General features: G+C 38.1%; 3 protein-coding genes and 1 pseudogene across 5 annotated transcripts; 2 read left to right on the top strand and 2 right to left on the bottom strand.

Annotated features, from left to right (window-relative positions):
- Positions 1-10,306: 10,306 nt before the first annotated feature.
- On the bottom strand, positions 10,307-10,437 carry LOC124171964 (annotated as a pseudogene).
- Positions 10,438-37,754: 27,317 nt separating this feature from the next.
- Positions 37,755-209,779, top strand: LOC124170779 (putative inorganic phosphate cotransporter). Of its 2 annotated transcripts, none has more exons than XM_046549736.1 (10): positions 37,755-37,874; positions 159,355-159,578; positions 198,122-198,355; positions 200,722-200,809; positions 201,495-201,724; positions 203,764-203,916; positions 204,988-205,120; positions 205,219-205,374; positions 205,846-205,931; positions 208,599-209,779. In XM_046549736.1, the coding sequence occupies exons 1-10, from the start codon at positions 37,832-37,834 to the stop codon at positions 208,752-208,754; spliced, it is 1,503 nt and encodes a 500-aa protein (XP_046405692.1). In that variant the 5' UTR covers positions 37,755-37,831; the 3' UTR covers positions 208,755-209,779. The 2 variants fall into 2 exon arrangements, with proteins under 2 accessions (XP_046405692.1, XP_046405691.1); XM_046549735.1 differs by lacking the exon at positions 37,755-37,874 and adding an exon at positions 93,995-94,258.
- LOC124170780 (5-methylcytosine rRNA methyltransferase NSUN4) lies at positions 205,968-219,551 on the bottom strand. Of its 2 annotated transcripts, XM_046549738.1 has the most exons (9): positions 219,406-219,551; positions 218,937-219,116; positions 216,461-217,016; positions 215,251-215,382; positions 213,828-213,982; positions 213,166-213,290; positions 210,375-210,512; positions 209,813-209,934; positions 205,968-208,081 (listed from the first exon to the last, which is right to left on the bottom strand). In XM_046549738.1, the coding sequence occupies exons 1-9, from the start codon at positions 219,484-219,486 to the stop codon at positions 208,065-208,067; spliced, it is 1,506 nt and encodes a 501-aa protein (XP_046405694.1). In that variant the 5' UTR covers positions 219,487-219,551; the 3' UTR covers positions 205,968-208,064. The 2 variants fall into 2 exon arrangements, with proteins under 2 accessions (XP_046405694.1, XP_046405693.1); XM_046549737.1 differs by lacking the exon at positions 205,968-208,081 and having other exon boundaries at positions 208,769-209,934.
- A 70-nt stretch (positions 219,552-219,621) lies between these two features.
- LOC124171476 lies at positions 219,622-237,829 on the top strand. Its single transcript, XM_046550653.1, has 6 exons — positions 219,622-219,824; positions 220,006-222,079; positions 228,889-229,217; positions 232,487-232,774; positions 234,035-234,266; positions 235,039-237,829. Exons 2-6 carry the CDS (start codon positions 220,230-220,232, stop codon positions 235,097-235,099), a joined length of 2,760 nt encoding a protein of 919 aa, XP_046406609.1. The 5' UTR covers positions 219,622-219,824; positions 220,006-220,229; the 3' UTR covers positions 235,100-237,829.
- Positions 237,830-246,523: the final 8,694 nt, after the last annotated feature.

Genomic DNA, 246,523 nt, shown 5'->3' with positions numbered 1-246,523 from the left:
TATCCAGATGGTGACACCGAGGTGTTGAAATGCATTGAATTTAAATTTTAACAGTGGGCAGTACAAATCACATAAGATAATATTCTTTATTTATTCCTTGTCTGAATGGCCTTTATATTATTATATTATGCTTTTTATTTGTAGGTATCATGCTAGGGTGGCTCTAAATGAATCAATTTTGTATTTTTAGGAAATAATTAGTGGAATATTCATTGCCCGTTGATTTTAACGTGATTTCAAAGAGGATTTCATATTTTTCATAATTATGATGGCATTCTAGGTTTCCGAAGGGACCTTCCATATATGAACATAGACACGTATGTGTGATAAGAGATATGCAAGTATTTTAACTCTTGCTATGTGTGATTAAATATGCATAGGATATATTATTCATGGCTAGTCCTTGTAATTTTAATAGAATTTGAATACGAATTAATGAATAAATTTTTGAAGAATGACTATTATTCAAGAACCGTTTCTCAAGCTTTGCGCCGGATGATGCGCGCCTATTCATCTCTAGATGAGAGAACCAAGAGACGCTTTTGAATTCAGGTCACCGGGAAGGTATTAGTATATATAATGAACTTTAATATATTTTACACACGTATTCATAATATTACAGTTAATCAGTTATTTATATTTCCGTAAATTCTTAACCTTAACACTAGGCTTAAAATTTTTCTCCCTTTTTTGGCCTCAATTGGTGAGCAATGGAGTGAGGGATCAGAACTTGGTTGCATTCACCGTGAAGAATCATTGCTTAGAACTGCGTTCAGTATTCGCTGAAAGCAATTATGAGAGTTTAAATTTGTTAAATGGCGGTCGTAATTTAATTAGGATATATTCCGTCAATTTCAGTTTCCGAGTGAGGGAAATAAATTTAAATTTACATTTTTTCGTTGTGACGCCTCAATTGCGTTTTATAAAAACAAACGGCACTTGTGTATTTGGTAATTCTCTACCATAATATTAAAATCGCCGTTTCATTATCACTCCGCGATACCTTCTCTTTTGTATTTTATTTCGGGGGAAAATCTCTCTAATTTACTTTCTGCCTGCCCTTCATTGGTGCACCCAATTTTCTCCATGCTCCTCTCAGGCTTCTTATTTCCGTGTCATCTCATGAAAGGCTAATCAGCTGCATTCAGGCAGTGCATGTGCCCTGCAATCGCTGCTTTCCCCACACGTGTCTCCCGGGTAATTTGCCTCCCATCCACACCCTCACTACAGCGGCGCTAAATTCTCCTTTTATGCGCCTCCTCCCTCGTCATCCTTGCTTAACTAACCTTGTATTTCTGTCTCCTCACAATTTATCTAGTACTGACCTCATTTGACAAGCTCGTTTGATATCCCTAGATGCTGTAGTTTCCGGAAAAATCAAATAAGAGGGAATAAGGTCTGAAGGTTTTGCACATGGGCGTTATTACGCTGAAAAGAAAGAGGAAGGAGCCGACAAAAAATATTTAGCCACATGTTGTGCATCAGAGTTCTCATCTCTTACTTCAGTTTCTCCTCTTGATAGAATTATACCGTATTCAGTTAAATTAGACTACCATAAATAATGATTTATATTGAAATGCAGACTCTTGAGGCGAGCTTTATGTTTAATAGACCGTTGATATAATGTTTTGTACATTGATAGATCTGACGGTTGTTTCTTTGAACGGATGACCCAAATTACGTGTCTACTTCATCACACTTCAATGTCTCGATGAGGGCATGTTATAATTTTGCTTCAATACTATCGTTGGGACTCTAACTTCCGGTTGGATATTTTAGCTGTTAGCTTTAATCCAAACATAGTTTTTAATCTGATTCTAAAGTTTTATGTGTTTATTAAATGTAATTGGCTTTGAATCGAAGAAAAATAAATAGAACGTTTAATGTTTTACAGAGCATTTGAATATTTACATTTGAATTCTGGGATTTTGAATTATAACATGATTGAATAATGTAGTAGCACGAAGTAAAGTCATAATACATTTATCGATAATCAATCCGAAAAAAAATTGTAGAAAAATATTCTAACTAAGCGCTACTGAGTAAGTTACAATAGCAAAAGTAACGTAGATACCGTTCAGGTTGTGAAGGCTGAACAGTTAAATCCTCTCTTAGATTCCAGCGGGTATCCCTCAAAATTATGGACTGTAGCCTGCTGAAGTGTGTATTTTTGATATCAAATAGGATTTATTATTTATCCATTGTCAATAAAAAATGCCTTTCGGTAGCTTTTCGCACACTTTTTGTGCTCTTTATGTACATTTAAAGTATGCATTTTGGCCTACAGTTATTTTAAAAACTTAGGATTTTCAAGGATTTGCTATTTATTTTGTTTTTTAGTTGAGATCAAGTTACATGAAAGATATTTATTTCTTCGTTACAGGCTTACCGCAATTTTCTCTCCAAGTCTCGCAGTTCTCACAGGACTTTTGTGCAAAGTCATTAAAATTCTTGGTTAAATCCTCCTTACGTGTACAACATTTTCTCTCTTTTCAGTGGAAACCAGTCTTCAGTCGCCAAAATTAGAACACCGAATTTCGTTAAAAGCGTTTGCAGCTCAACGTTTTGTCACTCCTCAGCTGAAATAAATACTTTTATTTGCAAATTTTAAAACGGAAAGTTAGTGTAGATCTTTATTAGCCTTTTTTCCGTTCAGCTGGCTCGCATTTTGGATGTGCAGCTCCTGGGGGTAGATTGAACTGATTCATATTTAACTTAAGCTACAATAATATTTTTTTTACGTAGCTGATATATTTTCCACTTCCTCAATCCATAGTTAGGAGTTAAATAGTGTCACTTACTCGTAAAATATAGTCTTTGGTTGAGAGCAAGGAATTTTACCGTTCGGGGCCACCAAATCAGCGTAGGCTTTCTCAGAATTTACTTCAGTAGATGAATTGTGAAAAATATTAATGATTTCTATAAATTTATTAATACGGCCAACTTGTCTTTACCGTTCATATATTTGATTATATGATATACGTAAATTTATTATATTCATGTCTATAGTCAGTACCTGAGTTGAAATTCGGTAAATTAAGTGGGGAAAAGATGGCGCTTTATGCTGTGAAACTGTAACATGGCTATGAATGAAGAAATTGTTTATCCACCATCCTTGCGAATCCTTTAAGGTATTTTGTCCATTCTCCTTCCTTCAATTGTTCTTTTGAACTTTCCTATCTCGCCTTTTAAAGGGCAATGCAAATGATCTTGGACTATACTCATCCCATCTGCTTGAAGGTCATTGGCTGAGTGAAGAAACATCGGCTTTAATGCAACTCTTGCTAGAAGAAAGACCGAATGAAATACCTGGAAGTAATATACGACCGTCTATCGGATAGGATTTGTGTAGTAGTTATTCGTCCCATAATATTTTTTTATTTTCTGGAGCGTACTTGCGAATCAGTATTCTTTTGCACATGAACTAATATTTACTAACTATTTAACTTTTGGTGATTCAGCGGATTTAACGTTAGAAAATTTAAATTGGATGCGTATTTAGGAATTTTAATTCGGAGATCCCACAGGTTGTGCTATGGAAAGAAATAATAGCCACGAAATGGAGATAGTGTGCATTGAGGGTCACACGCATCAAGGCGCAGGCTAACAGGGGACTTTTATTGGTTTATCTAGTGTTTTGGAATTGAAAGGATGTGGGAAATCTATGTAGAATATAAATTAAATTGATGACTTGATCGCCTCATAAAAATTTTATGGTATTGACATTTGGCTATATAAAAAGAAAACATGTGCACAGGAATGGAAAAGAACAGACTTATTATTCCTGAATTTTCTCTCTCAAATAGAGAGAAGATATCTTTCAATATCATTTTCATGATTACAATTTTTATTATTATATTAAAGCTCAAAATTATGAAATTATTTCATACTGTCGTGATAAGAGCGATAATTCTCATCGGTCTTACTCTTAGGGTTACCAAATTAGTCATAAATTTCAAATAATTATGTAAATAATCATTAGGAGTACCATTTCAAATGAAATGCAATGCACAATCTATTTGATCGTTTAACCAGGGTGAGAAAAGGTCACCCCAAAATTTAAAAAAATTGCACCCTCACACTATCTTCAGAATGTTTCAATTATTGACTGTAAGAAATCGTGCACTGATACCTCTCCTAAAAACCAATGTGCTATATGGCTAAAATTACTGATTACCGTTATTCTTCCAGGGAAACTTCTGCCTGATGCTAAATAAAGTTTGTGGGGCGATATAAATCGCTCAAAAATTTAATCAACAAGCAAACTGTGATAGTTTAAAATTTAATAAGATAGATACTCTATTTAAGTATCCATTGTGGAAGTTTTTATAACACCTAGCATTCGTTTTTTTATTAGTCCATGCCTTGTAATATGCGTGCGCTTTAGAGCCGTTTGAAAGTTGTACGAAAGCGTAGGAAGCAAAGGGAAAACGAATGGAGAGAATCTCACTATCGGATTTAGCATTATACAGGGTTTGTACCAAAAGTAATTAGCCTTTTTTCAAAAAATAGATTTATTGATAAAACATATAATAAAACTTAATACTCTTCAAAATAGTCTATACACCTTTGCCAACGTGTTTCCCATGCATCGTAGGCCCTCTGGAATTCGCTTTGCGGAATGCTGTTAAGGCACCTCGTCGTGGTTTTTTAAAATGTTGTTCAGGGTCTCCAGATGCTTTCCTTTCAGCTCCCTTTTCATCCTAGGAAACAGGAAGAAGTCTGCCGGGGCTATAGGGAGGCTGTGGCACAATTGAAACACAGATCCGGGTCAGATAGGAATTGACTACGAAGGCGGTGTGACTCGGCGCGTTGTCATGGTGGAATCTCCATGACGACCGGATTTCTAGCCGGACGCGGGTAACTCTGTGATTGAGTCTTTTGAGAACTACTTTGTAGAAGTCCTTGTTGACGGTCTGCCTAGGTGGTACAAACTCGTAGTGCACGATTTCCTTAGCGTCAAAGAACACGATGACCATGGACTTGACGCGGGACTTGTTCATTCTTGCTTTCTTCTGACGCGGTGACGAGGTCGTGTGCCACTCCGCTCTCTGTTTTTTCGCCTCTGGATCGTATTCAAAGATCCGTGACTCAACTCCTGTAATGACGTTGTCAAGGAAATTTGAATCCTCCTCGCAGAGTTCAAGCAGCTCGTTGCACACTTCCACGCGCTGCTATTTTTGAGCGTCGGACAAGACTTTTGGCACAAGCTTCGCGCAAATCTTTCGCATTGACAAGTCTTCAAAAAAAATTCGATGAACATCTGTTTTCTGCCATCAAACAAACACTCATTCGGCGGTCTTTTTTCAGCAAATCTCGCACACGAATGACATTATCGTCCGTTCGCGATGATGTTGGACGCCCAGAACGGGCCTCATCGGCCACTTCTTCCCGGCTTTCCTTGAACGACTTGTGCCACTTTTTGACTTGCGAGTACGACAAGCAATCATCCTTGAAGGCCTCAGTGAGCAAATCAAATGTTTCCTTCGCCGTATTTTGAAGTTTGACGCAAAGCTTTATCGCATAGCGTTGCTCCAAAGTTCTCTCCATCCTAACCACGACGAGGCATTACGCGGAGGTTTACTAAAAATGAAGTCCTAACGCTCCGAAAGCTCATATGCATCTGAACGAGGCGTCGCTGACAAGCTTAGAGTCCCCCCTCCCCCACTACTTCCAACCGGTCGCGCAGGTGGCGTTGTACAGTCGCGTGGCAAAAAAATAAAGCTCATTACTTTTGGGACAAACCTTATAAGCTCAAGCCAAAAGTGGTGACAGTGAAGCATCGACTGGAGGAACAAAGTAAATACTTCCTTCTAGATTGTCGCATTGACCGAGACATTGCTTAATATTTCTTTTCTTAAAACTTACTAGGTGACCGTTATTAAAATCCGGCAAATTTTAATTATATGAGCTATTAAAAATGCAGGATTAATTGCTTGAAGTACATAATTCATTTACTAGTCATTGATATAAGCAGGAATAAGTTGCTTTTTTTGTTTCCAGCGGCATTGAAATTATTTTTTTTGCAATTGGTTTTTTCATGTTCATTTACTGACGCTGTTATATAGAAGTATATGTATTATGTAGCCTCTTGCTCATTTAAAGCCCATTAATTGAGAGTATCGATAGTCCCAGATTTATATTATGACTTGCACTGCTATTATATATTATAAAACTAAACTGGGGGATAATATGTTAATACCTTAGCTCTACTCGTAGGTTAGATGTGATAGCTATATTAGTATAATGTTGATTAGAACAAGAAATGCGATTCTCATGATAAGTTCCATTCCTCAGTTTTGCTCGATACCTTTCATTATCCTTTAGAAGTAAAATAAATGCGAAGTTATTCTGGCATGAAAATATTTTAAGAGACAAATGGACCTAAAGGAAAGGACCGCTTTTTGGGCATATCCCTTCGCTTGAATTTGACAAGAAAAAGATATTCATGTCGCATACCTAGTTTTCTCCCTCAATTTTACACAATTCCTTTGATTTTTCATTTTTACTGGTCTAATAAGTACAATATCTGCCTAGTAACTAATGCATGAATATTTTTTCGGTGACACAGGCATGAATATGGCTCATTTCCGTCAAGGCCGTATTTTTATTGTACACTGAACTTTATACTGATAAATATAAGATTGTAAGACCGAATATTGTCTGAATTTTGGCAACTGTCCGGTATAGTTAATAACTTAGAGGGAAAACACCTTTGTATTCTTGTTGGTGATGCAATGTCTCTCCCGGGAAAAAAAACTTCATCGTTCTTACCAGTGAATGAGTTCATTTGTAGCATATAATCTCCAACGTCAGGAAATGCCTATCATAAGATACGTGCTTTTTGCCTCATTATAATTATCTTAATATTCATTTAGTAGCGCTAAAACCCTGAAGGCGTCAAATAGCACACTTCCAAATTAATGATAATTATATAGGCATAATACTAAACGCTTTTTAACTGCGTGATATCTCCATCTTGTGATGGTATTTGCCGGCTTCGGTGGCGGCGGGATAAAGTCCTTGCCTGCGAAACCAAAGGTCGCGGGTTCGAGTCCCGCCTGGGTAAGTTACCCTTATCAAGAGCATGAATGTTTGTGCACCCTTGTATGTTAAATGTTATCAACCCCGATGTAAAAGCTCGAATAGTGCTTTTTTCGGTGGCGTGTAAAATAAATAAATAAACATATAAGGAGGAATCAAATGACCCAACTACGGCTGTCCGTCACAGTCATATAGTGCAATTACTCAATCATGGATGAATCTCAACGAAGTAACTTGACCCACTCCTAGTTATTCCGTTTTTACATATTTCCTGAACTTACTCCCAACTGTTTCAATCAATAAATTCTAATATCTACAAACCTTCTTAATTCAAAACGAATGGTTCTCGTTGCATATTCTGTATTTATATATTTTGTATTTCTATTGTAGGACATATAAAAACAAGGGCTTTCTCTCGGAAATGATTTGGAGTGATGCTGGATATGCAATGTAGGATGCATGGGTAGATAACCACTTACTTCGTTAAATGTAATTGATCCTGGAAAGCCTACGAATGATAGGCATATGTATTAAAAGTGTTTTATAGTATGAATGAATGTTTTAAAATTTTTATTTAACATTTAAGGTGAGGAGAACGTGTATGTGCTTGTGTATAGGCAACTGTGAGAAAAAAGTTGGGACCTTTCATGTTGCCTGCTCCACCGGCCTCTTCGTATCTTAAAGGCCCGAACTCTGACTGTATCTAGAGGGACGATCGAAAACTCTCCCATCTTACCTCAAATAGTCGCTCACTTTCTTTGAATCTCATCACCATGAGCTAAGAACCTTTCCTCTGAGTACAATTTATATTTTCTTTCTTTCTTTACTTAACTAAACTTTTCCGACCACATTCAATTGGTCAAAAATAAAACAATGCCACTTTTAGGTCTTCTTTACCGCTTTACGGGAATCTCTCACCGCATAGACCTATCATCGCTCTTTTCTACATTTATTCTGCCAATCCATTCATACTGCTCACCTGGTCCATCTCTGCTACAAGTAATCTTGCTACCCTTAACAGTCTAACTAGTTTCTTTGCCAGGATTGTAAAGTACAGAGTTCCCCATCACCGCGACATGCCGACTGATTCCATTATATCTACCCTTGGCATCCCGAATCTCTCCAGTCAAAGAGTAAAAAATAACTTAAAATAATTTATCACATTTTCAGTTCGAATATCGATTCTTCTCAATCACTTTTATTTTTTAATGTCCGTGTCCCTAGCCGTTCCACTCGTTCCCATTCTTTTCTCCACTTACCTATCCCCAGACTATCTCTTATAATACGCTCCCTGTATTACCGCCCCTCCTCACCTCTCAACTCTTTATCAGATAATGTCGATCCTTTCTTGTTCTCATGTGTCACTTTCATCAACCTTACTATATCCCATTTAACTGCAAAAAAATAAGCTCCACCTTCTTCCCCTTTCATTTTTGCGAGGAATTATTTTTAATTTGTATGTTTTTAATCTTTTCTTACGTTTTTGTTGCTGTTTACATTTTGAACTTCTTATTTATATCCATTATTACTATTTTACTTTTAATGGGCAGAAATACTGTATTTGAATCAACTAAAATAAATAAATAATGTCCCTTCTTGGGTTTATTCTGTATTTTTTAGTTTGGGCTCAAATTTGGATGACGTCCCAGATTTAGACTCATACAGTTGTCCTTCGGAAGTTCAATAGGCGACCGCCGTCGGCACGCGAGTGAGGGCTCAGTTGGAGAGCTCTTTTTCGATGAGAACGGTTCATTTTCATCGTGTTATCGTAGTTACCTCCAGTAATGATTGACTAGAGTAAATGTTGAGGCTAGTCTCGCTGGAAGTAAATATTAATGGACTTCATTAGTGTTTCGCATTGAGTCTATCAGAAACGAAAAAAATTATAAAATATTTGTTTTGTATGTTTACGCTTTCAAAAATATTTGACCCATCGATTGAGGGGATTAAAATAATCTTTTGCTGGCTTTTTCTCTCATAGGTTCCGGCATCCTTCGAATATTTGCATGCACAGTAAAAGACTGGCTATATGATATCTTCCTCAGAAGCTATTGTTTGAAAATGACCTTATTGTGGGTGACTTGTAGCTGTTAGAAGGTCGTCATTTCTATTACATCTATTTTTAACGCCTGTATTTGTTAGTTCTTTGTTTTCGTATGGTATGGTTAAAAGCATTCTCTTTAATTGTCAAGATAATTAAAAACAGCAATTCGTATGGAGCGCACTAAATTATTTCATCTTTCGCTCGTTAGCCTCGGCTTGCCGTCCCCTGCTCGATTTCTACCGATCCCTTATCATTTGTAATCGTTCCGCTATTTCTGTGCGAATAAATACGTAATTCTTTCGGCTGCACTATTCTCGAAGGAAAGTGAGCGCGCGGCTGGCTCCCACAAAGTGACTGGTATGACGCGAGTGGTCCGGTTACAAAGGTGAATGTCTTGATGACATTTATTGCGGAGATCACTCACCATGCATCAGCAATGGAACTACACTATAATGGTTTAAAGGCCTCAATATCTTACATAAAATGATGAGACAAAACGTTTCTGTGATTCATAATGTACTGCAAATAGCAGTCATAACTGTTGTCTTTCACATTAGCTTTTATCGTTACATTTAAACAATACCTTAGTTTTTTAAGAAAATATTAACTTTGCGAAGTTTCGATTTACCAATGACGTTCTACTGAGGGGCGATTATTGCTAGCTGGAAACTTTTACCAATGACCCGCCGCACAGTGGTCTGAAATCATAAAAAGCAGGAAAAAAGTCCAAAATGGCTTATTTTGAGATAGAGACTTAAAACTTAGCATAAATACCTATAAATAACGCCTAATTATGGACAAAAATTTGATTCGTATTGAGATATAGCAGCTGAAACATGACCAATTTTTCTAAAACGCGCGCGACCTCGTTTTTCCTGCGCTACCGGCGCTACAGAAATTTTGAGAATTACGCCTTCCGGTGGAATTGAAGCATGGATTGTGCCTGTTTAGAATACCGTTTTACAACAGGGTCGGAATACACAATATTATTACAACTTCTCCCGAAATTTCGGTGAATGTCACGGTGTGATTCCATCCAGAATAGCAGCCAATCAGGGATTTGAGTCAATGCCATCTAATCAATCAAAATGATTGAATCAGTTGATGGAATCACCCAAGTGACTAGAATCATAGAGATCTTTGAAGCTTACGACTTCGCCAATCTCTATCTCGTACTAACAGTAGTGACTTCCGTCTTAGATCATGAGGTGATATTGGCTTCCGAAGAAGCGTCCAAAAATTGCCACACATATTTCACAACGAACCGGCGGGGTATTGAGAAAAGTTTTCAACTAGCAATAAACGCACCTCAGTAGAACTTCATTGGTTAATCGAAACTGCGCAAATTTAATTTATTCTTGAAAAACGTAGGGTATTGTTTAAATGTAACGATAAAGGCAAATGTGAAAGACAATACTTATGACTGCTACTTGCAGTACATTACGAATCACAGAAGTGTTTTGTCTTATGAGGAAATGAGACGCGTTTGAAGCTTATATTAATTCTGAAAAACGCATCATCACTGGGCCTTAGCTCACGAGAATTTCAAATATCATCAAATTGTTACAGGTGGAACGACGCCGGGGAGTGAGAAATACACTCCAGTTCTTGAGCAATATTCCAATACTTTTTCGAAATTAATGGATTACCTAAAATACGTACAAACCACCAACGTAAGCCACTTATAGTTCAGAATTAAATAACGAATTCCTGATTTATTTTGCGAAGGTTTCAATCACAATCAACGCACAACAATTAGAGGAAATTTGTTAATGGCAGAACATATTCTGTATTGTTATAATCTACCTTAGTTTTTTTCAGGTGCTACTAATAATTTTCACTGATATTTCAGATAAATCAATGGTGATTTGGGGTGGAATTCATAGTCAAGCAAGTTTTAGAGGGATTTTAGGATGAGTGGACAATAACGGTAATTAGGTTTCATTGCCGTCAAAGTGTCTCGATTTAGAATTTTTCCTTGATGTTTAAATCTCGTCAACTAAACAAAAGCCAATGTGCTGGCATTTATGCTGCAATAAAGTTTAAGAAACATCTAATTACGACAATACTTCCAAAGTTTTTTCTAACTGGCGGTGATTATTGTTGAACTGGGAGGATCATTAAAAAGGCCGATAACTTCAGATTTTGCCGTTAGTGAGAAATAAATAAGTTAACGTTGCCAATTAGCCTAGATGACTTGTATTGTGACGAGACGTAATATTACGAAGTTGATTAATTAGATAACTTCTTTAAGACCGAATAAAACACAGATATTCCCAATGCACTACCGACGACTTTCGATTTATATCTGCTCTAATGGAGGGGATAACCTATGAACAAAATTAAACATACAAGAGTAAAGGAGGCGTTGAATCTCCTATGAATCGATTAATTTTGATTGAGCAGAAACAAGCTAAGGAGGAGGATAATAAGAAGAGACAAGCGCCTCGGATCTTAGTGGGGATAATGTTGGAGAAGGCAAAGTGGGCGGAGAGTAAAAGCAAAAATTGATGCTAAACAAAGCCACTTCCGGCAAAAACCAAGAGCAGATCTTTTAGCGAGAAATGAATTATGTATTGGATATGAAGAAATAGGGGAAGGCTAAGATAGAGGGAATGATGAATCACGTGAATGTAAATCGGCGAGAAGAAGGCATAGCCCAAATTTTATACATAGATAGAGTAGAGAGGTATATCGAATATAGTGCGTATCATGTCGCACTGAAGAATAAATGCCATGGTTACCGACGCCTGTTCATGAAAGTTCACTCCGATCGACGAAAACAACGAAATTTTCAGTTTAAATTTTGAGAAAAAATTCTGCGGGAGATGATAAAAATTTATTAACCAGGAGATGAACAATTCTTAAGGAGTGAAGGGCATTAAGTCGTTAAATATTCTTTATATTTTATACCAATTTTAATACCCTAATATAATTATATACCATAAATACATGCCATAATATATAGATATAACAATTTTAATAGAGGTATTTACGGAAGGAAAAGAGAAGAAATCAACGATAATACCTGAAAAAAATATTTTTAAGGTTCATTTTCCAAGTTCGACCTGCCTTCTACTTGCAGACAACAGACTGGATGGCACCATTATTAAGGTATTGATTGTCTCCTACCTAACTTCGATTCGGGTCCAACTTTGATCATACTTGGTTACCTACGCTGTCAATGTGCTTATGCCCTTGACCCTGACGAGGGAATATTAGGGTAGGGAGGACGGGGAGAGACCAGTCTTCAATTAATTCTCAACCACAGCTGCCACGGCTAAACATACGATCCGACGGAGGGAGTTCTACGCTTGAATTTCCTCCACGCCCATAGTTATCACTCATTCAGACAGGAAATCGAGATTCGCGAGCGGAATTCAGTAGGTGAAACGGAAATATTGGCTGCGGTGTAACACAAATCTTTCTAACAAATTCATTTTCTTATAATTTCAGTAGATCGTCAATTATCCGAAAGCCGGTCATCCGAAATGTTAGTTAACCGAAATCCGAATCTCGCCGAAATTTAAAATAAATTTTGTACTGTTTCTACCGTGTCAAAGTCACTAAGTCAAAATCGTATGTACTGTATTTGCAATTCCTACTCTATGTGTTACCTATAGGTACATGATATTTTTTACTATCATGTGTTATAAAATGGCATTGTGTGTTTCTAGAACAAAAACGTGTATTTTGGTCCCACCCTGTCCCCTACCCTTAGCAAAGAACTAGACGTTGCTTATATGTGATGTGCGATTATCTGAAAAATCGGTAATGCAAGCACCCCTTTGCACCAATTGTTTCGGGTAATCGACTCTCTACTCTATAAAAAAATTCACGAAATTTGTCGCTCACTTTCATGGTTTAGTGTCGCCTTAAGAGTTTTGCCTCATTGTTCGTTCAGGGAGAATCGATCATATATTACAGGTATCTATTTAAGGAGTGCGAGCGACCCAAAACCACGCAAGAGTGATGCGCTGGACCGAGTATGTTGTAATTTCTGTAATTCATTACCGGCTGGTACACCAACAAATTCAAGTTCACAGTCCAATTTTAACGATTCATTATTATTAGCCGCAGTAACATTGACCACAGAGGCTAGCGTGGCGAACCCATCATTTATGGTACACGAAATGGACATTGCAACACCCCTCCTCACTTCCTCAAGCAGTAGAAACAAGAACAACAACAGGGCAACATTTCAATTGAATTGACACAAACCAAAATTATTACTTTGTTATAACAGAACGACAACAGGATTTATTTTGTTTAAATCATGAAATCAGCATTAAGGCCTCCTGATCAAACATAGGCGAAAATATTAAAAATCTCTGATATGATAATCAACGACAAATTTACATGCCATATACACATGTTTGATTCAGTTCTTATTCGATTTTATGGTATCCGTATATATTATCTTCATAGACTGCTCCTGAGTTATATTTTCGCCTCAGAGTGGTTGGCAGTGAAAATTGAATAGCGACATTCCATTCAATTGAGTCGTCAAATCTTGAACTACAAACCCCGAAAGATTTTCTTTTGGAATTATTATCACTGTCTGCATTCCCAGATTTGTTTAATACATCTCAGGATCTTCCCCTTAATTGGTCTGTTTCATTAACCTGCAATTCATTGAAAATTTCCACTGTAGATCGTGTGTCAGACTATGGAGTCATAAATGAAAATATTAAGCTGGCTATGAGACTTTTGCAGTGGTTTTCGCTATCAATGAATGGTCCTTGAAGCTGAAGATCAGAATGCACATTTAGGTGTGTCTTGACGGTCACCAGAGACTCAAAGTTTTATTTCCCTAAAAGTATTTTTATATACTACTCTGGACTTACTCTTGACTTTTCATGCTCTTTTCATGGCTCTCGGATGCTTCGCACCTAGGTACTCAGAGACAGATACGTTCCCAAAGTTCTTCATTTTAAGCTCCCTCACAAATAATATTTAGGTGTCTAGCAATTCATATACATACCATTGCAGCAATTAAAGCTTTTGTTACTTGCCTGAGATACTTATCTCAAGCAATTGTTTTTATATTTTTTAAAATTTCGCGCATCCTAGAAAGTAAAATTCATTCCATAAGAATTGCCTCCTTAAATACACAGATGTCACGAGACACTAGGGCGGACTCGCAGGGTCACACTCTCGGTCCCGGTCTATAAGCTCTTCGCTTCTCACTCCTGCTCCTCGGAAGGGTACAGCAAGGAAGGAAAAGGGTGAAAAGCGCCGCCGCGATTGGAGCCTGACCACGCCTCCACGGAGAAGATAGGTATAGAAGGGAGGGGATGAGAAATCCTACACCTTCATTGGGACGGCGAAAAAAGATGGCTAAAAGTCTTTTTTCGACTTTTTACTTGGAAGTTTTTAATCATGTATTCGGATTCTACAGGATAAGGCCTACAATCATTCGTACATGTATTCGGGTTCTACAGGAAATGGCCTACGATATTTCGTACCTGATAGGTCTGTGTGATTATCATGTTGACCTGTGTAACACGTCAAGTATGTTGAGGCCGAAACGCCCGACGCGTAGAAATTGTCGATTTTAGGGAAATTCAACTTAATATTTGACTGTATAAATTTCATGGTATTAATATGTCAATTTTTACAAGGTAATTTTGCATCTTTTTACACAAGATCACTGTAAATTTGGTTTGTTTCAGTATTTTTATAACAACATTTAATGATTTATAATTTTAACTACTTTTGGGCTTATTTTCAATAAAATGTGTCGATATAGTTTTGTGCTCCTCCGTACTACTCTAAGGTTAGAATGCAGAATCCTTGGAAAGAGTATATACAACACGATGGAGAAAAAAATCTTCCCTATGCTTGCTTATCCGATATGTAGAGGGTTTTAAGTTGAGCGGTGCACCGTTCCTCTGAGGGCGGCTGGTCGGCGGCCGGCGGAAGACCGAATGAGCTTTGATTCCACTTCATCAGGTATTTCGGGATAAAAAAAATCGGGATTCTATATCGCTCGAATACTCCTGTATCGGCGGCTGAACTCACGTGATTTATGCTTAATAGTATTTTTCCATCCTATGAGATTTTATAAATTAATTTTTTCACGATTTTCGTATGAGCATTATATATTTAACACTCTCCTTCAAAAACTAATTACACCAATTAGGGCCAGTTTGCATGCACGACCTCTTCTAAAACCTCTAAAACGACTACTATGCCACTATGCGAGCATTTGACAGTAACCGCTAGATACTTTCCTCTGAAAAAATTTCCTAATATTTTTATTATAAATAGGGAAGAATGTTCATTGGAGAAGACGAAGGAATACGTCATGGAATATTTGGTTACAAGATTTTGACTTACGATAAATGAAAGCAAGTTTGCCAAAAATATTCTGATGCACTTTATGCGCAGAATTTTTTTATCCCGAAATACCTGATGAAGTGGATTCAAAGCTCGAGGATAGATGAGAATTTCAAAGAGACATTCAAAAGCTGGTTGCAGCTCGAGTTAAAATTCCCTCCAGGAGTATATCAATATCTTCCTCTCACATCTGCTGAGTAAAAATGATTACTATGCTGTTGGTAAATATATGCAAATAGTAGTGATAAATAAAGTTTTTAAAACAATTATTTTCTTCCCGCTAGAGTATACTGAATTTGAACGACCAAAAATAAAATTTTAAAGAGTCCAGCGATAGAGCTAAGAGATATTTAGCGCTATGAAAAGGAATACGGATAAAAAATAATATCCAGCACATCTCCGGCTGAGTTATCTTACGCTGCATCAATGGGCTACCGATGCGCAGATGATGAGGATCAAAGAAGTGATAACAACTACACCTACCAGAGCAAAACGCGTTTGAGCAAAATTGAAAGCGAAGGAGGCCGAGCAAACTGAATTAACTATAGAAGAAGCGGTTTCCTTGATTGTGTTTAGAAATTTTGCAAAACATCAATATGTGCTGCTCCGCAAGACGGAAAATTTGTTTTTTTTTGTGCCGACAAGAAGTCAACAGCGACCCGTTCCCGTGTATTTCACATCGAAAGTTCTATCATAGCTTTAAACGACTATAATTACATCTATTACCTTAAAATTGTACTGTCTTAAGTGCTCCATGAGCAACAAGTTATTGCCTCAACAACCGTGTTAGAACCATTAATAAAAACTGAAATTGTTACGCGGGCCATTTTTGTTTTATTTTGGATACTTCATATTCAATCACATTGTGATTAAATATTTATTATGCCAATAACGTAGTTATATCAGTATTTTTTCTTCCATTTTTCGCATCTGAAGTTATACTTTGACCTTTGACTCTATACACGATGTTGAGAACTTAAATTGTAGTATCTTTTATATCAGCAGACAAAATTTTACTGCTGAATTATTATAATAGATCTTAATAGGTAGGTGTGATGTCCTAAATATGAATGCCATATTTTTAACTTATGTTTATATTATTTTTAAAATAAGGTCATCGTATTGGTTTTTCTGCGTTAATTATTGTTTTATATGCATACAATTGTATCTCTATATAATACTAGTTGACTCGGTGAACTTCGTGATTGGAACTTCGTGAAGAATCAATGAACGGTTTACCATTTATGAATCAAGAGCTTCTGTACTGATTTTAATACTTTTTGACTAATTACAAGAAAATAAGAAAAAAATCAATCTAACTACCAAAATTAGTATTACAATGGCTTGCTAGAAGTACATTTTCTTTATTAAAACTACATAGGGGCACGTATACGCGGATTTTTAAAATGCATTTTCTAGTTTTTATGCTTTAACTAAGGAAATTTTATACATAGTGGTCTTATGAAGCAGCTAATGGAGTGAAAATATTATGCATTCAGTTTTTGGCCTATTTGTGTTTTTAACCTTCAAAAAATTGTTTTCAGGTTCAAGTCTGTCAACTAAACTTTCCCGGAACTTGGAGCAAGTTTACGCAATGCTAGACCAATGCTTGACTGACGCTCAAATCCCCGTGAGAATAGCCCCTAAGGAGCAGCACTAATATGTGATGATTTGTGGCGCGCTAGTTATAACTCGGATCGGAAAATGGCACTGCATAAAAGTGCCCCGGTCCACCCACGCATATTCGACTTTATTCCCTTGAGTACCTTCTGATAGACAGCAGTTTTTGTTTTGTTATCAGGCGCAAGAACAAATAAAGTGGATGGTTTACCAATACGTGAACATGCCACGCATGAAAAAAACATGGGTTTTATAGATTTAGACCGCAAACACTCACCTTGTGATTTGTTAATCGTCATAACGAATGCAGCATGAATTGGAAATTGAATACGCTAAAACTCAGAAGGCATATTTGTTGGGATCATATGGCTCGGAATGAAAATTTCTGCACCTTACCTGTCTTCGTTTGTTACTCAGCCAATAGATTTGAGTAAATGAAGAGTAGGGTGGACTGGGTATGGTTGTGCCAGGGTTCGGTAGTGACACAGTCGTCCTATTAGAAAAACTATTGGGAATAGCGGACTATGCAGGGAGATAAGAGGAGCAGCTTGCACATCTGAAACTATGTCACAGTATTGCGTCAGCCATCGCGCGCCGTAAACGCTAGCAAGGGCCCATATTGGTTTTCAACTGTCAAAAGTAAATATTTTTGGTCGATTTCTTTTGGTGATTTTTGTTGCATGAATATAGATAGAAAGTTGAGTATTTTCCTCGATATAAGATCGACATTATTGGTTCAATAGGTGCGATTAATTTGTTAGGAAGTTATTTTGTATCGAGATGACGTTTGTTTTTTTGCGAAAGAGTACTATGGGTACGGTTGTGATACATGTAAAAGTTGTTTTTTATCGTTTCCGATGCCCAGAGTATGCGTGAGAAAGACTAAAAGAGTACATTGTGGCATATTGCACTTTGAATACGGTTACGAAGTGAAACGAGAGACTTCTTTACGGAAAACTGCGGAAATGCGCAGACTTTATCGCATGCCTTTGCTAAGATATGTTCGTAATCGCGATAGCCCTGATGCGGGCAAAAATAAAAACATTGTCAGCATGGTGTTGTCAGTATGTTGCTATTAACAAAGTCTTTTCGCCTTTCGGCAGAACAACAGCAGCAGCTATCCAAATACTTAACACGTAGCGCGGACTTTTATTTTGGACTATCTCCTTATGGACTTTATATTTCGATAAAATTCCTTTAAAGCATAACTAGAAATGTTTACTCAACTTCTAAACTAATTTTTAATGAAGATTGATCTATAACCTATAGAGTATATGCGAAGACTGACAATTATTTTAGATGCTATACTGCCTTATTAGTTATAAATGGTTGAAGTTTTCCCAGATTTTATTTCTTTTTTTATTAAGATGCAATTTTTTCAGAAAGAAGATTATGCTGAATTATGTCAAATATTTCTTGTAATTAATATGATTTCAGACTATTTTAGAGTATTTTGGAAACCTGTCACTACCGACCCGAAGTACTGTTACAGCCGCCCTTGGGGTGTAGTCGATTGTGACACTTATATTTTTTTATAACTTACTCCTATGAGCTAGCAATTGCGTTCAGGTATACAAATTCAATATTTAAACGTTTATTAATGTACAAATTACATTAAGAAACACTCTTTGTTGAGCTTAGTATCCTACTTACAGAAGTAAGGGCGAGTACATCGTAGCCGGGAGTCTGTATTATGGTGTTAGATTAATTCAAGCGTACGGGAGGCCCGGGCAAGAAGGATAAACTGTTTTTCTACAAATCGCTAATAGATGACGTCACGATACGCGTAGGCCGGGGAGCTGATCAGCCGGGCGACGACATAACAATTAAAGCAAAAAAGTACAGGGGCGAGTTTGTCGCTAAAGCGAATAAGAACGATTTATGCGGTTTTCTTACGATTTTCGCAAAGGTTTTTACAAATCGTTTTGCACTAATTGGCCAGTGATCAATAATGCGTTCTATTTGCTCGAAGGTAAGTCTCTTTAAGTTTAATTTGAAACTGCCGTCTTCGACTAACCGACAAATATGTGTGAAAGTTTTATGCATCTTTCTAATATTGTGGCTTTGGGCAAGACGGAAATGGGCAAAACGGTTAGATATTAGTTTTGGAGGAGAAACACAACTTTGATTTGACTTACACATATAACATGGACGAACGGGTGTGAAAAGCAGCAACTATCACCACCAAAAGTTTTATATATCAAAAGGAAAAGACAAGTCGGCGTAGTGAGCAGTGCAGAAAGGGTCCAATAATCACTGTAGTTTGCTGCTGAAATGATTTTCGCAAAAGTTCAAATATATTTTTGCACCAATTATTTAGTGATCAATTAAACTTTCTATTTGTTCAATGGAATCTTTTACTTACTTTCTTCATATCCCTCGAATCCCATGCCTACAACTAGCCACAATACTTGAGAAGTGAGAAGTTTTGACGACCATTATTACTGTTTCAGCTGTTCAGGCTATGAAATGTGCAAAATTAAAGAACAAAAATACAAAGAATTCTGAATTAGCAGGAACCAGCAGATGCAAGAAGATAGAGAAATCGAAAAATAAAAAGACCAAATCATATTTCTTTTGCTTGGTGTATACTTAAAAATACAGTGAGCCGGTCATCAAAGATTGGATATAGTGCAGCCAGTGCAAAGGATGGGCGCACGAGATCTCCACATCATATGCAGGAGTAGGCTGCTACTTCTAAAATAACTGTCAAGACTAATTTGTTATTTTTTCAAGTTATCCTCTTTGCCCTTGTGGCGTATCCGTTTTGCCCGGATACTACGGGAAAAACGGATAATTTGTACGTTTTCATGTAATTGACTATAGGAGAAGGTACCGTTTAAGTTCTTATTTCTTTAAGAGCTTGGTCCAAATGCTGTGAAACATAGTATTGATTAATAATGCAGAAAGTTCTGTTGATCATATATTTGTACCTTTTTGTTGACACTTTCCCTTAACATATGCGTCTTTCCCGGGCCTCGCCTATATATTGAGGGACGTAATAACGTAGGCCTGTGTGAATGGATGAATGTGATTATATGACTGAGTGTATGGTATTAGTAGTAGTGGTCGATTAGTACAAATTGCTAATAATAGTGTGTGTAGTTTTTAGTTATATTGATTTTGAATCTAGTGTAGAACGTAGTGTAGGTCATGCCCCCCTCAAAGCCAAACTGTTCCCTCATCGTGGGGAGGGGGTGTAACAGGGATAACTCATCCATTCGCACCAAATACTCACAGAACCGTTAACCGCACTCATATTGGGGGCATGATAGAATATTGTTTTTCCACCAAAACTATTGGTTACTCCGTATGCATTGCAAATTTTAAAGTTTATTTTATTTCATGCGAATATGACTTATCCCTGGCTAAAACAGTTGGTGCGTGTTTGGTTTGTAAGTGAATATTTGAAGCATTAAATAAAACATATGATATACTAAAGCGATCTTTTTTCCATTCCATATAATAGTAAACTGCTATTTTTATAGTCATAATAATGTGTAATTGTGACATACAAGCAATTGTGAAGAAAATGATTTCCCACCACTCTGACCAGAAAAATTGTACCTATTGTTCAGTCCTATTTGTAATTTTTTTGCTCGATCGTACCTTGAGGCGATTGCAAACGCTGTTAAATGATGTTTCTCTAACTGCTCTAAACTATTTTGTTCAAGTGAAGGCAATTTAGCTACTTTTTTATTCCTCTGACTATATTGCTAAGAAAATGTTATAAAAGTAAAATATAGTCATTTATTTGTGGATGTTATAAAAATGAAAATTTTTACATTGAATATAAAAAAATAAAAATAGCTGCATGGCTTGTATGAAAAGTATGCTTTTCTGATATGTCCGAATCGACAACAAGTAAGAATCAGAAAAGGCAACACTCATAACACCAAAGCTCCGCCTCTTAGCTTTCTGGCTGCGCGGCAGATTGAGGTATTTTATTTCCTATGTTTACTTCATAACTTGAAACCATTTTAAAAAAGCTTTCTCAACGATCCATATGGATCTCAATTTTAAGTCGATTTCGTAACAAGAAATTTTTACCAAGTTACGCGTATTGCCAAATCACTTTGATATAGTAATCTAGATATTTGTGCTTTAATTCCATGATAATAGGCAGGTGGCAATTGGACGGATTTCCCAATTTAAGTTCTGCGGTACTTTCAGCGTAAAACGTCACTTACGATGACTATTCATCTATCCTGCACGCGTGTCCTAGCGGTAATTAATAATGCAGCTTGTTTGCTTTAAATGTGATAATATTGCAGACCATGGGCAATAATAGAATTCACCAGTGAAGCCAAATCGTCATTGTTGAAAGTTCATGCATGCTCACTTTACTTAAATGTAATATGCTGAGCATTTGATACGTAATATTATTGGCGATTACATGCATGGACTTGGCAACGTTTCTGAATCAGAGACCCTTCCTTCTTCATTAGGCATTATCTAAGAATATATTTGCGTGCGATAAGAATAAAGGTATTTAGACGGAATGATATGTAGATTGTAAAATGTTCCCTACTCAGAAATTTTTTGTCAAAATAGCTTACGAAATGTAACTTTTGAGTTATGCCACGTGTAATGCAACTCAATAATTTCTTTATTGTACCCAGCAAACATTTGTAACGGCTCTGAATTTTTTGCGTAAGATGTAAGTTCACATCGATAATTCTGGATAATTACATTTAGTGTGTATAAATTATGAATTTACTTCATAAAGTTGGACCGAAGAACCTCTGGTGCATTGCGCAATACTTTTTCCACCATAAAACCGGAACGATTGTGCTTTGAAGCACTTTCAATACCCAATATGTCAGTTGTGTCCACGGATGCCCCGCCGAGAGTAAACTCCATTCTAGTGAGTGAATACGTGGGTGAAAGTTTAATTCGGAAAATATGAGGAAGAATTCGTAGTTGGGTCTCCTAAGCGATGCTATGATACGAGGCATGTGATTGAATTTCCCCCTATAAGAGGGGTGTATAGTTTTTATAATTCCCGGTTATATGAGAAAATTAAGAGGAAAAAAATTTGGGTGAGGAACATGTTGAAATAGTTCCTGAGCTAGCTGCATTCAGACTCCATCGAGCTTCACGTTTGTTAGTTTTCTCCGCCGCAGTGCATAATCGTACTTATCTCTCCGCCTTCTTCGGGGACTTTTCCTTGAATTTTCCCCTCCATTATATTTCTCACGTATTCACTTTGTCTCATGACGTAATAATAATTATTCCCTGGCGTATGGTACTCTTAAGTTGGGTGGGCCGAAAAACACGGAAGTGTCAGAATTAATTAGCATAATCGCGGAAAAGTCACTACTTTACACTCTAATGACGAAGTAAGAATCTTTTTTCCGAAAAGGGCCGCCCGAACGTGTCGACTTAAATCTAGAGAAACGAAAATATATTTGTCGTTTTTCAGTGCTTGTTGAAATTAGATACCTACATTGAATGTATTGCGTTCAAAATCGTGATGCGGTCTCTTCTAATGGTGCTTCGTAAGAAATATTCCCTTTCTCTCCTTTTTTAGGGGGAGGACGAAGAGGCGGTATATGAGTAACAGTGATTGTGTTACGTTCAAAATCTATAGAGGGCCTTTTCTAAAGGTCCTTTTTATTTAAAGGAATTACATAGAGGGTGAACAAATATTGTGTCGCAAAATTACAACGCTGGATAGATGATGCTAGTAGGAACCAAAATTAATGACGAAGTTTAGATCGAAAACGCACCTCTTTTTAACTACGGAAATTTTGCACGAAGCACTCCAATTACCCTGTTGCCGAATGCTCTGGAAAACTCATGATATCGAATACTTTGCCTGTCGGAATCGCGATTAATTCAAGGCTCCGTAGCGGACACAGGACAAATTCGCTACCTTAATCGGAGCGCTTGGTGCTAAGTTTTTGTAGTTTAAAAATGGTGCGTTTTCGACCTAAATATCATTGATATTTTATTCCTATTAGTATGAGCTATCCAAGGTTAAAATCTAGTGACATAAGTTTTCTCCACCCTGCATATAATTTCCTTTTCCTGCATTCCTCCTTCTTTTAGGGGGAGTGGGGTCGCTCATCGCTAATAAACTGTCAAAAATCGGGTCTAGATCAGTAAGCTTGGATTTGTCTGCACGACGAGCCACAAGGGCGCAAAAAACTTGAAGTATGAAAATTATGTGGATTTATTTTGCTGGTGGTTGTTGAAAGATACGATAATGCGACGGCAACTACAATCCGCAGTTAACCAACGAGGATGACTCCGAGCGTTCACGATTTACAACACTCGGGAAGAGAGAATGGTAGCTATTTTGTTGGCAATAGAAGAGTCCTCATCGCATTTTGGAATAAAGGCAATCAATGGAGTTGATTAAAAAAAATATCGTTAGAAGTAATACTTTTTCGATTTTTTTGAAATTTCGATCCTCATCTAAAACAAAACTCTCTGCTTCCTGTCAAGGCGAAAACTTTGTTGTACAGCTCAAAAATCAATCCAATATTGACCCACGCATCTCCGGCATGGCTAAACGCAGGTCCATCACATCTAAATAAAATCCAGACCGCAGAAAACAAAATTGTGAGACGAATAATACGCGCTCCAGGGTCGTAAGCAACCGCAACATTAGTAAGGTTTTGAAAATAACGCCAATCCGTCAAATATCTGACATACTCACCACCAGAATTACCAAATTATTTGCTTTCACAAATAACCCTCTGCTAAGTCACCTCTGGGGCTACGAGCCTCCCGCAAAAGCCAAACATCGATGCTATAAATGTGCCTTAAACCCTACACACATCCCGAAACCTAAGTAAACCCTATATGTTCTTATATATATATTTTTTTATTGCGGCAATATGTAGACTCTTATATATATATCAGAGTCTATATATTCCCGCTAAGAGTCGATACATATAAGAGGATGTCTGTTTGTCTGCCCACTATTCGTTTTTATACAGCTGCACAGATTGCAACGAAAGTTAGTACGTAGGTATACCTCATGCTTTAAAGCCCGTAGTACTGCTTTATTGTGTCCGACGCGTTCTTTTGCGACGTTTTCTCATTACCGTTTGTTACGCTACGTCATACAACTTCTGTGGTTGTACATCCTGGCGGGTAGGCACACCTCTTGATATGCTAGCGGAAAAAACATAAAAATCCTATGTAATCATGACATCCAAGTTCACGTTTCCTAACTCTATGCGTACCACCTTTCCCGAGCCGCGCCAGTAGGCCTGCTATTTAATTTATACAAGGTGAATTTTATAGTAGTTTTCTCGGGTTTCGCACCGGGTCAGGTCCTCCATATCTCCTTCCAACGTTTCATGAACAACACGCCCATCGTCATCAGGGATCCAGGAATCCAATAATTGGATCCAATCCAATCAATCATTGATTTCCTGGATCCCTAATGACAATGGACGAGTTGTTCATCGAAACGTCGGAAGAAGAAATGGAGGACCTGACCCGGTGCGAAACCCGAGACAACTTTACTACAATTGTTCGCCGGAAAAAAATATGATATCGGTGAATTTTATATGTCTGTGAAACCATGTATCGAGAGAAAAATCCAGGAGACAGTCATTTTGGCTGGGATATGCGGGACATCAAATCTAGGGAAATCAGACTTGGACTTGAAGACGTGGTCCGATGGATGAATGGTTTAACGGAAGATGTGGTCCGATTTCAAAAACGATTTTTCAGGATGTAAATTAGCAACTTTCAAGCGATAATGCCATTCAATTCTGAAATATTCATGTTTTCCGTCCCGGCCTACTGCACAGTAATTCTTCTGTTCTTCGCTATTCTCATTAGGGTAAATCCGCACATTTTGTAAAATAACTATATTTTCTCCTATTTTTCTTTTCAATTAAAGTAGTAAATATGGTGATAAGGCTTGTTTCTGTCGTACTCACAAAAACATATATTTATATCATTCTTCTCTTAGCTGTAAGAATTATTATTGTAAAAAACTACATCTACGACGTCTACCCCGTATGTTGCGGGTGACATGCCGCACCTGTAAGGGTGATACGCCGCATGTTATTAAAGCCGACTAAAACTGATTTCTGTATTCAGCAGCTCCATTAAAAATAATTGTTGCATTATTGAAGTTTTGAGGAAAATAAAACATGAAAATACTTTTGATATACTCTTATCATTTTTCTAATTAATATTTCATTTCTGCGATTTTAATGCCACTGAAATTCAGGTTTTAAAACTACAGTTATGTTTATGTCATTATATTATGAACATACACATGTAAAAATGGGATCTGGTGGAGAAAGACTTAATCCGCGATCTGAATAAAATACAAAGGAAGGCTGCGCGGTTCGTCAAAAACCGCTACGGGCGTACAGACAGCGTTACTCAGATGTTAAGCGAATTAGGCTGGGAGCCGCTTGAGACTCGGAGGCTGCGCGCTAGCCTTAGATTGCTTGAACAATTGAGATTGGATATCTTTAAGAGCGAAACAGAGAACAAAATATTAGAGCCACACTATATTTCCAGGTCCGATAGAAGCAATTAATTAAGAGAGATGTTTTGCCGAACGGATGGATATGGTAATTCGTTTTTCTCCGAACCATAAAGGGCTTCAATAAACGCTAGTCCCAACTTCGTTATAGCACTTCATTTTTTATGTGTATATGGCTGGTGTCCTAACACCCCCTGCCACACGCCTTTTAGGCGGCTTGCGGGGTATTATGTAGATGTAGATGATGTAATGTGAATCTCATAGAACATACATATAGTGAAGGTCAATTACTCTAATGATAATCCTTTCCTCTTATTCAGTGTCATTATCGTCGGACGTCTAACGCAGCGCATACATTTGATGGGAAACTACATAAAGGGAAAGATAAAGAACATGGATTTTCAAATATTATAATAGCTGTGTCTGAAATAAGCGCAAGATACGATATATCTCGTACATATGTCATAATGATTTCTTTTTTTATTTTTGGCGATACTTCATTACTTTTTATGAAATCAACACGTTACCCTGCCGACGCTATGCAAAAGTTATTTATGCATCCTCAGAGCTTGAGATTTAAAAAAATAAAATTAACGCATACATCTATTCAATATCGTTGGAACCTTTTATCAAAATTGTACTTTTAGTGTTAACTTTTGAGAATTCCAGTTCGATTAATCGTTCGAACTGTTTTCGCTATGTGTATCTATTCAAAAAAAATTGAAAGCGCTGAAGACGCAAGAATAAATATTGCGAAGTGTCGCGTCAGCAAAAGAATTAGTCGATTTTATAAGAAAACTGGGAGTTATCTCCAAAAATAGAACAAGATATATTTTAAGTAAAAGGCTAAGAAATAAATACCAGACAGTAATAATGTGATACCATTTAAGCTACTTAGCCTCTCGGTGTTCAAGTCTCCTCTTCTGAGGGATCAGATTTTCTCTCGCGCATCATGAGCCGACTTGGCAACTGATCGGCTTGTGAGGTCGAAGGCCCCAGAGCTGCTGCTGTTGCCCAAGGTGACGTACTTGGCGCCCGGAGACCCCCAAGCACTTAAAGAGCCCAATCCTCCTCCGCGCACACCTCTATCAAGATTGCACCGCGTTACTTTGTACGCTGATAGACTTATAATAATTCCTCCATCCCGAAATAACCAGCCTTAAGTTGCCTGGTGATTGTTGTACATTGGAAGTTGTTGTAAAGACAAATGGTATGTAATAACCTACCTTTTTTGTCTCGACGAAGCATACGAGGCTAATAAATAAGTTAATAGTTTTCCCTTCAACCCTTCTTTGATTGAATGTTTCGGTGAGCTTATGTTTCAAAATATACCACCCTTCAGTGTTGATTATATTTTGCTTTAAAAACCAGCTCTTTTTATGTTTAGACCTCTTTTCACCTTTTCTGCTTAAAAATGACTTTTGTTTAACTTCATTAATCCCAATCCACGATCAAAAACTTTATGAAATTTAGCCCAGCTATTTTTTTAGGCATGAAGTATTTTTCTAGCCTTTTTATTCTCTCCTATTATTAGTATCTTACTGATTTTAGCTCAAAACGTTTTTTCTTGGCATAAGACGCGGCTATAGTCTTCAATTTGTGGATATATGTTTCAAGTGATCATCGGCAAGAGATTTATTAATTTTTTGCTGAAGGTATGTGATTTATACCTTCTAATAAAACTCTTGGGATAGGCCTTTTTTCATAAAAATCGCAACAACAACAACGGCTGATATAAGTTTTTGTGGCCAAGTCATTTTTAGTTTTTTTTCAAGTGACTTCTGTAGGTTAATTTGAAATAAGTTATGCCTTGCCGCAATCCAATTACCAGAGACCATGTGTGTGGTACATGTCGATACTCCTCGCTACATACCAGATTATCAGTAGTACATGGTTATAGAAACAACACTAAATCCTATTGATATTGGTTGGGCACTGTGTCTGTATAATTATTCAACTTATCCTGTTATAGTAGCTATGGCTCCCAGAGCTCCCTTCAAGGCCTTCGGTCTACTAAGTGGAATGAGTTTTTAAGTTGGGCTTTCTAGCTTATTTTCTCTACATTTACTAGCTATAAAATATTTGTTCGTTACAGCCTCCTCTAATCAATAGGGATTCAGTCATTTTCACCATATTATATATATTGGGAGTGGTTGAAATACGAAGGAAAACTTTGTAAGCTTAAAAGAATTTATTAATACTTTTTCCAGGGATGAGAATGTACTGAAGGCTGAGTTGTGTTTCCACGTCTTCCTCCTTAAAACAGAAGAACGGCCAAAATATAGTATGGAGCCTATGTTTCCAAAATCGAAACCGGTCTTTGCCACTACCCCATCGATATCCTAACTGGTTTTCCAACTACATGCATGAGGCTCAGCGAAAAAATAGGCATACCTTAGCTTTGGGTCCCAAATGTCCACAACTGATTCTTGTGGGCTAAACCATCTTCCAATACATTATTAATCAGAATTATTGCGTAATACTTTGTTTTGAACTTAACGTAAACACGTCCTCGTAGTATCCCTTTATCAATATGGTTAAAATTATCAAATAGATATTTCTGGAACGAGGTAGAAAGTATCTTTATTTTGAGTTCCTAAGCGTTTTTTTCTCAAAATATATTTGTTATAAATAACAATATGATGTATTTCTTCAATGCAACCACCACCAATCAATTGGGGTTACAGTTAAGATCAAAGTTTAGTACATGTGGGGATAATAGTAGTGAAGAAAATATTTTTCAGCTTAAAATGTTAATTTAAAAGTGATCAGATAAAATTTTATGCAGTATTTGCTCAAATGGTGAGCAGATTTACCTGAATAGCTTTTAGATTAATTTGAATCTCATTGCGCTTTCTCAGCTTTAAAAAAATACAAGTTAATTTTATTAGCCTGTTTGCATATTTGTTTGCGAAATGTAGGAAACTATTTCGACGATTCTGCTCTAATTAGGGGTAATTGATATCTCAACTTGTAATTAATTTTCAGTTACGTTTCCATACCACTCAGTTGAATGACAGAGCCCTTCGATACTCTGGAGCAATCCTGTTCTCGACGCGCAAACTTTAGCTTTAATTTGAAATAATCGACTAAACAGTAGGGTTCTTTTTTTAAGGAAGTGCTAGAATTTCAATCGAGCTACTACTCTAGCAGAGCTCTCGTCCTTTATGAGAATCATCCTAAGAGCTGCGCGGGGCAACAATTCAATGAATCATCCACAGCTTGATCTTTATGACTGTCATATCTGTCCGTCTTCATCTACCCCATCATCTCTCTCACTGAAATATTGGGTCTCATCAATGAAGATGGGGAACGGCACACTTAATATGCCATCTAATATTTATTCTCCACTTATTGATAGAAAGGGCATAGAGTCAACCATATAGTCTAGATCATTTAACTACTTACGTACCGACAAACAATTTATCCCTAAATCAACACGGGTATCCGCTGTATTTCAGCGCCTTAAAAACATCTACCCTTCTTCAAAGTTTGCGGTCCTTACCGTTGAAGTGACATTGAAACTCGTAAAGCAAATTCATGTACAAGGACCCGTTTTTAAAGCGGCTTTCGTCATCAGGGGCGTGCACAAAGGGTGCTAAAGTATTATAGCTCGGGAAATTCCGAAACTACGACAATGAAGAAAGTATGATGTAACGTTGTTTAATTTAATTGGTTTTAATGAATAATGGAAGAGGGAATCACCGCGGAATGTAGTCATACTCCGCCACATATTTTATTATTCGTGTACATTTTAATACGAAAAATGATGAGGTGTCCTAATTTAATTTCAGTTAATCGAACCACGCTTTGATCTTGGCCCCTATACTATAATGGTTTCATCACCTTATCCATGATTAAATATAGATTACAAATGGTAAATTCCACTCTTTAATATAAAACTACAGACCATAGTCTCGACATACTATGTCTTTACCAGGAAAATGACATAGAATGTCGAAACCATGGTCGGTAGTGGAGTTTTATACTAAAGTGCTGAGATTACCATTTGTAGTTTATATTATAACATGGTTAAAGCACATTTCCACCAAGTCAAGTCTAAAACGATTCCATGTTTATCACCTTTAAGTTATTGTTGCGCACTCTTCGCCCCGATACGCACAAGGGATAGAGCGAGAAAATTGCGAAGGGCCGAAGTGGTCGAACTGAATTTTACTAATATTACTGAAGTGTCCTGACACGCAGTATCGCCTCTCGTCGACGACGTAACACTCTGAAACGAAAAAAAACGAAAATTTAGAGTCGCAAATTTAATTCCTATCAGGGTACAATAATTATAGGGGAGAGTCTTCCTTCGATATAATGATTCACCGCTGTTCGTCATTGCACGTTATTTTTTACTCTCAGTTTACTCAAACCCAAATTGCTTCGTGTGAGTTCCCTGTATCTCAGCGTCGCTGGCCTTGAAATCCTCGTGGACCACGCGGCTCATGCGTGACATTCTGGGGCGATGGGTTTCCCGAACCGTATTTTTATTTTTTGCCTTTATTCTCCAAGCAAGCATTCACGCCCTACTGAAACGCTGCTTTCCATGCTAGCTTCCACCTTTCTATGATATGAAGTACGCTCTTATAGGAGTACTTTAGCGAAGTAGGTGAGAGTTTTTATCAGATTCCTTATATGCCTCTTATTCTACCAAAGAAGTTCAACCTCACGCTCCACTAAATTTCGCCTTATGATGACCTGAAAGATAGATTGGATGGGTGAGGGTACAGCTCACCGCACACTAATACACAGGCTTGTGATGCCGCAACGGTGTCACACTTTTCATAATTGTATTCCTTTCTGTTCCTTATGCTAAAGATGTCTTTCACAATCCGTTCTGCTTTAAGCTGACTCAGTTATTCGACCCAGAGATTAGTTTATTAGGGTTAGAGTAGGGGAGACCGGGGCACGTTGGCCCGATTTTTTTACATTCTTAAATATTTTTTATTTATGCATAGTTAACTTTATTAAATTATTGCTAAATTATAGAACAGTCTTTCTAAATCTGGATGGAAATAATTAAACATGAATATATGAGTTATAAATTTAAAAAAATAAATAAATAGTGGGCATATGACAGGCGGGCCAACCTGCCCCTACATCGGGGCAAGTTGGCCCAGCGGCTGGGGCACGTTGGCCCATGTGTTTTTTGATAAGCTGAACTAGTATGATTTTAGGAAATCAAAATAAAACTAATAGTTATCAAGAAATATATTTCAATATATGTAACCATTTTACTAAAACAACGGGAAAGCTTTAAATTATTAGGATTTCTGGCGTGCTAATACAAACCGGTTGACTTTTGTGACTGTCCAGATACAAAGGATCAGCACAATTATTGCTCTTGTGAAATAGTACGCGGATTTCATTGTTCACACATGTCTAATGAGCACAACGCTTACAATTTGTGCGCTAAATACATGGTGCTCCAGGCTGACCGTCGAAAAAGGCACACTTTAGGCACAGTGAATCTTCATCTTCCTATGTCGGACGAGCGTATTTTATTTTTTTTAGCTCCAGTTGACATGCGTTACATTGCGATACTATGTTACGTTCAAATAGATGTCTGTCTTCACCACTGCGCTTATATTTTAGTAGCCTCTGTGAATTTAATTGAGTCTTTGTGTGTGATAAGTTGAGACGCAACCCAACTCTCCCAAAGACGACTAGTCGCAGACCCAGCGGAACCTCTGGAGTTGACTATTGATGCAAACTTACCCTCAAATGTAACAGAAAATAATCCATGTAAGAGAGGAAGGGGTAATCCAGCTTTCGAGCTCAATTTAAAATGTAATCCAATTCTTCCTACTGATGAGGTAATCAAATGCGTAAATCCACTCGACTTTTTTTTCATTTTTCTCGGATGAACTGCTTAAGCACATTTGCATAAACAGTGACTTATATTCTAACCAGAAAAATGTAAATCTAGCTTTGGAGAAGGAGGAACGTATGACATGATAAAGTCAGATAATATGACATGTAATGCTAATGTCATGCTACGATAAATACCCTAATAAACGTATGTGTTGGTCCAAAAAGGTAACAAAACTTAACAAAAGGTACTTCCCCACATTCTTGTTGGCAAGCATGCATTGTAACCGATTTGAAACAATATTAAGTCATTTACACCTGAATGACAGCTCAATCGATGATGGAAGTGACATTTTTGACGAAAAAATGCATAGGACGGGGCATGTTGGCCCGGGTGGCCAACGTGCCCCGTCATCGCTGGGCCAACCTGCCCCCTTGCCATGTTTACAATAATCTCTATTCGTTACAAAACTCACTGCAGTAATTTAGATGGTATGCCACACAGAAGTTATCCTTAAACTATGAGCTTTAATTATAGTACTCAACTATTGGGCCCAAATTGATCAAAACTTAAAAAACACACATTTTACCTGGGAGTAGAATTTTACTGAAACACGCGCAAATACAATTAATCGCTACAACTTGTCAAAAACTGCTCCGCCAGTCATAATGGTGTTGTGGAGAAAGGGGAAGTGTGCTACCAACCTTCTGATAGATTCCTAGCACGATTCAGTGTCTATTGTATGAATTAACTCGACTGGGCCATCCTGCCCCTATGGCCAACGTGCCCCGGTCTCCCCTACATCTCACCCCAGGCTAAACTCTAGGCGTGGCACCACTCATTCAGTGCATGGTAGCCCGTTCTTTACTATGTGCCAACTCACACTTCAATTTTTTGGGGGGCGGAAATGGCTTCGCCCGGGATGGAACCTAGGACCGAGTAGTTGCCCATTCCTCTATCCAGCGCGCCACCACGTACCCAAATTTATATTAACGTATTCCATGATGCAGTTAAATAAGGACGTTGGTTGGCTGATATGGTATAATATTGCCTCTTTACCAGTATCAACAGTTCAAAGTGAAACAATTTTACTAAATAGGTTTGTGTTGGAGCTGGCAAAGACTCAAGCATGCGAGAAAAACATTAGAGGTTAGGAAGCCAGATACCGGTGAAAGCACAAAGACCGCGTTTCAGGCTTGACTTGGTGGAAATGTGCTTTAACCATGGTATAATATAAACTACAAATGGTAATCTCAGCACTTTAATATAAAACTCCACTACCGACCATGGTTTCGACATTCTATGTCATTTTCCTGGTAAAATGACATAGAATATCGAAATAGTATGTCGAAACCATGGTCTGTGGTTTTATATTAAAGAGTGGAATTTACCATTTGTAATCTATATTTAATCATGGATAAGGTGATGAAACCATTATAGTATAGGGGCCAAGATCAAAGCGTGGATCGATTAACTGAAATTAAATTAAGAGTTTTCACGGATTAAATATGCATTGAGATATTTTAATAGCCTTTCATTTTCGATTATATTGAGAGATATACATAGATCGTTGGAGATTGCATATTCAAAACTATTTATTGTTTAAACATGCTAGCCTCTATAAAAGTCGACGAATAATTATGGTATTGCGGCCGTAAAATATGTAAAGAAGTTTTTTAGCCGTCATTTTAGCATTTACTTAATGTTAATACGATATCATGTCAAATGAACCGATCCACACTCCTGCGCTATATTTTTAAGAGGTCTCCGACTAATAGTCTCCGACTTTTATTTTCTTGTCCATCCCTACGTATTTATTCCGTCATCGCATGCGGTCAACGGATTTGCTTGACGCAGTTGGCCACTTAATTTTCCCATCAGATTTCATTTTTCTGTTGACGAAATTCTCATTCTTTATACCCGTGATCGCTAGAGTTTAATGTGTAATGGCCCATGGCCTCATGCCTTATTGGCCACCTACCTATCCGTCTATTTTTCCTCAATGATATTTTTTGATTAATGCATTAAGATTCATTTCTCAGGCTATCACTCATTGTTTCAACTCGACTTAATTTCAAGTCAATGATGTAGGATGTATGAGGGTAGATCTCACGCACGGAGTAACCAAAAATTTGTAAGTTTTCGCCAGGGCTTGGCAGTATTTCAAATACAACTATTTTAAATGTATGCATTTGAAATACATTTGCAATTTTGTGTTTGGTATTTCAAATACACGTCCTGAAATTTTTTTATTATTTTGTGTTTCAAAAACAGAATTTTGGTATTTTTTCCGTTCTAAAATAAAAAATATCTTTGTAAAATACTTTTAAAGTAGTTATTTTTACTTTTCTGTTACGTTATGCTTTAGAGATAGCTTCGTTTTCGTTAGAATAGTTTTCTTTGTGTTTTAAACTACCCATAACGTGGCAAGGCAGGTTATATATTTTTTTAGATCTCTCAGTACCTATAAAAATGTAATTTGTATTTTAAAAGGTATTTAAAATACTATTTTGTATTTTTTTCAAATGCGCAAGTCAAATGTATTCTGTATTTTGAATTATAAATACATTTGGAGGGGTTTTTTGCAATTTCAAATACTCGTCGGCCTGTATTTCGCCCAGCCCTGGTTTTCGCACATACAACTACTAACTACTCTCCCTGGACCACCTTGAACTTCTAGGATCTTTCTTTGGGAGAGTCCGAAGGCTTAATCCGGAATTCGAACGGGGAACCCTCCGGTCAGATGCCAAGCAAGCCACCCACTAAGCTTCCACGCTCCCTCATCCATTCTTAAATATCTTAATTGTTTCTTTGAAATATATTATTTCTCTTATAAAATGAGCAGTCATGTTTCCCTTACTTTTTTTCATTCACCGTAGAAATTCGTGTTTCAACACGACTCAATGCTTCAGTCCTCTACTTCAACAAGAGCCGCGAGAGACTCGGAGGCTTCTAACTAGGTTTATATTGCTGGTGCAATGAGAATGGATATATTGAAGAACGACACGGAACACATCATACTAGAAACCCAATACATTTCCAGGTATGGCAGAAACGAGACATTAAGAGAGGTACGTAGCCGAACGGATAGATATGGGAATTCGTTTTTCCCCCAGCGATAAAAGACTTTAAAAAATGCTAGGCGTAATTTCGTTGAAGAATTTCCTTTCCATGAGTAAACGGCTGGTGTCCTAACATTCCCCGCCACACGCCTATTGAGGCAGCTTGCGGGGTAGTATGCTGATGTAAATGTAGATGAGCAATTACCTAACGCTTCACTCAATCCCTCTCAAAAACTGTCATCGATTCTGGATATATCATCTCTGGTAAGTACAAGGGCTCAGTGTAAGAAATGCTCGTACGTCACCGCTATTCTATTCACCAGAGGTCGTTGTTTTTCATATTCGTCCCGCATTTCAAGGCCCGATTGTCCAGCTGATCTTGTTTGGGCCATTCTCATAAGACCTCTGCCATCCATCACGATTCGGTCATCCTTTCTTTGGCCGTTAAAAGTAATTTAAACTACTTAGAGTCGGCAATGTTAGCAGTACCCTATCCCACGTGGTGTACTTGTCGCCAACGGCCACGGGCATCTGAGCGTCAATTTTGGCACGCTTCCGCTTGCATGTAGAAAGAGAAAGGAAGGCTGATGATGGACACTTTCACTAATGCTCACCGAGTAACTTATTCTCAATGAAAGAAGTCTATTGACGGTTAGTTATTAACTCGCGATAGACTTCGAATCAATCATATATCTTAAACTTTCTTCGAATATTATCATATTCTTATGTGAATTTGTGAATTTATGTTTTCTGTATGGTTTTATTACATATTTTACGTTTCCTCCTCACGTCGGTGCCGCACCACCGACTCCCGGCAAGCAGTGGTTCCATTCTGCACGAACCCGATCGGTGCGGCACCGACGTTAGGATGGAGATCGTCGGTAGCCGTACCGACAGCAAAAAGGTGCCGGTACGGCCACCAACCAGTGGGTTTCATGCGTGGGTGCGCATTGTACGTTTTATTTTGTTTTTACCTCATCACCGAGTAAATAATGAGGTTTGCTGCAATGTTATTTTTTTCTCCCCCTTCGAATAGGCCACTATATAATTCACTGTGTCATCATCTATATTAATTACCTTGACAGAAATATAAGATATTGGTTAATAAATATGAGGTTTGCCATCATATAATGACTTTCTCTCATTTATGTTACCACTTTCACTCGCTTGTACTAGGATTTATTTCACTCTATCATCATTTATTTGTTCCTTTGACATAAATAAGCTATTTTTGATTAAATGTGAGTTTTGCCGCAATGTTATCACTTTATCTCACTCTGAATAGGCAACTATTATTTCACTCAATTTACTTGGAAACTATTATTTCACTCAATCATCATTTGGCTTTTCTCTCAACATAGAAATAAGATCTTTTTATGTAAATCTGTAGTTTGTCGCAACGGTATCAGTTTCTTTCATTTGTAATGGGCAACTATATTTCATTTTATTGTCAGCCATTGATTCCATTGACGATAAAAGATGAGGTTTGCCGCTATATTATATCATTTTCTCTCACTTGGAATGCGCAACTTGTACACATGTATTTCACTCAATCGCAATTTATTTACTTCCTCGTCATTACACTTCTTTTAATTACACCTAGCTCCATATTCTTAAAGCAATTTCCTAACTTGTTCCTCTAATATGACATTTACATTTGCATTTGAATCCTACGTTCACGTTCCATGGTATGTTATTTTCGTCTGCTACGGTGCCAATGGCATAACCTTCCGTTGATAACATTTAGACGGAACTTACTTAATGACAACAATATTACCAAATCATGAATAAATAGCATTATACGGAACCAATATTAATAAAAAGAAACTACGATCTCAAGGATAGTTTCAATAATTCATTCCAGCAACAATAATCTCCATCACACAAACTATATTGTGACGTTGTAATATTGTTTCCTTCGATTCTGTAGGTACAGCATTACTACCACACATTATATAAGCATTGTTAACAACTTATCCAATATCGACTATCTTAATCTAACAATAAGTCGTAATTTATGCAAATAAAAAGATTTAAAACGACGACAACAAACTGTGCCAATGAGTCTTCACTTGTTTTTACCCTTCTTTCATTGGTGGAGACACGTTAGATGACTGGTTTGAAACCGACCACCTTACAGAATCGCTGAAAGTGCCGTCGTCGGTACGGAAACCATTGTCGGTACGGAATGATGTCCAGTCGGTAGGCTTGAAAGGGAAACCGATCGGTGCGGTACCGACGAAATACAGAATGCGGCCCCAGGAGGAGTTTTTAAGAACCACGGTGGAATCAAATATGATGTTTCCACGTGATTATTTATCTTGGGACACTTTTTGAATAACTAAATTCCACTATTTTTGGCAAGTTTCCCAATAAGGCATTTTTAGACAACATTCATTATGTTAGTTAAAGTTACGTATCACTTTCTTCCCGGGAAATAAAGGTTGGCCCTGACAGTACTAATCGCGATACACTAGTCGAGACATTTTTTCCTTTTGACAATATTTGTCAGCCTTGTCAGAGCATGGCCTCCTCGTGTATTTACTACAATTCTAATTCTTCTGTGAGAAATATCTTTTTATTATACTCATCTTCGGTGTTTTATCAAAATGTGGATCGCTAGTTATCGCTTGAATGTCCTTACAATTTTAGTATTGAATGTTTCAAAGCTTTCCACCTTGTAAATAAGACTTACTCTACCAGAAATAATTGCTTTACACTTGCATAAAAATTTGTTCCCATGTTAGTACTTGTCTGGCTCGGGTGAGTATTGCTATTTTTTATAAACTTTCTCTAGTATTCTTCCTTTGATTATTATTCAAATCACGATCGCGGAAGATTTTCCGATAGTCTTTATAAATGCAACTATTTACAGGAAAATGCAATCTACCCCGGAACTTGGATAACTACCGAGGAATGCATTTTTCGGACCAACCCCGTCGACCTTGCGAACATGACCTCTACTCCTAGATCATGTCCGGGTGGGATATTCACAAGCCTCGGTGAAGATTTCGAGCCACTCCTGGTGTTTCCACGTGAGTATTAATCTTAGGACACTTTTCAAATAACTTGATTCCCCAATTCACGGCCAATTTTCGAATGAGGCGGGCGTCCACTCTCCGCTCATGTGAATTGGGGCGGGCGAGAGGGGTCGTGACCGCGTGTTCAATGGAAGCCGAGAGTATACCCCTTCCCACACGCCCCCGCGTGGGTCCGCGCTCCGTGGACCCCAAAATATCACGTCCCCCACCCCCGCACCCCAGGCCCCCGCGCCCCCCGCTACGAGGGGCCCAGCGGAAGGAGCAGGCGCGCGCGCATGCGTACACGCCACCTTCGATCGATTATGGCGGGAGTAGGAGTCACCTTGAGGTATCACTTGCTCCAGGCAGACCGTCCGTGGTGCCCCTGGGAGTGAAAGCACGCTTGCCAGCAACATGGACACCATCAGCGCACCCGAGGACAAGAAGTCCCTCAAAAGTGAGTAGTCTTCACTTAATACTCGCTTAAATTGCGACCCGCGGACGTCTGCTCAGCCTCGCAAGCCCGAACGTTTCCTTCGTTTCTCGCATTCTCCCCTTCGCCATCCAGACGCCGGCGGTGGAACATGCTGCGATTCACATGTTCCCCCGAGCATATTTGTGTTGTTTACGTTGACAACGGTCTCCGGGGCGCATGCGGTTATGTCACGTTTTCCCTTTAGGCCGTCGCCGCATCATGCCCTCGCCGCCCGCTTTTTTCTCCACCCACGTGGGAGTGTCACGTAATATTTGTCCTCCTGAACACAATGTTTCTTAGTTTCAGAAGCCAAAGTTGATTTTTATTCCGAGTATCATGAATCAGCCATGCATGACAAATAGTCATTGCTTTATTTCCTTACTCCCTGTGCCGTGGTCGGGTCGTTGCTTTTGAAGGAATTGAATTTTCCGCGCTCACGTATTCTCCTTGGATGACCTTGTGACCGGTTAAGGCATAGCATAAATGACCTCTCTGAAGCTTTTGAATAACACTCGGGTTTTCTCTCTTAGGATGAGGGCTAGTTAAGTTGTGATATATTATTTTATATGTTGGTGGCATGAAATCATGTCTAAACAAAACGTTAGAGACAAATGCTTTAGTAAATATTGCCTGTTTGCCTTCCTCTCCACTGGAATAAATTTTCCTTTCTCAGTGCTTATACTCATATTTACCAGCTCATTATCACTCAAAATCCATATCCATGTTTATCTTCTATCTTCCCGTTTCTCCTATGTAGTCCTCATCCGCTGACAATATTGGTGTTTCACACAGTGTATTGAATTCCTTGTGACCCAACGGTGAAAAATATTCTTGTCAATACATTAATTCATTTATTCACTGTCTTTATCGAGAGACATCGTATTTCCACTGAATTGTATATATGCTGATTTAATAGTTATTACGCCCGTCATACATGCAATATTACTGATTTAATGTGCCTGTAACGTTGGGAACTCTGATGAAATGAACTTTTAATACCATGGGAGCTGGTTAATTGGTTTTGGATGAGCTTATTTTTGTTGACATTATGAAGGCATTGCTTTCACAAGAGGAGCGGGGAAGATTTTTTTAATGCTAAAAATAATAAGTCGACGTCAAGGAGCTGGTTAACTGATCCCCATTTGCCCGTAAAGTCCTCGTCTCCCTTGTTGAGGCGACCGTTGGCATTTTTGGGGCCGGCCGGCAGCCACGTGACCGCTCTTGATCATCTTCGCGTCCTTTTTACCCTCAATGTTTTTTTTACAATAGTCCCGCTACTCACTGTCGCGTCGCATTTAGATAAATGTGGTCACTTATAAATATGTTCTCAAGCCGTGATATATTTTAAAATCTGTGAACTCCGAATGGAATCCCGACTCCTTATATCATAAATTCGATTAATTCTTACCCGCTGTTGTATTCTGAAGACATGGATTATATTTTAAATTCCTTCCAAATTTTTAGGGGTTTATTTATCCACTTTAATGTTGTTATCTTTTATTATAATTATCAGGAACGTTTTTTTAATGGCTGGGAAGCCTCAATTTTGTGATGATATTTTGCAATTTTTATTTCCTCCGTAAGGATTTATTATATTGCCTAAGGATTAGATATTTCATTTGTTTACATCCAACTGTCTGCTCGATAACGGTAATATCGACATCAGAATTTTAATTTTGGCCTCGTAAAGCTTGTTTTAATGAACTTTTAAAATGGATTGGTTTTGCTATCCATTGAAAGCAGAATATTGAAACGAGGTATTATTTATTTCTTATAATTAAGTAAACATTCTCGAAAAGCGTTCTCAGTATGTTATCACTCAAATTTAATTCACGCAAAGATTTTTTTTTCGAAGCGTACCTTGTAATGTCCATATGAAATACATACTATCTTCCTTTTGCTTTGCCGTTAAATACTAAAGTATCCTTATTCCCAGTACAACGGTGAATATTCTTCCTCAATATCTGCTCAACACCCTAAATGTATTTTTTAACAAAATAATTTTTTTTAATGATTGTAATCCTCCAAATGGTTGGAAATATCCCATCGATCGAATTTATGGATATATTCTTTTAGGGACGAAATTTACACCATGCCATTATAATACCAATCACAAAGCTCCTTTGAATATCACCCATTTTACATAATGGCTATCTGTCAAAGAAGCTCTGTGATTAGATTTTAGTGTATACGTGATATATTTAGTAGGTATACGTACTATAGTAGGTATACGAGAGATAGTTAGTCTTCAATCATATTTCATTGAATAAAGGTTCTGAACCCTACGACAACTCAATTATCACAATTATTATAAAATATATCGGTAATTGCTTTATTGGCAAGGATACAACACTATGGTATCGTGATATCGCTGGGCTAATGCTCAGTTAATTTATCGTATCCTGATGATTATACGCTCAGCACTATTCGATCAACATTAGCCATGAAAACCAAAATTTTCAAGCAAATAGAGTGGTAACGTGTACCTTCAGTCGGCTAATAAATAGCCGCATTGTTGTATTTTATATACATATAAAAACTTTTACCTCCATATAACGAGCGATTCAATTTGAAGGAAACTTTAGAAACTTCGTCACAAACAGGTGATAGTGAGTTTCTAAAATAGCCGCCAGCAACGACTTTCATGTAGTTCATTTGCAATTTTTTCTGCTATTCCAAGGTGAGTAGCTTTAAAAATAAGCAAAAAGAGATGCACCACATCCTTGAAACGTTTTCATCAACTTCGCTCAAGTTTTAAGTTTGACCTTCTTAAGGTCAAACCACGGAGACTAACTGGAAGGAGATCGGCCAAGAGTAAGCGGACGCTGTCTCCAAGGCGCGGACGTTGGCATCCAATACCATGTGCCTTCGAATAATTTATGACATCGCAGGAACAGAGGGTAATCGTAGACGCTCGCATCTGGTGAAGATATGTCTGCGACATGATTATCATCGGTCCTCTGTGAATGAACTAGATTCGGAATGAGTTCAATTACTATTTTAGGTCCCGTGGTTTATTCAGCCTTTTTTGTTTGAGATTTCAAATTTCCCTCTTGCAACGATCGCGACAGTCATGCTCGCTGGGCATGCAACATAATTCTCAAGCATATCCCGTGTGGAATTAATCTCTTTTTCAAAAGTAAATTAAAGCGTTAAAATTTAGATCAACTTTCAGAGTTATGCTTTGAGCGCTACATTTACTTGTGGAATCACGGAGATAATGGAAAATGAGTCATTATTAGAAATTCAATTCAGGATCGAGATTTGATTGTCATTTGATATCTATATTCTTTTTCCATGATTGCTTTTATAATTCCTTAAACTTTTGTGGAAAGAGTCGCTTTAATTTTGATAGAAAACTTTGACACGAGAAATTCATCAGAGATTGCGAAATATTTTATTCTACGTAAACTATGTGTCAATGTGATCATTCATGACCTTAATCGTGAGGTGTCAAAAATTTTCATGACATTTAAGCAAACTCTTGAAGTTTAGATCATTTGTAAAAAAAACATTTATCTGACGTTTCGGAGGTTTATTTTCTATAATATAGATCTTCTATCTATAGATCTATTATCTTTTCATAATATAGTTATATGAAAAGATGAAAGGTACAATAAATCCAGAAATGGGTAAGTTTAAAAATTATCTAGTTAAATATTTAAAAATGTAGATTTGAAATTTTAAAAACAAATAAAGAAAATTTATGTGGTATATCTTATATGAAGTTGTTTAGCAGGATAGTTGCTATGCTATGAAATTATATTTATAGTTTTTTAAAAATTCCTTTCATTTACATATTCGTTGATGTCGTGTTTACTCAAGAACATAGTGTTTGAATCAATTTAAAACCTTTCATCTTTTAAAATAAAGACTTTGAATTGGAAAATAGATTCCCGAGACGCCAAATATATTTTTTGTGAATGAATTAAACCTCAATAGTTCATATTCAAATGTAAACCAGAGGTCAAGCACAAAAGGAATATATTCACAATATTATAATATAAAGGTTTTATAAAAACATACTTTTGGATTTTTATCGACGGATTTAGATTGAAAACTACTTCGTAACTTATATTTAGAAGATGGCAGAAGACAGTTTGCAGTGACTTAGTTAGCTTTTCTCAATTAAACATTTGTAATAATCCTTAAACTTGACTATTAGAGTTTAACTGGCAAAAAATCAGCTGTAGTTCGTTCGACGGGTTAAAGAGAATTTTATCGTGAGATAATTTTCACTCAATTTTTAACTGGTATTCTTAATGCGTTGTTGAAGTTGCAGGAGTGTATGATAATCTAATTTGTCCATTTATCTCAACGAGAAGACAACTCCTTTACAAGGACCGAAAGTTAAACAAATGATCTCCTTCTGAGATGACTCATTCTCGGACTCCACTCTCCTGGTAACCATGGAAACCGTGAGTCTTTTCCCTCCGCCATGTGGCCACCTGTAGCTTCTCCAGGCGCCAGCGTCATTGACTTGGCGACGGTCTTTGAACCCTCGGTACTTCAGTGACGTAAATACTCCAAGGGAGCATAGTGTACTGGAATGAAGATACGCCCGATTGTATATCCTGTCAACTAAGTGGGCTTCCACGCGTTCACGTGCTTTCAAACTAATTCTTCGCTGAGAGTATCGTCAACATGCTCTAACTATCGTCGGCAATATATAATGTTCCTAAAAAATGAGTATTTTAGGAATCAGCAAAACTATGTGAAACACATTCTTCAGAATGTTTTTAGGGGAGTCTTCCTCCTAGATTTTAGGACATTTTCTGTTTGGTGAAATCCGAATTCTTTTTCTTCTCCATTTTGGGTTTCAGCTAGCCATAAATTGTACGCTATACAGCTAGTAATCGACCAAAAAGAATGAAGGCGAGCGATTTTATTCATTTCTCGCGCATCATATTCCATAATCCAATAAATAATGTGCCTAACACATAGTTTTTTAAACTTTTCTCGAAGTGGGGAGTTTAAAGCTGTCATCGAGAGCTAAATGAGAGGATTGGAAATAATACATTATTTTGTTCATGTTTCAAGCTAAATTTGAAGCATATTACATTAAAAAGCATCTGTAAAATTGTAATTTTTTAAATGCAGATGTTCTTATTCATCTTCTTAAGAAATTCCACAAAAAGAAACCAACCACCATTAATTTAATTATTTTAAACGTTTGAGCTACAATTCATGGACATTCTTTTGATATCCACTGGAACTACGTAGTTCCCAAAATAATCTGTGTGCATAATTATATTCTACCAGTCAAGCAATTAAAATTTTCCCTTATAATTTTTCCATATTCCATTTTTTAAACAAATGATAAATAAAATTATATTTAAAACATATACATTTTGTTTAAATTTGGTAAATTAAAATCGATAAATAGATATTTGTGACAAATTTACAAAAAAATTCATCCCGTTAAAATAGCTGATTTTGTTTTAATGCTGAATTCTTCTTTTTTATCGACATGGCTTGTTTATTATGGGTACTGTCTGTTTTGCCTGCCCAGTTATCCAATAACGAACTAACTTCGTGAAATACTCGATTTCAAAGAAGTTCCATAATTTCCGCTCGAAGACCCGCTAAAGCCGTTTCACAAGAAGTATTGCTGCTAACAAGTTCTCTCATCGGCGCTAATGAAGTGCTCGCGTAACATTGAAATGCTAAGGCAAAATAACGGATAGTAACCTTGGTATACTCTTAAGAGGAATCAAAATTTGTAAGAGTAATTTGCCACACAAAATTAGGAGTCTAAATGTAACGAAGGGTGAAGACTTATGTGAGAGACTGGTGAAATAGGCCTGACCGGGGTTTGTATTTACTCCTCTTTGCGATGGGATAGCTAGAGACCTCGTGTTTGGCCTTGCCTAGCGCATTCGTATGAAAACGTGTGCACAATTTCGATTTTTATGGAGAACATCTACCCTTACCCTTGGCTGTTCTCATGTTTGCCTGGGCCTAGAAACGAATCGGTGACCTTTCCTATTCCGGATCACATACGCGCCACTACGTCCGCCAAAAATCTCAGCCGTAGCAGAAAGGCCGAAGTAATCACACGTCTGTAAATAAAATTTGCATTATAGTCGTTTATGGCTGACTGTATATTTCAAAAAATAAAATTAATTCCATATTTTCGTAACTCTTAATTTTTTAAAGTTTTCTTTCACATGTGACTCTACATATCATGGTTTAAATGAATAGATTTTTCAATGCACTAGTATTCCCTAATGAAAGTAATCAAGTGAAAAATACTGACTTAGCTTAAGGTGCTCTAAAATTTGTCTCTACTTCAATCGATATCTCTGGTTAATATCTTCTTTCGCCAACATTTGAACTTGGAAGTCAATTCTTATGCATGGGAAGGGATTTTTTGACGGTATCATAAGTCGGTTCACCTACCCGATCAAGGCATAAATTAATGGAGCAAAATAAATGCAAATTATCGTACCTCATAATAATTGACCTTTGCACGGCCATATTACTGTACATGTAAAATAAAAATAAGCTACTCGCTCATTTAAAAATAAAATGTTATCTGCGTATTACCAATGGAAAAAATAAACTCGTGTGTGCTTGTGCTGAATTTGAGGATGTTACACGTATTTCTTATTTTTCTCCGTCAATATAATATTGGCAGAACATTTATTAAAATTTTCATCTCGCTCAGGCTAAAGTGTGAACTGGCAGAACTGACCTGAACTGAAATATCATTCAAATCCACCAAGTGACACAAATTAGGAGCAGTAATAGCGAGACGCTATTCGCTATTTTTTACTTGTCGCTTGTGTCCGTAAGAATGGCTATTCCGTTTCTTAAAATTACTCAAGTCTAAGGAAAGTGAGTTTTACATATTATTTTTCTTCAGTTTCGAGTTTAAAGCCAACTTTTTTATGTCCGGGAATTTCTTATATTTCCTGCAATTTTGAGCATTGTATTCCGTATTTGGAAGTGGACTCTTAGCTGTTCTTTTCGGACATCCGGACACATTCCCGTTCTCAGGTGCGAATCCCAAAACAGTCAGAGAGCCAAAAGTCTGGGATCAACAGTCAGTTTAGTTAGGAGAACCTTCCTTATTTTGAAGCTTTCATACCAGGGACCACAATGTTACGGATGGGTTGACAAAAAGGGGCGTAACAAGATACCGCGAATTCGTAAGAGCGGCGTAAGGATGTGTGATGTCGGTGCTTTGATTAAAAAGACGCCTCTTAATCCATAGCATGACCATTTGGAACCATAGAATGATTACATCGTCTGCGAAGATTAAAAAAAATCTTCGTGCCCTCCTCTTTTCATAAATAGATAAATTGGTAATATTTCAATATTGGAATTTTAAACCTTAAATGCACTCCATTTCTATGATAAACAAGTAAGTATTGTGACGTTAAATTACTGTTTCGGGCCTAGATGTGTTGCAAGATACATCAGCTTGCTAGAATTATTCAGTAATCTTTGAGTCGGTTTGATGTAGATCTCCTCGTAATGCTCCATTTAGACCGCCATTCTTGTACTTATAAATATATTTTCCTTTAATGCCTTTATCATGCGACCAATCTTACCTTCGATGCTTAGCTTTGCCATTATTCCCGTCCATTAATCCTGCCAAATCATTGGCACGCCGAAATATAGGCGATATTTTGGTTGTGCCTAGAATGATAGAAATATTACATAAGAATGATTCCCTTTACGATTTACGATTTTAATGATGAGGAGTGCATTTTAATATTTTGATTTACGTTCATGGCAATATTAGGAGGTATGATTCGTTAGGAGGTATGAGGTTTTAGGAGGTATGATTAGGTGGCATGATGGTTAGATGGGTCTGATTTTCTGTCTCCTACGGGAGCCTTACATGTTGTATGTCTAGACTGGAAATTTTATTTATATTAAATTTAGAAAGAAGAATCATGGTCATGATTATATCAAAATATATTTTATTTATTGTATTTGATATCTTTTTCCAATTCCTGTGATTTTACCTAAGCCTCACCCTTGAGCACTTTAGTTTATTCCCTGTGACTGATTTCTTGAAGTGACGATTGCTTGAATCTTATGGATCGCCAGGGAAATCCTTCATCGCGATATCGGTGATCATGTATTGCGTGCTGCTTGCCTCGCCTCAAGGCGACAAAGATACTCCTGCTGACCCAAATCGGTCGAATTCCACCAAGGCGACGCCTAGCTCGAAGGAGATCCTTTTATTTCTCTCTCTATTTCGGCTCTTGCACCGAATAGATGCACAAAAAAAGGTTCCACCTAGGTCCTCCCCCATTCCACCCCCCGCCCCCGTTCGCACTGACCCCCCGCCTCCTCCCCTTCGATGTCTTCTGGCATCACTCCAGCCACAAATGAGCTAGCGCGGCGGGGGGCAGGGGGCCGAAGAATTTTCAAACGCTGCGTTAGCGAGGACGTGCCATGACAGCTCACGCGGCGCGGTGACGCTCAACCACGAGTTTGGACTTTCCCGGAGTGGGGGTGAGAAAAAAATCAAAATCTGCCGCTCAATTACTAATATTATTTCAGAATGGTTTTTTTATATCATTCCGCATATGCTCCATTAATATGGCACCCACAGTGATAAATTATGTATTGTTTAAAACGCTTAATCATCGACTTCTGGCGAAAATACAATCTCAATCTCAAATTTCACTCTTTACTTATTAATGTGACTTCAAAGTGTCGATTTTTCCTTGTCTATTACTCGATCGAGGGATATTGCCTCCACACATTTTTTTATTCTTTACTTCAAAAGAGGGTTTAAAAACCCTTTTAATCCGTAGCTAAACCGTAGAGACGTAGCATAAGCAGGAAAATATTTAAAATAAAATATAAGAAGTATGAAGAGCGTTTAACGTTCTCTAAATGAGACATTGCGTGTAAGGAGCGTGTATCACGAATTAACAAAAATATTGTGTTGAAAGCAAAGTACGGGAATAGACAACAAAATATGAAAATAGTACGAAATTCAGATAGTGGTTGTACTTGGATGAATGGTATAAATTAGGGTCTTTTAAGAAGTTTTGTAACTTGCATGCCATTATTCAGTAACAGACGTCATGAAAAGGTACTTTTTTATACGCCTTCTTCTCTATTTAACACCCAATTACACCGTTTCCTTTTCATACTTATTCCCTGGTAGCGTGAAAGTGTGAAATTTTCGCACTTACCTACCTCCGTCATTGGGTACCTTGTAACCAATTCATCATTATGGAAGAAAAAGAAATCGATACATTGATTCTTTCTGTAAGTAAAAATAGTGGAAATTTTTTTTGAATTAACGGAGTTTTTAGATTACCCCAAATATAGGGAGAACCTTAGGGTTATCCAAGAAAGTTATGCAAATAGTGACTAAATATTTAAAATTCAACGTTGCATTAAAATGCACAGGTTATGAAATGGATAAATATCAGCCAAAAAATGAATGGAAAGTCGAAATATCTAAATTAATCTTCGAATAGCCGTTTCTATGATAAGCTTGTGCATAAAAGTGGAATATCTTGGAATATCAATTGCTTCCACGGAAGTTAAATCTCTCTTGGAGAAAACATTTTTCAAAAACTTGAGTTTCCAATTCACAAGTGTTACAAGCAAATTTTTAATTTCGGAATGATTTTAACTCTTTAGGCAGTTTTCTGTGGGTTTCCATTCTATATTACGCTTATTAAGGCTTACTTTGAAGCAGAGATTTGTTACTCTTTGATGCTTTATTATTTTCAGATATGTAGGGAGTCTTTCTCAAAGTACAGCTAATCAAATACATTCTCTGATATTTATTAGAAGTTTTAAATCCTTTCTTAATGGACTCATTTTCTCGTAAATTACTGAGATACGGTAAAAAATAGCCAGCCCACTCTCAAGTCTGCGTCACGGTTGAGGATGCCTAATCATTAGATTAATCTCTCGGAAAGGAGTGATGAGGTTAGCCTAATCTACAGGATTCCCAGTTGAAATGGGCTCGTATTCCCTCACTACTTAACCGAATGAGGAAATTTGAAATAAAACCCTTATTTCAATTGGCATTCCATTATCAGTTGTCATATAGTATATTTTCAAAGTAAATTTTATGAAGGAATATTATTCGTTGATGCCATATAGTTATTATCTTGAAGAAATCTTTTATGCGGTTTCACGAGAATATTCGTCAGGATGAAGACGTTGTAACTCGAAGCTGAAGGCAGCAATGTAAAATACATTGTTAATCGCATGAAAAATATGGATTCGGTCCAAAACATGACAATTATCTTTGAATTCCGGAAGTAGGAGCAAATCAGTGGTGGAAACATAAGGTGATAAAATAATTATAATGAAGTGGGAATGAGGTTGATCATAATTCATGCTTTGCAAATCATCCGCTTCCCTTGCGTTTTTTATATCCTCTCGCTTGAAGTTAGATGAAGATAAGAATCGAACCATCCGGTTTGGTTGGAAAGTTGCTCTCCGGATTGAGCGTCAGCTTTCTTTTATCCCTCATGAATTTCCAGTTGATTGAAGCATATGAATATTTAAATATTCATGCTTTCATATCAGCTGAAATTAACTTTCAATAAACGTGCTTTAAATTTCAGAAGCTTTATTTTGATGTAAACTTTCACGGTGGCCTTTGGGAAGGCTGCCAAAATTGGATTAATAGTTTGAGCCAGAGGCAAAGTATAAATAAAACCAATTTTTAATTTATTTTCCTTTTGAATATGGTTCAATGTCCTCCAGAGACCCTTGATTATATTTTTCATAGAATACGCGATAAAGAAAACACGGCATAAATATACATACTTACGAGCTTTTAAGGAGGCCGATTCCGAGGTGTTGAACTGTTTACGTTTTTTAACGCCTATTACTTGCTCACATTGCGAATCTTAATGCCATCTAAGATATTATTCTATAAAATTCGACTTATACGGTGGGCAATTTGAGTATGGATGGTCCTTGATTGGTCTTCAAGGAATTGGTCTTCCAGTAAATTCTTTCGTCCCCAGAATGGGTCGCTTAACTCGATCTCCTTTGTTTTCTTTATTTTTGGATGTGCTTCCACTAATTTCAGGTTTTCCCTACCCTTCCTCCAGTCTCAAATAACTTAATTTGGCCCCTAAACCGGAATGCTGAAGGCAAAGTCAGTTGTTTTATTTTACAAATGACCTACCCGGTCACGGAGCCAAGGGTGGTTTGGGGTGAATGGGGGCCCTCGGTTGGGGCTCATGATGGGGCCCTCATTACTTCGATTCGGGGATTTGGTAATCCTCCCCTGGAAAAAAATTAGGAAATTGAAGGCTCGGAAATGGATTTTGACGCTCTTACCAACTAGATAAAAGTTAATAAAAATATCAATTTCGTAAGAAAAAATACTGTGAATAGTAAGAATTGCACAGCTTATAAAATTTAAGTATGCATTATGGTTCTATACCTATTTAGTGAATTATTCCTTGAAACTGCACTGAAATACAAAAAGTCCCATAATAACCTTTTCAAATATATCATTCAGAAAAGCATCAGTTTTTCTTTCATCTCCTCTCAGCCTTATTTTATTTTTTTATTACATAGGATCTTTTTTGCGCTCAGTATGCTGTAAATGAAGAAGCAAATGAACACCTAGAATTTCATACCTGCAAAATAACTTCGGTTCAAGTAATCTGAGTCCTTTTTACAACGCCATTCATATACGCTTCACGATAGACGCGAGCGTTGTGGGCTCCCCCTTAGTTCGGGGCCCTCGGCGATTGCCGACCAGCCGATATGGCCCCTGGATCTGCCAATGAACCATGAGATTTGTTTTTGGATGGTCTACAGGCGTCTCAAAGTTTTGGCATCCATATCATATTTCATGCGAGCCGAAAAGCTTAAGTTTCACTATGAATTCTTTCCCTTATTGTGGTAGGTTAGTGGGTGTGGTGCTTGGCTGCCTATCACTACGTTCCGAGTCAAAATCGCAAGTGACACCATCGGTCACCCCCTAACCTCCAGAAGTCCATCCTCAAAGTGTAAGGAGGCACAATAGGAAATGAACTTGCTCCCCCTACCCAGAATGCGTGAAATTCATACGCATGTGGCTCCGGGGTGAGCTCTGACCTCAAAAATCGAAACCAACCATAGGTTTGAACTTTTAAGTGATGGATAGCTTAGAGAAGGGCGTAGCGTTATTTTTCCTCAATTCAACTTTCTCCGAAGATAAAACCCAATACGTTCCTTGCAAAATGAATTATGCTTGCTGGCGAAGTCTGCACAACTGTAAGGCTTCTTAGGCTTAAGCTCTTAGCTTATACGCAACTGGTACGCTACTAGTTTACGATAATTTTCGAATTTTTGCTTTATAATTCAGTCGCGTTGTCGTTCAAACACTCTTTGAGTGTGACTCACAATACCGTGCAGTTACATTTTTCTGTGCTCATTCAATTATTTTTGCAAGCCAATTTTATAAATCGTACTTTCAAACTAAATATCTTCACAACTTAATATGAATACACGACTTCATTATAGCGTAATTAGGCTTTCAGCGATAGGGAAAATCGGAAAAAATAGGGAATTTTGCATGAAGTTTTAGTCCCTGGAATTTTGTATGAATTACTCACAAATGTTTGCTCCAACAGGGATTTCAAAATATTTTATTTCAAAGGAATTTCACATAAAAATTTTCCAGTTCCAACAACAACCATTTTCTGTCCTAAAATGTGTTTGTCGTAATTTTGAGTGCAGTAGATTGGTAGAGTTTTTGCAGCCGCATCGAAGCATGGAATTTCAGACAAGAAAAGAGAAACGAAACGTCTAGCACACTTGACTCTAGGAATAGACAAACGCGAAGAATAGGTGACATCAACATCTACTTATGAGGTCGTAGCAGCATCTTGGCTTGCAGTGAATGAATTTAAATGCTAAATTCAATGTGTGCTAGCTAATTTATTCCTTGTCCGTGTAAATAAAGTGGTATAATATATTTAAAAGGTATTGAAGTAATTTTGGGTTTTTTAAAGTTCTATCACAGTATCATAAAAATCTATCTCAGTAATCACGTAAGATCAGCCTGGAATTTTGTGAAATTCCCTGGAAAACCGGGAACTGTGCATGAACTTTTCTCCTTTGATTGGTTGGACACCCTGGTATTGCTCCGGCATTTTTCGGCCTCTTCCTTGTTGGAATGAATTCGTATTGAGCCATGAGTCCACCGCCTTAGAGGACGGCCTTCCAGTAATTCAGTCAGCAGCGGAGTGGTCCTTCAGCTGCCTCTTTAAGTAATTGGACCCATAAATCATCCTTGACTGCCTATTTTTGGCAGGATCGTTGCACGTGGAGGAATTCAGTGGCTTTGACCATCTTGACAATTGGGGAAACTCGGTGTGTAGCAATGGGAAAACCCTACCGCTACGTTGAGGTTTCATTTCCTCCGTTTCCCTGCATAATGATCGATCAAATATTTCAACTCCAATCATAATTGACTAGCGATGAAGTTTTCTAGGACAAAGGGAATATTCGTTATTTTGCTACTCACTCACTAATGGTAAAAGCATATAATACTTACTTCAACTGCCAACAAATTTATCATCATTTTTATATTTCATTTTCAAAAATGAGCTGAGTCTTTAAAGTTTATTTTAAACAAGTATAATCATAAATAGTGGCGTAGAAATGTTACAGTGGCCTTGTTACAATTAATAAATGTTATAACTGTTGCAGACAAGTTCAAATAGGAAAAAGAATTGTAAATTAAATAAAACACAGGATGCATGATGCTAACTAGTTGGATGATAGATTCAAAAGGGAAAGGCTTAAAGAATATTTAGCTGTAACTGCAAAAATCATTATGCCGCATATTTAATTAATGATAAACCACAGTTAGAGATCATTTCTCTGGAATTATCCAAGGCCCCATCAATCATAGTCTTATCCTTCACAAGCTTAGTGAATAATACATTATTTGTGGTAATTTTAAGCCTTCTTTCCGTTTTACATAAACAATTATCATTTTAATGTTGAAATACTATTGAAAAGTAATAGCTGAATTAAAGTACTGCATGGACTAGTGCTAATACTCTCAAAATTCCTCTGAGGAGCCACTGTTTACCTCGAAGCAGACACTCTCTGGATCACTGTGATAAATGTCCGTAAATAAAGACGCCATTTTTTGCGTACTCGGGTAAATGTTTTATAAAAATTTACAGATGTTGGGTCGAATGAAGGGGGCTTTAGTTCAGAGGAACGACATTTTTCTATGCGCAATTTTTTGCGTTCATATGAATTCGCGCATGACTGTGTACATTTTCACCGCTGTATAGCTGGTTTTCGAATTCAATGCGAAGGCTCATTAATTTATTTGTAGACGACGAAGCTTCATATGCCTTCTTTGTTGATCATGGGTTGCAAACAAAAGTGCAAAGGAAATCAGAAATTCATGCAACTACTTTCTTCCCGTCACGTTCCGTGTGTTTCATTTCCCCAATGCTTCATATTTCTCCATACATATGTCATAAAATTTATGCAACTTTACTTCCCTACTGCAAAATGACACCACGGAAAATTGGTAAACGTGTGTGGCAATATTAATTTACGCAAGAATAAAAATATAAAAAATGTAAAATAATACATTATTGTTCAAGGAATATCCGCGACCTAACAAGCGTAGAGCTAAAAAAAACTTCTACTAAATTCAAATGCAATGAATGGCGAATTATTGCCAATTCCTCGACCCTTAAATTACAAAGCGTTCATACCAATAGGGGAGTAGTGTTGCGTGAATCATATCCCTATCAATATGAAATAAATATTCTGATGAGAGTTATAATTTGCATTATATCAATGCGATGATTCTGAAAGTACGCATCAGTCATTCTGTTTGGTTAAAGTATGTAAAATTAGCTAATGCATGGCGCTTAGGTGCTTTTTCAGCCTAACGGCTGCAAACCCAATGGCTTATGTGTGCATTTTCCCATCGGAGGCAGTTAATTGAAAAGATGCTTCATTTTTTCCCCTCAATAAAATGATTGTCCTTCATTTTCAAAATCCAGCTATTCTTTCACTCCGTGCACCCTAGAGGCGCTGCAAAATTAAGAGACTCGGAGTGTGAGCGTTCTCGTTGTGGGGAGAGAGGTATATGACGCGCGGAAGCATTAAAAAGGTCCGTTCCGCACAGATGGGTGAAGGAAGGTCACCGTGTAATTTGGGTCAATCTCGGAGGAAGGTCCCACACTCGCGACAACCAGTTTCAGCCCCTCTCTTGATTGACACTTCCGCGAATTTCGCAAGCACCCCATTTGAATCAATTGCATACATTAAAAAAATGTTACCTAATGATAAATATTTGCGAATGGACCGCATACTTTGCGCTAACGTAAATGATTCCTGGGTTTTCTCATAATTTCCGAGAACACTTTTTGGAAATAATTTTTTAGTTTTTATTTTAATACAAGGCGCATATCGAACCTCATTTTGGGGGAGGAGGGGTCGGGATTTTCCTCAGTTTTGCGAAAATGTATAAAATAATGAATACTTAACACATAATACTGATAACAAAATTGTAGCCTGCAATAAGTGGTGATGGAAAAAGAGTGCATTACATTCTCGTTCCTCATTCGTTTTTAGCTCCAGATATGCAGCAATTGTTTTACAATCGTTTAATTTGGATTAATTCTGGAACATTGAGGATCTAACTAAAACGTATCTAAATAATACTTTCGTTATCAAAAGCATTTTTTCTATTTCTGGGCCAGGAAAAATGTAGAATTAAGAATTGGCTCTCTTATAGCCTAATGAACTGAAAACTTGACGAATTGAAATCTTACTTGCCGGGGTCAGAAAATGATATCCGTATTTTATGTATCTGTGTGTCAATGTGGTACTAATTGATTCCGGCTCTCATAATAGGTCCCTGGAAATAGTCTGGATAGATAGAGATACCCGTATTTGTTCGAAGTTGCTAATACTAATTGAGCGTCTGATTAATTTCGTCTTAGCAAACCTTGATGATATATTTTATAAAAATACCTAGCTAAAATCTCATGTTTGATTATTAATTCAAATTTAACGTTAAAGTACATACCGAGTGAGAAAAGTGGACAGATACCGCAGCTATTTTGGTTAATTGTAGGGTTTCTTCGATGTTTTGCATAGTTAGCCTTTCCTTTACTGGAGATACTAAGTAGTATTGGCTTAAGAGTTCCACGATCAAATCAGGTCGAAGCCATCGAGAAACGTGGGCCAAAATCCTCACAGCGTGATTTATTCGATATGAAATCTTCGTAAAAATTGCATGTTGCCCCAGTAGCAAAACCAGCCTTCCGTTTGATACATTTGGGTGGTTACGTGAGGGTTTGCTAATATGTCACCAACCTTGAAGACGTATCAAGCCTTTGGAAATATAAGGGAATTTTGGAAGGTCGCCGCTTGGATAATCTTTAGCGCAGTTATCTCAAAATTTACAGATTAACGAATTTTCTATTTTTTTTCTCTGTAATGGCACCTTATCTTATATTAAGTTGAATAAATTAAGAGGGTGGGTAATGGAGTATCACATAATTATAGTTTGCTAGACGTTGGCTAATTTTAGCTTCCCGCTGTGGAGACCCGATTTCAAATCCTGGCGATGAGAGCGATTTTTCGGAGACCCTGGAACCCTACTTGAATGTTACACAGAGGGCAATTCAAACCCTGCACCCCGTCCGTCTGTTGGGTCGTTAAGTGACGGCCCCCTTGGCGGCTATCTTTAGGAGCTGATTACATTAATAATTTGTTTCACTCCTGCCTGCCATACCTTTATCCTCGGATAATGTGGAGTATTGTTTTTAACCTGAAGGTTGGTTTTGATAGGTGAGGGTAGAGCTCTCCCCGAATGAAGCCACAGGCGCATGAATTCAAATCACAGTTGAAAAATTGCATGCAATAAAACGCAAATCTATAGTTTTTATGCTATGTATGCAATAGGCAATTTTATGAGATATTTCGGTCATACATAGCACACCCTCGTCAATATTTTCCTGCATTTCGGATTTCCGCTGTAGATCGCGCAACTGGCATGTGATTTTCTTACATTTACATTCCTTTGCCTGAGCCTCTTGGCACTTTGAGGATTTTGTGTGTGGTTGTCGGGGCTTCAGCCGGGATTTGAACCAGGGACCCTTAGACCAGCAGGCAAGCGCTCTGCTCTACCTACTAGGATACCTTGCTCTTCATGATTTCAGTGGAGTAGAGGAGATATATGTGAAGGAAATTGTCCCAAGAAAAAAACTGCCTGTTCTGACGCCACCGATACGAAGTTCTCTCAGAGTAAGCGTACTTACATTTGTGTAGGGGGAATCCATTTGAAAATCTTTCAATTGGTGTCACTAGTGTGGAGTCTTAACCGTAATAGAAGGTTATCTTGGAAAAACCTGCGGCCCGCATGCTTGAATATTTTTCTGTGAGGCGCCTTGAACAATTTTTCGGCTCACGATATTCATCACGATTTTATAAAATACATCTATTTATAATGTTCAAAGTAGTGAAAAACATAGTTCAAAAATATGGGATTAAGTTGGCTGTAATTTTTACTGATATCAAAGACCGAAATTTACGAGGAAAAGTTGACAATCATACTGATCTTGACCTTGGAAGTCCACCATACGCGGGCCGCAAAAACACTTGACATTTCATTTTTGAATACATTAATGCGCAAATGATATTTTTTCAATGCCAATGTTTTCACTACTTTGGCCATTATAAAATAGATGTATTTTGTAAAAGCGTGATGAATACCGCGAACCGAAAAAATGTTCACGGCACCACGTGGAAAAATATTCAAGTTGGGTCGGGGACTATCGCCTCAGCCCAAGGCTTTACTTTTTGGTGTACAAGTTAAGGGATAGGGTATACGAAGGGGTCAGTAAGACGGAGGGCCAAGAGGTGAATCAGTGTGTAAAATTCAAGGACATAAAAATAAATAAACCAAAAGAAAATGTCTCTACCCTAGCAGATTTGCCCCAAGGTAAAATTCCTCCATAGAGTCAAGACATGTGTTATCCCAATTGTTTTAAATTTTTCGTGTATTTTGGGTATTCATGTGCTTCATTACATTCCTTCCTATCTTATTTCCCCAATTACCCAATCCCATAACTAGCCCACGGAAAAGTACGGCCTGGTAATTAATTTTCTTCGACTACTGCACCATCGTAGAACATCCATTAATCGATATCGATCATCATTAATAAACTGTTTCAATTGACCTTTGGAGTGAGTGCTGGCTGCAAGTTTTCATTTATGTCATACCGAATTATCGCGATAGACAGCTGACAGATTGCATACAATCACACAACCCACAGAATCTTTTTGCTCCGTTCATAAGCACAATTTTCGTTCACCACCGCTCGTAAATTGTGCCGAATTTCCGATCTTCCTGCTGGCGTGATGTGCGGGGCGAGGACGATGGAAGAAATAGCTCTCACCCACCGACTACAGTATGATGCGACCGGGGGCGTAATGGCCTAACCCCCTCATCACAAGGTTAACTCCGCGCATCAAGTGGATTGACCGCTAAGAGAGAAAGCGAAAGTGTCCCGTTTGAAATGCTATTTGCCCCCACCCCGGAACACTTGTCGCCTGCCTACTGCGTACGTGAGCGCCGGCCCGCCTTCGACCCGGCAGAATCCCTCACGTGGTGCGGCCCTGACGCCGCTCCGCCGGCGCGGCGGCCCGCACCCTCGCCCCCCACGCCCCTCCCCTCGATCCGCGTGCTCGCAGCGCCATTGCGTCACGGATGACGCGGAAGAACTCGCGATTTCGGGATGAACCTCCGCGCCGAAGGGATTCCTCAGAGGGGGCCTGTCCCGAATTGTCCTTGATTTGTGTTGCCATCTAGGGCGTATTCTAACAAGTTTTAAAATACATCCATTAAGCTGCGAAGAGCGCAAAGAAAGCGATCTGTTGGCTCTAAATAGCTGTTTGCACTTCCTATGAGGACTGTACGCTTTTTATCGCCGAATGCTTTCATTGCTGACTTCCGCGAAGAATCTGAGCCATTAGTCTTTTTTGTTTCGGGGAGTAAATAGTGGTATAAATACAAGCGAGGGGTTTGACTTTTTGGGATTCACCAAAGCCTCAAAGTAAATATTAATAAAACTTATATCCGACGTCTGCGAACCAAAATTTAAATGACATACATTATCTAAATCACGGGATATCTGATGGGTCAGATTGACAGAACTCGGCTACAGCGTTCGCTAACTTGCGGTTAATATCGATTTAAAATATTAAGGATTCTTATAAAATCTTGTTATTAATGTTTTCTGAATACAGGGCCCTGTATTCAAACCTGTGATATCGCCAGCAGATATCCTGCCAAATGGTCCATGGAAAGGAGTAGGCTCCCTTACCCGGATATATGGATTTCACCTGTCAATGACTTAGTCCGGAGTGAGCTCTACCTATCCACCTATGTCATCCTTCGGGTGAATCACCGAGTGATTATTGGACATATCAATGGCGCATATCTTTCTGCGCACATACATGCATACATTTTAAAATTATCTCTATGATAGCTTTTATTATTCTTCGATGATAATACTTACGATAATATACCTTTGATAATACATATACGATTATCATGGGCATACTGCACACCATTAAACTCCCACGTTGTCACCTCTGATATAAAAATGTTCCAATTGAAAACCTAATCGTGGCAGCGAATGCAGACGCGAAGAATCCATCTTCTCCATCCACGGGTGTACCCAGCAAGGGGCAGGGTGGCTGCTGCCCCCCCCCCTAGGAGCAAAAATCGCAAAAGTCTATTAGTACTGAATCGCAAAATCAGTACTGAATTGAAATGGAAGTATTCAACAAATTTTCTTAAAACCCACGAAAAATGATATGTATTATAATAAGATATGTAACTAAAATAAAACAATTTTTCAAGTGTCACAGCATGTCTTGCCCCCCTCCCCTAGACCATGGCTTGGCTCGCCCCCCCCCAGTTATGATCCTGGGTACGCTCTTGTCTCCATCCTTAGGCCTGAACCACATGATCCTTTGTTTCTTCCCTCTTTGCGCTCACTTTGTGATCGCTTTTCAGGGCCGGAAAACTGATCGTTCGAGACTACTTTTTAATCACGCGGTCATTATTTCCGTCACTCTTTCCGTCATTCCGTGCGTCACTATTCGGCGTGCTCACAGCTAATCGTTCATGTCCACCTATGTCGTTCCTACGATTGTCAAACGTTGCGATGCAATCACTTTATACGGCCATCCGTTCTGATTGGCTGATATGTGGTTTCAGTGACGGTTTCAACGACGGAAAATGCGACATGCCGAGTGATGAAAAAACTGACGGCAATGCTCATCACGGGAGTCCAGTGGCGCCGACTCCATGGGGCCTGAGGGGGCCCGAGCCCCCTCAAAAATTTGCTATGGGTGTGAGGAAAAAATGTGTCAGGCCTGTCGATTTTCCCCGGAGTGTCCAGATATCGAGATTCGAGTTATCAAGGTTCTAATGTTGATCATATGACTATTCTAAAATGCTTAAAAAACTTAAAACTCAGTACTTATTAAATTTCCCGGGGCAAGATCCCAGTTTTGGGCCCCCCAATAATTTTTTGTATGTCGGCATCCCTGTTGGAGCCATTGGGGAAAACAATCGCGCGCGACGATCATTTCCGAGTGATCAAAAGAGTGATGGCTGGAGGGAGCACCCGAAAATGACGAAAAAATGGTCGTGTGATTCCGGCATTACTGTGCACAGTGAGCGGGGTCGCGTCATCTCCACGTTGTTTTTATCACGGCCTGCTCACGTGAGTGATCCGAGTCGGTATTTCCCAATGTTTTTTGGTGTTGGAAGGTCGTGGAGATTCCTTCACCTGCGCAACAGAGGTGTGGCCACGCAAGGTCGAGATCGAGGCTAATGACCTGCCTCACCCCACGCGGGGACGCTAAACTTGAATATGGATGCGATGGTGACCTCGAGTGTCCTAAAAATTGTGGTTGACGAAGGCGGTTCTCAAACTCAGCGTCTCTGTGGACCATCGCGATTTCCCAATCTGCTACCTAACCTTGGACAGATGAACTATGGCACTACTAGTTACCCCGTGCGAAAATGTCGCACCCCACGCTGCCAGGAAATAAGTATGTTAAGGGAACGATGTATTTGGGTTTTAAACGAAAAAGGTGTTCAATAAAGTATATTCTTTATACTTGAGGTTATCTTTTTAGTTCCTTACACAAAATGTCTCTTTTAGAGAAAGTCTAACATTCTTCATGCTTCTTAAAACAATTTGGCCTGCTTATGTTACGTGTCTTTGGTTTAGTTTTGGATTTAACGGATTTTTGAACCTATTTATTTAAAGTTTAGAATAAAAAAATGTGTGGAATCGCCTCGAGCGAGTAATTGAAATAAAAAATCGAAACTTTTAAGTCAAATTAATGGGTATATGGTGAAATTTGAAACTGATATTGTAATTTTCGTCAGATGCCGGTGATTCAAAGTCTGAAATGGTATCTCATTTATCACTGTAGGTGCAGTATTAACGGAGCATTAACGAATGATAGGAAAAGACCTTTCTGTAATAATACATATGATATTATAATGTGAGGATGAGCTTTTGCCGTCATTACGACGTATTGTTCGAACGACCTTGGGAGGGATCGTTACTTTTGTTGTAATCGTCAATTGCACCTAATCGATGATTACTTCGCTGATTTACCTAGGCCTACAGATACCTTCAAGTCCCTGAGTGTCCTTATTTGTTTGTTTAGGTTCAGTCACTCATATTCTAGCCTACTCATGATGGGCACAAAATATGATACCTCTTGTGCTGTTACGGCAGTTATAATTATCCAGTGACAGTTATAATAATCCCGAAATGAAGATACGCCGTAATAACAGCATGTATTGGTACTCCATTGTCGAATGTAAACAGAATGTATTATTATTTAAGAATGAAAATTATTCATAATTCTTTCAGACATGTTGATATTTTTCCCTGATGTTTACTCAGCGCTTTCGAGTAAACGCAAAACGTGCGTAATTATATTTTACTTTTCATGTATTGAAGTGCTGTGTTTCGAAGAGTTTTCATTTAAAAATGTCCGGCAAATCACTGTTTTTACTTTTCGAACGTTATATTTTCGAATGGTGTCGAATACAGGCCAATTGCCGGTAGAATAGAGGACATATTGAGACGGGTACCCGTTGAAGCCTGGATCGGTACATGTTTGATGAAAGAGTGGAAAATTAATTAAGTCAGTGTTCTCTTACACAACGCTAGCTTAGATCGCTCGGTAGTTCAACTTGATGTTTGCTTTGATAGAGCTCACCCCGAAGTAAGCCACAGCCGCGTGAATTCTAATCAGAATTGAAAAATTCCATGTAATAAGACCGATATCTATTGTTTTTATACAATTTTAAGAAATATTTCAGTTACATACAATAGACTGTGGCCAACATTTTCCTGCATTTCGAATTTGAAATTTTTAGAACAGTCATTCCTCAGATGCATAATTTGAGATAGAGGGAAATACTTAATGACAATGTTCTACCCTATCATAATGAACAATAGCTAGCAATCCCAAAATTGGTGTAGCGTAGCTCTCCGCTTAATTTTCCAATCAGATTTTCTTTTAACCCGCGCATAATTAATCTGTTTTATTTACTTCACCACCAGATCTCTATATCTTCTCTAAGGTCTTCCTCAGCCTTCCTTCCCTTCCAGCTGACGTTAAATGGTTGATTTCATTAATCCATCGATCTGGCCTCGTAATTTGGCAAATCAAGACATTCCGTGCTTTTCTGAATGTTTTCCAGAGACATCTCCACTACTCTTTTTAACACTTCAATATTACACCGGATCTATCCATTTCATCGTCATTATTCTTCCGCTGCACCGCTTTTCGAAAGGTTTCAACCTTGATTCTACTCTATGCATCCTGAAAACATCAAGGAAAGAAATAGTTAGGTATTTGGAGGAGGCGCCCGATGCTGAAGTCATTTGCGCCATGAGGGAAGGGTATGGAAGGAAGGGTGGAAAGAAACCCGGCGTCGGCATTTGCCTGCTCTTAGCGAAAGGCGCCAAAGGAATCACGGCTTAATTTAAGAAAGGACGAAAACATGTCCCTTTGTACATAAAAACTTCGCTCCCAATCCATGTTTCGATTTTCCTTCAATCATTACCATTGTTGATTTAGCATCCTTGCGAGCTAAATATACGCAGTGAAAAGGAGATATTGGAAGGGGTAGTTAATTCTCATCAGTGACACTAGTTATCGTCAAGTTTAGTCTTTGTAGGAGGTTGTGGCGAGAATGGAATGGATAATAGAGCGTAAAGAGAGGGAATACATATTCATTGAGCTGCATGACTTAGTAATTGCCTTCTAACAGTGAATTTGTTCAAGGAAGTCAGTACAATTTAGATCCTTATTTTTTCAGTGTGGAGCACTTCAGGCACAGAGCCACTTTGACGGTCCTCTTTGATCACATGTTTTGCAAATGATGACGAAATATCCGACACATTTTATGTTCTGGAGTCCCAATGTTAATGGCTCCATAACTTTTGTGGAATAAAGTTACACCTTCAATAACTAGTTTTGTTATTGATAACCTGAGTCTTAAACAAGTAATTCATCGCGAAAGAGGCTGATTACGAGTGACGGACAGGGAGGTATGTGAACTCTTAATGCATTTTTACGCAGATATATGCTCATGGAGACTCGGGAACAATTGTAAGAGAGCGAAGCGGCAAAGAAAATCGTCCACGCTAACCTTAACTATTCTTCCGCCAATTCAAACCTATTCGTAAGGATCATTGCACGTGATAAAGTATAGTTGTCACCAGTAATACCTTATACTTCACCTGTAGACTGAAGTGTCAAAGCCCACTCGGGTTTTCCACCAGGCCAAAATGGTGAATTTTCCGTAAAAAAATATTAATATATTTTATAGCACTACGGCAACGTTACGTTATCCTCCGAACAATCGACAACGATGCAAGTTTCGATCCAGCAGAAACCCGAAGAGCGTTATTTCCCCAATGAGTAAATTTTTATTTTTCCAATTTTGTATTCTTAGAAGAAGCTGGCCTTAATTTTCATCCGGGGTTTATTTTAGCGTGTTAGAGTTTAATGAAGGCATCCATAACCAATGGTTCGTCACGTTGATTTTAACTGCTGCAAAGAGCTTATCCCGGCGGCGTCACTTTCCTTTTTCCCTCCTTTCCGCCCCCTCCCCGGGTGATTGGGCGTATAAGTCTCTGACTTGGCTCCCGGCCCCGGTGTGTTGTATCCTCGAAGGCTCCCCTTGAGCCCTCATTCTCTCTTGCTCCAAAGATATGCTGTTTCCTCGAACTACCCTGTGGTCCGTGACATGATTGCGCCATTCCCATTTTCCGGTGCGCAATACATCGACATTTGAATAATATGGAGCTTACAGTGCTAATCCAGGCACATCAGCTCGTTTAATTAATATTTAAAGTGTTAATATATTCCTCTCTATGATAGAAAGATGATACGACGTGTGTGGGATTCCAACTATGGCACTCCACTTCTCATCACCAGCTTCGGCTCAGCAGTGAGCGTCGAAGCATATTTCAACAGCATTGTGTCCACTCTAGAACAAATATGATAGCGCATTACCGATGGCCTATAAAACTCTTAGTAAAATTATAATATTTTTTCCGTAATTTTGTCAAAACATCATGTTTTGAATAAGCCTATAAGAAGATCATAATGTAACGAGCAAAAGTTACGCCATTGTCCTATCAAATATTAGACGACCAAGGTAAAACAGCAACTTTTCCAGCTTGTTTGTACGCTACGAATACAGATTTATTACCTTACTGCTCTTAAGAATCAGCTAGATTTCCTCTGTTACTTTTCATTTAAGTAATAATTAATTTTAAAACTATACTATGAGTAGCACACAAAAGGATTGAAAGTTAAGTTAATTATATTATTGCCATAGTGGCTACTTACTTATTTGTATTAATTTTACTCAGTCAAAAGTCGGGAAAATAACTCGCCTTAATGTAGTCTTAACCGATTTTATGACGTCTGTCAAAAAGTTCTGTAGAGTATAAAAACGACTGTAGACAAAGTTTCCATTTAGGGTAAGTGTGTTAGTTGAACGTAATTATTTACTAACATATTCTTTCTACTTGAATTTCCAATAGTTCTCTAATAAATGTTACATCAGGTTATGAAAAACGTTAACCAGGAATAATAAAAAAACACCCGTTCAGTTTTTTTTTAACTCGGCATAGATATTTAGGTAGTTGGACTAATGACTATTAATGGGACACTAATAATAATAATAATAAATAATTCTTCGTTAAAACTTTCGCGGGTGCTCGTCATTATGAATAAAAACGTTTTGGCTGTGTCGCCGCGTCAATTCTTGGGTGGCCCCAAAGTTTCCCGACCGATGCTGGTCGCTTTTTCCAGGGATTCGGTTGAATTTTGTCTGAATCCCTTCAAAAAGCGACTAGCGTCGGTCGGGAAACGTTGGGGCTACCCAAGAATTGACGCGGCGACATAGCCCAAAAGTTTTTATGATTAATAATAAATAATGTTGAAAATTGAGCTATGGGAGTTTATATTTAAATAAATTCAAATTTCATTAAATTTCCCAAATTTGCCCCATAAAACTTTCTTATTAGCTTTGGGAAAGCTCTACTAATAGCTTTTTTCTTCACCACGTAACAAGGGTCACTAAATACATCAATTGTTTGAGAAATTGGAGAGGGTCTGTTTGAAAATATTACATTTTGTGTTACGCTGTTATATAAGAAGTCATTAGCGAAAAACTACTTGTCTCAGGATACGTACAAAAAATATATATTCATTTTTTATGGCTTTGAGCTTGGTTCTTTTATCATACAATTCATGTAAAATCTCTTAATGTTATTCCTCGCTGTCTAGGTTGTCATGAACATCATTCTCCAAAGCCACATCTCCGCTTATTTTAATTAATATTTTCGATATAGTTCATCTCTCACTTTTGCGAAGCATCGTGCTCCATGTAAATGTTTTATGCAAACCTTTGCTATTTTCGTAACCTTGCCTTTTATAAGGTACCTCTTGTAGTCCAGCTGCAATGTCGTCCAAAATGGCCTTGCGAGGAATATTTTGGAGCAATTTTGATATGTCATACTTTTTGGGGCGCTTTATCCGAATCTGAGGTTTGAGGACAATTTTCCTGAAGGAGAATTGCACAAAAAGGTCAAAGCACTTACGGCTCCCATTTTTATGGCTAAGTATCAATCAACTTTTAAGAAAAAGCTTTCAGTTCAAAATAAAGAACGAACAAAATCTTATGAGTTTTATTCTCAGGAGTTTGGTCTCCAACCAACCATTTGTACCCCAGCGCTATCTGAAAATTGGTGTTTTTTTTAACCGTCTCCGCAAAAACCCACTTTCTACGTTATAAAGTGATGAAGTCTATTGGGACTATTTTCAGTTTTTTTATAGTTGAATCAGATCTGAATCCGAAAATGACCTTCACTATCCTTCATCGTGTCCAAAATTTTGCGTTTAGAATATAAAGAGAGCATGAAATCAAAAATGCACCAAAAACGTTTGGCAAAACTACATTTTGACTTCACCATTATCAAAAAACATCATATTTGCTATTTCCACCTTTTGCTTTGGCACTACACATCAGGATTTCATGCGATGAATATCGAATATATCGAATGATTCCTTCGACGGTCTGACTCATGCCGATGATCGATCAAATTTACCGCGCTCTGAGCTTGGGGCATAGCTCTCTTAGTAGTTCCGGACGCCGCTGCAGATGCAGCGCCACTGGAACTTGCCAGGAAGGAATTTTCGGGAAGTTTCCAAGCTCGGCGGTTCATTTGGAAATCTAACGCAACGAGGCGAATGTAAGCACATTTTGCCATCCGTATCGAAGACTTGAATCTTTTAAATCAGCTGTCTTAGCATATTATTTGCAATAAAATCATGTGGGAGGTTATATCCCCATAGCAAGGGATAGACAGCGATGATACTTGTTGTAACATTTATATGAGGGATAAATGTTTCAGTCACTTATTTTTATGTACTTATTTGCAGAGTACCTTTCACAATGGTCTTTAAAATATTTACGAACCGGGCTCTTTGCGCTAAATCGGTGTAATTCAAAATGGTGCTGCCTCTGGCCAAAGAGATGATGATTTTTTTTTCTTAAGAACGTTTAGTCTGTTCCATGACTTCGATATCATATCATTTTTGAGATAGTGACAAAGACTATTTCTTAAAACTATTTTCACAGTAAAGGTAAGTGAAATGAGGTAAAGTTTTTTTTTATGTCGAAGATTCAATTTTATGTACTCGTGGAGGACAATGCCAGGAATGAAATTGTTGTAATGCAAGCTGAGAAGTATTCATCCGACCATTCATCTATTTAATGATTCATTTCATGAATCGCCCCAAATAGAGTCAATGTTGTTACGTGATTGCCGTTCCGTTATAACCGCTAGACAATTCCTCATAATGCTCAGCGAGGAGTAGGAAAGACAATGGGTGTGGCTGAGAAGGCCACTTCCGTCGGTGGCGTATTCGAGACCTTTTATGGCGTAGAGTTATATCGCCGTTCAGCCATCTCCACGCGAACTTTTCATTTCATTTTAGCCTTTATGAATTCATTTGTCAAGAAAAGTTACTACAATAATTTCCCACTCAGCCATTTGCATCATATTTTGCTATCGATTTTCACTGGTTTGTATTGGGAAGCAATTACTCATTTGAAGTGGGAAGCAACTCATCGTGCAAATACCCATAAATCACTGAAAACGTAACTCTTTGCGCAGTAGGATAAATTAATATCGGTATAGCTTATGTAGTACATTTATTTTATATTTTATTTTACTCCCAAAGCTCTTATTGGCCATTTTAAATCGGGGTATTTAACAAACTTAAGAATTGTACGTACAGTAACACCCATACCCTGGATTGGGGAAACCTACCTTGGCGGAACTCGAATCCGCGACCTCTTGTTTGGCAGGTGAGAACTTCACCCCGCCCCGGCATTTAAATATACATCTCACGCTATCAACATCATTGCGGCCAATGCGGAAAAAGAATCATATCGTTCTCATTCTTTTCGCATTAAATATTGTATGCGCATGAATAAAGATACACGGTATTCTATGCGTATTTAAATTTCACTCACGTTAAATTAGGATAATTTAAATTAGCGTTTCTAATCCTTTCTACGAAAAGAAAGCTTTCCATGGTTAAGCATGGTAACATGTTTCCGCCACAACTAACCTAAACTAATGTTGTGCGAATGCAAGGATTGTGTGATTCAGGCTTCATCGTGTATGCGTTTACATGCAGTAAAGTTTTCTTACCATACCACATATGAAGGACCTGACCCAGTACGAAACCAGATAAAACTTTACTGCTATTGTTCACCTGGGGGAAAAAAAGCAAAAATTATGTGCATTTACATGTTTCGCTTACATAGAATTGAGAATGCTTACATTTTTTAGAAACTACTCCTGGTGGTGACCGACATGTCGGTCGCCTCCGCAACACGACAGCTAGGGTCATTTGCGCAATGAGAGAAAGGTGGTGATGGAAGGTTGGAGAGAAACCCGGATTCGGCATTAGCCTGCTCTGAGCAAAAGGCACCAAGGGACCGCCACTTAACGTCCCATCTGACGGACGGAGAGTCGTACCTGAAGTACCCTCCGCAAATCTAGCAAGCAGGCATCGGGCTCTGTGTAAAATCTTTTATGCTGCCGAGATTGTACCCAGACCCATAAGTGGGAAATTAACACCTTGGCCAACAAACCAACCCGATCCCTCCGGTATCGAGACGAACGTTTTAGTAACATGGTGCGTACCAAATTCCCAAGTCGTCTGATAACCCCACCCATCACCCATTTGCGGATCACGCACCCCTTTACTGAGATCAAAAGCCGCGACAGAATTTTTGGCATATTTTTGCTTGCATCCCGTCTTCTCCCTGCATCAAACTGCCAGCCGTTGAGCAGGCCAAAATCCAAGCGTCACATCCAAAGGAAATTCTGGCTTGAATCTTCATTTGAGAGATGCGTTAGACATTACCACCCCCTCCTCCATTTTCCTTTTCTTATCAGCCCTCAGCCGACCTCATGGCCTTTCACCGCCTTTTATCGCCGTCTGAGAAAGAGCTTGCCCTAAAATTGCTTAGAAGACGTGATTTTATTTATTTCTCTACTTGCATGTCTTATTTGTTTTTATGTCACTGTGAAGGCGTTTAACGCCATAGCCCGTGAATACATGGGATTAAATTTAGCTGCTGACCAACATTTTGAAATTGAACACGTCACCAACTCATTCCGAGCGGATCACCGCTTCTCAGCCACTCCTCGGCCTCGTACACCCGTGTCGCGTGTAGTTGTATCTACTTTTGTAAGCGATTCCTTCCCTCGATGAGCGGCTACCCCCAAAGAATTAGTGGTCTGTGACTCTAATGACGTCACCAACTCATGAAAAGGGCTGGAAAATCTCGCTGTTTTTTATTAAAAAATAAGAGAATGGCTAATTACGAAGACCATTTATCACCCTAAAGTATCTTTCCTTTCCATAACCCGAAGTCTTTCAATGAATTGCGATTCAGTGTCCGAATGAAAGGGGTCGTTCACACGGACACGGATGTAACATGTTAACATTGAAGATGGTGACACTTGTGGTGAGCGTGTCCAACAGTCCATTTGCGGAGGACCCGGTGACGTTGCTGCCGGCCCACGCGTATCTCAGCGACCGGGCCGCGAATTCGACCACAGATTGTGGCTTTCCTGGTTGTGCAGATTGGGGACAGGCGGACCGAGAGATCGGGCCTAGGCGCACGTAGGCTGAAATTGGCAAAAGGAATTTGGCTCCTTGAAGAAAACACGCGGTCACTCACTCGGAAAAAAGGACTAAAATTACAGATTGACAAAATAAAAATATCATCGTGCAAAAATTGGGTTTGCTTCATCAATGAGGTCGTTCGTAAAGAATTGAAAACGCAATACATTACAGGAAATCGGTTGATGGAAGGTAATGATAATTTTCAGTGAAATAAAAATATTCCCTATTCGGTCACTCTCCCATAAGTTCGGAAAATTCGGAAGTAGCGGCGCACTTTACATGATTTGGTGACGGCATTGGAGTTATGGTTCATTTACTCCTTCTGAGATAACCTTGTTTTTCCTCGATTTATCTTCAATAAGGTTATATACCAATTAACAATAGCGAAACTAAGGAGGCGTAATCCGCACGTGCTGGTTTCGTGGCGTCAGCAACTTTTTTGCGAATGAGTAAAGGTGTCTATTTTTCGTTGCAAATACCGGAAGAAATAGGGGAATCGGAAAACTATGGGTTATATCGGTTTGTGTCACGCAAAGTTTTGGACGGGGAGTGATTTTTGCACGGCATTCATCCCGCTCTCGCGCAATGCCTTAGTTAACATACTGATGCAAAGTGCGAGATTAAAGTACAATTACCAGGAAACCACCACATATTTGAGTTTTAAAGTAATACGCATGAGGATGAGACTTATGGATCTCAACAGACTTTACAGAACATGATAACAGGGAGCACTTATCCCCCCAAAATGAAGAACATGTTTAGCGATGAAGCACTCTACCACCCGAGCGAAGTATACAGCTCATAAGGATGCGTCCGACTTGTAGAGATATCTTAGTCATTTCTATTCATCTACTTTTACTATCGTGTTCCCATATATTTTTCCAATTTTATTATGAAATATTATGAGATGTCCTAACTAGATATACTCAACCTAGCCTTTCCTTCCAATGCCAAAGATATAATCCATACACGCTACCAATCAACATCATTCATCAATGCTTTTTACTGAGCCCTGGAACAGTTTTTCCCTCGGATTGGTCCTAAGATGTGAATGGCAATGGTATAAAAGAAAATAATCCAGCGACTAAGACTTACACCTACGGAAATATTAGTTACCGAACGAACAATGGAATAATGAAAGCCGAGAACAAAACAAATTATATTTATATCATTAAATGCGAGAAAATCTTGCCTGAGCCTACACTCAAAGACATATGAGTCGGAAGTCGAAGAACAATGTGGAGAGATACCTGGAAAAATATGGGTAAGAAGAAAGGTGGGACAGAGGTCACCGATGAGGCGAGTGACAATCGGATGAAGTTCAGACGGAGTCAACACACCTTGCCTTGTTTTTTCGCGCCTTAAGCTGGAGCCACGGCGCATGCGCCGGCTCTTCTTGGAGGACGTGGGGGCTGCGACATCGCGCCAACGTCCGTAAGAAAACGGGAGAAAGATTAAAAGTGGAATGAAGAAGTGAAAGTGGTCGCAAGTGGCGAGGGGAGGCGTCAGACGTGTCTACCGGCCGGAGGAGTGAGAATGTCACTACTCCACTCGTGGAACTTGTCATCCGCCGTTATTACTGCACGACCTCCACCGATGGCGTTCATGACCATAGTGGGTCACGCTGGTCAGTCCTTCACGACCACCGGTAGTTTCAGGGCAAAGACCGGTGTATGGAAAAATGTAGCGATAATTTAAAAATGCACAAAGTAAAAAATGGGAGGTTAGTGTGAAATAAGAAGTGTGCATCAGTTTCAGGATAATTTGAAAGCATAATATTTCAACCCATTAAAACCCAAAGTTGCCTCTAAGTAACATCAAAAATTTACAAATTTTCAGCTCCATTCATGAAAGATTTAAACTACGTGCTCTGTTGTGCTGTAAAATTTAATGTTGAAATATGCCATAATATAGCTGCCACAATAATTATGATTAAGTAGAAAAGTTTCGCTTTTTTTAAAATGAGGAGTGTTGAAATATTTCTCATCAATCGCATTTTATCGTATCGAAACTGAAATGTCTTAATACAGAATATCTTTTTTGATAGCTCAATACCATGCATGTCATCATGGATTTAACTATGCAATTTCTCGAGAAGTAATGTAGGAATTTAGTTGATGATAACTTATGTATGAAGTGATCGCTGTCTCTGGGCTGGCATTTCTCATAATCTAATGGTAAATAAGAGGCGCATATAAGTTGCATTTTCATGGGTATTAACTAGCTGTATCCACTGCTACAGAGGTGCATGAAGTTGGGCAAGGCCTGCTCTGCTAATTTATCAGAAGCCTACAAGGATCGTCTATTGGGAGCTGTAATCATAAATTTCACTTGACAATTTTAAATTCATCATTTGATCCTTTTACAGTATTGAAGGAAATTCTACGATGCACCATTTTCCATATGAATACATTAATGGTATCTACTTTACGAGTCTGTATCGTCCAACATTCAAAGAAAATATCTCCATCTAACAGATCCTTAACCATGGTTGCTACATGAAACTGGATTCCAGTTAGTAATTATCAAGTTAATTTAGTTTGCTCGTAGGTCTTCAAATGGGTACTGCTTGCCTTAATAGGAATGATAAATATGACTTAAATTAATTTGTGACATTAGTATTAAGGGTAATGAATGAAGAATTGGGCATGAAAAATGTCAGTGGCTAATTTTTCTGTGTTTGTTCGTAGTTCAGCTAATCGCACATTAACTCCAGTTCGCATAATATCTAATGCCTCAATAAGTTTATGGGAAATGAACGTGAGGAGAATTTGCAGGTTGTGCATTTTGCAAAACATTCTACTACTTCTAGAGGATTTACAATTTCTTATATTTAGCAATAGCTTTAATGGGGTTAATAATTTTCATGAATCCGATAATTATACAATATGAAAATTGAGATTCTGAGAAGCATTTATTCCTTTTTAGAATCTCATTAGTACTAAAAGGTTAATCCTTCTCAGTTCCGCTAATTTCATCAAGTCGGAAATCAATTGTATACCAAGATGCTCTCAAGCCTTTGCTTGATACTCAGGAGATTAGCTTCATGAAGACCACTTACCTAGATTTCCATTCTTCACACTCGTCCTCCACCTGTTTGAGTTTAATCTCTTGAAAACATGCCTCGGCACGTCTATTATTAATGCTATAATCAAGATATTTCAGCGAAGATGAATAACAAATGTTCCCTAGAAAGGAGCCTCGCTTATATGCTTGTCACAGATATTAAATGTATTGCTTTGCATGATCCTAACGTTTTTCCTTAGTTTTAGATGCACCTTTTTGCAATAATTAAATTATCCTCTTTGGTTTTTAACCCACTACTGATTCATTAATTGGTTATTTTCTATTATTTAATTTACCATTTTTTTTAATGTTATATATTTAAATTTTATTTATGTATTTTCAAATGACTATAGAGTCTTTTACTGGAGTGACAGCTGTTATTCCTGCGGTGGGGCATTTTCAACTTATTCCTGTTTGTGACACGTTTTTATTGCGGGAATCAAAATGAATAGTCATCAGAGGCAGAAAGATACGCTGCATATGAAATGCCTCTTCAAAAAATTTATATAAGGACGGGCGAGACTCTTTTGGAATTGATTCAGCTCTTTTGATTGGTTGGCAGAGGAAGGACAGGTAATAACAAGCGCGTTAAACGACTATGCGGAGTGTATAAGCACCATCTTCTGCTCCCCTACCTTCTGTCACCACGATGACCGTTATGGGCGACTTCATCGCCGCTGAGGCGTTGAGTGCTGTGTTATAAACCGCTTAGCTTCTCGCCTGGGAGGTTACGATTCGGTAGATGCGTCGGCGACAAAATCCAAGCTGGTCGGTGAGAGAAGGGATCCGTGGATTGAGTTAATAAGGAAGATGATTGAAAATGCTCGAATTCTTGGGGATGGAGGGGATATGAGCTCGCCCATCACATTTATCAATGTGGTAGTGTTTGAAAATGAAGAGAAGTTTACTTTTCGATTGTTCTATCCATCGCCGACTTCGCAAGCTATTGAGTTTTTACTTGGGAAGGTAATATAAAATGTATTGAATAATTTTTAGCTATGTTATAATCCTCTGTGTCTACTAATAGCATTGTTTTGCATACTTTCATTGAATGCACTATCAATTAATGGCGGCATCTTCTGGTGTTTGGCACGGTTTTCATTGTTTATAGTAACAACAATTTCGCCTGCGTTCCAGCAGGTGTCTTCAGGTGTTGTGTCAGGTGTCGAAGTGTTGATGATCCGGATTGTCTGCACTATATAGGCCCGTCGTCTTGGTTCGTGCCAACTTCACCGTATCAATTACTTTAGATATTTAATAGCTTGAAAGCTTATATCCAACTTATTTTGTGTTCGGTTGAACAGGAGCGCCATATCTGCCATTCAAGAGGATTTTACAGCGGTACCTATTGCGCAACAATACCTATAATATTCTATATAGAAAATGCGGATTGATTGTAGCCAGCAGGTATTTTTTTATTGCTTATGGATAATATATTATTGTTATTTGAAGCGAAATGATCGAGTGCCTGAACACATTCGTAAATAATTTGATGGCGCCACGAACTCGTGTCGAGCGGGCTGCCGCTTCTCCGCAAATCACGAATCGTATTCTCATCCGTTACACGATCCATGTACGCGCAGTGGCAACACTCGGTACCGGTGAATGAAAACTCACCCCAACCAGCCAGCTTACAAAAGGAAATTTAAACAATGGCGCATGTGCTTCGTTGCTGCTAATTCTCTCGTGAGGGATGCTTTCCTTCCATGTGTGGGAAATTTGACCAATTAATGGACTCAAAATACATTAACGTTATCAAATCGTGAAAAGTGGGTGGCAACTTTAACAATTCCTAAAATGTGTGAGAATAGCTGAAAGATGAAGATTTTTTGCGCCATAACGTATGATTCCCTTCCGTCTGCCAAGTTTTCCGACAAATTGAGAGATCGGGTCGGTTTGAACACCCTCATTATCAGCATTCTAGTGCTCCTGGGAGGACCCTATTCACTAGTTTTTTTAGTGTTGTGATTCATTTCTAAAGTCACTACACATACATATTAAAATAAAATGTGGTTTTTATTTTCCATAATTATTACGCATCAAATGATTGTAGAAAGCTGCAACTACCTTTTATTTCAATAATTCGTGGAAGGTGGCGCAGTGGTGTGGCTGGTAGCATACCTGGCTCGGGAGGTCACATAGTGCGAATTCATGACAGTGGAAAAGTAATTACGGGATAAATAATGGAAGGCAAAAGGGAAGCCAGGAAAGTTGTCCAGCGGAAGTTGTACTCGGAAGTTGTCCTCAAATGTATTTTTGAGACGTGAACACGGCTATGAATGGATCCTTTTTGTTCGGGGTGCGAAATGGTTAGGGGAAAAGAGCCGAAATTTTCGAATTGCGACTAAGAATAGTTATTTTTCATGGCATTTCATTCTTGTTGGCGATAAATTTGCTCCGGTGTGAGTGATTGTGAACAAAATAACTAGTTAACATGGGTTACTTCGAAAAACCGCGGTCGCTCGAGTGATCAAATATATTGCAAAGAAATTATTATATTTTTTAATCTATGACATAAATATAATATTTCTCTGTACTGAAGATAAGAGGAGAAACGTTCTCAACTGTATTAAAAAGAGTTAACGGGAAGATCTTCCAAGAATGTATCAGACTGCAAACATTTTTGGACGGAATTTGCGGTCACCATGAAAATGGTTTTTCTTGGGTATCAAGCCTTTTCGACATTTTTTCATCCACTCGATTTTTAACCACATTAAATAATTAAGGTAGCACGAAAATGTGCTATTAGAATTGTCTAAAGCAGCTAATCTTTGAGCTTAATTGTGCGACAGCTTTGGGCGAATATCAACAATGCGATTCCACAATCTTACTCATTTTGAAATAAATTGTTTCAGACAATTATGATCGCACATTTTCGTTCAGCCTTAATTATTTAATGTCTTTAACAATGCAGAGTATTAAATAATATTTCAAAACGGATGGATACCCTAGAAAAACATTTTCATGGTAACTGCAAAGTGCGTCCCAAAATGTTTGCGTTTCCATAGCTTAGTAACTATGGAGTTGCGACCCCATATTTAAAGCATATTAAATGCTTAAAATTGTCTCCCCTATCACATCCTGAAATATTTCAGATTCCTCTTGAAACACCCTCTGTAAGAGTAATGTCTTTCTTAGTTCGAGTGGGAATGGAAAGATTTTTTCCTTTTAAGTCGTATTTGCTTTAGGCTGAAGGGTTTTGCATAGCGTTTGGCAAAATTAAGAAGACGATAAAATGCCAGCATGGAAGAAAATGGCTGAAGGCTGAGAATTCGGATGAGAAAAGGATGGCTCAGGCGGCATTAAGTATGAATCATATGGAAACGTAGCGTCAAATCTTAAAAGGAACGACTATGTATGTATGAGGTGCCTATGTAATGGGGGGCCCACTCCCCTTCTCCACCCCTCCGGAATGAGGAAATTTTATCGTTTTCAAGCTCGCTGCCGCCCGCTGTTAAAAGCTATCGTAATTCTTCCTCTCCATCTACTCGCACAACCATGCTTCCATATTTGCTTTTAATTTCACATTATTTTAAACATAAAATACCAACGGATGTTCTTACTTATAATTATTTAACCTAACCTTACATTGATGTTGAACCCCTCCCCGATGTAAGGCTCGCACGCTTTCTGTTAAGGATAAAGAACTTGGCACGTGGAAACTTATGGGGATAGTATAAACGGAAATGCTCTCTTCCGTGAAATGAGGAGATACGTAATGCACATGAATGAGTGGAAATCGTTTAAAAAGATAAGGTGCTGCAGCCGTTTCCAACATTAAAGAAGGAGTTGTAACCTCTATCAAAACCTTCCTTAACTGGTAGATCTCGGTCAGGTATGAAGAATGGTACGAAATAAAACTATAGCGCAGCGATTCCCAACCTTTTTTCCTCCTATACCCCTCTATATTGTAACGGTTCAAACCGCGAGAGCCGCCCGCTCGCCTCCCGTTCGATATCTCCCCGTACATGTGATTGTTAACTCTCCACTCCCCCAAAATAGAAAATTGCCCCTACGGAGACTTACCGTATCCGGGCTTAAAATCAAGTCCCCCAATTGTTCGTGCCTGCACGCACACTCACTTACAACAGGATCTAAGGAAATCGTGGCAATAGCAAAACAAATAACTTCAATGACATCCCTTTTACAATCGATTTTAATAATTGAACTACCATAGGTTCCAAAATTTACACTGACACTAAAGCATTCCCAACACACACAATAAATCCCCGTTCCAAAATCCATCGGCGTCACCTCCAACATGAAATATTCACCTTCGGCTTCTCCTTCCAAAAATGACAATAGCACTTTCTCAATGATTATAAAAAAATTGATGTTTCCAACAACAAAATGTACCCACGCTCTTTAAAGAATAAGCAACGTAAAAAATAGTGACATCAAACTTACAAAAAGAACTTTCCATGCAAAGCAATTATAAATTGGGCGTTACTGTTCAAATGGCCACCCGTTTTGAACTCGGGCTCAATGATCCGCCAAGTGACACTAACATTCAGAAAGTATGCTCAAACTTCACCACGTGCCACACTTAAGTCGTGCAGGGCCGTGACTAAAACCAGCCAACAGTAAATTCACTAGGGCCTTACTGTGGGGAGCACACTTGGGACTTTCAAAGGGGGGAACCATCTGGACACCAAAGGATCTATTCGGGCTTTGGTAATTTCCAAGCTTACTTCCTTTATCCGATGTTCTCGCCACCCCTGAAGAGCTGTCCGCGTATCGGCCTCCACCACGTGCCGTAGCTTGGCTGCTGCTGCTTGTCACCGCACGCCACTATGACTTCTTTGTGTCACACCGTAAGAGAGAGAGAGCTATCCTACTCGTCTCTCTCTTTTATAAACTCTGCACTACCCACAATCACCTCTGGTGCACCTCAACGCCCTCTTTTTTCCCCGGCCGTAAGGCGGGTTTTCAAACGTATTCCGGGAGAGAACCACTGCGTCGCCTCTCCCGGAAATCCACTCTCACACCATGTCACATCCATAAAAAAAAATATACTACAATGGAAAAAACAAAATAAACCCTTTACATAAATTCAGGATAGAACTCCGTGAAAAAAATGCTAAAAATGTGAGTGTGCGCGCAGACGTAACCCCCCCCAACCGCGATGTTTTATATGATGCGTCGGGCCGGCTCCGGTCCGTACCGCTACAATATGTATGTAACTAATATTTTATCTCCAAAAATGTAACGTGCACATGTTATCACATAATTTTATTACGGATACTTTTAGCTTTAAATAATGATATAAATAGAAGCTTTATTTTTAAATACCCGATATAATATTTATACATATACCCTGGTTAAGACTTTATTTTAACTATTTTAAACTTCAGATGTTTAATTGGCCAGTTATAATTTATTTTGTTTTATAATTATTTTTGTATATTATTTTCATCTACTTCTACTGTAACCATACGTAATATATTTTAAATGAAAGGCTAAATATTAATTGGGATCTCACTTTTGTTTCTTTGTACACATGAAGATGCATAATAGTTTAACCGCCAATGTTGCTGTTCTGCTATTAGGGAACGTAACGTCCACCATTACCGATTATTTTCGCCGTACCCTCGACTGCTTCGCCGCGTACCTCCAAGGGGTATCCGCGCCAATGATGCTATAGTACACCAATAAATAAATCATAAAAATATACTTTAAGTGTCCGTAATTTTTAGTTCGAGTGCATTGATTACTCCCTTATTATGGAGATCAAAAAATCAGAGCGCGAAAAACTCAAATTCCACCTTACTGGCCATATTAATAGCAGTAAAATTTTCCGTTTAATATTCAGTGATTCAGGCGTCGCGCTTCATGACTTAGGAGCCTGGGCCTCGAATGATTTTGGAAACCTTGGAGCACACTACTTTACGCGAAATTGAGGACTCCAGGCTTGATTCCAAGGCGAGGAAAAACAATTACTCTTATATTAGAAGTCTTTCTTTGCTAAAACGAGTACTATAGATTATGGGCCAAAAGGGATATTAATGGAAGAAAGATCTATATTAAGAAAATATTTTTTATGGAATTGTATGGCCATTTCTACCGTAAATTCAAGGAGACAGCTTGAGTTTTAAAGAAGAAATTCTTCATTAAAAAAGGAGAGAATACGACCGGTTGCGCGGGAATGATGCGTCCATAAAGGACAGTGACTTAGGGTTTGCGTCGATCTAATGATGAGAGGCGTCGGCGAAAATGCCCGCGCGCCATTAAGTACGCGATCATTTCCGTGTGTGCGTGAACCAGTTTTCATCAATGCGCACGCAGCGGCTCGTGTGCAGTAGCTGATTACCCATTCACGGTGCGGATTCAGGGAAGGATATTGACAGAGGGCGTTTCTTTGGATTCGTGGAGGCATCAATTAAGACCGAGAGACCGAGGCATAGAATTCCACCCACGAATTCCTTACTCATGCCTTCTTCATCCTTTGTTTCTTGGGAATTTTAAGACAAGAACACTTATAAAGTATTTTTTTACTCTGCACATCATGCCGTAACAATAAAATAATATAAATTGTGATTTAAAAAGTTGAAATTGAATTGCCTAACCATTTTTCATGAAAGTAGAAATTTTGTTAGAAAAAGTTTTCGTTGACACGATGGCGACAAATTAACTATGAAATATAGCACCTGGAATTTTAATTTCGTAAAATTCAAAATGTTTTCATGGAGCATATTCCGATGAAATATTTTTAGCCTTTCGAAACATTGATTGTAATTTGTAACACGTCGATTTGCTACTTGAAAGATATATATGACCATAGTTGTGTAATTCATAAAAAATAATGCAGTTTAGAAAAATAACTCCTGCTAAAAGATTTTTCAAGGAGCTAGAGGGATTTCCCAAAAAAACATTTTCCGTTGAAGTATTGTTGGGAAATAAATTTGAACATATTTACTTAACTTTTGTTATTGCCAAATTCAGAATGTTTTCATTGAGTTTATTTGAAGGGGAAGAATTTTAATCAATGAAGTGTTAATTTTTTTCAACTGTCATTTAATAGAAAATCACTTTGAAATTCAATCTTAATTTTACCTTTGATTCAGTTCTGGAAAATTTTTCTTTTCATATATGCTATTTTACTGGTATTTAGTGCAATTAGGACGCACAGGTGATTATGAAAGTGACAAGAGGCAATTTTCCTAAGGGGGAAATATGGACATCAATCATATGTACCGACAAAATGTGGGCCAACCAAGGGAAAGGTGGAAGGATAACCTGGATGTGGGCTAAGGAAAATGTACTGTAAGAAGCTGCCTAGGATTAAAGGTGGAAGTAGAGGGTAATTGTTATAAATGAATATTAGAAAGGCTACGTTAAGTTAAATAAAACTTTTGCGAAATAGTTGAATGAATTAATATTGATAATATCTATATTCCTCACAAAATATTCGAATAAAAATGCAACCCAGAGACCTAAGCAATAAAATCGGGTGGCGATATTTATAAAATGGCTCGACCGAGTAAGTGCTAAAAAGAGTAAAAAGAGAGAAAATAGAAGTCTTTTTAACCCTTTCTAACCTAGAGCTGCTTTGGGAGAAAACAAATTTCAATATTTATCATTTTGAAAGCTTGAATATTTTGCACTTAATTATAATTATCGTGGCAGATAAATATTTCGTCGTTAAAATTTGCACCACAAAAGAATAAAAAGTTTAGATATTTTCTAAATAGAGCTGAAGATTCATACATATTTGATGTTGCTTACAAGCGAAATTGCGTTATAATGGGTTAAAACCCTACAAAGACGAGAAAACTTAGTTGGCCACATTATTAGGCGTAATGGCCTGATAAAAACAATCGTAAAAGGATAGGTGGACGGGAAGAAGGGCAAGGGATGGACCCGAACGAATAACATAGGAGAGGTTATGAAGGAATTGAAATAGATTAAATACGTCGCTATGTAAAGGATAGCACATGGGACAGCGGAATAGAGGGATGCGTCCAAACAATCCTAGGATTTTTGACTGATGACGAGATTAACTGAGTAAAAAGGCCTGATTACACGGTACATTAACTCGTACGAGTTAATGTTCGTTTGCATGAATGACTTTGGTGGAACGGAACGGAACATGTACGAATGCATGAACCAAATTAGAAAAAGTTCTATTTTCTGTCCACGGGTTCATGCATTTGTACCTTTTGGGGTGGTTACACGGTGAATTTCCTAATTCATTCTCATGCAATAATAGATTAATTTGTAATTGTTATGTGTAATTTAGACAACGCACATCAAGGTAGGTTTTTAGGGATGTGAAATAGATTAAACACGTCACAATGAAAAGGCTAGCGGACCGGAGAGCGGTATGGAGAGCTGCGTCGAAGCCAAGGGGACCGCAAATAGGACGTCCAATTCCATCCCAAAGAAGGCTGATTTCTGTAGCCACTTCGGTCGCATTTTAATCGGTTTTTAAAAATGTCCATGGCGCGGTGAGGAGTGCAATGCGAAACACTATTATAATGTTTGTAGTTTTGAGGAATAGCATTGAAGATGTATGATTTTGATAAATCACAAAATCATGAGTATAAATTTCGGTTAATACCCCTAAATATACATTATTTCCCCGGTGAAATTCGGATCCGACCCGAGTGGCGACATTGGTAAAACCATTTAAGTGCGCGGTGGGTGACAACACATTTAGAGGTTGAGTGGAGGATCCTCTTTTGTAATATTCGTGGTCGAACCAATGGAATAATTATTGACTTATCGATACCTCCACTATCGCAATCTCCACTATCTACAATCGCCCTCCGAATTAAAGCCGCTCATCTAGGAGTCCAACAATACGAATCCGCTCAGGTGGCAGTAGCCGGAGCATAAACGCTCACCTTCGAAGCTTGGAGAAATGGAGGTGAGCGTTTATGCTCCGGCTACTGCCAATTGAGGGGATTCGTATTGTTGGACTCCTAGATGGGTGGATTTGATTCGGTGGGCGATTGTTGAGCGTTTGCGCAGTGGAGGTATCGTTATGATGATACCGATATCTGCCACAGTGTCCCGGCCTGAAGGGACCGACGCGGTTTCCAGGGAGCTCCTTACGTAAATGAAATGTGTCTTTGCGGTTCCGATGTTGGCGGGCTACTGCGCGAGAGCGGTCTCAAGCCATTGTAGGGGAGGTGGATTTTTTCTGAAGGGCGTCCGGTTCTCGAGGCACACGGCCGTGGGCGTGAATCTCTGTCCCAGCAGCAGCCCGCGCCGCCCGCCGCTCACCTCCGACCATGTCGCACTCCGAAATAAAGCATCCAATCACAGTCTTCTGTGCGTCTCAAAAATACACTTTGGGACAACTTCTGAGTAGAATAACGCAATTTCCGCTAGGCAATTACCCGGCTTCCCTTTGGACTTTCAGTACTGATTGTTCTTCCAGTGTCATTAACTCGCACTTTTCTTCTCTAGCGCTCCTATTCCGCACAAGTAAAATCCTCGCCTTTCACTGGACTTCCTGTGGGACTCCAATTTTAGAACCAAATAGATACACGTCAGGTACGTTGATTGGGAGTGTTCTGAAGGAAGCTAGAGAAGCAACCCTTTTATTTATAGAATTTTGTCGTTGTGTTACTAATGCTTCTCCGATAATAAATATGAGTATAATTACTCATATTATTGAGATTTAACTACCTAATGTAGGAATTATACTTTATGTGGAGTAGGAATCAGGATAATCAGAATATTGTAGACGTAAATTGGCTATTGTCGGATAATCCTAGGAAGTGCTGAGGGAAAAAATGTTAAATTTACTCCAATGAATATAGTTAAAATTGTACCTTAATTGTTTGTATGTAAGGAGGGAGCTGTGTTTGAGCAATCCCTGAAATATTTTTGGATTTTCCAAAAAAAAAAATATTGTGTGCGACCGGCTAAATAAAACATTAGTGAGACATGAATCACTCGATCATTTTCCGTCCCTCCATCGATAGCGTATCACGGACCTAAAAAGTGATCGCTCGGCACATCAATTTCTGAATCACATGAATATTTCCACTTTCCCTTATTCAATTGCTTCTTCCGTTGCTTTCCATAAATAGAATGAATGAATACATGAAAAATACATTCATAAATGATGAAGATAACCGGAAAGGTTTTTGCAAATAGTCCACGTATATTATTTTATTTGCAAAAAGCAAGCAACTTATTTAATTTCATTTATATTATTATTATCATTATTATTGTTATTATTATTATGTTTTTCCTTAAATTTTCTTCACTTTTCACTGAGTTGTTTTATTATAAATAGCACGGGTTCTCACCAAGGTATCTCTACTGTTCTATTGCGTTGAGAAATTTTCTCGTGATATGGCAGGTTGAAATTGTTACAGCCTTTTGCAATTTGATTAATGTATTTGGATGGAGGTTGAGTATTTTTAAACTATTTTTTATATGTTTTGGGATGATGCCGGTTGCAGAGATGACAATTGGAGCTATAAAAACCAGTTCCATATTCCATATTCCTTTTATTCCTATTGCCAATTCTTGGTACTTATTTATCTTTCCGGCTATTGTTAAAATTAACCTTCAGTATTTGTATGTAAGTAGGGAGCTGTGTTAGAGCAACCCCTGAAATATTTCGCCTTTCACTGGACTTCCTGTGGGACTCCAATTTTAGAACCAAATAGATACACGTCAGGTACGTTGATTGGGAGTGTTCTGAAGGAAGCTAAAGAAGCAACCCTTTTATTTACAGAGTTTTGTCGTTGTGTTACTAATGCTTCTCCGATTATAAATATGAGTATAATTACCCCTATTATTGAGGCTGTTTGTCTTTTCGATATTATGCGACAGTGGTACAGCAATATCAGCTATGTAACAAGTTCAGTATTTCTTGTAAATCAACATTATGTCTGGTCTATTATTGACTATAGTTTTATCTGCTTGGATCGGCAAATCGTAGTAAAGTTTGAATGAACTATTTTCAAGCACTGTTTCGGGGTGTTATTCATAGTATGGGGTCTTGGTATCTATTAACTTGTGTTGGTAGGCCAGTTTTTGGTGGATAATTTTTGAAACTTGATTATGGCCATTTAAATATTCTGTATTAGCTAACATCTTACAACCAGATGAAATGCGTTGTATTGCCTCTGGCACTTGAAAACATCTTCGACATTTGTCATCTGTTATGTTTTTATCACCCAGGATGTACTTTACATAATTTTTAGAGCAGACAACCTGGTCTTGTATTGCAATCATGAACCCTTCGGTTTCTCCATAAAATTCACCCAATGACAAATATTTGTTTCATGAAATTTTATCAACATATGGTTGATTGAGGTAATTGATGTGTCGTTCATGTAATTCCTTCTCGGTCCATATTTCAACCTTTGTATTTGATAGAACGGTTCTTGTGTAGGTTGTTAGATTGGTTGTGCTTTTTTTAGGTTTGGTGGTATTAAGTTATTGTCGGCATATACCTACTATTGATTTATGCAGCATCAAACTGTTTCATTTGTTGTAAAGTATCTTTTGGTCAATGAATTTGATTTTTAAGGAGCTGCAGTATATCAATTAGCCCCCTACCCCCATATATCGGTGTAGCGTAAGTCTCTCTATTGCAGCCTTTGGGTGATGTAAATTGGACATTGTGAATGACGTACGTATTGATAATGCTATGCCCGCTCTTTCGGTTTTGGCCCAGTTAATCACTTCAAATGTATATGCCAACACGGGTACCGCAAAATTGTTGATGGCTTTGATTGTATTTCGTGCATTTAATTCGGTTTCAAGGATGGATCTTAGTCTTTTATTGAATTCAGTCGTTAATTCCTTCTTGATCTGTTTATGCTCTATTGATTTTGCTAGCAAGAATCCATGGTATTTGTAGTTCTCATTTGCTTCCATAGCTATTATTGACTCATCGCCGTTAATTTTGAAGTTTCTATGTTATGCAATTACCTTATATTTAATTCATTTGACACCCTTATATTAACTCCTTCCAATACATATGCATGAGAATTTTTAGAACCCTGCACAAGAAATGTACCGCCGCCATTTTCTAAGATTTGGTCATGGACCTACCCTTGGCTCCACGCAGGAACGTCGTTTAGTTCCGATAAGAGGATTTATCGCGGCGTTTACGATGTGGACACGGAGGAAAATGTGGAAGATGGAATGATTGGTAGGAAAAGGGACGATGAAGCTCTGCGCATGGTAGACGAGGGGAGGGGATAGCTACAGGTGGCAAGGAGGAGACAGTGTATTTGCCAAGAACACGGGGTTATTGAAAACCGCTCTCTAGAGAGAGATATTGTGTGAACGGGGAAGGCAGAGGAGTAGAACGATGTTAGTGGGATAAAAGTAAGAGAAATGAGCCTTAAGATGAGCTCAAGTAGGAAATTTAGGCTCGCGATGAATAATAGAGTCATGTTCCATACAATTTTTCATGATATATTTAAATATAACCGTCCGTTCATCTCGTAGTCTTAGTTGGTTGTGAGGAGAGGCTATACCGCAGTTCCCTCTGAATCAACGTATCGGAGGTGTTAGGTAAGAACTATATCTTGTTTTCTCTTCTTTATGGATTGGTTTTCCTTGCTTTACTTTAAATTTAGGAACTCGGGTCGTTATATTTAGTTTAGATGGGGGGTCGCACTTTCCCCGTCGTAATCATCCATTCCTACCTTCCGGGGCAAGTGCGACCCCGTTGCCTGGGGTAAGTGCGACCCCCTGTCGCACTTACCCCAGACTACGAGGTTGACGTATGGATTTAATTTTTAGTTTCTGACTTACAGTTCTTGCGTTAAACTTTTAGTTTCTGTCTGGCAGTTCTTGCGTTAAACTTTCTTAAACAAATGTTGCAAAACACCGAAGTTTATAAAACTAGGTCTTTTAATTAGAGTCCTCTCATCAACTTTCATTTTGAAGGTTTATCTGATAAAGATAGCTTACTTCAGTTTGTTGATTGATTATGATAGGGCATTGGATATCATGTCTTTTGACGAGGAGGATGTAGACGACATGGTATTAATGCCAGAAACAAGATAGCATGAGTCGAAAAGCTTAACAAATTCGGTGACTAACATTCAAAGTGGAGATTGGATTCTGGCTAGATTCAGCAGCAAAAAGTCAGTTGCTCACTATGTAGGGAAAATTCAGGAGATTAATGAATAAGGTGATGCCGTGGTTTTCTTTTTGAGGATATTTTTTGGAACTGAATTAAGTTTCACCTGTCCACGGAATGAGGATTCCAGCGAAATACCTAGGGAAGATCTCTTCTTCTTCTTCATCCTAGCGTTTGATGGTCTTCATGTCCGCCTTAATTTTGTCGAGCCAGCGCATCTTTGGTCGTCTTCGTGGTCGGCGTCCTTCAATACTCAGCTACATTACTGTTTTGGCCACGGAGTTCTCATCACTACGCACCACATGCCCATACCACCGCAGTCGAGCCTCCCGCATCTTGTCTGTGATCGGTGCAACTCCCATTCTTTTCCGAATGTCTTCATTCCTGATGTGATCCAGGCGGGAGATGCCTAGGATCCATCGCAGCATCCTCGTTTCCATGACTTGCATGGCCCGTTCTTGATTTTCTGTGGCTGGCCAACATTCTGCTCCATATAGGGCCACTGGGCGGACTACGGTCTTGTATACTTTGGCCCTGAACCGTTCGGGCGTTCGACGGTCGCACAATACGCCAGTCACTTGGCGCCATTTCAGCCATTTTGCATTAATTCGAGCTCGTGTGTTGGCGGTTGTGCTTCCATCGTTGCTGATGACAGAGCCCAAATATTTCAACTTCTCGACCTTTTCAAGGTCCTCGCCGTCGATGCTTATCGTGCCATCGGTTTGAGGACCACACTCCATGTACTCAGTCTTCTTGGTGTTTAATCGCAACCCATAGTTGTCGAGTCGTACCTTCCATAGTTGAGTTCGCTGCTGTAATTCGGGTCTGGTGGTGCTGGCAAGGAAGACATCATCGGCGAACAGTAGCGACCAAGGATGTGATTCTTGGAGACAGGCCGTGAGTGTGTCCATGCACAGGATGAAAAGGAGCGGAGAGAGGGCCGATCCTTGGTGGACGCCAACAGTGATTGGGAAAGGCGGTGATATTCCTGATGGGCAACGGACCGCGCTGGTGACGTTGGTGTAGAGAAGCTTCACCAATGGCACGTAGACTTCAGGGACGTCGTGAGATCTGAGGGCATGCCAGATAAGGTCGTGTGGCACGCGATCGAAGGCCTTCTCCAGATCAAGGAAAGACATATGCACTGGCTTGTTCTTCTCTCGGTGCCTCTCCAAGAGCAGCCTAGCTGCGTGCATTGCGTCTGTTGTGCCACTCCCCTTTACAAATCCACACTGGTTGGGTGTGATGTGAACAATGTGTCTGAGCCTAGCATCAATCACTCTTTCGAATATTTTCATGGCGTGGCAGAAAAGCCGGATCGGGCAGTAGTTGGAGTATTCTGCGACGTCGTACGTCTTTACCCTTCCAGATGGGCACAGACACAGAGAAGATGTTGTAAAAATATAACTGAAGCCCTCTGTCGGCCGTCGAGGAAAGTTAACGTTTTGCCTATCTTTCTCGGGGTAAAACTTAAAATAAACAAATAAATATTCAATGTTCAATTGGTTGAAGACCATAAGTTTTTCTTCATTTTGCTTTTTTATATTAATAACGTAAATTACATTAGAGAAGAAATTCTTTGTTCATTACAATCTAGTTTGTATTCAGATTTGTTGTCATATGCAAGATTTATAATTTTTAAAAAATTTTTATTTATTCGGCTTTTATGCACACTAGATATTTTAAATACACTTTTGAATTAATGTGTAACAGTTGAATACTGTTACTATCGTTAAAAAAACACATTAAACAACAATTCCATTATGTGCCACAATTAACCAAAAAACGCGAAAAAAAATCTACTTACGTTACCTAAGATAAAAGTTGATTTCTCAAGAATGGTTAAACATAATTTGGTACTTTAAAAAGCAATGTACAGCTGAATTTCTGGGCAAATCGCACTTACCCCATGTGCCGCGTAATGTATAAATATATTGCACAACAGCCATGGGACGCACTTGCCCCATGTACGGGGTAAGTGCGATCCCTCTACAAGAATGTAAGTAAAAATTTATAAAAATTACCACTTTACAGAGAGAGGATTTTTAATCTAATTAACATTTTCAGTGATTCACATACATGTTAGACATTGAATCTCCTGTTTTTAGCTATCCTAGAAAATTTTCCTAAGCTAGTTAAAGTTGATGTATGCTATTTAGGGGTCGCACTTACCCCACCTTACCTTACCCTTAACTGAAGGTCCTTGAGTAAAGTCATAACAATGTTCATGTGTTCGGTACCATTCGTTACGTACAGGTACCTGTATGCTGACATTTTATTTTTAAATTTATCGAATATTATATTCGTTACGTATAATGCAGAAAGTTTTAATCATCAGCTTATATCAACCATTTACTGACAAACCTTGATAATGGAAAGAAGACAAGTATTAATTGGTGAGGTTCGCACATGCTATCTCAGCATCTCACCGCGTAAACTCGGCATGAAAATTGGGTAAACCGGATTAGGTATCGAATTTCTTTCTCCAATATGAGGGCCTTTAGTAGCTGCACTCAGGTTTTATAATCCAGCCGATGGCTCTCGTAACCGCATCGCCGGTTTGGATCTATTGAGTTAGGCAGTCACTCGAGTCGTCCAGCAACAGGAGAGCGCGGCTTAATGCAATTCGGCTGCGTTCCGCTCCACGGCCACGCTCAGCACTGCGGTTTGGGTGAGCATTTAAAGCAATATGCCTTTGTTTCCAAGTTAGCAGAATGGAGGAAGTGCTGTCTGCTCCATTTTCTTGCTGTTTTATAAAATTCGTTTATCCACTCCACCATGAAATTTGTGAGTTCAAATAAAGAGGAAGTGGCTGAAAGATAAAAAATAAGACTACAAAAATACACTCCACATTCGGAAAAGAGTGTGCGATAGGTACTGATTTCCATAGTCATATTTTTTTTAAACATATTGCTCGTTTTCGTATCTAATAAATATATTGCTGACTATTTCAGCATGAATTCAAATTGGTACAAATCAATCACTCGTTGCCTATACGAAGGTTATCGGAAAACTTACCCAAATCCAAATTCAAAGCCAATTATCTCAAAGAAAATAATTCTTTGTGGATGCCATTTCCGATTGAAATGCCTTGATAAATTGTGAATGAATCTATTTAATTGTCACCTGAAGCTTTCTTATCCATTTGTTACCCTGATAAGGAGGAAAAGCTCTTTTTTAAATATTTAATTAAAAATAATGTTTTCAGATTAAGATGATGTGCACATGGTGTTTTACCTCTTCCTTGTGGCTTTATTTCAAACAAAACTCTAAATTATTGAGCCTCAGGAATTTATGTTGGTGTGCTCCGCGAAGAGGAATCATATCTTCGGTTAAGAATCATTTTATCCTTTACATGCGCATAATGGAATATTACTCCTGGGTTATAGTTCATTAGAGTTTCATGCGCCACACAGGATAACCACTGCATCGAAGAAATCCGTTTGAATTAACGACTTGGGCACTCGGTGCAGATCATTAAGAAGGACCGTGATAGATCTGATTATTCGCTCTGTCTGAATATGCGGCAATGTTTACCCCTAAAGTTGTCGCGTGATAAGATTCCCCTGACGATAAATTCCGTATGGTTAATGAAGACTTGCCATCTCAGAAGTGAGAATATAATCCCTACCTTACGCAAAATTCCTTTGCTGGTGTCACAAGAAGAAGAATTTCTGGTCTTACCATAAAAATGTAAAATGAATGTGTTTAGTACTGTTGGTTAACTATGTTCTGCATTTATGGACTTCATTGCTGCCCAGTTTTCTTTACCCTGAAAAAGTTTCCATAGTATCACTGGAGTAAAGTTTGGATTGGATGAGGAGGGTAGAGCTCAACTTAGAATAACAATATTGTGAATAGAGCACAATAGAGTATACTTCCGGGAGCCTGAGTTTTAAAGAAATGAGAATACAACAATATACTTTGAGTCCTCACTCACTCAATGATTCAACCCGAGGGTTGGTTTGGATATCAAGGAAGAGCTCTTCCCAGACTAAGCTTCAGATGTGAGAATATAATAAATTCAGCGTTAGAGGGCTAGTTCTTCTCTCTTGGCCATCTCGCAATTCGAGTATTTATGTTTAAGGTTTTCAAAGGCTTCTTCCGGGATATGAACCCAGTACCCTTCGATGAATATCCCAATGTTCCAGGCTCCACGATTTCATGCCTTAGTTTATGAGGGCGATAAACAGTGCATTTCGGTTATTTGGGACGTATTGGGACCAATACGATTTCATCCAATTAAACGGATCAAATCAAATTTATCCGAAGCATTCTGTAAATACTTGTGACGTGAAAATATTACTAATAAGTCTAAATTTGAACTGAAATGCAATGTTTTTTCTGCTATCTTGTGTTGTAACTATTATTATTAATGAATACAAAAATTATTAGCATATATCTAAAATTCCGTCTTCACGCCACCAATTTGTCCTCGTCAAGGGAACAAGGTGCTCATGCTTAGTTCCGTTGAGAGGGAGATTGCACCATGGTATTTTTCTAGTGTTAAAAAATAACATATCTTCACGCAAGTATCGGGCCAATGCCATAGGTGTGTGGCCCGTTTGAATGGCTTTTAGGCCCAATTAATCAAAGAGCCCTTCAAATGGAATCCGTTCTTGGGGATCTTCTCAAGTGAGCGGTGCCTCTGTTATACGGTGATCCAAATAACCGTAATTAACTGTATTCGCGAGTGATTATACACCATAGCATAGCATTGAATTCGCATGAAAACAATCCCCTGGATCGCGAATGGACCAATGGCGTATTCGGAATATTCGCATTCCTCTGTTCTCCCTCATTATTGGATTCTCGGTCCGGGAGAACTTAGCATCCCAGCATTGTATGTACCCTATGCTCACTTGTAAAATGTTTGGAGTAATGAAGCCAAAGCGGAAAATATCCTTTCCTGTGACGAGCTGTTAATATGAAGGACCTCTGAGCCTGAGATAATGCTTCCCTCACAATCCACGAAACCTCTTCACGCACGGCGGTATCGGCGCCGATAATCCACTCTTAATTCACAATCTAATTACAGCCAGCAATGAAAGCAATTTTTACGGGAAAATTTTTCTATTTTACTCGGGTTGAAATGTTTATAGCTTAATTTTTTTACCAAAACCGAACAATATCCAACTCCCCGTTTAGCATTAAATGGGATAATATCGTTATACACGTGTGCAATTCAGTTTATCTGAGTGATCACGCAATTCCACTTGTGATTTTTTTATATGTATTTCACCGAAATTTCCGTTGAATCATAACTCATTTTTTTCTTCGACTGTCACATTTATGGAGAAAATTGACCTTTTAAAACAATTTCATTTTCCTCCGCTGTTTCCATTGTAATATGTTTCCATTGTAATAAATGTCGATGTTTTTGGGCTGAAAACAACTCAATATCCACAAACTCTTCTTCTTCATTGTGAGAACATAATATTGGCTCAAATTTGTCGGTTTATAAGGAGTCACTGCTAATATTGTTGTCTACTGGGAAGCAGCTCTTTACAACTGTCTTTTGTATGCAGAAGGGCACGAAAATTTTTGGAGGAAAGAATGTTAATAATGTTGCTCTATCCTGCTCATCTTTTATCTCTAATAATGCCGCCTATTTCTCAAAGCAATATCTTATGTTCCTCACGATGCATAGTTTTGAACTTGAAATTCAATTAGGCCAATTATATCGTTTCAGGACTTAGGCTCAATCTATTTTTATTGTAGAAAGAAAATGAAAGTAATGTTCTAAATTGTGTTTATTTTCCATCACAGTTTAACAATTTCTTTAGTCATATTCAGGAATATAAATCCTTTTTAAATTATAATTCACATATTTGCCCTTCCAGAATGGTGGCAGTGTTCATTTTTGTAGAGTGCTATGTTGCAATAGGATGCTTCCCATCATCACTTCTTAAATACTTCGTATTCTATTGCATTCGGTAATTATATTTGAATTAACCATCGATTGAATAGAATTCTAAGCCATCACCTGCATTTTCATCGATATTAATCCTACAAACTATTCAGCAGTTTTCATTCCTACGAATTAATTACTCCTTGGTTGAAAGGCTTCCTCTTGATTGCATGTCGCATTGTCTAGCCGCGCGTTTATATTGTGTTTCCCGAGCATAAGCTTCTTCTGCTTGTTCTCAATTTCTTGTCCAGAATGTTATTTATATGCGTATAGGGATGGATATTTTCCTCAGTAATCTTCAGATCGTTGCGGATCCGAACCCAGGCCCCGGAATAAGTAGCTCGCCTGAAATATCAGAAATTTCCTGCTGTGTAGTCCCCACATAATTATCCTCAAAGCGGTGACGCCAAAAAAACTCCATTGGAGCATGAATGGGAGAGGAAGAGTGGTGGATCACATGTACTATGAAATCCATTTCCTGGAAACCTATGACTGGACAATCGGCAGGCTTCAGAGAAGAGCATGGACGGAGCATGATAAGCTCGTCTTTTACTTCGGAACAACGAGCGTGCTTGCTACGGATCACGTAATCATATCTGACGCAATAGACTCCCATCCCCGTGCGAGATCACTCCAAATAACGTACGCAATTCAAGGGGTCGGTGTCGTAAGGGTCTCTTAAAATTCTTGGAGTTCAATATATGTATATTTAACCGTATGAAATTTGATAATTTTGTTGAATCAGTAATGATAGTGGAAACATAATATTGCAGTTGCACCGAAACCATTGATATTTAAATTCTCATGCATAAATTTCACTCGTAAAATTACATCATACCCTCTAAGTTCTGTTTCAACTCGAAGAAAGCAAGGATCGCAGGATGTATTCTCATGGGACCAATTGTAGTCTTATCATGAATTAGCTTCTAAGGTGTCAAAAACGATCAGTATCTGTATTTATATTGCATTTAATTGGATGGATGAGGCAGATATTTTGTAGGGATCCATTATGAGATATGAAGTGAAACACTTTGCACTTTCCACAATTAAACTACAGTTGACATGTTTCGCTGCACTGCAGCATTATCAAGACTCCAAGTTGAGCCTTGATAATGCTGCAGTGCAGCGAAACATGTCGACTATAACTTAATAAATTTTTATGTGGAAAGTGCAAAGTGTTTCACTTCATATCTTATATTGCATAGTGATTCCTATATTTTTTTAATATATTGATATTCTTTGGATGAGGTTTACCCGTTCGTAATTTTTCATTGCTATGCAGTTGATTCTATGGATGACGTTTACCTGTTTGTATTTTTTATTGCTAGGCAGTTGATACTTTTGGTTGCCCTAATTCGTAAACGAAAAATGAGATTTTTGGAATTCAATGCTAAAAAAATTATAATTAATCTACATAACAATAATAATAATATTTCCCATCCAGCATTATCTACTATTTTCAAGTGAAAAAGTAATCCATTTGTAACTTATTTTATTTTGTAATGTACCATGAACTTAACGTAAAAGTGTTGCACTGTGGGATTGATCAAAAAAATAAGAGACTATGTAATTTTGTTCGGGGAATAAGGAGCAAACTGCTAACTGCGAGCTTGACCAATGGGAAAGTTCCGTGGAATATCCTGTCTCCAATTTTCCTGCACGAAGGAAATTTTTTTCGACAGTTTTTCTTTTATTAATTCCCTTTCCGACAATGGCAAAATCTGATCTCGAGGCCTATTAAATGAAATTGCCGTAGGACTGCATTATACGTACTCGAATGTGGCACGTGGAAAGTAAAGGGCCAAGGCTTGACTTTAATCCCCGGATAGTGCATCAGCCTCCATTAACAACTCATACCCTTGATACTTTTTTGGCGTAATGAAATTTCTCCTGGAGTGATTCCACGCAGGAAAATACGAATAGCAGCCAATTAGGGCTTATTGGGATCATGAAGTGAAGGGAAATCATCCAGCGGCTTACATCCACAAAGACATGGGAGGCATCAAAATATCCTACAAGCTTATCAGAAGTAATTAACGATGTAGGTAAAACGAGGATGTCTAAGAAGATTATTATTAATTCTTATTTAAATTCTATTTTGCATTTTTATCAAATATTATCAAGTATTAAGTGGAGTTACGTGATAAATAGGTCTATCGTAAGTTTTTCTTGCATTTGCTTTTCTAGCTTAAATTTCTTTATATGATTTTTACATAAATTGTCAACTCCAAAAAAACGGAATAATTTTGGTGAAAGAACGTCGACATTGACTCAGCCTTCTTCGGTCAATGTGTTTGAACTGATAAGTAGACGGAGGTGGAAATATGGTGATAATGGCCATTCTTAGTCATCTATGTGGCCAGGAAGAGAAAGGCGAAGAAATTTTTTGCGGAGAATTCCTAATATCTGAAGGTCTTATTTAGTTTAGGGCTTAGATGTAATAGGCTAGTTCGCCAGTGTTTTATATTTATCAACTGAAATAAAATTTGAAAAATAAATGTATCTATATTTTTCTGTTTCTCGGTCCGTTGCCTATCTCTCGAACTTTATTCAGTCAAAACTCGTGTCGCTCAACTCCTTCGCAGATGATTTGATGACGTCACGCGCTTTGCCGAGCGGGTCACTACTTCCTAGCTTATCTTCGGCCTGGAGCATCGGAATCACGCAGTGCGTTGTTGTTCACACTCTTGCGTGCGATTTCTTCGCTCGTTGCGAGGTCTTCCCGGACCGCGTTAATGAATGGGGACTCGAACCGAATCACCTTTTCACGAAAAGTGGGCGGCAACCGTCGCGTTTTAGTTCTTGTGCGACAGAGGCTAAATGAGGATTGTTTTTCATCGCAAATAGTACTTCCCTCGCCTCTGGCGAATTATTTTAATGTATTGTGATTTCTCGTATCGGACTTCGACCCTATTTCTATACTAGAATCACGCTGGCTAATTGTCTCTAGACGCTGTCCCCGAAAATCGTCCCTTTGGGCGAGGATAAGTGGTGAGTTGACGAGGTAGTTTCACCTTTACGGGACTGTAATTCGGGTGTTGAACTCCTTTACTCCAATTCCTCTCCACTTAATGTTAGTTGTTCTCCGCAAGGTAACAATTTCTTCCATGAACGTAGTGACGTACTATCGACAGATATTGTTTCGAAACCAGAGGCACGTAGAGATCTTCATTTCGGGAGTCACGCTCGACTCCCTTCCATAAATCAACCCCTGAAAGGAATTATTAGTGACTCTAGATTCAGGAATATTCGCTAAATTCGATTAGACAAAGTCGGCTCCTCGGATTTGGCTCTGTCTGCCACGCCTACTCGAGCTAATAGTGCTAATAGTATTAACCTCAGGTGATGCAGCGATAAGATGAGGTAGGGTCTTGATAATTGTAAGGTTAGGTTAACTCATTTTAAATGAGGATATCCCATGATATTTTTTAATTAAAAAATGCACGAACAATGATAAAATAATGAAGAACAACAGCTTTTTCCTCCAACATTATTTATTGAGCTTAGCCAATTAGAACTAGGGCAGTGATTTTTTCTTCATTTTCCTCATATCTATAACCCCCTGGGCACGCCTTAAATACCCCTTGCTGGGCACCCCTTGTTTGTATAAAAAACTCCCTCCGATTCCAAGAGCAATATAATAAGCCTGTGAGTTCTTCCCTGTCTCAATCACGTCCCGACGGCCAAGCTTGACTACACAATTCCGCGTCCACTCACACACCTGCTGCCATGCGAGCAGTCACGCAGCACGGAGAAACAGGCGTAAAGAGTCAATCAGTGCTTACCCACTCATTCACCGCACTCGTATATTTCCTCATTCCGACAATGCCTTCCGACTTTATCGTTTTCCCGCCCAATCAGTCATTGATATCAGTGGCGGCACACCCACCGACACTTATTTTCGCATGCTATCGCACATATTTATAATTACGCTCATGACATTTGTCGAAACGAAAATGGGATAGGTGAATTTTTCATGGAATTGATCCCCTTACAAGCCCACCCACCCCCCACCCGAATACCTGATCTGGGATCCAATGGCGTTGTTCGGGTGGTGAATGACGAGGGGCGGAGGTTTATGTGCGTGAGAGGGAATCGCTGTAGGTGGTGGACGAGATGGTCGGGGGAGGGGGAGGAGGGGGTTGAGGAGTGGGGGGAGGCGGCCGGAAGGAGTCAACCGCACGCGGAGAGAGGGGCGGAGTGGGGGAAGGAGGTTGGGCGGGAGGGGGAGAGGAGGTGGGGTTAGCCGGAAGGAGTCAGTGTTGAGCGTCGAGTCTCGCAGTCTCTCATGGGTCGTGGACGAAGCAGCATCTTCCTCTGATCTCCTCCCCTCGAAGACAGCCCAGCAGAGCCAACCTCAGCCGCACTTAGCCCAGCGACCACCTGCGAACTCTTTCGCTTATCTCCGCACCACTTGCGACAAAACCGCCAAACTGCAGCGAACACTGAGGTCCGTGATGGAGGGGGACATCCAGATGGTCCCGAAGGCGGGCGAGAGCGACAAGTACGTCCCGGCCCCCGAGGAGCCGCCGCGTTCCAGATTCGGTAAGATTCGCGCCATTCACCTTCGTCAAATGCCCCGGCTGCTCGCGTGCCGCGGTCTCCATTCGACCCTTGTAAGGCCTTGTAAGGATGTTCTCCGACGCCGTCTTCTCCCCCGCCATTGTTTTGGTACGCCTCGCCTCTTTTGCATCGGAGCGCGAGCGGCCGTGACTCGTCGAGCGTGTCTGACGCCGAACCGGTAAAAAAAGACAGAGCCAAACAAATGAAATTCTCTCGCCGTCCCACGCTCCGTTGTCGGGCTGACTTGCCTCGCAAGCTCTTCCCCAATCCCTCGGCCTGAGGTGAGCGACACACGGGGCCGATCTCCGTGGCGTCAATCGAACGTCAAACGATTTCACGGCATCGCAAACTTTTCCTCGACTGAAGCGAAGTCCTCCTCCTGGGCCGATTGTCTCGCGTCGATTCATGTGGAATGGCGCATTAGGAGGGGAGGCTCATCAGGTGTCCCACGAACTCGTAGGGTCCAAGTTGACGAAGCCTTTCGAGGTTTTTCCGTCGTCGGATTGATTTATTCATGTTAGCGGGCCGACGTGCGTGTTTTGTAGGCTCGGAAACTCCTCATTCTGAAGCAGACGGTATTCTTAATGCCCTCGCATTATTTTTACTTTCTGTTGACGTCGGTGAGCTAGGATATAAATTGAGGCATTCTTTTCGTAATTTTATGTTTATATATTTCATTGCTTCTGCGCATGCGAACCATTATTTTTTCTCCTTGGGAACTCTTTTCGCATTAATTAACGAGGAATCCGTTTCAATTCATCCATATTTATATACAAATTTATTGTTTCCTTATATGTGATTTTCTCCGCCAGATCTAAAATGGACCATTTCAGTAAATATGGCGTGATATTGACTGAGGTTAATTATAACTGCGATCAATAATCCAGCACGAAAACTAAATATCTTTAACCCATGGTCCACTGCAACAGCTTTTACTTCTAGCTAAGATCATCTTCTTTGGCGCTATATATCACGGCATAGATTTTATATCTCTCGGAAGATAAAATACCGAAAATTATTTTTTGAACCAACATTATCCTAGCGAATAAAATGGCAGCCAGTTGGATGAGCCCATCTTCGTCCCCCTGATGATGGGGTTGGCCCATGGACTCATCCACATAGGTACTCGCCGCGGACCAGCACCCATAGGTGTAGCAATTGTATATGATCATCTTTTAATAGAAGGTTATCAGTGCCCTGATATACCCGCCTTCATTTGAAGCATTTCTTTTAGATTCTTATCGCTGAGCTTAAAAATACCTGGAAGACATTATTACATGGAATGTCGTTAGAGATTAATCTTGGCGTCGGTGAGTGGGCGGGGATGAAAGCGGGAGGGGGTGAAACGCTCTGATTTGCCCACACTGCTGAACGCCGCAGATTCTCCATTTCATAATTTACGCCATTCCGTGCGGCAGTGGGGTTTTTGTCAAAAAATATTTTCATGGGTATGTGAAGAATGCTTAAGAAAATATGCCGTGTAGATTAAGAAAATACGTTTAACTAACGTTAAATGCAATATTTTTTCCGGCGATATCCGCACCATATTATGACGTTGACATGCAAATGTTACCATTCGTTTGGTTTTTATCGCAAAATAAGTTTTGCTATCGCGCGACTCAAAATGCTAAACAAAGTATATAGTTTATAATAATACTTACATCTTTCTACTCGATCTACGATAATACCTCAGACATGCAATCATTATAGAGCGTAGCGATTTTTTCACAAAATATTTCATGTTAATTAGCCGCTTGCTAAATGTATGAGAAAATATATTCCTAATAATACATCTTATATTTTCCACATGATTTGCGAAATTTCAGATTTCAGACACAGGAACGATGCGTGCGTATTTCATCGTTAATTTTTGGATCACCGCGCGTATGTCTAGATGGAAAAGAAAAAAATTATTACCTTTCGGCTCGCTCATAATCCTAATAATAATGCTGGTATTTTCCGAAATAACTCGTTCCACACAGCCTCGCGGCTATAGAATCATGTTAATACGTTGGTTTTTTCATCGTAAAGGTTTTTCCATCCTTACGCGTGCCTAAATGCTGACAGAAATACATGGCGTTTAATTGTAGGGTTCGTCGAAGTCGTGGTATGAATCAGACGGTAGACATACATCGAAAGTTTGCTGTTTGGATAACAAACAAACGAGTCGTCGGTGAGAAGCGTCCAACAGGTTGAGGGAGCAACTCACTCCCCGCCATGTTTACGTTTTCATCATCACCCGGTCTTTTCAACGGCGGCCCAAAGGCCAACGAAATTTATTCCACTTTTTTGGCAAATTCGTAAGCAATATATATAATCCTGGACCTTTTTTTTCGGCCAATGTAGTCAAAAATTAATTTTGTACCGCTAGGAAATAGTAATATTTAAGTGAGAAGTAATCATTTTTCTACCTCGACTAAAATTCTTATACGTGCGTTATAAAAAATGTCAGGAAGTTATGAGCATACTAGTACTTACAATGCCAAGAAAATGATTCCGTTTTTTGTCTATTTTATTCAAAATTATCCTTTTTGCTAGGGTAAAAGCTCCTTAGCGTGTCATTTTCTGGAAAATATTAGGAAATCTACGTGGTGTCGCGTAATGTCCGGTAAAATGTGTAGTTTCAATTTACCTCCCATTTTTTAAGGTGCTTTTATGTTTATGCATATTGAAAATTTTGGTTTCGCTCCCCCTCCATCACTCCTGAGATTCGGACGCCCTTGATAAAAAAAGCCGCGTTGGCTGGGACGCGGCCGCAACGACCTACGACAAGATGAAAAATAATGCCCGCCGTCCCTGGAATTAATCAAAGGTTTCCTCCGGTCGCTGCTTTCTTTAAACTCTGGTAAGCAGCTCATTCAACGGCTATTTAGTCTGCCCGTTGGATATTTATGCCCGCGGGGAACTTCAAAATGACGTTTTCATCTTTGCGTTTTTTTCAGATCCCCCGTTTCCACTTTTTTTATTTCAAATACTTCTAAAGTTCATTTTTTTTCTTTTCCAATCTGTACATTGGACTCGCAAGTTTTAATTTAACTATTGTTTTATAAGGGGCCTTTATGTCCGTAGTTATGTCTTTAATTATGTCTGTAATTAATGTCTGCGTGAACTTGCGATAGGAGTTCAGTTTGCAGAACTAGAATTATTGGTATACTTCGAATTAAAGTTTTCCTATTATTTTTTTAAATTATTTCTCTTAAAATCTCTTACATTTTTTCTTCGTTATGTTTTAACGAAGGTAATGTCGCCATTTTCATCGGTAATCCAGTTTTCAAACTATCGGCCCCGGATATTTTTATTTGTGCATTTATTATTTTCTTACGTTATCAGGTGGAATTACTTGATCATGAATAATGTGAGAGATAAAACTATGAATTCCACGTGCAATCCAAATTCCACTAGCAATTCCTATTTTCTATGTCTTAGATCATCAATGAAAGGAGCACCTTTTACGATATCACATTATCCTTTTGGAAGGTATGTATGTAGTTTTTGTGTCGTTTATGTAATGCTGAATTATATTCATTGCGATCACAAGTCTTAAAATATGTATTTACACCATGTAAAAATGGTTTGGCTTAGCACGGAATTAGAGCCCGTTTCTTTTGGTTTGGGGAGATAACTAGTAGAATACCTGACCAGCCATTGGGAGTACCTGTTTTCGAATCCCAGCTAAGACAAATGATTTTTTCATGGCGAAATTCACCCTCCGTTTACATATATGCACCCGTTCGCATGACAGCATGAAACGTTATTTGCTTAACGCAGTACTTAAATTAAATGTAGTTTTATTCCTCCCTGTCCCTGGTCTCTGGAGTAGAGAGAATAGAGTCCCTGGTCTTTGGTAATTTAGAAAAAAAAGCTCGGCTGGCCTAGTTGCAGGTGCCCCATCCTCTCCGGATGGTGGTCCTGAAGGGGCGTCTCCCAGACACCATGCCTGGGCCCGTGATTAGGTGTGGTTGGCCCGGAAAAGAGCTTCCATGGGAGCGGGCGTGCGCCAGAGGGTGTCTGCGCGGCCTCCGGGTCGCTTACCCTCCGCCCCCTACCCCACCCCCCTCGAACGCAACGCCCCCGACTGCCCACGCCAGCGACACCTCGACAGCGGCCCGCCGGCCTCACCTACCCGGCCCTCATGCACCTCACGGAGATGCTAGCGGATTATATCCTCATTCGTGTCCCAGGGGATAATTCAGTGGAAGACATCCTCTTAGCGATGGTTTCGACGTACCATTTGAGCTGATTTTCTTTTTCTCGGCGGGCGCTTTTCAAAATTTCAAAGTTCATCGATATTGACTATATTTTTATGTATGATAATATTTTCAATTACTATAATTTACGATATTTCATATGAATTGGCTCATTTGTGTACACTTAGTAAATTGGCGCTGATGCTCTTTACAGCAATGCCTCGTCCGTAAATAACTCCGATTCAGCAAATTTCGTAATTAACTCCGACTTTACTTTACTACGGTCCTTTGTTTCAGGTTAATATGTTGTCTATGTATGTATGTAGTCTGCTGTACTAAGGACGTTTCAGTCTGTTACAGAGAACCTTGAATGATTTTTCACTTCATAATATTATAGTAAAATCCATATTTTTATATGTTTTCGAAAATGTCTTCATTGCGGCGATGAGAGCTGATCTGTCCATATGAGGAAAGATTTATTAACCGTTCCATCGATTTTTATGGAATTGGAGTACATTTTCTGGGAAATGTCTTGTGAACGACAGAAAAATATCAATAGTTTTAAGTTTATGAATGTTGAAACGTTTCAAAATCTCACTGTTTGAATATTTCTATTAATGTAACAAACAAAGGAAATCACCTCTACAATTCCTCTCTTGTTTCGAAGGAATGCGGTTTAGCGTCAAATTTTGGATGTGTTTATTTCCAAAATCTGTGAAGTTTCCGGAAGCACCACATATTTTGCGAGACTTTTTGTCGCTGAAAATCCTAGCATCAGTTAACCTCAAACGTGTGAGAAACTCGTGGCTAATCTCTATCGTCTCCCAATCTCCGCGCATCCAACAATTCACCCTCCCTGCCGTGCTTTAAGTCTACGGCGGCAACGTGACATTGCGTGAAATTCTCCGGAAATGTTAAATGCTATCAAGGACTACTGAATATCACCCTGAGAATCGCCACTCCTACGAATCTCTGATAAAGTCACTTTATCGTATTTTAGTTAAGATGCGATGGGAAGAGGGGGCGATAGCTTAGAGCGATGCCAGCTCGAACCGGAATGCTTATTGCCTTTGCTTCCAAAGCGAGGGGTGCAGAGAAATTAGCTAGTCTTTTGCTATGTATTTATGCTGGTATGAATGATCGTGCAAATTTCGCCATTTCCTGCACCTATGTTTAGTTTTTGCGTTAAATTTCATTGTCCTAACGCTTGTGTAAATAAAAGTCAGTATACGAGACGTTTTTATGAGCGTAGAAAAACTAAATTTTTATCATGAAGACAAAAGATACTGTATAACTTGCTCATTAAGTTTATTCAACCTTTGTAAAAAAAACCTTACTGTCATTAAACGGTAAATGCGAAATTGATTGGAAGATGATTAGGAAAACATATTTTAAAATGCGAATTTCTTTTTATTTGTGAAAAATCCACCAAATGAAATCTATCTTCACTCTATATGTTACATTACATTGCATTGTAAAGTTTGTATACTAGTTACCTGCATGAGTATTTTTTATATCTTTGTTAAATTAAAAATATTTTTAACTTTTGCATAATTTTCGTTTCACCTTGTATGCTGACGAGTTTTATGCATTATAGTTCTATTATTATTCTGAAAAATTGTCGATTAATATTGTTTCACGCATAGATTTACTAAAATCATTGAGTTGAATATTGCGAATTAAATTGAATCTTTTTTAAATGCGACTGATTGAATATAACGTGGTTTCAGAATAGTTCCACGATCCCAATTCTCGTTCATGTATTATTTGCGTTATAGCCTAATTATGTTTACCTATCGATATATTATCTTCTCATCCGTTAGTTTACTCATTAGATTCCTCGCAGCCTCTTCATCATATGAATTTGGAATGAACCGTCCATCTGAATTTCCGAGTATTCATTTGAAATGCCGGTAATGCTCACAAATCACTGACGTAATAAACCAATTTTCCTCTTCTCGTTAACGTTACTGATAAGTGTATGCATTTGATTGGATTTTAATCAAAGCTGGTGAAAATATTCTGCGTTATTTGGCGTGGCATTGAATGAAGTAGCTTAAATTTGATTATCTTCTTATGAAGTTATGTGGAACGTGAGTGACTAATTTTGGATATGAAGATCATTGTATTCTCCTGTGGGGAGAGCTTTTTAGATGCCTTGAGCATGGAATTTGGGTATGAATCAGTTTTTGCATACGTATTTATATGCCTAGCCAAGACAACTTCAGTCGTATTTTTGCTTGATCTGCAACACGATTAAAAGGAAACGTCTCTTCAAAGTAGTCAAATCTTTTAATGGGAGATTCGCCGTCGGTCCTATGGATTATGTATCACGCTTTATTACGTTTTTTAATATTTGTTTTGTATTATTGCAAACCATGGACATGACTTTACAATCCCCGATCAATTATGGATATTAGGTAATTTATTTCCATAGAGTTTGTACTAGGAAAGTAACTTCTTCAATTAAAATAGAGGTAATTATTGCACATCTCGCGAAGATATTTTAATCCAACGGAATTGAATTGATTGTAAAAAGGAGATGTTGACAATTATTTTGTTTTCAACGGATTCAGTAAATTTTAACAGCAGCAATTTTTCCCAAATATCTTATGTGAAATCCACGAAGCTGCCGGAACAAGAACTAGATCTGCTAATAAAACACCAAAATCTCGGCCTCTTGCTGGTAATAAATTAAGTAATAGCTACGAATTCCCCGGTATGGAGGTCGCTTCTAGTTCCCTATGATCGATTTTAATTATCACTGCTCTGAGCTCCGACAACATTGGAAATTGCCTGAGAGCTGATTATTAATGAATAATTTTGGTTCCTTGGCAACCATGCAAATCAATGAATCCTAAGTGGTTTAATGGAAATTGATGGAACACAATTTTTGATTTGCTTATACTTTTCCAAGAAACCTACATTTACAGGTTATGTATATTGTTACTCTTATATCATGAGGAACGGGCGACTTTAAGGTTTTAAAATCATAAAATTGAAGCCAACGGGTGGCATTGAAATGTATATAATATGAAACACGTTATGAATTTGCCACCGTTTATGGTAACACTGATATACAGCTTGAGATTTGTATTAATGCTGATATGTTTATCTCGTTAGAACTTTCTAACCAACGCTATATTTGAAATACGTGTGAATCTACCAGCTAACCATGTTTCTAGCACGAACGACGGCATGAACCTGACTTGGATCTGGTATTATAGAAAGCATGTTGGTTCCCAAAAGCTATGGAAATAGTATTTATTCCTGTAGTTTAACTTTACGTTGCGTGTGCTATAGGAATTGATACGTAGATACGTGATTTTGCCTCTGCCGTGAGCAGAATTATGGCTATGCATGAAAATAATCCTATTTAAATGGTTGAATGATTGGGAGGCTCTTCGATACTTACCCCGGAACTTAAGCTATTCTTGTTTCATTCAGCGAACTCCAATTGTGCGTTATGTTTATCCTACTTGCAGACAGAAGATAAGAGCGCCATGGTTACGGTATGAGTGGTCTCCCATTTCGCCTTAGTCAAGGCTCAATATCGATTTAGTTTGATGATCTTATGGGAATCGATTCGTCAATTTGGCTTGTCCCTTGCCCAATCCAATGAGTGGATGCATGGTAGATGTAAATGGTTGGGAGGCAGGAGACTTTGTAAAGTGACATTTACACCTTTTTAAGTCCATCATGGCAACTCCATGTTCATCCAGCATGTCACTTGCAGAAGAGATAAAAACGATGAAAGTCACCCATCCAAACTTAGTCCAGTCTCAGCATTACTTAATTTAGGCTTTCATAAATTTTAGGGGTAGTTTCTAATAAAAATGGACAGTGTACGGTCGACATTTATTGAAAATTTTCGTGAAAAACGTGGCGTAGACTGGACAAAATCGCAGCTTCCAATGATTAAGTCAGAGGAAGAATCTTTTCCTCAGATTCGTATGGGCTTGCGACTTAATTCGATGAGGTTTGGGATGACGTCAATGACCCTTCATTAGACTATTTGAACTCCTTTCCCACCGTCTGCGCTGCTTATCTCCTCCATCCGCTTGTATTGAGAGAGTGGCTCTGGACTTCGCGCGCCCCTCATCTCCACCAAATTTGCTCTCTTCCACTTCGTCTATCTCTCACCACAAAATGCGGTTTTATCTTTTGCGCTCACACATAAGAAAGTAACTCACAGAGCTTATCCTACGGATCGTCTCCTAGTCAATCACTAGTCCGTGCCCGATGCCCAGGGAGGTAGCCGAGGAGACCGCAATAGGAGCTTCATCACTCCCCGAATTTTTTGAGCATTCCTAAAAGTAATGAATAACTAAACGCATCGTTGGTTAGAATATGAAAATTTGTATAAATGTTTTTTCGGAAAACGACATTTCTACCATTTTGCTTAAATCTCTAAATAAAGTGGTCTATACGCTGATGGAATTTGTATACTCTTGACATTTTGACTTTTTTTTCATTTGACATTACATAGTAGCATCAGACTTAGCTCCCCCGAACCCCGAAATAAATTTAAAATAAATATATGGCTTAATGTCTACTAATGGCAATTCATTTTTCTTAAAATTAATTCAAATACAATCAAAAATCTTCTTTCTTAGTAAGTGGAAGCAATAATTTTCGTGTACCTGAAGTAAAAATCCAATTTGGAGAGAAATAATTTCTAGAATATTATTTCTGCACAAAATGAAGCTGTGGAATGATATGCCTTCATTATCTTGCGATTACCTAATAACCAATTCATCGATATCGAATCGAATTGGGAGCGATACTGCGCATGAGTGTTTGACTTATTACTTCCGTGGACGGTGCTCTCATTAGTTGAGCAGTCTTTCGTCATGGTTTTATGGATAACAAAGGTTTTGAAAAAATAAATTACAGTTTTCCCTCTACATCCCTCAGTATTTTATTCAGGAAACACTCCCTTTGGTTGAGTTTGTGGAAAAATTTCATTTTTGACTCATACGATCTTCCCGATAGTCGCCGCGTGCGTAGGGAGATATCATTCGAGGAGGCTGACGAGTATTTTATTTGATTCCCTGAAAGGAATTCTCATGAACGATGGGCCGCACAGAAGGAAAACCGGAAATGCACGCGTACCATTTGATTAGAAGGGTTTCCTGGGAGAATATTTGTTAAATTAGAGGAACAGACTTCAATATAAAAGGGTTCACGAGTTTCCGTGAATAGACATGTTTTATTTCGATCTCCGCACTCCAGTCCTGTGGCCACTGCCTTATTTCGATCACAGTCTATCACCACGGAAGAAATGATTTCATTCTGGTGTCACTCACCTCCAGATTCTGTGCGAGTCCATTTTTATGCGTGAGGGGCCATGTACAATTGGTCACCCATCTCTCTTTGTCCAATTCGTGGAAGTGCTACGAACTCACATCGGCCCACGTATGGGTTGATGCCCTGCGAAATGATTTTCATGGTATAATAGCATCAAGAATTCCATACTTCCATTTGATTAGGTTTTAATGAAGCGTGGTTGCCCAGTGGGTGTGGTGCTGATATTATGATCGAATGATATTGGCGAAATTTCAAATTTTTTGGATGAGATATGATAGAACGTTATTTTGAACCAAAAAACAGTTTTGGTTGTTCATTTATTTTACTGTATGTGGTGGTTTTGGTTGGTGGATTTACGTTAAAACAAGTGGGAATTGCAAAAAAAGTATTCAAATGGTACACGGTTCAAATTCTGGAGTAAAATCTTTCCGATAGTCAGATACTCATAATCTGATAATGTTTTTATTCACTACACCAATTTTACTATGGAAGGTCATTTTTTTTAGCAATGGACGGTCTCAGGTCTTCAAAGAACATGTAAATTGCATAAATATAGGAAAGACATCAGTAAATGTTATCGTAATTAACACCCCAACCGAAGCTGTCATACGATTATTTGGGCTAGGAATTTATACCGAAGAATAAGTTTTTATCAAATCCGTCGCTGTTTTTACCAAAGGATCCATTACGTTCAATGAGACGAAAGTGCGACGGGTTAGGCATAAGGCAAGCTGAGCTTCTTGAACTCGAACTAAGGCAGCATATCTCTTCCCACGACACAATACCCATTATTAATCTCGAAAACCAATATGATAAATGATATGCTAATTAAGATATGAGAAACCTCACCTCACATCGCGTGCAAAGTATACCCTATTCAAAATTAGAATGCATCTCAGTTTCGAAAATTTAAACTTTACTTTTTCTGCGATAACAGTCTTGAAATTTGAAAAACGACTTTGACTTTGACAACGAAAAACTTTGACAAAATTATACTCGATACATTTTTTTCAAGATGATAACGTATTTTATAAATGACCGATTCGTCAGAAAAAAAACACAAGATACGACCGATCAAGGGGGTGGGATACGTCCTCTTAACAGGAGACATTCACATGTAAAGATGGCTAGTTTTATACATTCTCAAACGCAAAGAAACGAGGTCGTAGCGAGGAATTCCAATTAGAGTCACAGGCGTCGAATTTTTTTTTAAGATTTTTTTTGAGGACCTTTTTCCATAATTCCATAAGTCGTCGTCCAGTGATGTCACCTACCCGCCCCCACTGGCTCCCCCCCCCCCCAATGCCTCCCGCCTCCCCCATTGGCCCCCTTCCCCATCCTTCCCTCACCGCTTCCGTCCCCGGAGACGAGTAACAGTGTCAGTGCAGCCCTCATCATACCACACCTTTTTACGCATGCCTCCCTCAGAAATCGTCAGACCGGCTGGAATTTCATTATTTAATTCAATTAACTCCACGTGGACGCCGGACGAGAGATGTTTCAGTTCATTTGTTTCATTTTTGAGAATTGTTCGCACGTCAGAGTGAAAATCACGGAGATGCATAAATATTCACGCGGACGTAATGAACGGATCTCGAATAATCTCTGGACGCGAGCGAGAAGAATGTCATCAGCGAATTATCGTGCAGTGCAGGAATTTTTCTAAAATCTGCCCCACTCACCGCGTCGTACCGTATGAAAGACCCTCTTTGTCGCAATTTGGACGAGGTATTTTTTTACCGATACCGTATCACTACGTGGGAGACAATCCAACAGCGAATGCCTTTTAGGCCAATATTGCATCCCCTCGGGACTGGAAAAAATGTGACTAGAAAGCAGTCGTTCAATATTGGAAGGCACCGTCACTCAGTGGTTCAGTTCGAAGAAGAGGATGCATCTCTCCCGGTGTTTTTACGTGACTAATCTAAACTTCATTCATTTTGAAATTTCCAGAGCATATAAAGTATGGCGGAGTGAAGATTTCCCTGTATATCCATTGAAAATATTTCCTCGGCTTTTCCTCATATGTAAAATTATTTTAGTTAAGAAAGCTTTGAAAAGGACAGCGGAACTTTTAAGCGAGTTGTCTGTCGCGAAAAATGATAAATTGCGATCGGTCGTGCGTGAGTGACACGTCCTTTTAATGAAAAATGACCTGTATTCCGATGTGAGTTCACATCATCATCACGCTAGTTCACAGCGGGTGCACATCTTCAGTAATAATTGGAAATTATTACCCTTTTTCGCAATTTTTCAGTAATGTCCCGCGGAAAGATTTTAGTCAAGTACATAAAGTTTAAATTACCGACTTAGTTTTCAATTTTTTTCGGGTCATTATTGTTGGGAATATTCTACATTATATACCCTGAAGATTTCAAGGTGATCACTCAGGTTTTCAATGAGTAAGACGTTGTGAGAAATAGCAAACTACTACCTGTTGATATGCGGTGATGCGGCCTCTTAATTTTAAAAATAACCTGGGCCTTGAAGTGGGTTTACTGCGGGGTTCGCCCGATCCTGGGATCGGTGTGGGCGCTGGCGGCAATTGTTTATCTCTTACATTTTCTGCTATTGGTTTAGTGATACAGTGTTGTTCCGATAGTAGGCCACCGTGCTCTTTGAGGCTTTCCAACTCGGAGGCAGTCAAGAGGAAATAAAAGAGGAAGAATTCTTCGCCCACGGGCTGACACCGGAAGGGTTATGACTCCACCCAAAGCCTCTGGTGACGGTCGCACGCGTCTTGCAATCCGTCCCCCCCCTAATTTCGGTGGCTCTATCAGTTCGGACAGCGCAACCTCCCACCAGGTGGTATGGCCCACGCGTTCCACGGCGACGTTGCCAAGGTTCAAGTCACCGGAAGTGGAAACTTCTTGGTTGGGTGGGCGTAACGCCTCCTGGATGGTGCGCCGCGGCGAGGGCTTTGGCCGCGGGTCGGTTGCGTTCGACAGTGGAGGATCGCGGGGTCGGGGTGCGGGGGGGTTGGCAGCCCTGCGGCGCCGGGCGCGCTTCAAAGCGAGCTATCGTGGTCTCTTCGCTAACGCGATCGGCTTGCCGATGACAGCGCTTAGATCTTGGTGAAAGTTTGTCGATTGTAATTAATATACTTTCGTCTGAGATCGCGAAGTTCTGCCGGCACAGAACGTCTTCTCTGCTCCAAAAAAAATCACCTACACAGTTCCAAGGAGCGAGTCCCCACCTTGAGATTTTATCTCAAGGACTTCCTCTCGTGAATAATTAATTGATGGCTTAACGTCGTGTGTATCTCTGTGGATTTAAACGATTGGGGAATATACTTGAGAAGTCAAGTATCAGAAGTATATTAATTTGCCAATCGAAAGAAAAATGTGAATGAGAATATGAAAAATCATCACTTAAGAGATCAAATTGTATTACACATATCGTAAGGGGTGGTTTTTTTTGGAGGACCGAAAGCAAATCTGATGTTCCTATGGGGAGTCTATTATTAATTGGTTTCATAATTGACGCATCAAAGGTAAATAATTACAGCCAAAGGTTAATTACAGCCAAATATAAATTTTTGGCTGTAATTAGCGTAATTCCGTCGTATATCACACCTATATATTGCGCTTTCATTTATTGCAAATTTTTCTCCAAAATATCCAAACACATCTCACACATCTTTGGTTTTAGTTATAAGCGAGGCCGGTGACTAAACCTGGGTTCCATTAATAATAACTCTTACTTTTGGCGGATAATAGGTAGTGGGTATTTCTTTTTGGCTGCCATGAATATACTTCCGTCAGATATCAAGTTACGCCGGCGCCTAAAGCCGCTTTATCTCCTAAGATACACTAACTGAGCCTTACAGAACGGATTCCCTCTGTGCATCACGAGAGGTTATCCAAGTTAATCGGTCAGTTAATTATTATTAATGGATAATTAACTGACCGATTAACTTTGGTGCATCACTCTCTGGCTTTGTAACGTGGGGGCGAATGCCTTTTCTAAAATTATGCCGCCCCTGGCGCAACAGGTGGTTTTAGCTGCATTCCGTGAGCAAAGATGATGATATAATATTTCGGGGCATGTCGACTTTAGTTGATTTTTGCATGCATAGCAAATGTTGGGAATTCCTTTTTTGTGGCTAATATATTTTTAGTACTCTATAGTCATAATAATAATATTGATATATTTACTCCAAAAATTTGAATTGTACAGCTGTTAATAACAAGGGAGAGGAGCTTTATGTGGTCTTCAAGGTCATAAGACCAGAATTGAGCCACCACCAAGCAACAAAAATTTGTAAAAAAAATCATTCAGTAAATATAACATAAAACTTGTTTAAGAAATAACATGAAAATAAATGTTCAATTATTTCTTGAGAGAAAAGCGAGCCTTAGGCAAATCTTTACATTTTATTTGATAATTTAATGTGTTTAATTCCAGCGGGCAGTAAATTAAATATCTTCGGCCCCATGTAAATGAAACAACGTTTATATAAAGTCAATATTAGTCTATTTGTTACAATGATTGACTCACTCCTAAAATTTTATTTTCATTTATCATATAGACTCGGCATATGGCCACTTCTGGCATAAAACAATTTTAAGACTTTAAATAAATACAAATGATTTAGTGGCAACAATTTGAGGCCCACGAACAACGGAAACGAGTGTTCATAAGAATTTTTGGACGATTCTACCCAAATTATGCTCTGGTACAGTCAAATAATGTCTCATTCGTCACAAAAATACTCTCTCTTTACTCTCAAACACGTGAGCTGCGGTCGTGTACCGGGAGGTCGACTTTCCCACGGACTTCTTTCTCTTAAACCTTATCTCACCACGGAAACCATTTATGACTAACTTTTGTGTAAAATCTATTGAGCTTTAACGTTTTGGGGCATTCTTACTGTACTTGGAAGTTAAATGATGTTTACCGTCACGCAACAGGTGTTTTCTGGCGCCGCGCACAAGAATGGCCAATGATCATTTATCCTAATGAGCGATTCGACTGGCGATTAGTCTTTCAAACCTCATCGTGACAACATACCTCTAATTTGGTCATGTTAAAGTTTCCTAGCAGAAACATTTGAAATTATGTACGAGGAAATATTTTCATAATTTTCAATGCATGGCGTAACAAGTGATTTCTGTGTTTTTTTCTGATAGCCCAATAATGAAATTGCGTTTGAGTTTTATGTTTGGGTTTGCTTTAAATTCAGCTTTTTTATTTTTTATGCGAAGAAGGTCACCAAGTGTTACGACTTCACCAGCAAGGCAAAATATCTTTTCTTCGTCAAAAATGCTTTCACCTGATCCTACAACACTCATTCTTATAGCGTATTGATAAAGACTACCTGATGAACCTCCTCTCATGAACCTCATTTCGATACGGTAGACTATCAATAGTTTCTTTTTCTTCCATCAAACTGCTGTGAAATGATATGTGTGATGCATCCTTGATGTTTCGGGATATAGTGATGCCACGTTTGCACTATCGGTGGTTTCTGTTCCAGTATGTAAGAATGACCGATCAGTTATTTACCTGGGATTACATACGGCCTTTACAGTAGTAATTAGCCTTTGATTTTTCACATCGATGATAGTAGATATACAATTCGCCCTATTCAGTCTCCTCCCCGCCTGTACTAAACCTACTTAGAGTCATTTTCACAGTGTTTCGTTAAAAATTTGCGGAGTTCGTAAAACGGAGTTTATGAATTCTTTCATTTAAAACCTTGCATTAAGCAGACCGCTGGCTTTAACAACTTTGCTTGATTTTTGTAGCTTCAATTTTCAGGTCAAGATATCTGTACCAAGTTACCTTAATGTTTACCAGGTATTATAGAACCGGCTCTTATTGCACTGCGCGAGATAGTTGCGGTATCCATTGACCATACGCGCGACTTATTGCGCAGAGGCATTTCATTAATCCCTTGATTTTAATAATGCATCGTCCAGGGGAAAAGACGGAAAATATTTGAGAAGCTTATTAAAACTAGGGTTATCATCCGTGGGAAATTCAGAGCGAGGGAAAGGGGTGTGGCGATGGTTAGGAGTGGTCTCAGTGATAATTTCCTTTCTGTTTTAATTTTCTGGAACTCAAAATGCCCTCAATATGATCCCCATATCTGGATTAAGATCTCACGACATCTATCATCATTGAAGACACAGTAAAAAATTTTAAATTAAAATATTAAGTATAATATTATTAAGTAAAATATTAAATAAAAATTAAAAGTAAAATATTTTTATCTTTGTGAGATACCTCCAAGCTGCCCAATTTGTTGACCTGTGTGTTTACCTTGTTCAACCTGGTGTTACGTATAGATTTTGATACTGATTCAGGCTAAATTTTTAGAGTTATTTCCTGCTATCTCTTGCAAATGCTGTCTATAAAAGCGACTAGGGACCCTTATAGAGTAAGATAATCTGTAACAAGCAATTTTTCCTGGGAAACTTAAGGAGAGGGTCATCATGTTTCCGCCACTCACCGTTGAATAGATCGGAGACGACCAGAGCCTCGTTTTTCATCTCCCACGATTCCTATAACTAATTGTTCCTGATAGCGGTTCTGGCAATTCCTCTTCGCCCACTTTTACGTTTCACCTTTCCTTGTCGTGAGGGTAACGTCCATTCGCCAATTGCACCTCCCGATTCGCGCCGCTCGCCGTACGATATTCACAAACGTACACGCTCTTTGATACTCAATAATTCAATACTTGTTAGTTCATCAATGTTTCAAATTTGATTACGTTTCAGGAATAAAAGGACTCTTATTTTTACTTTTTACCGTTTTTCGATCCGTTCCGTACGTCCCGAACAATTCGCGGCAAAAATCGGCGGCCTTTTCGCAGGTAAGTTGATGACGTCACATACTCCTGAGGAGAGGGTCATCGCTCCTCAGCTACGCTTCACTTCATTGCATCGCCCTCGCTTGATTCCTGATTGCTTATACTCCTAAGGCCTGTTTACACGGTGCATTAACCCGTAGAAGTTAATGTTTTAATGTATGTACGCGAGAATGAACCCGAAAATGCACCGGGTAACCTCCCAACTTGTGCAAATGCATGTACAGGAAATACAATAGAATGTTCTTATTTGGCTCATGCATTAACAAATGCTCCGTTCTGGTCCACGAAAATATTTTATGCGTTTAGGCATTATCTCACACGTGGTAATGTATCGGGTAAAGAGGCCTTCATGAGAGATGTCGTCCTTCGATGGGCGGTTCTTCCCGAACGAGAACCGGAACTCTACCACCGAGCCAACTCGTAAAATTGACACGTTGCCTACATCTCGAGCGACTCGCGGCCTAAACCGTTTCGCAGAGGAGTTGACGTGGACCTGCCGAAATGACCTCGCTTCTCCTCCTTCTTAGAGCGATAATAGATAAACAACAATTGTAATGTCCACTCTTCAATATACAATTCCACTACCAACCATGGTATCGACACTGGTAGTCATTTTCTAGGTGAATTTCGTGAAACGATTTCATACGTTCTTTGATCAATTTCTTCCCTAAATAAGCGGTTGTTCCTGAACGAGATGATTAAATGGTATTCTAATTACGTTAAAAAATCATGAGATTTGGGCGGCAAATTTCGTGTTCTTTTTATTTTTGACGCATGAGAGAGCTAGGAAGGTTTTTATCATCTTAACTCATCTTTCCTTTCCATTTACTGAGTTATTTTTAGTAGTTCGGGTCGGAGCAAACGGCCCCACTCTCTCTTGGATTTCATCTCGTAATTTTTTGCGACAGGGCTAAAAAATATCCTTTCTGCAATTATTTTACGTGGGCTTTAATCCGCTTCTCCTCCGCGTCTCCTTGGTGACCATTTTTTTGCGAGCGTCAAAGCCTCATGAGCGATCTTTGAGTTGGAATATCCGACGCTAAACAACAAAATCATTGTTGGTGAGACCTCTACGAAATTTGTAACCGTCATCATAATGGAAAATACGGGAAAAGGAGCGGATTGCTGGTTCTATTAATTGCGTTACGCCTTGAATTCTTGGAACCCACCACGAAGTAACGAAGGAAGACTCTTAATACGGCGATTTATCAAGATAGAGCATCTAAGTTTCCCGCTATTTTTAGCTCATCGAGGAAAATTTTTGCTTTTTTACTGAAGGAAGTCGTACCCGTTAACTAAGGAACCCCTATCATATCCTATCTAAAAAAACATTTTGGTCGTCACGATGTCTTTTCCTCGATGTGAAAACTCGGAAAAAGCTATTATTATACTACATCCTTCCTTCAACGTTATTTAATTGGCTAACGTAATCAATTATGGCATTGAAGTAAATAATATTTGTTTATTTATCCATCATATTTCTTGAGGAAAAGTTCCGAGAACTTCCTCGCTATGGAAGGTGCTAAAAATACAATTCGTTTGAAGCTAAGAGACATTTACAGTCTAATGGTTACCGGGGGCGCAGCTAGGAATGAAGGCTGGGGGGGGGTTTAAGTGCAAAGGAATATCCACCAGGATAAGCGGTGGGTGCGACATTAATAAATTGCGTAATTTTAAGATAAATGGTCCAAAATGGTGAGTATTACGGCTTTCTAAGGGATATTTTATTACTCCTTACACTATTCTATTAGTAATATCAATCCAATTAAGTAAAATAAATTAAACTTAAGCATTTCTCTGAGCTCTGGGGGGGGGGGGTTTATCCCTCAAACCCCCCCTCGCTGCGCCATTGATTGTTATTTCCATTATTTTATAAATGCTCTTATATAAATATTTTATGCGTTTAAAATGTTGTTATTGCTAATAAAATTATCCCTGAAAATAATTGGTTTTATCAGTAAGACAGAAATGGCCTAAAGTACGTCATGATAGCACTCTTAGCCGTTAAAAATTTTTGCAGCGAGAAGCGGGGGTAATACCAATTAGCTGGTGGGAGGAAATTTGTTTTTCCATCTGTGAAAATGCCAACATTTTTCTCGACATTTGGCGTTCAAATTCCGAAACTCATTTCGTTTGCTTGCTGGTGAGTGTTATAGTATTGCTCTCACTAGTGAAAATTACCTTTTACTGTAATGGTAACCCGTGGAGATGCTTGTACAAGTGTTGTAAATGCAAGCATAACGTTCATGCTTGAGATTCAGGATCCAACGGGATGTTGCGGAATTCATTGATTTTTTTATGTAATTGTTATTCACATTATTTTCTTAAGCCCGCTCACCCTTTCTTTGCGGATCACGTGAACAAATGCAGAATTCTGTTAGAGTATTCGTTTTTTTCTCTTTTTTCTGTTCAGTCCTCGTGTACAGTTTTGGCTTATTTTGTTTGATTTCTACCCGAAACATACATTTGTCGAATGTATTGACTGGAGCTGTCTCTATATTTCTCTTCTCCTCAACATGAAGCTTGTACGTGGTGGAAGTTCTTCCTCATATGTATGGAAAATATTTATTTTTTATTTTCTCATCAAAGCGAGATGTTATTAAGTTCTATTCCTTGATCAAGTACCTAGATTTAGTTTTACCTGCTGTTCATCGTTCTCTGGTAGCATTACTGAATATTTTCATGATTTTTGTAATATACATCCATATCTTTTCCAAGATGTGTTATCTGGACACCTACGCTTTCTAACGGTCCTCAAATTTTTTCACGAAGACTTCGCGGAGGGGATCTGCGGAAAATCCAGCGTCGAAGCCTTGAATTAAATTTTATTTCCGCCAATTATTAATGTGCTTTTTATCGCACCGTTTCCTTATAATTTGCATTTATTGATTTTTAAAATATTCTCGTGCAGAACGCGTCGTAATTAGGCAGTTTAAACTGCCATTCTCATCCATTCTAGGAGCCGATTATGGGGCCAGACACCTGATTCTACCAACGAATCGGAATGGCTGGTATTTTCTAAGTTTGCTCTCTCAAGTAACGTTTTCTCGAGGAGTGCATACTGATAAGATATCCATCCGAAACGGTTGATAGATGCTCTAGTTGACTGCACACAGTTGGGGGCTTTGTTAGCAGAAAGGTTTCTTCGAAAACACAGTGTATCTCGGGTCGTGCCATTTCAATCACTTCCGATGATATTTGACGAGGGCCCACTGTCTGTGACAGCACCATTGCAAGTGTAACGTGGAATTATTGGGAAATTCCAAAATCAGAGAGGAAAGGATCAGAATCGAATTTGATTAGCCATATCATACGTTTGCTCTCTTTTGAAAGCAATGAAGGCAGAGAGGGGAGGTAAGGTATTTGGTCTGGGCGGAATGGGACTAGTGGATTTAGTCGGAGGAGGTTGTGCTGATCGTAGGAATGTGATTGGTCCGCAATTCCCCGTGCATGTTTCTCTGACGTAGCTAAGGGAAAGGGGAAAAGCCAAATGTCATATCATCCTACTACAGTCTAAGGCCCGTTTCACATGGACGCGGACGGTTCCATTGACGTTAATGGAGACTTACACGTGAGTGCGGACCGTCCGCTCGCGGGGGAGACATCCGCGTGGGCCCTCCACCACGCCGATCACCCGCTCGGACCACAGACACAGGTTAGTGCTTACACATGAGCGCGGACGGCTGATGCGGACCAATTAGATTGTGAGTAGAGAGCGAGCAAGGAGATAACAGTGCGAGTGCGTTTATTCGCCATGGGTAGTGAAATTGAAACTGAGATAATAATGGAAAAAATTATATTCATCAGCGCGTATTTCAGTAAATATGGTCACTAAAGCAGCTTTTAATGCTCTTGGTGCCTCAACAGGGTTCAGCAAAACCCTCCTTTGACGGGAACTTTTCTTCCGTTTTTCTTATCTGGTATACAGCAATTGCTTGAGTTGCACTTGGCAGTACGACGTTCTTCCATCTTGGCAATCTACACACAAGAGAATGAGGGCTCAAGGGGAGCCCTTCGAGGATACAACACACCGGGGCCGGGAACCACGTCAGAGACTTAAACGCCCAATCACCCGGGGAGGGGGAGGAGAGGAGGGAGAAAGGAAAGAGGCGCCGCCACGATAGGAGCCCGACGACGCGTCTGGGGTAGGGAAAGGGTTGGAAGGGATGGGGAAAAACACCTGAACGCTATAGAAGCGAAAAGGGCCCAACTAAATAGCGAAACCAGGCAAAGCCATTAATGTGCCAGCGATTTTAGAGGATTACCTTATGAGGAAGAATAATCCAACGATCAAATCGCTAGATAGGCAATCTACACACAGCTGACATTGTGCCGGACGCGGGCGGATTTGGTCCGCGCCAATGTGAACAACGGCGACTGTTCTCCGAACCCCGCGCGCGGTACAGTCCGCGTCCAGTTGAAAAGGGCCTAAATGTTTGATTTTATGGAAGCGAAAAGTTCCTCGCGGCACATTGCTAAATACTGGATCGAGCCTGATGAGCTAATTGGGGTTACAATCGGAATGTTGTTTTATCACTGTAAAAATTTATCTGATCGCTGGATTATCCACTTCGCATTCTCGCCTAAGTTTTACTGTGGCTGAATCAGGAATTTATAACTCAACCTATGATTTAAGCCAATGTGTACGAATAATCATTCTATTGCCTGGTAATTTTTAATTTTTTCAGAAATGCTGTTTTGTAACCATTGAAATTTTGAGGAACAAGGCAAATTGCTTGCTCGTTGCACGCAAAATAATTAATCACTGAAATATGCGTTTCATTGATGCCGTTCCCAATTTATTGGTAACTGGGAATTTTAAATACTAAGTGAAGCAATGTGTTAATCCATATGCGTTAATCCATAGTTACCTATACTAATTATTATCCGAATATCGAACGATGAATACGGAGTAATTATTGAATCAAGTATTCTCTTAGACATACGGCTGAATGATTTCGTTGCTACTGGAATATATACATTCACATTCAAATTTTAGCTAAGCTTTCAACTTCAAGCGTAGAGTGGATATTACTTCGCTTGATTGTGAGGAGTCTTCTCTGCTTCCATCCATTAAATATTGAATCCTGCAGAGTATCGTATTTGAGCTCGGCCAACTGCTGATCAGATTTTCAGTAATGGAAGGTAGGGAAGGCTACAGAGAAACTCGGCATCGCCTTTCGCCTCCTCTTAACGAAAGGCGCCAATGGAACCGCGGCTGAAAATCCGTTGTACGGTGTGATGTATGTATCGTGGGAGAAATAAATACAATGAAAAAGATAAAAAAACGCGCCTTTCCAAAAGCAGTATAAAATCACTAAAAAGCAAAAAATGTACTTTTCTTCACTCGGAGAATAAAGCATGTGCGAGGAAATTTAAAACCATTTTGCCATATGTAAATTCAGATAATTAATTAGAAAAAATATGAGCAAAATTTGAAATGTCTGATTATTGAAATTGTGTTGCCATCAGAATCAAGCCATTGTGCAAACTTGCAAGCCGATCCAACAATGGAGAGTGGATTAAAAATGAATCACAAGATTCCATGTATGGAACAGACAAACGGGCGGAGCAAGTTAAGGAAATATTGAAAGAAACACATGCAATGTTCCACGATTTAAATTTTACTCCCTACACACCCACTAAACTGCATCAGCTTCAAGGTACAAATTCTTTGAATATGATGATGTAACATCGACACCATGGTCGGGAGTAAAAGTTTACAATCGCGGAAAATTGCATGTTTCTTTCAATATAGAAAAACTCCACTCCATCATGCTTAGTTCTTTCAAGTTAAGAAAAGGCGTGTAATAACTATCCCGATATAGGCTTGTGCCCCCGCTATCGGACCTCGAGAAAATAGGTTTATTTAATGGGGGCATGCTATTCTCAGGCTGGATTCGAACAAATGAATCACGTTCTTTCTTCTTCCTTTTTCACCGCACAAACAGGGATGGCAATAGAAACTAAACGGAAGTCACAACGAAAGTAAAATTTCAAAAGTTTCTTTCCTGAGAGCGAAATGTGGAAACGAAATGGATTTAAAAGCGGGGAGCTAAACTCAGGGTCGAAACGAAGTTGAAATCAAAACTACTTGGGGTTGAAACTGAACTAAAACTCTGGGACGAAACGAAACGCAGATTATGTTTCGCACCGGAGGGACCACGTGCTTCACCTCCAACAGTTAAGTTTCGACCCGTACACCGAGTACTAAGTATGGTTAATAAAGCAGTGGTTCGGCCTACCGCCATTAGATGCATGGGGTACTCATATTTTTACCACTAACAGGATAACGGTAACGCAAACTGGCCATTCGATTTTTAAGCTCAATGTTTTACAAAACCTCTCTACACGCATGTCAAACATAATGAGTCGAAACTATTCCTTCTTATCGCCCTCCACTCCACTTCTGGGATCGAAACTCAACTATGAGCAACGGAGTTTCGATTAATTTAGTTTCGTTCCCGCGAGTAAAGTCCCGTCTCGGGTCGAAACTAAACTCCTTGGTGATTTTAATTTCGTGTGGGAACGAAGCTAAACCTAGGCCTCGTGTTTTCGTTTCACTTGGCATCCCTGCGTGCAAGACGGAGACTGCAAGCGAGTTATTTGACACCTCTACCTAGGGCAAGAAAAGATGCGAGGTATGAAGAAAAAGAAGGATAGGAGTTGTGCGTGGAAGCTGTGGCGGCTAGGTTAAATTGCAAGTTTCAAAGGCATCAAATAAAGATTCTCCCGAGCGCCTTCATTGGGGTTACCACCGCGAATTTGAAGCGAGGCAGTCCAGCTACGGCTATTCATTCCCTCACTGGCTAGGTGAAGAGATAAGCGCGAAGCGATATGGTCGTATTTCCGTTGTCGAATCTGCCCTAAGATAAACACGGTCTCAGAAATGAAACCGATTTTCTTGCTGAGTGATAGTGACGGCACTAAATTTGTGGGGAATGTTTTTTAACCCTTAGTGTATGTTGTGTAGTGATAGAAGAAACGACTTGTTAGAAGAAAGATTTAGTCCTTTTCCGGCGAATAGACTTCGTAAAATGTTTTCGGGATCGCCACCGGGTCAGGAACTGCATTACTGCCGACGTTTCGATGTCTGACTCGGCCATCGTCCTCTGGGCTGTGAATCGGTCACTCATAGCCCTGAGGACGATGGCCGAGTCGGACATCGAAACGGTGGCAGTTACGCAGTTCCTGATCCGGTGGCGATCCCGAGAACATTTTACGAAGGAATGACTTCTTCGACTTAAGAAAACATCTTTAGCAGATTTTTTTCTTAACTCAAATCTGTATTTTTGAGTGTTTTTTTCGTATAACAAACATGTTTTTGTACTAATGTTTTTTTTAGATCGTTTGATTTTTTTATCAATCCAGCTTTTATTTCAAATTTCGATTTATGCTGAAAATTCAAGATTTTCATTTACATTAAAACTCCATTGCTCGAAAAAGCGATTATAAACTGACATTTTCCGATATTTACTGCTGTACCTTTTATGAGGCATCGAAAATTCTTTGAAAAATCTCCGCCGCGGCAAGGTTTTTCACTCTTTCCCTCCTGATAGAAGGCTTATATATCAGCTATAAAATTTTCACGACAATGCAAAATGGATACTTCAATGATCAGGAAAATCAGTTCACTAGTGAAACATCATTCGAATTGTGACTGCAGTCAACCCCTCTGCACCGAACCAATAACCAGCAGCTCTATTCTGTAAATGTGATATGGCCGTCACAAGCGGATTTCGTCAATGTATTCACGGCTTTGACGCTTGAGCGATTCTGAAACTTTTTAGTGACGTCACTCTCACTGCCGCGTCCGTGAAAGTATTCGCGCCCAAGAGGGCCCGTGGCAGCTTCGTCGCGGCAATGCGCTCTAAATTTTCATTATGAATTTACGCTGTGATTGATAATTAATAGCACATTATTCATTAATTACGATGGTGGTTATTTCATATTGTCACTTCCCATAAATAATATGTATTAAAAACAAATAAAAGAAATGCGTTAAGTTACATTTACATCCGCGTACTATTTAAATTGATTAGCCTTTATTGTGACTGAAGTTGGTGAGAAGTTAAACTTTGCGCTGAGGGCTTGACAATTATCTTTTATTTGTGCATCTGCTAGAATGTACAAGTCAAATACTCACAACTTAATGTTCATAATAATTTGGAGTATAACCAATGGCAAAAGTATTGTGCGGTACTGAATGTTAACAGATTTATTTAATATTTGTTTCGTAAGTTCAAGCCTTCGATTTGTTTTTATTAGGGAGAATGGAGGCTCTTTACATAGCTCCGCTACTGTTGCATGAGCATCAATGTCGACGGAGGCAATAGATGCACATACTTCGGCGGCAGATACGCGATATCAACAATCCCTTCGAGATGCGGGAAGAGGATTTAAGAGGTTTGTCCCGCGTATCTCGAGGATTGGCGATGGATATTGTCACTGAGCTCACACAACGATTAATTCGTAGACGTTTAGGTGGCTTACCGGGGCATGATTTAGTACGTTAAGGTAAACATTAATCATCCATTCCATCTCTTCCATGCATTATTGCTGCCGTAGTAACACGACCAACATGATTCATTTTTCTGTTGGCATAATAGAAATACTAAGACATGTAAACATCTCGTCCTCTAGCAGAAACTGTTAATAATCAACTCGTATTCGCGCCAGAAACATTTTCACCAGTATAAATCGTGAATAGTGGCATGTGCTTGCACAATCAGACATATGCACCACAGCGCATTTAAAATTATGTTCTGAAATGATGAGAACAGCTCAAATGCATACGAGAATGAACCATTATTAAATAATAAAGTAACACTTGTTCTCATTCCGCGTAAGCATTTGCTCCATATTATGAGAAAATTAGTGCTAATTGTGCAATTACGATTCTGCTACGTGATAACTGGCTTTGATACGCAACATTTGACAACATATAAAAGAGGTAATATACAGATAATAGCTATAAACTAATTAAGCAACCGTAACTTATCATTAATAGGTACTTTTAAAAGAAAAGGCTTTACTCAACTTTGAGTAAAGAAGTCTTATCTCCTTTGGGAATGAATCTACCACGGCATTGTATATGTTGCTCTATGGTAACTGAAGTTGCAGTTGGCCGCTGAAGAAAGTTTGTGTCGGACTCTGGCTTTCAGAATCGCTCGAACGTCTTTCACGGTGAGAGGCCTTAGAACTCCACTGTGGTTCGAAGCACGTGAAACGTAGATATTACATTTACAGAATCGAGCTGCAGATTGCAGATCAATTGATACTCGCTCATTAGTTAAATGGCGCTTCCTGCGAACGTAGATCATTAGATACTGAATTCCTTTCCAAGAAAGCGAATTGTACGGGTACCACAAGCCATCTATCCGGCATAGCTGTATGTTGACTAACTATTGGCTCCGAAAATTGATCCGGTTGATTAATCTGAATAGCATTATTGCAGGCAGTGTATTTTTGGATCCACGTTTGAGCATGCATACCTTAGAGGCTACATGGGTAATCCTTGTGATACATTGAGGCTGTCGTCACAGCAATGGTGCTTTTTTATTTCATTGGTTGGGAATCCTTTGTCAGAATCGCACGATTTCAGCTGGGTGGAATTTGTCTCTGGAATCGGAAATTTCGTCTCTCCTCACGTACTGAGTTACGTTCTCGTCAAGACCTTTATATCTACGTATTACTAGTTTAAAACACAAACTGCCATCTTGAAATTTTGATGATTTATGAAGTAGACCCTTTTTCACATCTGCTTGTACATCACATTGGAAAATTTTATCCTGGTATTTTTCGTGACTTATTTTTTTATTTTTGACGCACACTCAATCCTGAAAATGATCTATTGAATTTGCTCTCAAAATTTCTAAATGGTTACTTCAGTTTTGGACGAGTAGTGCGTCACGAAAATATATTAATTGCGTCCTTTGGAGAGCGAGTGGTACGTCTTCTTAATTCATACTGACATTTGCACCTACAGAGACGCAGGAAAATCTGTAACTAATCGAAATGGCAAAGGAAATAGTCATCGAGCATCTGATTATATCTATCCATTTATTTAGTGCGATTTAATCATTCCAAACTTGTTAGGGTCTCTCTCCATGATCGTGGCTAGTGTCTATCTGTGAGATATGATGTTTTACCGGCGTATTGGAATATAGAAGCTTAGTCTGGTTAATTGAAAATTTTACATTGGTATTTTCCCATATGACTATTTTGGCTTAATATGCAGATAAATGAGGACAATTGCACATTAATATGCCCTGAAAATTTCGCAATCTTCATTTAAATTTTAAACGAGCGAGCCGTCACCAAAAAAGGTGTCATTCAACAAGTTGGGCTGGAGAGATGTGCTCTTACATTTAAGAGGGCGCATCACTCCCTCTCCAACCACCGGATTACGTCCATTGTGTTTAAGTATGACTCGCTTAAAAACTTAAGTTATTACCTTGAAATTTAATGCTAGTCATGTGATGTAGCGAATTAAAAGTAATAAAATTACTGCTAATGATTACATCTTTGGTAATATTTTCATGTATTCGATAATTTTTTTAAAAAGTAATTTTTACTTGACTCGCCAAGTAAAAATTACTTTTTGGGCATTAATTATTATATACTTGTTAATCTGTTATTAATTATTATCTACTCAAATAATCCCGCGAGTGATTGTAACATTTTAGTTATCAAAAGTCAATATATGAATTCCACACGCGCTAATCGAAGGCAGTTCCAGCGGAATTCACCTCATCCTAAGGTGTAAATTTTTGGTTGAACATATTTATTTTTGTCTTAAGTGCCTCAAACAAATATTTAATTATTATTTTATGACACGGCAATAAGTAATTATTAAAATGCTGGTTTTCATGTTAGTACTCCCTGTATGAGAAAATATTGACACTGATTGCATCATACGTGGCAAGATAAATAGTATTTGTAATTTTAATCCTGTTGATAACTTTTTCAAAGCGTTTGTTATAATTGTAATTAATTATATATTTGGAAGGATATTTGTAATTGAGCTCGATTAAATTTTTCAATAGTTTTCCCATCACTGATTAGTGGACAATATAGATATTTGTTAATACTGAACTGTTTCTCAAATGTAAAGCAATGCATCTGGAAAAATACTGCGGTAAAATTATCAACTTTGGGATGCAAGTATATGTTTACCAGAGTCTTCTGTATATGCCATGGAATTTAATGATCAAAAATATGATTACGAAAGATGACGGTGTGAGTGATGTGTACTCGTAAAGGCTCCGTGCCCATGATCAACTTGGAGTCCGCCGTTGATTTGGTTCCCGTACTGAGATGTCAACGTCTTGGCGAGCTTTTTTCGCAGAGCTCGTCGGCTGGTCGCTGCCCCGTACTTCGCACCATCTGCCTGTCGTGAGGCGTGGGGCAAACCGGATTTCCGGATTTGGAACCACTCTGCCCACTCCCTACCTCCTCTGAATTCCAGAACCTTCTTATCCCCCCCCCCCCCCCAATCCGAAGCCGCCTACCTCGACCTTGCACCCCGCCCCCCCTCTTGCTCAACCCTTCCAGGCCCCAATCTTGGCGGGCGCTCTCTCCTGCAATGCTTTCGGACGATAATCTCCCGGCTGGACCCATCACGGGAGCGGTGGGCTAAGCGATAACTTCCCGGTGTCGGATTAAACTGATCCTGGTACATTTCAGTATCAAGTACTGAAGAAGCGATTACTTCATACTCGCCATTCCAGGCTACATGCATTGCCACGGATGATCCATTAAACTCGCGAGTATTTTATACTAGGTGCTTAAGTTTTGAAGTATCTAAGAGGAAGAGTATATACACAATTGAAAAAAGCGAGTAGGTACTGTTTTCATTGAAGCTATTACAATTACTTGAAGACGCTACAAATCACTCATCTCTGGGACGGTAACCGTGGGAGGCTGTGCTCTATGTTCAATTCCCACGATGGCTATGAGGCAATGGTATCGCAGAAATTCGACAGAGGAAAAATCATTTGCGTTGACCGAGATGCAAATTCATGTCCTTCGAATTCGTATCACATAAGCTAAAAAGGCCTCTTCACATCTGTAGGGTTTTTAATACGAGGTGGTCCATACTGCCAGACATGCTGTGCCTTAAATCACCTGGCGCTAATTCGGAGATCCAATTTCGAATCTCGGTCAAAGCAATTGATTTTTCCTCTGCGAAATTATCTCAATTTCCTTGTACTTATAGACGACCCCGCAAAGGAACGCAGCTACCTAGTTTGCCTTTATTTCCTTGAATTAATGCTGAGGTAGGCATGGTCAATGTCTCAAATTGGATAGCACGTTTTGAAAACGATATAATCTCGATTTTCAAGTAATGATAATATTCGCCTTGATTCATATCAATGTAGAAAGGATACATAACCGCAGACCTCTGACTTTGAATGAATTAATGAATTTGAGTGGCGTATTATTCTACCTTGTGTCCTGGAAAGTCAATGGTCCTTGGTTCAAGTCCAGGTCCACGGGAAAATTATGGTAGATTAATTTTCACCGCAATTGATGCGTTAGGGTTGAAATTTTGTACCATAGTATTATAATTGTAATATTTTGCCAAGAATACTTTTATTTGCTGTTATCGCGAAACTCTCGATTGTTGGAACGTGATGAATAGTAATTATCTGGTAACTTTATATCACAAAGTATCGAGATAATTCGAGGCAACTACTTTCATTGCGATATGCTGTTGTCGGATTAAAACGGTATATGTGATGATTGGATGGCGATACATCACCTATTTTCCAAACTTAATATTGTGAAACTCCTCCCAAAAAAGAGATTTCCCTTCTTCCAAAGGCTTGCAACCGTTAATTATTTATCAATTTGTATCAGCCTTACCTCTGACTTTGATCTAAAAATGAAAGGGTTTTTATAGCCTTCTGGGAAATGTGGTTGATCTCATTCTCTAGGATCAAAATAAATGGCAATTTATATTTATAGAGGTCAAACAAAGATTTTTTATCCGAATAAAACAGTGTGATAGCTGAAAAATCACCATCCTGAAGTCGCAGTCGGTGATTGCAAAATATGTACTACCATACTGTGACTTCGATCGCGTTTTCATTCAGACTCGCAATAATATATATTATTCTTACTCAATGCAGAGGAAAAGAAAACTTATTTTGATAAAAACATTACAGCTTTCAAGTTTTTAATTTTCTAAAAACAAAATAGTGATTTTATTTCTTTACTTATCCTTTTTTTGTACAACCGTTATATCTATATTTATACTCATGATTTGCTCCAGTTTTTTTGGCTGAGCCGCGCTCTTTCATATTTAGCTATTTCATTAACGTATGTAATTTTTCTATGGAATTTTTTCCAAGGGTATTAATTAAATTATGATAAATGTATAAGTATATTCTTTTCTGTTTTCCTTAAAACTTCATGGGCTAGCCGTGAATATTTTTCTCTGCCGTTCTTCATATTCCTAGCGGCGTTGATGTAATGAAGCAGTGGATGCGTGGTGCATTACGCACTTCATTAGTTCCTCCTCCGTGATCGACAAGATTTCATGACTATGAAGTGGGTGTAGCTCCCATGCCTGCCTAGGACTAATCAAGTGGGAATAATCGAGTCATTCATGGAGTATTAACGCAAATTCAATTTCATAGCATTGATTAAACTTCCACGAAGTCTGTGCCCTAATACCACTCCTCCAGAGTATTTTTATTTTTCAATGAACATCTTCCTCACCTAAGGTATCCGTCCATCATTTCAATAAGCTGGAATCCCGCTGATCCTCTGGATCACCACGCGCAAAAACGTGATGGTAATGCATTTCCTCAATGTTCCGCGTGAAAATGCTTTCTACCCGTCGGTGCCTTTCATTCGTTATCAGTTCGGACTGTATTCCCTTCCGTGTGTCGTGTTTTCTCCCTAAAGTCGGCGCAACTGAGCTTTTTTGCGGGACAAAAAAAAAGATAAATTTACGAGGGCCCACTCGCAGATAACCGGAATCAGGACATCCTGCCCTTCCTCGACCATTAGGAGGCCGCATAAGCGCTGTCGCGCGAGTTCACACCGTGTAGTTCGCCATTCGCTTATTGGATTTGAGTGAAAGGCCTGACGAACTTTTTCCATTCGCTCGAATGATGGGTTTAAAATAAATCGATGAATTCTCAGTGGATGAATAAAATTCTTCCTTTCCAGTATCCGATGAAATGAGAGATATTGGCATCGAAGTCACATCGAGTTAGGTTGCGGTGGGTCGCGGTGTCCCGACGCCGAATCTGATTACGAGTGAGACTCAATTAAGGCCTTTCCCAATACTTTCCAGTTTATCTCCCATGGAGACCTACTCCGAAGAATTTTGAATGGCAGTGATCGCTCTTTCCCGAGTGATTGAGTTGATGTCATTGAGGGAGAGGTGGGGGGGGAGCGTATTGGGCTGAACGTTTGCCTTCTGACTGATAGGTCCCGGATGTAAATTCCCTGCAGAGCTTACACGCACTCCCGAAAATCCTTGACGAGCCAAGTAGATTAGGGAATGTACTGGCCATAAGTTGGAGTGCCATTAGATGCGGTTTTAAACCGGTTTCACAGCTGCCACTGCTCCCTAGTGGAGCCTCCTACAATAATCTAGACTCTATGGTACTGGCTTTCCTACCCTGACTGCGTGAATTTCAAGCGCCTTAAGCTTAGACTGGAGTGACCTCTGCCCTCATCTATGTAAAACAGCTCACCGAATGAGGAATGGGATATGAAACTCATGTCAACTTACAAATTTAATGTTTTTAAATGAAACATTTTTCATGCGTCAAACCGATTCGGGAGTGATATTTTGGAATTTGAGCAGGTTGAAATGAAAGATCGTTGCTCTTTTCCTCAATAATACCACAATTCTACGATTATAATTGTGTAAAAGTGCATCTAACTTTCATTTCAAATTTTTTTCATAGCCGTTTACGGATCGCGGTACCCTGTGAGGCCGAGGTTTCAGAAGACCTACATCCGCTCATTTGTGACGGCATATTACTCGTTTGTGATGAATGCATTCCTCTTGAAATTTTCAGAGCACATAGAATAAAATCCATTGTGCATTTCCTGAATCTCAAATTCAAGATATTCTCTTCAGTATTTTCTCAAATGCAAAATTTATAAATTTTAGTTACACTTAAACGGAGGTGGTTTTATTTTATATGCACTTTAAATGATGTTGTAGATGATTGTACAAATTTTAAACGAGTAATACGCCACCCAGTATGACCTGTTGGTCAGGATGCATGCTTTTTGTTAATCATTTGCCTCTTCAGCCGCACGGCGCGGGATATATTTGTAGAATTCCAAGTGAAAGGCCTAGATAGAAATAGCACTGGACTGGATTAAAAACTGATGCATCAAATGAAGAAATCTCAGAAGATTTTTATCAGCCGTATGCTGAAAATCCCTGATTTGCTCTTGATAGAGGTGCAAAAATATTTTGAATAATAGGGAAATAAGATAATTTTCTTCCTCTCAAGCCCAATTTGGGATTCATAACACATCAGGATGTATCCATTTAAGGGCTGTGAAAATTCTAGTTTTTATTCACTGCTTCTATTTAAAGTGATTATTATGCCACCAGTTTGCAAAGCAGTCCTTTCATCTGTGCTTATGGGACAAATAAAATGAGCTACTTCTTCATGCTGATCTTTTGCCTTCGAGTTATTGATTCGAACGAGTAGGTCACCTGTTCTTCAAATTTTTTGGATGATTTTTTACATTTCAAATAATTTATTTGACTCAACATTTAAGTAAATATTCCGTTTAATTAATTATCTTCATCCCTTACTTCTTACTTCTTTTTACATCTTGATTAATTATCTTCATCCCATTTTTAGAACTTTATTCCATGAAAATTGTTGCCGTGTATATTTTTGGATGCATGCTTATTAATACATTTCCACTCCACGAATTTCACGCTGGATTGGCGGTAGTAAAGGGAAGGGAAAATAATGTTGTATCCAGATGATTTGATTGCGGCCAATCAACAATTTGTTGCGAGGACTTCGGCATTTGAATATTTTGAGTTCCTCCCAATGCATTTTACTTTTTTGTTACAATTGATTAACTCATGCGCTTGATGAAATTACTTCATTCGTTAAATAACCTTTAAAAGTTATTCAGTCAAATTTCAGCCTCATCATTCAGACAGTTTCTTAACTTATCCTCCTTTTTTCGCTGCAGCGATTAAAAACACTGTTTCTCATCTTTATCCTAAGATTTCCACAAAATACTTAAAATTATTTGAAGTGTCGTCTTTTATTTCTTAAAATCTCTTTTGGAATTATTTTTTTATACTCTCAATAGCTTTTGAAAATGCCATGGGGGGACGGAGGCGTTACGAATTTCAAACCTCCGAAATTTTCAGAAGATACGGTCTTAATTGTGCAATCCCAAAATGAACCTCGAAATGTGCTCCTCCTCCATAATAATCCCCCAGGATTTTTTTCTAGCTCCACCGTTATCTTGTTCATACATTCACATATTAATTTGCAAGAGTGAATGTGTTGTATAGTAAGGCCTTAAGAGAGAACTAATGCCCGCTTGTGAAGCTGAAGCGAGTTGTCATTCAGAGTAGAACAATTGCCTTCGGTTAGCTCGAGTAATGAGAGTCGTATCCTCTATCGATCTACGGTAGGATTGTGATAATGGCAATGCGTACTCATGTGGAAACAATAACGTTTGATTCTCTCATCTTATCGATAATAATCATTCACGTGCGTTATGACAAAACTGTGCTCAATAGAGACGTATCAGCTGCTTGTGTAATGATTTTACCTTGAAAAAATGAGGAAATGCCTAGCTTCTCCACAGTGTTTGCTATCGTTTTAATACTCTGCGTAAGCAATTCCTCTTACTCCCAACCCCTCTTATTTCCAAAATTGGCACTAATCTTTCTTACTTTATTTCTTCTCCACGCGTCTAATCTTTCTTTTCTTCGCCTCCAAGCTTATATCTTCCTCTCATTTAATAATGTTCAACACTGCTGTTCTCTCGTCCCTTTTCCAATATTCCCTTCAACGAAGTCTCTATCCGCATTAACCCTAGATTACTCATTACATGGCTCAGAATGATGTGGTCACTAAACCTTCGTCATTTGGACGACGCTATTTTTTTACCTTCCAATCAGGTTAATTTTGTGCTTTACTTAAATCAACTCAAAGTTTATATTATGGTTTATGAATATTTTATAGTTAAAGTCATACGTCATTCATTGAAAATATGTTTTATTGATCTGATAACTATGATTTAAAACAATTTTTTTTATGTAAGGTGCTGGGGAAAAATACTAAAAATACCATAACATATGAATGTTTTTTTACAAAATGTATTTTCATAAACTTAAAAATTTAAATTTGGCGCGTCGTAAAAATTAAGAAGGTTTAGTGAACCAGGGTTAATCCTATCTCATTACTCACTCACTCTGCAATTTAACCTAAGGTTGGTTTTGATAGGTGAGGATAGAGCTCACGTCAAACCAAAATGCGTGGGAATTCCACACATTTAAAAGGTGAGAGGGCCAGTTCCTTTCTCTATACAACTCTAACCCAATGGTTGATTGGGATAGGCGAGGGTACAGCTCATCCCAGACTAAACCACAGGCGTGTGACATGGACACATTCTGGATGGGAGGTCCAATGTCTTTCCCTGGGCCTGCTTGCACTCCGACGATGTTTTGGTGAGGATTTCCGAATGCTATACCCGGGGTTTGAAGCCTTCGATCATCAGGCAAAAGCTCCGCTCGCTTGGTCACCAAACTAAGCTCGTCATAATAAGACCTTTTGTTAATCTTTTTGTGCCTTTATATATTCATATCTCCCCAGCCATTGGTACAACATTTTCCCAGGTTACCTGTGCTGCGTGTTGCATGATTGAGTTCGTAGTTATGCAAACATAAAATAGCTGCAGAAATTATGCATTCATGACTTTAACCCGCATGATGTATCAAATCCCTTGATGATACAAATGAGATTTAAATTTCATAGAGCGTGAACCAAAATATTTTGGGACAAATACTTCTCCCATCACTATCGTTGGCCTCGTTAGCGGTATGGGTAACGACTCTGCTTTCCAACTCATAGGCTGCGTGATCATATCTCACCAGAGTAGTTTCCTCCGTATCCGGGGCATGAATCCGAATGGATATCATGACAAGACTATTACAGGAGATGAATACATGTCCTATGTTTGTAAAAGTGTCCTACGGCGATAAAAAAGGCACATAGCTTGGTATTGTGTTTGGTGTAGGCACTTGACACATAAAGTTTGCATCATTACAGAAGTGCCAATTGGGAGGCTGGAGTGAAACCTTGCGTCAGCATTATCTCACGTCTTAACGGCCGACGGATCCAACGGATGGAGTGCTGTGTTGGAAGAACTTTCAATTCAGCATCCATCCAGGGATAAGGCTCTTTCGGGAGTTATTATCCACCGCCAAGAGTTGAACCCGGGCCGTCAGGGAGGGGAACCAACACTCCGGCCACCTACCAACCCTAGTTCCGGACTACCTTAGATTTGTTTTAATTTTATTTTTATTTAAGAGGTTGGTCCGATAAACGAGGTTATTTCATCATACCATTTCCACCAAAATTTCGAAACATTTCCTTACTAATTTCTTCGCCGAGTACCGGCTTCAAAAAATGGGATATCCGTGCTAAATTTTCCGAATTCTTGTACCTAAAAATGCGGATTTTTACATGGGCTTTTATCACGGCACTTTTCTAAGGATACTAAAAATGTAAATTGATGTAAGGAAAAGAATTTCTTTTGGTAAAAAATGATATTATGCCCATCATACCATAAGAATCGTGATTAAAGTAAAACTTGCGATGGGCACCGCAAGGTCAGGGGATCGAATCCTGCCCGGGTGGCCTGATCACCATCCAGGACATGATTGTATGTGATTATCAAACAATTTAATTGTAATAGAGGACTATCTAGTCCTAAATTCGCTTGTGTAATAAAGGCGACATTGTTATCATTATTATTAAAGGACCACTATAGTTTTTGTGGGACCACTACAGTTTACTGAACATTTTCTTCCGGAGCTCTAGTCCCATACTTAATATGGTATGGTATGGTTTGCCACCTTATCAACCCGATATCCTCGTGCCATACTCATCGAAGACTAAGTGCTGCCTTGCGCCTTAGTGCCGTGGATTCCTCCTCGCAGATGTGACGCGTGCGTGCCGAGTGTAGCCGTTCAGTTGCGAGCAAACCGGAATGGATGCTGAGGGAAGTGGTGCATTGGCATTGGGGAGGGGCAAATGCCATTGTCCATTCAGAAGAGATATCTCTGTCCCGATCTCTCGGAGGGGAACGTGTCTCGAGCGTCTCTCGCGAGCGCGTGGTCCAGCGATGATGCAATCCAGCGAGCCGGCTGCAGCATCGCGCCTCGGCGCAAATGGGATGGGCTCCCAGAAATGGTTGAGACGCGCAGAACAATACGAAAGCGAAACGGAGGGAGAATCCGTCGTGACTGTCCTCGATCGTATGAGTGAACGCCGCTTTGTCCACAATACCATGGAAGCAGTTGGTTCCAGCATCAACCTGGACCACTGACGGCATGCTGGAGTGGCAAATATACATCATTTTGGGCAGGTTTTATAATGTCTAGTTAGCGTTAACCAGAACATGATACTGCCGTAAACTCGACTTTAAAATATTTGAAGGTTTAAGTAATGAGATGTAGTTGGGGATAATGGTATGATCAACAGGGGACGTCAAGTGGACGACATGTTCAGCTTTGATATTTATACTTCAAAAGCACTTTATTTTTTACCCAAGACACCCATCACTTTATGGTTTTCACCTAGTTTTTTAGGATTTCATATGCGCAGCACGACTAATAAAATGTGTGAAGCTAGTGGTCCATAAAAAGCTCCTCTTGACTCCCCATAAAAACTCTTTGATATAGGGACCAATATTTGTCCGTAGCAACAAATGTCCTTTGTATCATCGTAGGTGGCAATTCAAGTCAAAATAAATACTAATTTTTATGCATATTTTTGAGCGTTGCTTTTATATATCACATCCTTTCATTTGTAACCATTTTGGTTGCACTGAAATGATAGCGTCGAATTTCTGAAAAATATTTTTATTTTGTATTTCTTCATTTTTTCGGAAATTTTGAATTATTATTACAATGCATCAGAACCTATTGCTTTAGCATGAACCCTCGGGTTTTAAAACTTACCTTACCGTGCAGTCATAATTTTCTACAACTACTCATCGAATAAACACTTTTTTTCCAGCAGTCAGAGTCAATTGTGGGTCCATTTTTAACATTTATTGCATTTTTTGCCTGTAACATGTGAAATAGAACTTCGTGGTGCTTATGTTTCATGTTTATCGCCAATAATATTTTATGCATGCCTCCTTTCATTGCATATATTTTTTGAAAAATTATATTTACAATTAAGTCATTTAGTACATTTTTCTGCGCATAGATAATCTTCGATGTGAGATCGAAAAGACTTCAATGTCAAAATTGCCCGATTTAATGCATATAAAAAAAACAGCGTATTTAATCGGTAGGAAATACGGCTTAGTTCAATTTAATCGGCTTAGATACATACTTACTTCTAAATTCATATTTTTAAATTTCCTCCAAAGTGACATTTAATACGCCTTTGATCTTGTATTATTTCCTCATTGATTCTGCAGAGGACACATATAAGAATTCTGGCCCCTGAAGTAATTTACTTTGATCGTATGCTATTTAGGAGTTAATGCGTTCAGAACCTGAACGACTTTAGTGGGGACATTGTCAACAACTCATTCAACGCAATTTGGAATCTAGGTTATGGGAGGACTTTTATATTTACAGATTAATATTCATGAAACACTCTTATACTCCATATTCACACAAAATCAATAATTTGAGTCTTAGAAAATCTATAAATGAAACTTTTATTGCATGGGAACTGATGAACACAATGCGATATTATTTTGGGCCCTATATTATGTACCTAACATCAATATGGTTGTAGGTAGAGTATTGAGTAAAACCACGTGCAATTAGTGGCATTTGATTGACCTCTGTGCTTGTTACTGAACTTTTCTTTTACATTTCGCTAAAGGAGGCTAAAATTTAACACTTTGCGTCCCATGGGCGTAATATTACGTCCTGCTAATCCTTCTTAGGATTGCCATGGACGTAATATTACGTCTATCTATTTTATTGGCTTTGTTTGCGTAAGCTGTAATATTTCGCCCATGGTACTTTTCCAGTTTACTGCTTAGTGGTTCTGTTATTTCAAAATCAACTGCTCGATGGTAAAAGTTCTTTTAATGTCTTGAGGACGAAAAGTCCTCTGTAGCTACCGGCACCCTTATCTCAGCGTACTTTGTGTGAAAATTCTTTGGAGGAAGAGCCGTTCGTTGAGGGTGCAGTGACCCTTTTTGTCGTCCAGGATTTTGAATGATTTGCTCGTAACAATGCGTTTGTATGATTTCCATGGTTTAAATTGTTCAAATTGAGCGTAATCAAAAAATTTTATGCATTTTATGGCGGTACATCATCCGTTGCAACTTTTTTATTTTTCAAAAACAGTAGGCTTTCGTTCTTTAAATATATATTTAAAAGTTAGCAATAAATGTTATTCAACTCATTCATAAAGAAGAGCAAAGTCCATTTTTATTGAAATACACATCGATATTAATAAATTTTTGATGCTAATGTTTTAAAAAATTTGCGAACTTCGTAAAAATGGCCGGATTTTTCAGTGGGGCTTTAAAATTATCGGCCGGCACTCAAAGTGTTAAAACTTCCAGCCCCTGAACGAAATATAGTTAGACTACACGTCCTTCCTGAGTGACCACGCCCAGCAGGGCGGACGTGAGTGGGGAGATTGGCAAGAACTCACCCAATCCAGGCAATTCAGACTCAGCAGGAAGGGAAACAGAAAGAATATTAGGGTGATTGCGTTAGAATGTAGGATGTTAAACTCACTACACCGAAGGGTGTGTAAAAGTTCGGGTGGTGAACGCAATATTGGTGGAGCATTGCCCCGGGGTCCTGTTGAAGGCTGCGAAAACAGCTATTCACGTGAAACCAAATTGAATCTCGTTCTAAGCAGCCATCCGCGCCGTCGATGAAGGAGAGGTCATGGGAAAACGGAAGGAAATGACTGGATGCAAGACCATTTCGCCCCTGGCGGCGGATGGCGATAGGGTCTTGGGAACGTAAGGTCCTCCGCTCAATCTCCACGTGATCCCCAGAGGTTACGAGAAGAAAGTCTAGTCCGTGGATGGTCCCCCTCTTTAAACGCATTCCTCTCGACCTGACTGGGAGATTTTGACCCACGCCCTCTATTCCCGTTGAGCGAATGAAGTTACCTGCGTCGGGCAATGTGTCGTCTATCTTCTTATGAATGTAGGAAATGGTGTCTCGCGTCACGTTGGGGAGGGCTGTGCACTCATGATGACACAAACACTGGCAGCGGATGAAGGCCCAAGGTTGGCCCCTAGAGAATACAACCACGAGGGCCGGGAACCAAGTAATTCAGCTTATTCGCCCGGTTATCCTCTGGAGGGGGTTGGAGATTAGGAAGAAAAAGGAACGGAAGCGCCACCGCGAAATGAGCCCGCTGGAAAATGAGCCCTCGTGGAAATAACAAACACGGGCTAACTTAATTCACCCACTTACTAAATAAAATAACCGGCCCGGGTTTCGACTGTTCAGTGTCATCTTTTAGGTAGATTTTGTTAGTGACTCGCTGGCGAAGGAACGCTCGTGGAGGAAATGAGTGGAAGCGAGGTCTTTTCACCTGTGGCGGCGGATGGCGGCAGGGACATTAGGGGCGTTCGGTTCCAGCGCCTCCAGTTCGTCTCCATACGATCCCCAGAGGCTACGAGAAGAGGCTACTTCGAGTTTCTGGCTTTTGTGTTGAATGAGTGTGAAGGCGTTTTGTTCATTATTGAATTATTCAACCAGGTTTTGATTTATTATACAGCAATTTATTCACTATAAACAATTTTCTCGTTGTAAAGGTGCTGCAAGTGATGTAAGGTTACTTGGTGTGAAAAATCCACAGAGAGAAAATCATTCGCCTAGTCCAGGATTCGAACCCGGATCCCCCGATTTCCAGTCGAGTGCTTCAGTTAGTTAAGCTACCGAGGCTAAGTCTGTGGATATTTGTGGACACAACTGGACTAGGTGATATGGACTGCTGAGAGTATGATGTCACAAGCAGTTCAAATCGTGCGCACAGTGCCACAGCCGGAGAGCAGGCTCAGAATTGGAACGCATATAGGTGTTCGCTCTTGACTAATTTTAAGTAAACCGGGACTAGCCACGGTGATAACTTTTACGGGATTCATCCGCAATGCACAAATTGTGAGAAAAATCCACAGAGAAAAATTACTTGGGCTGAAAATGTTCGATTTTCTTCAAATTCAGCCCAAAATATCGTCTTCCTTACTCGCAGTAGTATACATTTTTAATTATTCTGATAGGTGTAAGTATTTTGTGCTTTGCATTTTCGTTTCATTTACCAATCCTGATTTCATCATAGAAGAATAATAGCTTTTTTAAGACACACCAAAAAATAAAACACTAACGGTACTGATGCACAAAGGTTAAGAAAAGACTTAGCTGTTCTGGCCATCTGGCGGATGATGATACGCTGTATCGAAACCGGTCGCAAATATATTTTATTTTGTGAAACAGCTAAGTCTTTTCTTAACCTTTGTGCATCATGAAGGAGTTTCACCATGTTACGCCAACCACCATCGCATTTTTCACTAACGGTACTGTTGTTAATTTCTAACGTTTGGTGCCATCATCAAGATGAACTTAAAACGCGTTATAACTAAACGAAATTCTGCATGTTTACAACTGTTTTTAATTTTCTACCAGTAAGTAAAGGCCAAGAAATAGCTCCAACTTGGGTGCTGAGTACCTAACTTGAACAGTTCGTACGGCTATATTTCCGTGTCTCATGGAAAGTATCCTGTAGCCCGTGATTAGTGGACGGTATGAAAGAAAGGTCGTAGGTAGTCTGTGTATAATTTTTCATATTAAATCTAAAATGACTTGAAAACCACGGCCTACGTGGTAAAATTATTTGGGTGCGTATTTGAAATTAATAAATCTCATCTAATAAATGCCCTTACTTTTTTCTCGGTACTTTGCCGTCGGAAAACGGTTCCTGGAGCAAGGAACCTTGATATCGTTCCATCAAAACGCAGAATTGAAAATTTATGAAACCTTCTCCAAATTTATCTTACACAGTATGAACTTAGTATTAAAATGACTTAGTCACGTTTCGTGGTAAATTTAATCCGGGTCAATTTTGCAAAAGGGTAATTTCAGGTGAAAGCAGCAGTTGTCGGTGAATGCAAGAAAATACGGTCATTAAAGACGATTTCCCAACCTCCTCGTTTATAACTTGCTCTCGAGGGTTCTCTGTATTCTTCATCTCTATTGCCATGAAAAAATCTATTACTTAACCATTGCACAATTAAGGCAGCCTGACTAGAAACCCTTGGTCTATCCTCGACTTCGAGGAGGGAACTAGAGACGGGTTATAGGTAGTAAAAATGAAGGGTTTTCTACTATGAGTGCTAATAATCAGTCGGCTTTATCGAGTTTAAATATCATCTTTGCGAACTATTTCTTTCGCTCAAGAAATTTAAATTGAAGGAAGTCTTAAAATTTCCATAAACTTACATCTGGATGCCTTTGATGTCGCCACATAAGTGCAAGTATTCCGATTCCACTGTTGTGAACAACATTCTGAACTTGGACATTATAATGAGATTATAAATGCGATTTTGCAGAGGAAGGTGAAAATATCTTCACCCTTATACCGTCTAATTGCAACTAAAGGTGCGCAGTGAATAATTATTCCATTCAAACTATTTATACCCTTCATGGGAGAACTATATTTTGGCAAATATATTTGTCATCGTGAATAATATCAGTGAGCGTTTTGGTAGGTCGTGCACTTATAGTCATGAATATTGTCATAGGTAAATAGGTAATCCCAGATTTTTCAGATTTGGCTACCTTTCATCTATTTAATACAGCGCGAAATTATTTGGCCTAAGGGTAATTAAACGCTTCGCCGGAAACGTTCTCGGGGTAACCTTTTGAAATATGGCAAATCTACCAGCAGGTGTCGAGGGAAGTCGAAATTAACTCTTCGGAAATTCGTAACCTTTATAACTGAGAAATTGCAAAAATGTAAATTTTGCTCAAATATATTTGTTATTGTCATCAGAAATTACCTTCACGTACTCTTTAACGATGATCATTCTAGTTGCATTTATAAAGAAATATCTTTCCATACGGAGCATTACTGTCCTATAGGAAGACCAGTAAACTGCCTTTTCAGATATTGAGCAAAGGATCAAAAATATCCATTCTATGTTTCGAAGCTCGTTCGCTTTTTGAACTTTTGAACTCGAGATAATGGTCAGGCATTGTGGAAGGGTGGATGTCATATCAAAAGATTTTTTTACGACTGTCATAAATTCGGGACTTAAATTTTCAGCATTGGCTATTTTAAATCGGGCATATTACGTAATTGTGGAATTAGAAACTAAAATTTATGTAGGTGGTTCGGTATCTGTTCATCGTCCTAGGCTCTTGGGTTTTGAGTAGTATATATTCAATGCTAACCAGGCTGAAGAGCTGAGGAACGGGAACAGCATTCTCTATGCCATTTCGTTGCTCGTTTTCAAGATTAAATCTGTTCCAAATTTTGCCCTTACGAGAACCTGCTTGTGTATCCAATTACATCGTGATGTCCAATAAGTTACAAAGCCGTGAAACAGCTCATAATTTTGCCCAACGATGCGGACATTTTAGAGTTCACTGCATTTTTGACATGAAATCCTGTCTTTGGCTGCTTATTGATGAATAAAATGGATAATTTTTGTTCATCATGGCTTATTTTACTATGATTATTTTTGTTAATAATAATTTGTTAATTGGTCTCTTTCTACAATATGCTTGTGTCGATTGGGAAAAAATATTTTTAAGTCTATTCTGAAAATTGGATGAAATTCAATTGAATGCATGGAGGAGCGGAGTTTTTATACTTGGTAATATTCGGACTCTATACCTACAACCAAAATGTGGAACGCTTTTCTCGTCTAATAACACGATGAAAGCAATGTCTGTTCTTTGACGATTTATGGAGATTAAGTATTAGAGGTGGGTTCAACTGTTCATTTTGATGAACCGTTCACTTTGAACCTGTTTAGTGAAAAGAACAGATCAAAATATCTGTTCATGGTGAACAGTCAGGGTCATTCAGGTAGAAAATACTGTTTATCGGACGTTTAGAGTAAATGAAAGCTTGGTGTGGTATCATATGGAGGTAAATATTTTAAATTAGTACTTTTGGTGGAATACAAAAAATAGTAAAATAAATTACACCCCTGGAATTATTCTGTAACATATTTAAATATTAAACATGGAAAGCAAAGAAGGGGTTAGCCGTTTTGAGGGGTATTTATGTGCAATTAAGCTAAGTGGTCACAATAAAATACATAAAATGTCGCGACGTGAAACACCTAACATAATCAAATAAAATCGCTGTAGGTAACATATTGTTTTCATTCCGTCGAAAATGATAGATATATGCCTCCGTAGACTTTCTCCCGAAGAGTACCAAGTGCTTCCCCTTCGATGTCTATTTACACTGCAAACAAGTAATTTGAGGAAAGTTGAAGCCAAATTTCTGTTTCCCAAAATCATCAGTTCAGACCTCTTAAAGCAATGCACGGTAAAATATAGATTAACCGAGTTAAAATATAATTCCATTACGAATAATTTAATAGCAAAATATATATTGGATATAACATAGTTAAACAATTTATGTTTAACTTCTCCTTTTGCTGAAATAGATTATTGCGTTAATATAACTAATCAAAATAAAGTTTTAACCTAATGTTAAAATTAACTTTAAGCCATAGCACAAGTTACGAACAGATAACCGACCCGTAAATTGACCGCGAACCTGAGCCATCGCATCCTGTTCATCGAACGCAAGTGTTCTAATGAACACGAAAACAAAATGAACGCGAGATCCCAAATGAGCAGCCAGAGGAAACGAACGGCCTCCAAAAAAAACGCCCTCCGAGAAATGAACGCGCTCCGAGAAATGAACACCCCGAGAAAAAGAACGGCTAAAATGAAACTAATATTTTGAGCACCCGATCGAAATATTAGGGCGTTCGAAACGTTCAGCAGCTATCCTTTTCGTTTTCGTGGTCGGAGGGGAATGGTAGAGAAAGAAGGGGAGGGGCTCGGTCCTCTATGACGCACTTCGGTGGCCTTGGATGGTCTGCATCATACCCGCCATCTGTTTTAGCCACCACGCACATGATGGAGTAAGTTGCAGATTAAAATACCTCTTGGTGAGCATACCTGTTGGACCGAATACGCCGCAGGTGTGCTGTGCAGTCATGAACAGTGAACTGGGAGTTTTAGAGACCTGTTCATTTTATAACCGGTTCATTTCAGTGAACAGTTCGTTTTGGCAGTTCGGTTCAATTTGACCCATCTCTATTAAGTATATTGATTACGACTTTATTGTTGCATTGAAATTTTTATCAAACGTAACATAATGTTCGGATTTTTTTATTTACTGCTAATTCTATATCACATTATTTTTTTTATGTTTTTCTTATCACTGAAGGAGTATAGCATGGCTAATTCAATTGAATGTTGGTGGAATGTGGTTGGTATCTAAGACCTATCTAAGATGGTATCTATCTACTCTGAGGGATTTATCGATTTCCAACTTCGACTAGATACCACGACGAGGCGATTATCACTTCATCCCAATTACTGCACTGCCTTAGTTTTAGTGAACCACATCCAAACCCGGGCATTTTATAATGACTTTGTATTGTTTATATCTCTTAAGCCGTAATATTGGTTATCTAAAGTATGTTATACAGATAGCACTCCAGCATTATGCCATGCCAAATCTTTCCCTTTTTTCTTTGTTCTTCCCTTTGTCCCTTCCCATTTCCTTCAAATTCGTTATCTCTGGTTACTCCAAGTCCGTATTTTCCATGTTTTTATGTTTGAATATCAGAGAAAGATCTAAACCTTTCCTTTTTCCGGTGTTGCTCTGCTGTTTTTCTTCATTTTTTCTGTGCGGCCTCTCACTTAGCTCATCCAAATAATATTTTTCGTTCATAGTATACAATTTCAAAATTTATATGTTCAAATTTTCGTATACCAGTTGATATCTGTATTTGATATTTAATTATTAAATGTGAAGATAAAAATAATGCTCTCAGTCCTTCTCGTGGGTCTAAAAATTACAGAAGCCAGAGAGTTGTAGTGTGACAGCTGGTTGGAATAACTTTCAGTTAATTACTGTTGTTCTGGCTGAAATACTTAAAGCGCTGTTGCTAGCCTGGTAGGGGAGAATATGGGACTGGTTTGATAGTGTGGAGTGTCGGAGGTTGTAACCACTTCCCAGTTTTTGACAGCAAATGAGATGAAGTTCCAATTCCCGTCCCTCTTGTGCAAAATGGCGCAGAAATCATTTTGCAGAAATGTACCCTCCCCCAGTGAATTAACTTGGTATGTCTCCAATTTGAACTCAATGGTATATATTGCTTTGTATATCTAGTTTCAAGTTAGTTGAGCCCAAGCTATTTTCTGTTTAGAAAGTATTTTTCTTTGAAATCACGCTGTAAAATCCTTGTAAGTTAATTAAACTCTGACTTTTGGTGAAACATTTTCATATTTCCAGGTTTTCAATGGAAATTTAAGAGTTACAACTTTCTATATGGGCCCTAACTTTACGAGCAGAAAAATGTGTGCATTGTGATGTGCCTTAAATTTCATAGCGTCGTTCAAAGGCCATATTACACTTATTTTTAAACTTTTAGATAATTACTCCATTCACTGCACATAGCAGAAATGTGTATAGCTTATAAATATATCTTTTGGTATCCAATCTTATGCCAGGAAGAAGTATTCCATATAAAATAAAATACAACTTAAACGTCTGGTAGTTATTGATATATGAGCACCATTCATTTTGTGTTTTAGCTTTGTAAAAAAATACAAAATATTTTGCTATAGTAAATCAAAATTGAAAAATCTTTAACGTGTGACATAGCGTTATTGAATTCAAATTATCACAAATAATTGTTGTAAGATAATAAAATTCATTCATTAAATGCAAAAAATGACACTGGGATGTTTCAAGCTGACAATAAGATCGAAACATGAACATCATCGAAATTCATGACCGAGGAGATGGATTGGATAGGCCGCTACTGCGGGCACGTTGTGCACTGCGTATCAAATGGAGGGGTAAGAGACGGAGAGTGCAGATGTGTGTTTAAATGAGTGATCTGCCTGTGAAACACGAAATTCAGAAGGTTAAATATCCCTTCGTGGCTTCAGACGCATCACCCTGCTCTTCCCTTTGTCTTTTCTCGAGCCATATTATTTGTTTATAACTCATGCTATCCTCTTGAAATTTTCAGGGTGTGTTAGGTAGACCCATGTTATAATTGCTTGGATAGTTGTGAATAGGTATCTTTAGGAGATACACGGTGAACAACCTCCTGGTACCCCACTATATTTTCAGGTCCGACAGAAGCGATAAATTAAGAGAGACATTTAGTCGGACGGATAGATGTGCGAATTCGTTTTTCCCCGAACCCTAAAGGACTTTAATAAATGCTAGTCGAAATTTTGATTGAGCATTTGCTTTTAATAAGTAGTCGGCAGCTGTCCTAACATCCCCCGCCACTCGCCTTTTTTATGCAGCTTGCAGGGTAGTACGTATGTGTAGATGTAGATGTGAACATATGATTTAAGCTCTAGTTTGAAAAAAATTCATCGGTTTCATCTCATTGTCAGAAGTAAAATGTTTATGCTTGATAGACAGGAAAGGGCACGCAATATTGTACTCTGTATGCCGTGAAATTTCCAATATGATAGTTAATTAATTAGACGTTAATTTTTGGGAGCGCGGTAGCCTGGTGAGTAGAGCACTTGACTGCTGATCGAGGGGTCGCGGGTTCAAATCCCGGGTTGATCCTTCGGACACCCCCAAGCAAAATCTTCGAAGGGCGAGGTGGCCCAGGGAAAGGAACCGCACCCTTCCCATGAATTTGTGAAGCTCACACGCCCTTGTCCTTGTCCGAGGTGAGCTCTATCTTCACCTAATGAAAGTAACCTTTGGATTGAATCACTGAATGAGTGAATGTTAATTCTAAGTCAGAAATTGCCTCATGAAAATAAATGAGACCGGTAAAGGGGGTTATGCTTCCTCTCCATAAATGGCTAAGGATCAATCAATGAAAGGAAGAATAGCTAGGAAAGACTCGCAAAGAATAGGAAAATGCAAAGGTAAAGACAAGATAGAATAGTACACCAAAAACAACCAAAAGGAAGGAAAATATTCAGCACAGAGGTGAGGCGGAATGGAGTCGTGATGATCTAGCACAAACAAAACCCTATAGATTATAAAAATATTGAAGACAAGTTGAGCATGAACAATAATATTCAATTCAGCACTACAATGGGTAGATCTCTTGTGAAGCTGAAGTACTTGACCAGTTTTCTTAGCGATAAAATGTGATCCCTACCACTCAACGCCATATTCCGTGCGTCAATGAACGCGAATATTACCGTGCGATTCCACGAGAGCTTTGAAAATATTTACACTCGACAAGGATTACTCCAGAGCACGAGATCCAATCGGATAGAAAAAGTTGAGAGGGCTTATCGCTCGCGCTTCATTTAAGTATATACTACTAAGACCGCTCGAGGAAAATCCTGCTTAGAATGCGATGGCCACTCGTGCCCAGATAGAGCGGGGCCCGTCGTCACGGAGATAATCACGAACTTAAATGCTGAGTCTTCGTCGGTAGTGGGCGGGAGTGGCTAATTCCCAGCCTATCACCTCTTGTAGATTGTATCCACTCTTCTCCCGGCTTTCGTGACGCCGAATATTTCTGCACTGAATGGTTTTTTTACTTTGTAGAATACCATTTTTATTCAGGAAAATAAACACTTTAAATCCTACAAATTAATTTTTATTATCGACTTGTATTGATACACTGTGTCATGTTCAAAACTATTCCATTTATTAAGAAATATTTCTATGGAGTATTCTCCCGCCAGCCAATAAATTTCCACCCATCCTCCGCCCATTTAAATGGGTCCATTAAAGCTGCCACTTGTGGCGATGATGGTAGAGCAATTCAAATTTCACGGTGATACAATTACAATTAAGGTTGTTAAACTGAATTCATATTCGATACGATGCGATCTATCGAATTCGTGAATTTTCCATGATGTTCCTCTTGAGTGAAAGTACTGCATTGGAAATATTTGTAATAAATGTTTTCAAGTAAATTTTATCATCTACGCGATCCTAGTTTTTTTTTTCTAAAACCGATGACAAATCGAACGGAGTGATATCATAAATGAAGCTTCCTCATGATGGGTCAGGCTTCCATTTATATAGTCCCTTTGAAGAAGGCGTGGAATGTATCGGCACTGACTTTGAAGCGCTTCCCTTCCGATGAAAGATCGTGCGCATTACCTATGGAAAATGTATGCACCATCTTCAATCCATGGGGTGGCTCATCATTGCTCTAAGAGATGAAAATACAAGGATTAGAATCCGGTTTCTGGCGGTGCGACCCGCATTGCAGCGCGGCATTCATGCTTCCCGGGTCTTCCGATCACGTCGTACCACTAAGGGGTTCGACGTGATCATTAAGTCGAACCTCCGGGACTCATTCCTTCCTTCGCAAGTTCCAGCCTCGGAGGAAACATATTTTAGAGGGATCTTTTGCAACTCTGCTCGCGGCCAAGGTGAAAATAACCAAATCCGAGATCACGTGATCGGTTTAATTGACTGAATAGAACGATAGCGTACATTTTGAATAATTGGAGGAGAACCGTTGGTAGAAGAACCAAGAGGACGTGAAACCACTCATGAACCAATTAACATTAATCAATGTTTGGGTTGTTTCAATTGTAAATTTTAATTTCCATCGCATTTAATACTCACGACGATGGAGAAGTATCAGGGTATAACCCTTTCTAACCCAGAGCTGCTTTTGGGAGAAATTAAATTTCAAGACTTCTCATTTGAAAAATGTGAAAATTTTCTACTCAATCATAATTATCGTGGCAGCTACATATTTCACTATTAAACTTTTTAACACAAAAGAACATGTAGTTTTAACCTTTCCTGAATAGATCTGAAAATAGGTAAATTTTTTATGTTACATGTAAGCAACATTGGGTAATTTAAATGATACGAGCGTGCTGCGCCCGCTCCCAGCGGGCTTCCCCCGCTCTTTTCAATGCAGGTCCACAGAGGGATAGGCGCGTTTCTAATTTTAAAATGTAGAAAAAAAAGGCAGGATCTTATGTACAAATTTAATTGGAATGTTCATGTACAAATTGAGGTCAGAGGACCTCTTTAAACACAACATTGGAAGTAATTACACTATCCCCTGTTAAACGCACATGATGACTCATACTTACGTATCAACAGGAGACTTTAAAGTGGAATCAGCCTTATTTGATAAAAGTGATTTAAAGAATGCGAGATATTCTGGCAAATGAACAAATGTAGCAGTTTGTGCGCCGTTAACGTCAGGAATATTTACCGGTTTTTGTTTTTTTTGTTTTGTTTTAAATTATTTAAAAACCAATTTTAGGAAACAATAGCAATATTTAGGAATTAAGATATGCCGTCGCATGTTTTCTGATAAATTCTGTGCATTTTGGTACCTCATTTGTAGAGTTTGGTGGCGTATAAGTTGAGAAAAAGGTATCTGTACAGTAGAAATAATATAGAAGATTTATGAGTATTCCATTTGTTAACTTTTTCCCATCCATAATAAAAATTGACATTAAAGTTTTTCTCGGTTAGCGTGGGCTTTTGGTTTGCTGCACGGCTTCATTGTATGCTCCTTAATATATTTAATGCAGTTTCATCCCCATCGCAATGAGCAGGGAAAGATGAACGTGTTCCGGCTCCTGGAGTGTAACCCCGCGGGGTCGTAACGCTTGTCATTCCACTGCGTCTCAATTATAGACCTGCAAAGTGGCTTTCACACTCGACAGTTATCACTCGGCTGACGGCGAAATCAAAGAACCCTCGAGTCTGACTGCTGACTGATCAAGTCCACAGTTGGACGTCGAAGGTGATCACACTGGACAGCTTTTTGAGAGTCCGCCTTGGCCAGCCGGAACGTATATTGGGGGACCTGCGCGAAGCAGATATTATGGAATGAGTAATTCACTCCGAAAGCGTGATCCATGAAAGGAATTCGGTAGCAGGAGGAGAATGATGGTTTGGGATGAAATAACTTTTCCCATTCAGCCATTTTCTCATTAGCCATCAATTAAAGAAAACGCGAAATTTGACGCCCACCGACGTCACTGGAGTTCTGGTTCATTAACTTGTTCATTGAAGGATGAAGTCACGAACGAGATTATATACGGAGAATGAACCACGCGAGGGAGATGCGAGGAAAGCAGTGGCTGAGATGTGGTGACCCTCTGGGAAGGAGCGCGTGACGTCATCATAATATCTGGGAAATTGTTAAAGTCATCAATTTTGGCCAGCGAATTGTTGGAGAAGTAGGCGTAAGGATGCAATTTAAAATGGAGAAGTTCGGGCCACTTCATTGTTCGAACTATTTAACAACGGACTGTAAAACATATTTTGAACAAGCTCATCCCCTTAAACTAAATATCATACATGCATCACCAAATATATGTAGACAATCGTATTTTACTCACTTGGCGTAAGATTGATTATTTGTACTAACCCTAAATTTTACGGGGACTGGGTTGGTGTGGTGGCTAGAGTGTTGGCTTCCCACCCCGTTTGCTCGGGTTCAAATTCCGGCGGTGGCAGAGAACTTTTGGACACTGCCCGATCCCTGCTTGAATGTTGTGTGGACGACATGTCAATCGCAGCACTCCGGCCGTCGGATGGGACGTGAAGCCGTGGTCTCCTCGGCGCCTTTCGTTAAGAGCAGGCTAATGCCGAAGCCGGGTTTCTTTCCACCCTTCCTTCCCTTCCCTCCCCTCTTGGCGCAAATGACTTAAGCTGTCGGTCGCCTCCTCCAAATACCATACCATACCTAAATTTTACATCAGAACGTATTACACCAACTATAAGCATTTTCAAATGCGGTAATTCAACGGAACGTTGCTCAAGAGCGCAAAATACGTGCGTTCAAAAATCATGAATGCACGAATGCACTAGCATTGGTTTTACTTGAACTTTCTTTGAGAGGCATCTCAGAAATCAGAGAAACATTTAGCTAAGAAGACTAAAAGAATGGCTGCACTCCATTCAGGGGCCGTATTCTGTATTTCGTCGGTACCGCACCGGTCGGTTTCCCTTCCCAGCCCACCGACAGCACATCATTCCGTACCGACGACGGTTTCCATACCGACGACGGCAAATTCAGCGATTCAGTATGGTCGTCGTCGGTATCAAACCAGTCGGTACGGTTCCCTCTCCTTCCCAAACAGGGAAAATCCGAATATATCCGAAGTTGGAAGTCATCTAACGTGTCTCCACCAATGAGAAGGGTAAAAACAAGTGAAGACTCATTGGCACAGTTTGTTGTCATCATTCTCAATATTTTTATTTGCGGAAATTACGACTTATTGCTAGATTAAGATAATCGATATTGGATAAGTTGTTAACAATGCTTATATAATGTGTGGTAGTAATGCTGTACCTACAGAATCGAAGGAAACAATATTACAACATCACAATAAAGTTTGTATGTGATGGAGATTGTTGTTGCTGGAATGAATTATTGAAACTATCCTTGAGATCGTAGTTTCTTTTTTTAAATATTGGTTCCGTATAATGCTATTTATTCATGATTTAGTTGATAGTTGTCATTAAGTAAGTTCCGTCTAAATGTTATCAACGGAAGGTTATGCTATTGGCACCGTAGCAGACGAAAATAACATACCATGGAACGTGAACGTAGGATTCAAATGTAAATGTCATATTAGAGGAACAAGTCAGGAAATTGTTATAAAAATATGGAGCTGGGTGTAATTAAAAGAAGTGTAATGACGAGGAAGTAAATAAATCGTGATTGGGTGAAATACATATTTATAAGTTGCGCATTCCAAGTGAGAGAAAATTATAATATTGCGGTAAACCTCATACTTATTAACAAATATCTTCTTTTATCGTCAAGGGAATCAATGGCTGACGATGAAATGAAATATAGCTGCCTGTTACAAATGAAAGAAACTGATACCGTTGTGGCAAACTTCATGCTTAAATAAAAAGATCTTATTTCTATGCCGAGAGAAACGCCAAATTGATGATTGAGTGAAATAACAGTCGCCTATTCAGAGTAATATAAAGTGATAACATTGCGGCAAAACTCATATTTAATCAAAAATATCTTTTTATGTCAAAGGAGCAAATAAATGATGATAGAGAGAAATAAAGCCTATTACAAGCGAGTGAAATTTCACTTAAGTGGTAACATAAATGAGAGAAAGTCATTATATGTTAGCAAACCTCATGTTTATTAACCATTATCTTATATTTCTGTCATGGTAATTAATATAGATGATGACACAGTGAATTATAGAGGCGTATTCGAAGGGGCAGAAAAAGATAACATTGCAGAAAACCTCATTATTTACTCGGTGATGAGGTAAAAACAAAATAAAACGTACAATGCGCACCGGGGAGTTCATGAAACCCACTAGTCGGTGGCCGTATCGACACCTTTTTGCTGTCGGTACGGCTACCGACGATCTCCCGTCCTCTCGTCGGTGCCGCACCGATCGGGTTCGTACAGAATCGCACGACTTCTTACCGGGAGTCGGTGTGACGTCGCACCCGACGAATCGGTGCCGCACCGATCGGTTTGGAGTTACAGAATACGGCCCCAGGTACGTTTTTAGCGAGGCTCCTCCCCCAGCGTTAGAAAAATAAAGAAAAAATTAACTGACTTCGTCTTTATTTGTCTATAGAATCATTTGCGAGTGCATGGCTGCTGAATGCAGTATAATTATCATCGGTATATATCGAAGTATAGCTTACCATGGAATGACCTTTATGAAAATGAGTTTTTTTTTTGGGCCTAACATTTATCTAGCTCTCCTATCACCTTCTACATTTTACATCTGCACATTACCCTGCAACCTCCCTCAGTAGGCGTAAAGCGAGGGTTATTGTGGTACCAGCCGTTTTGAAATAAAAAGGAAATGCTCCAACGAAGTTCCGACAGTCATTTATTTAACTGTTTTATTTTTCGATGCTAATGTAATTGGTCGACAGTTCCCGGGGTCATATCTGTTTCCCTTTTCAACTGTCAGTGTAATGTTAGCAATTTTCCAGCCTATTGGTATCTTTCTTTCTCACGTCGATTCATCATCTTAAGTTTTTTAAGCTCTATTAGTCTGAGTGCGCACGGGTGATAGGTAGACGGTTCCAAGGGCCTTAATACCCAGGCTGAATTTGACGCATATTCCTGGAAAGCCCTGAAAACCACGATCGCATCTCGTCACCCTGGTTACGCTCTGCACTAGAGTTAAATTGATGTTTAGAGTTCCATCAAGGGCGAATGAAGGGGGGGCGAGAGACCACCCCGAAATGAGAATCTACATATTCCACTGACTTTGTCCGTTTGTTCTTGTGATGATCGTGATGGCGTGCACGAATATTACGATGGAGGTTTCCCCAGTCGAGCACTAAATATGCTGTCACCTTGCCTGAATTGAAATGGGTTTACTGAAGTCGCTGACCACGGAGACATCCAACATTCACGTGGAAATAGTCTATAATTAGGAGATCAAGAGAAATTTCTATTCGCGTTTATGTAACCTGTAAAATTCGAAAGTTTCCAATGCTATTCCTTGCTAGTGCATATACCCTATTGCAAATATTGAGAATAAATCGATCGCTCTCCACTCATTTCCGCGCTAAGGGTGGATACTTTTGAAAACCTATTGAAATGCGACACATCACAGTGCTTGGTGAAATGAATAAATAAATGTAGATTTTGGGATTTAATAGTAATTACACGAATAGTGTTCATGAAATTTTAGTTATTGATCATGTTCAATAGATTGCTGCTATTTTTATCTATCTACTTCTGCGTAGTCTAGAATAAATAAATTAATATAATAATAAATAAATCACTCAAGCTTCTACGGGACGGACTGGGGCCCCCCTATGGTTTCATGAGTGGTTGCTTTGCGTGCACGATGGGTACCTGTTGCGCGCTGTGCCGACCCCCCCTGACCTCGCCTCCGATTACAGAAGCGACATGGGCGCACCGACCGCCCACTCAACCAGTTGTCTGCCCCGCCATCAATCACTGCAATTGATACCAATCTCTCTCTGCTAAAGGCGCTGGGTTTTCAACGCCAGCCCTCGGGTGATCATCTGACTTTCTATTTAAATGACGCAAAATTTCAGATGAGGGAAAACACTACCCAAAATATTAACAGCGACACAGGCTAGAGTATGAGCAACAGGCTTCCAGTTTTGAAGGACATAATGTTGAAGGATATAGCATCAGAGAGGAAACGTTGATAGGTGAACCAAGAGAACGTGAAGCCGCTCAAGAATCAATTTACATTAATCAGTCAGCAAACTTTTAGTCCAACCATGTCAGTGATTTTTCGTTTTCAAATCTGTCGCCTACTTTTCGAGCTATTCGGTTAGAGAGGGTACCGCTTCTCAGCTACTTATACCTTCCTCTCGTTGTTGTCTTACACTCTTATTAGTTATTCCTTCGCTCAATGTAAGTTTTTCCTTGAATGAATTAAAGAGCCAGTACATTAATGACGTCACCAACTCATGAAAAATGGGCGGCAACGCTCGCGTTTTCGTTTTTAAAAGTTACGAGAAAATAGCTGAGTAGGGAAGACTTTTTTGCCGTCGCAAGTTATTCTTCCCTTCCTTGTAAGGAATTCTGTTAATGAATCACAATTTCATGAATAAGTTCTTGCTTCATTTTTTTGTTTCGACGTTTTGTGCTGGTTTCGACGTAGCACATTATCATCAGGTGCGACCTCCGTTCAAGCGTACAAGTACAGGTGGATTATCAGAGTTTTATTTGCCTCCCATTTCCTCATTGTCCTTCCTGAATACTTTGTATCCGAATCGATCTTCTGGCCCTCGAGACTGGTTTTCATTTAATCTCTGAGTTGTTGGGGTGTTTTACCAAATGCCGGAATGTTTTTTTTTATAAGAATCGATTATCTGCCCCTTTGGTTTCCTTTAAATTGCATATAACCTTCCATTTTCTATTTTTGGGGCGTATTATTTAGCACCGAAATATTTTATTTGGAAACAATTTTGTGCCGTAAGAATCTATTTTCCATGTTTTTACCCGATGATGACATGCTGCTTAGAAACCCTAAAATTAATTGTTTTAATAAATTTTCAATTCAATAAACAGAAAGAATGCTTTAATAATTGTTTGAATGCTTAAGTATTTGTGCGATCAATAGGTCATCGCATTTAAATAGCACTGATATGGTATTTCCTCTAAGCCACGCCTGAGACCTCCGTATTCAATCGTACAGAGATACATTTGCCGTAATTGGCAAAACTGTTGGGGAAAGCTATTGCCGTATAATGCATACGTGATCAGCTTGCACCCCGCTCCACATAATTGATCGCTATCTGTGTCCTAGACCAAAAACGTCTTATGAACTCATATCCCAGCACAAAGGTTTGCGCCAATTAGTGGATAAATGTATAAGAGTACTATAATTTGAGTTTTGTTTTACCTTTGAGCGAGTGAAGAGGTGTGCCTACCTGGCAGGATGTACATCCACAGAAGACTTGATGTGACGCCAGAAATGGTAATGAGAAAACGACACCAAGGACGCGTCGGACGCAACCGAAAGTATGGCTTTAGGTGCATGTAATGCGCCTATGTACTAACTAACTATGAGGTGACGTATGGAAACGCATAGCGGACAGACAACCAGACATCCTCTTTTATAAAAATAGATAACGTAGACCCTTCTAAGCATTTGTATCTACCTCCCATTAATAATTTTACCCTGGAATTTTCTCGAATGAGATTTTTTAAATTTGAAATTGAGGTAAATATTTTAAACGTGATTCCTTGTTTCCTGAAAATTTCAAGATGATAACGCAATTATTAATCAAGGAAATGGTCGCTTTTACTACGTGCATCGACTTGAGGCTCAATTTAATACTCGCGGTGAAAGAATATGAAGTATGTTTCGAGCAATTGCCAATCGAACTTCTTAATTCACAATCGACTCGAGTTTTAAATAACTATAAATCCTTTCGTTTATTACAAATATTGTATCAAGTATTTTTCCCTCTCTTTCCCACGACTTAACGAGATCCATGCCAAAAATGTGGTGTCATTGTGACCAGCGTCTTTTAGTTAAGATGTTAAGTCCCAATTTATTGCAAGCGAATTCTGTAACGAAGTACGATTCTCTGTTTTCTTACCTAATTCACCTAATAGCGAAGGTTTTTTAATATAGGAATGTGAAGTGCCAAAGTATGTTACTTGCTATTTGTTAATTTATTGTAGTCTGCTGGAACTTTATAACTGAATTGCACGGTTTGACATCACGATTGACTTGTCACCCAGCGTACAGTGCATGAAGATCTTGACTAATGATGGATTTTGATTGGCAAGGCAATACAAGACAGAGTAAGGTAGAGCATTATATATCCCTTACAATTGGGTTTATGGAATGCATACTAATTTAGGTAGAAGAAGAAGTGTATCTTTTAACTTAACTTTTCGAGGATTTAGCTATACTATACATTCGCCGAGTACAAAGTTATCATCTGAGGGTTTTTCTTCGCGTAAGGGGAAAATTTCAGCTATTGAAAAATAATTTTCCCGACTTTCCGAAAATCACTCACCAATATCAATATCCTAGTGCTGTGTCATGGGTTTAAGTAGGGCAATGAGAGCAAATTGAAAAAATTGTTCTCGTATGATGAAATTCCATTCACCTCAGAGGCAATCTGATTCCTGTGATGTATTTCGGACGCCTTGTAAGGTAATAGAGTGCCCTTACAGAGCATTGCACTTAATTTTACTTTGAACTAGCTTTAAAGGTCATACTGTGAAGCCGTCAAAGCACACTCAATGTGATATTTCCACTTATGTTCCGTGAGAAAATTAGAGACTTCCCAGTTGGATGTTTGAATACGAATGCGCCTGAATGAACCCCAAATATAGACCGTCCTAGCGATGAATGGACGAAGAAATCGAGGTGCAAGTTTTTTCATCTCGACGATGCAGTCACACCCTCTAGTTGCTAGCAAGATCACGGTGAGAAAAATGTTTGACACTCCTTGCATGGTGGAAATGGTGCATTCTGGTCATTTGACAAAATTTATGTTGGGAAAATGGCAGGTGTTTCAAATGAAAAAGCTTTCGTCAGATTTAACTTGTTAAATTCTGTAAAACGCCACGAATTGATGAAAGACATGGGAAGGGATTGGCAAAGAGAAGTTGGAAGGGTGAGTGGAACGGGATGACGAAGGTAGAGCGTATTGAAATACTAAAGAGAAAATCAAGGAACTCTGAGGAGTTTATATATTGTATTTTTATGCATTAATTCAAATTATATTTGATTGGAGCGGCTAACAAAATTCAGGGAAAATTTAGATGTCTATTCCCTGGAGTGGATTACATTTCATGGATCCCAGGGTACAACATCATCCCTAAGGCTATACATGAAGAAAACCAGAGGTACGGCCAAAACTTTATTACAATTAAGAAATGTCAGAATCCAAGCAAACTTCATCATCAGTCATCAGTTAAAATATCATTTTACGTAACACTTCACTTAATATCCCTATCAATAAAAACTTACAAAAATATTAATATCTTCCAATTATTACTAAGGATTCAAATCAGCAATCATTATTTGTCAAATAAATTCGGTAAATGCATTGCCTAAATGAAGATAAACATTGAGCAAATTCATCTTGAGAATTTTCATGATGCAGACTATGAATTATTAAATTGCTAGTGTAAAATTTGCTATACATAATCTCTTAACGTCTGGTAAAAACAATGAAGCATTCTCAGCAAATATGAATTGCCAAGCAATGTTGAAATATCAGTAAATCGAAAATGTACGTCTGTAATCATCATATGAATGTAAGAAATTATGCCTTGAGATTAAAATAAAAATTATTAATCCTACAACTATGTTTTAAATTTAAAGGAGATACCATGAAATAGAATAATAATAAAAAAATCGTCCTTTTTGTAATTAATTTGCTAACCTAAACTCAATACCCATAATATTTTTATTGAAATCAGTTATCCGCACAAAAATTTGTTGTCCCAAATGTCGTTAAGGAAGTGACACAGGCATCGCACGTCTTATAGCAAAGGCGACATTCTAGAATCGTCGTCCTTTAGTTCGAGCAGCAGGTCTTTTATTTCTATCGCAGGAAAACGAAAAATCTATATATTCTAGAATCTAAACTATTTCTTCCTGGAATATGCGGCGCGCGATAGTTGAATGATCTGAACAGATAACCTCGTCCCTATCAATAGCTTCCCGAAGCAGTCGTGTCACAATTGGAAAATTGCTTATTGAGGACATTCCAATCCTTTCAAGCGACTGCCTTCCTTCATTTGACTTTTTATTTTTCATTATATTAAGTATCCCTTCCTGCAATTTTCTCGGTCGTCTGGAATAGCCAATAAGTTAGCAATGAATTCGGAGTCCGTACTTTACTGGCATTTATCCCACTTCAAGGCCTTCATCTTCTTATGTGAATAGGGGTTTATTCAGGGTAATCCTCATCTGATTACGCATTTCAGTAATTTTCTATATTCTTTCATTGCTATCCTCTACCATCCTCTTCGCTCGAACCCCACGGACTCCAGTATCTCACTCTCGTTTTTTAATATTTGTCTTCCTCTGTACCGTTTTTCATTTAAAATGTCTTGTAATAATGTCTTTTTCAAAACCTCACCGCAAACTAGCTTTCCTGTTTATTCTACACGTCCTTCTACAGCACCATATCTCAAATTCCTCTAATTAATTCCCTCATTCCGCCCCTTAGCCAATTTTTCTCTACCATACACTAAAATTCATGCTAAGTTTTATTTAATCTTCTTCTTTTCCAGGGTATGGATATAGTTAGAAATTGAAAAGTTTTCTTTTACAATGAGGGTTTTTGGTTTCCATGCGTGTGATTTGTAGGAACATTACTTGAATTACCGATCGGGTGGTAATTTCGTTGGATACCAACGATGAACCAGCTGTACTAAATCATAAGTGAAATGTCTTCAATAGGTGGAGTTCCAAAGGAACATTATAATCCCAATTCCCAAAAGGAAAAGAGCGGAGAGCTACGAAGAAATTAGGACCATAAGCCTAACAACACATGCGTCGAAGATACAGACCAGGATCATCTATAGAAGAATAGAACGAAGAGCAGAAGAGTACTTGGAAGAGGTACAATTCGAATTCAGGAAAAGCAAAGGCATAAGGGAAGCAATGCTGGCTTTAAAGCTGCTCATGGAGAAGAGAATGGAAAGAGAAGGCCAACGTTCGTTGCGTTCGTAGGCTTAGAGGTAGTGCTTCGTAACGCTGATTGGAACACAATGCTAGGAATCCAGAAAGAAATACGAGTTATTTAAAATGGCAGTAGAATCATCGATAGTTTATACAAAAACCAAGTAGCAGTGATAAGATCAGGACCCAACTGTGAAGACGCAAGGATTAAGAAAGAAGTGAGAAAAGGCTGTCCTTTGTCACTCGTAATTTTCAAAGTTAACATCAAGAAAGCAATTATTGAAATCAAAGAAAAGGCCTCGGGAGTGAATCCCCATTAATATCCATGGGAAAAAAATTTGCACACTAAGATTTTCGGATGACATAGCCGTTACAACAGATACAAAGAAGGTTTTGAAAAAAATTCTGGTTAATATGGATAGACTTATGGGTGAATATCATCTGAAAATAAGCACAAAGAAAACCAAGATGCAGCAGAAGAGAATAAGTCAAGGCTAATATAAAACAGGGAAGCAAAAACTGGTAGAGGTGGATGAATTCTGTTATTTGGGAAGCAGGATCACTAACGACGGGAGAATGGAGAAAGGAATTATCAGCACAATAGCCCAAGTAAAGAGAACATTCCCCCAAAAAAAGACCCAGTTACAGCGGGAAACTTAAACATGGAAGTCAGGAAACAATTTATGAGAACCTACATTTGGAGTATGCTTCTCTGCGGAAGTAAGCCAAGGACAATATCAGAAGTGGAAAAAGCAAGGATTCGAAATTTTTTGCTTCAGAAGAGTAGTGAGAAGAGAAATCTCATGAGAATCTCAATAAGAAGACGAAACAACCTTAAAGGCTACATCTTGAGACATGGTGACCTGATGGAGAAAATCGTCGAGGGACAAGTAGATGGCAAGAACGGAAAAGTATGGCCTTGAACGAAATATATGGAACAGGTAAAGAAGGGTGTAAAAGAGAAGAAATGCGTAATAGTGAAATGATTGGCTGATGGGATAATTGAGTGAGGAGCTTCGTCAAACTTATCGTAGAATTATTGACCAGTGATTATGATGACCTTTGTTTCGATGGCTAAGTCTGCCATCACCTTCAGGATAGAACTTTGCACTCCATTCTACCCGGGAGACGATGACTAGCCCTCGAAATGTCGGTATTCAACGAAATTACAACCCGATGGTAAACCCGAAAAATCCTTTCTTTTACGCTTGAAAAATGTCTTTGCTGGAAGTATTTTGTACCGACTTTATGCTAAAAAAAACCTCCAACAAAAGTTATTTTGCTTCCTAAGCAATCCAAATCTCCGTTGTTGAAATTCATCTCCATTCAATGTAATCCTTGCATCCTTCTCTCCTCCTTTTACGGCTTCCGAAATGCTGAGTTGTCCGATGGCTTCCGTCATTGGATAATTCAGTGTGAGATTGAATTGACTGTTTAAAAATGAAGAATTTCTCCTTATATGGGGGTCAAATATTATTCAAATATTCTTCCTTTTTCGCTCGAACCACGGTGTCATCAGCTAAAATTACCAAAGCTTATAATTTTCCGGAATATAAAGAAGACAGACCGTTTAAATCAGTCGGAGCGATAAATGAAATGACCCGTGGGCAAAGAGAAAGTTTTTCTTACCACGTAAATTTATATTTTTAAGGTCATATTATTTTCTTTGTGGCTTAATTACTTTCCTGTGGCTGAAATTTAATGGAGAAATATCGATATGAGTTAAATATTTGCATTATTTATTAAGTAAAACGTGGTGAATATCTGAATGTAAACTGTTTTCTATCTGTATTCCGTGTAGTTATAGGTCCATCGACGTATAGCATTTAAAAAGTATGCTAGAATAGCTGATTAGGAGAGAAGGAATAACGAACTTTCAATTAGCAGAAGGACAGGTGTTTAGGACCATCATATCGCTTTTACTCCGTTCTTCGCTGATTTCTTAATTTCTGGAGTTTCCCAATTATTTTTTTATTTCTCCGTGTGTAAGTACCATATGCCTAAGCGGAGATGACGACCTCTTTTTGTCACATTTGAATATTTCGATTATATCTTTATTACATTATGATCATATTTGGAATTGTTTAATTATCTTCAGTTAGAGATACCACTTACTTCTGAACTAGGTCATCCACGTGCGGTAATTAAGAGATTGAATAGAATTCGATTGAGGTATATACCAATTCCTTAGAATGACATTTGGGAAACTCGGTGTGTTACTCGCAATATGATTTTCATATTTTCGGCGCCTTGGAGCAATATCTTTTTAATTCAAGGAGAGTCGACCCTTTTAACGTATACTACATTATAAAATTTGTAACGGAAATTTTAGGATACTGTTGTAAAACATCCAGCCAGGACGCGCATCGTTAGAAAGTCATTTCACCGCAGATAACTCGCCTCGAGAAACCTGCCGTCCAAGAAATGTGTAATGAATATACGGAGGTTACCGATTTACATGATTTTTATCATTTTAATGATTACTTAGTGTATATTTATCATTTTATATGCCTTTCTGTTTGTCTGTTATCATTCTGCTGGGTGCTTAAAAATCATAATTTCATATAAATTGTACTACCTTCCCATTTATCTCATCATTTTGTTTAGATGTAATGGGATCACAATCGTTAAATGCACCAAAAATTGTTTGTGGGATTTCTACACCCTTACAATTAATGAGTATAGTTTTTTTTTAATAATTCCACTAGGTCGTTCAGAGATTCGTGATCATATTTTCTTCGCCTTAATCTCTGTTTACTTAGTTTACTTTCCTCGTCTACGTCTATTCTAATGTAATTTGTACCGCTCCAGAGTTCGCAAACTCATCCCCTAGTCATCGTAGATGCAACCCGCGTTGGCCAAGTGAAATGTGGGTAGTATAACTTGCAGTATAGACGTCTGTCCGTATCGCAATATTTCACAAACTCCTGAGTCTTCACATTTATACCTAGTAAATACGGGTATTCATCATTTATAGTATTAATAATACACGTATTATTTTTTCCACTGAATCACTTTCGTGAAAAATAAGAGTCAAAATGTGAATTTTAAGATTAGGTAATTTGGAAAACTTCGTCAAAAATATGATTTTTCCCATTATTCAAAAACAATTGTAATCATGGAATGCACTAAAATTTTATGCATTACAGTATACTGACTGGAAATATATTACAATTGGCATCATTTTACAAGTTGAAAGTTCCGAACAACTTGGCTGGATTTGGTCTTAATATTACGAAAACGTAAAGTCCTCGCTGTATCTAATGTTTAATTGCTCTTGTTTAATGCGCTGAACTGAAACATGATTTAGAACATAAAAGAATTATAGTCGTGTTTTAGTTTGAAATTATATTGATTCATCGCTTCATGGAATTGCAATACAATATCATTGAAATAATTCTGTATTCTAATTGATAGAAATCATAATTGTAATCCTGCTAACTGATGGAAAGGGAGTCTATTAATCTTTGAGGCATCGCTTTACCATTCGTTGATGCCCAAGAAAGGACTTCTAGGATTTGGCTTTTAGCTCGTATTGAAAATTATCAAGTTCGTTCATTTATGCACCCCTTTTATAAGGTTTAGTTAATTTAAAGATTTCAATTGAAACGGATTTTTTCAAATGGAATTTCAAAGTCCGCTCCTTTTTCAAGTACCTACTTATTCTTGAAAAGTCCTTGTTAGTTCGAACACTTTTCTCTCCGTGTTCAGTACGTTCACTAGCAAAAGCATCGCGGGAGCTCCGAAAGATGGCAGCATTTCTCGGATCGACCCAATTGAGGGCATACTCCCGCGGGTGCATCGTGCATGAAAATTTGCGGCGGTCGGTTTTACTGTATAAGCATTCTAGCGTCAGCGCAGGTGGTTTAGCAATTTATCTGAGCGTACAAAATACGTATTTTTCACCACTAATATGACTGGAAACTCTTTTACAATAAATGCAATAAATTTATGATTATTATTAAAGCGTTCCAAATCAAACTCTATATGATTGCCAGATCAAACATCAATATTTTACTTTGCCTTTTGATTGAACTTCATGATTTTGATCCTTAATTTATGTTTAAAAATACTTTACCTCGTAGGCAACACTTTTATCTTTGATTAATCCGATGCCACCTTAATTTTATGTACTGCCTTCCGTTGAGCCTATGTTTATAGGAACGTCGAAATCACTAAATGTGTTGTGGCAAGCATCCATAGTTATAGCTTATCGATATATGCGTGTGAACACTATATGCCCTAGGAATAAAAATTGAGAAGCATTGTATACATAGTGATAACAGTTTTTACCGGAGGTTATTACTGCGTCTTTTGCATAGCTCTTTTATGCTACGCAACATATATCTCAGATCTCAATAATGCTAATAAGACTATAAATCATTGTCCACAGATTTAATGCCAAAGAATTCTATTCCATCTAGAGAGCATGGTAGACTGAGGTGTTATCGACGCAAGAGTCTCGTTCGTTCAATGAGCTTAAAATCCCTTCACTATTTACTATTCATCAGAGGCTTAATTATTCTCTAATCAATAAAACAGACTGAGATTCTTTCACAAAAAGGTCTAATTGCTACGGATTTCGACACATTTCGTCCCATCATCAAGTAATATTCTCAAAGCACCATGTTTAAATTCCCAATACCTTGTGGGAGAAGTTGCAGTGGAAGGATAAGATTGACACCTCAATCCTCTGTTTGCTATTCGGTACTTAGGCAGGCTGTTTTTTATAATTGTTTTATAAATCTGACGATAATACTAAGTGTATCAAAATTGGCAGTAATTTTTTAGGAAGCTTTGGCAGTAAGCTTTTTGGGAAAAATTGCCAGCCAGTTAAGCTAAACTTCCACCAGACTAATCCCGGACTAATACACAACTTCACATTATCCCTGATAAGATCTAAGGACTTCGAGAAGACACCTCTAGTGAAAATATAGTAATGAACATGCTTCCGCTGGTGGTAAACATCTTTATTGTTCCTGGCTTCATAGACCTTTGGACTTGAGCTGAGGAATGGTAATTGTTGTTGTTGTGCTTCTGGCTGATGTGCTTTTCAAAACACAACTTTCCCCTTCCTTGGGTTCAAGCTCGAATCTACGTCTGTGTCATTTACTGCTGGTACTGATCAAGTGAAGAGATGCCTCGTCGGGAGCTAATACGACGACATGGATCGGATGATGTGGAATGGGACTTTAAAAATCAGCTGATGATCGTATATGTAATAACAGCGGATTTGTTCCATCATCCATTTTTATGGAATAGGGAAAATTCATTTCACTTCAAATTCATTCAACTCGCATACTTGGTAAGTTATGGTATTTTTGTTTGTTTCAATCCGCCTGGCTTTTTATAATTCTTGATGTTTTGATGATGTTACCCTCACTATCTTTGTGAATGAAGATGGGGTCCTATTCTGCCTTGTCTTTGCATTTTAAACAGGTGATTACGACGTTATGCATCTATTTTTTGCGAACGTAAGTTTCCCATCGATAAAATTTTTCTCAGTTTTTGTGAAATTATAGGTATATGATCTATCGTTAAGCACGTTTTAAATGGTGTCCCAGGAGTAGATATTACAACTATTATTTGGTTGAGTGAGTATCATTCGACTTTATAAATCATTTTCACCTAAAGATGATATTTTCTGCAATAAATATGTATTAGATGAATGGAAAATTCACTTTTTACTCATTTCAGGCGTTTGATAAATTGTTCTCTTTGATTTTTTTATACACCTGGCTTTGCTGTAGATGTCTTGATACTTTGATGATAACGATTGACATTATCAATATTAGATTAGGCGGTCCTGTATATACAAACTAGCTCTTCACTTAGTAAACTGGAGAAAATTTAAAAGAAATTGAAGTAGTTATATTCAATATATTTGGTATGAATGCTTGTGTCGTCAAAGGAGGAATGTCTAAATGTATTCTCCATATTTAGTGTTCACTAGTTTTATTAGTATAATTTGTTATTTAGTGTTTTTCATATCATTCTGCAATTTGCTGCATGGTGTGTGTATGTGTGGAACCCTCTGACAAGGCTTAGAGGGACCGTGTATGCTAAACGCAATAAATGGAAATAGTTATATGTATTTAAATTAGTATTCATCTAGACGAAAAGATCGAATCCACCAGTACGTTAATCCAGTCGCCACCCCATCACACTAATTGCACGTTCCCCGCAGCCGAATGGTTTGAATCTCACCGATGACTTTTCGTTGCAGATCTCATACCAGCACGGTACATAATGGCCATGCTGAGTTCCATCGGCATCGCCATCATTTACGGTCTCAAGGTGAACCTGAGCGTCGCCATCGTTGCCATGGTGAACCATACGGCGCTGGCGCAGATGAACCGCGACCACCATGGCGAGCACTCTAACGACAGCGACCACGGCGCCTCAGCCGAATGCGGCAGCGGCGATAACTCCACCGACGAGGGCATGGCGGTGAGTACCCGCCATTTTGGCAACGTGACCATAAAACATTTCCTTGTTTTGTAGGTTCGAAGATTTTCGCGGCGTTGATTAGATGATCTCTGCATTCTCTTCGGGTTTTCCCCGGGTTGGGTTTTGGCGGCAAAAGATGCCAAAACCCAACGGACGCGGTGAAAACCCGAAGAGAATGCAGAGAACATTTCCTTGTTGTGAACCAGATTCCAGGAGATTGCTCCACTTGGAATTTTTGAGCCTTATCTCATTAATAAAATGATAACTCCGTCTTAATGCTCCGTTCTCAGGTTTTAAAGTGATTTTTTTTAGTTTTATATTCGGGGGTTGAGAAGCCAAAGGTAAAGAAACAAACGATATCAACTAGATATTGACATGGCAGTGCATTTGATTTTCCACTCGATGTCAGCTCAGAACAGAGACTCAGCCGTATCTCTTGGCCAACAATTTTTTGTTTATTTCTTCTATTGATTTCTATATCCAACTCTGTTTATAAAAAATAACTTTTACCCCTGGCTTCTCAACCCCTCAATTAACTTTTCCCGTCCGGTTACAGCTTTGGTAGGGTCGAATGCACGAGTAGGTTTTTCTCTTAGTTTCCAGATTACACATACTTTTACGTTACCTTCAGCTAAAGGGTCGATCACTTCATTAGCTTTGCTTTGCAAATATCATACCGGCATGGTACTTATTGGCTGTGCTGATCATCATTTTCAAGAGGTCAATATGTTTCTTACTCTCTGTGAGAAATAAAAATATGCATTACAACGAAAACTTCGTGATATTAAACCGGATTTTTTTTCTTTTTTCTCTTTGATGAGTAGATTCTCTAGTACTTCTGGAGTGCATATTCATAAACATTGTCCGTTGAGACAAATGCCGAAATTCCTTGAATTTTATAAGCAAAAAATGACGAAGTTCCTCATTTATTAAGCATGATTTTATTTGCTTTTCATTTGCTACTTCAAAAGGTGGAAAATTTTTCATCTAGATATTTTTCATGGTTATTTGCAAAATTGAAACGGTGAAAATGAGGTTTGAGGTAATAACTTGCGAATGTACGAATCCCATAGCAGGCCCAAACTGAGTAAATCAAATGTTAAAGTAAATTATTTTTTTTTAATTTCTCTACTTGACTGTTGCATGATGCTTGTTTAACAATTTTAACTCATTTTTGCATGAAGTATGCGTATGAAAATTGGCAAAAACTATTGGGATTAATTGCTACCAGAGTCGTGCCCCATGTATGATAGACTCCACTAACTCTGCATCTAAATTATATATTTGAATGGCGATAAAACTAAATATTATATATATAAAAATATTATTTATTTATATATATATATATAATATTTTATATAATTTTATATAAAATATTATTATATATAAAAAAATGAAGTTACATTGTTGGCATTAATCTACTTCAAGTTAATGCCAGTTACATTCCGGTAGTGGTGTTTAACTCCAAGCACGGCGTTAACGCTGGAATGGGCTTCACCTTTAAGTGGTGGCATCTTGGAAGCCCATATTCCCTTCGGTTGCCAACCTGTATAAGCCTGACATCTAGCAACGTTGAACCTAGGTAAAAAAAATGCCATGGGAGTTTTTAAAAATCTTTATATCGTTGCGGTCTGTTCGGTGGCCCGGAAAGCCAAAAGTCAGTGGTTCGATTTTCGGTCGAGGGGAATTTTTTCTCATGGCAATAAATGCGCATGATGATTGTTGAGAAGGAGATAGCTATGAATTTGACCGCCTTGTATTGCAGTACAAGCGATGAGTCAAAAGTATAAATTTCGCTCCAAGGAATGCGAGGACGCTTGCTGTACGATTCTAAAATCACTCATGTAATAGTTCCTTCAATTGATCAGCTACACATGTACGCACTCATCCGGCTATTCCTTCTGCTTCATGAGGAAAAAACTTCTAGAATATTTCACCCCACGATTTATTGTGACCGATACGTTGAAACAATTTATTTCATTGGTATGAGAAACCAGAAGCGTGAAAGTCTATTTAAAAACGTATTTTCAATGAAGGAATCATAAGAGTTCCTCGATTTTAATCCTTAAGCTATCAGTGGATGGAATTTTTTTTTATCCAGAAAACTATAATCACTTCTATATGGTACCCCGCTTTCGCATTGTAGAAATCATGCAGGTATCGGCATGTATTTTCTCATGCAGTTTGCATAAGAAACGTTGCATACATTCTTATAAAGCGGCTGATCTCTAATCTGCAGCCAAGAAACTGTGCGTGGAGGAATTACATTGTTACATGTAGCAGCTATTTGTACCCAATTGCGGGGTAAAACGCTGTATGTGTTCATTAGTTATTTTAAAAAAAGCCATCGTTATGACTTTATTTAAACAACTATAGATTTTCTGATTTATCAATGTTGTAGTATTGCGTTATATCAATGTATCCTTGCATCTCCAAAACGGCCAAGGAATTAAGGTATCCTTAGAAGTAATGCTAATTGGAATAAGCAAGTGTAAATTTATTCCTCAATCACAATCGGTGTAAAGTAGTATACCAACAATGAATGACGTAAAGTATAAAGTTTCTATAAAATGCATCTTCAGCTCCCTTTTGTCGCTTTCGACACTCTTATGACACGATTACGTCAGTTATAATACTTTGGACATGGGTTGGTGGGCATCAGGGATAATATCGCCCACGGGAAAATTTCGCGCTTAAGGTCGTGGGTCGTGGGGACGGTTAGTTTTTGATATTTAAAAAAAATTGCGTCTCATTTGCCCTCTTATATGGTTAAGTAAATGATTCAACGCTTGTTGACTTACGGAGTGTTAATGACTCTTTAATCTCGATATCAGGGTCGACATGAAAAGTGTGAATTCATAATGCATAAAAATGTGAAGTTATTTTTTTTTCAAAGGATTTTTGACATAGCATGGTGTCAAGGAACTTATGCTTGAGGTGTTTTCTCTTTATTAATTTGGTTCTTCGTGTTTTCCGATTGTTATGTCATTAGATATTGAGGATCAACATGGTCATGATCATCTGCGCTGAAATGTATCTAATAGGTCGTGAATGAAAAATAGATTTTCCCAATTTTTCTTCGGCACCTAATTTTAAGATGAAAGTTTTAAAGCGTTGGTCTTATTTTGTGTGATTTAAATCCTAATCGATAAGATGTCATTTTTATAAGTGATCTTGTTTGTAACTTATGTACACTTACATTTCAGGCGTCTGCAGTATTTTAGTGAGGTAAAACTCCTTTTTTTAAATGTTTTGCGTTGGCTCTAGGAAATCAAGGTGCATAACTACTATTTTAGCCATCATATTTTAAAGTTAACTAAGCCAATTGATTGTGATACTTCTTCATTAACAAAATGACGGATTTCTGTTATTTATGCGTCTTTTCTGAACCTGAAGGCCAAGATATGACCTTGGCTGGCCTCAACGGTTCAGAAACACGTCTTTATTTGCATGAACCAACCTTACTTATTTACTGAACTATTGGTCGCAATAAGGTTATCAATTTTTCCGCTATTTTCCCAGCACTATGGCTACTATGGACTACAATTTTGTCTGCAAATAATGTTTGGCAGCAGACTTGAAAGCGTTGTCCAAAAAATATAAGTTGATCAAATAGGAAGGCTTGAAAGTTTTCCAGATATAGATTTGTCAAAATCGTTTATAGACTGTTTATCAAAATATTCACGGGATATGGGATGCATAAGCAATTTCGAAATGAAAGGCATTTGCACTTTTCCACGGTCATTTTTAATGCTTACTACATGTTTCAGCTCACAGAGCCATTATCTGGTACAAGACAGTGCTTAAGAACATCACATTTTTAGATTTGAGCGAGAGATGGAGGAAGATTTTACAAGTTTGAGGAAAGGAGCGGAGAACAGACGGCCACTGGGGAGACTGTGAGAAAACAGACAACTAAATAGACACGGTTGTACAATGGGATGGCAAGTGAAACGAAAATGTTGCGTTTCGACCCGGAGCAAAACGAAAATTTGAGGCCTGGGTTTATTTTCGCTCCCGCACGAAATTAAAATCACCAAGGAGTTTAGTTTCGAACCGGGACGAAACTTTACTTCCTGGAACGAAACTAAATTAATCGAAACTCCGCCGCTCATAGTTAAGTTTCGATCACAGAATTTGGGTGGATGTGAAAAGAGGGAATAGTTTCGACACTTTACGCTTGACATTAGAGAGGTTAAGACTGAGCTTAAAAGTCGATCGGCCAGTTTGCGCTCACCGTTCTCCTATTAGTGCTAAAAATATGAGTGCCCCAATTCCCCATACATCTAATGGAGGTAGGCCGAACCACTACTTCATTCAGCCATACCTCGTTCTCGGTGTGTGGGTCGAAACTAAACTGTTTGAATGTTAAGCATGTGGTCCCTCCAGTGCGAAACATTATCTGTGTTTCATTTCGCCCAAGAGTTTTAGTTCAGTTTCGACCCGAAGTAGTTTTGACTCTGATTTCGTTTTGACCCTGATTTTAGCTCCCCGGGGTCAAATCCATTTTGTTTCTACCTTTCGCTCCTAGGAACAAAGCTATTGAAATTTTACTGGTTTTTACTTTTATTTCGTTTCACTTGCCATCCCTGGTACCAGGTGAGGCCCTGTTAGAGCCGAAACGCGTTGTACGCATTACAATCACTGTGGGAAAGTGCAAAAGAATTTTACTCTACCGTCCAAAGGTGGGGTAAAATTATGAGCGGATTCGAATGAATTTCGCAGGTTTATCGAAAATAATTGTGCTTTGAAGAGTAAATACCGACATGCACGACTTTTTATTAATTTACTGGCAGCATTTAACGCATCATCATCATCAGGTAATTTGGCAGGTCAAGTTAGAAACCCGGATAGCCGTAAATTCAGCAAAAATTCGTGGATGAATATATTATTTTCAGCCTCATAACGATGAAATTCTCCATCTTCACGTCTGAATCTTCAAAATTAGCCCATGTAACACTTGAAAAGTTATCAGTGACGAATCAAAATGATCTATATAAGAGTTGTTCACATAAAATGCTTTACTTTTTTATTTAATTTAGTTTTTATTAATAATACTTAATTTGCTAATAAAATAAAATACTAATAACGCAATAATTTTTTTTTTAATATAATAAAATACTACTACTAATATAATGATACAATAAAATTTACTGATAACATAAAGTTATTCTTAGTTTAATTTTTAGAAGCGGAAAATATAACGGGAACAAAACATTTTCCACGGGTGTTATCGTATCACCCAATTATTTCCGAGTGGCAACAGTTCAAGTTCAGAGGTCACTAGGCTCGTAGGTGCGGGAGGCCAACCAGGACAGATGGCTTGAATGCTCTGTGAGAAGCGTTCAGCGATGAGACTGGATTTCTGCGATTATGTTGGCTTATGTCCTCTGGAGTTTGCAGCGCCTATATCCGAGAGCACTGAACACTTTCAAACACTAGTGTTTTAAAAGACGTATTTTATATATATTTTAAATTTATATTTGGTATTTCTAGTACAGATTTTTGGTATTCTACCATTCGAAAACAAAAAATACATTCGTAAAAGACTTCTGAAGTAGCTCTGATAAAACTTCTGTGAAATAATGCTTCAGAGATTACTTAGTTTTCGTAAGAATCGTTTTATTCATGTTTGCAACTATCCATGACGTGTCAAAGCAGGTTATATTTTTTTAAGATCTCTTAGTTTCCATACAAATGTATTTTGTATTTTAAAATGTATTTAATCTACAATTTTGTAGTTTGTTTTTGAAATACCCAAGTCAAAGGTATTATGTATTTCAAATATATTTAGAGCGATATTGTGTATTTCAAATTCTCCTCATCCTGTATTTTGTCCAGCCCTGTCCGAAAGTTACCTCATATTTGATTCGATCGATTGATATCCGCGCGAACTCTTCGTACGTAATGGCTTAATTTTTTCCTCCGCTCAACTGTCACTCATTACAAGGATGAATATTCTCCTTTGTAATTTCACTGATTAACTTTCGATCCTAAAAATATTAATTCAGGCCTTTCAACCTCTCATAACTGAAAGTTTTGCGATGATTTTTCTTTCCATAAGGTAAAAAAGAGTTTTCGAGTGGCAACAGTTCAAGTCCAGAGGCCACTGGGCTCGTAGGTGCGGGAGGCCAACCGGGGCAGATGGCTTGAATGCTCTGTGAGAAGCGTTCAGCGATGAGACTGGATTTTTGCGATTATGTTGACTTATGTCCTCTGGAGGATTTTCATTTTGATCAATCCTCACCATTTCCGTGTGAATTTTAAACAATTTTCTAAGTTCTTATGTTTTCACTTGGTGATAGATGTGAACTGCCCGTCATTATTGATCATCAGTTTCAACATTGACCTCTGCATGAAATCCTCCCAAGTTGGTTTTCTCCAAATAACCTTTTCATTCTGCATGATATTAACACTCATAACTCTTCTTTGAATAGCTTTTCATTAATGGCGTTTTTTCCATTTTCTTCTCTATGCGATGGTTTTATAAGCCATGTAGGAGTGTGCCTCCACTCATGGTAATAAGGGTCCTTTCTCGTGTGCAAGGCCTCCCTCAATCTTTCCTTTTCCAAAGAGCATTCTTCCTACTTGCATCTGAAGTTTGCCAGTGATTGTCAAAACATTTTCTCTTATTATTTCCTCTGCACTATGCATTTTAAATATTCTTAATCTACCATAAGCATAATAACGCAGCTTTATCTCTTCGAATGACTCCTTGACCCTGGCTATTTGACCTCATCGCATGTCTATTCACGAAATGGGCCGATAGATGCAAGGCTTTTTGGCTTTCAAGGTTTCTTCACTGGGTAAATCCGAATGCAATTATCCAATCTCTTCCTTTCGTCAAAGCTTCCCTTCCTCAGTAACCAGAATTCTACAACTCATTTTAGTTTATAACCTTGGTGATCTTCAGCTTTTTCTATCACTTCTTCTTTGTTATTGCAACCTTTTTGATGTTATGATTAGCCTTTATTGTTACCCTAATAACTTCTGACTCATTAATCCTGAGTGAAAAAATACATTTTAGAGTAAAGTGATGTAATTAGAGCTCAAAAAATAAATTAAAATAGAATTTTAGCAAACATATTTTTTTGTTTCCTTGATCTCGTTCTTCAGCTCCACTTTCTATTCTAGGTGTACTAAAACAATATTTTTCCTACTCTGTATGCTTTTCTCAACTATAATCTACTATTCCTACGCCATTTTCCTCATGATAATATCACAAAAGTGTCTATGTTGTCACAATTTGAAGTTTAACTTTGATTGAGACACATTGTATTTGAGTGTGCTTTTATCTCCACGTTACATTCACCTTTTACTCTACTCTCTTCTAATCCTTGCTCTATTAGTTTGAGAAGCGGAATAGTGGCCATTGATACATGTGATGATACCTTTTGTTAAACATCCGTTTTCATTGACAATTGTATGCATTTAAGATACTTTTTCTCTTCCCTTATTTTAAACATTTTCATCCGCTCACAGCATATGGGATTCGTGCCTTCATATAATTTAATATTTTGACAAACAATGCTTTGTCAAATAATGTTTTTATTTAAAATATTTTATACATATTTAACTGCTCAAATAATTTATATACGTGGGATTTTAGATGTGAAAATCGCTCCATCTGAGCAGCTGGTGATTATCCTTTCATACTGTGGCGAAATGCTCTATAATACCAGGCAGACATGCTAAAATCTTCGAGTTCTCAATTGACTAGATGACTTCATATTTAGAGTGCCATCAATATCAAATTCTGTTGTGTGGATATAAGAGAATGAACTTCTGAAACCTATTAAAAAATTTTGCGATTCTATCTCTATGTATGCCGTTATAATTTCTTATGATTTTTGCGCAAACCTAATAACATATGTAAGTAACCTTAATCATTAGTGTTAACCATCAACCTTATGATCATTTAATTAAACCCTTAAATTAAAATCATACGTAATTTGATCTCATTTTACAGATAATTAAGTTTCGGTTTCCATTTCTGATAACTTTAATCTAAAATTAACTTATGTCAGTCAGCCATCTTAAATTTCCTTAAAATAATTATTGATATTTTAAACTTTATTATCATATGAAAAATTTTCTATAATTAAAAATTAATTAATTTAATTTTGCAAATAACTTTCCCCGCTTCCATTATTCATCACCATTACACGATATCTGGTGGAAATGTTTTATATCTATAATTTATATTTATTTATTAAGTTTACCATTTTATTTTATTCTCATGGCAGCATAGAATATCAAAACGATACCGATATATCTTCTGTACATATTGAGTGATTAAAATATAAACATCGCATTTTTGGATATGAGATTATCTTATTTGAATTGTTTACTAAGAAGTATATCTGGTCTACCAGAAGTTTACTATAGAAAAAAATATGTGCTGGAATATATCGGGCGGATAAGGTTCTCAATCCCATTCCTATCTTACATTCATTAAAAGTCTATCGTAAAATAGGTAAACCTAGTCTTTTAAATTAATTCTACCTGAAAAATAAATTTAATGACCCATTAGAGAGTCATTAATTCGAAAACTCAAAATATATATACAAAAAATTAATATAATTGATAAATTTGCTCATCATAAATTTAAACTATTTTTACATTTTCAATTGCTCTCATTTCTCTTAGTAGTTAATCAGAAGACACGTGTTCTCGATGCTTCCTATCCAAATTAACTCAAAGGTCGAAAAAAGTTTCTTGAAGCATGTGCGGTTGTTTCCATTGTCTTTTTAATTAATTGGAGGCGAGTTGACGACCAGGGGAAAAAAGTGCGAATTGCTATTTCTTAGAGGAAAAGTCAACCGCGCGCTTGAAGCCCCCAAGGAGATAACTCGCAAAAGAAGGAAAGGGTTGTGATTTGTGACTGGTGAGGGACATTCTTTTTTCGCATCACTAAGCTAATTGTAATTCGGAGACAGAGGAGGTTTTTCCTCGACAGGATTACTTGATAGGATGGGAGAGGGGGAAGGGAATTAATGATCGTCTTCGCACCCTCCGAGTCTCATTATAGAGCTACGGAGGCCAGGTCGCTGCCGCAAGTGCCACTCCCGGGAGGGAGTCTTGAGCTCCTCCACTGTTAATTGTTGTCAAATCCTTTGGAGACAGAGATATTCGTAGAACATGTAACGAATGGGCCACGCGCGCGGGGTGAAGAACGACTCGACATCACAACAAGCGCGCCTTTACGTTTTAGTTTTCTAACAGCTCTCGCTCACACCATTGGACGTAATCATATGCTTACCTTTCGCGTTTCCATTAAACCTTCGATTAATTACACGTTTACTGTAAGGGATTGATTTTGTTTGAATTTAATACACATTTGTAACTGGTTATACTGATTAATAACCTCAAGCTACATTTTTCCGGCGTTGATGCTTGGTTTTATTCATTGAGTAATTTGAGGAATTAATAACCTTGTCAATGATTAATTACCCATATTTGATCCCTATTACATCTCAATTACTTCTTCAAATTACATAATTTTCAGCGCTCTTTTGGAAATTATGAATATGTCTATCAATATTTGAGCAAAATTCTGACATGTCAATTCCTCTTGGATTGAATTATATTTTTCTACTCACCAGTTTTATTTTACTCTTGCATAGCCTTTTAAGCTATGAAAATATCCGTAGCATTTAAAATGAAACAACATATGTCCTAACGCTAGTCTATCCTTGGTAATTCTTCTGAATTCAATTAGTCCGTAGAAGCCTTAAATCCAAATGACAGTTTCGTTTGTTGCCGTTTCAAAGCAGCCGATAAACTTATCTCACTCATTTTTCTTGTACATCTCAGTAAATCACCTGCTAGTGGTTTGTGTTCCACTCCCGCCTAATTACTTTGATAACACTTTTCCTCCTCAACTTTTTATGATCCTCCGAAATTCTATTCATACACACATTTTCTGTAGCAGCGTCCTTCCCGAGTCTTCTTTCGACCACTCCTTGGATAGTCTTTGAAATTGTTATCCCCGTCCGTTGATGGTTGGATGTTATTTCTCGTCAATAAATTTTTCCGCCGTAATTCATGAGTATCATAACTTGTCTTTGTAATGTCTAACTTAAGAGGTCGCAGGCTGCTCATTATGCACTACTGAAAACAAAACACGGCTAATATTGCATTCAACACACTCCTTCTTTTGAGTTTTCTACTTTTGTATATTTTTAAGGCAGTTCATGAAATAGATTAGTATACACTAAGACATATTGTTTTTACTTTACTGTATTTTCACTTTCGGTAGCAAAACGTATCGCTATGTTTTCGTCTCATTCCCTTTGACTTTAGAATTCGTCCTTTTCATCTCATCTTTTTTGCTTCATCATTGAGCAGCGTAATGTCCTAATTAACCGTTGTTTTCTCAGAATAAATTTATTTCCTTATTCTAGGCAAAACCTGAAAAGCCTTAAATTCAAATAACGGTCTCGTTTGTTCCCGTTTCAAAGCAGCCGATAAACTTGTCTCATTCGTTATTCTTGAGCATCGCAGCAATTCACTTGCTAGTGGTTTGTGTTTCCCTCCCACCTAATTGCTTTGATCTCACTTTGGTTCCTCAACTTTTTATTCTTATCTGAATCTCTTCTGACATTTTTAGCTAGATGTCTACTCTGTTACACATTTTTTATTTGCCTATTCCGTTGAAATAAATTTCACGCATGTAGATTCATTCGCATTCATTGTAGAACGTGGGCTCTAATGTAGTTCCCTTTTATTTTTTCACAAATTAACAACTGAACCATAGTTAAATGAAACTTTTATTTGATAACTTATGTTGGGGAGTTCTATAAGGAACGCGGGATATAAAATAAACGTACACAACATTTCAAACGTTATAAGCATTACTTTGAATGCCTGGACGTTCGTTGGACGTTGAATAAATTTTTAAGCAGAACAAGGAGAAAGAAAGAACTTATATCTGAATTTGGTGTGAGGAAACCACTCTGAAAAAATCTACTTCATCACACAAAAGATCCAAATATCAAATGTTAACCTTCAAAACAGAGAAAGTTTTTCGCTCGAAATACTGGTAACTTTTTTCTCAAAATTAATTTCAATTTTTGAGACATAAGCATAAAGTTTACAATCATTGTGACCCACGAAAAATTTGGAATTAAACCTAAGTTCTCATATGATGTACGTATTCCAACACTATGAGTCCTGTAAAATGTGACACCCTTAATCAGTTGCGTGGTGCTCGAACTGAGATATGTATTTTTTCATCTACAAAATTTCACTTGTGAAACGAAATTGAATTTCGTTTCCATTACTCTGTAATTGCATTGTTTAAGGCTGTGAAGCAGTTCAAGTAGAGGCTGTTCTGTTGCAGGTGTTGGGCTTTCGATTCTATTGAAGCTTTGTTTGCTATAACACGGCCAGTTGTAGACCAATGTCTGCATCCGCAAATCTGATTCCTGTGTGTGTTGGCTAAGAAATGAGGTACACCCGAGTTTGCATTCGAAAAACTGAACAACGAATAGAAACAGAAAAAACCCTGATGTTCTGTGATTTTAATGTCGACTTATGCATTTTCTTAGGCTGTAATATTTTCAAAATGCATTTTAATTATTTTTTGCCATTTTTTTCACGTTTTTGAGGGCGTTCGAGCATTCACCGTATTTAGCGCCCATACCTCAGAAACAAGGTATTCTATTGTAACCATTTATGAAAACACATCGGACTCTCATTTTAGCTATAAATTTTGTAAGTTGCTATAATATGTATGTTACAAAAAATAGATATATGCAATTTTACACATTTCAAGTATAACTGAACTGGAGCGTAATAGAGGCTTATTTGTGATAGTGTTGTCATCAAAATGTCCTTACCATTTGAAATACATAAAATTCTCTAAGAGCTCAGCAAGATCTTTTACTTCATGTTGAATCATAATCAAACTGATGGAGATATTTTCCTCCTCTTGCTTTTCTTTAGGGCATGCAATAGTGTGGAAAATCGCATTAAAACATTACCATGAACTCTTTGACGCATCAGTTCGGTTATTCTCTCATGTGACCCATTTGAATTCAGCTTTTCAAGGAGATATGCATACATTTGAAAGTTAAATCATTTATATTTGGGTGGGTATCCTATTATATTTGTGTTGTCAAATTGGTGCTTAGTTCGAACCACCTGAAAACGGTTAATACAGGCTGTTTCAGGAGGAATCTGCAACACTTCAGGAGGTGGTAGGGGAGACAGTTTTAAGCATTTTCGTCCTATAAACATGGGGTCGCAACTCATTTATTATCGAGCTATGGCAACACAAACATTTCTTTAGATGCACTTTGCCGTTACCATGAAAACGGGTTTTATTGGGTATCCAGCATTTTCGACATTTTATTTAATACTCTGCATTTATGGAAATTGAATAATTAATGTTTGACGAATGTGAACGATTATTATTGTATGAAATAATTAATATTAAAATGGGTGAGATTGCGTACTTGTATTGATGATACTTGCTCAAATCTCTCGTTAAACCATGGTCAAAGATTAATTTTTTTGGCAATTATAATCGCACAAATTCGTCCAATATTAGTTATTTAATGTCCTAAAAAATTAGCGATAGATGCATAGCAGTCTGCAGTCAGCAGTTGTATAGGAGATACTAAAGAGACACTGGCTTCTTGGGGGGAGAGGGGGAAGAGGGTGCTTAGGTGTTGTGCGGGTTGCATATACGTTTATATATTCACACGCATCGGTAAAACATGCCTTTAATTGATTACTGACAAACTTCCTATACGGACATTATACAAGGAAGATTTCTCTTTACATTCTACCTTTTGCAAATTTTTTATGACACATGACACAAAAAGAGAATGTCCTGTAGGAGCCGTAAGGGACGACGAACTTGAAAGCCTTTACATAGTGAAATATTTCTTCAATTTAATATCCTTTATAATCTTTCCTATGTAACACACTCGAGGTCCTTGCCCTTCTTCCCTTCTACTGGTCCATCTTTAAATTTTTCATAAGGCGGTCATGACTCATAATGGGGCAAACTAAGTTGTCCCGTATTCTCCTTAAGGCATCATAAATTAATATAAGGCATAAAACTTTTCTTTTCTCCCACTCTTATCAGCACTTCCTCGTTACTCGGTCGATCCATTTTATCTACATTCTTCTTCGGTAGCACCACTTACACTTCAAATGCTTCCACTCTTGACTTTTCTACTTCAGTCAAAGTCCACGCCTCGCTTCTATGAGGAAACATGCTCCGTAGGTATGTGTGCCCAATTGTGCAGAAGCAATAATAGTAAAAGGAGTGAGACAAGGGTGGACACTGTCCACCGTAATTGTTAATGAAAGAAATTCATCGGAAAAGCCTCAATCAAAAAGCATCAATAAAATCAAGGAGGCTTTGAGTGTCAATATCCACAGAGAAAGAAATAGTATGATGCGATTTTCTTGCACTTGATGAATTGTATTTCTCACTTCTATGCTTATATTCTCAGCTGTAAGAGGATTTTTTTGTAGAAAGCCCTCTCCGCCTGCACCACACTACTGCCTATTTCTTTCTTGCTTCGTCTACCGTTGGTAATTTTCCTCTTTTTTGCTGCATACTAGTATCTTAGTCTTCTTTTTGTTGATTTTCATCTCATATCTGGTCATTGTCATTTCCATATGTGTCAAAGTCAAATAATTCTGCCTCGACTGTGACTGCTTTGTCGTCAGAAAATCGCTTCATACTATTTTTTTCTCCGTGGATAATGGCACTTAAAGCCTTCTCCTTGGTTTTATTGATGCTTTTTGATTGAGGCTTTTTCGATGACTTTCATTTATTAACAATTACGGTGGACAGTCCCCACCCTAGTATCACTCCTTTTATTATTATTGCTTCTGCACAATTGGGTCCACATTTTATCACAACTACTTGATTTTTATACAAACTATGCACAATTCTACTATCATTGTAGAGCACTTATTTTTCTTTCAGAATTCTATGCATTAAATTCCATTCCACGTTACGAAATGCCTTCTCCAAGGTGACGAATGCTATACAATTCGGCTTTTTCTTCTCCATTCTCTTCTCTATGAGCAGCCTAAGAGACAAAATTGCTTCTCTAGTGCCTTTTCTTTCCCTAAATTCGAAATGGTCTTAATCCAGGAATTCTTCTTCTCTTCGTTCAGTTCTCCTGTGGATGATTCTCGCCAGTGTCTTCGACGCATGTTTCGTCAGGCTTATGCTTCTAAACCCCTCACACTTCTTTGCTCTCTTCTTTTTGGGAATTGGATTGATAATGTTCTTCTCGAATTCACTAAGTAAATCTCCTGTAATTTACATATCGCCAACGGTTTTTTAAAGCATATTTAAAGTCTTTTCTCCTGCGTTTTAATTAGTTGTGGTGGTTTAGCTATGTATTTCTGTGGCCTCATTCTTTCGCAGGTCTCTAATTTCAGCGCCGAAAACCGATTTTAAGATGTCGACTCCCATATCATCGTTTTCTAATTTACATTCCTCCTCGATAATTATTGAGCTGGCTTTGCTTCCGTTGCATTGCTTCCATCTCTTCAAATTGTCTTCCTTTTCAATCAAAATATTTTCATTTTTGATCCCTATGGTATTACATCTTGTACTCTGTTCCTTGAAATGGTTCCTCATTATTATATAGGCCGCTTCCATTTTCCCTTGCAGGAGGTTATTTTGCACATCCTCGCATAGTTTAATCATCCACGCTTCTCTTAGCTTTCCTCGCTTTACGACAAATCTCTTTCCTTATCCTTCTATAGCAAGCCTGTCTTCCTCATATTTCGCATTCCTATCCTTCCCCGTTCTTCAATTATATCAATTATATCTCGGACTTCATCCGTGATCCATGACTTATTCTTAATAAATTTTCTTCGCCTTAGAACTTTTAACGGCCTTCTGAAGCCTATTTTTGATATTTATCCAGCTATTCTCCATTGATTTCTCATTCTGATCTAATCCTATGTTGCTCTCCGCTACTTCTTGAAACACATGTCCCTTCCTCTACGAAAGGCATGTTCCTTGCTCCTTCAGTTTCTTTAGTTGCCATGACTTCTTCACTGTTTTTTTTTATTTCTTGAATACCAGGCGGAATTCCATCATCACTTGATTATGATCACGATCGATTTTTGCCCCTGGCAGCTTTGGCAGTCCTTTATCTGGTTCCTAAACCTCTTCTTCACTAATGTATGGTCTATTTGAAACCTGTTTTTGTCTCCTGGCATTTTCCATTTAAATATATCTTCTTCGTATGTGATTCTGGAACAGTGTGTTGGCAACCACCAATTTGTGTTCTGTGCAGAATTCCATAAGCCTTTCTTCTATTTCATTTCCATCTCCTATTCCTTATTTTCCATCGGTTATTCTTTCATCCAGACCTTTGCCGACGACAGCGTTCCAATCACCTTAGACGATAACGTTTTCTTAACCCCTTACCTTTTTGATTACTTCCATGAAATCTTTGCAGACGTATTCAACTTTTTCATCCTCGAAGTATATCGTAATCTGCAAATAAAAGGCATGTAAGCCTGTGCCGCTACGGAATCTACCGGTTTAGTTTCTAACTTTTCCATAACTATAATAATTTAGAATTAAAAGTTGTCACAAAATCTTTTCAGTGTACTAAAGAATTCGGCGACAGTGAATGAGTTATAATGAAAGGGATGAAAATAGGTCCAATAGTTAAATATTATGGTTAGTTTCTGCCTGCGGATGATTGTATAACAATTGAAACGCGTGTAGTATTCTACTATTAAATTGTGCAATACGACATCTTCGTTTATCATTAGTTATGTTCCACCACATCTCTCTCATAAGAAAGTTGATTACATTTAGGTAAAAAAAGAAAACCTTTCCACGATTAGGTGGTAATAAAATCATCAAGTTTCATCGAAAAGGTATGACAAAGATTTTAGTTTAAGTTCTTCGCATATTCTCTTATTTCCTCTATCCCAATCACTTGAGCAGTATAACAATAATTCCTATGAAATTATCCCGAAATGCTTAAATAAAATTTGGCAAAAGTACCTATATCATGTGCTTCCGAAATCAATTTTCACAGACTGCTTCAGATGTTTATAATATCATTTTTGCAGGAGTGCCCGCTTGCGATTCTCTCGTCAGCTCCGTTTCACTCTCGGGTTAAGAGTAGATCCGGATGTTGCGTCACTTTTAGGTGTGGATCTAATACCGTACACCACTAACACCTCTAATTTCAATTACGATCCATGCATATTGTATTAAGCACAATGGTAAGGGGAAGGATTTAAGGACGGAAATTCGTCTAGGAGGACGTAACATCGGAATGTGTAATGGGCAACAGCTCATTGAGAAATGTTTCAATTAAAGTGAGAATGACACCCGTAGCCTTTGAAAAATAAAGCCCATCGTCTCCGGCGTAAGCAAGCACGTAATAGAAAACGTTATAACGTTAAACTTCTGGCATTACTTGGCGAAACTCTATATTTAGATATAAATTAATTAATTACTTTATTTATTTCAAATATTTTGTAAATTCCACTCAGGTACATTTTCTAAATAAACCGACGGCGGTTTCAACTGGTAACACTAGGCCACAATTCACCAATCACTTGATAGAAGAAGATCACAGTAGTGACTTAGGGGGCATACGTAAATTACTTGAGGCGTTGATGGGGTCGTGGGGGTTAAGTCGATTCTCACCCAATCTCGGAAATCTCGGAATTTTTTTCCCAAAAAAAACAGTAAAATTGCGATAAAACTGGGTTGAATTCAGCAAAACGTGTTTCTCTACTAAAATATGACTAAATTCTACACAATAATATTTATCGCGGTTATGAGAACTCCACAAAGTAGAATGGTAGTTCTTCAATAGTTAAGCTACAAGCCAGCCAAAAGGTGGGTCCACATTTGTGACACCCGGCATACCTTTAAATTGTTTAACTTCAATTAAACAAGTTGGTATTTAATCAATCCAACGCAATGAAGCATACATTAACCTATTTACACTGAAAATACACATCTGGAACAATCTCACGTGAGATTAAAGGGAGGGAGTCAGGCCAAATCTCACGATACCCCACTAAGGGGGAAGTTTGGAGTTCCAAATATCGCCAAAATCACCTCAGGTAATAAATATACGCCCCTTTTGTCCCGTAATTTCTCCACGTTCAAATTAAGGGTAAAAATAATGATGTCCTGTAGCAGCTAGAGATTGTACTGGCCTCCAAAAGTGACGGTACTGACCTTCTAAGTGAATATTTGTTCCCTTCCCGTTCCTACCGCTTTCTTCAAGATTTTTCACCTACTGAACATCACACTATAACCGTCGATTCCCTCTATTTTTCTCTATTCTTTACTTTCCTCTCCTCTTCCCCCCTACTGTCTTCGGTCCCTTGCCCACCCGATTGGGCATGTATCTCAAGAGCTCGCTTGACGATCGGAGACAGACTTTGAAATTACCGCAAACAGACGAAACTGCGGTAGGTTTCAATGAACCCTTTACTGCCAGTCCATTTCAGGTGGGATATACGAAGACTGCCAAGGCTTTTTTTCCGGAATTAGCAACATTTCAGAGTTAAAAAATTTTCAGCTACTTAATTTTATTTAATACGTGTAGATTTTTTCCCAATTCTTAAGTTATATTTACACCTTATAACCATAGATAGATTATAAGGGTTTACATAAATTACAGCCGTTGAAAAGGCCACAATCACGAAAAAAGGTGAAATAATTCGCCCCTGACAGTTTTCGCTCAACCAGCGAGGGCCAATACATCGGCTCGGTGGCACTAAAAGGGCTAAACATATAAATGGAATGTTGAAAAAAATCTATTAAGCCTCTAATCAATACATATTCCTATACTTCAATGTAGTGTGTTATTTCATCATATCTCGCCGAACTGTTGAGCTTATTACTCCATTGCATACAGGGTAAAGTTAACTCTGGATCACTAAACCTTCATAATTTTTGCGAAAATTGAAATTCCAAAGTTTTGGAAAATGAATTTTGTAATAAAAAAATTATGTATTTTATTGAATTTTTTAAATATTTTCCCCCAGTGCTTAACAGCAAAATTTTGTTATAAATCATAGTAGAAATAATAATTAATAAATATTTTCCATTAAAGATCTTAATATTTACATTAACTATAATAAAATCTTAACTCCATCGGTTTAAAGCACAAAAATAACCTGTTTGGAAGGTATAAAATAGCGTCGTCAAAATAACGAAGGTTTAGTGACCACGTGACTCTGAGCCAGGTTTATTAATCTGGGGTTAAAAAAATAAGCTGAGTATTTCAATGCAAGGTCGATGGGTAGCTAAGGTATCGCTGATATCTATATACGACAGCTAACTCTGCCAATGGAGAAATTCGGATGAAAAAGCGCACAATATTGTTTGTCGATGGAATGCTCGAAAATATTGATACAGTCCGTTGATACTAGTCGTCAGTCAATTGTTTTATATAAGTAGTTCGGACATTCACCAGCGGTACTGGGCTAATAACTTTCAATGCAACCACAAATCGTTCGTCGTTGTTAATCCGTCCAATGAGAGACGATTGTGTCAAGATTGCACACGTTATAAACGACTTGGAAATATTTCCACGCCTCCCTCTGAGGAGTAGACCGCTGGTTCAGGCCTGACCCCTCCGTGAAGTGAATGTGATTTATTAATCTGTCTGAAATATTTTTGTCTCGCAGGGTATAGATTTAGGGCGTCAATTAGTCCTATATCCCTTCACATGGACTAGGCCCGCCTCTAAAGTGATGGCACCATCAAGCCGTGTCATGACCAATCGGCCTTCGCATGACCTATGGCCAGTTGAGCCGAGCGCACAATTAAGGTTTGTCGACGCCGTGCTCACCCTGCCAGTCCAACTCGGTGAGTCTCCCGACGACTCCCAAATAAATCTCTAAAACAAAGCCCTCAATCAATGAAGCGCCGCGCCGTTACTCTCCGAATTTTCTCCGTGTGTCTTCATTTTTAAATCCAAAGATCCAAGATCGTGATGGAGTGGAATTGTTCGGTATTGAAATAAACACTTGCAATTTGGATTATAAAATTTATTACGACCTAGGTTTCAATGTTACAACATCATTTTTACTACAAATAACTTTTTATTGTCATTACAAATTTTATAATCGTGGAAAATTGCAAGTATATATGTATTTCAATATCGTGATTACCCTATCGTCCCCTTCGTCGGCGGTTAGCAAATTACCCATCCGCGCATCTAGCGGTTAAAGGCCTAAAAACTATTCGCCATACTGAAAAAATACATGCCATTTTCAACAATTAAAAATTTTATTACGACCTAGGTTTCAACATTACTTCATCTTCGTGGAATACTGCAAGTATTTGTTTCAATATGGAAAAATTCCACTCCATCACGCTTGAATCTTCGGATTTTAATCGCGATTGTTATTAAATATCTTTTCAATGTTACTACACCTTCGCGAGATTGAAACCTAGATCGTAATAAATTTTATAATCGTACAAAATTGCCAGTGTTTACTTCACTACCTCTTCATTTTCTCGGACCAAAATTTCTCCATCATTGCTGTCGGCTTCTTCAGCTTAAAAATTAATGAAAGTTAGTGCATTTTAAAGGGTTAGTGCAAATTTATATTTAGAGATCGAAGATATTTTGTGAATCTCAATGAAAATCGCTTCAAAAAACAAATTGCAACGCAAAGGAGTTTTCTAGAGGTTTCTAAGAGGCTTGCTGAACGTTTCCTGTTGTGCCCCCTCGAAAGGTGCTGGTTAGGATTAGTAAATTCTATGGAGATACATTCTTTTTTTTCATACGGGATTTTTAAAGATTTTTGTAGAAATTTTCAATGAGAGCCTTGCAAAGGTGACTTCAAATGCTGTACAAAACCTTATAGTCACTTGCGTTATGTTTTCAAGAGGACTCTCATGAAAAATCCTCGCAATCCTCTTGAAAACTTATCCACATCATAAGTCTCTTATTGGCTCATGATTTTCGTCAGTGTTAGGTCAATGAAGGCTCACGTCACATACTTTCACCGGAGAAGACACGCGGAGTAAATCCCAAAAGAAAGTGTTCTTATAAATATCATCCCTTAGAAGCCTAAACAAAACTTTAAATCCTCCCGAAGAAAGAACGACCTTGAGTATGCTGAAAGAAACCAGCAATCACCGCTTTTCTTGAGGGAGTAGTCACTTTCTCTTGAGGGGAGCTAATTCCAGAACCGATTATCACAGTGACGAACGTGGGTGTGGAGAAAATTTTTAAGGGAAGAGATTGTTTCTGGGAAGATTTATAATTTCGGCGAAAGATTATCTCGTCCATTAACAGATTACTAACAGCTTTTCTTTCATGATCTTCTCAGCGCCCGCCTTGATCCGATTTTTATTGGGAGTTGATTTTCTCTTGGGAGCCCTTCTTTTTCTATTTTTAGTCGTGGTGGTTCTTTATTGTTTCATATCTCATGATTAATTGATGTAGCCGAGATATAATTTGAGAGTTTGTAGCGAACACCATCCTGATGTATATATTTTCTCGGTAATAATGTACGCTCAGTTCAGTATTAAGAATGACATCTTGTTGTTTATCACTTGTTTCAGTTCGTTCGATTTTGGAACTCGGTGATCTTTGCAAGGATGTGTGGTAGCTTAGTGGTGGGGACACTGGGATGCAGGCCGAAAGGTCCCAGTTTAAAATCTCTGGTGAATCCTTTGGGCACCACCAAGTCAAATCTTCGAAGTGCGCGGTGGCCGAGGGAAAGAATCGGCCTATTTACCTGGAAACTGTGAAAGTCTCACGCCTCTGCCAAGTACAGGGTGAGCTTTAACCTGTGCTATCGAAACTAGCCTCTAGCTAAAAGGGTTGCATCACTGAGTGAGTGATTATGTTCACGACGGCGTGATCGATGCAGTCCTAACCCATTGTAGATCACATTTAGCGTATTCCTCTATTAATTTGTGGGTCATCATTCCAGACTATAGCATCCCAGATATATTATGACCTGAGCATCCACGAAATAGATTTTTTCAGAGTCTTTCTTGCATGGGTATTCATATTCGCGGCGAGGAAAGAAGTGGTGATGGGGGTAACGAAGAGTTGAGGGGAGTTGTATGGATGGTCGCATGCAGATGGCGCATCGAGCGTACATTTAGTAAATAATTTTAGTCTAATAAATTTATATAAACAATATTCAAATAAGGTGCGTTATTCATGCCATTTCAGTGATAATTTTAAACAAAAGGATCATGCCCATCCTGCTACCAACGCTGTGGCAGGTTACTTGGTATTTTAACTTAGTCGATTATGTGAAGTCTAAATAGTGGTAACGTTGACCCAATATATTTTCTTGTTTATTTTTAATTTTATTCAGGATTTACTATTTTTACAAAACAAAATATAACTCATTCAATCTAATTTTACACGAATGAGAATAATAAATAAATTAGCCTAAAATCACAGGAGGCACAAGTTTTCTATAAAAACAAGAGCGATTCGGAGTCTCACGGTTTTAGATTTTCTAATGATTGACGTATTTTTTCTAATAAAATACTTAGATCATTGTCCTTCTGATACTTTATTATTAGGTAAAAGTTTATTCTCCACGATAAAATGAAATATTTGTCTCGTAATTTTATTATGCATTTATGAAATATTTTGTATCACTTACGCCTGTACCCTATTCATATCCTTACTGTCGACAGCGGCTTGGAGTACCGTGCAACACGACCTGGTTATGCATAATCTAATGTGCCTATTCAAAATATAAAAGAGGTTTACATAAGACCTTTCGGTTCTATCGATTTCCGTTCTTCAGTCACATTTTGGCGTGTTTCTAGAGTTTTTCTCGATGAAAATAAATAGCCTTGGAATAATTCGTTCTGGAAAATTTGTCTAGCACAGAGTTCGATAATATAGTGATTTTTTTCTGAGCTATTGGCCCAATCCATCGCTCACCTTGACACACAACAAAATCACGGAACCTTTCTCTTGAGGGTACGTTACGTGGATGCATGAGAAATAAAGATATGGTGTGAAAGAGAAAACGCTTTATAAAAGTAAGGATATTAAAAGGGTACAGTCAGGAGTGATACGAAATATTTCATGCATGCATGCTGCAAGGGCCAGATAATTATTTCATTTTCTCGGGGAAAATAAACTTTTACCAAATAATAAAATCGCGGAGAGACAATGATCTTAGTATTTTATAAGATAAAAAACTTCAATAATTAGGAAACCTAAACCGTGAATAATCGGGACTCCGAATCCCTCTTGCTTCTTAGAAGACTAGTGGTACTAGCTTTTAAGCTTTCCAATTCTATTATAAATCAAAAAAATTTACATTATGTGGACCTTATGTCTGCTGAATTTTTGTATCATCTTCGGTGTCATGGCACACCACGAATTACTCGTCAGTTAGAGATATAGAGTTTTAAAATTGATTGCATCGAAAAGGATTTCGGCGTTCCTTAAGATAGTTTTTGTTTAAAATTTTAACAATTCGAAAATCAGTGCCTTGGCTTCAACGTCAAGTTTTAATTGGGTGATATTTACCCCATAACGAAGCAAAAGTTGTTTTCATGAATATTCCAAAAGTTTCTCCTCAAATCAGGGTTTATTGCTTATCATTTTTTATTTTGGATTTACTCCTTACCCTTTTTTTATATTATTTTCTTTAGTTCGTAAATTCCTGTAGGTTTCGAAGTCTATTTACCATGCGGTGTATAAACGGATATTACACAGTAGAACCTCGCTTGCACGAGGTTCTATTGTACAATCTCCGGGGTCCTTCAATAACACCACCTCAATTACAAGTGCAATTTTAGAATTCCCTTGAGACTGCCACTACAAATAATGCTAAACTATCCTCCACAGCGGGACTATTGTTATCCAAACAACCTCAAGAACTTGGATTTTTTTCCAATTCACAACGTAACTAAGAACATCTTTAACGAGCCGTTTCGGCAAATCAACCTCGATAACGCGACTCTATTCATGACTCTGTACAATAAAATATGTTATGAAGGGATTTAGTGATTCCATTGAACTCGATATTGTGACTGATAGCCAAAATAACCTTGATAGCACGACCCTCAACAAAAAGAGCACTTCGACTGTTTCCCTAATCCCCTTTAAACACTTCTTATCGAGATTCTTCTGCATTGAGGTCATTTAAGTCAATTTTGCAAAAAAAAAAGCTTGTAGAAAACATGTTGGACCATGTTTAAGTTAAAGTTTGGGGTCATTGCTATGCTACTTTCTTGGCATTATATATTATATAGCCAAAAATCTTTATTGAAATGAAAATGGAATTGCGGTCGACTCGATAGTAGCTCGTGTAGCTTGATGAAGTGTAAATATAGAGATACATGTTTTGATTTTTTTGCATTCTATTATTTTCAGGCTTACCGTAGCCTTTAAGCTCATGAAAACAGACTTTTTCGCCACATGTGCAAAAGCTGGAATCGGGCAAAGTTGGAAACAAATTATCAATACTTCTCCCCAGTGAAATCATCGAGGGAGGATGAGCAATTTGTGGGTTAGGACACCATGTTGCTTCACAGGAGAGTAACAATACCCAACACATTACCTAATGAGTCCTTTGACACCAGCAATAATTAGACTGGAAGATGGCTAGACAGAAGAATTTATTCCTTTGATTATCTTGAAACTAGACGACAATATGCGATGTTTAAGAAGGCTTCATCAAATGGAATTATATTTTGTAGGAAATTTGAAGAAAATGGCGATTAGCATGAAACTGGTAGATAGGAAATGTTACATTATGGAGATTGAAGAGGTTGCGAGAGGAACCTTTACGAAAGCAGGACTGGGCAGTATTTCAAATACAAGTATTTTAAAATACGAATTTGAAATACAATTGTAATTGGTAGATATTTGAAATACACGACATGAATGTATCCTTTATTTTATATTTAACAAACAGAGTTTTAGTATTTTCCCATTATAATATAAAAATACATTTGTAAAATACTTTCAAAATAGCTCTGATAACACTTCTGTAATATTATGATTCAGAGATTACTTCGTTTTTGTAAGAATCGTTTTATTCATGTTTTCCACTGTCCATGACGTTCCAAGACATGTTGTATTTTTTAAGACCTTAGTTTCCATACAAATGTAGTTTTTATTTTGAAATATTTTCAAAATACTATTTGTTGTTTGTTTTTCAAATGCCTAAGTTAAAATTACTTTGTATTTTGCACATTTGAAGCTGTATATTGTATTTCAAATACTCCTCGGCCTGTATTTTTCCCAGCCCCGTACGAAAGGAAAATTAATTATGGAGGAAATAGGTTGAAGAAGTTACGAGAGCAATGCTGATAATCTTAATTCTCATAATCTACAAGATTGAAATAAGTCACTATAAAATGAGACCGAGAAGAGACTAATCGTCAAAGAACTTGAGGAGGCCCCAATCAAAAATGCAGGTTAGGTACAATATCAGTTAGCTGTGGGTGAGGTATGAAAGACCAAGCCAGTAACTCATCGTGCGATTTTTATTTCAGTGAACTTTGAATAAATTGTGCTTTCAACATCTTAGTCAAATATGGGGTATTTTTTGGTGAAATTCATTTTCCTACTTTGATTTATAGAAGTTTGGGGTTGGCACCATTTTTCTTCCGACATCCCTTCAAAGGACTGGATCTGAAGTGGTCTCGATGTTAATTAAACTTCTATTCCCAAACTTCTATTCCATTTTTTCTGTCATTCATTAGCTCTACTTTTACCCTTATATTCTCAGTTGCTTCATTAATAGCATCAGTTATCATCAATGACGCCTATCGAGTATGTTCATGGAGAAGATAAATATCAGAGTCTGGCCTCTCAATCAAATATATTTTGACCAAAATTACTTTTATAAATTAGCTGTATCTTTTGTATTGTTGTAATTTTCATTTTAAGAACTTGACTCCAGAGGACATGATCGAATCATGTTCAATTAATTTTCTACGATATTCAGCATTTTATTTTTGCTTAACAATCAGTACATTAATTCATTTACATTCTGTGAATGCAATTTTAAAAAACGAGATGATAAAAGCATATTCTTAGATTATCACCGGGTATTTTCTTTCCATTCCGTCTGTACGGTTATTGCATCCACTAATTTACATTATTTGGCAAGAATTGAAAAACTTGAGGAAAATTAAAGTTTTCAAAATATATTTCAAGAATAAGATTTGGAATAATTATCATTATCATTATTCAACGATCCTAAGATTGGTTTGACACAGCTCTTCATTCCTCTCTCTTTTCCGCAATCCCTTTCATATTCACGTATCCCTGCTCTATTACATCGTCCACAACATGTCCTATGTAACTCATTCGGGGCCGTCGTCTGCCCCTCTTTCTTCCACCTGTCATTCTATTTCTATTTTCACATGTCATTCTATTTTCATCAGGCCATCATCTCTCATAATGTGGGCAACTCAATTGTACCGTCTTCTGCTTATGGATTCTAGAAGATTTCTCTTTTCGCCCACTATTCTCAGCATTTCCTCATGGAATATAAAACCGATCTCTTTGTTTTTCATCTTTTTCATAGATATAAAACATGAGTCCAAAAGTCACTCCAGTGAAATTTATGGGTTAATATTTTTAATTTTAACCTAACCCAGATGGCACAAAATAAGATAGATATCTGTTTCGTATGGTTTACTTACGGAAGAAAATGATAAGCACCTTTTCGTACGCTAAAGAACTTATGTAAGGCAAGGATAATATTTTAGGGAAGAATAGTTAGGGAATACAGTCAAATATTCTCATATAAGCATAATTAGCTGATGTTGGATGAACACCATAGGCGGCATAATAGCGTAATACACATTCTATGCTGCCTAGAGCTCTCCCGGACTTAAATGTAAAGCCTAATAGTGAAATTAAGTGAGACTTTATAAGAGCTGAACAACTGATGATAGATTACCCTGTGTATAGAAAATATTTTGACATCTTCAAGTGACTTGCCTCTGAAGATGAAAGCCATAGTATGCGAACCTGTTTCTTGTGGTGGAGAGAAAAAAAGGTACTACTTAAGGAATCGACCTCATGACATTGAGTACGTTTGGTCGCCGTGCTATCCACTACACCACTACTTCATTTAATATAAGATATGCTCTTATATGGGAATACTTCGGTCAGTCTCTTTCTTATTATTTCCGATGAAGCGTTCACGAGCATAAGAACCGAAACAACAAGTATTCTTAGGCAATCCAACACATTTATATGCTCAGAATAACAGCACTCCCACGATAACACAATACGCTTGCCAGACAAAAGCTTTGCGGTTCATTCAAATTCAAACCTACTTTAAATCCCATCTATTGAATTACGTAGAACGACAATGAGTAAAACAACACACAGGTTGTATGCCAAGCATTTGAATAACAATTAATCTAATTGGGTTCAAAAATATTACATAATAACGGTGTATAGCTGTAATAAATCACGAGTCGTTCTCTCATCAATTTTTTCGCCAAGTTGCTAGAGCGACTTCACTGTCGTCGCTGGCGAAATTCACTCTTGGCGAATGTTTACATTCGCTATATGCTCACTAAACAGAACGAGAATAACTTTTTCGTCGCCAGAGGGACGAAGCGAAGGTTTTCTGGCGAAATAGCTAGCGATTGAAAATGAGAATACAGTCACCGTTCGCCAATCTGTTCGACAAATCGCGTTGGCTATAGCTAGAAAGAACCAGAATCAGGCCCCTGATGGCTTATCGATGTGAACATTAAAAATTATGGGGGAAAGTGCACACCCTTGCCTCACCCTTTTTCGTATTTTTGCTTCTGCACAGTTGGGTCCACATTTGACCACAGCTACTTGGTTTTTATGCAGAGTGTGAAAAATTCTACGATCGTTGTAGAGCACTCCGAACTCTCTCATAATTCTAAGGATTGATTTCCATTCAACGTTATCAAATGTCTTCTTTGAATCGACAAACGATATGAGGATCGGTTTCTTCTTCTCCATTCTCTTCAAGAATGTAAATGTCCTTGCTTTTACTAAATCCAAATTGGTCCTCATCCAGCAATTTTCAGCTCTTCCCTCTATGCTCTTGTTAATGATTCTTGTCAGAATCTTTGACGCATCGATGTAGTCAGGCTTATGGTCCTAAAACATTTGCACTTGTCAGCCCCCTTCTGAAGCAATAAGGTTTTCTTCATCCCGTACCTGTTATGTTACTTCCGTTATATTTTCGTAGACATCTTCAACTTCTTCATCCTCGTAGTATGTCGTTGGCATTTAAACCGATACCACTACGGTATCTACCGGTGTAATCTATTTTTATCTATCTAACTTTATTATAACTATCCTTTGATTGTACTGTGAGATATTATTATAGCTTTCCAAAATATATTTCAGAAATCGGTCTGTATAAGTAGCATATTCTCTGTAAGCGTTTTCACGTCTATTTTTTCCACGTATTCCTTCATAATCCTCTTCCTCTCACGAATTATTGGTTTTCTTTCAATACACTGCCGAATGTCTTCCAGTATTCAAACGGGGAATTCTCGTAGCTTCATCACTTTAAACATTCAATGTGACCTTGTTTTGTTAGCTGTATTGGAGCGTGGTATTATCCTAATCCTGTCCAATTTATATTATTTCACTAGTAGGGGCGGAAGCAGATATTAAGGGACGAGTGCTTGGGGCAGCACGCTGTGGCAATTGACAGCCCAAAAGAAAAGGGATCTGATCACGTGATTTCAATTCAGCCTTCCCGCCTCCTGCCACCTCCATTGCCTCGCGGGCGCCTCTAGTTTTCGTTTACGTAACTGCGAACACTCTTCAAGGATGAAAATTGGTTACTTTTCACGGACATTAATTCATCTACTTTCTGACCCGTAAGCAGTTAGGGGCCGTGCAAAATCAGGAGGAAAATTTTTGATCTACAGGGTACTTACTAAGTACAGGGTTTTGAACTAATTTTAACACTTTCCATAATAAAAAACTTCATTTGTCAAAGACATCTTTTGTAAATTCATGATTTGTTAATATTTTTTATCTTTTATGAAGGAAAGTAATTGTGTTTTATGTTCCGGGGGGGGGGGGGGGTTCCGGTCCACTCAGACTACAGACCCTGGCTACGCCACTGCCCTTAAGTCGATTAAATAGTTAATTAGAATATTAATTAGTAAATTAGAATAGGCTATTTGCGAGGGGATTTAGGACACCATACATTAACCTGCTTGAGGATACTATGAAATCACTATGAAGGGTTTAACTTCCCAAGTTCGACCTAGAATTTATTTAATGTTCGAGGGAAAAGCGATTTGCTATACCAATGATTTCGGCTAACTTTATAACTAATTCATGCCGGGAAATATATTGTGGTTCTGAGGGATCGTTTTCCGTGTGGATCTAAAAAATATCTTTTGTTAATGGATCAAACGAATTAAGCCCATCAAGCAACCTCCTTATTTCTAGCAGGTCCTAGACAACTTCTTGTAAAAGCTTTGCAACGCTCTCCGGCGGTTTATTTGCTTTTGGCACTTTTTGACGAATCGAGGCGCCTTTCTTTGTAATTTCTTAATGCGCGGATTAGATATTACTTCCACGAATTATCCTCTGTGCTCGCTATCCATTCGAGGTGCGACTTGACGAGAGCAAGGTAGGGCCTCTCTCTTGATAAGGCTATTGTAGCGAAACAAAATTACCCACCTGCTGCGAGCGAAAATTCCATGGTTTGAATCAAACATAGCGATGTAGTACCTCTCTTTCATGTTTTCGTCCTAGCATAATGGTTTCGGCCAAGGCATCAACTGTACTTCAGTCATTATTTAGGTAGAGACTATCGGATTGCAATTACACCTTCTTCTGGGCAGTGGCGCAGCGAAGGAGGTGGGTTTTGGGGGTTAAAACCCAAATATCCCTCAGAAAGCCGTAAAACTCACCATTTTGAACCGTTTATCTTCAAATTCCGCTATTTATTAATCTCGCACATACCGCTTATCCTGGTGGGAATTCCATACCCCCACACACCCCGGTATTAGTTGTACCTAAACCCTCCCAGCCTTGATTCCTAGCTGCGCCCCTGGTTCTGGGTACACTGGGCATTGTGCATTCTGCCATTATATGATACTAACAGGTCACCCGGTGTTGCTCGGGAAGGATAGTACCCAGAGAAGTTGGAAACTTGGCACTTGGAAGTCATAGATACATTGCAGAATTATTTTATGTAAAAGGACTAAGTAGATATAGAAGTAAGGCGGTGAGCGGAAGACGCTGAACAGAAAACAATAGAAAAACGATTTCCGTATACTACGCAAAGAGTCAGCTTATACCCCGCTCCACAGCATTGATCATTATGTGCCCGTTTGTGCGTTGACCAAAAGCGTTGTATGAACGTGCAGTCCTTTGCATCCATTCGTTATCACCTTAACTGCCGATCCAAACATTACTCATGTCTGACGTTACGCAGTCATTGGTTGGCCTACTAATCAATCCCAATATCGAACCACTAGTATTGAAATTAATTGTACTTCACAATTATTAATTTATTAGTGCATCAAAATATTCTAAAATTTAGTCAATTTAGCCTTTCCCTCGTGCGTTAATATATGATAATTCAGTTAAATAATAGCTTTCTATTTGAGTTACTTAGTCAATTTTTTTTATACTGATGGTATGTGCTCGCTAAAAAATCATTAACCAGAGCGAATTTTAGTTAAGGAGTACACATTGCTCTCGATCGATCGTATTTTGTCTTTTTTCGCGGTAAATAACTTGTTTGAAACGTACTTCATCATGTTGCAATTTTCACAGTACATGGAGTAGACCTTGATTAGCGTTAACCGCTGCCCCAAATTTAAAAAATCCCACCTTAGAAATTACAAAGATTTTAATTCCAAGTTTGAGACACAGGAAAATGCTGACAAGGGTTTACTTAACATACTCCTCAATTTCAAAGATAATGGCCTAAGTCTTGTTCGAGTAGCATTTTACTAGAAACAATATCGCTCAAGCGAGAGTGATACGTTTTCTCAACGCATTGCCGAAGACTACGTGACATAGGTGGCCCCCGAGGTATTGATTGGAGATGTTCGTAGAGGTCAAAAGCTCCTTGCGATTCCCTTTCTGTGGGTGACCGCTTAACCCCTTTCTGAGCGACCTTGAGGGAACGAATCTCGCAAAGAAAGGCCATAATTATTTCAGTTCAGTTTTGCTCCTAAGTGAGGAGAAATTCTGAGTTGTCGTGATAGTAATTTAGCGAGTAACTTAATCTATTTCCACCCTTTGCATTGCAATTGAATATTGATTTATTCCAAACAAAAAATTAATCTACATAAAATTATATCGTGAAAACCATAATTTTCCGATTTTTTAATTAGTGAGGCATTATTTTAGTGGAATAAAATAATCCTCCAACTGCGAGCGAAAATCAAATTAGTTAAAAATTCGAGGTTTCAATCAATGCTTTATTGTGTAAACAGGGAAACTTTATACTTATAAAATGCAAGCATTCGTTATTACTTTCCTCCCTCGCGTCCTTAATGACATGGCAACATCACGTTCAAGCTGATTTAATTGGTAATGTGGTAATGGCTTTATGTAGGTGTAACAGAAACTTTTACAATAACTGGAACGTATAGAAATCCTGCTCTAAATGATATCATGTAGTATCTAATCTGCAAAAATTGGTCTGTCATAATGGACGGAAATAATATTTCCCAGTCGAGTGGATGAACTGTGTATTTCTATTACGATACTTACTTTTAACTGGCTTCGGCACAGTTTCTCATTCATAATCTTTCCTTGTGTAACTTCCAGTGTATTTCTATTGTCCTAAATCATAGAACCAAAGCACCACCTTGACCCTTATTTTATATACAGGAATATCCTATTCCTTGGTGTACAATCCTGTACCAGTGGATTGCGTGTCCCAACGATCCCTTGACCTGGAGACATTATTATTGCTCCCGGTTGCGTCACTCATTTCTGATGTGTCAAAGACTTAGAAAGATAATCTGCTTTGTCATTAAAAAGATTTAATTCCAGCTATTGTGAGACCTATTCCGTTTGCTAAATTATAATTCAATGAACTAGCTAAATAAAACTAATTTTAATTCAATATTTTTGTGAAAACTTCGCAATACGCTACGAGCGATCAGTGAGCATTGCACGTCCTTCGTATGAATTAGGCTGGGAGCAGCTTAATAGTTTAAAATTTACTAAATTCAGAACTCAAATTTAAAATTCAGGGACTATGTGCTTAACTTAGATTGCTTGAGCTTTAAGAATAGATATCTTTCAAAGCAACACGTGGAACATCGTCGTAGAGCCGCACGATATGTCCAGGTCCAAAATAACCCAGAAAATAAGAGTGATATTTTCCGATCGGTTAGGCGTGCGAATTCTTTTTCCCCCGAACATTAAATGGCTTCAATAAATGCAAGGCCACTGCATAGAGGAGGCCAAATTCCATCCCATACAAAGCTGATTTCAGTTACTACTTCGGTCGCATTTTAATCGGCTTTCAAAAGTGTCAGCACGGTGCAGCGCGGAGATGAGAACAATGCGATATGCTTTTTCCAATATTTTGCAGTATAATGTTTATAATTGCGAGGAATAGCATTGAAAAGTAATAAATCCCCGTAAAACTAGGATCAATCTGTCCGTCAGCGACGCGAGTGGCGACTTCTGTTAACCCATTGAAATGCATAGTGGGTGACAACACATTTAGTGGCCGACTTGAGGGCCCTCTTTCTTAATATTCGTGGATAAATGTTACTCAAATGGAACTCAAATGGCATTCAGAAATCTCCTACGCCCACCTTCGTAGGAAAAGTAAAGTAAATTTGTACGTTCCTCATTGGCAATTTATGTACTTCCTAGAGCTGTAGTCTTATTTTCCTGTAACGTGGCTTCACAAAGTTGAGCCGGAAACGTTAAACAGAGCGACCGATTTTCATTTAATGGCTCATGGTGTCCTAAGTGAACGCGGGTGGACCATTGGTGGCAACCAATTAACAATTCCTCCGTACTAATTTCTGGGAAATTTCAAAAATCAAATGAATAGATGCTAAGACGTGCGAGAGATTTCTAACTTTTATTATGCCTTCGCTTAGGGAACAAAGTATATTTTTGCTCTTAATAAATCATCAAATCTGTAATTCTACGTCAAAATTTAGATTTATTTCGAAATTATTTGCTATTTTAGGCTTCATTAAAACATCATAACACGATGGAGGAAACAAAGCCTACGCCGCTGTTTGAATCGAGGCAAAATCCTTATGGCATTGGCACCATGAAATGGCATCCAGAAGGCCAACGAGGATATATATGCAAGGATAAATGTTGGAATAGGAAATGGGAGCTTAGGGAGAGCTGTAGAGTATTAATCGGCTACTGGAGGGAGGGAGAAACGATGGAAGGTCAAAGTATCGCCTCACTTAATAAAGGTCTCGTATTATATTTTGCAACTTTTGGCGTATTTTTAAATTCCCGATGCACTTCAATTTCTCACTGCCACTTATGCAAAAGCCAGACCATCATTGCTAAAAATGTAATAAGTCGTCCTTTTAATTTTACAAGATATAAAGGTAACTAATATTATGAAGTGATTTAAAGCCTTTTTTCCATTTTATTGGCAAAAAAAGAGAAACGTTGATGGGCAAAATAGTGGGCTAGTGCAATTTATGGGGGTAAAACTCAATTTTTTTAAATTGCCTAAATTGATCTATTGAGACCCAAAACTACCCGATTTGGTATAGTTCCCCACCGATTGAGACCCAAAATTACCCGATTTGAGTTGGTTCCGCACCGAGTAAGGCATGAAATTACCCAAAATGATATTGCTCCGGACCGAGTGCGAAACATAATTACCTGCTATAGTTTCGGACCGAGACAGGAAATTTAATTCATAAAATTTACCATTTTAAATCACTCTTTGTGATATATTGAGTATAATGCGCTTCGAAATATTGTATTGATGGGCTTAGAAATGATTCACGGTAATGATCCAATTTAGGGTTTTACGATGTATTCAAACTACCTCATGATTAACAAACGATGCTAAATCATGTTACTCAAAGCATTTAGGACTATATTGAAAACCAAAAATTTCATTGACTTCAACCTCCGTTTCTGGCTAAGCAAAACAATATCAAAAAAATGGACTGAACTAAATGCAGAAAGTAAATATTTTCACGGTAAAAATGTTTAAATTACGGCATTAGAGCCTTGTTTTTTAAATATTTGTTTTACTTTGTACAACATAGGTAGATAACCATATCGAAATCGTATTAACAATGGACAATGGGTGCTTTCAATATTGTGGATTAATCATCGGACAACTCAATCGAATGCTCAATCGAATCGAAGGCAGCCAATGCGCCAGCACCTCCGATTAAAGTACGGCATGGTGTTACACAGTCATGAATATGATTATATTAACACTGATTGCATAGAATGTTACTTTAGTCTTACTTTGTTATTTGGACTAAAAACTTCAATTTCCCAACCAATTACATGCAATTACCCTTATTAATTGCATCACGCAGAAAGAGGAAATCATTTACGACTCCTCTTTTAGTCAATTTTACAATTCAAACTCGTTCAACAAAGTTTTGTACTCTGCATGATTCCCCAATACAGGATAAACACTGTAGAGTAAATAATACATTAATCTTAGAAATCTTTTTTGTACTCTATCTATCATCACATCAAATTTCACAAATGAGGGTTCCAAATCACCGAGCAATATTCCACCTTTTCTCTTACAAATGAAATTTGCGAGATGACAAAAGCCTAGAGAAAGAAGAGTGGAGGGAAACCTGGCGTCAGCGTTAGCCTGCACTAGAACGGCGCCAAGGGGCCACCCCTTTACATCTAATCCGGCGGACGGAGTTTTGTCCTTCGAATTTGCCCTTCACATCATCTTTGGTCAATAATCCTAAGACTGATTTGATGCAGCTCTCCACTCAATTCTCCTATTAGCTAATATTTTCACACATACGTATTTTTTACTTTCACATCCTTCTTTACTTGTTCCATATATTTTGTTCGAAGTCTTCCTTTTCCTTTCTTGCCATCCACTTGTCCCCGACAATTGTCTTCGTCAGGGCATCATGTCTCAAGATGTGGCATGTTCCGTTTTCTTGTTTAGGTTTTCATGAGGTTTCCCTTCTCTTCTTAGGACTTCCTCGTTACTAACTCCGTCAATCCGTGTGATTCTTCATATGGCACCCAAAAAGGGATCAGGCCTTGCGTGAAAAATATCAGCCCTTGCCGGGATTTGAACCCAGACTTATTGGATGAGAAGCCTACACCCCTACCTATACCCTAACCCGCATGCTAGCCTACACCCTAGCCACCTCAACAACCCTATCTACTGTTAAATAAGTGCTGGGTATAATTCCGAGTGGCAGAGGCAATGAATTGAGGCACCAAACTGTAAGGGGTGCAAAAGCGTTTCAATGGACAAAGTACTAAACCATAGCGCGTTATCTAGCTATTTTTGTTCTCTAGCATTAAAACTATAAAACTGATGTACAAAATAATTAAAAATTTTCTCGTAAATTTCGTTCAGCTTTGTGACAATACTTTTGAGGATAGGTTACAAAATCATGTAGGAATGTTTCCGGGGTTTCCCACCGAGTTATAGGCTCTATAAACGAAAAACGATCCGTTAGCCTGTAACGCAGAGGGAAAACCCAATAAACTTTCCTTTTACAAACCGGCCGGTAAAAACGGAAAATTTGAGGAAAGTAATTGTAAGCATATTAATTGATTTTTGATTTCCTAATTTGATAATACGATGGCCCATATTACAAAAAAAATTGCGCCTCAATACCTGGAGCAGACTTCGTTTGTTTTTGAAGACATTGCTCCGGCGAAAGTGAGATATGTACAAAAGTTCTTAGAAGGCATGCTATACCGCACTAATTACAAGAATGCATGTCAGTGTGAAAATCTGCTATTTTCAAACCAATTCATATGCAATAAATAAATAAAATCAAATATCATCATAATATTGAAGAAATTGAAAATCCTGCTTTGTTCGCCCATACTTTGTTTCCTGTAATAAAAACACAGAATGTCTTACTAACGTTGACAATATGACTTTTTTATTCACAGCTATTTACATAATTCTTATTCATTCTGTTAATTTACTCATAAGTTATATTGTTTCATTGTTTGCATCACGGTAAAATCCATGTAAAATCCTTTTGTCAAGCAATAATTCTCTGATCCAAAACAAAAATCGTGATTTTGTTCCGCTTAATATTGTGCTTTGTCGACTGGGATTTTGTACCCCTCCTTTTCGTACCGAATGAGGTTTCGTACCTTTCTGCTCCCAGTCATTTGAACCTTTTTGGCTCTGCGCCTGAGGTCCGAAACCTTGAAAATTTCGTACTTTTCCTACCTTTTTGCACCGGTTCATATCACTCACCAAAATATACTTTAAAAGTATTTTGTAATCTCAAGAAAATTTCAAAATCAAAATACATAGTTTAAACCATTTCTAGCCGTGGCCGCCTTCAGCATTTGTCTGGCCGGCTACTCATCGGATGAATTTTTCAATTGAAGTAAAGTTACTCTCGCCGCTATTCCAAAATCACGTAATGAAGAGTTAGACCAAACACACTGACTGGAAAAAAAATCGCTTCGTAAATTTTCTATCGACGTTAGTTGTGCATCCGTTGACTTCCACTGGCGCCAACCGACGGACGGCTATTTTGCCGTCACACTTTGGGCTGAGTGCGAAAAAAAGGTTGGAAAAATTATGAGTCAATTGTTACAGGCACGATACCTGACATGACATATAAACTCTAGATACAGGAATGCAAACATAAATTTCCGAAGAAACGGAGTTTTTAAGTTTTCTTGGGAATTCACAGATTAAGTAGCTACCGACTCCATAGGAATAATTTTGGAGACAACAATGGTTTCAATTTTTGATATGATGCTAATTCTTAACTTTTACTTATTTTTGAAGACTGCGTTTCGGTGCTCTTGCATTATACCCGATGTTAATTTTACCCGATTTTCGCATTATATGGAATGAAACGTTAGTTTTTTTTCCCTAACGTGGATTTGCGAATTAAGTTAAATTGATGATTTTACGGCGCTGAAAGTGCTACAATTTGTTTTAGCATTTTCTTCTAATCTAGACCTGCCTTATTATTTGTTTCTGTCATCTATTTACATTTAAATCTTTAGGTCACCATTATCTTCCCTTTTATCGTCCCCTTTCACAGATATTTTCAAATAAACTTGATAATTACCTATAGACCTCATTTAAAAGTATTTTCTTACAATAGCTAAAAATTCTCCGTTTTTATTACATAAATTATTTCAAAACATTTTTACTTGTTTTGTAAATTTCCTTATAATCCATTATTTGATACCTCAAACGGCTTAAAATTCGGGTAAATTTTCTGTTGAAAATTGTACACGGTATGCTCTGAACAAAGTAAATGAAATAAATCTTTCACGTTTTACATATCTTTAATTACTGACCCAAAGCGTTTCGACGCATTCACGCAATTTTCAGTGTCTCCAGACTTTTTTTCTCCGTCCATTTAAGCCGATAGTATTTGGAGGGGCTAGGATGACTGTGCAGGAGGAGATGAGAGTGGCGGCGGCCCTTCCACTGTACACGAACTGAGTAGTTGCTCGTTGACTATTGAGAATAGATGGAAATGGTAAGGTGTCAAATCACCGATACCATTTTGGTTTTAAGGGCTAAATTCCGACGACTATGGAGGATGATATTGAGGTCTTTTGAGATAAGAGGCTTTCATGTTTAAAAAAAAACGGGGTCAGTGCCTCAATTTGATGTTTTTTAACTTTGGACGAGTTTTTGGGGCTTGAATACGCGTGGGAGGAGTTGTTGATTGCTAAGGGAGATTTTTCCTCATATTTTCCGTGTACCGAATTAGCTTTAGTTGTCACCGATATTTACATATAATAAAGGCCTATAATATACCGACTCAGGTAGCTGGCGGACCTGTGTTCACTCTACGGGCTATAAAGCATTCTATCGGGTACGGTGTATTTGCATGGAGCATATTCGGACTAATCCGACCGTATCCGCTCCCAACATGGACTTTCCTCTTTCTATTCGTCCACTTCATCTTCTCCATATCCGCATTTTTACATCCACTTTTCCCATCCCTTCCTCATTGTCCACGTTTCGGCACAGTAAAGCGCTATCCTCCTTATCACGCTCTCCACTAGCCTTATTTTTAAATTCGTAAATAACGATCCTCTTATCAGCTCTTTCCTCTTCATGAGCCTCTCCAAGCCTCTCCAATAATCCAGTGCTCTTCCTGATAACCTAACTGTTGTGTCCACTTTCCTCTCATTTGCTTCTCAAATTTTTGAAATAATCGAACTGCTATGTTTGTGACCACGTACTTACACCTAAATCCTCAAATTCCCACCACGCAATGCCTTAAAAAAACCGAATACTTTTGTCTTATTGTGATTAATCTTCAAGCTACATTCCTCTCACCGTATACCAAGAGACGCCTCACAAAACTGATTATTTAAAGGAAAGTATTGGTTTGATGAGAAAGTTTCTTTCTACTACTGAGATTAATAGACCACCATGGATGAAGCATCTCACTGTGCAAATGCTTCATCGTACTAGAATTTCGTTTGAAAACCATTAATAATTGATTTTTTGCAGGAGTTTTAAAATTAATTCATGGCTCCTCCCTTTCTAAAAATGCCGAGTTTTAACTACCTTATAGAATTGTAATTTCCATGTACTTCTTGAAATAAAAAATACAATCTCCCGCATATGTAATTTAAAAAAATTTATGTCATTTATTAAATTGTTTAATAATTCCTTTCGCTGAAAATATAATGCCTAAGTAAGCAATGACACATGAATTTATTGAATATGAAATAGGTTCCGATGTTTCTGTACAAAATCAGATGCATTCATTTTTAAAGTTACCATTTCAATAAAAAGTACAAAGGTTAGAGGAAAAAGAACGAGATATATAATCATTTGACGGCTGAGAGCCTTCTTGGGGGCATAGCCAATTTTTTAGTTTTCGCTAATTTCTTGTTTTCTCATAGAATACATCAAGTCCATAATAAGTTAAAATTAAGTTCCTACTGGATGAATTTTCATGAGAAAAATGATATGCTCTAAGAGAAAGGGAAAGAGAAATACTGGAAGAAAAATACAGACTATAAAAACAGTGATGCCTCTATGATTGATTAATAAAAGCGTTGTCTTTATTTAACTTGCGGAATACGGATTAAGTAGTCCTGTCGTACATATAACAAGTTCGACAGTCGCAAACACCCATGCCCTGGGAAGTGTAAATGCATCCAGGCGGGGATGGAACCCGTGACCTCTAGGTTGGCAGACGAGGACATTTTCCCGCCGCCACTTAGGCCGGACATATTTACTTCTCTAGAAGGATTACTGGTTATATGTAAAACAGTTGATTTAGTATTGTTTAAGAGAAATTAGTCATAATTATATTCTTTCTAAAGCTAAATTATAGTTTAATTTAAATTTTGATCGCTCGTCTCAGTCATAACCTCCCTCGTTGAGGTCAGACATTAATGAATGTTCTCTTTTGTTTGCAGGATGGTCCATTTGCATGGAGTGAGCCCACACAAGGTTTGGTGCTTGCTTCCTACTTCTGGGGGTACCTGATCTCGCAATTTCCTGGTGGGCGTGTTGCAGAACTCTTCAGTGCAAAATGGGTGATGTGGGGTGCAGTGGTAGTGAACGTGGTCTTCACCCTATTGACTCCTTTGGCCAGCTACCTCAGCTACATAGCCGTCCTCGCTGTTCGAGTCATTGAAGGAATCGGTGGAGTAAGTGATATACCTTTTAAAAATTCTATCAATCGTCGCCACTTCTTGAGCTGTTCATAGCGAAAAATGGACGGCCTCGCCGAATTGCTTAGTTGTCGTCATATAAGAATTCGAAAAATTGAAGTCCTTCTTAGGATGGTTTTGAGACGAAGTAGCTTTAATTGTTCTCTCCATTGATTTCCATTGGCATAATTTTAATGATGGAATGTAAATTTAAAGGATACTTTTCAATAGCAATAAGCCGTTTACGCCGACACTTTTTTCGTACTTTGGTGCTTAAACGACTCTACGTCCCAAACTTGGCGCTGTCTGTGATACCTTCATTCTTTTTATTTCGGGCCATGCCGTTCAAATTTGTGAATTTATGGCAGTGAATATTTCTCGTGTTGCACACCGGGTAAGGTCCTCCATATCTTCTGACGACGTTTCGATGTGCAACTCACCCGTCGTCCTCAAGGGTTCAGGAATCCAATGGCTTCTTGGATTCCTGAATCCCTGAGGACGATGGGCGAGCTGCTTATCGAAACGTTGGAAGGAGATATGGAGGACCTTACCCGGTGTGAAACGAGAAAAATCTTTATTGCCATTGTTCGCCGGAAAAAAACTGACTTCGAGAATACATAATTGGTATTGATACGCGGCAAAAATGTATTTATACGCCTTTTTTTATTAGTCTCAGGATTAACTTCTTCGTAATAAAATAAGCTACTTCACTCTGTTTTGAGTCCAGGTTTTCCAGGGGCTTGTTATCCATAGCATTTTTATGGCTCATTTCAGTATTATGTCCATTTCAACTCACGAAACTCGGGAGTTTTCGCATTGTATGCCCCAAAAAGACCATAATTGTCAACATTTATTCTGTGCATCAGTTCATTTGATGTCATAACCTGTTGCTGTACAAATATAATTGAAAATTGCCATCAACTGAGTCTTCTCTGACTGCTGGTCGTGTTCACAACTAATATCTATTTCACATTTTTCCAACGCCCAATTTTACAGCATTAAATTTTGAGGTTACGGTTAGTTTTTAAAGTCACAATTTCCCTTTTCATACTACATCTTTCAAGCCAGGCCAGCCTGAGCACTCTAAAATGCATATCAGATTCTACCTTGTAGACGGTAGTCCGTGATTTAAGTATATTTCCTATAAATCCTCATATTAAGACTATAGTCTAAGATTTTAATTCCATTTACTAGCATGTAAAATGTTGAACATGTTCATCTTGATTGTCTAAAATATTACTCTCTGGTGATTTCCGAGTATATGACGAAAATCGCTCGTTCGCCAAATAGATTTACTCTCGTTTGTGATCATCATTATCATTAGTCAACGATCAATCATAGGATTGGCTTGATGCGACTCTCCATTCCTCTCTCCTATCCATTAGCCTCATTATAGTGGCGTTTCTATTCTTTTATATCCTTCATAACCTGTCCTGTGTAATTCATTCCGGGCCGCCCCTTGCCCTTTTTCCCTTCCACATGTCATTCTGCAATTCTTTTCATCAGGCTGTCATGTCTCATAAAGTGGTCAACTTTTTTTCAAGTTTTCTTCTCCTTAGGGTTTTTAGAGGATTTCTCTTTTCTCCCACTCTTCTGAACACTTCCTCATTACTCACACGGTCCATCCATTTTATTTTCATCATTCATCGGTAGCACCACATTTCGAATGCGTCTACTCTTGACTTCTCTGCTGCTTTCGATGTCCAAGCCTCGCTACCATAGAGGAGCATTTGTGATAGTTGGAAAAATGACGAAACCCGCATTTTAGGATTTTCTGATCCATCGCGTACTACTATAGCTTTCTGCAGCGAAAATTCTACAGACTAACTAAAATTTTGAACTAAAAGATGACCTGATGATGAACTGATGAAAATTTTGCAAGGTTAGTAACCCTTTCGCAGATTAGTGATGGTGTCACTAATTAATTGCATGCGGGTTACCGCTACTCGGACTTACATATCTTGTGAATGGGTCTCGTGAGGTTCGTTGTTGATTTCACTCTTGTGAGCGGTTCTTTCCCTCAGTGAAAGGTTCGCCATGAACGAGTCAGTGAACCAAAAAACCCAATGACGTCACCAACTCATGAAAAGTACGCGGCAACCTTCGCGTTTTTTTATTAATGAGGTAATGAGGAACGTTTTACCTTTCGTAACTTCTCCCACCCTTCCACCCACCGAATTCTTTTAATGAATTGCATTTTTGGGTGTGAACAACAAAATTGTTACATCTGAAACCAATATCGTCATTTCAAGGAAAAATATAGCTCATTAACTCGGCGAAAAAATATGTACCTATTTCAACACGATATCTGTTTTGCATTTGTGTTCTATAATAGAGTTTATATGAGATGTTTTCCATTCTAGGGAGTTACCTTGCCAGCCTTGCACGTGATGATTGCCAGATGGACGCCACCTCAAGAGCGAAGCAGAATCTCGGCGATTGTTTATGCTGGTAAAACTACTATGGTCTTCATAATACAATGACCTATATCTACCCTCTCATATAATTTGAGATATAATTGTCTTACTTTAACTCAAACCATTATTTGAGGACCGTAATTTTCAATAGAACTATTTTTGTTTATGGTGAAACTTCTCCCTAACAAAATTTAAAAAATGACGACTTGCTTACACGGACGTTATGTGGGTTGCATCGTCGTAGGATCAACCCATGGTTCGATTCCATTTGAAACGTGCAATTTGCGTTGATGCAACACAAAATTCACTAATATCAGGAAGCGTACCACAGTGAATGACTACGTGGCCCAATAAAGTTTTGTAAAGGGATTAATAGTTTTAGAATGAATGAGTCTCTTTTTGTTTACACAAAAAAGCCTACAATTTTTCTCAGTTTTTCTATGAAAATTAAGAGAAATTGATGATCCATCTGTTGCCATTAACATCATTCCGCATGCGACCCGCCGGCAAATTTCTTGCGGGTCCTTGTGGCTAAAGAACATATTGTTTAGCACCCGCCGAAATATATAGCAAAATATCAACACACTCTTCAAAAACATGCAATGCCAAAAACCTATTTTTGGTCCTTGCATTAAAAAAAGGTTGATGACCCCAGATCTAAAGCATAAAATGGATGTGCATTCACAGTCTAAAAATCATATTGGACAATTTATTTTCAGGAACTGCTCTAGGAACTGTGTTATCTATTACCTTAGCTGGATTGCTGGCTGGTCAAATTAACTGGGAGGCTGTTTTCTATGTCATGGGAGGACTTTCATGCATTTGGTGTGTTCTCTGGATTATTTTTGTCTATGATGGACCAGATGTTCATCCAAGGATTAGTGAAGCGGAAAAAACATATATCCTTACTTCTTTGGGCAGCAGCAGCACTGACAATGAAGGACATCATGTGAGTAAATTTCAGTATTTAAATAATTTTATGACATATGCAATTTAACATTCTAAAATTTAGATGCTATGTATCACATGAAATGAAAAATATTTAACAATAAGACTAAATGCAGAAAGAGTGAAAAATTGTGTAAAATGCATGCATTAACAATTATTTACTTATGTGGTATCAGTGAATCGTACAGAGATATTCCCTACGCAACCAAAAATGTATTATTTTTTACATATGTTATGGTCATCAGATTTCCTCACATCTGTTTTATTTATTACTGAGGAAACTGAGGAAAAAATGAAGGAAAATGCTATGAATGTGTATGGAAGGTGGCTGTGGAGGCTCAACCTTTTCTAAACAATTCATGCCACCATGTATGCTCCCCAGTATCCATTTATGTTTACTTTGAATAGGTAGAGTGATATTATGTCAAGCACAAATACAAGGTATTAAATACATGGCCTGCTCGGAAAAAATGGGAATAAAGAGTGCAAACTGTGCAATCTCTTGGCATATTTCTGGTGTAGATAGACTCCATTGCATTTCTTTTGACTACAGATCTAGCAAAAGAGCTTTGATGCTTTCTGTTCATAAAATCCATGCTATAAAATCATGTTGGATAAGGACCAACATAAAGTTGGAAATATTAATAAATGGCTTACATACTGAGAGCCAAGGTTCTATGTATTCCCAGTAGAGATAATGGTTTTCTAGGGGAAAGCTGGCCTTATCAGTTACATTTTCACATGCTATGGCTCTAAGTTTGAAGAGAATGGGTGAGCAAGGAACATGCGGAGGAAGAAAGTATTTTTCGGTTACGTTGATTAAGTCAAGAAGGAAGGAAGGCAGGACTAAGACTAGAGGGTTGAAGAAGGACACATCATGGTGTCAGGCAGTAGCGTATCCAGGATTTTGAAATATTTTTACCAGAGGTTTTGCAACTCTTCCATGATGTATGGAAAACACCTCAGGGCAAAGGGGGGTCCTGGGGTCCTCCCTTAGCCTCTTTTAAAGGCTAAAGGGGAGGATCATAGCCAGGAAAACCACTTCCATGGCTATGCCACTGGGGTTAGATACAAAATTGGGAAAGTATGCAATGTTTGGATGTGGACTTTAGGAAGTGAAGAGGAAGTAAGCAGCTGGGGTACAGATTTTTGTTCATTAAGCCCTTTCCTAGGCAATCCTGTGCTGTAATACTGTCACACTTCGGAGAAGTTGATGTAAAAGTGTGAGAGGGTTGGGCAAAGAAGGAGTTTCAGGGTACTGATTGAGTGAAGAAAGAAAAAAAGGTTTATATGAGGCATGTTTTTTAAGTACTGTTTTCTCTTGGCTTTAATTGGCTTATACCCATTTTTAGGACAACAGTTTTGCTGGCGTTTCAGATGGTTTCTTCTGATCAGTGGAGAGAGGATGCCGAATTTTTAGGCAACTTATATCCTTCATCATTTGGACTTTGATTAGTGGCCATTTTGTTGTAATTTACAAGCAAAACGTGTTTCCATGAGTTTTGTGAGAAATTACGGAAATAATTTAAACTGGGAGAACAGCTACCCTGTCTCAAGTGCATTTAAGTCAACACAGAACCTATAATTACCATACCATCATTACCAAAGAAAACATGGAATGAAAGTCTGTACATATTCAATTCTATTCTACATTTAAATTTTGTGTGCAATAGTGAATGCAATGTGAATAAATATTATGAGAAAACTATAATTTCTATGCTGCTAACTAACCCATTCCCAGATTTTTTAAATGATCATTCATTTTATTGTGATCACCATGCATAGGTATGTACTCAGGTTCAGACTAGGAATATCAGATGTGGTATTAATAAGCTTATCATGTGAGTATCTAAAAAGTATTTTCAAATTAGCCGTATTAGCCCTGATATCATCCCACACCTCTGAATAAGGTTTGCCTCCACTTTGCCCAGACATCTGGGTTTTTGGTTGAATTTGAATCAATATTCATAGCTAATTTATAAAATTATGTACATTGTAAAATTCTGTATCCTCTTTTCTAATTACCATCACTTTCTGCAGAAATCGGCTCCAGTTCCATGGCGTGCAGTGCTGACTTCACCTCCATTTTATGCCATTATGGTTGCTCACACTCTTGGAAACTTTGGATGGTACATGCTCCTAATTGAATTGCCAACCTACATGAATCAAGTCCTCAAATTTAAAATTCAGGAGGTAAGAATCCTGTACCAACAAATGTCATAGTAATTTTTATTTTGTATGTACTGAAAAAGCCTTTTTTTATCTGTGCCACTAATTGAGATTCGGTATCGTAAATTAATGCAGTGTGTAGAGTCTAACAGCAGAAATACTCAATCATTTGCTGTAAACTTTAAATTTGACCTGGAAATCCACATATTACCCTGTAGTATTAAAATTATACTCCCTAGAAAAAGTATAAGATCCAATAATTAAGCAACTATCTATCAACAAATGAAAAATTCAATGCTCCCACATTCTTTGTTTAGCTGTTCTACTTTTAATATCACGTGGAAAAAAGAAATATCAAAAAGCATAAAAAACATGAGAAGAGAAATTTATTTCTCTTCTCATGCTAAGCAAACAAAAAGTTATGTATTAAGGAGCATTTATGAATAGCATAAGACACAGGGCACCATGTGGTCCCCCCTGATATTTTTAATGTCTTAATTAGTTTGTCTGAAGATTCTTCTGTAGATTTTTTGACTAAAGCACAATTTTTTTTTAAAGAAAAAGGGAATTTAAGGGATTATAAATTGCAATGTAGTGTCATTGAAAAATGTCTTTATGCTCAAACCAAGAGAGCATTACTTGAGAATTGATTGTAAAAGCTGGGAACAATGGATAATATGTAATGATCAACAATAATTTTTTTATTTCTTTTCAAGGAAATTTCATATTCAAGACCTTAGTAAATACTAGTGTAGCTTATTTACAATGGCAAGAGACAATTATGAGACTTTATCAAGATAAATGAGACAAGTTAGTGTCTGTTAAATAGTTTCATACTTGAAAACACCTCGAGTAAATTGGGTCCATCAAAATGATAAAAATATATGGGCTCATTTTAAGAGACCAGTAGATAGTGTTTCGTGGCTTTCCTCTTACCCTAATAACTTTTTAACCCTCATGATTTATGGATTTCCTAACTTCTATTAGTGCCTATACTGGCATATCTTTCCATCACACTCATTAAAATAAGAAACAGTGGTTGTAATGTTTAGAATGCACTCTCATGGAGATACATTTTTTCTATCATACATACAGAACTCAGGTCTTTCTGCTCTGCCATTCCTTTGTATGTGGATCTTCAGTATTATAGCCAGCAACCGTCTTGACTGGGCCAGCAGTAATAAGTACATTACAGTAACCATGGCTCGAAAAATGGCTACCCTGACAGGTAGGTTTATGGAAATAAAGCTTTAATAAGTGATATATATCATCAGTGTTGGAAAAAAGTTTACTCATGAATTTATCATATGAAAAATGTACTTTTAGCGTCTGTTATCCCTGGAATTTGCCTTGTTGCTGTCAGTCTTGTGGGTTGTGACAGAGTTCTGGCTGTAGTTTTCATGACAATATCAGTCATGTGTATTGGTGCTATGTTTTCTGGATACTTGGCAAACCACATTGACATTGCACCAAACTATGCAGGTAAGCAAAATCATTCAAATCAAGTTATGCATGTAATGAATTAATCAAATAATTTAACAAATTTCTCGGCAAAACCTAAAATTAAAAAATTTTAGGTTTCTAAATCTATCTGCGGATAAAAGATATTTAAAGATGATGCAGTACACCTTGCAAGTGTTGTATTGAGATACAAAATAAATTTCATTGGCATGCTTTTCTAACACATATCAGTTTAATATCGTTTACATCCAAGATGAATTTAGAAAATGTACTTTTAGCATGCCTGGCCTTGGTGGTAGCAGGGCAAAGTCCTTGCCTGCCATATTTTGAAGGTCATAGGTTCGAGTCCTACCTGGGTAGATCATTTGTATCCAGGACATAAGCTTTTGTGATTTTCTATTGCTAATTGTTGAAAACCACCTTCATGTAAAATGCCTTTTTGTGCTTTTTTTTGGGTGATGCAGTTGAATTAAAAAATTGTAATAATTTCAGGAACACTGATGGCCATGACAAACACAGTTGCCACTATTCCTGGGTTTGTGGTGCCAGTCTTTGTGGGGCAGCTGACTCATGGCAATGTAAGTACAGTGTAGTTAGCCCCAGCTTTAAATTATAATGCTTTGTGTAAAATTCTATGAATAGCTTGGACAATAGTGCCATGGTAAGAGTATACAACGTTGTATCAATATGCATTAGCTTTCTATGGAACGTAAGCTTCTATGTACAGCCCATCACTAATCCAGAAGTCTGAAACATGGAACTATCTATATGAAAGGTTTTCTAGAATTTTTCAAACGTGACTATTAATGTTCTTTTGCTGTAATGGCTGACAGCCATTTGTGAGACTACTAAGTATCCTCTATGAATATTTAAACATCGTTTACTTCTCAAAGAATAACATTTTATTCCATGCTCATGACTACATTGGCAAGTGATTCTTCACAATGGTAGCAACAGCTTATGTCATTTTGTTCCAGGATCTTACCCCATCAGTCTGTAGAGAGATGCTAGTAAAAAAATATTTGTTATGCATCTCATGAGATAAGGGATTGCATGAAATAATGACCTCACTTTTAACTCCACCCAGAAAAACTTTCTTCAACAATGATGGAAGTTGCTGGGAAAACTGAAGCAAGCTAACAGTATTTTACAGCTTGACAGGGAACATGCTGTCAGTTAACCATTCACATCATCAAGGAAAATGTCTTGCAATTTTTTTCCCCTGTGCTCCTTTTGCAAATTGATTTTACAGTGATGCTTATATTCCATCTCTAATGGGAGCACTACTGTTCAAACAACTCAAAAACCAGTTTTGATTTTCTTCTGAGATGAGTACCAATATGTATCTGACATTTGAGTAAATATCCTTCATTGAGTATTATTTCTGCATTGAAAATCATAATGTGAATTATTTATTGAAATTCATGACAACTATACTAAATGTTTTACAAAGAGAAAACATACAACTTTACGAGAGATATATTGGTAGAATTACAACTCCAGCTGTCCCAGGGTTCTTCCATGGACCCTGACATTACAATGGCCAAAGAGAATCTTTAAGTGAATTAAGCCATAACATTTGTGGTACCTCTAGTGAGATAAGAACGCAAGAGATCAATGGAAAAAGGGCAAATAATCCATTGCACACAAACCATGAAAAGAGTATTCACAATAAATCCCTTTCCCAAGAACAATTCGAACAGGGATTCTAACTGGAGCTGAAACAGGAAAAAGACCTATTCTGGGAGTTTTTGTCAAGCCACTTCAACTTGTAAACAGCCACGGCAATTTGCAGCAGAGTGCAAAAACTGTCAAGTACTCCAGTTTGGAGATGAGAGATGAATGGAGTGATGTCAGAGTAGAGCAATGGATGGCACTTACCTCTCCACCCGAAAGTGGTGGTTTTACCACTCTAGGCTGCATGGATATGCATACCGTGAGGCCAATCACAAAAACTACTCATTTAAGAATACCTTTTTCACCAGAGTAGTCAAATAATTATGAGGCAAAAGGTTACACCCCCCTCCTAGGAATGTACAAAAATATCATCAGTTTTCTTTTATGTATTTCTCATTGATTCCAAGATATGAATCATTTTAGATTTTGCTTCTATTTCATGTACATAAAGGACGTCTAGGCAGCGTTATGTGCAAAAATTATAATAATATATGAGTGCAAATATTCCTCCGAGGAAAAGTCATTTCTGTTGACAACGATTTTTCCACTGTGGAATTCTTACACTGAAAGTACACTTGTGGGTGACTCTGTAAAGGTTTGCCACTGGCTAGTACATGGATAATTCCTAGAATAATTGATGTATACAAGCAGTTACTGAAAGATAGGCCTTACAACAGCATCTTATGGCACTACATGTTAAAATTTGATAACATCTAAGGCCACTTTGTCAATTTTTATTAAATTTTTGGTATTTTACTCCACTAATACATGCACTGTTGTGGTTATCATCATAGCATCCACCAAACCATCCAGTTCCCTCTATGTACTCCTATCTGAACCAGACAACTTGCCGTAAGGGTTCAGCTCCCAAGCAGAGCAAATGAATTGTACTTCCAGGCCGGAGTGGTAGGTCTCAGTGAAACTCTTTAGCACTCCAGAGCAGATCAATTAAGATACAGGATGCTCCACTCCAACATGATTGTCTGACTCATGGCAACAGCCCTCAGATGAAACCTTGTATGATCCCATGACCGTCATGGTAAAATTGAAGCTGTAAGAATGGGAAGAAGGCAGCCTCAGCTCATTATGGAATTATTGAGCAGTACCTCTTTCGACTCTCATAAATTCTCACAGATGCCATTGACCAGTGTCAGTGGGGGGGACAAAACAAGCCATGTGATGAAGACCATGTAGCTAGCTGAATCATGGGACCCATCACATTGCTGCAATGGTATCTGATGAAGGAGTGTGACATGGTCAATTCACAGAACAATATCTTTAATATAAAAATAAATATTCATGAAAAATAAGTTGGAATTCAAAGAGGTGATTGACGACTTTTGCCCATATATTTATGATCCACACCTTAGTCAGTTCAATCGGCCTCTTAAAGGAAAGAGACCCCAGGACAAAAAATATTAAAATTCCAGAACAGCCCTAGCCATATTTTAGATTATCAATCTTCTACTGTACATATTATAAACTAGACTATGAAATAATTTACTTGAATACAATCCTTGCTAATTGATACCATTCCATAATAAAACACTTTCTTTTTGTTCAACTAGCAAACTGTTGGACAGTGGCAGATCATCTTCTGCACTACTGCTGCCTTGTTTGGAATTGAGGCTATATTTTACACCATTTTTGGATCCGGGCAAGAGCAGCCATGGAACAAGGTCCATCAAGAAAAGGGCACTGAAGAAGAGAACACCAAAATGTGATTTTCACATTGGTGCTTCTCTTCAGTCCCTGAAGGTTGCCAAAAAGAAACAGAATGATCTGTATGCTTCATACTTCTCACCTCGGCACTATGCGTGCCAAATTTTATGTAGCCACTGACTTTGGAATGAGAAATGAGTGTTTATGGTGTTGTACCTGACTTATTCAGTTCTCTCTATCCCACCAGAAACTGCACATGATGAGGGCGTTTTACACTTATAAAATCTTTTACTACATTGGACATTTTACTGAAAAACTTACATGATATTTAAGATGTTTGCAAATGTAAGGTGTTTTACCTGTATTTCAAGCTATATCAACAGGACAGAAATGTATGTTTTGATGTCTCATGCCATATAAGCATGGAATTTCTGTATGTATTTCTAATATAAAAAAACAAGGTGTTATTTGTATTTGTCTAAGTGGTGCCTGTCTGCAGTATTTGCATGCTGATTTCTCAAATTCCTTTGAAAATCTTTAATAAACATTTTCATTAAGTGTAGGTGTACATGAATGTAAGTTTTATGTATAGTGTGCTATAGTTAAATACTCATCTAAATGGCCAAAAATTGTCATTTATCCAAGCTTTACAAGTTAAGCAATGAACTGATATTTATTATTCAACTTAAAGAAGCCTCTGAAAGATGGCACTTGATACTCAGATCTATTTTAGTCATTGTTTGATGTAGAAAATATTATATCAAAATCCAAGTGGTTTGATGTTTTCATTGTTTGATTTTATAATGTCATCAGAGCATGAATTGCCACAGATATTTGACTCCAAGCAATTAATTTGAAATGGCATTTGTACAAATCGTAATGATAATGCAATGCATTTTAAATTTGTTTTAATTTAAGTTGCATAGTTTTATGTGTACCTTTATAGTTTTAGTTTATGGTGAAAAGGAGATGTTATTTAAGTAAATAGAAAATCATCCCTGTATGGAAATATTTTACTGACTACAGAATGTTCAAGTTTACTTTCATAACAATTGCTGAAATGAATAGAGCTTTGTATGTTATTTAATAAGTTTTTATTATTTCTTTCTTACCAACTTACAGAAATATGATGGTCCAAAGTTGTTGGGTAAAAATGGCAAAACTAAATGCCCATACCTAAGACCTTGACTGGTTGAAAATTTGAAGACATTACGAGTGGCTTTTAGGGCATTTTTCATGTCCCTGCAAGAAATTTCAGAGAGAACACTTTTAATTTAAACTATAATATGCACCCTAATTATCAATGTAAGTCATGGTCAATTGATTCAACTAAAATATGCTTTGCAAACTTCATTATCCATGGTTTCCATAATATTTTCATAGCTGCATTCATCATTTAAGTTTGGAAAAATTACTAATTTTAAAGGGATATAATATCTTGCTCTTAAATCTCTCAGAAATTCAGTACTTCTCCCAGCCTCAATGAACCCATGAAGACAAAATTTGTTAAAAGTGAAGATAGCGAGATAAATTTTTCTTTGAAATAATGTCAATTTTGAAATAATGTGCAACCTGGAATGACCTGAATGTGAAATTCAGGCCATGGAGAAAATTTTCATTTTGCCATTCACTCCAAGTAATTATGACCACACATCCCCTAAAAAACTGAAAACAATAGTCACCTCACTTCCATCTCAATCTTTGTTTCCTCCCATATTCTTTTCAAAGCCATGTGCACCACACCATCATTCTGAACGGGTGATAATGAACAGGTAGAGTAGACAACTGTTCCACCAGGTCGAACTATCTTCATTGCATTACTGTAAATTGATAAGAGTAAACATGCCATGGCAATGATTAAAGGATAACACTGACTGGTATTCTCAAAGAAATGGCTCATACTTTGCTTTATTAAAATGAAAGTCACTTTATATCACAAGCTTGTAATTGTGCCCCATTTCAGCTTGGATATGAATAATGACAAAATAATATTGTATATGTAACATACTACAAGCGATTTAAATTCTGGAAATGTATACAGGATTTGAATGAATACTAGCTCCTTAGCCCAAAAATAAGCTATGTACATAGTTATCTATTTGCCTCATGTTCTACCAAATATATACTTCACTCCTTGTAACTAGAATTATATGGCGATGTTATAAGGGACATGCAACTTTTATCTGTGGAATAGTCAAATACAAGAGGCAACATTTCTTGGGGTAGCAAAATTTCATTTTATTCAAAATATATATAGATATAGACATTCAAATGATGAAATGATTTTTATACTGGACTACTGTTTAAATAAGTAAAATAAACAGATGAAACCAGACGTAACTAGAGCACTGCCCTCAATGGTATATCAATATGGAAAACTTTTAACTAAGCCCAGGGACTCGATGAGTATTAGAAGGAATACTTCTACAATTACTTTATTGTGGGCAAATACATTCATATAGGGATGGTTTGGTTCAATTCTTGATTCCACCAGTTCTTGAGCTTAGGGCTGGAATTAGAACCAAATTCAAAAAGAATCAGTACCAAAATAATTTGAGTCAACTCAGTTTAAAAACTTCGCTAAAGCACAATTTACAACACTAACTTATAATAGAGTGATTTAATGAATCCAATGATTTGTGGGATAATTTGATGTTATTTTCCTCAGAACCAAGAAAAAAAATCAAAAATAGCTTTTGAAAATTATTCAATGAAAACCCTAATATATACAATTATTCAATAAAAAATTTAATAAAGAACCGTAACTGGGGACCGATGTCAGGAACCGAACAGGAATCAGAACTGGCAAAACAGTGGAACAGACCCATCCTTAATTTTTAATATGATAAAGGTAATTAATTGTCTCTTGTTCATTCTTAATGTCCACTCTTTGATATGTATCAATGAAATTTTCTTAAGAATGAAAACTGACTGTAAGTGCACTAGTGCATATTTCATGTTAAGTTTCTCTTCATTTTGAAATTTACTTTATAAGTGTAGGCCTTGGAGGGTCTCTGGAAAATAAAGAATGAACAAGATGTGTATCTGATTTCTCCTTCAATTTAAGCACTTCCATTCTGCATTAGACCATAACACTATTGGGATGAGTATGGCCGATGGCAAGGGGTCAGTCACTGTGATAAGTCAGGGTTCCCACTCTAACTAAATTATAAAATTCACAGTTTTTTCCATGTTTCCACGGTCTAAATTTCACCAAATTCACGGTCTTTCGATAAGCCATTCCAGGAAGAAATATTGATCACGTAACAATAACCGGCCGCTCGTTAACTAAAACTTTAACAAACGCGACAGACGCTGTGAACGCAAACAACGCAGCAGTGAAAGTGCTCTTATGACGTCGCCAATCGTAACCAAAATTTAGAGCCGTTTAAAGGGTGCGAATGAAGGGTGGCAGGGAAGGAAGGATTAATGAAAACTTTGGTCTTCTAGGCTTGAGGTCTGTGTATCGTCATGGCGCATGGACCAATAATTGCGCTTCGAATATACGCATGCAGGTAAATGCGTGGACAGTGTCTGCGAGTGACTGACCGTGAAATAATGATCGATGTATCGATTTTTCTTTTGATCTGTCAATCATTGATCTCCAATCAAGTTTGAGAGGTTTTTAAAGTTTTACAACGAAATTCACGGCTGTTTGCAGTTTTTTTTCACGGTAGATGAAATCCACGGCTTATTCATGGTTTTAAGGTTTTTACGGTTGAGTGGGAACCCTGTAAGTGAATTGCTCACCCAATACTGATGAAATATAGACAGCATACCTTTCTGCTGGTTATCCATAATAATTCCCCTTTTCATAATCATGCAATACTTTTGTATTAAGTTCTTTTTATAACTGCTACTTCTACATTAATCACGGTTACATATCTTTTTCATTCCATGTAAAATGGGTGACACAAAAAAATGTTAAAACCTCCAAGCTCCCATGGCAAATAAACCAACTATACTTGGCACCATCAACTATAACACTTGTAGCAGGGGTGCAGCTAGGAATTAAGGCTAGGGGAAGTTTTAAGCACAACTAATACTGGTAGGTCTAGAGGGTATAGAAAACCTGCCAAGATAAGCGAGAGGTGCAGGGGCCCTCCCCCAGAAATTTTTTAAAATAAATGGTTCATAATGGTGAGTTTTTACAGCTGTGTGAACAGTTGGATACATTTTGTTTGAGAGTCATCCATCCCCCTAATATTAATAACAAAATTTTTCACACTAAAGTATTTTTATAAAAAAGTTCTCTGAGCTCTGGGGGGGAGGGTTTCATCCCCCAAAATCCCCCACGCTGTGTACTGATTGTATGACCAATACCATTGAATAGTAATACATTATATTTTTTGGCTATAATTCTTTAAAAATTTTATACAAACTTCATCTATAGGTTAAAAAATAAATAAAAAACTGAAAATAGAGCTACTGAAATTTCCACATGAGATATAAAATCTACTTAAAAATTCTCACCATAATAGTTCTGTTTGCAATTGAGGAAGTCGTATCCTCTCTTTTACTCTTGCTGGACTGAATATATTGTTGTCATTCTCCAAGACTGCATGCCTATCTGTAGTACAGGGAACATCCACCAGGATCTGAGGGAATAAAAATCAATAGATGTAAATTAAGCTGTATGATGCATACTTCATTGAGTCGAATACATACCTGTAAAAAGTTGAAATCAACTAAAATATTAATCAATTAAAGCACAATTCTCTAAAGGACAGGCATTCCTCATTGTTGCATTGTAAGTATTACACCTTACGCATAAAATGAGGCACTGAATTTTGCTAGTATGATTTCAAATTGTGTAAGCTTAAACGAACACCTCAATGAGAAGCAGTTGCTGCAAAATATAGACACCTTCAGCCATAAGAAGTTATAGATAAAAATTGCCACTGTTTTGGCCAACTTTCTACACCATAAATCAACTTTTTCTTTTTTTCTTAGTGCATCAAATCAAAACCTAGGGAAAATGCAATTATACATATATGCTTCCATCCTCTTATGTACTTATGTATCTTGCTTCACCATCTGATGGTGATGACATTAACATGAAAAATATGTCACTTATGATTAAGCTGCATGATACAATCACAGTTAATGGCAAATCAAATAACTTCTATACCAACCTTGTTAAAAGTATTCTCTTCATCAATAACACGACCATCTCTGTGCGATACACTCATGTTATTACTCCAGTTTTTCAACTTGAAGAAATAATCATCCATTACACCTTTTATCCTACCAACTCTAGATCCCTGCACATCATTGCTTACTAAACGCTCTGAAAAAATATCAATTAGATTCCCATCAACATAGAAAGCCAACTGACTCTGTCATACACTTCTCATCGCAGTCCACAATGAATAGTGGATTATTTCAATAAAATTCAATACTTGTCTCAGCAAAAGGATATAGACCTTTTGAAAAAACATAAGAGCATTAACATGCATTAGCAACTGAAGTCAACATGAGCACTTATGCATGATCATAGTTGAAAAAAAATCATCACTAAGGCTATTTTACATGGGGCAGGTAATTGTCCAGGAGAGAACCGCATTAATTTCTCATTAAGGTGTGCAATTGCACAAATGCATGAACAAAATTAGATCAGGGGTTATTTTCCCATCTAACGCCCATGCATTCTAGCAATTCACCAATTTACACGCGATGCAATTTGTGATGCAATTTTGATTGTGCCTTCGTACACACGCCAGATTATGCAATTACTTGCCCCAAGTAAAACGGCCCTTAGGATTATCAAGTTTTCAGATACAGCAGACTCCCGATTATCCAGCTGCGCTTTATCCAGGTTGCGGATTATCCGTGCATGATTTTCAATCTTGCTCAATTTTTTCCGTGAACTTTATTTAAAAGAAACGGACTCAAAATCATCGGAATAACGGCATTAATGCTAGGATACACCTGTATTTTTCCATTAGAATCCCCTTCATAAAACAGAAGCGATCATGCACTAGCTGCATTCACGGAAGCACCGAGTTCCCGTTTTCCAAGCCTTGCAGTGTGCGACCGCGCTCCTTGATCATGGATACACGTTCGGCAGCAGTTGCAACCCGGGCAACTTGTGCGAGACACGACTACGGGGCGTGGTGCCTGACAGTGTAGTTTCTGACGTCAAGCAGTGGTTTTGAAGCATTCGCGAAAAGCACTTTCCTGTATCCATGATCACACAGCCACGGATGTGTGGTTTTTGAAACCAGGCCATACATGGAGCATTAATAATACGAGTACAATCATATTATCGCCGGTAAAAAGATCGTGAATTGGCGAAGAAAGCTCTCAATGAGTCCAGGAAGCAATCTAAAATAACAGAATAACTGCATAAATAATAATATATTGTTTGTTTTAAGTAAATTATGAGCATTACAAGACGTTTAAGTGGAAGTTTGGATTATCCGTGTTTTCCGATTATTCGTGCCGTCTCTCCCCATTATTAGCCCGGATAATCGGGAGTGTACTGTAAAATAAAATGAATGAATATATGGTTTAAAAGAATTATCCATGCATGATTAATACCGCAGTTCAGCTTACCAGGGTACAGGGTCTGCAAAATTAAAAATGATTTTCCTCCTGGGCCAGCACACATGTCAAGAACTCGATCCCCATTCGTAATATCTAAAGCTAAAACAGGCAATATTGAGGCAGCATCAAGTAGATAGTAATCTGTAAAATTATAAAAATTAAAATAATATCACCAAATTTGGGCTTCATGCGATGATGTTCCAAATTAAAAATACAAAATATATATGTAGAAGCCAAAACTAGCGATTGTGCATTACTTTCAAAATAACTTTGATAAAGACTCATGTATAATAGAATAATATCAAGACTCATATATATAATAACAATAGAATAAATTTCATATTCATATATTGCCATATTGCTCTGAAAAAAATTTCCCTTTTGTCGGATTCATGGGCAGAAAATGAATGGGGGAGACTATAATCAAGTGTAACTGACTTATTTTTTCCAAAATTGAAGCCACAGAAATAAGGGGGAACTACATTGATTGACTTTATTCTAATTCATGTGAAAAATTATGCCTATAGTATATTGAGAAATATAACAAAAATTATAATAATAATTTAAATAGGCATTGTCATCCTAACTTTAAAGTTTTGGCAGTTAAAAATTATTAATTTTATATTTATACCATCGGACTAGTATACCAATAATGCAGTTAGAATTGACTAAACTTTACAAGGGCATCACCCTATTCATACAAGAGCTATGGCATTCATTCACACCCACATTTTACAAAGACATCTTGGCTAGCTTCTGATCCCAGTAAACCATGCACAAATATCAGCAGTAACAGATATTGCTCATGATCTTCATAATGATTTTGCTCCATAACAGGCAACTGCCAAATGTAAAGCTTCTCCATTCTCCCCAACCTATTCAATCATCCTTGTGTGCATTACAAATGACCTCATATACCAGAACCCTACCTTAACTACTAAAATGCCAAAACTGTCAATCTATTGGAAATCATTTTAACACCAAAATGACCTTAGCAATTAAAACTGATGAAGAGCCTAAGGTCCAATGGTAGTTTGCTTACAGCTGCTATGGAAGGTGAGATAAAAAATGGTCATTGAAGAAAGATGGAAGTAGAGGCTAGGAATAATGTTGAGCTCAAGAATGCACTAAAGAGTGAGACAAATGATCAGTAAATTCAGGCATTAAATTAAATTTCTCTTCGAAGCCACAAAGCTTCAAAGCAGCAATGATAACTTACTGTAGACACCTGCCTTTCCTCGGGATGGATGAGGATATCTAGACACATCTCCCCTAATGTATGAAAAAATGTTCCAGTATTTGGGATAGAATAAAGTATCTTCTTTCTTTTTTACTATGGGGAAGTCCATACTTTCTTGGTAACCACTATAATGCTCTGACTCCAAAACCCAATCTTCCATTCCCTTAAGCTTGGTGGCTGGAACAAATTCATGTAAAGCTGATGCAGATACAGCACCAGATAGATCTGGCTTCACAATTCGGTCATACTCCAACTCAGACTGAGACAGTTGTGATCTCAAAGATGCAGCATTTGCATTTTCATGCAATCTTTTTCCAGAGGAGTCCGTTTCAGAGTCTTGAAAGCCTTGGCTCACTGTGTCCTTCGATGAAACATCATAGAGCGGTCCTGGCAGCTGATTTGTGCTAAACGAGTCAGACAATTTTTCTTTTCTAGCAGACAACTTTTTTCTCGAATCCTTGATCAGAATTTCCTCATTTTCTTGATATTTTAACTCGGCTTTAAAAACTTCACGTATATCCACAGCTCCAAGTTTCTGAAAAAGAAAAATTTACTCTGTACACTCAGCTGTAGGTCAGAGCTAAATAAACTTCAAATATCCCTAATAATGGCAAAAATATTTTGGATCAGAGTTGGAATGAGGATTTCAAGGGTATTTTTCCCTCCATTGCTAGCAATATGTATTCATGTTGAGGAAGACTCGATTATGCTTCACAATTGCTACAAAAATATTTTAATATATGTCCACATCTTTGATACCATAATCTTTCATCCATATTTTTTAAATTGTCCTTCATCCTGACCTACACACGTTTATATCATTCAAATGAAGGTATTTCTATTTAATTCTTTGTGTATGCCCAGCAATCACAGATGGAATGGGGATCAGTTAACCATGCTTACATCCAAACCTTGGTGACTAAAAAACGATGTACATGTACCTCGAAAAACAATTCATGACTGACCAGTCAGTCAAAATGTGATATTTTAGAAATAACTGACTTATTTTTTTCCATCATCTCCACACCTACTAGTACAATTCACAGGCAGCGGTACCCAACCAGCATCTTCTATACCATTTTTCCGAACTGATGGCGGCTGACCTTGAGCGTGCTCGAAACCCACCCACTCTTCTAGCCAATCACAGGAGAGCGATAGTAGAAAGTGTGTAGGAGCCCGCAGTCTCTCTCCGAACTCCGTGCTGGGCAGATCGCTCTCCAGCTAGCAGCGTTGCCAAATCGAATCGCTCAGCGTTCGTCCGAGAATCTTCCGCTGCCCCCGAAAGTACCGTTATTCCCAAGGCTGGCTACGTTGGTCGGACGGATGGAGGGGAGCGGAGGAGAAAAGGGAAGGGGATGGAGGGGAACGTAGAGGTGGAAGGGGCAGCACTTCTGATTGGCTACTTGCTATTTTCCACCCAGCCGCCATCAGTTCGGAAAAATAGTATAACGAGTATATGCACCCGTCCGTGGACCCGCTTAACACAAAATATCTTCTAGATGTCTAGAAAATATCTAGAACGTCTTCAGATAATGTCTAGAAAATATCTTGTAATATCTTCTAGATATTTTGTAGATAGGTATCTGAATGTCCGCTTTTCTGATATCTACAAGATATCTTTGAGAAGATATTTTCTAGACATTCATATTCAAATTCAATCCATTGGAAAAATTCAGGATGAGTAAAATATAATATTTTTCGGTATAACAATAGTTTATTTTCAACTGACAGCCTACTGGTGGAACAGGAGGCGATGGTAGGGTGCCTTCTGGGGATTCTTCCTGAATATTGGAACCTCTCTGGCATTCACTTCTTTCTAATGGGGGCTTCCTCCTCCTAGTCCAAATTTGAAGTTACCAAAGCAGCTTATAATTTCCTTTTAGATTTCTCAAAGGAGTCTGCAACATTATTAATGAATGTTGATTCAGTGTCTAGCAGTATAGGTCTTGAAGAATGTTTAATGCAAGTTTTTGCCAACGTATTTAAACACCTTCATCAGGGCTATGAATGAATGATATTTATATGTATGAGTTCATAGCTGTGATACGTAAAAGGTTATGGCTATATTTGTTACGATAGTAAAAAAATTAGTTGTAACTTAATTATAAGAAGCAGAGACTAGAATTTTGACATACCTTTTATTCCATTGAATTGGGTTTGTTTATTGATGGTAACTAAGCTGAGACAGTTCATAGTTCCCTATCAATTTTAATTTCACTGGACATATACAAAAAGAGTCCCCGATCAAAAAGACGTATGCTAGACTTCTAGTAGATATTTAAAATATCCAAGACATTAAAGATATTTTCTAGAAATCTAGAATATATTTAAGATATTCAAGACATTGAAGATATTTTCTAGATATCTAGAAAATATTTTGCGCTATGTGGGGAGCAGTTAAATGCACAAGAATTTGGACTCGGGGGTGAAGGTCGCTTTGCAATTACCCACCAACCTTCAAAGCAGATATGGTTTCTTCAGAATCACTGAAATTGTTCACAACAGCGCAGTATTTTTGCTGTGATAGAAGGGCCAACCTAATGGAAGGCCACTCCGATCCATATATGCTTTTATACAGTTCATCGAAATGCAGCAACGCTTTATCTTTTGCGGTCTTCTTTTTAGCTATAACACTCTGAAAATGGAAAAAAAAGGATTCAGCGATGAGATTGATGATCAGGATAAGACTGCTAGCTTTCCAGTGTGAGTACTGAAAAACTATAAGCTAATAGGAGTGTAGGAAATGAGTCAAACTAGGGATAAGCTTGGCGTATGCGAATGCCCAAGAGACCCTATCGCTATATCATTTGAATTACTTTCTTTAATTAAAGCGACCAGCAAGTATAATATCGAATATCAGAGATACCGGCAATTTATGAAGGTAAAAAGGGAAGTGAAGACTAAGAGACAGAGGAATAAATTACCCAATGCGTATCCTTATGCTTTCTTCTTATTATTGCACAATTAATGCATACGAATTTATTCAAACAATTTTTATACCACATTATTTCAGTAACATAAACAATGACTACACTACTAGCGAGAACGGCAGGGAACCATGGATACGAATTATGAAATTTTGTTGTTTATATACAAGTTTCATTATTCATCTGTTTTTCTACAAACTGTCGTCTGTTGTGTGATGCAAAGTGCGTGTAACTTTCATCGCACTTACAAAGTTAACGGCGTACTATATTTTCATGTTATGTTGTACTTGATTTGTCAGAAATCAAACGAAGCATGATTCTTTGCTGAATTAAGTTCACTATAAAATCGAACATTGAACATAAACGCTGGTTACCGTAACATCACCATGGTATCGATCGGATAACTTCCGAAAGAGGTTTGTTGATATGTTTATTGAAACCCTACAAAACAGTATTAAGGTGATATTTTAAAGTCTTAAACTTTTACTTGATGGTGTCATCTATATATTTTCGTCATCCTTTTCCAATACTGTATAATTTTAGATCAGTTTTCCGAGTTTGGTTGGTAATCATTCCTTTCGTGTTTTCCTTTCGTAGGTGGAGAAACAGTCGCAAATATTTTCGAAATAAGCGAAATCCCTATTTTCACCCTCCTATTTGCATTATTTTCGGCAGAAATCACAGCTAATATATCATCAGTGTTATCATCGTGGAGCCGTATAGTTGTCTGGAACGTTAGTATGATTCAAGAAAAGATTTAACAGTAGACTCTCATAACACTGCTTGTCACTACTTATTTTAGACATGATTAATTCCAATAAATGGATTGTACGAAATGTATGCATGATATACCCCTCGTTGATAGTGAAGCTCAAAGTTTGCAGGCAATAAGAGCGCTGCATCAAACCGTGGTATCATTGAGAACTGCTTTAGATAAGTCTAAATTAGAATTGCAAGAGCTCAAATCCAAAAGTATTACTGAAGTTGAGGTTGACATTTTTAAAGGCACAATTGAAAAACTATCCCTAGAGAATCATATCCTTCGGCAAAGGGTTCTCTTCACAAAAAAAGTAGTAAAAGATGTAGAAAATTTAGAAGAGGCGAAAATTGAGGGGGGAAACAGAGACTCCAATTACATGGATCGATCCACTTCAAAAGCAGTCATAGAGCCTGTAGAAATTTCTAACAAGGAAAATGTTTGCTCCTCTAATGACAAACGGGATGAATTACCCGAAAAGGAAGACAGCTCTAAAGAAGTAACAAAAGAGGCTTTAAAAAAAGATACTTCGGATAATGTTTACCAAGATTTGAAAGATGAGAGTACACTCAGTACTCGGAAGGTTAATGGTGAATCCAATAGTATTGGTAAAGAGGATATTGAGGAAAAAGAATCTGAGAAAGATGTTACTGTCAATCCAGATGAAAACTACCCTGAAGACAGAGAAGCTGATAGTGAATCAGAAGAATTGGATGATATTGAGCTTATATTTACCACAGAAGATACCAAAGAAATGCCTACAGCTCAAGAGAACTTAGTGTCAATAACTGATGCTGAATCGTGGAATGCGGTGGAGGGTACACCAATATTGCTCAAGTATACTGAAGCTCAGCAGTTTGACGAAGCATCAGAAGATGATCGAGCAGAAGGAGAGGATGCGAAGGAGAACAAGAAGGATCAAGGAGGGAAAGGATCAGAGTATGAGTTGGAGAAAAGATGGGAGGACAGCGCTCCGGTGGAAACTGATATATCCAAGTGCGGGATAGCTGAGGAAAAAGACATACCAATAGCATCCCCCCAGAAGTGCCGTAGAAATACTCTTCCTACACCACCGCACCACCGGCCAATCATTCTTGGCGAAACACTGATGCCTAAAAGCTTCAAGAGCAAAGCTTCATCTCGACCTGCTCACGGCCATGAAGTGAGGCCATGCACAATTGGAGTGACAACAGTCGAGTTAGAGTCTGGAGTGGCACGACCAATTCTTGTCGAGGGTGGGCATGGCTCGGCTCGTCGTGAGTCTGGGGCTCAAACGGATATCACTGCACTTCCATCTCGATGGCGTTCTGAGGGATATCTCGCCCATAAAGTTTCTCATAATTTCACCACCTTGCCCTCTAAGTTTACCATTCCCCCATCACCTCTCCCCTCTCCTACTCCTCACCGAGATGACCATAGGAAGCGTTTTCACTCTCAATCTTGCCGTGACCGTCGATCGTCCACTGAAAGGCGTGCTCATCAACGACTTAATGAGGAGTCGAGGGAGGCAAGGAGGACGCTCCTCTCAGACATCAATTTCACCAGCATGGTGCCCGAGTTGTCTCGCAGTGCTGATCATTTATGCAGGGAAGGGGAGGGTGTTGACGGCTTAGGTTCCCTTGGAGTCGGCCAATGTCTCCTCATGGGAATGAATTTGGGACTGGATTGCAAATACAGTACTCTTCGTGATGATTTGTCCCATCCCTGTTGTGGCAGAAGGACTGGGGATGGCTATAGAATTGGCTGCCATGATGTTGGGCGCAGGGGACGTGGTATTTGTTCCTCAAGGCCTACCACCTGGGACTGTTCCATGCGAGGAAATAGCACAGGCCTTGGACCAGGGCAGGCCTCTTGGTCATCAATACCCTCTACACCCAATGCATCTGATGTCGAGTGGACAACTGAAACTCTTAGGTTAGCACCAATTTATTTTTACAGCATGATCTCATCTCAAATCCTTAGCTCTGCATATGGTTCTGCATCCGTATTTAGGTGTTTTTGCATGCGATTTTATTTTTCTTTTAAGTTGAAGGAACTGTACTGCATATAAGGTTCACTTGTCTAAAAATACTCTGGTTGCAAACTTCCTCAGTATAAGAAAACTATTTTTGACTACAAAAAAGTGTTGGAATGCAATTCTGCCACATTCACCTTAATAAAGAAGCCTTATAAGTAATAATGAACCACTGTCTTGTGACTGCATGATCTCGTGGACTTAACACTTTCCCTACTATGCCCCACCATATGGAGTCTCACATGACTTCAAATGCTATTTAGTGAGACACTCTATTGCCTCTCATTAGTCTGCTAAATGAAATTCTTGGCATGTGCAAGACATAACTCCATTTACACCAGGCGGGGAACCTTTTAATACTTTCGGCATGTGTTTTTGAACAGTGAAACACTTTTCATCATTGCTGTTCCAAAATTATTACTCTTACACCTAATATTCTCCTCAGTTTGTTTGTCATTTTTTGAACTAAAAATTAAATTTTTCAGTTTTTTCCATTTCTAGAAGCCTTTGCATTTAAAATTCTGGAAACAAGGATCTGCTGTTCTCTTTTTTTCAATTCTGAGTATTAGTATATAATTATGACTTATTTGAAATGTTAACTCAAAAGATCTATTTTTATAGCTACAGCAGTAGATAACTTAATTAGAATGAGAGAAACATTAATAATAGCTGGTGATAATTCATAAAAAATATTACTCCCCAAATTTAATTTAATGGCTTACATGAATCTATTTAGTTGCTTTTGAAGAGCAGCTAAATAGATTTATATCCTATCTTAAAAAGTATATACGTATTTTAGTGTTTGTGAATACTGACGTGACTGTGACCTCATCCGAAATGACCAGAAAGATGTATTAAAATTTCATTATATAGCACTTTCATCTATACTTAATCATATGTTAACTTAGATGCTCACTACCACCTTAATCCCATGGTGGGGTAGAAAATGGGGCAGGGGTATTTTGAACTTGTAATTGTGAAAATGTAATTCCTAAGTCCACGAAACACAGTGGAAAACGTGTGGCCATTCTATATGGGGCAAGTCATTGTGCAGTCTGATGTATGTATAAAGACACAATCGAAATTGAGTCGTTTAAAGCAGTGAATTGCTAGAACGCATAGGATGCTTGGATACGAGACAGTAAAATAGCCCCTGCTCTAGTTCCAAGCCAGCAGTCTTGCATTTTCAAGATGTTTTCTCTGTTAACCTGCACAATGGCGTGCCCCATGTTAAATAGCATTTATAACGACAAAATTCTAGCAATTAATTCCCAAATGCCTTATGCATATAGTCAATTCACTCAAATACTCTTTATCTAAATCTCTCTCAAAATGTAGAGCAATCCTTCTTCAAAACTCCATCTGAAATGGTATACAGTAGACTCTCGTTATTACGAAGTTCACAGGACTGAAAACTGGAGGTTCATAATAACGAAGTTCGTATGAGCATTTCTTTTAGGAATCATCGAAAAAATGTTAATAATGCATGCGATTAAATTATGCACAAATATAGAAAAACAAGAAAATTCATTTCAGTTTCTCAATAGAAGAATGCGGCATGATGTAATTGAGGGTTGTTATCTTCCCAAACGCAGTAAGTCCTCAATATACTAACTAGATTCCAAGACCTTGTTCGTAAACTACAGTCTAGCCACCGGGAGTTTTCCGATGACAGGCAGAAGGGTCTAGTTTGGGGTAGGGTGCAAGGTTGCCAGGAAAGAAAGGCAAATGCCCATGTCACTTGTAAACAAAAGGGTTCCGTGAAGAAAGGAGCTTGAAGGGATGACAGGCACGAAACACGACACAACAGAACGTCGCAAAGGAGGAATCCCTTGTTTTGGTGATCTAAAGAAAGGGCTTGTTTTGGTGGTTCAGGCTTATTTCAGTGCTCCGTATGCATGTGGCAATGTTGTATGACAAGGCGAGGGTGTGAGGTGACAGTGATTACAGGACAGTGATTGGCTGCAAACCGTGCTGGTGCAGGGTATTCCGCCCTTCATTTTGTGCTGTCATCAGATAACTCTCGCTGGCCGGGCGGTATGCAAGGCATCAAGGAGGGCGGTTATCATGCAGAATGTAACGCTGCATCACAATTGTTCGTTAACTCATGATTGTGATGAACTCATCTAGCTGGGCGTGCGACGCAGCCGGAGCCAAAAGAAATCGCTCTCTGTTGTAAGGAAGAACGGACAAAACGCTGAACAGTTTCTAACTTCATACCGGATTCAATGATACTTTGTTCAGATTATGCCCATAGAGCGAGTTCCTCTATGCCACACCCGCATCACATCGGCCTCCTCGAAAGGTGCCAAATTTGGAATTTCGGGCACTCTTGATTTTTCGAATGTCTGTATTTCTGAAAGTTCGTGAATTGAATGTGCGTAGGAAGAGGGCTAACTGTTCATCCAATTTATGAGTGGTAATGAGTGGTCAACATGATTCCACAGGAATGAAACTTATTATATGATGTTGTGTGCATACAGAGGAAAGAACCATAATTGACACTCTTGTGAACAGTACACAAGGAAAACTCAAACGTAGAGCAATCATTAAAACGTAGTGTAGTGTATATCCACCTAAATGCCATTGCTTATTCATGGAACTTTGTGATAAAGTTTATTTTGTAACCACAGGGACCGGGACTGAGGTTCGTAATTTCGTAGTAAGGAAAATTCTGTAATAACGTTTCTTTTACTATAGATAGGATAAGCCTTTTCATCGGGACCAACGATTTGCTTCATAATGCAGGCAGTCCCCGACTTTCGTACACAATGCGTTCCCGAGAACTTGTACGAAAGTCGAACCATTGACTTCAATACTAATTAATTAGGGGTTACGCTCCATAAGAGCGGAATATATACGCACTAAAACATTTTTTTCCACGGATTTCATTTCAATTCACTAATTTTTAATAATATGTTAATAATATTCCTCAAATCATCTGATTTATTTCGAAAATACGCGGAAACTGTAAATAAAAGTTAAAAAAAAACAAGAACTCCGTTGGCTATCGAGTGAAACTTCCTCTTGCCGTTTAAACTGACATTCCACTTGTTACGTCCATTATAAATGAAAAGACATATCAAGAAGCATAACCAAATGTAATTGTTGAACCCGCACTCGGGATGTCTTTTAATTTTCACACCAACATTCGACATCTGGCAGGTGACATTCGTGATTGCGTATATCTCGCATGCTATTCAAAAAAGACAAACGGAATTCGGATGATATTTCGTGCAATACGCAATATCGTTGCTGAAGGTGTACTTGAATTAAACAGCCCTCAAATGAAAAAACACAATTCGAAAGAAGATCTTACTAGTTTTATTGAAAGCTATTTGATGATGTCTAGTCAACTTTTTTGATAAATCTCTCCAATGAAGGCTTTCTTCTTCTCTTGATGAAGGAGCCTAAAGCAGGCAGTCGTTCTCCCAAATAAATCACGTAGACTTGAGTCAACTAAACACAATTCCCATCATTGTAAACGTTCGTATTGTTGGCATATACTGCCATTTGAAACAATTGAGTGTTGGGATGCGCAATAAACATCGTGGGAATTTTTAAAAAATACAGGCCAACGTCCGAAAGTCCGAATTTAGCGTACGGAAGTCGAGTAAAAGGTGTCAATTTTGAACGTACGAAAGTGCGAATTGTACGAAAGTCGAGTGTACGAAAGTCGAGGACCGCCTGTAATGAGAACTTCATAATAACGTTGTTCGTATGAATGAGATTCTGCTGTATTATGAAATATTCCAAATAGAAATGAAGAGGTATGTGAGATAGCTGTAATGAAGTAATTTTCAACAATACAGTCATATCTTTTCCACACCTCGACTACTGCGTGCTTGTAAAAATGCAATTGTAACTGCTAACTAGTGAATCATTATTTAAATATAGCGACTTTAAATGCTAATGAATAGAAAGACAATTAGGGTCCTTGAATAATGAATGAAGGGAGAAGTTTTACCTACAAACTGAAACTCTCAAAATGAAACAGCAAATTCACTTCATTATCCTATAAAATCCTCCTGTCTTTCTGAACCTCCCAACCTCCTTAACCTCCCCTCCCTCTAACACTGTTTCCAGCCTACCCTGTCCAATCATAACTCACTCCATCCTAACCTTCTGTCTCCTCCATATCTCATCTAGAATTTGCCTCTCTTCACCCACCATGCCCACCACTTCATTATCCCTCATCTTTTCTGTCCACTTTCTCTTCTGTCCTCTTCTTCTTCTACAAAAAGATCAGATGTCATTTATAAGCTTTATTAATCTATTATAAACAACATTATTACAATGGCATTCTAGTTTCTTCCTAGCCATGGCCTGGCCACCATTGCTCAAGCAGACTTAACATGAACCACTGCGATGTCTGCAAATAAACAAAGTGTACACAACAACTTGTGAAGAAAGAGCTAATTGGATCTCCCAGGATCTACTATTTCTGAAATTTTGCTAGAATACTACAAGGAGATCCGGACTATTGAGATAACCAAGCTCACCATAAGTGCATCATAGGTGTATTCTTTGTGCAACACTTATAAACCTTAATTATCATTGTCGATAGTCAATCAAAAGACACTTGTTCTTATTTCCAGATGATTGATTTGATGGCAATGCAAAAAATGTTGTGTATTGAAAATTTATTAAATTTGCCAACTGAACTGCACGCAGTCAGGCCTGCGTGTTTCCCCTCCTGCTGTGGAGGGTTGCTTCCACAGGATGTGGACTAAGATGCAAGCTAGTGAGAAGGGTCTAATCAGGGTCTGATTCAGACTACCCAAACCCATCCTCTTGTATACATACTTTGGTCCAATGTCAGATGAATGGGGTATTTGATATTAACCCAAAATGTATATTGCTGACTTAATGAAATGCATGGTTTTCTAATGCATGTGAATTGACCACAAAATATTGGTATAGGCAACCTGCATACATCCAGAGCACCCTCTCCTGCAATTTTGTTTGTGTGTAAAATAGTTTCGAACTGAAAGTTAAATACTATAATAAATGCAAGAATTTCAAAAGAGAATTAATTGAGCAAGGGTCTTGTTTGAAATTAGTTCCTCCTTTTCAACAGCTGCCGTCTCATTTATACATGAGTGCTTGACCTCTACTGCTCAATAAGATGGTTTCACCGTAAATAATAAAATTAATTAGCTGAAATCTGAAATGTTGCATTTCCGGAAAATATCCTTGGTAGTCTTCACACATCCCACCCGAAATGGGCTGGCAGTAAAAAGGCTAATGATCAATGCTAATTTATAATAATAATAATAATAATTTATTCGCTGAAGGCAATACAATTGCATAGCTTCGTCAAGTTACATTACATAAAGGATAAAACACAAACAAACAATGGCAATAGAACACAGTATGTACGCAAATGACAATTTAAGATACATCAGGACAATATTTAATACATTAATTTACATTTAAGTTTTTCCTTACAGACAACATGACTCATTTAAGTTTTTCTTTACATACAGCATAAAATTCATCAGTAGAATATAAAGGTTTTTGTATTAAAAATTTTTTAGCTCAGTTTTGAATTTTAAAAAATTGTTGATTTTTTTAATATATTGAGGGAGTGAATTGTGGAGTTTTGCTCCTTTGTGGTATGGACCCTCAGTATTTAGTGTGGTAGATCTAGTTTTGATGTGGATATCTAGGTTTGACCTGGTATGATGCTGGTGAATGTTGCAGTTTAACTCATATAAATTCATGTTATTTTTAACAAACAGAATGAGTTCAAAAATATACAAGGAGGGTAGGGGCATTATACTGGCCTTACTAAAATAAGGTCTACAGGACTTTCTATAAGATAGGTTGAAGAGAGTCCTTATGGCCTGCTTTTGCAATTTAAAAATTTTTGCTCTGTGGCAGGAACTGCCCCATAAAATGAGGCCATATGCCAGTATGGATTGGAAGTTAGAAAAATATAGCATCTTCAGAATATTAAAGCTTACGCTAAGGCGAAGATATCTAAGCTGATACAGAGATTTACTTAGCTTGGGTATTATTGAATTGATGTGTGAGGACCATTTTAAGGATGGCTCGAATACAACACCAAGGAATTTTACATTGTCTGCAAATAAGAGGTCAACATTGTTAAGTTGTACTGATGTACACTGTTCTTTGCTAAAATTTAGGCACACAGATTTTTGGACATTTATGACCAACAGATTATCATGTAACCAATTTTGAAAAGATTTCATGGTACAATTTATTTTGTATTGTAATGACTCTGGAGTAGTCCCTTGTATATCACATGATACGTAACGCGGGGTTCTATTTTTTTTCTTTTTTTAATTTTAAAATTATTTCCAATACTAGCAGAACACCCGGCATTGCTCAGGAAGGAAAGTACCCAGAGAAGTGGGAAACATGGAATTCATGGTCACATAGAAAAATTTTGTGGTATTAATAATGAGAAAACAATGCAAAGGACGTGTCAGATGCAATGGAAAGTAGCTCTACAGGGTTTGAGAGTATGAGATATTCCTATGTACTAATTTTGGTCGCAATCCATACAGCCTTATGGAAACACATAATTTACAGACAAACAGACATCCTCTTTTATGTGTATAGATATCCAATACGGCAAATTTTTTAAAATTCATTTCTTTTTTACTTAAATTTAACCTTCTGAGACAACTGTTGTTCTAACCTTAATATTTAAAGTGATGCATATTTTTTTTTGTTTAAGGAGAAACCCATGGAAGATGCATCCAGCTGAATCCCCTGTGTGGACTTCCTCAGTGCCAACATCACCCACCCACTTCCACAACACAGGAATCCAATCGCAGCCATCATCGTACAGCCATCATCAATGCAATCGTCGTCAGAGTGGGCCTCCTCAATACTATACTGGAAGAGGGAGCATGTCTGGCTGGGGTTATGATGGCATCGCTGGCTCTGGCAAAGCCAAAGGGACCATCCCATACTCAATATCCCAAACTTCCTTTTCTGGAACTTTCTGCCAAAGAAAGGGAACTGGTATTCACCAAAGGCAGAAGAACAGAGTGACTTTCAAAGGTAATATATGCTAGTGTAGTTATTACTACTTTTCCTCTTCTATTCTTGACCTTGTTCAATTAACTTTTTATGATGTTTCATGGAGTTTAGGTCAATTGAAACCAAGTTATAGCCAACGTTTTGATTTATGTAAAATCATCCTCAGGGGACTTTCATAGCCCTGAGGATGATTTTACATAAATCAAAACGTTGGCTATAACTTGGTTTCAATTGACCTAAACTCCATGAAACATCATAAAAAGTGTAGTTATTGTCCATATCTTAAAACATTATTTGTTAATGCCCATGTTTAATCTCTTGCACTTACATTTTGTTAGTCGAAGTGTTTTGAAAGTTTGTGAAAACATCCATCCTCAAATGTCCGTCCTGCCACAGTAACTGAATGGAGTTAATGAATGCATTAATGTTGAATACTAAGGATGGGTTGGTTCCACTTCTTTGTCGTTTCCGGTTTAATTCCTAGTACATATCAGTTCTAGCTCCTGGTTCTCAGCCCTGGTTCTTAATTAATAGTTTCCTTTTCATTTCTTAATTTTTAAAGGTTTTTTTTCCTTAACTGAGAGTCATCAGCAAAAGTTTGGAAAACCCCTAATGGCCTAATTTTGTTAAGTCTCATGGGTTCTGTGAGCAGGGATTTTTTTAAGTGTAGCGAGATTGGGCATGAATTTGAAAAAAATCTTAAATATCGAAGAGACTATTTTTTTGCTCTGCAGTTCTGGTCACCTCTGGTGAACCTCTTGTATGAAGTAGTGCATGAAGAAAAGGTTCTTAAGTGTATGAAACATCCTCATTGGAAATTACTGAGTTAATCGCCAGTTGCATAGTCCTGGTGAGCATGGCCAAGCCCTGGACGTGGATCCAAAATGTCAGCTCAACCTTGGGTGTTGCCGGTGAAGTTTTGATTTTTTTCACCTATCTTGGATATACTTAAATGAATTCGAATTCTTGATATGAATTACTTGAGGGATGCATTTTTTATATCATAGTGTAAGACCCTCGATGCTCTAAGGGGTGTCGCCGATCAATTGGCAGGGATTTTTGAAAGGAAACTCATAGGCTACGGAGAGATGATTTTATTATTCTACTCGTTTACATGCTTCGCCGCCACATATCCGACTCCGCGACGTTCATCGTTCAACGGCCCCCCTCCGCTGACCTCCCCTCCTCCTCATTCTCCATCCTCAGCCATCGTCTTTCTCTTTCACCCCGCTCTACAGTTTCCCACGGGAGGATGGAAGACAAGCGTAAAGAGACTCGACTCTTCGCAGTGACAGAAACGCATGACTCGGGAAAAATATGGAGTGTGTAGGTGATGGGTTGGGGGCATGAAAAGGGTGGGACCGGAAGTTGAGTCTGCTGTTTCTGTCTCTTACAATAGTTTTATTCTACATATTTTACTTATGTTGGAAATTGCATAGAAAAACCAAAATCTTAAGTATAAGTTTTTGTAACATTATCTAAATTATTATCAGGTATACACATATAAATGAGGTGAATTTGTATACATCTAAGAAAGTTTTTGTTAAAAACTGGGTGAAAACTCAATTAAAATACATACTTCTATCTGTGTTGCTTTCAAGTGCAGCTAAATGAAGCAGCTTCTGAATTTAAGGTGGGAGTCAAAATCCATGTCAAAAGAGGGGAAGGTAGGGGTAGTGGAGGAGGTAGGTTGATAATATATTCTGCACTGTGGAAAATGATATCCGCAGTTTGTCTCCTGAAAGATCAGTCATATGGTAGTTGGTGCCAAGGACAGAGAGATATCCTTGATTAAATGAGAATTTTGATCATGGAAATCAATTTACGCTATCTTGATATTGAGGCTAAAATTAATTTGTAGATATGTTTTTTTTAATAGGGCATTTTCTAGTGTTGCCTAAATTCATGTCTGCAAATTTTGTGTGTTGTCTTTTAATAGGACACTGCCTTGCATTTATATTATGATTACTGTGTTGTACATCAAATCTAATATCATAAGCTTTCCCCTTAATAGTGACCACCACTCCCATCACACAAGATGCAAGCATAACATACATTACACTACTACAAGGACAAACTTAAACAAACTGGGCCCGAGGGAAATGGGGGTACGACTTTATAATAAACTCCCTGCTGATGTAAAAAATATTTAAAAATTTAATGCTTTTAAAATACAATTAAAAAGGTTCCTTCTTTCAGGTTCATATTACTCTTTGGAGGAATATTTACATGAGTTAAGGGCCTGATGGAATGTTATACAATGTGATTTTTTTTCCCTATCTTTGTTATGAGTGATTATTATATGTGATATATATGCACACTGATTTTATGCTTGTGAAGTAACTTATGTTTTTGATGGACGTGCCTTATACCTGTGCAAATGTACCTTGGTCTTTTGGGCAAATAAAACATATTATCATTATTATTATTATAGGCCCTATGCTAAGACCTAGGCTCCGGTTACTTCTAGCTTATTGGCCTAGGATTATAAGGTTTCTCTAAATTTTGTCGCATGATATCGTGGAATCATCTCACAATAAATATGTAAGGGAAAAAATATTACTCTTCTAAGTCGCTTAATAACGCAAGGCCTTGTAAGATCCACCACAATGGGGATCTCAAGCTAACTCCAGAGAAGCTCCGGACTCATTTTTCGATCATATTCAAATCTTAATGAAGCCAGATTTGAGAATGACTTTTATCTCACTTGAATTTGAAAAAGTTGAGACTATTAAAAAGCCCTTCTCAGCCGCATCCCTTAAAAATTCTGAATATATATTCTTTTGTGAAATGCATGAAAATATGTATATTTTTGCTGAGGCGTGGTCATAGAGTGGCCACAAATGTTTTGGCCTAGACTGGGACGTCTTAGTAATGGAGGGAGAGTCCTCAGTGAAGTCCAGAAACCTCACTCCATGGAAATGGGTTTGTAAAATCAAAACTAAGATTATTTTTGTTATTATTGTTTTATTTTTTTCCTTCTTTAACAAACTAAATTCTCCACTCTCATAGCCATGTTTTGTTAAACTTTCTTTTATAAACTGTCAGTACAAAAAACAATTCCCATAATTTTTGTACGGAACTGAGACATTGTAGAGAATTTTTGGAAATCTTCGGGAGGCCCTCAAAAGCAATCTAAACCGGGACTGTCCCAGCCAAACCAAAATGTATGGCCACTTAACATGCTCAAGTATGTCTTTCAGACTTAGCTGCTATTTGAATCATGAAGTAAAGGAATGTTAAATGATTTTGTCCTGCATAATGTCTTGTTTCTGTTATTTTCGGAGCAGATTCTTCCTTGTTGCGGTCGTATACGAGACCTGGCAATTCTTTGCCCGATCTTCGTGATGAATACAGCATTCGGGGCTCGGAGGAGGAAGAGGAAAGCTATGGATGGGGAGCAGGTCGAGGTAGAGGGGGTTACAGCGGAAGTGGGGGTGATTCCACTGATTCATTAATTGATGAGGCTGAGGAATATTTACGACGATCAATCGATTCCATCTTGACTGGCACTGATTGGACCAGAGTTGGATGCAGACGTCAAACTCGCCGCCACTCAGATCCTGACCCAGTCCGAGGTAATATATTTGCTGCAAAAATTTTCTGCTAAAATGAGCCGCTTGGTTACAGTTATCCCTTAGTCAATGCAGATTATTATTTCATAAAATTTTCAAGCACAAATGTGCCACAATTTTCTGGAAGTATGTATGCAAGTCCAACTTAATATTTGCATATCAGGCGCTTAGGTATGGCTGGTGTACTAGGTTTGCGGGTTCTGGTATTTAAGTACACATTTCTATTTAATAAAAGTTTTTTGGCCTTTTATCTAATATTACCTGAGGTGTAATTTTTCATTACACATACATCATGTGTGTTACAGTGAGAGCCCATCCAAGACGCTTCCACACTCGTCTACTTTTGTTTGGCTGCAGATGGAATCAAATGATTCTGGATTCAAGTCCCAAATCAACTGAGTCTAGGTGTACTTGACCCTCACTCAACACAACTTCACAATCAGCCACCAAGTATGAAGGCCCTCGACAGTTGTCTGAGTGTCTGCTTGACTGGCTTTGTGATTCTGCTTTGCAAAATATCTATATCAATATGGTTGAGTTCTCTGTGGTAAAATATTATGATGTATTGGTCACAATAGCTGTACAGACCATCATATTTCTGTTTCATGCTGTGAAGTTACTTGGAGATACTGCTGTGGCCCTTCCTCCAAGTATCTGATAAGTTTTCTGTAGTAAAATATATTTAGGGCCCTGCACAGCTGAAAAAGCAAGGTGGTAATTTTTTGGTGGCCTTTTAAGGATGCATGCCCTTGGCATTGTTGTTGAGTATAGCCATACTTGGTCGAAAGTGATTTTTCTCATGTGCGAGCTATCCACTTTGTTCTTAATCAAAAAGGCAGCATATGGAATGACTAACAATAAATGTGACCAATAGTGACCAGGTGCTAAGGCAGTTTCACAAGGCTCTAGTCATAGTTAAAGACATGTTTTTCTTTGCTGTTGATTTTATGTGGCTGTGTGGTTCATTAACATGTACAAGTCAATGCATGAATGCAAGAATGAACAGGAAAATTCACCTTGTAACCACCCCAAAATGCATGAATGCAAGAACAGAAAATAAAGCCTGTTCTAATTTGGTTCATGCATTTGTTTTTGTTCCTTTTCGGTCCACCAAAATCATTCATGCAAATGTACATTAACTCGTACGTGTTAATGAACGAGGTAACCTGGCCTTAAAAGTCAAACTAAGCATGAAATACATATTTTCAGGTAACCAATCTTAGTTGGAAGTTAAATCTCAGTTCTTTCTCTGTTTTGCTTTAGAATTAAAACCTCCACGATCTGCTCAGCCTTTTCTACCCAAGGAGCCAAGGGAGTTAAAACCAGAATGCTTTGCCAAAGTGATACTAAGTAACGGAAGGGTGGTCGTAGGGCGAGTGCGATATTCAGGAATTTTAAGAGGTGCTGATAAAGAAGAGTACATAGTTGGAGTTGAGCTTCCTTGCCAGACTGGAGACTCTGATGGAACTTTTCATGGGATCAGATATTTTGACTGGTAAGCATAATTAAATTTTCTAGGGTATGTTGCCTCATATTGTATGTAGTCAAATGGGTTCAAATGATGAGTGGGTGAGGGGGCAGAGCTTATGTAAGTGGGGAAGAATGAAACTCAGATACTGTCAGTGGGTTTCACTGATAGGGGAGTGGGAGTACCAAGTGAGAGATGTTGCCAAATGTAGGTACTGCCTTTTCTTGTGATAGGAAACAAATGAGCCACAAGTATTTCAGGCCCAAAGCCAAGAAAATGTATGCGATTGTTTATTTAGAAAGGATTTGGGCAAACAGCAACAAAGTGTCCATCAAAAATTTCATGTGGTGGTACGTAATACAATAGAGCCCACTTACAACAAACCTGCTTATGACAAAGTCCTGTTTTTAATGAAGTGAAAGCTGTTCCCCAGAAGAGAGGGCCTTTTTGCCAAGTTGAAAATCCTGCTTCTAATGAAGGCATACTGAAAGGAAAGGCTTGTGAAATGTGTGAGGTTATAAAATAATTCCACAATATTACTGCAGCGAACTTGGTTTGAAATTCAACTCATAGTTCACAAGTGGGGGCCCATGAAGTAAACTTTGGGCTCCCTCAACTTCATTGCACTTGTGTATCCATCCACTGTATATGCCATCAAATTTTTATGTTCCTTCAGCATGAAGTCAACAGCTGTAGTTTTTGGGCTCAGAAGGGGAATATTTTTCCTCTGCCTCTCCACATTTATTCATTTAGAATATTGAAAGTTATTCTTAATTCCATGCTTCTCTTTTAATTTCAGTACTCCCAAGAGAGCTGTATTTGTACCATTTAAGAAGGTCATCATTGCCTGGAATACCTAAAAAGTAAACTCTCCCATTACTAGCTTTAATATGTGATTTCTCTGCACAATGTTTTCCCCTTTTGTTCGGGATTGTGCTGTTTTTAATGGATATTTTGTTATTGAAGTCATATACACATCCATTCCAGACTATAATTATTTTTTCTATCATTGTTATTTTTATGTAGGAAATGTTATTGAAGTGATTTTATTTATTGTAAACATAGTATCTGCTCAAATATCGCCATTCAGTTTTTGAAACTGAAAAATGTGGCACGCAGGGGATGGAGTTAATTTCTGTTCATTGTTGATTTTTCTGGAGCACTTCAGTGGGTGATTTGTGTTGAAGGCGAATGATTTGTACTTATCTCAATCCAAATTTTGGTTGTTCAAGGAAAAATTTAGCTGTAGCCTGAAGTACTTTAAGAGCTTTGCATGAGTGGTCTTGTGATTCTAACGCTTATGAGGTACTGAGCCTAGAAAATGCTCACCAAGTGTGTAGGGCTTGCATTTTTATAATTTTTAAACAAATTTTCTGAAAGGTTATTTGGTAAATTAATTTTACGGAATATTTCTCCATTAAGAACTACTATATTTGTCTGAGTATACCTCCCATCCAAAGATATGAGCCATCTTCTTTTTTTTGCATGGTTTGAGTGCCAAAAAATAGGCCAATGGCCTTCCAACAGGCATCCCAGCTAGCACACTCAAAATTGTGAAATTAAATTCAAATGTTCAGAGGAGCAGCTTACTATAAGAGTAGCTCACTAATGTCATGCATCAGCAATATTATGGTTCAGAGTGATGGCTGACATAGAAGCATGAAATTCTGCACCTACATGAGTACGGTAAGGAGTGATTTTTGCAAACTGTGCCTTTGTGTAGGGGCCCTTCAAAAATACATATTTCCAAAATATCTCATTTCAAATTCATAACTGCCACATGTATTGATGCTAGAGTTGGGTGACACCCTGCCAATGACACTGATAACTATGAGATGGACCTATAACTATACCACAGCACTAACGCTGAGTCTGCTGGAAATAAGATCATAAATCTTCCAGAGTGTACTCAGTGTTAGGAGAGATCCTTGAAATTTTATCATAGCTTTGATCTTCTTAATTTTTGGAACTCAATTTCTCATTGCTGGTGAGCAATGAGCTTATTAGCGACTATTAGCATGGAATGTGGCACACTTAACTACAATTATGCCCAGATGCTGCCATCCTCAAATTGTTACTTTCAACACTTACCTCTAATGGAAGCCTAAAATTCAGTGGAAGGGTAGCCCCATGAAAGTATCTGACACTGATGGACTATTGTTATGATACAATTTTTCCCATCACTTTAGCTCATACCTACTATCTAGAGCCATGGCAATAATGAATGGAAGGCATTACAGATAATGAGGACATTCTTTATAAGCAGGTGAAACTCAGCTAAAGATAAATAAGAAAATAAAATTATCCCTTTCCTTCTAAATTTACCATTTCAAATCAATCTTGTTTACAGAGTCTCATTATGTATGGAATTGTATGTAATTTTCTTCTTGAGAGCCTCTTATTAGTGTACTGTACCTAAGCTTTCCTTAAGGTTGAAATATAGGCTTCCATGGGCTAGCTTGGGAGAAGCCAGTCTTCTGAGTTCTTTCCTATGTTTTTTGATCATGAATGATGACATTTTGGCGGACTAGCCATGGTGATAACTTTTACGGAGTCACCCGCAATGCACCAATGGTGCGAAAAATCCACAGAGGAAAAAGCATCCCGGTCAAGGCGAATGCTTTTTCCTCTCTGGATTTTTTGCAGAATTATAAAATATTTATGCTGTTATTGTGTAGGGGAGAAAGCTTTGCCATCAGTTATATCATTGAGTTAATGCGACAACTCATGATATTGATTGCATTCATTGGCATTGAATGAAATAAGTAGGGATGGATGGATCCAGGAGTTTTTTCAGATTCAGATCTGGATCGAAATCTTGATTTCAGGAGTCGAATCTTAGGATATTTTCGGATCCAAATGCTTTTTTAATTGCCTATTATAAAATGAAGTGATACATAATTCAAGTTTCTTCAGGGTACATACAATTTAAGGAATGCTATTGTGATTGACATACACATTTTAATATTTTAAAATTTTCCTCACACACGTTTCCCCCAAATTTTGTCTCTTTCTCATCGCATGCTGACTTGTGTTTCAGTTGCAGATGCTTCAGTTATGGAAAGGTGGATTTTGCATTTCCTCGAAATAGTTTCACGCCACAGTGCACACACATGGCATATATCGAGTTCTCCCTATCCAAATAAAAAATGTTTCCACACTATGAAAGACATTTATATAAGTATAGTTTATCATTAAATTAAATTGCAACTGAGTGACCTGCAACACAATTAAGATTGATGTAGATGTCAACTGTTGTGAGCTTTAACAGAATGAGTTGATTGCTCAGCTGGGGGTTGGGCAGCAGAAGTGGGTAAAGGACAAGTGGAGGGGAAGGAACGTGCTCCCTCTGTCTTTAAGCGACAAGGCTACTAATGAGGGAGCCAGGGGACCAACACGTCCGATATTGCAATTTTGTGATGGCGTAGGCTTCAAGGTGAAGCTAGGCGAGCGACATGATATGCGCAGTTTGAGTCTCCAGTCTATCTTGTCTGATGTCTGTGTGTAGTCATGCAATGCTTGTTTCTTTGAAAATTGTGCTGTTTGGACAGTTTTGAGTATAAGTACAGCCTTGTTGTAACTAGAAAGCTTTGTGTCTATAAATTAGAGCGTAAGAAACTTAAATACTGTCAGATGTGCGTCGTGTTTGGTCTCATTCTTTTTTGAATCTCATTTATATCATCCATTTGCCGAAAGCTATCGTTAGAGACCTTTTGGTCGAATAGGGGACTCACGTACCAGTTGCCAGTAGAAATGAGGTGAATTTGAAGCAGGTAGACTGAAAAAGATCAGTCGGTGAGACAGGGAGGGGGGAGTAACATTTCCTTTGCTCTCAGGTAACTTGATATTTTCCTTCAACGGTAATTATTCATGGTCTGTTCACTCTCAGAGAGGAAAAAAAAGTGTCAGAGGCGTGGGCCGAGGGCTGATGGAAGGCCGAAGGGGGGGAGTTAGTGGTTTTGTAAAATCTGCGACATACATAGTTACTGTAGTAGTGGTTAATATCCTATGGCACTGAGCCTCCCCCTAAGGTTGTTCAGTCTCTTGGGAAGTTTCACGCAATGTACCTGTCATGTTTTGCCTTAAAATTTTCCGCTACTGAAATTCTGTTAACATAGAGAGCTGCTAGAGCTTTAAAAGAAAAGCATTGCTGTGTATTGGCACATACAAAGAGAGAAGCAGAACTCTTTTCCTCTCTAGCAGGGCATTGCATTTACTGAAGCTTTCATTTCAAATTTCTCATCCAGATTTGATGTCTTCCGTGACTTTGGTTCCGATACCGTATTTCTCCTAATATAGTCCCCCTCTGAATATAGTCCCCCCCCCCCATAATTTTGAGGCTTCATTTTCGGGAAAAGTAAAAAAAATGCGTTTGAATATTGTCCCCCTTTACTTTTACCACGAGCGTTTTTGGAAAAAAAGGGGGGGACTATATTCAGACATATATGGTTTATTCGATGAGAGGTAATATGCACAGATATTTAGATTCAATGCATCTAATCTGACCATTCCTAGAAATAAGCTATTGTTTCATTAATTTTCCTCCTGTTAAAGAATCTTTTAGTGTACTCATTAATTAAATTTGTTGCTTTTCAAAACAATTACATTTTTTTAACTTATAGAAAAATCTGTTTGAAGCAATTTTGCTGTTCTTAGGAGTTGATTAGTTTCATCAGTAAGCTGATAGTTGAATAGGTGACAGGCTAGACTATGACCGCTGTGGCAAAGTATGTTGTTCTTCTGCCAGTGTCACATATGTATGTAAGCAGCTCACCTAATTATGAGGAGAAACTAACTGCATTTCTGTCCATGTTCTCACCTATGTCTTACACAAGCACTATGTCAACCTACTACAAACTTCCATTTTTTTCCATTCGAATTGGGTCAGAAAATTAGTTATGGTTTGTGCTAGCTGGGATTTCTATTACTTTCGCAAAAAATCATGAGCATGGAATATGCAAGGAATAATATCTTGTTCTATTCCATGATTTCCCTTATGCCATAAATATATATTACCTGTAATGTATTAGTGAATTTTCTTATTTTATTTTTTATTTATGTTTAGGTTAAATAATTGTGAAAACTGAGTACAGTGGAACCTCGTTAAAGCGAGTACGGGCTATAGCGACACCCCCGTTATTACGAGAGATAGCCGATGCACCGTCAATTGACCCTATAATAAGCGTGTTAAAAAATTCGTTTTTACGAGACCCTTTCGGTGTTGGCTCTCGCCATAGCGAGGGTTTCACCGCCGGAAGTCTTTCATCAAGACTTCTTAACCTCTGTAACTGCTAGCGATCTGTTAGAAATGAAGTTAATGGAGTGCTCAGTCTCAAATTTATGTGGTAAACTGTCGTTCGATAAATATAATGATTGACGAAACAATGCTTTGCATGATTTTTATTCAGTGCGGCGCTTATAAATTGTTTGAATAGTTAGTCGTTATTTGAGTAAGGAAATTAAGTGATGCAAAAAAAACATCGCCTTTCGTCTGGATTTATGCTTACGTTTATCGGATAATGTTTATCTGTCACCGCACCACTCCTGTTCCTGTATATCTGTTCGCAACAGGTATATTGGCTATTATTTGCTCCACCTCCGGTAAAGCGACAATTCGCTATAGCGAGTGTTTATTAGTGCACCGTGGGGTGTCGTTATATCGAGGTTGCACTGTAGTGTGCTGACAGTTGTACACAATGACCATGCTGTATGGGTTTGGTTATGTCCTAAAATGGCCACTTTCCTTCCCCTTCACTTTTTAAATACAGTACGTACCTATTTGAGTTAAAATGGAGGGCTTCTATTGAGACATTTATGGTACTCTGTTCATTCTGCTCCTGATAACTACCTCTTTATGTCCTTACATCAATTTAGTAAAATATTTATCCATGTGTTAACATGGTTGTAATTTCTATGAAATTTTTTATATCTATTTGATTTTATTATAATTTTGCTGTTTGCTAAACATCCTATTCTGATTTCTCAAGATGTTGAGGAAGTATATACTCCAGTAAGGCTTGATATTCATGTTATATATTATTGATTTTTATGCATGTTATAAGGATGGCAGTGATTTACAAAGTGAACTAATGTGGCCTTGTAAAATTTATAGAATCGGATAAGTTTGATGGGAAAGTTTTACAAATATTCTTGCTGTCATAGTCAATTACTGTTTGTTGGATTTAAATTGTGAATTTTCACATGCAAAGCGTGCTCATCATTTAAATGGATGAAGAGCTAGCTCTAGTCTGTAGAAGCTGCTAGCAGTTGTAATTGTTAGTAATGTTGACCTTTATGAGTTCATCCTATTTGTGGGCAAAGGTGGTTTCCTTAATGCCTCATGTAAGCATATTTATTGCAGCAGGTTGATTTGGTTAGATGACTTTAAGTTCTGTGGTTGCTAAATTTGGTTACTCGTAAGGAAATTTTGTAGCAATTGAGAGTAAAGCTCTTCTGTGCTCAGTCTGGTGACTTATGAAGAGAATGCTTCTCTTATTTAATCATGGTTAAGAATGGTAGCAGTTGATGTATAGTAAGTGTTTTGAATGGGATTGGTTACCATGAAGTTGGCCCAATGTAGTTTGGAATTTCAATTCTGCAGCAAAAGGATTTTAGCTGAGAGACATGGCAACTTAAGGAGAAAAGCCTCTCATCAATGAAGAAAATTGGAATTGAATGGACAATTGAGTCATTTCAATGTGCTTGTAGTCATTAACATGTGAATAATGCCTAAGTTAAGGTCAAACTGATGTGTAGAGAAATTGTATGGAGATTCCTAGACATATGATTATAAATTTTCTGTGTAGCTTAATCTCTTTGTATTAGAGACACCTGGAAGTTACAAGTGAATTGTTATACTGCACAATGAGTAGTGCCATGCAAATTTTTTAAAATATTGTTGAATTTTTTTTTTATTTCAAAGGTCTGTGAACAGGAAATGGGAGCATGGTTGTCATATTTTGTCCTGAAATCTTCATGTTCCTATTTTTTATTTTTATATTTATTTATTTGATCTACTGTCTTTTTTATTAATGAAAATACTTTTACACCGTTTACAGTCTCCATTCATTTTGTTTTTCTGTGAATGTGGAACTCAGTATTTTATGCTCAGTATTATTTTCCCTTTTTTATACAAAGGAAATTAAGAGTTTTTTTTACTTAAAATACATTTTTTAAGTGTTCATATTTATTTATTGATTGAAGATGTCCAAAATATGGCTGTCATTGGTAATGTTATTACATGAATAGTCGTGTGTGAGTGCATAAATGGTTATTTAATTTTAATACTCAAGATGTTTCTATAAAAATATCCATTGTGGGGTAGAGTCATTCCTTGTTGTCAACATTGTTGTACGACTTAATAAAAGATGTTGTTGCTTGTATGTCATATGTAAATGGTGTATGGTACTGCGAGGCTGGAAATTATAAGTATAGGAATTTGGTGTATGCAATGATTTAATTTTGTACCTTTAAGTTCTCCTGTAAGTAACTCATGAATATTATTTACTGCATTTTTATTATTGTGCTGAATTATTTTTTTTGCCAATTTACTTTTTAAGGAAATTATAAAACTTATAAGACATCGATGAGTATTGAAATATCCATTTTTTATTGATAGAAAATGATGCTCTGCATTCAAATTAAACATCTGTTCATTCCAGCTGTGGCAAGTCACTGTGCATCATCGAAGGGAGATAGTTGGGCATCAAAATGTTGCTTTATTTATAGGCCATGTTAATGCACTGTTACCAGTTATTTATTTATGTTATTATGGATGATGTTGTTGAGTGGCTTTTCACTATGTTGTGCATTGGTTGTAAGAAATTAATGTGTTGTGTGTACATATTCAGAGCTCGAAGGTATGTTTACACCATATTTTTATTTATTTTTTTTGTGCTATGCTCAAATGTAATTTTGTACGTAACTTATTATGCCATCAAATTGACCAAATTGTCATGAAGAATATATATTTTAATGGTTGAAGTCGGTAAAAGTGAGAAATTTTGAGAAATTCATTTTTTGCCCTTATATTGATAAATTAATGAAATTGATATTATTTTTCTGTCAATGAAGCATAGCTTTATATTTAATGGACCTTGGTTTCTCAATGTTGCACAGAGTGTAATACTTGTTAGTGGAATTACTCCAAGTTTAGAATTGTTGCTTGCTTGTTAGCTTTGAGCTCTGTATATAGTGATATGCACTTTACATGTCTCATCAAAAATGTTATGCAAATTAGGCATTAAATACTGCTGTATGCTGTCACTATCTATTACACAACATTGCCAGGGATCGGGAGAATTAATTCAGTTATGACATCTTTTTTTATGCGACTTCATACTGTTTCACCCGAACATGCCGGCATATACTTCCCAATTTGGAAGAATTCTAAATGTGGATGAATTGTCATAAAAGTCAAGTTGTTCCAAATCAAATTAATATTTTGTATTGCCTTGAACCGATAATTTTAATTTTCCTTCAAGTATACCTCAATTAAAGTGTGCACCATCCATGAAATCAGTGAAAATTTGCATTTTTTGCATAAAATTTGATAATAGCATCTGTAGCTATTGAATAATGGTTTTCTTGGTCATCCATTATGGTGCTGCAAGAGTAAAAAAGTGCAAAAATGGAAATTTCTCTGCAATCATGTTGATTTGCATGCTTATTTGTAACAAATGTGTGTACTTGGCAATGTTACTGAATAAAATCTAAGTAAATTGTCTGAGTCAGTGATTTAAATTTTGTCTTTCAATGTTGAGGTACTTAGTGTCTGAAGTTAGCATTCCTTGGAAAGGGCATACCCTGTCAATAGTTTATTGTCGTCATAGGCTGACTTATGTGTTGTCATCCTGTCACAGAACATATGCTGAGCACATATTCTGAGAATATTGGTACCTTCTTAGACTTCCAATTCATGTTTGTGCTGACTCCCTCACACACTGCCCATCACCACTCATTCCTCCCCCTCTTCCAAAGGAGTAAAAAACATTGAGGGTGTGAAAGGCGAAGATTCCCTGCATATTCTCAGCATGTGCTGAGAATTTGCGCATATATGTGAGCCTTTCCCTCCCTTTAATTCACCAACTAAAACTAAATTTCAATGCTTACATGCATGGAATATGCATAATCAATCAGTGGATTACTCATAGTCTTATCATATCAACTATCAGCATTTTGGATCCAAGCATTTTATCATGTTTGCAAAAAGAAGCTGTTATACTCTCCTTTACCAGTTAGGCATTTCTGAACATAGATGCAGCACAAGATAGATTGAAGCACAGAATTTTCAATTCGACATTTTGTGAGTTTTACAAAAACAATTTGCAGGATTTTAAAATTTTTAAATAATCCAAAAATAAATGATCTTTTGGTTATCAGTCAGGTTTGGTTATCAATCAGAGTTAAAAAATTGAATATCACCACCCACCCTACCTGGATACTTCTTTTAACTGACTTTCTCAGCAAGGTGGGGTGAAAATCTCAGAATTATCCCAATGAACTGCAGCATTTCACATATCACTTATTAACTGAAGTATTTTGCTCACCCCTTTGGAAGAGGGGGAAGAATGTATGGTGATGGGCAGTGTGCCAGCTAGTTGGCACAAACATGCAACTCTGTAGAAGGAGCAGTGAGAATCCCAGGACATATTTATAACTCTTTAGCTACAGGATTACATGATTTTAGCTACCAGCCTCCCCTCTTTTTTCCCTCTAGCCTGGCAGATTGTCCTGCCAGGAGTGACCCCCAATAATCTGGGGCAACCCTCCTTTCTTTCTTTCCAGCAGATGGGCCTACATTTGGGCACTTGTCATAGGCATATTACGAGTGTGGAGTGGGAAGGAAACAATACGAAATGGGCAATTCGATAGGAAATGCTGGGAGGCACCCCTTGAGGGCTCAGCCCCTACCTGTAATCTCAAGTGAGATTGTTCAAAATGTGTATTTTCAGTGTAAATATGGTAATCTATGCTTCGTTGCTTTGTATTTATTATAAAAATAACTACTTGTTTAATAATTTTTATTTAGTTAAGAATCCTAAGATCTTAGTCTAGAATCACATTTTAAACTGTTTCTTGCGGAAAAAATATTATGTGATACTTGCCAAGACGCCCCTCGTCCCCACATGGGATTGGATGAGAATCGGCTTTACCCCCTCCCCTCCTTTACACCTCATGTAATTATTGGATGCCCCCTTCTCTTCCATTCCACACACCCCCATTACATCCTCTCCTTCCACTCCCCTACTTTTTCCCCTCATCCCCGAGGCCTTAACGAATCCTAGGAGTTGCACGGTGCAAGCAGCATGTTGGAGTGAGCCCTGTGTGGCGTGTGAGGCAGCTCTCAATGAAGAGTGGCATTTGCCATCACTAGCCCTGAGCCTGTCTTTCAGGTGTCTCCTTGTGGGCGTATCAGGATCCAACCATATTTCTCATTCAGATCGGTGGCATAACTATAAGGGGGGGGAATGAGGGGATGTATCCCCCCCAAAGCCTCAGAGAAATAAATAAAAAATATTCAACAATGTTGTCTATATTTGATGTATAATAACTGCATCTGCATAAAGTTAACTTTTAAGTGCCAAAATGATGTAAAATTCATTTCCAGGCTTGTTATTTTTCATTGCATTTCATGTTAGTTTTCAAAAAATTTCCTGGGCTCTCTGTTTTGCCCCCCAATCCCCTCATCTCCCCAAGGCATATTCGTAATTACACCACTGGTTGGGATGTAGGCATCTCGTGAAAGGGGGTCGTGAGTAGAGTGACCAGATGCCAAGAAATGAAAAAGAGGACAGCACCCTGTGAGAAAGGAGGACAGAGGGGGAAAAAATAGGACACATGAAAAATAACAACGATTTCATAATGAAGAATAATGAAAATTTATTTTCATTAAGCTTTAATATATTTTTCTGTGAATCCAATTTTTTCAATCAATATTAGGATTTTCAACCAAATTCTAAAAAATTCCATCCAAGAATATTGTTTGAAATTGTAATTGACCATTGCGAGTCCCATTACTGAGGCAATGTTCAATTTGTCCACTCAGATTAAAAAAGAGATAGTACCCTTTCTACATTTGCAGTGTGCCCTGGTATGCTGAAGAAATATTAAAAAATTTTGAGAAGTTCCAAATATATATCAACAGATTTATTTTATATGTAATCAAAATGACCAGATAGGAGGACATTATCTGATACTTTAAAAATCTGCCCGAACACTGGACGAACATCTAAAAAGGAGAACATGTCCGAATAAATCTGCACGTCTGGTCACCCTAGCCATGAGTGCTTCTGTTGCACGTACCAGTGCCAAGTGCAACTGACTCTTGCGTTCTAATGCTGGCCTAAAAGCTCTCTTGGATTGGGGGTTACCTATCTATGACCGCTAAGTTATTGGTACTAGTGGAATAACCAAGATTTTAGGAGCTAACACATAAAAGCGGGAAGAGGGAATATTCGGCTCTGAGTATGAAAACCACTGGATATTTGTCAACAGAGGTCACTGCAGAGGGACGTATATAATGAGGGGGCCGGCCCCCGTTGAAGTGAAAATTTTTACTATTTAAGATGTCCGCTGCTCGCCGCATAGAAGAATTGCGGTACATCCCTATTTTATCTAATAGTGTCACAGACTAGTGCCTATTTTTTATTGCATATTATTTAATTTACTAATATTTTATATTACACTTAAATTTGGTATTAAATCGGTTGTCTTCATTAAGAATTACTCAACTGAGTCTTACGTTGTTCTCGGCTCGCAATCATCGAAAATATGTTTTCGTTACTGTCACTTGAATTGATAGGTTGCCAAAATCATCATGAGAAAAATCCAGAGACAATCTTCCAAATTGAATGCCTTATTTTCTATCAAGAAAAAATATCTGGATAATCACCGGTGTGGGGTAGTCTTCTCTTCCTCTTGGAAGATCAAATTTGGTTTCGCGCGTGGTAGCTCACGTCGCCTTAATGACAGCGCAAGATTCTTTTATCTCTCTACTTTCCATTCCTATCCCTGACTGGGATGCGTAGTCGGGCTCATCATCGCGGCAGGGCCTCTTTTCTCGCTCGTCCTACCCGGCTTATACCCCTCCTGAGATACAGTCGCGGACGTGTATACTCGACCACAGGATTGCAACCTTGCGAGATCCTCCATCCTTGGCCTTTTTTTCTCTAAAAGTAAATTAAGGATTCCCTGGACAGTTAGCGTGGCTAGTGGCGCAGCGAGGGGGGGTTATGGGGGATAAACCCCCCCCCCAGAGCTCAGAGAAATTTTTAAGTTTAATC

This window comes from Ischnura elegans, chromosome X (genome assembly GCF_921293095.1).
Source record: "Ischnura elegans chromosome X, ioIscEleg1.1, whole genome shotgun sequence".
Taxonomy (NCBI): Eukaryota; Metazoa; Arthropoda; class Insecta; order Odonata; family Coenagrionidae; genus Ischnura; species Ischnura elegans.
This window is presented reverse-complemented; position numbering and strand designations above follow the sequence as displayed.

Coding starts and splice junctions, on each gene's coding strand:
- LOC124170779 (XM_046549735.1), top strand. CDS start 94,171: ATGGAGGGGGACATCCAGATGGTCCCGAAGGCGGGCGAGAGCGACAAG. Junction 200,810..201,494: donor CTCGGCGATTGTTTATGCTG/GTAAAACTACTA, acceptor ATTTATTTTCAG/GAACTGCTCTAGGAACTGTG. Junction 205,932..208,598: donor GGCAGCTGACTCATGGCAAT/GTAAGTACAGTG, acceptor TTGTTCAACTAG/CAAACTGTTGGACAGTGGCA.
- LOC124170780 (XM_046549737.1), bottom strand. CDS start 219,486: ATGTGGTATAAAAATTGTTTGAATAAATTCGTATGCATTAATTGTGCA. Junction 217,017..218,936: donor AAACCATATCTGCTTTGAAG/GTTGGTGGGTAA, acceptor TTTCTTTTTCAG/AAACTTGGAGCTGTGGATAT. Junction 209,935..210,374: donor AAGATTGAGATGGAAGTGAG/GTGACTATTGTT, acceptor AATTTCTTGCAG/GGACATGAAAAATGCCCTAA.
- LOC124171476 (XM_046550653.1), top strand. CDS start 220,230: ATGGATTGTACGAAATGTATGCATGATATACCCCTCGTTGATAGTGAA. Junction 222,080..228,888: donor TGGACAACTGAAACTCTTAG/GTTAGCACCAAT, acceptor TTTTTGTTTAAG/GAGAAACCCATGGAAGATGC. Junction 229,218..232,486: donor GAACAGAGTGACTTTCAAAG/GTAATATATGCT, acceptor TTTTCGGAGCAG/ATTCTTCCTTGTTGCGGTCG.